Source organism: Acinonyx jubatus, chromosome A3 (genome assembly GCF_027475565.1).
Source record: "Acinonyx jubatus isolate Ajub_Pintada_27869175 chromosome A3, VMU_Ajub_asm_v1.0, whole genome shotgun sequence".
In the NCBI taxonomy this organism is placed as follows: Eukaryota; Metazoa; Chordata; class Mammalia; order Carnivora; family Felidae; genus Acinonyx; species Acinonyx jubatus.
In genome coordinates this window covers 77,357,888-77,601,680 of record NC_069388.1, presented here as the reverse complement: position 1 = coordinate 77,601,680, position 243,793 = coordinate 77,357,888, and the positions used below count along the sequence as shown (strand labels likewise).

The 243,793-nt window shown below is 37.0% G+C and overlaps 5 protein-coding genes, 1 long non-coding RNA gene and 1 pseudogene across 13 annotated transcripts; 3 read left to right on the top strand and 4 right to left on the bottom strand.

Moving 5' to 3' along the window:
* Window positions 1-1,201: 1,201 nt before the first annotated feature.
* On the bottom strand, window positions 1,202-64,856 carry SANBR (SANT and BTB domain regulator of CSR). 5 transcript variants are annotated; one of them, XR_008289338.1, is made up of 22 exons: window positions 64,698-64,856; window positions 61,059-61,217; window positions 51,620-51,806; window positions 50,715-50,808; window positions 48,463-48,701; window positions 45,036-45,094; window positions 42,364-42,524; window positions 37,588-37,674; window positions 37,365-37,475; window positions 34,724-34,847; window positions 31,104-31,256; window positions 23,070-23,215; window positions 22,236-22,335; window positions 20,492-20,524; window positions 19,558-19,657; window positions 7,826-7,917; window positions 6,898-6,926; window positions 6,747-6,820; window positions 5,836-5,924; window positions 5,621-5,692; window positions 3,956-4,047; window positions 3,033-3,053 (listed from the first exon to the last, which is right to left on the bottom strand). XR_008289338.1 is itself a non-coding variant. In XM_027072390.2 (21 exons), the coding sequence occupies exons 2-21, from the start codon at window positions 61,206-61,208 to the stop codon at window positions 3,017-3,019; spliced, it is 2,157 nt and encodes a 718-aa protein (XP_026928191.1). In that variant the 5' UTR covers window positions 61,209-61,217; window positions 64,698-64,856; the 3' UTR covers window positions 1,202-3,016. The 5 variants fall into 5 exon arrangements, 3 of the variants coding, with proteins under 3 accessions (XP_026928191.1, XP_026928195.1, XP_026928194.1); XM_027072390.2 differs by lacking the exon at window positions 5,621-5,692 and having other exon boundaries at window positions 1,202-3,053; XM_027072394.2 differs by lacking the exons at window positions 5,621-5,692; window positions 50,715-50,808; window positions 61,059-61,217; window positions 64,698-64,856 and adding an exon at window positions 50,886-50,962 and having other exon boundaries at window positions 1,202-3,053; window positions 51,620-51,759.
* A 294-nt stretch (window positions 64,857-65,150) lies between these two features.
* LOC106973448 (ferritin light chain-like) lies at window positions 65,151-70,819 on the top strand (annotated as a pseudogene).
* A 5,516-nt stretch (window positions 70,820-76,335) lies between these two features.
* On the bottom strand, window positions 76,336-96,361 carry PEX13 (peroxisomal biogenesis factor 13). The gene is made up of 4 exons (XM_027072396.2): window positions 96,197-96,361; window positions 82,213-82,907; window positions 81,555-81,680; window positions 76,336-79,225 (listed from the first exon to the last, which is right to left on the bottom strand). The coding sequence occupies exons 1-4, from the start codon at window positions 96,286-96,288 to the stop codon at window positions 78,927-78,929; spliced, it is 1,212 nt and encodes a 403-aa protein (XP_026928197.1). The 5' UTR covers window positions 96,289-96,361; the 3' UTR covers window positions 76,336-78,926.
* Window positions 96,362-96,692: 331 nt separating this feature from the next.
* On the top strand, window positions 96,693-169,696 carry PUS10 (pseudouridine synthase 10). Of its 4 annotated transcripts, none has more exons than XM_027072395.2 (18): window positions 96,693-96,822; window positions 100,603-100,743; window positions 103,815-104,078; window positions 104,816-104,902; window positions 134,209-134,243; window positions 137,973-138,084; window positions 140,189-140,250; window positions 140,496-140,541; window positions 142,936-143,000; window positions 144,354-144,439; window positions 145,517-145,642; window positions 152,203-152,259; window positions 153,106-153,182; window positions 153,276-153,331; window positions 154,359-154,476; window positions 160,832-160,974; window positions 164,026-164,125; window positions 166,187-169,696. In XM_027072395.2, exons 2-18 carry the CDS (start codon window positions 100,618-100,620, stop codon window positions 166,223-166,225), a joined length of 1,599 nt encoding a protein of 532 aa, XP_026928196.1. In that variant the 5' UTR covers window positions 96,693-96,822; window positions 100,603-100,617; the 3' UTR covers window positions 166,226-169,696. The 4 variants fall into 4 exon arrangements, 3 of the variants coding, with proteins under 3 accessions (XP_026928196.1, XP_014926014.1, XP_053056615.1); XM_015070528.3 differs by having other exon boundaries at window positions 96,778-96,901; XR_008289337.1 differs by lacking the exon at window positions 166,187-169,696 and having other exon boundaries at window positions 96,778-96,901; window positions 160,832-161,077; window positions 163,980-164,116.
* A 9,027-nt stretch (window positions 169,697-178,723) lies between these two features.
* On the bottom strand, window positions 178,724-212,878 carry REL (REL proto-oncogene, NF-kB subunit). Its single transcript, XM_015070526.3, has 10 exons — window positions 212,572-212,878; window positions 202,282-202,424; window positions 201,644-201,792; window positions 196,776-196,867; window positions 184,022-184,162; window positions 182,774-182,878; window positions 181,835-182,047; window positions 180,966-181,034; window positions 180,772-180,837; window positions 178,724-179,568 (listed from the first exon to the last, which is right to left on the bottom strand). The coding sequence occupies exons 1-10, from the start codon at window positions 212,579-212,581 to the stop codon at window positions 178,805-178,807; spliced, it is 1,752 nt and encodes a 583-aa protein (XP_014926012.1). The 5' UTR covers window positions 212,582-212,878; the 3' UTR covers window positions 178,724-178,804.
* LOC128311203 (uncharacterized) lies at window positions 187,817-209,091 on the top strand. Its single transcript, XR_008289336.1, has 3 exons — window positions 187,817-191,771; window positions 207,903-208,074; window positions 208,679-209,091. It is a non-coding gene; the product is annotated as an uncharacterized LOC128311203 (long non-coding RNA).
* Window positions 212,879-232,722: 19,844 nt separating the features above from the next.
* Window positions 232,723-233,327, bottom strand: LOC106973465 (ATP synthase membrane subunit K, mitochondrial-like). The gene has a single exon (XM_053200638.1). It carries the CDS (start codon window positions 233,191-233,193, stop codon window positions 233,017-233,019), a length of 177 nt encoding a protein of 58 aa, XP_053056613.1. The 5' UTR covers window positions 233,194-233,327; the 3' UTR covers window positions 232,723-233,016.
* Between the last annotated feature and the right edge of the window lie 10,466 nt (window positions 233,328-243,793).

Here is a 243,793-nt window from a genome sequence, read left to right as displayed (position 1 = left end):
GTTTGCTGTGAGGCTAATGGAGATATGACATATCAGAGAGCTAGCACCATCCTCAGTATATATATTCAACAAATAGCAACTACTCTTCTATACCACCTACAGTTTGGTAAGAATTGGCCTTGTCATAGACAAATAATAAGAGTCAAACTAGCTACATTTTCTCAAGGAAAAACGCATCTTGGAAAGACGGATGTTATAAGACCATGCTGTAGTTCTCACTCTCTATTCTTCAGTAAACCTCTTTGAAAACAGCATAGGTCCCTACCAACATCAGGAAATAGTTTTCCTACATAGCTCTTCCTTCAAATGCTCTTTGTCTAAGTAACGCCAAGACCTTTAATATAATAAAGTAACACAAAATGCCATAACCACCACCAAAATATTAGGTGTCCCTTTTCTTTCTTGCACTAAATACACACATACACACACACACACACACACACACACACACACACACCCTTAGTAATTCAAATTATAGGAAGAAGGATATAAAACTCCCATCTTAAAGAATTTAAGGCTACTTTCCAAATATTAAAATAACAACGCAACAATAGTTAACATTTATGGAGGGTTTACTATAAGTCAGAAAGTACTGTGCTAATTTTTTTAGATAAAGCCATTTAATCCTCCAACAATCCCATATGGGTGGGATTAATACTATCCCATCACCTTCCCCAACAGATTAGCTTTAAATCAGAGGGGGAGAGCTAGCCTATTTGAACTGAACTGGCTAGGTCCCAGTACCTCTTAACTAGGCAGTACAAAAAGGTGAGATTCATAATAGTTGGCTCAATGAATAGCTGAAGGAGAGCTGAAGACTTAATTCCAGATATTAGATGTGAAACGTATTCTTTTTGTTTTTATATTAAATTTGCCCTTAGCAGATTAGCATAATAGGGCTTCAGCCTCAGCTTCCAAAGCAATTTAGCGTATCTCACAATATCTGGCTGAATGTTCTGAAAAGTGAGAATTGCAAACATGGTGCAAGAGTGTGGAATAAGCACCCCTAACAGATAATCTTTCCTGCAATATTTTAGCCCCTAAATATTTTGCTGAATCTTTACCAGGATAAACTCACTCGAAACAATCTTAAAATTTATAAAATACACCTTGTAACAGAGCTAATTTTTCATGAAAACCTGTGCTCTAGGAGCCCATCCAGACTTTTCCTGAGAAGATGGAATGATTCAGATCAAGGGACTTTTCAAACCATTTTTGTCATTAACATTTATTTCAATTAAAGGAATGTAAATTCAGAATTAATGTAAGATAAAACCTTTTCAAAGTATTTGATAAAGAAATACTATTAACAGTTTGATTAAAATGTTTGTGGTACCTGTGCTATGTATTACAGATGTTTATAAAATAAAAAGCCTATTCTGAAGAAAATCAAATTCTGATAAATTCTGGTTTGTAAAAAATCAATCCACTGGTACAGTCCTCCCAGGGGAAAAGCAACTTGCCTTTTTATCATCAGATAAAAATCTAAAGAGCATACTTCTTTCAGTTGTGACCATCACAGCACTATATAACCTGTACAGGCCTAAATCCTTTTAATCAGAGAATACAGTAAAAGAAACAAGACTGTGGTATTTAACAGAGCTTATAGACCATGTACTATAAAACATTTTCTTTTGAAAATAAAAGTTTTATAATCTATTTCAAAAACATCAAACAATTGAAAGATACATAAACTGGAACAAAATTTCCAAACATAAATTCAAAAACCTTGGAAAAGCCATACCTATAGCATCAGATAACATCTAGCTGCATTTACTAACTAAAATAGTCCCTAAAAATGATTTCTGTATGTGTTAACGGAGTTTAACACTTCAACATTTCAATGGAAACTGCCATTCTGTCACACATTATCAAAATCTGTTCTCTAAATAATTTGAAGAAATTCCAATTATAAGACAATGGAGACTACAAATAGAAACAGTGAATTTTATAAGTTTTTCAAATGCCTATATGTGATTTCCAAACATATAATTTTTTATGCTTATAGTTTGGAACAAATTTTCCCTGAGCACTCTTTCTGCTTGGTTAGAAAAATTAAAACATGATCTATATAATAGAATTTAGCTTGATTTCTACTGAATGCACAGCATTTTTCACCCATCAAATGTATTTGGGAATGTTTCCTTCTAGACACTGCAAAGTAGTAAGTAATTGTAACTGTTTAATGGGGCTATTCGAATGGCTTTAGAAACATGGCTGGGTTTTAGAGCCCTGAGAACTGCACACTGGGTGTATTATATACAACTAAAATGATTTACTATCCTAAAACTATCAAGTTATTTTAATAAATTCAGAATGGCACTGGCTTCACAGAGGAAAAGGAATAATCAGTAATTCCAGCTCAGATAACCAATAGATAAGCATTAAAAACTGAAAGAAAAACAAGTTGGATGAACATTGTGCTTTCCATGGATTAATGCTGAAAAAAATTAACCCTCTTGCCCAACACAGGGAATACATCACACCTTGAAACTTTATTTAATATAGGCTTGAGACCTGTCACTCCTTAATATTCATGCAAACTTAAAATTAGCATCCCTGGGAGTTTCATTACACAGATTGCAGTTCTCAATGCTATCCCAAGAGTTACAGCTCAAAAGGCATACTATAATCAGTGCACATGCACAGTACCATCACCAGCTGTGTTCCCTTAATTTATTAAGGTCTTAAAAAGCCTTAGCTACTTGAAAGTTGAGGCCTCCTCTCTTTCAAATAAATAAAGGATAACAAATATTAGGAGTCTTAACTATGCAAATCTGTAAATACTAATTTTCTACATAGCATCACATTAAAAGAAAGTCAGATTTAAGAAGTTTCATATTTACAATTAGGTTTCAAAAGACCTAACTATACATTTCCCTTAGCATTATGATTTATGTGGTTTGCAAGAATAATAAATAAAACATTTAGAAGTCATCGTTCTGAAGATCTTCAAGAAGTGAGCAATCTCAGATGTCCAGAGGTGTGTCTTCTTTTTAGTTGTAGTTAAGATGCTTTATGCAGGACGCCCTGGACCAAAACGGCTTTTAGACCTAGATTTTTTAAACAGAAAAGAAGGTCAGAGGTGCTTCTAAAACAGGAGGAAGTTGCTGCTGCTTTAGGTTATGTTTGCTTGACAGTATCAGAGTTAAATGAAACTTCATGTAGCCCCACAATCCATTTTTAAAAACCTTTGGAGTGAGACATATTTTGGAATTCAGATTTTTGTGGATGTGGGGGACAGAACATGGTACATATATTGTATATTATGGATTGGAGCAATGCCCTTTAACCAAACACATTAATACTTTTTCAGTGTAACAAATGAACATTTAAATTAAGTGTGATAAATAAAAACTATAAATAGCATCATAGTAGTTCAGCCAGGTTTGAGTTGCCACAAATGTACAAAAAAGTCTTTTGGTTTTCTGAGTTTTCTGGATTTCAGAATTGCTGATAAGGCATTTGGATCTGTAGTATTAATGATCCAATCTCAATAAGTGTTATAATTTAAAAGAAATTTTGTGATGTAAAATGACAGAGGACCCACAAGTTACTTTTTATTAAGAGAAATAAAATAAGGAACAGGAAAGACTTCAATGATTTATATAAAATAATAATATATAACCCATAAATAGTATAAAATTCTACTAATTCACAGTAGCAGTATAGTTTATTCTTATCAGCAGGTGGCTCAGAACAGAAGTAATTCAGTAAACAGAAAACTTAAAAAAAAAACCCAAAACTATACTTTCATTAAGTTTTGTGCTTATGAGCTTTTTAAGTCTTAACTTGATGTTAAATTCTGGTTCTGACTAATGTCTTGATGATCTAATCTTTGAAACAAAACAAACCAAACTCCAATTATGTGCCTCCATTGTTCATGTCATTTTCCCTAAAAAAAGAAAATCACGTCAAAGCCAGTCGCATTCTGAATCTGTTTATGCTGCTTTACCTTGTGTTTTTTTCTGAGCTGCTTTGCCGGGCAGTGACTGGCACTGAGGCCTTAATTTGCGCTTCAAGTCTGGAATAAATACCTCCTGCAAACTGCAGAGTAAAGGGGCAAAATGAAGTTATTATTTTTATGGAATCAACAGAAGCTCTGCTTTATTAAAATGGCATTACTTTTTAGCTTAGAAGTAATTTTATTTTGATCTTTAAAATTCAGGCTCTTTGAATTATAATTTATGTGAATAATTTTACATATAGTAAAAATTCACCCTTTTTAGCGTACAGTTCTGAGTTCTGAAAATGCATACAGTAGTGTAACCATTGTTACAAGGGAGAAATACATTTCCATCACCTCAAGAAAATCCCCTTGTGCCTCTCATAAGTCAACCCACAATCAGTTCCTGGCAACTACTTATCTGTTTTATGTCCCTACAGTTTTGTATTTTTGAAAATATTACCTAAATTGAATCACACAGTCTGTGTAGCCTTTGAAATCTGGTTTCTTTCACTTAGCGTAATGTGTAGGAGATTCATTTATGTTACTGATGTATTAGTTCTTTCTTTTTTGTATGCACCACAGTTGGTTTATTCATTTACCAGGTGAAGGACATTTGGATTGTTTCTAATTTTTGGCAGTTCTGAATAAAGCCAGTATAAACATGTATGAACTGATCTCTATGGTGAGTAAATGTTTAACTTTATAAGAAACTGACACACTGTTTTCCAAAGTGACCATTCCTTTTTGCATCCCTACCAGCTATAAATGAGAGTTTCAGTTGCTCTCCATCCTGACCAGCACTTTTTTCCCCTTCGTTGTAGATATTTTAGTTGTTATATAGCAGTTATCTCACTGAGGTTTTAATTTACATTTCCCTAATGACTAAAGATGCTGAATCTTTTTATGTGCTTATTTACCATCTGTATCCCTTCTTTCATGAAGGGTCTGGTTAATCTTTTGCCCATTTAGTTTTATTGGATTATTTGATTATTGAGTTTTGAAAGTTCTTTATATATTTTGGACACATCCTTTACCAGATAAGTGTTTTTACACATATTTTCTCATAGATTATGGCTTATCTTTTCATTTTCTTAGTAGTGTCTTTCAAAAAGACCCTTGATATTCAAAAAGACCATTTTCTTAGTAGTGTCTTTCAAAAAGACCATTGATATTCAAAAAGACCATTTTCTTAGTAGTGTCTTTCAAAAAGACCATTGACAAAGTCTGATTTGTCCATTTTTTCTTTCACAGATCATGCTTTTGGTGTCACAGCTAAGAAATATTTGCCTAACCAAGGTCACAATGATTTTAGAATTTTTGACACTGTATGTTAATGATATTGAAATTAAAATTAAAAAAGAAAGATTTTATAAGTTTTATAGGGAAGTAAATTTTTAAATAAAAGAATTAGGGCAAGAGTTTTTGTGAATACATAATACCAATACTAATGTTAATATACAGTGTTATGACTAATACATAGTTTTAGTAAGAACACAGGTGTTTCCAGGCATCATTTTCAGCAAGATTGCATCTTATTTTAGAAATAACATCTAAGCACTGCCTACAGAGTTGACTGAAATCAGCAACTTCCAAAAAGTCACCCTCTGGATAGTCAGCAATGCACAGCTAATCTACTCGTGGTGTGACATTACACTTTCAGCAATAACCTACCTTATTATGTGTGTTATAGAGGACTTATGGACCACGGGTGATACGAAGGTGGACAACGTTTATGTGAGTGAACTGGTACAGAATATAAAAATATATTAAAATATTTACATTAGTTTTTAGAAATTCTGCCTAAAACATCTTTATATTACTCATGATGAAAATAAAGTAGGAAGGCATATCTATGCAAGCACAGTGCCCTAGCACATAATTCTTACTTCTTTTGCTTCCTTTGACTTGACACGGTCCAGATCACCCAATCTCATCTTTATTAGGTGCCCTGTAATTTCGGACATCCGCCGCTGATCTGGAGGTAAAATATAATAAACCTAACTTTTTATGGGGATGATTTATAACTTCTGTTTCTTAAAGAACACACACTTCAATTATCATGAATTTATGAAAATACCATTAGATACTATTTTACAGACATCTACACATATTTATCTTTGAAGAACTTTAGGCAGCAAGTGGCAAAATGGCTTATACATAGGTAATTGTGCTGCTTTTAAAAACAATTTGACAATGAATTTCATATATTAAAAAAATAAAAAAATAAAAAATAAAAAAAGATTAAAAACAGACCTATTGGTTACATGTTATAATAAATAGTGAAGAACAAAAAAAACTCACTTGTAAATGAACCTAAAATATGATGCGCAAGTAATGGGCAAAAGTCAGTCTGAGACCTCCAAACCACAGGTGCATAAAACAACACATTATCTGCTGGGGTTGTCTACTAATAAAACTCTGGTTGATTCCTAAGGGAATGTGCAAATTCTGGGCTTTATTCCAGTTGGAACTTTTAACGCTATTCAGCATACTGCATAAAATGAAAGATTCCTGGGGCACCTGGGTGTTTCAGTCGGTTGAGAGTCCGACTTAGGCTCAGGTCATGATCTCACAGCTCGTGAGTTTGAGTTCCGTGTCAGGCTCTGTGCTGACAGCTCGGAGCCTGGAGCCTGCTTCAGATTCTGTGCCTCCCTCTCTCTCTGCCCCAACCCACTCGCATTCTGTCTCTGTCTCAAAAATAAATAAACATTAAAAAAAAAATTAAAAAAAAAAATGAAAGATTCCTATCACTGTTATTTATACCTAATCTGTACGTTACCTAAATATTAAAACTTACCATCTTCCCTTTGTGCATCCTGGTTGAATCTCAAGGATCTTGTGGCATCCCATTTATTCTTCTGCATACTCACGCTATTAGAAAATTTAAACAAAAATCAGCACTGATGCTTTAAGAGTGAATATCTGATGGATTAAGGAGCAATACTCACATGAAAGGAGACACATCTCTAGAAGTTGACTAAAAAAAAGTAGATAACATTAAGGTCCAATTAGAACATATTTACTGATTAGTGTTACAGTTTAAAATAAAAAGCAGCCTAATTTATTGAGTTCAAGACACCGTACCAAAAGCATCACAAGTATTATTTCATTTAAATCTTGCAACAACCACACGAGACAGCAGCCGTAATTATCTCTATAATAAAACAGGCTCAGAGAAGTTAAAGAACTTGTCCAAAGAGATATAGACCTAAATTTGAACCCAGCTTTATCTGTCTGACCTGGAAGCCCCAGCTTATACAATCTTTTAGAATTCACCCATTTGTGTGCTTGCAGCACTTGGCACGCAGATGAACGTACAACCTGCCCAATATAATTGTGTGGAACTTGTCTCAACCCAGCCTTCCATACATTTTTGGAATCTATGATTTCTCTTTTAGTCAAATATGGTTATTATTGTCCTCTTAATCCTACCTGGCTTTCAAAGGCATGTGAAATAAGAATTATTTTAAAAGCTCATAAAATACAATTTATTTAAAAATTATAAAGTCTACTTATTTATCTCATTTCAAAGTTTTTTGAACAAGTACTACTGGTTCCAGATTCAAAAGTTACAAACAGCACATATAGTGAAAAGTCTCTGTCTCCCATTCACTTCCCTTTAGAGGCAACATTTTATGCATATATAAGGAAAGATATATAGATTCCTCTATCTATTCTATACTATGCATACTTTTTCTCACCTATCAATGTATCTTAGATATCTTTAATCTGTTTATGTGGAACTTCTTTGTTCGTTGCTATATCTCTAGCATTCCACTGTATGTTCTTAACTCTTCTTCAGATTTTTCTTGGCTATATTTGCCTGCTTATTTCTCAATATGAACTTTAGAACAGTAATAGATAATTTAGAGTTACCTTCTCTAACACCTTTTCTTTCTTCTGACCACAAGGTGAAGACATCTGCTTTTTTGGTTGTTTTGTGAACTTCTTTGGCTTTTCCTTTTTCCCTGACAAAAGAAAGTCAATGTTATGAGCATAAGTTTCACATACTTCTCCAATGCACTTATTACTTACTTCCAAACAATAAAACCATTTTGTAAAAAAGACATGTTTCTTAAAACTAACAAATTACCTCTAAATAAAATATAAATATATTGAGAAGTTGAATGTACTTTATAGGGGTTAGTTTTAATTACTTTTCTTCTTTCTACTTGGTGAAAACCTTAAGGAGAAAAAAATCAGGGCAATAATTTCAAAATCCCAGTGAAATTAAATGTTGAAAATGTTGGGGGTTGGGGCGCCTGGGTGGCTCAGTCAGTTGAGCATCCAACTTCGGCTCAGGTCATGATCTCGCAGTCTGTGAGTGTGAGTTCAAGCCCCGCGTCGGGCTCTGTGCTGACAGCTCAGAGCCTGGAGCCTGTTTCAGATTCTGTGTCTCCCTCTCTCTCTGACCCTCCCCTGCTCATGCTCTGTCTCTCTGTCAAAGATAAATAAACATTAAAAAATTAAAAAAAAAAAAAAGAAAATGTTGGGGGAAACTATATGTATTTCTCTGAATCTAATTTGATAGTGGTTTTAACACCTAATTCCAAATTTTTATATACCAAACAACAACAACAACAACAATAACAACAACACCATAACCCAAAAAAACACAGTTTGGGAATGGGAGGAATGAAGAACTCACAAAAAAGCTTTAAAATGTCTTTGCTTGGGTGGGTGGGAAGGGGCTGTTTGGGTAAAAATGGAGGTAGGACAGAAATGATTTTGGGAGGAAGCAGATTTGGGACAAATTGTATTCTGAACTAGTGCTTTGCTACAATCAATATTCTGAATTTATTCTGGCTGACAGTGTAGAGGACAAAGGAAAGGAAAAGAAAAGAAGGAGGGGAAAGATGCGTTTCTCTAAAATCAATGTTGGAAGGCAAGGCGAGTACATCAGATCACTGTTTCCCAAACATCAAAAAGACACGATAGGGTGAGATTAGAGTGTGACGACAAGTTCCTTCTAAAGAAAAGAATGGTAGAAACAGAGCAAAAATACTATAAACAACCAAATGTAGGTACTGGCAAATAATCAAAGGGAGGTAGAAAGTTGAGTGTTTACATTTAAAGGATGCATGAGGTGGGGAGGTAGGGGAGGGATTGAATGAAACAGGTGATCGGGTTAAAAGAGTACACTTATCATGATGATATGCTTATCACAATGAGCACTGAGTAATCTATAGAATTGTTGAATCACTGTATTGTACACCTGAAACTAATAAAACACTCTATGTTAACTATATTGGAATTAAAATTAAAAACTTAAAAAAAAAGATGCATGAGGTAAGAATTGTGAGTTTATGGCTTTCTGCCCGAGGGCACTTTTCTCAATATCCCCAGCTAAGGTAGGAAAATTGCAGCCTTATGAGCTCCAGGGAAAAGATGATACAATTGAAAGAAAGAGAAGCTGGAAATTTAAAGGTGAAATTTTAGAAGAAAGTCACAGAAGACTGGAGATCTAAAATGTGACTATAAACTCTGCCCAAATGATTGTTAAACTATGAAAGTGTACAGGAGACCCTAGGAGATCGAGCTAAGCAGGCAAGCAGAAAGACACTTGCAAGACAGAATTGCTCTTGAAGAGAAGTGAGACTTTCTTGTGCCTTTGACTTGACGATTTCCCAAACTTCATTGAGCTCAAGCTTCTGAAAGCAGGAGCCCTACTTAGGACTAGAAAACAACTAGCAATCGAGAGGGAACCCATAAAGCAAGGTGAAGCTAAGCAGGTAAGCCCCCAAATCTGAATATAAAGTCTGTCCAAAATCTTGCCTGAATACTAAACTACACAGGCTGGTATGACCCGGGGGGTCAGGCTAAAACAGTAGCTTAGCAGCCAAGAAAAACCCAAGCAGAGACAGCATTTACTACATACCATGAGGCAGACAGATTTTGCAGTTTGGGTCAGGCAAGTTAACTGCCTACTAGAACAAAAAAACCCAACAATTCTAAGAACAAAAACATTTCAGAACTGCACAAAGATAACCTACCAAAAGTTACAAGATGAAGAAACTAAAAAATATGAACTACTCAGAAAAGAAACAGTAAACAGAAACTGATTCTGAGAGAACCTACATACTGGATTAAAGCAGACAATGTGATTTTGGGATGCCTGGGTGGCTCAGTTGATTAAGCATCCAACTTCGGCTCAGGTCATGATCTCACGGTTGGTGGGTTCCAGCACCGTTTTGGGCTCTGTGCTGATAGCTCGAAGCCTGGAAACTGCTTCAGATTCTGTGTCCTCCTCTCTCTTGCCCCTCCCCCACTCACTCTGTCTCACTTTCTCAAGAATAAACGTTAAAAAAAAAAAAAAACAATGATTTCAAAGCAACTAGTGTAAGTATGTTCAAAGGGAAAATGGTGTTACTGAATAAACACACAGGAAATCTCAACAAAGATATGGAAACTATAAAGAAGAACCACGTGGAAATTCTAGAACTAAAAGCACAATAATTGAAATATTTAGTAGATGGGCTCAAGAAAAAGACTGAAATGGTAGAAGAATATACCAGTGAAATGGAAGTTAAGCATTAGAAATGATCCAATCCAGGGGCGCCTGGGTGGCTCAGTCGGTTAAGCATCTGACGATTTCCACTCAGGACATGATCTCACAGTTTGCAGGTTTAAGCCACATGTCAGGCTCTATGCTGGCAGTGCAGAGCCTGCTTGAGATTTTCTTTCTCTCCATCCCTCTCTCTCTCCGCCCCTCCCGTGCTCTCTCTTTCTCAAAATAAATAAAACTAAAAAAAAAAAAAAAAAAAAGAAAGGAAAAGAAAAGAAATTATTCCATCCAAAAAATAAAGAGTGAAGACAAAGAAACAAAACTTCAGAAGCCTGTGGGGCAATATCAAAAGGTCCAACATACATGTACTGGAGTTCCGGAAGGTAAGTGAGAGAAAGGGACAGAAGAAACACGTAAAAGAATAATGATTGCAAGCTCCCCAAATTTTGTTTAAAACATTAATTTACAGATCCCAGAAGCTCAACAAATACCAAGTAAGATAACCACACCTAGGCATATCATAGTCAGGCTTCTGAAATTAAAAAATAAAATCGTGAAAGAAGCAAGATAAAAAGGGTGCATTACATCCAGGGGAATAATTATATCAATGGCTAACTTCTCATCAGAAATAATGGAGGCTAGAAGACACTGGAATGGGAGATACAAACCGTTAAAAGAAAAAAATAATTGTTAAATAAGAATTCTATATTGGAGAAACTGTACTTAGAAATCAAAGTGAGGGGCACCTGGATGGCTCAGTTGGTAGAAAGTGTGACTCTTGATCTCGGGGTTGTGGTTGGGGCCCCACGTTGGGTGTAGAAATTACTTAAGAATACAATCTTTAAAAAAAAAGGGAAATAAAGAGATTTTCAGATAAGTAAAAATGAAAGAATTTATTGCTAGTATGCCTATACTACAGAAAATAATGAAAGTTCTTCAGAATGAAAGAAAACAACATTGCATGACAATTACTCAGATATAAAAAAATAGTAAATATGTAAATATAAAAGACTAAATGTATATATATTTTATTTTGCCCCTCTACATTCTTTGAATGACATAGAACTGTTTAAAGCAAAAATTGTAACACATAATGTAATTCTGTATAATATAAAGATAAGTAACAATGGCACAAAGAAGGAAAAACTAAGGAAACTATCTTACTTTAGAGTTATATTTTACCTAAAGTGATTCTTATTAGCTTTAAGTAGACTGTGATAGGTTAAAGATGGTGTTGTAATCTTTAGAACAATAAAATGCAAAGAAATACAACTAAAAAGCCAGTAAAATAATTAGAATGATATACTAAATGTATTTTCTTAGCACAAAAAAAGCAAGAAAGGCGAAATAAGAGAAACAAAACATCTGAAATAATTAGAAAATGAATAGCAAAATGGCAGAACTAATGCAACCACATCATTAAACACATTAAATATAAATAGAATACATACTCCAATCAAAAGGCAAACTGTCAAACTGGATAAAAGAGCAGTTTTCAACAACATGCTATCTACAAGACATACACTTTAAGTCAGAAACACAGAGAGGTTAAAAATAAAAGGATAGCAAGAAGATATGCCATTCAAACAGTAAACAAATCTAGAGTGATAATATGAGTACCAAACAGACTTCAAGACAGTTTTACTACAGACAAAGAGGAATATATCATAATGATAAAAGAGTCAATACACTCCATATGTATGCCTAATCATAAAGCTGTAATGTACACAAAATAAAAACTAGTAGACTTAAAAGGAAAAATACATATATTAACAATTATAGCTGGAGATTTCAACACCTTCTTTTACTAATCAGTGGAACAAGAAGTTAGAAATAAGCAGTCAGAAAAAGAGCACAACTATAGAAGCTTTGCAACAGATAACCAAAACAACTTAACATTTATAGACTACACCAACAACAGATTTCACATTCTTTTCATGCACATGTGGAACATGTATCAATAAAATTTAAGGGATGAAACAACATAGAGTATGTTCTCTGACCATGATGGGATTAAGTTAGAAACCTGTAACTGAAAATACCCAGACAATCTGAAAATATTTGGAAATTAAACAACATACTACCAAATAACACGTGTCAAACAAAAACAAAATCATAATGGGAATTAGAAAATATTCTGTACTGATTATAAATGGAAACAAGACATAACAAAGCCTGTGGGAAATAGTTAAAGTGGTGTTTAGAGCAAATCTTACAGCTTTAAATGCTTGTATTAGAAAAGAAGAAAAGTAAAAAAACCAATAAGTTTCTACCTTAAGAAGTTAAAAAAGACATAAAGGAAATTAAGTTCAAAATAATTACAAGGTGGCACAAAAACAGACACATAGACCAATGGAATAGAATAGAAACCCCAGAACTAGACCCAAAAACGTATGGCCAACTAATCTTTGACAAAGCAGGAAAGAATATCCAATGGAAAAAAGACAGTCTCTTTAACAAATGGTGCTGGGAGAACTGGACAGCAACATGCAGAAGATTGAAACTAGACCACTTTCTCACACCATTCACAAAAATAAACTCAAAATGGATAAAGGACCTGAATGTGAGACAGGAAACCATCCAAACCCTAGAGGAGAAAGCAGGAAAAGACCTCTCTGACCTCAGCCGTAGCAATTTCTTACTTGACACATCTCCAAAGGCAAGGGAATTAAAAGCAAAAATGAACTACTGGGACCTTATGAAGATAAAAAGCTTCTGCACAGCAAAACTAAAAGGCCACCAACGGAATGGGAAAAGATATTTGCAAATGACATATCGGACAAAGGGCTAGTATCCAAAATCTATAAAGAGCTCACCAAACTCCACACCCGAAAAACAAATAACCCAGTGAAGAAATGGGCAGAAAACATGAATAGACACTTCTCTAAAGAAGACATCCAGATGGCCAACAGGCACATGAAAAGATGTTCAACGTCGCTCCTCATCAGGGAAATACAAATCAAAACCACACTCAGATATCACCTCACGCCAGTCAGAGTGGCCAAAATGAACAAATCAGGAGACTATAGATGCTGGCGAGGATGTGGAGAAATGGGAACCCTCTTGCACTTTTGGTGGGAATGCAAATTGGTGCAGCCACTCTGGAAAATAGTGTGGAGGTTCCTCAAAAAATTAAAAATAGACCTACCCTATGACCCAGCAATAACACTGCTAGGAATTTACCCAAGGGATACAGAAGTGCTGATGCATAGGGGCACTTGTACCCCAATGTTTATAGCAGCCCTCTCAACAATAGCCAAATTATGGAAAGAGCCTAAATGTCCATCAACTGATGAATGGATAAAGAAATTGTGGTTTATAGACACAATGGAGTACTACGTGGCAATGAGAAAGAATGAAATATGGCCCTTTGTAGCAACGTGGATGGAACTGGAGAGTGTGATGCTGCTAAGTGAAATAAGCCATACAGAGAAAGACAGATACCATATGTTTTCACTCTTATGTGGATCCTAAGAAACTTAACAGAAACCCATGGGGGAGGGGAAGGAAAAAAAAAAAAAAAGAGGTTAGAGTGGGAGAGAGAGCCAAAGCATAAGAGACTTAAAAACTGAGAACAAACTGAGGGTTGATGGGGGGTGGGAGGGAGGGGAGGGTGGGTGATGGGTATTGAGGAGGGCACCTTTTGGGATGAGCACTGGGTGTTGTATGGAAACCAATTTGACAATAAACTTCATATATTGAAACAAAACAAAACAAAACAATTACAAGGAAGGAAATGCTAAATATAAGAGTGACAACCAATGAAATACAAAATTGACAAACCATAGAGAAAAATCAATAAAATCAAAAGGTGATTCCTTGAAAAGATCAGTAAAATAAACCTCTAGCTAAACTGTTCAAGAAAAAAGTGATAAAACACAAATTACCAATTATCAGGATTGAAAGAGGGACATCACTACAGATCTTTTAGACAGAAAAGGATAAGAAAATATTGTAAGCAACTTTATGCCAATAAATTTGACAACCTGGATAAAAATGGAGAAATTCCTTGAAAGACACAAGTTATCAGATTCAAGAAGAAATAGAAAACCTGAATAGCACTACATTGAAGGTAATAAATTCATAATTAATTAAAAACCTTCCCCAAAAGAAAACTTTAGGCCCAGATGACTCCACTGATGAATTTTATCATACATTTCAGGGACAAATCATACAAACAGTACACAAGTTCTTTCAGAAAAGTGAGGAGAACACTTTCCAACTCATTTTATAAGATTAGTATTATCCTAATAACCAAACTTAAAGACGATGTCATAGGAAACTAAAAACAAAAAACTAATATCACTCATAAACACAAACAATCCTTAACAAAATATTAGCAAGTCAAATACATTAATATATAAAAAGAAAAATACTTCATGACCAAGTGGAGTTTACCCTAGAAGATTGGCATAACACTTGAAAAACCGATTTCAGGGGCGCCTGGGTGGCGCAGTAGGTTGAGCGTCCGACTTCAGCCAGGTCACGATCTCGCGGTCCGGGAGTTCGAGCCCCGCGTCAGGCTCTGGGCTGATGGCTCAGAGCCTGGAGCCTGTTTCCGATTCTGGGTCTCCCTCTCTCTCTCTGCCCCTCCCCCGTTCATGCTCTGTCTCTCTCTGTCCCAAAAATAAATAAACGTTGAAAAAAAAAATTTAAAAAAAAAAAAAACCGATTTCAATTTCTCATACTGATAATATGGAGAAAACCTGTATCATCATCTCAATAGATGGGGAAAAAACATTTAACAAAATTCAACACCCATTCACCATAATAATTCAACAACTTAGAAACAGAAAAGAACTTCCTCAACCTAAGAAAGGGCATTTATGAGAAACCAACCACTAACATTTTATACTTAATGATTAAAGAATGAATGCTTTCCCCTTAAGATAGGGAGCAAGGTAAGGACATGTGTTCTTACCACTTCTAGTCAATATGAGGCCCTAATGAGTGCAAAAAAGCAAGACAAAGAAATAAAAAGCATACACACTGGAAAGGAATCTAATAAGCAAAGAAAAATTATGTGAAATTAGCAAGGGCACAAGAAACAAGGTCAACTGTAACAACTGAAAAGTTGGAAAAATTTAAAAAACCTACTTCCATTCATAACAGCATTTAAAAAAGCACTTAGGAATAAATTGAACAAAAGATGTTCAATATCTGCATGTTCAATATCTGAAACTATAAAACATTGTTGAGAGACATTAGAGAACTAAATAAATGGAAAGATATTTTGTATTCATGGATTGGAAGACTTGCCATTGTTAAAAAAAAAAAAAAAAAAGCAATTCTCTCCAAATTGATATATGATTCAACACAATCCTAATGAAAGTTCCAGCAGTTTTTTTGTAGAAGTAGTTACCTTTGTTCTAAAATGGACAGGAAATGCAAAGCACCCAGAAATACAAAAATAATCTAAAAATAAAAGAACAATTTTGAAGAACTCACATCACCAGATTTCAGGAATCACTAAAAGCTACAAAAATTAAGACCATGTGGTACTCATACACTGATGTAAATAAAGGATACATAAAAATCAATGGAAGAAAACAAAGAGTTTAAAAATAGATCCACATGTAAATGATCAGTTGATTTTTTAACAAAAGTGTCAAGGTAATCCAATGGGGAAAGAACATTCTTTTCAACAAATGGTTCTGGAAAAATTGGCTATGCCTATAGGAAAACAAAGGGAAGCTCGACCCTTATCTTATACGATACATAAAAATTAACCTGGAAGAGATCATAGAATTAAATACAAAAGCTAAAATCATACAATTTCTAGAAGAAAACAGCAGAAAATCTTTGTGACCTTGGGGTAAACAAAGATTTCTTAGTTATTGAAGTATGAAACATAAAAGGGACACAAAAACATTAGAGTTCATGAAATTAAAACCTTTTGCTCTTCAAAAGACATCATTTTTTAAAAATTTATTTGAGAGACAGAGTGTGTGCACACGCGCAGGACAGGAATAGAAGAAAAGGGAGAGAGAGCGCCTGGGTGGCTCAGTTGGTTAAGTGTCTGACTTCAGCTCAGGTCCTGATCTCACAGTTCGTGGGTTCAAGCCCCGTGTCGGGCTCTGTGCTGACAGCTCAGAGCATGGAGCCTGCTCTCTGCCCCTCCCCTACTTGTACTCTCTCTCAAAAATGAATAAACATTTTTTTAAAAAATTAAAAAAAAAAAAAAAAAAAAAAAAAGAACTGCTTGAAAATTCCCAAGCAGGCTCCATGCTGTTCTATTCCATGACTGTGAGATCATCCCATGATCTCACGTTGGGCTCCCAGAATCCTGAGATCAGGACTTAAGCCAATACCAACAGTTGGACACTTAACCAACTAAGTGCCCCAGGTGCCCCCAAAAGACATCATTAATAAAATTAAAAGGCAAGCCACAAACTAGGGGCAAATATTTGCAAAACATATGAACTTGTATCCAAAAATATGTAAGAAATGCTTGTAATTCAATAATGAGGCAAACAATCCAACTGAAAAACAGGTAAAAGATCATTTAAACAGATACTTCATGAAAAAGATATATAAATGGCCAGGGAGCACATGAGAAGATGCCCAGAATTATATACCTACACTAGAATGGCTAAAGTTAAAAAAAAAAAGTAACAATAATACCAAATATTGGTAGAAACATATAGCAACTGAACTCATACATTGCTGGTAGAACACAAAATGGTAGTCACTTTGCAAAACAGTCTGGCAGTTTCTTTCAAAGTTAAACGTTAACACTTACCATATGACCCAGCAATTCCACTCCTAGGTATCTACCCAAGAAAAATGAAAACATATGTCCACACGGTCTTGTATGCAAACGTTCACGGCAGCATTATTTGTTAATAGCCAAGAACGGAATCAACCCAAATGTCCATGAAATGGTGAATGGATACACAAATTATGATATACTCACACAATGGAATACTTCTGTGAAATAAAAAGAAACAAACTACTGATACACACAACAATATGGACGAATCTCAAAAACATCATACTAAGTGAAAGAAGCTACACACACAAAACACTACTCAGGATGCCACTCACATGAGACCTTAGAGGAATGTAAACGGGCAGGAGATAACTTTTTGGAGTGATGTTCTAGGTCTTGATTTTGGTGGTGATTACCCAATTGTATGCTAAAACTCAATATATACACTTAAAAATGGGTGAATTTTATTACATATAAATTCTACCTCAATCAACTGTAGGTAAAAAAGCCCACACAAAACACAGCAGCATTTTCTTCTTGACTAATTATAATTTAAAAGTAATTGATAAAGGACTAGTTTTTAATAAGAGGATTGAACACATAAAGAAAAATTACGTAAAAGTTGGAAAAAAGACAAAGGGAGGGTTGCATGTCCTTTTAGTGCCATATTGGAGGACTGTTTAAAAGACCTGTGTAAAATCAAAGCCACACTGAGATACCACCTCACACCTGTCAGAGTGGCTAAAATGAACAACTCAGGAAACTACAGATGCTGGTGAGGATGCGGAGAAACAGGAACCCTCTTGCACTGTTTGTGGGAATGCAAACTGGTGCAGCTGCTCTGGAAAACAGTGTGGAGGTTCCTCAAAAAATTAAAAATAGATCTACCCTATGTCTCAGCAATAGCACTACTAGGAATTTACCCAAGGGATACAAGAGTGTTGATGCATAGGGGCACATGTACCCCAATGTTTGCAGCGGCACTTTCAACAACAGCCAAATTATGGAAAGAGCCTAAATGTCCATCAACTGACAAATGAATAAAGAAGATGTGGTTTATATATACAATGGAATACTACTTGGCAATGAGAAAGAATGAAATCATGCCATTTGCAGCAACATGGATGGAACTGGAAGGTATTATTATGCTGAGTGAAATAAGTCAGTCAGAGGACAGATATCAATGTTTTCACTCATATGTGGATCTTGAGAAACTTAACAGAAGACCAAAGGGGAAGGGAAGGGGAAAAAAGCAGTTACAGAGAGGGAAGGAGGCAAACCACAAGAGACTCTTAAATACAGAGAAGAAACTGAGGGTGGAGGGGGTGGAGGGGGTGGAGGGGGTGGAGGGGGTGGAGGGGAGGGAAAATGGGTGACGGCCATTGAGGAGGTGATATACTCACACAATGGGTGATACACTCACACAATGGAATATTGTAATATTGCAATAGTGTAATATTGCACTTGTTGGGATGAGCACTGGGTGTTGTATGTAAGCTAATTTGACAATTATATTAAAAAAAAAAAGGCCCATGTAAGAATTACTTAATTCTCAAAGAAAATGTCCTTATGTCTTTCCTATTTACTGTTATTGAAGGCCCAGAGGACATGAAGTCTTAGGTTAACTTGCAGATTTTTGTGTCTAATAGAAATGCAAATGATTCTTTTTTAGAAGAAAAGATAACCTCAAAGGTTATCAGTTACTGCCTAGTAGAACATCAATCAGTTTTGCCGCTAACTTGCAATCCTTTTTAACATTCTTTTTCAAGTGTCTATAAATACCCAAGCCTTCAAATGTTCTCTGAACCAACTTCGGCTGTTTCTCTCACTAATGAGTTGAAAAATATTGACACAAGTTCATTCTGTAGTTGTATAAAATCATGTTTTTAGTTTTTTAAAAATCATACTCTGGTGCTTCATTTGAGGTCACTTCAAAAAAATTTTTTTTGTTATTATGTTTATTTTTTGAGAGAGAGAGAGACAGACAGAGCGTGAATGGGAGAGGGACAGACAGAGAGGGAGACACAGATTCTGAAGCAGGCTCCAGGCTCTGAGCTGTCAGCACAAAGCCTGATGTGGGGCTCGAACAGTGTCACTTCAAATCATCTCTGGTACACTGATATAAGTCATACATTTTGAGAAACCCCTTAGGTTACACTTGAAATGAAAACTTGGAGGATTCTCAGTACACTGCACTTTTTAAATAACTTTGTGATTATTCTGTGTTAGTGCCAGGGTTAGAGAATCTTGATGAAGCCTCCTTTATTTTTTTTCCATGTTGTAACCTACCATGTAGACTTACAAAGCTAATTCATCATCCCTTGCATTAGAGCCTTTAGAATGCAACCCCTTCATAAAAGTGAGACTTGATTTTATCTTAGAAATCAGTACTTTGTTTCTTGGATATTTCTTCTTCATCTCCAACTTCATCTTCAGTGACCTCAGATCCAGTGGTATATTCTTCTTCTTCCGAAAATAATGATTGTTGTTTCTGAATTAAAACACACACACACACACACACACACCCTTTTAAAAACATATTAATATATCTCTAATGGACGCTTTCAAATTTATCTAAATTTAATGAGTCAAACAAGAGCTAATAAAATGACCAATACCTAATACAACATTCAGGAAATGGCCATAAGAAGTTCTACATTTAGGAGAGGATCACATTACATTAAATATCTTTTATTTATTTCCTTCGCATATTCTAGTAGAGTGTTGGGCCCATAATAGGTCATCAGCATTTGTCAAACTATACCTCTATCACCTAACTGAATGCATGTTCCTTGATATTAGGATTACATTAAAATATAATAATTGCTAGTATTAAAGTAGTCCCATAAGCAACCATATGTACACATTCCCTGGATAAACGTGGCCTTGGATTGCTCAACCATATCTGCATCAGCTTCCTGCATCTACCCACCCTGCTTTCTGTCATCACTGATCCAAATTCCATTTCCATTCTTCTGAATATTGGTGGCACATGGCGGGGTGATGGCAAAGAGGTAAAAAAAAAAAAAATCAACCAACGTGTCAATCAAACCACCAAATACCTGGAATTTAATACATTTGTTGCTTTGTTCTATGACCTAATGTGACTTAAAAGTGACTTCAAAAAAGCCATTAAAGAGACTTATGGAGTATATGTCTGTTTTAAACAATGGCATTTTTAGTAAGTACAAAATTACAGAAGCTGAAAAAGATAACTGCATTGAACTAAAGCCTGTAAAATAAGATACTGGTAAGATTCTATTAAACTAAACTTTAGTTTTGGAAGAAAGAGATCTATGAAAGTAAAGTATAGTTGCTTACTTACCAGTTGCAGAGTCCAGTTTTTCAGTGACAAAAACTATAAGACAAAGGAATGAGAGATTAATAAATTTGTATCTACCCAGATTGCAGCTCCTTATTTTCATGTGGATACTGTAAGAGTTGAAAAAAGCTGCAAGTATAGTTCCTTTCCAGGTTGAAACAACTTAAAACTCAGGCTGAAAATGATGTTTTACAAGGTTTTTATAACGGCTGTCTAGAAAAAGATGTATATGTTTATAAAAAGAAAAGAAAGAAAAAGAAAATCGGGGCACCTGGGTTTGCTCAGTCTTAAGTGTTTGAGTTTTGATTTCGGCTTAGGTCATGATCTCACAGTTTGTGAGATCAAGCCCTGCATTGGGCTCTGTGCTGACAGCATGGAGCCTGCTTGGGATTCTCTCTCCCCCTCTCTTTCTGTTCACTCTCCCTCTACTCCCTCTCTCTGCTCATGCTCACTCACTCGCTCAAAATAAACAAACATTAAAAAAAAAGAAAGAAAGAAAAAGAAAATCAACACTTCTGGGGCACCTGGGTGGCTCAGCTGGTTAAACATCCAACTTCAGCTGGGGTCGTGATCTCACGGTTCGTGAGTTCAAGCCCTGCAATGGGCTCTCTACTGTCAGTGCAGAGCCCACTTTGGATACTCTGTCTCTCACTGTCTCTGCCCTGTCTCCGAACCCTTTCTTACTCACTCTCTCTCAAAATAAATAAGCATTAAAAACAAAACAAAAAAACAAAAAGGAAAATCAACACTTCCCAGTATCATTTCCAAAGGATAAGTAAACCACAGGCAGAGATAATATGATTTAATTTTTGAACTATTTCAATCACTTTTTAATGTTTATATTTTATTATAGATTCAAGAACCAAATTATATATGGATATTCAAAAAACCTCATTTGCTATATTGTACATAATTAAAGAATGATAATGATTGAATATTTGTAGCCATTTGGAGTTGACAATACATTTTACATAGAATATTTCACTTTGTCAAGTAAATGATACCTCAGCCAATACAAAGCGAGGAAGTTCATGGGCAAATAGAGATTCCCTGGTTGTCAGTAATAAGAATCAAAGGAATTAAAGCTATCTGGCCACCTGAAAAATATTTCAGTTTTGAAACCCTGCAAAAACTAAATGCATTCCTGATTTCTTTTTTTTTTTTTAATTTTTTTTTTCAACGTTTATTTATTTTTGGGACAGAGAGAGACAGAGCATGAAAGGGGCAGGGGAAGAGAGAGAGGGAGACACAGAATCGGAAACAGGCTCCAGACTCTGAGCCATCAGCCCAGAGCCCGACGCGGGGCTCGAACTCACGGACCGCGAGATCGTGACCTGGCTGAAGTCGGACGCTTAACCGACTGCGCCACCCAGGGACCCCATCCTGATTTCAATTAAAAAAAAATTTCATACCAAAAACGTTTACAGAATTAGAATTAGGAGGGGACAAAATATCCCATCCACACTATCTTCAATCCTCAAATCATTACTTGTTCATAATAAAACCTCTGAAGAACATGTTATATTTTTTCCCCAAACTAAAGTTGATTAATTATTAGTTGAGGGCAAGGAACATGTCCTATTACCCTTACAGTCCTACTAACTCAGCATTTGTTATGATCAGATAGTCAGTAAATGTTTATTAATTGAAAATGTCAATTTCAGTTTAAACCCATCACATTTCTGTCAAAGATTAAATGTCACCAATTGTTCATATCAAAAAAGAATAAGTGAAACAAGCTACTCACAGCATTGAGCTCCCCACTTTTGGGGCCCCATGGTGTATTTGGCTCCAATAAAACATCACAGTCTAGACCCTTTTCATCACAGGGACCAACCCCAGAATCACTTGAAAGAAAAAGAGATTTTAGGGAGACATGTTCAATTTCAGAAGAAGTTAAATGCAAATGATGTCTATTTTTATTGCAAATGTTTTATAAATGTTCTTTAGAAATATAGTTCTTGAGTATAAGGCATGCCACCTCAACATTTCCATTTCTTAATTCCTCCAGTGATTTCCCCTAGCAGAAGACACTCCATACAGGGGAGGCACTACTGCATTCCAAGCATCCTACTTGCCAGGTAGTCAAATGGGCTGCTAAGACTGGTACTTTTATGAGAATAGCCTTCAGGAAAGGGTCCCCCTACCCCCAACCTGACAGCTTACTGCAATTGCAAAATGATAGAAGTGACTTCAGAAATTATTAAATCAAGGAGTTCAAATTTATGCAAAGAAAACCTTTATCATTTTTTTTCTAGTTGTATCAATCAAGGATTTAAAAAGGGCTTAAGTGACTTCGAAAAAGAAAAAAAAACCCTCAAAAACTGAATTGCAGGTCCCAACCTTTCAATCACCAAAGACTCTTTTTATTAGTTTTTCTTTCCCTTGGACCGCCCATATTTTTTCTATCAAATAAACACCTGCTTGCTCTTACTGCAAGCTGACATATAATTTCAGTAAGCTTTCTGGAATAACGTAAGCTATGTGGGGACTGCCATTATTGGTTTGGGGAGGCACGAGGATTCTGAGATGGGAAGCACTGAATAAAGCGCTGCAGCGCGTCCCCCCACCCCCACCTCACCTAACTGTATCTTTAGAAAAAGGCACAACAATGACATCTTTGTGTTTGTGCAGATCGTCCAGTATTCTAGTGGTTGGACACGACAGCAAATCTCCGCCTTCACTTTGATCATGAAGAGCAACTATGTGGTCCTTCACTTTACAACCCTGTCATGTAAGAGATACTACATTAGAGAGGTTGGTTTGTAATAGAAATATTCCTTTAAAGATGATTGTATGTTTTTGTTTTTCTTTGCCCAGCCATATTGTCATATTAACCATTTTATAACTTTTTCTCAAGAAAAAAATAAGGCAGTTGATTCCTGTATAATGCAGGGTTAGGGGTGCATAGTCAAAAATCCACATAACTTTTGGCTCCTCAAAACTTAACTACTAAGACTACTGTTGACTGGAAACCTTACTGATAAACAGCTGATCAACACATATTGTGTGTTATATGTATTATATACTGTATTCTTAAAATAAGGCAAACTAAGGAAAGAAAATCAAAAGGAAGAAAAAATATTTATGGTACTATACTGTACTTATCAAAAAAAAATCAACGTATAAGTGGATCCATGCTGTTCACCCATGTTGTTCAAGGGTTAACTGTGCTCATACAGAAAAGAGCATGAAATATAAATGTACACCTTAACAAACAGTCAGGAATATTCATGTAACCAACATTCATTCACATTAAGAAACAGAATATTGCTGGGGTGCCTGGGTGGCTCAGTTGGTTGAGCATCTGACTCTTGATTTTGGCTCAGGTCATGATCTCACAGATCGTGAGTTCAAGTCCCACATGGGAGCCTGCTAGGGATTCTCTCCCCCTCTCTCTCTCTCTCTCTCTCTCAAAATAAATAAACTTATATATCTATAAGTGTATACACACACACGCACACACACACACACACACACACACACACACACATATTAAAAAAAACTAGAATATTACCAACACTTTTGGAATTCCTATGGGCTCATTCCTGATTGTAACTGCCTCCTTTCTCCCAAAAGATAATCTTTATCCTGACTTTTATGGTACTCACTTCCTTGTTTTTATCCTTTTACCACTAAAGGATGCATCCCTAAACTTAGCTATACTTTTACCTCACTTGTTTTGTTTAACATTATGTCTTTATGAGTCAACCACATTATTGTATGTAACAAGAACATTTGTTTTAACGTATACTATTCCATTGTATACAAATTCACAATTTGCATATCTATTCTACAGTTGATGGATGGGTTGTTTCCAGTTTGGAGCTATTACAAATAAAACTGTTATGAACAATCTTTTACATTTCCTGGTGTAAAAGTGCTCATGTGTACCAAATTATATTACTCTCAGAAGTATATGAGTGTTATTACTCTATATACTAACACTTGGTAAGGCATTTTAATCTTAGTCATTCTGGTGAGCATGTAGTAGTATCTCATTGTGGTTTTAATTTGCATTTCCTCAATTACAAATGAGGTTGAACTCCTTTTCGTGGTTACAAGACAGCTAAATGTCTTTTTTCCCCCAGCGAAATGCCTTCTTGTGTGACATTCCTATTATTGTTTTCTTATTGTGGGGTGCCTGGGTGGCTCAGTCGGTTAAGTGTCCGACTTCAGCTCAGGTCATGATCTCACAGCTTGTGAGTTCGAGCCTCATGTCGGGCTCTGTGCTGACAGCTCAGAGCCTAGAGCCTACTTCTGATTCTGTGTCTCCCTCTCTCTCTGCCCCTCCCCTGCTCACGCTCTGTCTCAAAAATAAATAAACATAAAAAAGTTAAAACACTGTTTTCTTATTGATTTGTATGAGCTAAAAACATCTTAATATGAACCTTTTATGGATATGTTGCTAATATCTGGTCCTACCTATGACTTTGTCTATTGAAGTTTATTTAATGTAGGTGATGTACTGGAATTTAAAAATCTCTTTCTTGGGACTCCTGGCTGGCTCATTCATTAGAGCATGCAACTCTTGATCTTGGATTTGTGAGTTTGCGCTCCATATTGGGGGGTAGAGTTTACTTAAAAAAACTAAATAATGGATGTGTGGGTGACTCAGTTGGTTGAGCATCCACCTCTTGATTTCAGCTCAGCTCATGATCCCAGGGTCATGGGATCAATCCCTGTCTTGGGCTCCATACACTGAGCATGGAGCCTGCTTAAGACTTTCTCTCTCTCTGCCCCTCTCCCCTGCTCACTCTAAAATAAAAAATAAGATTTTTTATGGTATTATCTTTTAATAGCTTTATTAGTTCTCCTTTCACATATAGATCTTTTTTTGTGAGTAGTTTGGGATAGATTCCATTTCCATTTTTTTCCCCAAATGGATATACCAATGTTCCAGGACCTCTTACTAAAAAGTCTACCCTTTGCCTACTGCTCTATACTGCCACCTCTGTCATAGTCAAGTATCCAAGTGGCTGTGAGTACTCTCTTCTACTGGTCTGTCTACTCTTTGCCAGTATCACCCTAATGGCTTTGTAATAAATCTTCATGTTGGGCAGAGCAAGCACTTCTACCTTTGGTTCTTTGAGAGTATCTTGGTTATCCTTGGACCTCTTCATTTCCACAGACATTACAATCAGTTTAGCAAAGTTCCCAATAAAAATCTGTTAGTATTTTTATTGAGATTACATTGATCTAAATAGACCAGTTTGGGGAACATTTACATCTTTACAATACTGAGTTTTCCAATCTATGAATGTGGTATGACAATCCATTTTTTAGTTTCATTTTCTCTCATTAGTGTTTTATGTTTTCTGTATAGAGTTCTTGCACATATTCTATTAGATTTAATCCTAGGTACCTGATTTTTTTGAGACTACTGTAAATGGTTTCTTTTTATAAATTTGATCTTCTAACACTGTTTGGTTTATAGAAATAAAATTGGTTTTTGTAAATGATGTTTAACAGATCAATCTTAAATTCCTATTAATTCTAATAATTTATCTGAAGATTCTTCAGGATTTTCTATGTTCACAATGTGATCTGCAAATTATGACAGTTCCTTTTTGATCCTTACACTTTTTTTTCCTTGCATTACTATACTGTCTAGGACCTCCAGTTCAATTTGAATAGAACTGTTGTAACAATGCGCACCCTTATCTTACTCCTAATTTCAAAGGAAAACTTTTCTACATTTCACTATTAAGTGTGACATTTGTTTTAAGTTGTGTATTATCTATTCTTTATTGGATTGTGTTATTTCCCTTTTATTTCTAAATTTGCTAAGATTTTTTTTTTAAAATCATTCCTCTCATTCCCTTTATATACATTAATTTGGAAGTTATACATTCTTTTATCCTTTTAGTGGTTATCCTAGAACTTATAACACGTATCCTTGACTTATCAAAGTCTAATTTGTTAATACCTCCTGTTTTTTTTTTAATTTTTCTTTTAATGTTTATTATTTTTGAGAGACAAAGAGACAGAGCATGAGCAGAGGAGGGGCAGAGAGAGAGAGAGAGACAGAATCTGAAGCAGGCTCCAGGCTCTGAGCTGTCAGCACAGAGCCTGACATGGGGCTCGAACTCACAAGCTATGAGATCATGACCTGAGTCGAAGTCGGATGCTCAACTGACTAAGCCACCCAGGCACTCCATTAATACCTCTTCTCTTAAACAATGCAAGACCTTTTAAACTGTCAGACCTCCACTTTAACATCCTTCTAATCTACAGGCTATTGTTGTGGGTTTTAAAATTATACATTAAAATCTAGAGTATGTGTCGATTATTTTAAATTTTCTATTTTACTTATATAATCCTATATTTATTACAAACATACACACACACACATAAAGTGTTACCATCATTGCTTAATATAGTCAATGTTCATTTAGATTTACCAATATACCAATTTTTTTCTTTGGTCTTCATTCCTTCCTGTATCTTGAGAACATCATTAGTATCTCCTTTAAAGCAATTCGTTGGTTGAAAATTCCTTCAATTTTTCTTTGCCTAAAAATGTTTTTATTTTGTCTTCACTCTCGAAGGATATTTAAGGAAGGCACAGATTTCTAGAATGTTAACTATTTCTTTTGGTACACCAAAGACTGAAGGAACTATACTCTGGCTTCCACTGACGCCATTTTGAGATGTGAACTCTCATTATTGATATTTTGAAGGGATTCTACTTTTTCCATCTGGCTGCTTTTAAATGTTTTCTTTTGTTGTCTGCAGTTTCACTCTGATATGTGCAGGTATGGATTTCCTACTATTTTTACTGGAAGTCACTGGAATTTTTTTTTTTTGTTTTTAATTCCAGTTAGTTAACACACAGTGTTATATTAGTTTTAAGTGTACAATATAGTGCTTCAACAATTCCATTAAAGGGAATCACCGGAATTCTTTTCATTTTTTAATTTATTTTACTTTTTAAAGAGAGAGCAGGGGAGAAGGGCAGAGGGAGAGAGAGAGAATCTTAAGCACACTCCATGCTCAATGTGAAGCCCAATGTGGGGTTCAATCCCACAACCCTGGGATCATGACCTGAGCCAAAATCAAGAGTCCAACACTCAACCAACTGAGCCACCCAGGCACCCCTGGAATTCTTGAATCTATAAATTAAAATCTTCCAATAATTCTGAAGTATCTCAGCTGTTATCTCTTCAAATTTTGCCTCTAATACATTCTCTTTTTATTTCTATTGGGAACCCCATTAAGAAATTAGTGCTTCTTACATAAAAAGATAAATAGTGTAGAATACTACTATATGAGGTACTTAGAGAATTCAAATTTGTAGAGACAAAAAACAGAATGGGAGTTGCCAGGCACTGAGGGGAGGGGGAACGGAGAATGTTGATTGGCTATAGAATGTCAGTTTTTGCAAGACGAAAGAGTTCTGGAGACTGGTTGTACAACAGTGTGAATATACTTAATACTACTGGGCCGTACACTTGAAAAACAGTTCAGATGGAAATTTTTATGTTTATTTTACCACAATTTAAAAAATGACATGCACTCTCTAGGTTTCTTACTTTTAGATTTCTCATCATTTTGTCTCTCTGTGCTTCATTCTGGATAGTTTCTTCTGACTTTTATCTTCCAGTTGTATCTAATCTCCTGTTAAATTTAAATTTGCCACTGAGCTTAAATTTGCCACTGAGCTTAAATTTGCTAATAACCCAAATTCCTTGGCAGTAAATCTAATCATACCCATCCGGCAAAACCCCAATTCTGGACGAACTCAACTACCCATTTTCTCCATGTTTGCACTCAACCAGCTTAGGGGTGCTAGAGAGAGTGACATAAAAGACATGTTGGGTTTCATTGTAAATTTATGATTACCAATCTCCCATGGGCTCTCAAACTGCTTATTAACCTACAACCTTTCTCTGGAAAATTCACTCTCATGTTTTCCAAAAAGACTACTTCAAACCTTCCCTTTTCCCTTATTATTAGCAGATGGCTTTACCCCCTACTATATAGAGAACAGGAAAGGGATTAGATTGGAAAAATTTATCTAAATGACAAAAACACAATTTTACTAATATCTGCAACCATTCTACTCTTCTCTACTGTTACAACAGAGGAACTGTCCTTCCTCCTGTCTAAATTGAGATTGCCACATGTGCTTATGATCCCACCCTACCCTGTGTCCTCATGGCCTTATACTTATCAACCTCTCTTCCTCAACTGGATCCTTCCCACTGCCTTTTAAAAAGGTGTCTCCTGGGGCACCTGGGTGGCTCAGTCGGTTAAGCGTCCGACTTCGGCTCAGTCGGTTAAGCGTCCGACTTCAGCTCAAGTCACGATCTCACGGTCCGTGAGTTCAAACCCCGCATCGGGCTCTGGGCTGACGGCTCAGAGCCTGGAGCCTGCTTCAGATCCTGTGTCTCCCTCTCTCTCTCTGCCCCTCCCCCGTTCATGCTCTGTCTCTCTCTCTCAGAAATAAATAAACGTTTAAAAAAATAAATAAAAATAAAAAAATAAAAAGGTCTCTCCTATCAAAACAAAATAAAGCAGAAACAATAAACAAATATCTATAACATAATACTGACTTTCTACCTTTTTCAAATTTCCCAAAAGAGTTGCTATTCACATTGTGCACATTTGTTCTTCTTCCACTCACTCACTCTGCAACCCTTACCAATCTGGCTTTGGGATCTAGCACTTTGACAAAACAGATTGTCACACTTATGAATTCCAGGTTACCAAAGCCAAAGGACACATATCTTTCATCATTCTATCAGTATTTGGCAGTATTTGGCATCATGGTCCACTTTTTCTCTCTTTAAATACTACTCCCTTGACTTTCACCACAACATCCTTGGTTTTCCTCCTATTATTCCAGCTGCTCCTGATCACTTTCGTTTGCAGGCTCACACTTCTCTATCCAGCCATTAAACTCTGGGAGTTTCTCTGGGCTCTGCCTTAGGCTATCTGCTCTTCTTATGCTTACCCATACCTGCTGGTTTCAATTCTTACTTATTTGCAAAGAGACTTAAAATTATCACCTCCAGGTAGCCAATTCTCTGAGCCCTAAGACCCATGCATCTAACACTCTTTGTTAGACACCTCAATCTCAGACTGTCCAAAGCAGAACTCATGAGCTTCTCTCCAAACCAGATTCCCTTCTTGTTTCCTCGTCAGTAGACAGCACTACCACCACCCAGGAGCACAAGCAAGAAACTGAGTTATCCTCGACTCCTTCTTCCTCTGTGGTATAATCCACCAGGCCATTTCAGTTTTACTTCCTAAATACTGAATTCATCTCTACGACCCTAGGCCAAATTATCATCTCTCTCTAAGACTACTACGGTAACTTCCTCTTGTACCTGACTGCACTTACTATTCCCAAGCCACTCTCCATCCACACTGTAAGTGATTTTCAAAATACAAAATAAAGAAAAAACTGTAACATGGCCTACAAGGTCCTGGCCCTGCAGGGCCTATTTACCCTGCCAACTTTTTCTCAAACTATATGTTTTCTACAAAAGGCAGTTTCTTTCAGTCTCTCTCATTCACTGTGTTCCTTTTGGCTTTGGTATTCAGATTAGAATGCTCTTTCTTTTCCTCTTTGCCTCATATACTCCTATCCATTCTTCAGATCTCAACTGAATGCCAACTCCTTGACTTGAATGCCCACATCAGACCAGCCTATTATAGATATTTACGGCCCTGTGTACTTCTTCAAACATTTCCTTGCATGCTTTTTTTTTCCTTTTGATAGTACCGTATGAACTAAAAGCTCCACGAAAGCGGAAACAATCTAATTTTACAGAAATTAGATTATTCTCTGACTTGCACAGTGTGTGAAACAGCTTTGGTGCTTTATAAATAACTGCTGTATGGATGAGGAAGAGAAGGAGGAGGAAGAGCTTTAGATTCTTTCCCCCCCATTTATGAAATCTAATTATATAACCTTTTCAAAAGTGTTACGGATCAAGGACTCTAACCTACAGCAACACTCACATATTGTACCAAGATATATGTGCAAGGATGTTCATTACAACACTGTAATACCATCAATCTGGAAATAATCTAAATGTTGATTGACAGGAGGATGGTTAAATAAATTGTGATATATGCACGGCTTAGGATATTAAACTGCAGTAAAAGAAAATGAAAGATAACCTAAGTATACTGTTGATCTAAAAGGGTAGAATAGTATGAATAGTATGATCAGATTTCCAATACCAAAACATTGCATATAATTTGTGTCTGAAATGTATAAAATGTCTGAAAGGAAACTGTTAACTGGTTACCTCTAAGACAAGATGCAGAACAAGGGAGTGGTGTAAAGAGGGTCTCCTACTTTTTACTATACTTATTTTTTGTATTCTTTAAAGTCTTTCCTACGGGAATGTATCACCTTTATACTTTGTACTTTATACTACACTTTTGGGTCATGATCTCAGTTCATGGGTTCAAGCCCTGTATCAGGCTCTGGGCTGATAGCGCAGAGCCGGCTTGGGATTCTCTCTCCCTCTCTCCCTGCTCCTCCCACGCACTCTCTCCATCCCTCTCTCTCAAAATAAATAAATAAACTTAAAAATTAAAATAAATAAATAGATAAAATCTAAAAAACCCCAAAACAACAAAAAACAAAATTTACCTTTGTTAGCTGAGTGGGATCAAACCGAAGAACCTTTTGGTTACAACAGGGATAAATACCAGTGCCAACAGTACTCAGTGAACTTGCTGCAGTTGGATAAACCACTGTTTCTGAGTGATACTGACAATGTGAAAATTCTATACAGAGAAAAGCCTGAAAAAAGAAATATATAAAAGCAATGATTACTCCCACAATTAAATTATACATCTCAAAAAATTTATACTTAAGGCACATAATGTATATTCCATTTACATAATATGTACAGAAAAACAAATCTTTAGAGATACAAAGTAGATTAGAGGTTGCCTAGGGTTGGAGATAGACTGGGAAATGGCAGCAAATGGACACAAGGGACCTTTTTGGAATGATGGAAATGTACTAAAATTGGATGGTGGTAATGGTTACACAACTCTGTAAATTTACTAAAAATCATTGAATTGTACATTTAAAATGAATTAATTTTATGGCAGGTAATTATACCTCAGTAAAGCTATTAAAAAGCAAGAATAAAAATACTTTATTCAAAATTCAGGTGCATTAAGTTGATCTCGATGTACATCTAATTTTATAAATGGCTAATCACATAAAAAGTTTTCCAAGGAAAAAAATGAAATAAAATTTGCCTCACTTGATTATTCCTAGACATATTTTTTAAGATAAATATTTAGCACCAATATTAGTGAAAACTATGGAACAATTCTGAATCACTGGTCAAAAACTGACCAAGGTTTAATTATAAAATTAATAGTTTTCAGATGTGTTTTAAGTTCGTAAAATAATTTAAAGAAAATTTAAAAATTAACAATTTTAAGCACTGATGTTGAACCTAAGAGCAGTAAAAGATAGTCTATGATGAGGGAGCACAGGGCAAGCTGACAGCAAAGTACAGGCTAACAGCACACTCCCTCAAGGTGGGCCATGTGTGATATCTCCTGGACACTTCCAAAAACAGGAAAGGAAAAAAAAAAACAAAGCCTCCAAATGGTTAAACTAATAAGAGTCTCCATCAGTTCACAAGAAAAAGGCAATCTCCTCAATAGCCTAAAGTCCAGGAACTCCCCTACTGTCTTAATGTTAATGCTTTGCTAGAGGGAAAAACAACCTTAGCTTGACAATAGTTAGGTCTCCAGTAAGTCTTTAGCATATGAAAGTCTCTTTGGAAACTTCTCTTTGACTTTACCTATCCCAAGTCCATGGTATATAACCAGCCATTCTACACAACCCCAATGCAGCTCTTCCTGCCCATGGGTCCTGTCCCTGTGCTTTAATAAAGTCACCTTTTTTGCACCAAAGACATCTTCAAGAATTCTTTCTTGGCCATCAGCTCCAAGCCCCATGATCCCCACCATCACCCCAAAACTTCATCAGTCTATATTCAAAAGTCTTTGCTGTTAGTTCCCATTATGATTTTCAAATGGTTTTTAATTTAAAAATATGGAGTCTGATTAAAGCTATAGGGTGCACATACACAAAATATTTTGCATATGAACTATTTTATGGGTTTATAAACTCTCCGTAATATATATATATTTTTAAGTGTTTATTTATTTATTTTGAGAGAGAGAATACCAAGCAGGCTCCATCACAGCCCACAGCCTGACGCAGGGCTTGATCTAAAGACCCTGAGATTGCGACCTGAGCCAAAATCAAGAGTCGGACACTTAACTGACTGAACCACCCAGGCACCCCTAATTGGATTTATTGAAGTGTAACATTCATATAGTAAAATTTATCCTTATACAGTAAACTTCATCCTTTTTATGAGGTGTGACAAATGCATTTAGTCACATAACTACCACCACAGTCAAAGCCTAAGCCACTTCCATCAGCCTAGAAACTCCCCTAGGCCCCTTTTGAGTTCCTTCTTCCACCCTAGCCTCAGGCAACACTAATCTGTTTACTGTTTCTATAGTTTGGGCTCTTCCGGAATGTCATGTAACTAGAATCATACTGTATTTAGCTTTTTGAGTCTGGCTTCTTTTACTTAGAAAATGGATTTGAAATTTATGCACACTGTTTTATGTGTCAGTTTATTCCTTTTTAGTGATGTATAAATGCATCACAGTATGTTTATCCACCCACCCATGAAGAACTTTATAGTGTCCTACTTTGGGTCCATTATGAAAAAAAAAGCCACCATAATAAACATTTCCATACAGGTTTTCATGTGAACATAGGTTTTTATTTCTCTTGGGTAATTACCTACAAGTAGGATTGCTGGATTGTGTGGCTAATGTAAGTTTAACATTTACCATGCCTAACAGTTTCCCAAAGTCCTTGAGTCATTTTGCATTCCTACCAGCTATGTATAAGAGTTCTAGTTGCTCCACACCCTCACCAGCACTATTTACTGTCAGGCTGGTGTATGTAGTAGTCTTCCCTACAATGGAGTATCACTAATAATCAAAGGCTATCAGGCTTCTAAAATCTAACTTATTTAGCATTTAGAACACAGAAAATGTGAGGGATTTTTTTCACTTTTTTATAGCATATTGAAGAGTGAGTTATAATATTTAATATTTATTATGGGGGCGCCTGGTTGGCTCAGTTGGTTAAGCATCCAACTCTTGATTTTGGCTCAGGTCATGATATTGAGGTTGATCCCGGTTCAGGATTCTCTCTTCCTCTTCCTCTGCCCCTCCCCCTTTTCTCATGCTGTCTCTTAAAAAAATCCAATTAAAAATTGTGGGGACTAGAGTTCACTGGGTAGAAACTTACACAGTTTGAAAAAACTCACTCTGATGGTTCTGATAAGCTGCTCTTCTTTCTATCTACCAAAAATCATTACTCAAGTGAGAGAGGAAAATTAGTGAGGAAAGGAGATTATTAGGGATTTATAAAAAATTTTATGTAGAACACTCTAGATTTATACCTAACACTAATTAGGAATGACTGTGACCTATTAAAATCTATTTATTTTATAAAATTATTTATTACAGGTACCTTCATATAGTAAGCTTCTTGTGGTTTTATTACAGACTTCATTTATTTTTAAAAAATGAACAAAATCTTTTAACCTTTTTGGGAACACAACTACAATAAGCTACAATAAAAAGAGCACATATCAATAGTACCATATCTACAAAGTGTTTCTGAATTTTTGAAGAAATTAATGGGCTAACAGAGAAAGTCTGGCTTAAAATAACTAAAGGTAGTAAGGATTTTGTTGGTTTTTTTCCCACTGAAAAAACAGATTAGGTCACTTAAAACCTGTTGGTTTTCTAAAAATTAGGCAAGGTGTTGATTGTTTCAGCAATGAAAGTAAAAAGGAAGACAAAGATACACACTAAGAGAGATGAAACCAGATGGAAGGAATGTTTAATAGTGTTACCGTTTTTGCCACTAGTTTCTTTAAAAAGATGTCAGATATTGTCGAAACACATCCAAACATACTAGTTAAACATCCTGTATTAAAAGAGCCTACTATGCGGGGTGTCTGGTTGGCTCAGTCAGTAGAGTATGCAATGCCTGATCCTGGGGTTGTGAATTCAAGCCCCATGTTGAATGTAGAGATTACTTACAAACAAAATCTTTAAAAAAAAAAAAAAAAAGGGAGAGCCTGCTATGAATGTTTACAGAACAAGATATTAAAAAGAAAAAAAAAACACAAAAAACCTCACCTGATAACATCTTGAACAAGTTAGCCAGTTGACTGTTCCCCACAAGCGCCAATATACATCTCTCCAAGATTTTAATTCTTCAAAAAGACTATTCAAATACTCATGAACATCCCAAGTCTTATCCCTGGGGAAAAGAGCCTCAATTATTATCTTATTTTACAAGCAAGTAATATAAACAATTTGTTTTCAATACATGTTTTTAAATTTGTGGCTTATTTCCAGTAACATTCCCCAAATGTTGGTTGTGGGATGGACTATACTGACAGTAGATAAAATTTCATTTGGAGTTTGTTTATTCTCTTTTTCTGTGGACACAAGAAAAAAATATAAAAGATTGAACGCCAAATTATTTTGCTAAACTATACAAATTATTTTGCTAAACTATGTTAAATGCAGTTTGAGCAGACTAACAGTTGAGACTTAGGCACATGTTGCTAAATAGAACCTTTACTCTAATTGTACATATTATAGAATAAGTTGTTATTAATTATTGGTGATTCTAAACATTTCATTAATATATTATTTATATTATTTTCAAAAGGAATTCTCCAATAATTCAAGAATATAGTAATATATAATCAGGTCTTAGTAACATACATTTTTAAGTTATAAACTTAAAAAATAGCAAAGGCTTAAAACCCTATTGGCTATGTCCATATGTAACTCATGTTCCTATTTTTCCCAAATCCCTTAATCTTTTGAACTTTTGCTATTTTTGTCCTTAGTTCAACAAATAACAAGATGTCATGATGTTATTACAAATTACATAGGCACATCTGTTTTAATTAAAGACAACTGAAAAAATATCAACAGCTAACTTGCACGGAAATGCTTTAAATAAATCAAAAATGGATGTTGAAGTCAATATCAATTTTTTTCAAATAGTATTAATAGTTATTGCTGTCAGAATGAAAGTGCTTTCCAAAAGGTGAAATCAAGTCTTAAGACAAAGAAGTATAACATCCTAGGTGCTTACAATAACTAATGAAGATTTCCCTGATTATCATATGAAGACAAAAATGAAACATTTTAAACATGACTGTAAAGGGTGCCTGGCTGGCTCAGTTGGAGGTGCATGGAACTCTTCACCTCGGGGCCATGAGTTCAAGCCCTATGTTGGGTGTAGAAATTACTAAAAAAATAAACTTAAAAAAATAAAAATAAAATAAACATGACTATGCTATTAATACTAGGGTCATATGTGTTTATATTTGTTTTAATGTTTAAAATATGCAATTTAACATTTATAGTGAACAAAAATGCTATACATTTTTATCATAGAAGAAAAAAACAAACAAACTTAAAAGCATCCATAATATTATTACTTAAAGGTTACACCACAGTTTACACTTTGGCGAAATGTTTCTAGTTTTATGAACTTTCTTCCCCCCACTTAATTCACGACTAACAACTTGCTACGTAAGTACACATTCTTTTACAACATTATTCTCAAAGGTTGCACATTGAGAATGGATTAGATATGTTACATATAGATATACTACTACATGGATATATTTTAATTCACTTAATCATTTGGATGTTTCCCTTTTTTTCTATTTAAACAATATAGCGATAAATGTTCTTGTTGAGTGCTTTCACAAATCTAACATTACCTCTTTGGAGAAATTCCTAGCAGGAAGATATTTTTAGAAAATACATACATTTCAGAATTTTTGCTTTTCTGAGATATTATACCAATTTGCAACACTCTCCCCCCAACTGATAATGAGAACTAGTTTTGAACCTAAAGGGGAATAAGAAAAGACTACGTAACTAATGAAATACTGACAAAGTATGAAGAATAAATAGATTACGGAAAATTCAATTTTAAAGACAATTTCCTCATTTACCAAAATTTACCTGAAAGTAAATTTGGTTCTCTGTCAAAATCAATATAACATTTGTATAAATAAAATCTGTTAGGGAAGTAATTTTTAATGACAGTGACCAGAATATCTTTCAAGATTAATGTGGAATAATTTTTACTATTTTAAAGTTTAAAAAATCATGAAATTTACTTAGTAAATAAAATAAAACTTTTGCAAAACTTTGTTTTGAAAGTAGCATCTTTTTTTAAATTTTTAAAAAATGTTTATGTATTTTTTTTGTTGTTGTTAACGTTTACTCACTTTTTGAGAGACAGAGCATGAACGGGGGAGGGGCAGACAGAGAGGGAGACACAGAATCGGAAGCAGGCTCCAGGCTCTGAGCTGTCAGCACAGAGCCCGACATGGGGCTCCAACTCATGAACTGTGAGATCACGACCTGAGTTGAAGTCGGACACTGAGCCGACTGAGCCACCCAGGCGCCCCAAATGTTTATGTATTTTTGATAGACAGAGACAGAGTGCAAGCAGGGGAGGGACAGAGAGACACAATTTGAAGCAGGATCCAGGCTCTGAGCTGTCAGCACACAGCCCAATGTGGGGTTCAAATTCACGAATCGTGAGATCATGACCTGAGCCAAAGTTGGATGCTTAACCAACTGAGCCACCAAGGCACCCCGAAAGTAGCATCTTTCTAAGTCAAAGTTGGATTACATTCAGAGAAAAATGTTATCCTATGCCTTATAATACTAGTTAATGTTTTTAGACAAACACTAGTAATTCACATTTAAAAGCTATATTTTATTGTTACTGCACCTTATGTGAATGTAGATAATATTTCCATGTTGATCCACATTGATTTTTCCAGGAATGCAAGGAATTCTTCTTTCTGTTTCTTTTGTTAAAAGTTTCTTACACAAACAGCATCTATAACACAAAGAACATACAAAAATATCCAAGGAGAAAAATTTTAAATGTAGTAAAATTAAAGAATTTATCTGCACTGTACAGAATATCAAGGAAAAATACATCACCATACCTGTATAATGTCGCTGCATTATTCCGAGAATCTGGGTTCAAGTACTCAGGATCAAAAAGTCTTTCAATCTTCTTACAAAAAAGTTTACTATTAACAACAAATGACGGACAAATTAATTTTCTATGTTTACATTATGAAAATTACTTGATAGTGATGAAAATAAATACTGATCTACCTGCATATGTAGAAAATAAAATTAATAAATCCTTAGAGAGCCACTCTGGGGATTTACGATATATTTATAGTGTTCTAAGTAAATAAACCTATTAATGAGAACTGCTTAATTAAGAATGTATTTTCAGGGGCGCCTGAATGGCTCAACTGGTTAAATGTCTGACTTCAGCTTAGGTCATGATCTCACACTTCGTGGGTTTGAGTCCTGGGTTGGGCTCTGCGCTGACAGCTCTGTGTTTCCTCCTCTCTCTGTCCCTCCCCCACTTTTGCGCACTCTCTCTCTCAAAAATAAATAAACATAAAAAAAAAAAAAAGAATGTATTTTCACAAGAATATTTGGTAAAAATATTCAAGATTGAGGAACTTGAAAACTTAAGAATCCTGGGTCTTGGCATATTTGAACGTTGTTTTCTCATCTATAAAATGGGGTTAATATGGGGTGCCTGGGTGGCTCAGGTTAAGTGTCCAACTTCAGCTCAGGTCATGATCTCGTGGTTCGTGAGTTCAAGCCCTGTATCAGCCTCTGTGCTGATAGCTCAGAGCCTGGAGCCTGCTTTGGATTCTGCATCTCCCTCTCTCAGTTCCTCCCCCACTCACACTCTGTCTCTCTCTCTCAAAAATAAATAAAGATTAAAAAATAAAATAAAATAAAATGGGATTAATAATCCCAAATTCACAAGGTTTTATGAGCGTTAAATGAATAGTGTTTTTAAAGAGTGCCAGATATAACATTAAGCAATTGATATATATTAACAAAAACTTATTGATTATACATACTATGAGCAAACTTTAAGTCTTATGTCATTAATTCGAAGTGTATGTCCTGAGGCTAGGTCTGGATTTAGGATATTAATCCCATTTTTAAGTATTTAGCTCTCAGATAATTGCCCTCTGTCTCATCCCCCCTAAGGACTAAACTTTTGTATAATCCCCTGCATTAGCGATTTCCCCCTCTGGAATGAATCATTTTGATTAGCATATAAACATTATCTAGTATCTACCTTAAAAAAAAATGGTCTCCTGGGCCTACCTATCCCTAATGGCTAACTGCTAAAATTTTTAGTATTCATTTAGAGCAAAACATCGGGAAAAAAGTTTGTCTAAATCTAATTGGTCACATTTCTGTCCTCATTTTACTCTACATGGTAGCTGCATTCTACACATTTGATCACTTAATCACTTCCCTACTTCTTTTTTTTTAAGATTTTATTTTTAAATAATCTCTGTACCCAGTGTAGGGCTTGAACTCACAACCCTGAGATCAAGAGTTGCATGCTCTATTGACTGAGCCAGCCAGCGCCCCAATCACTTCCCCACTTTTGAAACTATCTTTCCTTTTATCTTCCCTTTGACTCACTGGCTCCTCCTTCTCAGGCCACTAAATGGCCACTCCTCTGTTGAACCTCTAAATATTGGATAGTCTTTGTCAATATTCTCTTGCTAACAATTGGAAAATTAAATAAATAAATAGCATTTAAAATAGCACCAAAAAATTTTTACCTAGGAATTAAAAAAAGAAAGAAAGAAAAGTATCTCTACACTGAAAACTATAAAACGTTGCTAAGATAAATGGAGGGTTATACCATGTTCATGGACTGAAAGAGCCAGTACAATTGAGATCTCAAATCTTTTCAAATATAATCAATGTTAACATCAAATTCCAGCAAGTGTGTGTGTGTGTGTGTGTGTGTGTGTGTGTGTGTCTATGAGAGAGAGACAGAAAGAGAAAATGAGCAGGCTGATTCCATATAAATTATGCAAAAATGGAAAGGACTTAACATGGCCAAAATGGCAATCTTGAAAAAAGGCTAAGCTGGAGAATTTAGATTACTACATAGCAAAAAATATTATAAAGCCACTGTAATTAAGGCAGTGGGCTACTGATACCAATACAGACAAAAAAAAAATCAATGAGACTAGACAGCTACATGCAAAGTAATGAAATCGGATCACTTTCTCACACCATACACAAAAAAAACCCCTCAAAACAGATTAAAAACCTAAGCTAGAGACTTGACACCATAAAATTCATAGAAGAAAACACAGTCAATTTCTTTGACATTGACTTTTCCAACTTTTTTCTAGATATGTCTCCTTAGGCAAGGAAAACAAAAGCAAAAATAAACTATCGTGACTACACCAAAATAAACTTTTGCATGGCAAAGGAGATCATCAACAAAACAAAAAGGCAACCTATTGAATGGGAGAAGATATTTGAAATGATACATCCAATAAGAGGTTAATATCCAAAATATATAAAAAACTTATACAACTCAAAACCCCAAAAAACAATCCAATTAAAAAATGATTGGAAAAGTAAATAGACACACACACATAGACATACACATGGCCAACAGACATGAAAAGATGTCAACATCATTAATCATGAGGGGGAAATGTGAATCCAAACCAAAATGAGATATCATCTTACATGTGTCAGAATGGTTAGAATAAAAAGACAAGAAATAACAAGTGATGGCAAGGATGTGGAGAAAAAGGAACCCTTGTGCACTGTTGATGGGAATGTAACTTGGTGCAACCACTATGGAAAACAGAAGGGAATTCCTCAAAAGACTGAAAACAGAACTACCATATGGTCCAATAATTCCAATACTGGGTATTTACTTGAAGAAAAAAAAAAACACACTAATTTGAAAACATATATGCACCTGTATATTTATTATAGCATTATTTACAATAGCCAACATATGGAAGCAATCCAAGTGTGCATCGATATATGAATGGATAAAAAAGATATGGTATACGTGTATATACAGTGGAATATTACTTGGCCATAAAAAGGATGAGATCTTGCCATTTGTGACAACATGGATGGACCTAGAGGGTATAATGCTAAGTGAAATAAGTCAGAGAAAAATCCCATGTGATTTCACTTATATGTGGAATCTAAAGAACAAATGAATAAATGAAAAAACAAAAAGCAGAATCAGACCTATAAATGCAAAAAACAAACTGCTGGAGGGGAGGGAGGTAAGGGAATGGACAAAACGGGTGAAGGAGAGGGTGAAATACAGGCTTCCAGTTACAAAATGAGTAAGTCATAGGATTGTATTGGCATTGTAAGGTGACAGATGGTAGCTACATTCGTGGTAAGCACAGCTTAATGCATTAGAGTTTTTAAATCACTGTTATAACCTGAAACTAATGTAACATTATGTGTCAACTGTATTTCAATTTTAAAAAAAGAAGAGATCAACAGAACAAAATGGAGAGTTTGGAAACACATGGTGCCACTGCAATTCAGTGGAGAAAGAATGGTCTTGCTAAGAAACCTCAGCCAGTTCCATGGTTTCAAATCTATCTACTCTTGTATTTCTTTTTTTTTATTTTTTATTTTTAAAATTTTTTTTTCAACGTTTTTTATTTATTTTTGGGACAGAGAGAGACAGAGGATGAACGGGGGAGGGGCAGAGAGAGAGGGAGACACAGAATCGGAAACAGGCTCCAGGCTCCGAGCCATCAGCCCAGAGCCCGACGCGGGGCTCGAACTCACGGACCGCAAGATCGTGACCTGGCTGAAGTCGGACGCTTAACTGACTGCGCCACCCAGGCGCCCCTACTCTTGTATTTCTATTTTAAGCTCTGATCTCTGACCTAAGCTTCAAACTTATATATCCACCTACCTCTGCTATCTTGCTTGGATGTCCAAAAAGTGTATTAAATACATTAAGTAATCTCAATAAGATCCAAATCCACCTCTTGAACCCCTTACCCCAATCTCTCCTCTATTAATGGTATTACCATCTACTTAGTTGCTCAACCTTAAACCTCAACCTAGTAATTACCCTAGGATACACTCTTTTCCCACATTATTCCATTTGCAATCTGTCAATATTTCTAATAATACACTCTGCATCCATCTACTTCTTTCCAGCTCCACTGCTCCTACTCTAGTCCAAACTTTCATCTCTCACCAGATTATCACACTAGCCTCTCCTCATCAGTCTCCTTATTTCTCACATCCGTATAGTCTATTCTCCACAGAGCAACAGGATGGTCTTCAAAAACAGATCATGCCATTCCTCTGTTCCCATTCACATTTAGAATAAAGTATACTCTCTTTGCTGTGACTCAAACAGCGCCTAAACTGCTGACCTTATCCCATACTACTCTTCCTCTTTATAATAAAGCCAGTTTTAATCATTTTGAACATAATTCACTAACACGATATGCTCATATGTACATTGTAAAAAAATAAGTACTAATTTTTATCTAGAGTCATTGGCTCTGGATAAATTTTACTTCATTTAAAATAAAATAGAGGGTCTTTTGGGTGGCTCAGTCAAGCAGCTGACTCCTGATTTTGGCTCAGATCATGATCTCGCAGTTCATGGGACTGAGCCCCACGTTGGACTCCACGCTGACAGTGTAAAGCCTACTTGGGATTCTCTCTTTCCCCCTCTCTCTGCCCCTCCCCTGCTCATGCTCTCTCTCTTCTTCTCTCAAAATAAATGAATAAACTTTAAAAAAATAGAAATATTTCTAAATATATTCTAAAAATAGAATATTTCACTAAAATGAAATAGAAATGTATTTCTTCTAACAGGAACATTAGGTTAAAAATTAAATTAAAAAAATTACCTCCTAAACTTATCTTTCTTGTCCTTTAAATCATCAACTTCATTATGTGTGAACAGGTCAGCTATACGTGTGAGAAGATTTGCATTAATACAGTTCATGTTGCATGGGGTAGCAACTATGGCATTCATATTCTTGTGGCAATACTGAATACATTGCTCAACCTGAAAAAAAGAATAGAAAATGAATGTTGAAAAGAGTAGCATGAAGGACAATGTCATTTCAATACCTTTCAAAGATAAAATTCATTAAAAGCTCGATCCATGGATTAGGCACTAACTGCATTCAGGTTAATCTATACTGGGCTAATCTGTACTGTTCCAAAGTGAGCCAGCAGGCCATAGTTGTACAAACCCATACAAAGCTAGAAAAATAATCTTCAATTTTCCTGGCACACTTTAAACAATAATGCAATGAGCATCTTTCATGACTGTGGCAGGTATGTATCTTAGTCCACAAACTCAAGTATACAAGATACGTAATTTCCTAAAACTAGACTTAGTGGCAATTTTAAGCTTCTACTTCTCTGAGTGGCAGAAATATAGTCACTTCAGGGTTTTCTCAGTTGTGTTGTGCCTGCTTTCTGACTTTCTTCCCCTTTCTCCAACCTGAGGTATATTTATTTACTTTTTGAGGTGGCTTTGGGGTTTGGGGAAAAGTAGCTCTGGCTAATCATGTATTCTTCCAAATATTTTGTTATGGGAAAAAAAATATGCTTTAGGGCTTAGATTTCAAAACTCAAACATTAAGGATTCTTTCCATCTCTGCTTTTTTTCTATAACCCTTCCCTGGAACAATTAATACCAGCAACTAAATAGGGAGCAACTAAAGAATAGAAAGAATACAGAGAACTAAGCAAAACCTTAAACACTCAAATAAACAAACTTCAGGGGCACCTGGGTGGCTCAGTCGGTTGAGTGACCGACTTTGGCTCAGGTCATGATCTCACGGTCTGTGAGTTCGAGCCCCGCGTTGGTCTCTGTGCTGACAGCTCGGAGCCTGGAGCCTGCTTCAGATTCTGTGTCTCCCTCTCTCTCTGCCCCTCCCCCGCTCATGCTCTGTCTCTGTCTCAGAAATGAATAAACATAAAAAAAAATTTTAAACAAACTTCACATCTGTTAATACAGCAAAGGAGTACTCTGCCCTAACACAAACATATATAAACATGTGAATGATTAAGAAATTGATTAAATAAAAAGAAACAAATACATTTAAAAAACTTTTTTTTAACATTTATTCATTTTTGAGAGTGAGAGAGACAGAGCATGAGTAGGGGAGGGGCAGAGAGAGAGGGAGACACAGATTCCGAAGCAGGCTCCAGGCTACCGAGCTGTCAGCACAGGGCCTGACGTGGGGCTCGAACTCACGGACTATGAGATCATGACCTGAGTTGAAATTGGACGCTTAACCGACTGAGCCACCCAGGCGCCCCAAGAAACAAATATATTTAATGTTAGAGTCTGATACGTATTTGTATATACTGTGCTCTTCTGTTTTATCAACTACTCCTTAACAACAGACATTAGCATTGGGTTTATACATATACAATTATATTAGTATTTGGGTATTTGTTTTTAATTCACTGATTTGTAAATGAAAGACACAAATAACCAAACATGCTTAAAGAAATTACTTAAATAATGAACAAATATATTCAAATTAATTTTCATTTAATTTGGTTTTACAGCAAAATCCATCTTGGAGTAAAGCTAATTCTGCTTAGTTTCATCTAATACACCAGTAAGCTATTCCTTGAAGATAAATTGTTTGCTGTATAGACGTAATATACAAATGATACATACTAGTTTAACCCCTTCCCAACAGAACAAGAGCAGTTTATTCTAATGGAATTGTAAGTAAGAAGAGTTAGGAATCCCTAGAAAAAGAAAGATGAGACAAAGCTTTCCTGACACAAGAGAAATCATTTTAGGCCCCCAGATATTTTCTGTGATCTGTGCCCCACTTGCCCAAGCACCACTTCTTACAGAAGTGCCTTTAGGAGGTGTCAGAATTACAAAGAAATACAAAGACCTTAACAGTTAAGAATTTTAAGAGAACAAAGGGAACACAAAAACTAACAGTCTCCACCAGGCCTGGAAATAGCCTGACCAAAGTGGTGGTAAAAACTCTCATCGCTGTTTCCAAAGTAAGCAAGGCCCTGCACTCCTCACCCAAGATAACAAACCCAAGACCTCATCCAGTTTAAACCCATAGAACCTTGCCCTCTTCCAGTTACCTCTGTTTCATTATAAAATTGAAGTTTCCATCCTAGGTGGAGCACAAGCTTCATTAACATAGCACAGGATGCCTGTGCTACGTCATACCTTTACTTGGTATGACAGAGCTCCCCTTTATGAATGTTCATCCTAAACCCTAAATAAAAGAAAATGCTCACCCCTCCTTTGTGAGTCAAAGTTCTGGAAGTTATTCCCCATGATCTCCTTATTTGCTGCAAATAGTTTCCTTTGTGTGACAACTCTACCTGATGCAGGCTCTTAGCTTAACTCACCGCAAAGCAAATTCCTATTAGTTCAGTTACAGAATCACACTCTTGAATTAACAACTACTTTAGTAAGCTGTCTTAGAAATTTCTAGGCACTTGAAGGAAAAATCAAGTTGTATGTTAAATTAAGCATAGGTGAATAAAAGAACTTGGATCTTTTATTAATACTTACCAATGAATCCATTTTCAGAAACTCTGAAGAAATAAGAATTGAAATGACATTTCCTGGCTCTAAAAAAAAGGAAAAAAATTTAATTCTCCTTTTGATTTGTACCTCAATCTCCTCAGGACAAGGTCCTTCTCACCTTAAAAGAGGATGTTACATTATAAGAGCAGTTTATTATAACATTACTACGTCATATGGCTTAGATACACGAAAGAAAGAAAATGCAATGTTAAAATACGGGGTATAGAGAAAGCACATAGTAAATCTGCCCAGGAATTAGATTTATATCTAAGTAAAAAGACTCCAGCTAAAGATACAACACATGCAAACTTCTGCTTAACTAAATCAGAGGAAAAGATAATTAAAATTGAGACTCTAATTTATCACATAAAAAAAATCGTAGTGAGAAAATCTTTTAAATGATTAATGAAAGCACTTGTTATTAGTCAAGTTATTTCAAAGGCAGTACAATACCTGTCATGAACAATTATTTATTTAAAAGACTCTAAAAGGTAACATAAAATTTACTACTGCAGAAGCGCTAAAGTTACTTCCTAAAGGCAAACTGAGGCGAGGCATAACCAGAGAAAGGGGAATGCTGGTTGACACTACTATTTTGGTAAACCTAAGTCATCTCCTGTGAGGTATATTTAAGGAAAAAAAATTGTGATTTTTCCCATTATAGTACTGAGATAATCCTTCCAAATAAAGGACTATGCAATGATTAAAATAAGCAATTCCAATCTTTGTTTAAACAATAATTCTAGGTTAAAGGCTCTCAAACAGAAAGAAATGGTGAAGAGGACTGGTGAAAAATTCCTCATGAAAAATTCCTCAGGGAAGAGTAATATAGCTCATTCCAGCTAAGACCACTTGTTTGCATTATTAGAGATTTAAGTAAGCATTCTGGTGGTTTTCCTGGTTAGAATAAAGATTGCTTTTATAAAAGTTTATGTTTGTAGCTACTGATATAAGGTCAAAGATTACAGAGTGACTAGTTTTGGTCCACTTCTTTTACCTTGACTATATGCATAAATATGCTGGATAAAACATTTTTTTTCTCCCTGCATAATTTAATTTTTTATTTCACATATACATAACCATATCTGAGTGATCTGGAATCTGGACTCCAACTGGCTGAAAATTTTTATTTAGCAAGCTTGTAATTTTTATTTAAGAACCACCAAAATCTCTTTTCATTAATTTGATCCTTAAAATCTATTAATAATAAGTTTCTTCAGAAAATGTTTATACTATCCCTATAGATTTATTTACTAATAAGAATTTAAAAATATTTTGGGACTGCTACAAATAGCAAATTCTAAGGCACAGACTTTATTAAACTACAAGTGTGATTTCCTATACAATGCTATACCCGACTAAAGATTACTCATTATTCTTCCTTTCATCTAGAACACCAGTTCTCAAACTTTTACTTTTTTAAGATTGTATTTTTAAGTAATCTCCACACCCAACATGGAGCTTGAACTCATAACCCTGAGACCAAGAGTTGCACGCTCCAATGACTGAACCAGCCAGGCATCCCTGGTTCCCAAACTTTTGATCTTAAGACTCCTTTTTTGTTGAGATGGGTTAGAACTATCAGTATAAATTAAAACAGGAAAAATTTAAAATATTTAATTCCTTTTAAAAGAATAAACTCATTATATACTAACATATCTTTATGAAAAATAACTGTATTTTCCAAAATACAAATTAGCAAGAAGAGTAACACTGACATTTTTTACAAATTTCTTCGATATCCAACTTAATAGAAGATAGCTGGATTCTATATCTGTTTCTACATTCAGTTTGTGGATAGTCTTCTCTGATGTTCCATCAAAACTCAACAACTGATAGTTTCTTTTAAAGGTTAGGTGTTATGGAATCTGAAGTCATATCAATGAACTTTTCCTATTCTGTTATCTCAAAGTCAAATGATTTATCTTGCACTTTGAATGGATCTTTGCTTAACCCATGCATGATTTTAATATCACGTACTGTCATTTGGAAAATATTGGTTCACTGAGTTATGCAGATCTTCTAAATGTTGAAACATTTCATTGTACAATATATATAAGGGACACCTGTGTGGCTCAGTCGGTTGAGAGTCTCACTCTTGATTTTGGCTCAGGTCATAATGTCAAAGTCATGACATTGAGCCCTGTGTTGGGCTCTGCACTGAACATGGAGCCTACTTAAGATTCTCATTCTCTCTCTCTCCCTCCCCCCACTACCACTTCCTCACACACACTCTCTCTCTAATATATATATGTATATATATCTCTCTCACATTTGTTAATATCACCACCAGTCTCATCAGAAAAGTCTTTTAAATATGGAGAAACTGTCAAGTATGTGGAAGCAGATACAAGTTTTCCATACTCTCTCACTTGAAACCTTGAATTTTATTATTGACAACAAATACTGGCAGTTGTTGCCCTTCAGTTGATCAGCTTAATTCATTTTCAAGAAAATATCTTGGCTAAGTCTGAATAACCATAATTTGCCTCTCAATCTTTCAAGTAAAAATGGTTTTCTCTTTTTCAAAAAGTAGCTGGTTTAGCTTGCAACTCAAACAACTGCACAAGTGCTTTTCCTCTAGACAACCATCACACTCTAGTGTGCAGAAGTGCACCTCCCATGCTATCACACAGAACATGGAAAAGATGCATGCTCAAGGGTCAAGGGTTAATCAAATTACTCATCTTTACTGTTTCATCAAGGACATTCTTAAAGTGAGACTGAATTTATTCTTTTCTTTTTTATCTTTTTAACTATGAGCACATGTTATTCAAGAATATGATGACCACTAGTACAGTTTGGTGCCCCTGCCCAGATGTGTGCCCTCCATTACTTCTATACCATGTGAACAAATGGCAACAAAGAAGAAGACTGTAAGATATTAGTATTATTATGTATATTGTCTTGACTTGGTGAACCTTCTAAAAGATGTCCAGGACTCTGGGGCACCTGGGTGGCTCAGCTGGTTGAGTGTCTGACTCTTGATTTTGGTTCAGGTCATGATCTCACGGTTGTGAGATTGAGACCTACATTGGGCTCTGCGCTGCGCAAGAAGCCTGCTTAGGATTCTCTCAATTTCTCTCTCTCCCCTCCTCTGCACCTCCCCCACTCATTCTCTATCTCTCTCTCTCTTTCTCAAAATAAAAAAAAAAACAACAAAGTATCTCCAGGACTCCAGAGGTCCATGTACCATACAATGAGAACTGCTGATCTAGAGACCTGTCCACTTGCCATACATTCACTATAATCTACTAAAAATGATGAGGTATCAGTTTCCTAAAAGGTGATTACTAAATCTAGGCACAAATACTAATGTCCAAGTAATTTTCCACATTGCATGCTTGGTGTGAAGCAACTACCAGGTGACACATAAATTTCACTACAAAATAAGCAATAGATGGTCTTTTACCTAAAGTGGGCATCTCACAATCTTTATTCTCCTTAGTGTTCCTTTTAACATATCTTATCAACCAGTTGAAAATGTGAACGTCACAATGAACTGAAATGTCCACCTCTTCCCAGCGCTGGGCATCCATAGATAAATATTCAGCAAAGTACTTCATTTCTGCTATCAAAAGATCTCGTGGGCAAATAAAATCTTCTTTCAAGTTTTTTGCTTCATCACATACATGGATCACCATGTTTGGCCTTCATAAAAAATGTTACACAGAAATGAAATTATTAGAGTTTTAGAAGAGGAGCCAAGAATACTGACATTTATTGGAAGTACAAGAACAAGATGTTTTTGGAAGTTTTGACCATAAATAAATTTGAAAGGGTTTGACATTCAGAATTTTTCATAAAAGTATCTTGCTAAACTGATCTATATCTTAGATTTTGACTAAATTTAGTTAGGTTACTGACCTAACAGCTTAAGCTATTAAGCGTATTAAGCCTAATAACTTAAGAACTTAGAAAAACAAAAATATTTTTATTACAGGACTCATAATTTACATGGTTTAAAGTTTAGTTTTCAAGTTATAAGTTAATAACAAAGTTTTTAAAATACCAATTCATACACACAAAAATTAAATAACACATTCTAATTCTTGTGAGGAACGTAAAACAGTACTTTTACATGGTTATGGGTATGAGGAGATAAATATTAAATATTAAAATTTTATTACTATTAATAAATAAGAAAAACAGTTAAAATCATTCATTGAAGAATCAAAAAATTAGCATGGCTACTTAGTTATTTTTAACAGCAAGAAAGTTTATTTCTATGCATTCATCAAATATAAATTAGTAAATGTAGTTAAAAGAATTAAGACTACAATGTGTTTATTAACATATTTTAAAAATAATTTAAGAATAAGTTTAGATGATGCATCAGAAAGACTGCTTAAAAAATACATAGTCCTTGAATTTACTTTCCCTTGAAAATTAGATCACCTCAAAAAGAAATATCAGCATGATCCACAACTACTTTCATGTCATTACAAAAGAGAATAAATCAAAAGAGACACACTGTCCTACAATATGAATTTAATGTGTTCAATGGAACTTCATAACTTTCTAATACAAAAAAATCCTATTTGAAACAAAACTGGGCTCCCAGATAAAGGATTATTAACCAACACTATTGTCAAGGTCAAAGGAATTTAAATAACTCTTCACAAATTGTTCTTCCAAAGAAATTATGGTCAAAATATAAACAGGTGCTGGTAAGGTATGCTTGTATAATGAAGCATAATGTTTCTATGGATTTTAGATCCACAGTATGAAATACTAGACAATCCCAGCAAGAAAATTATCTGATAAATTTTGTGATACACAAACAAAACTATCAGTTAAAAATCTATGTGAGTAAATTAAAAATCCCTGAACTATACACTTCAAAACGGTGAATTTTTGTTTATTATAGTAAAATACACATAACATATAATCTGTCATATTAGCTCTTTTTAAGTGTACAGTCCAATGGCATTAAGTACATTCACACTGTCATGCAATCATCACCACCATCCATCTCCAGAACTATTTCAAAAGGGTAAATTTTATGGTATATGAATTATATATGAATAAAGCTGTTACAAAAAAGAAAAAAAAACCTATCAGAGCTGAAAATACAGAAATGAACTCTCAGATATGATGAAAATGTTCTATATCTTCATTTGTGTGATGGTTACATGGTGTATCCACTTGCCAAAACTCATCAAGGTGAATACTTAAAATATATGTTAATTTATTTTATGTAAAATATACAAAACAATCAAAACTTGCAATATACTGAAAGGTATATTCTAATTTTTAATGTTTCCATAATCAGAATTATATTCCAATGGTTCTAAAATACACATCTAGTTTCTTTACCAAATTGGAGAATTAATGGCAGAGATTTTTCTTTGGGTTTTAAAATTTGCTTTTCAAAGTTTTATATTAGTAGAGGCTATTCTTAATATTTACAATATGAAAATGAATTTTTTATGTGGAATACTGTAGTCCAATTTAATTATAACAGGAATAAGCCATGTTTCGCTATCAAGCAACTGTTATAGTTCAACACATGAACTGTTCTGATTCCAACAGTTTCAACAATTGTGTAATGTGAAATTCCTAAATTATGGTAACTGATGTATACAATCACCAATCGTATATTTTATAATTTAAAGTTGATATTCATATTAAATCTTATCTAGCAAAGAACCAGCCTCCTACCCTTCAGATTCTTCAGTCTTTTCTCCACCATTACGAGTAGTACAATTTTCACTTTCTGAAGAACAATTCCTTGTGGAAGCTATACTATGTCTTCCTTAAATACAGAAACAAACACATACAAAAACAAAGGGGGAGGTTAGCGTTTCTAGCTGAGAAAGGGTTTTTACTTACTGAATGGTTATACTGTAAATGCATGGTTTCCAAGGCTAAAGATGGCACTTTGTTAGGTGGCATTTCCCTTAATATTTCTAAAGGTATATGGAAAAAACAGTACAAAAATAGGATCACACATTGCTAATGTTACACTGAAGATTTAAAAAATGATATGGTGTGAATGGGCAGGGATCAAATGTTCAAAAGCCAACAATATAGTTCTCTCTTCCTGAAGCAAGTTTTTATATCGGTACTTTGCTGTTGCTGAGGTTCAAATTATTTACTACACTCAGGATTTCTAAAATCAGTAAATATTTCCAACATAATTGCAGAAAAGATCTTTTCTACACTGCCACTGTGGTATTCGAAGCTACTGTTGACTACAATAAAAGATAGCTGTAAAAAAAGATAACATGAGGAACAAGCAACATTTCCTCAGTAAAAAAAATTAAGTAGAAGGTATAGGTCAACAAATCTCTGAAATTATGACATAACTAGGCCAACAGACTGGAGTAGTAAATTTTGATATAGTAAATAGCTTTTTTTTGGTAATAGAGGTTGACCTGTATGGTAATACTAAAACATTTTTCAAATATAGCAAAGATAATTTTCTAAAATTCAGGAAGATACAAATACTAATAGGTTTTTTCAGTAATGTTTATATTAGCCTCTAAGTAAATAAAGTTGATTGAAATGTGTATGTTGCAAAATTATCATAAGGATAAACACTATATTTTGTTTTCAAACCTTACCTGTTTTGGAAACTGCATCTTGACCAACTGGAGTTTCCTGAAATTCTCCCTGCATGTCAAGAAGTGACGATTTGATATATGTGGCTAAGGTTTCCACAGGACTCTCTCCAGCAGCCATTAGGGGATTATATTGGTTGTCAACAGGTGAGCTGCCACTGCTCCTCAGTTCATCAAACCTTTTTGCACACTGTAATGACATCAAGGAAGGAAATGTAGGTCTTTCGTAACTAAAAAATAAGATTATTTTCTTGCCTTCTATTTGACAATACTTTTCTATAATCATTTTTTACGAGTGAATACTAATCTGCTGGGTAATACCTAGAAAATTAGCACACATTTCAATACACAAAAGCTTCTGACTTTTTTTTTTAAGAATTCAGGGTAGAACTTTTTTTTAATACACTTTAACCCAATGGCATAATATGTTTATGCTGTTATAGGAAAATGAAGAATGTCTTTATAAACCATATTTCCCTGTGGTCTGTTTTTATTATCAGTTGACAATTTTAATAATTTAGTTAAAAACTTGGTTATTATTTTTACATTAACTGAGTTCCTGCCAGGAATCAGACCAAATTTTAAACTTCAATGGAAAGCAAACCAAAAAGAATCTAATTCGTGACACTAGATTTTCTTTATTAAAATAATGAAGACTTTGTTCTTACCAACACTGAGGTTCACCTTGCACAAAATACAGTAGTAATACGTCATGGCCACATATTTGGGCATAGTTTGTTCTAGCACAGTGTTTTCCCCTTAACCCATCAGTTACTCAAGAAATCAACTTAGAAGGTCCAGATCAGCAATTGAAGAGGAAAAAAAAAAAAAAAGAAGTAAAATTTAATAGATTAGAAAATATCGGAAGTGCATTAAGCGTACTAGGCTAAGTACTCCTTCGTGGAAATGTCATTTCTATGTGTGTCTTAGGTCACAGCATAAAATGCCTTCCTTAATGCAGATCTTGGTCAAACAACACTGCCATAGCATCCATTTTTAAATCTGCACCAACATCAACACGGATGACAAATTCCATAGCAGACCAAGTAATCTGGGAGGTGCAAAAGGAGAAAGATATATACAATGTATATGTCTATATATTAAATGAATAAAGCACTGGGCATGGCATCACTCATTTATTACACAAATATTATCAAATACCCACTAGATATTAAGCACTATTTTCAGTAAAGATTGTTTATACGGTTACTATTACATGAAACGCCTGTTCAAGGCTTAGTCTTTTGAAAAGTAAAAAATTTTTTTAAAAAACACACTTAAAAAATATGTATGCATAGATGGACATATGCAATCAATATGCTATGTCTTTAAACAAAGTCTTAAATAAAAATAATTAATATGATATATGAAAAACCAAATATTTTTTTATATGAAGACTGAAAAAAGTTGTGATGAATGTCTGGACAAATAAAGGAAAACAAATGTTATAACATCATTAGAAAAATGTACAGATTCATATACATGTATAGGATAAAAAAGATAAATGGTTTTACTGAATTCATTTCTCCTACAAAATGAATTTAGTTTTTGTAACACAGAGAAGGTGATAGGTAGGCTTTTATTTTTTGTAAATTAAAAAAAATATTTTTTTTTAACATTTATTTACTTTTGAGACAGAGAGAGACAGAGCATGAACGGGGCAGGGTCAGAGAGAGAGAGAGGGAGACACAGAATCTGAAACAGGCTCCAGGCTCTGAGCTGTCAGCACAGAGCCTGACGCGGGGCTCGAACTCACGAGCCGTGAGATCATGACCTGAGCCAAAGTCAGACGCTTAACCGACTGAGCCACCCAGGCGCCCCATAGGTTTTTAAATAAAACACAAGTTCCTGGGGCACCTGGCTGGCTCAGTCAGAGGAGGATGCAACTCTTGATCTCAGGGTTGTGAGTTCAAGCCCCACGTTGGGTGTAGAGATTACTTGAAAATAAAATCTTAAAAAAAAAAAACCACACAGGTTTTTTGGATATCCTTTAGGTAAAGTTCACAGCTATAATATAGATTTATCTTATTTAATAAAGTTTACAGCAATTTCTAATACTTAATAAGAATATTATGAATTCTGAATATCTGAAATAAACACATGATTGCTTAAACAAAAAAGTAAACCATAAATAATTTAAATTATATTGTTAAATATTCTTTGTGTTTAAGCAAAAATTACATGATATCTATATACAAAAGAATAAGACTGGACCCCTTACCTATACCACACACAAAAATTAGCTCAAAATAGATCAAAGACTAAATATAAGTGCAAAGACTAAATATAAGCGCTAACACTATAAAACTCTTATGAGAAAATAACCTTGGACTAAGTGATGGTTTCTTAGCTATGACACTAAAAGCACAAGCAACAAAGAAAAAGCAGAAAAACCAGACCTCAAAATTCAAACTTTGTGTTTCAAAGGACACCATCAAGAAAATGAAAAGGCAACATACACAATAGCAGAAAATATTTGCAAATCATATTATTTGACAATGGACTTGCATCTAGAATATATTAAGAACTCTTACTACTCAATAATAAAAAGATAAATAACCTAATTTAAAAAATGGGCAAAGGATCTAAATAGACATTCCTCTAGAGAAGATCTATAAATGGCCCATAAGCACATGACAGGATACTGATCATCATTAGCCATCAGGAAAATGAAAATCAAAATCATAATAAAAGAAAAAAGAAAAAAATCGTAATGAATTATTACTTCAGACCCATAAGGGGCTGTATTCAAAAAGACAGATAATAAAAGTGTTGACAAGGATATGAAGAAATTGGAACTGACATTACTGGTGGGAATGTAAAATGGTGCACTTTGGAAAAATTAGACGCATTATTTCATCTTTAAAAACATAAAAACTCCTTTTTTCTTTTTTTTTTTTGAGAGAGAGTGTGCAAGTGAGTGAGGGGCAGAGAGAGAGAGAGAGAGAGAGAAAAGCAGGGCTCACCAGCTCATGTTCCACCCAAGGTGGGCTTGTGTTCACCCGAAGTGGGACTCAAGCTCACCAGTAGCAAAAGGGGGCTCATGCTCACCCAAGTGGGGCATAAGCTCACCTGATGGGGGACTCAAACTCACAAACTGTTAGATCATGACTTGAGCTGAAGTCAGATGCTTAACGACTGAGCCACCCAGGCACCTGATACATAAAAACTCTTAATTTATCCTTTCTCCACTTTCAAAATACCAACACGATCATTGTCAAAATGGAAAAAAAAAAAACCACGATAATCCAGGAAATTAAATAACAGAATATTAAGGAAAGGTAAAAAATATTTTTTTGTCTACCATATATTAAAAAAATATTGAAAATAAATGAACATAGAACTGTCAGTAGGATTAGATAGAGATCAACAGATTAGAATAGTAAGTCCAGAGATTTGAAGGTGGAATTTCAAATCAGTAATAAAGAATGAAATATTCAATAAATGTGGAGACAATTAACTATTCATTAGAAAAAAAACGTTAAAACTAAAATAAACTCCATGTGGAGTCAAGATTTAAAAGTAGAAAATAAAAGTAGTCAGGAAAATGTTGGTGACTACGTATTTATTATATGGCTTCAGGTGAGGATTTTCTTTTTTTTTTCCCTCTTTTATTTATTTTAAGAGACAGAGAAAGTGTATGTCCGTGAGCTGGGGAGAGAAAGAAAGAAAGAGAGAGAGAGAAAGAATCCCAAGCAGGCTCCATGCTGTCAGTGCCAGAGCCCAACAGGGGGCAACAATCCCACGAACCATGAGACCATGACTTGAGCTGAAACCAACAGTAGGATGCTTAACTGACTAATCCACCCAGATGCCCCCAAGAAGGATTTTCTAAACAGGACAAAAAAGGCAGATATTAAAGTAAAAGATTCACAGATTTTACATTAAACATTTTAAACTTGTAAACATTTGTATATGAGACTACCATTAATAACCTAATAGGCTGGTAACAAACAAAAAAAATAACTAGATCAAGGGTTAATATATTTAATACATAGAAAATCATTATTTAAAACTACTAACAAAACAAATTCACAAATAGAAAAAGGACATAGAATTAAATATAAAATGTTCAACCTCTTTAGGATTTAAAGTAAATTAAAACTGAAACAAGTTAACATTTATTAAAAACATATATAATTGATGGAGCACCTGGGTGGTTCAGTCAGTTGGGTGTCCAAATCTTGATTTCTGCTCAGGTCACAATCTCGTGGTTCGTGGGTCTGAGCCTCACCTTGGGCTCTGCACTGACAGCACGGAGCCTGCTTGGGATTCTCATTCTCCCTCTCTCTGCCCCTCCCCCACTTGCATGTGAATGTGCTCTCTCTCAAAATAAATAAATACACTTAAAATATATATATATATATTATATAAATGAGAATTTTGGGGGTGCCTGGGTGGCTCAGTCACTTAAGCATCCAACTTCAGCTCAGGTCATGATCTCATGGTTCGTGGGTTCAAGTCCTGTGTCTGGCTCTGTGCTGACAGCTCAGAGCCTAGAGCCTGCTTCAGATTCTGTGTCTACGTCTCTTTCTTTGCCCTTCCCTCACTTGTGCTCTCTCTCTCTCAAAAATAAATAAACAGGGGCGCCTGGGTGGCTCGGTCGGTTAAGCGTCCAACTTTAGCTCAGGTCATGATCTCACGGTCCATGAGTTCGAGCCCTGCGTCGGGCTCTGTGCTGACAGCTCAGAGCCTGGAGCCTGTTTCAGATTCTGTGTCTCCCTCTCTCTCTGCCCCTCCCCTGTTCATGCTCTGTCTCTGTCTCAAAAATAAATAAACATTAAAATAAATAAATAAATAAGTAAGTAAGTAAGTAAGTAAGTAAGTAAGTAAGTAATACACATTTTTTTTAAAATGAGAATTTTGAGGGGCGCCTGAGTGGCTCAGTTGTTTAAGCATCCAACTTCGGCTTAGGTCATGATCTCACGTTTCATGAGTTTGAGCCCGGCATCAGGCTCTGTGCTGACAGCTCTGAGCCTGGAGCCTGCTTCAGATTCTGTGTCTCCCTCTGTCTGCCCCTCCACCGCTTGCACTCTGTCCCTCGCTCTGTCTCAAAAATAAACATCTAAAAAAATTTTTTTTTAAATGGGAATTTTGAAAAGACATATACACATAAATAATATGTGACATAGAAAGTGCAGGGATCAAGTATTCAGCTATGTTGACTGGAATATAACACGGATGGCCCTTCTAGAGGGCAATATGTAACAAAAGCCTTAAGAAAAGAATAACATATTTCTAACTATGTTAGATAGCCTAGGGACTAAAGGGACAAAAGGGACTGGTTTAATAAATTATTATAGCTCATAGCTCAAATGCTGCAGAAGTCTATTAACTGATATATAAAGATGATTACGATATGCTGAATGAAAAAGCAAGCAGCCAAACAATACATTTGTTGTATATCCACCTGAAGAATTTTTCTATATGTAGAAAAGTATCTGGAAGGATATAATCAAGGTGTTAACAACTTACTTTAGATAGGGCCAGATTTATCATTCTGATTTTTCACTTATTTCCTTTGTGCCTGTGTGTGTTCTTTAAGGACGTGTTTTGTTTAGTAATAAAAAAGTTACTAAAAAATTAACACTACTGGAGCACCTGGGTGGCTCAGTTGGTTAAGTGGCCGACTTCGGCTCAGGTTATGATCTCACAGCTCGTGAGTTCGAGCCTCATGTCGGGCTCTGTGCTGAGAGCTCAGAGCCTAGAGCCTGCTTCTGATTCTGTGTCTCCCTCTCTCTCTGCCCCTCCCCTGCCTGCACGCTCTCTCTATCTCTCAAAAATAAATAAACATTAAACAAAAATTTAAAAACACATTAACACTACTTAGGTGTGCCTGGGTGGCTCAGTCAGTTGAGTGTCTGACTCTGGATTTCAGCTCAGGTCATTATCTCATGGTTTGTGGGTTTAAACCCTGCATGGGGCTCTGTGCTGGCAGCGGGGAGCCTGCTTCGGATTCTGTTTCCCTATCTCTCTACCCCTTCCTTGCCCTCTCTCTTTCTCTCTCTCAAAAATAAGCAAATATTAAAAAAAAATAACACTACTTAAAAATAATCTGATTCACGTTTAGTTATATTTTAGTTAAAATAATTCAACAATTCAGTGAATTTGAATACACAGTGAATATTAGGTGATATCACAGAGTTATTGTTAATTTTCTTGGGTTTGACCATGGTACCATGGTTATAAAATAATGTCATTTTTTTTTAATGTTTCTTTCAGAGGCAGAGAGCATAAGCGTAGAAGGGGCAGAGAGAGAGAGACAGAGAATTCCAAATAAGCTCTATGCTGCTAGTGCAGAGCCCGACGTGGGGCTGGATGCAATGAACCATGAGACATGATCCGAGCGGAAATCAAAAGTGGGATGCTGAACAGATTGAGCCACCCAGGTGTCCCATGTCTATTTTTAAGGAGATGTACACTGTAGTCTATGGGGTAAAGTGTCACAGTGCCTGAAGCTTACTATTAAATACCACAGGAAAAAAATTATATAAAGGGATCAAGCAATTAGGGCATATATATTAGAATAGAGGGGTGTAGTACTATTCTTTCAACTTTTCTATACGTTTGAAGATATTCACAATAAAAAGTTAGAACAGTAGTTGACTTCACAGGTTTGTCCCATTTTAAAAGTTAACATGTTTCAAAACTTAACCAGAAGGTTTGAAAAGTATAAATTAGGGAATGATACTATGCACTAAAAAATAAATTCCTGGGTGCCTGGTGGCTCAGTTGATTGAGTGTCTGACTTCAGGTCAGGTCATGATCTCACAGTGCATGAGTTCAAGCCCCGCATCGGGCTCTCTGTTGTCAGCACAGAGCCCACTTCAGATCCTCTGTCCCCCTCTCCCTCTGCCCTTCCTCCACTGATTCTCTCTCTCAATCTCTCTTAGAATAAATAAACGTAAAAAATAAACTCCCTTATCATTTCACAAAGACCTATAACATAACTGAGGGCAAGTAATTTCTTGTGGGTACTGGTTTTCTCAGCTGCAAAAGAAGATGGTGGAACTTGGTTCATTCACTGATTCCATAAGTATTTACTGAGTGTATATGACGGAGCAGGGCAATGGTGAATACACTTAAAATTTATTGGGGAAAATCACTAATGTCATTTCTACTTTTAGAAAACTCTGAGATGATTCACCTACTTTAGGATTCCTATTAACAGCAGAAATTCTGAGGTCAATGTTCTCAAACTAGGGTTCATGGATAAATTACTAGAAATCAAAGAGTTCTCTATAAGAATGTTTAGATTTTAAGTTTTGATTCTCAGCATAAAATAAAATCCTCTAAATCATCAGGATAACAGAGTATTTCAGTGCCTATTTGCTTTTCTGTTTATAATTAAGTTATACTAAGAAATACTTCAATTGTCTAAGGTAAATTTTTTTTAAGTTTATTTATTTATTTTGAGAGAGACAGAGAGAGAGTGTGAGTGGGGTAGGGGCAGCAGGAGAGGGAGAGAGAGAGAATCCCTGGCAGGCTCTGCAGTATCAGTGCAGAGCCCGATGTGGGGCTTGAACTCACGAACCATGAGAATCATCAAGTCAGCTGCTTAACCAACTGAGCCACCCAGGCACCCCAACTAAGGTTAATTTTTAAAAGGATAAGATAGGGAAGGGACTTGATAGAGGAGGGAGGCAGTGGTGTCAGGGGAAGGCTAGTAATGTCATGGTGCAATGTAAGTCTTCATAGGAGGTTAAAGAGAGAAAAGTGGAGGAAGGATGAAGTCTTTGAAAGGTACAAGGCAATATAAGCTAAATGCAAAATATTTTGTGCCATGACAGATCACACAATATTTGCCTTGTAATCAGCAATTCAATTTCAGCAAAACACTATTACTTTACCACATTAGGTAACCATTATTATTTTTATTTTTTTAATTTTTTAAAGGTTTCTTTACTTATTTTGAGAGAGAGAGAGAGAGAGAGAGAACACAAGCGTGAGAGGGGAAGGGGCAGAGGGAGGAGAATCCCAAGAAGGCTCAGCGCTGGATACAGGGCTTGAACCCACATACTGTGAGATCATGACCTGAGCTGAAGTCGGGAGTCTACCAACTGAGCCACCCAGGGGACCCCATTTTTTTTTATTTTTAGAGACAAAGAGCATGAGCAGGGGAGAGGGGCAGAGGGAGAGAGAGAAAATACCAAGCACGCTCCATGCTCAGGGTGGAGCCTGATGAGGGGTTGGATCCACAACCCTGGAATCACGACCTGAGCCAAAATCAAGCTGGATGCTCAACCAGCTGGGCCACCAAGGCACCCCTAGCTAACCATTTTAGTTTGAATTGTGTTGTTTTTAGTTCTCACTTGTGTCTATAATATGCAAATTTGGTTTATGGGTGTATAGGTGTGTTTACAACTCCCCTGCTCATGCTCTCTCAGAATAAAGAAAATAAACATTAAAAAAATACTTTAAGTCAACATTGGGAGTTCTCAAGGTTTTCCTTTAAAAAGATCTGTCCATCACTCAAATTTGAGAAGCATAGCATTAGGGATTTAATAACATATGAGTTGATTTACAAAAATTTTATCTACCCATAATTTTCCAGTAACAGTTTTGTTACTTAAATTTATGTATTAGTGAACTTTCAGTTGTTACATAAACAATTGGTTGAATTTAAACATACCAGGTGGGTTAATGTACCAGGTGTTTGGGTAATGTACATAAATAATAATTTATGCAGTTTGTATCTAGTCAAATCATATCATATGCACATTCAGTATTCACACATATGTAAATTTCAAATGTAAAATTCAAATGTTTTTCTCTTAGTAGCCATTTCTTTCTTTTTTTAAATTTTTGTTTGTTTTTTTAATTTACACCCAAGTTAGCATATAGTACAACAATGATTTCAGGAGTAGCGTTTCTTCTTTTTTTAAGTTTACGTATTTATTTATGTATGTATTTATTTATTTAAAGGCTTTAATGTTTATTTATTTTGAGAGACAGAGCTCGTGCATGAGTGGGGGAGGAGCAGAGAGAGGAAAACACAGAATCAGAAGCAGGCTCCCCACTCCGAGCTGTCTGCACAGAGCCTGACGTGGAGCTCGAACTAACAAACTGTGAGATCATGACCCAAGCTGAAGTCAGACACTTAACCGACTGAGCCACCCAGGCACCCCGAGTTTATTTATTTTTGAGAGTGAGAGAGAGTGAGCGAGCAAGCTGATGTGTGAGCAGGGGAGGGGCAGAAAGAGGGGGACAGAGGATATGAAGCAAGCTCTGCACTGTCAGTGCTGTGGAGCCCCACATGGGGCTTAAACTCATGAACCAGGCTCAAACTCACAAACCAGGCTCAAACTCACCAACCGTGAGATCATGACCTGAGCCAAAATCAAGAGTCAGATGCTTAACTGACTGTGCCCCACTAGCTGTTTCTTTAAATTGGTCACTTTTTCTGATTTTTCCAGGAGCTATCTAGAGGATGGTTATTTACCTCTTTGGGTGTTAACCCAGGTACAAGCCTTGCCACAGTTTCCCAGTTGATGGTCTGATGGATTCCAATTAATGGATAAAGGATCATGTCCAACACCATTTGGTTGTTATTGTTCAAGAAATTGTTGTTCTCTGAATATCCACGACTCATCTTTTGGAACTAGAAATAAAGACAAATAGATTTATTTACATATGAAATCCAAGTGTTTTTAGGACATTATAAATCAGTTACAATTTATTCCTAAGAATTATATGCTACCTATAAAGGAAGAATAAAAGTGACCTAAAATACACATGGAATATACGGCTCAAATCTCTTCAAATATTATAGCATTTCAATATTATGGATTGGTGGATGGACAGATGGATAAATTATGTGATAAAAAAGTATAATAAAATATTAATGGTAGTAGAAGTGGTGGGTATACAGGTGTTCACTATAACATTCTTTTGACTTTGCTATATGTTTAAAATTTTTCATAATAAAACACTGGGGGGGAAAGTTGAATACAATATATCTTCCTTAAAAAAAATCCATAAGTGTGCCTTATTTGTACATTGATTGGCAATTCACAGATGGTGGAGTTTAACTGTAAAAAAAAAACAAATAAAACACAAACACACACAAACAAAAAAATAAAGCTCATTAAAAGAATTATAATTTCATTCTACTCCTAAGCAATATTTCCTTTATTCTTTTGTGAGTGAATGTCCATCCTACAAACAATGAAGACTGAGTATATTTAAATTTTACTAATGTAATCAAATGAAATTTAAAAACAAGTTAATCTGACACGATAGGATAAGCATAATCATTGTTATTATGCTATGTGATTATTAGTTATAAATTGTGGGAAGATTATAGCAACAATTGTAATTAGTATTATTTCTAGAAATTTGAGTTTTTGGAGTGTTCTTGTCTTCAGGAAAAACATGACAATTGGCCTGATAAGGCTTAATCCTTACACACATCCAAACACACCCTGCCACTCAAATATAAAAAGCACCTACACGCACGTACGCAGTCACTCCTGCCCCGTGGAGGCTTCCCTTGCTTCTTCACCTGGCTCCCCACCCATCTGTCCTCCCATCGCATCCTCTAATTCAGTCCAGGAGCCCTTGAATAACATGTCCAGTGACCAAGGGAGTCCAAGATCTTCAAGCAATAGAATCACCAAGAAAAAGGGCTCTAGAAAGCTTCCCAAATAAATGTAGTTCAATAAACATTTAGTGAGATTCAACTATGTGCCAAGCATTGTGGATACAAAAATAAATATGGCATGGTCCCTATCCTCAAGGAATTTATGGTCTGGTGAGGGATATTAGCAGACAAACAGGTAATTTTAATATCATTTGCTGAGAACCAAAGCACAGGGGAGCCATGGAGGAGCAGAGGAAGAACACACATAATAATTGTTATTTATTGAGTACAACTGGCCCTTGAACAGTACAGGTTTGAGTGTACTGATCCACTTACACTCAGACTTCCTTCAGTACAATACTGGACTATAAATGTATTTGCTCTTCCTTATGATTTTCTTTTTTTAAATGTTTATTTATTTTTGCAACAGAGAGAGACAGAGCGTGAGCAGAGAGAGAGAGGGAGACACAGAATCAAGAGCAGGCTCCAGGCTCCAAGCTGTCAGCACAGAGCCTGACGCAGGGCCTGAACTCACAAACTGCAAGATCATGACCTGAGCTGAAGTCACTTAACCAACTGAGCCACCCAAACGTCCCAGCTGACCTTATGATTTTCTTAATAACATTTTCTTCTCTTTAGTTTTCTTTATTGTGAGAATACAGTATATTATATACAAAATACGTGTTAATAGACTATGTTATCAGTAAGGTTTGTGGTCAACAGTACGCTATTAGTGCTTAAGTTGTGAGGGAGTTGAAAGTTAACATGAGTATTTTCAACTGAAGGTGGTCAACACTCCAACCCCTGCATTTTCAAGGGCTAACTGCAGTTTAATAATTGTAAAACACTTCTTTGAGCCCAGGTGAACATAGATTTTACAAAGCTTTATTGTTCTCCGCTTGTATGCCTAGCACATCGTCACTTTTCATACCACACAATTTGAAATGTATTTTAGAACATAGAGTATTTCATTATAATTTGTTTGGACCTCAGTAGAAAACAGTCTAATCCACAATTCAGGGCAAGGATTTGGGTGCTTTTTTTTTTCTTCACTTTCAAAAATATTCATTTGAAAGTTCTAAAATATTTATTGTGGCCTGCAAAGTGCTGGCACTTGTTAGCTAATTAAAAATACTGTCCATATCAAATACTTAAAATTTTTTGTATATATTTCACATGTAATATTCATTTATAATATACACGATATTCTCATAAATTCTCTTGGAATAGCTGTCATAGTGCACTACATTCTGGAAAGAAAAGTACAGACTTATCAAAAACTGGCAATAAGAAAAAACTTGAAGTTCAAATTACACTACTACTAAATCTAGTCCCATTCATGATAAATTATTATTTTTTATTTTTTTTTAACGTTTATTTATTTTTGAGACAGAGAGAGACAGAGCATGAACGGGGGAGGGTCAGAGAAAGAGGGAGACACAGAATCTGAAACAGGCTCCAGGCTCTGAGCTGTCAGCACAGAGCCCCACGCGGGGCTAGAACTCACGGACCGCAAGATCATGACCTGAGCCGAAGTCGGCCGCCTAACCGACTGAGCCACCCAGGCGCCCCAATAAATTATTTTTTTAATGTTAATTAATGCTTAAGGTCAAACGTGTTATTTACCAGAAATAAACATTCTATTTAATGCACTACACTTTTTAAGAACTCTTCATGTCCTACTCCCACCACCCCATTCCCACAATCTTGGTTTATTTAAATGTTTTAATAAAACTAATCTAATTAATTAAGACCAAATGGAAGTCCACCACTGGCATCTGATTTTTTTTTTTTTTTCCGAATAGAAAAAGGCTTTTGTAGACAAAGCCTTTTTCCTTAGGTAGAGGAAAGACGCTAAACGAAGGGGCCGGTAGGGTAGGTAGGTCAAAGGCCTTTGACGTAACTGAGATCGGGAGAGAACAGAGTCATCCTGCTCCAGGGGAGAAGCCTTGTGTTCACGCTTCCTGACCACAAACGAGAACCGAGGCAGTTGGCTTTCACCGTGAACGAAAAAATCACATCTGCAACCCAGGATAAATAGATCAAGGCCGTGCAAACCTTGGGCGCAGACCTCACTGCGAGGAGCGTCCTCAGAGTTCCCCAGCCTTTGGTGTCCCCGCCTTTCCCGTAGGGGTAGAAACTCCCCGGGCGTGGAGCGGGTTGGGGACTGACAAAGGCGCCGGGCAGGGGGGCAAGGCTGAGGGAAGATGCTGGCAGACACAGGGCGCGGCCCGGCGGACAGACACCGGAGTTCCCTCTGCTGGTGGTGCAGCAGGGACAGGCAGCAGGGACCTAGGGCTGGGAAGGCCGGCGGGCTGCAGGCTGGGCGTGGGGACGGACGTTCGGGGGCGCTTGGGCGAACGGGACCCCGGCCCGGCCGGGCGGAGGAGGAGGCCGCGGCTTGAAGCCGCTGACTGCCAACGGTACCGCCCCTTGCCGCACTTCCCGCCCCCCCCCCCACCCCCGCCGGCACCCCAGGCCCCTCGACGTCTCGCTCACCTGCTCGGGGCCGTGGTGGCCCTCACTACGCCTTTGTCACCTGCAGCGGCCGGCACAGACTGTCCTCGCGCCATTAAGCTCCAGCTACCCGGCCCGCAAGCATGGCCACGGTACTCACACGCATCGCCCCTCCTGCTCGCAGGGTACCGCCGGCCCCCACGCCGTCCAACCAATCACAGGCCAGCGCTACAGCGGCCGAACCAATGAACAACTAGCTCCTGCAGGGCTGGGACGGGTGGCCAGAGAAGCGGCTGCAGCTAGCGGCCGCAGCCCAGTGCCTTTGCCTTTCCCTTCCCCCTCTCGCTTTCACTCCTGGGCTTGTCGCAGTGCAGCGTCTTCACCCCCCAGCGTCTTGTTTCTTAGCAACCAGATCCTCCCGACCGGATCTTAAGTGACCAACTCTTGACTCTAGAGGAAATAGGAACAAGGGAGATAAAAGAACTCGGATCAACCATGGATGAAATAGTTGGCGGTATAGGTCACTTTGGTATAGGTGCTTAGGTTAGGTAGAATGGTAAAGTTGTATCATTCAGAAGGACACAAGAAGTATCTTGGGTGAAGGGTTGTCATTATTATCAGGAGGCATCTCTTGAAAAACGTAAATAGCTCTGGGTTAGAAATTCAGTGTTCATTCACATTGATAGGTTCCACATGTGTTACTGTGGTAACTACTATTACTGGGAAACAAGTAAGATATATAAGTCTCAGTCTTGTAGGGTAAATACTACTATGTGTCAATTACTTTTTTTAATTTTATTTTTTAAACTTCAATCCAAATTAGCATATAGTGCAACAATGATTTCAGGAGCAGATTCCTGAATGCCCCTTATCCATTTAGCCCACCCCCCCTCCCATAACCCCTCCAGTAACCCTGTTTGTTCTCCATATTTAAGAGTCTCTTAATGTTTTGTCCCCCTCCCTGTTTTTTATTATTTTTGCTTCCCTTCCCTTATGTTCATCTGTTCTGTGTCTTAAAGTCCTCATATGAGTGAAGTCATATGATATTTGTCTTTCTCTGACTAATTTCGCTTAGCATAATACCCTCTAGTTCCATCCACGTAGTTACAAATGACAAGATTTCATTCTTTTTGCTTGCTGAGTAATACTCCATTGTATATATATACCACCTCTTCTTTATCCATTCATCCATTGATGGACAGTTGGGCTCTTTCCATACCCTGGCTATTGTTGATACTGCTGCTATGAACATCGGGGTGCATGTGTCCCTGTAAAACAGCATTTCTGTATCCCTTGGATAAATATCTGGTAGTGCAATTGCTGGGTTGTGGGATAGTTCTATTTTTAATTTTTGAGGAACCTCCATACTGTTTTCCAGAGTGGCTGCATCACCTTGCATTCCCACCAGCAATGCAAAAGAGATCCTCTTTCTCCTCATCCTCGCCAACATCTGTTGTTGCCTGAGCTGTTCATGTTAGCCATTCTGACAGGTGGGAGGTGGTATCTCATTGTGGTTTTGATTGGTATTTCCCTGATGATGAGTGATGTTGAACATTTTTCATGTTTGGTTGGCTACCTGGATGTCTTCTTTGGAGAAGTGTCTATTCACGTCTTTTGCCCATTTCTTCACTGAATTATTTGTTTTTTTGGTGTTGAGTTTGATAAGTTCCTTATAGATTTTGGATACTAACCCTTTATCTGGTATGTCATTTGCAAATATCTTCTCCCATTCTGTCGGATGCCTTTTAGTTTTGTTGATTGTTTCCTTCGTTGTGCAGAAGCTTTTTATTTTGATGAGGTCCCAATAGTTCATGTTTCCTTTTGGCCTCTGAAGATGTGTTGAGTAAGAAGTTGTTGCGGCCAAGATCAAAGAGGTTTTTGCCTGCTTTCTCCTTGAGGATTTTGATGGCTTCCTGTCTTACATTTAGGTCTTTCATCCATTTTGAGTTTATTTTTTGTGTATGGTGTAAGAAAGTGGTCCAGGTTCATTCTTCTGCATGTCGCTGTCCAGTTTTCCCAGCACCACTTGCTGAAGAGACTGTCTTTATTCCATTGGATATTCTTTCCTGCTTTGTCAAAGATTAGTTGGCCATATGTTTGTGGGTCCATTTCTGGGTTCTCTATTCTGTTCCATTGATCTGGGTGTCTGTTTTTGTGCCATCAATTACTTTTTTTAAAATCTATTTTGAGAGAGAGAGAGAGAGAGAGAGAGAGAGAGAATCCCAAGCAGGCTCTGCATTGTCAGGGAAGAGCCCATTATGGGGCTAGAACTCATGAACCAAATGGTGAGATCACAACCTGAGAGGAAATCAAGAAAGGAAATCAAGAGTCGGATGCTTAATGGTCTGAGCCACCCAGGTGCCCCCCCATGTCAATTACTTTTTTAATTTTTATTTTTTATAAATATGTTTTAATGTTTGTGGGGGGGGGGCAGGAGGGCAGAAAGGGAGACAGAGGATCTAAAGCTGCTCTGTGCTGACAGCAGAGAGCCCAATGTGGGGCTTGAACCCACTAACTGTGAGATCATGACCTGAGCCCAAGCCAGAGGCCTAACCAATGAAGCCACTCAGGTGCTTCCATGTCAATTACTTTTAACTTTCACTCGCAATGTGTCTAGTCTGAGGACTAAAACTAAATGTTAGAAAGGACAGAAAAAATAAAGCTCTATTCAAATGGGTAAATTACTATAATGAGATCTGATGATTGAGTGGCTGTCAGTTTTTTCTAATTGTATCAACTCTGACTTTTTGCTATTTTTACTATCAAATCTTTTACTATATTCCACAGAGACACGGAAGTTAGGCAAGCTCTGTATTTAATTAGGTAAATACTTTTTTTAATGTTTATTTTCGAGAGAGAGAGAGAGAGAGAGAGCACGCCTGAGCGGGGAAGAGGCAAAGAGAGAGGGAGACACACAATCCAAATCCGAAGCAGTCTCCAGTCTCTGAGTAGCCAGCACAGATCCTGACACGGGGCTCAAACTCAGGAACTGTGAGATCATGACCTGATCGGAAGTGGGACGCTTAACCGACTGAGCCACCCAGGTGCACCTAGTTAGGTAAATTCTTAAAGAGAAGCTGTTTGCTTCTCTTACTTGCCCTTGACTTTCTTTCTCCTAGTCCTGAACTCAGTTGTGATGGTGGTGAGCCAGTTTAAACCATGAGGATTAGAAAGACTCATGAGAGGGGCGCCTGGGTGGCTCAGTCAGTTGTGTCTGACTCTTGATTTCAGCTCAGGTCATGATCTCGTGGTTTGTGGGTTTAGGCCCGCATCAGGCTCAGCACTGAGTGTGGAGCTTGCTTGGGATTTTCTCTCTCCCTCCCTGTCTCTCTGCCCCTCATGCAAGCGTGCTCTCTCTCAAAATAAATAAACTTTAAAAAGTAAATGTTACTTTAAAAATAAAAAAAGGACTCATGAGATTTTTTTAGAGCAGTAACATAGAAGGCACCTTGGCCTTGAATTTAATTACCTTGTGAAGAGAAGCTGCCTAACAGGCCCTAGACTGTTATATGAGAAAAAGTATTTATCTTTCTTTAGCTACTGTTGTTTTTTTGGTCTGTTACAGAAGCTTAGAGTAGTCCCTAAAAGGGAAAACTTGGTCCCTGAAAGGGGTGTGCTATAATTACAAAGATCTAAGCTATGTATGGCATTGGCAGGTAGAAGCATATTGCAGGCTGGAAGGCTGGTGACTCCGAGTGTATTGGGAAGTGTCACTTGTGTTAACTTGAAAGGTAGATTATCAAGCCTACAGCTCTGAGGAAAGGAGTTTAGAAAAGGTCAAAATCTAAGTTTATATTGGCTGACAATCTTTGCTTTTAGCAAGGTTTGATAAAAAGGAATGAAGTCAGTTAAGAATCAACCAGTTTGCAAGCGGAGATAGAATAGAGCTCTATTCCTGGACCCCATTCACAACATTTGCTCTTGCTGTAGATCCACATACTACTATACCATCTCTAAATGATCAATTCAGGAACTTAATGTTTGAAGCTTTCCTCATCACTCTCTAGTCTTTTCGAGAACAATATCCCTTTACAGAATGACAGAGCAAGAAAGAATCCTTGATAGATGGGCTTCTTCAATCTTTTTATTCCAAGGTTAGAGAAAGTTCAAGTGACTTGCCCAAGGTCAACTCATTCGGTTCAATGACCTTTGCCCAAGGAAGAATCTTTGGTATTGTACAGATGTTCCTTTCTAAGGCCTTTTATGCAGAACGGGTAATTGTATCTAAAACTTTCATCTACTTCCCCTTCCTCACCAAGTCTAACCCTTTTATGTTCAGAAGCTCATCCCTCTATCAGTTTTAGTACAGACTAAGTTGCTTTAACAAAGACACCCTAAATACAGTGGCTTAAACACAATAAAAGTTTATTTCTCTCTCAAATTACAGTACAGGTGGGTGCTCCAGAACTGGTGTGGCTGCTTTGCCAATCTTGACACAAAACTTCCATCTCTGAGTCTGAAATGGCTGCAGAGAAAACGTGGAATAGTAGTGCAAAGCAGTTAAATTCTCCATGGGGGGTGAGGAGGAGACAAGCTCTAAAATTGTAAGAAATACAGGATGAGCACATTATTTAGAAATAAGGTAAAAACAGAGTAGCAGAAAAGCTAAATGTGTTTGCTTCTGGGAACCTGGAGTGAGGTAGGGGACTACTTTATTTCCTTTTTTTTTTTAAATCACAATTTGATTTTCTAAAACCATGCGATTTTACTAGTTTCATAGTTAAAAATATAAGTGAATGGATAAAACATATATATGAAGGGAAAATAGTAACTTCAAACAAGTTATTTCTTCAACTAGGCAAATATTAAATATGAAAAATTAACCATAACAATCTGGAATAAAACTTCAAGGGATACTGACATTGGTGAAGGAATAGGGGCAGGGGACCAGTAGGGAGAAGTGTCTGGAGGAGAAAGCAGGGAGGATGATAGTGTGCCAACATTCTTGTGTGGTTGTAAGACTTCAATATTGTTAACTTTAAACACTGGTAGAGAAACAAATATAATTAGGGGTTAAAAAGTAACGACAACAAGAATAAAAATAGAAATGTATAGGTTTCAAACCTGAAGAGACAACGCAGCTGGCGGTTTCCAAGGATCTGTCTCTTGCTTCAACAGTGTCTGGATGGAATGGATGCAGGGACGCCCCTTCTACCAGCCTCCCGACCACCCTCCAACCCTTTTTCCAGTCACAACCTTTGGAGCCATCTTCTCAGCCATCTTTTGCCTCTGGGACTGGCCAACACCCTATTTTGAGCTTAGCTCTTTATTACTCATTAACTGTGAGCTCCCCGGATTCCTCAGAATTATTTCACCAAGGTGGAGGGGGCTGTCAACCTCCTGGTCAACCTGCATCTGCAGGCCTCCTACACCTACCTCTCTGGTCTTCTATTTCAACTGTGACAGTGGGGCTCTGGAGGGCGTGGGCCACTTCCGAGTGTTGGCTGAGAAGTGCGAGGGTGCGGAGTGTCCCCAGAAGATGCAAAGTCAACGAGGCAGCTGTATCCTCTTCCAGGACCAGGACCAGGTAGAAGCTGTTCCAGGAAGAGTGTAATGAAACCCTGGACACCAAGGAAGCCGCCCCGGTTCTGGAGAAGAACTTGAACCAGGCCCTTTTGGCTTTGCATGCCCTCGGTTCTGCGCACGCAGACCCCCATCTCTGTGACTTCCTGGAGGACCAAGATGAGAAGGGGATCAAGAAGATGGGCAACCACCTGACTCACCCCTGTAGGCGGGATGGCCCCCAGGCTGGGCTGGGCGAGTATCTCTTCTAAAGGCTGGCCCTCAAGCGCGACTAGGAGCCTTTGAAGCCTGGCAGCCTTTGAAGGACCTCTCTGGCCTGCAACCCCCGGACCAGGGCTTGTGCCTGAGCCTCTCCCTGCAGCCACCAGGTAGCTTTTTAACCACCCTGGAGCCCTGTCCCAAGCCATGGACCAACAATAAAGCTTTTTGCAGCAAAAATTAAAAAGAAAAAACAAAACAAAAAAGCTGAAGAAAAAAATGTGATCTATAAAAAAAGAAATTTTAAGTACAACACTTGTAGTAAGGTAGTGGAAATATGTGAAAAACTGATAAAACCATGAAAAGTTATCAAATGGAGATTTTAAACATAGTCCACTTAGAAAGAGCAAAGAGACCAAAAAAAAAAAAAAAAAAAAAGCAAATGTAAAGACAAATTTAAAATCTAAGTTCAGGGGCACCTCGCTGGCTTAGTTGGTGGAGCATGTGACTCTTGATCTCTGGATTATAGGTTCAAGCCCCACCTTGGGTGCAGAGATTACTTAAAAATGAAAAATAAAATAAAAATACAATTTCAATCTAATGTACTTTTCAGTCTAACATAATTCCCTAATCCACGTTTCCACATGGAAGTATTTCTCAAGAGTAACCCTCCGGTGCTTATTTTTTCCCACCTTCCCTTCCTCTCTTACTGCTTCTCAGGGAAAGAGTGTTAGCTGATTAGTGATTTTATAAGAAAAAATTATAAACATGTAGTTTTCCAGCCCCTCTCCACTCTCACTGGATTGCTTACCTACAGTGAAGGTGATTTCTGGTGTTTTTCTGAACATTCTCTAAGTTTGGTAGTTTACTTTGTCTGAGACTGGATGGATAGTTGAATTCAGGTAAATATTAGCAAATCCTATGCATGCCCTCCAAACTAGCTTTAACATAGTTCGCAAACCAGCCCGACCTGCCTGTTCAAGATCTTCAATTAGCTGTTTACTCTCTTATTATTATTTTTTAGTAAGCTCTATGTCCAATGTGGGGCTTGAACTCAGGATCTTGAGATCAAGAGTTGCATGCTCTACCAACTGAGGCAGTCAGATGCCCCTGGTCTCTTATTCTTAAACATAAGCAAACAACCAAAATTCAGCAGAAACCTGAGGAAAAGATTTGTCATGAAAGACCAAAGATATACAACAGGGGGAAAAAGACCATGTAGGAAAATGGAAACCTCGAAACAGAACCACCAGTTCTCTTATGTGGAATGACTCAAGAGAAACACAATGTTGCTTTCTGTTACAGCTTATTAAAAAAAATTTTTTTTAATGCTTATTTACTTTTGAGAGAGAGAGTGCAAGCAAGGATGGGGCACAGAGAGAGGGAGACACAGACTCCAAAGCAGGCTCCAGGCTCTGAGCTGCCAGCCCAGACAGAGCCCGATGTGGGGCTCGAACTCACAGTGAGATCATGACCTGAGCCGAAGTCAGGCATTCAACCAACTGAGCCACCCAGGCACCCCATGCTACAGCTTATTTTTAATGTGAGAGAGCCTGGGTAAGCCTGGCCCAGATTATTAGCTGTATGTGATTAGCTAAACTGCATGGTGATGAAGTCCTTGCCCTTTTCCTTCAAGTCCTGTTCCCTGGATCATTTGAGAACACATAAGTGGATCTACTCCTGATTGAAGGATGGCCACAGGGAACTTAAAAGCAGAAAAGCCTAAGCACCCCAGTCCCCTGGACTGTGTTACAGGCAGGTATTCAGTTCTAGTAGTTGGTACTTTCCAAAATACAGTAACTGTGGATAACCCTGGGTTTCCTAAGATTTGCTCAGGACCTTGCCCAATGATTTCTCCAGAAATGGTTCTTGTAAATTCTCAGAGAAACTGAAGCCAGACTATGATCCAGTGCGTCTTTTCAGCTTATCTTCTCCCGGGACACCTTATCAAACAGCAGCAATAGTACCTTCTGTATACAGCTAGATTTCTGCATGCTAGTACTTTTTTTTTTTTTTTTAAGTAGGCTTCATGCCCAGCACAGAGCCCAATGTGGGGCTTCAATGCACAACCCTGAGATCAAGACCTGAGCTGAGATCAAGAGTTGGACACTTAACCCACTGAGTTGGTGCCCTGCTAATACCTCACTTTTATATTAATCATCTTACACACATACACACACACACACACACATATATATGTATATGTGTATATGTATATATGTATACATACATATATAAATGTATTTTTTTTGGTAAAACAAATTATTTCATCAAAAAAAAATAGTACACAGAAGCAATGCAAGAATGGTTTGATATCAGAAAATCAATATTATTCATCAATTACTATTACTAGAGGTGAAAAGTCAAAAGACAATCTAAACAAACTCAGATTTAAAACAGCAATTAAAGGGAACTTCTTTGGATAAAAGACTAGCATAAGTCTCACAGTAAAAATCACATTTAATAGAGCAACTTTAGAATCTGAGGTAGAAAAAAATAAAAATGCCTGCTACCACAGCCACTGTCAAAAACAGATGGGCAATAAAGAGAATGCTAAGCACAAAGACTAAAAAGGAAGAGATAAGACCGTCATTATTTCATTTACATAGACAATCCAAGAGAATCAATATTAGAACTAATAAGCATTCTTCGAAGCTGCAAATACAAGATCAACATACCCAGTTCAGTACATTTCTCTGTACCAGAAATAATAGGACACCATTGTCAATGGCAACATAATTTATAAAATCCCTAGGAACAGCCAAAACAACAAACAAAAACCCAACAAGCACACATACACATAATGTCCTGAATAAATGGGGAAATTATGTTCATGAATGGGATGATTTAACAGTATGCCAATTTTTTCTAAATTAACCTCTATATTCAATGTAATTCCAACCAAAATCTCAGCAGCTTTTTTAAAAAAGGGAACTTGATAAACTGATACTATAACTTAAGCCGAATAAAAACCCACAAATGGCTAATGTAATTTTCACAAAGTAGGGCAAAATAGATTCACCTATCATATATTAGGACATATTACCAAGTAACGTTAAGTAAGACAGTGTTGTACTGGGAAAGAAAGGAACTGATATATATCAATAGAAGATAGCCTCAAAGTTTCATGTTTATAGGAACTTGGTATGTAATGAAATGGGGGAAGATGTGGATTATTTGGTAATGGTTAGAAAAATGGACTACCATCCTACCCTGCATGCCCAGCAGACATTCACAAGACCCAAAAGGATATAGCTCAGCACAAAGGTCACTTAGCTTGGCAGGATATACCATAGTAAATAGATCATGTAGAGAAGGGCATTCTCCTTAGGTAAGCCTCATGTGCCACAGGAACCACTATCTTGTAAAAATCCCTGATGGTAGGTTCCAAGTCTCTGCAATGAGGAACAAGCTCAGTTACAGTCTTCCCTTTCTCTGAGAATTCTCAAAGCCTGTGTTGTTTTTTTTTTGTTTTTGGTACAACACAAAAATCTTGCTGGGTAAGTAGTTGGCATTCCATATTTATCTTAATAGATTTCCAAGGAAATTGTGCTAAGGAGAAGGTAAAACCAAAATAATTTCCCCATACATAGAGAGAAGGGATTTTGTTAACCCATTCCCTTTTATGACTAGCCGGAGAAAAATTTGGATTCATACCACATGCTACATCCAAAGATAAATTCCAATTAAACTAAAGGCCTAAATGTAAATGGTGAAACTATAAAACTGAGAAGAACAAGACCTAAAAAGCACAGTTGGGAAAATTGAGGATTTCTATTCCATGAAGGACACCAAACACAAGAATTAACAAATGACAAGACCAAGTTATTTCCAATGTCTGAACCTGACAATAACACGTCTAGACTCTATAAAAAGTTTCTTGTACTATATAATCAGCAAGAAAGATAAAAACTTAATAGGAAAAAAAGGGCAAATTATAAGTACAATATAGTATTTTCCAAAGAACAGAAAACCAAAAAAGTATATGCCTACCCTCATTAGTAATCAGACAATGCAGATTAAGACAAAAACACAGTTTCACATATCAGCTTCACAAAAAATCAAATATATCAAGTGCTGCTGAAGAGGCAGACAAAATGTAATCCTCATGTTTTGCTGGTCCAAGTGTAAAATGGTGCAACCATTGCTGAAAACAATGCAGCATTACTTAACTGAAATTAAATATGCATATACCCCCAACCCGAGGCATTCTACTCTAGGACATATATCCCATACAGATGACAGGGCAGTTTCATAGGAAGACACGTACAAGTTTGTAGAAGGGGAAACAGCTGAGAGCTTAAGTATCTGTGGCTAGAGGAAAAGATCAGCTGTGGTATGTGAATGCAGAATAATAATATGCACCAGTGAGAAGCACGTCATATAAGGTAACATGAGTAGGTCATAAAACTTAATATTTTAAGAAAGTTAGAAGCAAAATAGATTCATACCACATTATCATTTATATAGAACACATATTAAATATATAGTTTTAAAAAACAGTTTTTTAAGGAAATATATACAAAATTTGGAAAATGGCTTGGAAGGATAAACATTAAGTATAGTAGGGAACAAGGAGTACGGAATAGCAGGTAGGAGAGGAAGAAAATAAAGGTGAAATAAAACAGAACAAAAGTGTAGCCTTTCTAGACCAATGATATTGGTGTCATTAATAAAGAGTATGATCAATGACTGACTCAATTCTGAACACCTGAGACCCTCACAAACCAAAACATTCATTTTACATGAGCAGAAACATTAGCCTTAAGTTAAACATTATTTCTGTAAATGTGAAAAACTATTCATGAAGCATAATAAGTATCCCAAAGGATTCATGCATTTGCTGAGTTTAAAAGAAACAGTTCATTCTTCCAAATAAGATAAGCTCAATAAAAAACTAATACGAAAGAACATGTCAAGGCAATGCTGAAAAAACAAAACTTCTTGTGTTGAATAAATATTCCAATGTGTTTTTCTAAGTTAGGCAGTTCTAGTATTCAGCAAAATAATTTTTTTTTAAGTTTGTTTATTTTTGAGACAGAGAGAGACAGAGCGTGAACGGGGGAGGGGCAGAGAGAGAGGGAGACACAGAATCAGAAGCAGGCTCCAGGCTCTGAGCCATCAGCCCAGAGCCTGACGCAGGGCTCAAACTCACGGACCGCGAGACCGTGACCTGAGCTGAAGTCGGACGCTTAACCGACTGAGCCACCCAGGGGCCCCGCAAATTTTGATTTTTAATTAAGTATATGTGATTCTGAAATTCTAGATGGATATAAATCCTTTGTGACATTTTTACAGAATGTAAAAAGTTTCAATATACACAGAAAAATTTACAAAACATACACTTGCTGTAACATTGTACTTTTAATTTTGCTTTACATTTTTTAAAATGTTTATTTTTGAGAGCGAGAGATAGAGTGTGAGCGGGGTAGGGGCAGAGAGAGAGAGAGAGAGAGAGAGAGAGAGAGAGAGAGAGAGAATCCAAAGCAGGCTCCAGGCTTTGAGTCAGCACAGAGCCCAACGTGGGACTCAAACCCACAAACTGGGAGATCATGACCTGAGCCAAAATTGGATGCTTAACTGACTGAGCCACCGAGGCGCCCCTGCTTTACATTTTTTAAGGAGTACTCTCACGTGAGACAGATGTAGCAGCTATGCCCCATGTTATTAGTGAGGAAACTGAAAAATACTGTGAGCTAAATCTTGCAGTAAGTTCATAGTGGTAACCAGACTAGCAAATAGATCTCCCAAAACCTAGATTTGTGGTCTTGTATTTATAACCTTTTAGGTTTTTATTTTTATATAAATGTAAATCTGATATTTTTCTTTACATCACAAGGAAATAGCACAAATTGGTTTGCAGTAGTTAATATATACAATGATATGAAGAAAAATAGAGACTTTTTATATTAATTTCAACCTGCAAAGAGTTAACAGTTTATCTTCAAAAAATGTCAACCAAGTTTAATATACTTTTATTTGTCCAGTAAAAGTAACTTCACAATCTATTCAAAATGAAATTTTAACTGAAGAACAATTTCTGTTCTTTTTTCCATCAAAGAAAGCAGAAGATAAAAGACAGCTATATTCAAGTAAACATACAATTATGACATAAAGATAGACTGAATCAAGTACCTACATAAAATGTTAAAACAAGAAAATTTATAGTCCTCTTACCTTTTCCTTTCTAAACTGATAAAATACAATCAGAAAATTTTTTTAAATGAAATCTGTTTTCTTACTGTAACTTGTGATTTATTGTTCTGTTTAATTGAAAATGTTTTGGTTTCAGTTAGTAATTTCTGTAAAGTAGTACTCCTTAAATAAGTTTCTAAAAACAATAATAGATCTGTGAACATTACATTTAATCTCAACTAAAAAATTACACTAAAACTATCATGATAAAAAAGGCTACAAAATTTCTCTGCTTATTTTCCTAAATTCCTTTTACAAAATTCTAATCGAAAAGGAATTTTCAGAAACAAATAGTTACCAGATAACGTATATTGCAATTTAGCATACTTAACCAAAAAACAAATACCCTAAGAAAAGTGAAATTGTTTTTGTCATTCATTCTGTGCTATACTCTTCTCCCTAGGCACCTTTAATAGTCACAAATTCTATCCTTAATGCCTCAGCATTTCACCCCTACCTGACTTGACTTCTAGCAATCAATTTAGGTGTTTCTTTAAAAAAATTTTTTTTAAATGTTTATTTTTGAGAGAGACAGAGAGAGCAGGGGTGGGGGGCAGAGAGAGAGGGGGATGGAGGATCTGAAGCAGGCTCTGCGATGACAGCACAGAGACTGATGCAGGGCTTGAACTCATGAACTGTAAGATCATGACCTGAGCCAAAGCTGGACGCTTAACACACTGAGCAACCCAAGCACCCACAATTTACATGTTTGAACACCAAATTTAATAATTTGCTTTGTCAAAAATTGTTTCAAGGACAAAATATCCATAAATTACTCTAACAAAACCAGAACCTCTAATTGTAGAACACAAATGGAAAATAATATGCAAGGAACTTTATCTCAACTTGAAGAGTAAGTATCTCGGTGTTCGAAAAATAGGCTTAAGATAAATAAATTTTACTATCTTATTATTTTTTTCTGCACAGGGTCAATATTTGTATTTTATATTATATGTTTAAATTATATGTTACTTATTATATTGTCATTTCAAAGGAGAGGCTCCCAAAAAGACTTTAGTAAAGTTCCATGCTATATATTTGTATATACGTATATATCTGGATCTTCTATGTTTTAGTGTGAACTGTTCTAGAATTATTTACAACATAAAGTCTGTAAGAAGATGAAAATACTAAATCAAAATCTTTATCAAATAGTCCCAGGCTTTCAGCAAGTATCTGTAAATGTATTTTTGTACACCTGTATTCCTGAAAGTATTATTTTGTACTATGATCACAACGTTTAGGTTTTCCAGTTTTGTATGATTTTCCAATTTTATGGCTAAATATTCAGTGAAGTTTAACTGCATTTAAAGTCATTATTAAATATAAAACAAGTTGTATAGTATTATCATATGCTAAATGGCATTGCGTTTATAGTCTCAGTAGTAAAAACTAAACCTAACAGAATGTGTATCCAATGTGACACGTTTTCAATGTTTACAGAACAGCCTGAATATGGAATTTAAAAAGTAATTATACGAGGGAAAAGCAGAGAATCCATGAAAAGATATAAATCATTACCGCTGGAAATGATTATACTGTAATGTGTAAATTTGAAGGATTTGAGTCTTGGCTGGAGAAAAAGAAAGTAAATCCTTCATATATTCTGATTTATCCAGGATGAAAACTAGTCATATTGTAAAGGGATAAAACATTCCATGATCATCAGAAGAAATGGAAATAATCTGTAAGAAAGAGAATTTTCAGCCTTTTTTACTAGCAGGAAAAACTATAAGGGCTAAATATCACTCTAGAACCATGCTTCTAGTGACCTTTTCAAGACCTTTTCAAGATGAATTTTTAAAAATACAATAAAAGTTAAAAGTATTAATTGTTAGTAGATAAAAATATATTACTGCCTAAAGCAAACCCAAGACTGCATATAACACAGATCAGAAAATTTTTATTATTCAGTTTAATTAAAGTTGTTAAAAAAAAATTAGCCTTTTGCCTGTTCTCATATTTGTGTGTTATCACTCGTTATCTGAGGATTCCAAATCAATTCCAAATCTCTAACTTTAAAAAGCATTAATGACCCCTACTGTAGCAAACAGTGTATTCTATAGTTCATCAAACTTACTCTTTCAATAAACACAGGATTTTATATAAGATGAAAATGACAGCAGTCTCCATAATCTTAAAATCTAGGTGAAACAAATACCCTCATGGTCTAAGAACTCGTAAAATGTAACCAGGTCACTAGACCAACATACTAGTGTACAACTTTAATAATTTCTAGCAGCAAAACACCTGGAATAGCCATTAACAAATGTGTTCATTGGATTGTAGATTAATTTCTTTGTAAGAAGTAATTTTTAAAAAGTATAGTTCAATTGCAGGCAAACATGAAAGATATCAAAGATCTTGTTTATCTCCACCTTTCCCAGTGGAATCAGGTGCAACTGGAACCTTATTAGTCTCAACAAAAACAGATTCAAAGGCAGCTTCCTGTTCATCCAAAGAATCAGCAGCCGTGGCTCCTTTAATTAGTGTTGTGTTGGTAAAAGATTGTTGCTGCTTGGAAATTTTACTGGATTCCATTGCTTTTCTACCTCTTCTTTTACCAAGAATTTTGACATAATTAGCAGGTATAAGTCCTGTTGTTTGACCATCAAGACTAGCCAGAAGCCAACCACGCACTTTGGGTTGCTGTTCTGATGGAAGAAAAGACAGCCTTGTAATTATAACACATTTTGGAGTCCAACAAAATATTAATAATAAAATATTAAGATCTGTTACACTTACACAATAAAATACATAAAAAAATACATATATTCAAAATCAAATGAGTAGGCTTAACAGTTCTAGAGTCCCTTCTTACAATTTATACTTTTTATTTTATACTTACTATATTTTCAGCCTTGAAGAACATGAAGTTTATTATTAGTTGGTCCATTCATAGAGTAAGGAGATTCAATTCTCCTAAAAGCTAAAACTAACATCACTGTCTTTCATATTTTTTTTCAATATATGAAATTTATCGTCAAATTGGTTTCCATACAACACCCAGTGCTCATCCCAAAAGATGCCCTCTTCAATACCCATCACCCACCCTCCCCTCCCTCCCACCCCCCGTCAACCTTCAGTTTGTTCTCAGTTTTTAAGAGTCTCTTATGCTTTGGCTCTCTCCCATGTCTTTCATATTTTAAACTGAAATTTAAGAAATGAATTTCTCAGTCCTTCTCAATAGAAGTTACAGGGAAGTATAGAAAATACATACCTTTATACAAGCCAAATTTCTTTACGTAACTTTTGGCCAAAATACAAAATTCATTCCATGTGATTGTGATGAATAATTCTGAAGATACTGAATGCTAACTTTAATCCAAGATAGGCAAAAATAAAGGCCTCAGTTATCTCTAGGCACATGACAAAAAGGTAAGGCAGTACTCTAAGCTTAAAGTAGGAAAGATTTATTTAATATATTCAATTTTGTTTTTTGGTATTTTAAAGATTACTCATATCTTTAAAAAGCTGTTTAACTGTTAGGGTTTTAGGTCAACACTATAAGTTAGGTACAATATAACATTTTTATGTCTAATACTCTACAATAGAGAATAAATAAAACACTTAAAATCAACCATGTCTGTGACTGATTTTGTTCTAAATGCTCAAATGTATTTTGGGCAAAGGAAGAAAACAAAGAAGCAAAGCTAAAGTGTTAAGAGGTGTCATTAGTGGAAGAATAATATGAGATATAAAATTTTCCTGAAATACTATAATTGAAAGAAACCACACTTGATCTTCTTTATACTTTATTTAGATTAAAACTAATTATTTGTATGGGTCTAACAATAAATCTTAAAAAGAAATCACTCTTTTGTAATCCAAAATAGGAAAGTGCTATTTTCACTAGAAGAAAAATATGAATCTAATACTTAGAAGCCTAGGTTTTATGTATGAGGGATGAGGCAGAGATTTAGCAAATTTGATCCAAAATTTTCAATTATTTATACAATAAATTATGTGAACATGGAAGATATTTTTTCCCTATGTAATGACTAGAACTAATTAAAGGCTCAAGTTTCCATTAATAGATCACATGGAAAACAGCCAAAGTGGTTACACGTACAGGTTCTGAAGTCAGACAAACCTAGGTTCATAGTCCAGCTCCATCACACCTTAGCTTTGTGATCCCATTTAGTTATTCTGAGTCTCAGTTTTCTCATAAGTAAAACAAGGTCAGGATGATAATAGTACCTACATCACAGCATTATTATAAGAGTTAAATGAAAGATATATAGTGCCTTATCCTATAAAGGATAACTGTTACTATTGTCACTAGTATTTTTACCAACAAAATGTTACTCTTCCTAGCAAACCTGAATCCCCACAAACACACAGAAATCTTTTTTTTTTTTTTTTTTTTTTTTTTGCAAATCCATAAAAATTCTGATCATCCTTACTGAGGAAAGCTAAGGGAAAAGGCCATTTTACCTGGAACCATTAAAAACTATTAGTGACCTGGTTCAAAAATAAACCTGTGATGTGTATAAATTCCTTGCTGAAGTTCTTTAATACTTCATGACAGTAATTCCTAAAATATTCATGTTGGGAGTTTCTGAAGTAAACTAGTCAAATAAAAAAGAAAGCAATACCAGTCCAAGCAATTAAAGACTGACAGGGATACTTATGTCACAGGAGAATTTCTTCGGGTTGTTAGATTTGTTACATGTAGTGTTAATCTCATGTTTTTGTGTGGGGATTAACAGAGTTTGGAATTCAAGTTTTGAGTTTATAAGTGATTATATACATAAACAGAATCTTTCCTTATCTCAGTGAAATACTATTGGAACAACCCTGTTGGGCATTTTTCTTCCACATCCCTGGATCTGGAAGGTCTAAACTGACACAAAAGAGAAATACTAGCAACTACTTCTGAGTTAACGAACAAGGACCAAGATCTTTTGTTGCAGTTTTTAATAGTACATTTACAAATTCAAAAAATTCATGGGTAATTCCAATTTATTCATGTTTTGTTACCTTTGAGAGCTAAGTTTAGCATATCACCAGCACGGAAAGAAATTTCTTCTTCGGACACAGCAGCAAAATCATATTCTGCTCTAGCAACTACATGGTCATCCTCACCACTTGCCCAGTTGGTGTTGTCTACAAACCAAATTAAGAATTAAAGTTAGGGTTAGTGTTAACTGGCTATGGTGTAAACTGTATAAATCTATTTGCCAAGAGAAAAGCACCACCCTCTGCCAAAGTAAATTCTATAATTAACACTATGCAAAATCCAAAAATATGCTCACTAGGATATATATTATGAACTTCCTCCTTTTTTTCAAGGTCAAAATTACAATTACCTGTATATTGTCTTATCCATCCCTGCCAGTAAGTTTTAGAAAGATAAGGGAATTATGTCCTATGCATACCTGTAGCCTCTACAGCATCAAGTTCAGTACCCTGTAAACAGTAGTCAGGCAATGTGTACTCTTACATTAAACAAACAATAAACTAATCAGTAAGCCTGTTTTTGCTATATATTCATTTTCCAGTTTTCAAGTTCTTAACTGAAAATATAATTGGATCAAAATATTAAATACAAATGAACACAAAGAACGTTAATTTAACAAATCTATTCTTGAAATTCGAGATTGTTATGTGGTTTTTGAACCTATTCTATTACTCTTACCTGTGACTTCATCATTATGGGTAGACAGAAGTTTCCAGATGAGGTAAGGACCACCAAGGATAACAGCAAAGAACAAGAATATTGGCCAAGATTTGGCTGAATTAGCTGCTTTGTCCTCGGCACCAAGGCAAGCCACAGTTCCTTCACTTTCTGCCCACAGGTCCTCATTCTCAGAGCCTCTTCTTAAACCTATCATCCACTGTAACCGTCTGTAGAGATACCTTATAGTCCTAACTAATGCAAAAGCTGAAAAAACCTTTGTGAAATGTATTTTTAATCGGGAAAAGTGATTTGCTACATCCAATACAGCCCTGAAACTGTTATAGACAGCTGAAAAGGTAGCATCCATCATCATACTGACAGAGGCAAATGCATGCACAATACTTTCAATGGACTGAAATGCACCTCTGCTGCTTTCTTCAGCTTGCTGAACAAATCTGCTGGGTGGCAGATCATCTACACGGAGGCGGTTATAGCCCAACCCATTATATCCATAACTATAAGGGCTATAGCTTCCATAAAACGAATTTCCATAGGCACCATATCCTGAAGAAAATGAACTGTAAGCAGGTCTGAAAGTATTCACATTGCTGCTTCCTGTCTGCTGTGATGGCCTTGGAAGAATAGGTGGGGGCACTCTGGTAAGTGTTGGTTGTCCAGGTCTTGTCAATAAACTAGGACCCAAATCAGCAGATCTAAAAAAAAAAAAAAAAAGATTCAAAATAGTATCTTAAGCACATAATAAATTCAATTCAAAGAAACTATTAAACACCTCTTACATACCCAGTGTTAATGACAGATCTACTGAAGAGGTGGTAAAAATAAGGATTAGTCTCTAATACCTACATGCTTAGAATCTCAGTGTTAAAATGAACAAGATAAAAGAGCTGACTAAACTCTATTTTCTTGTTTACTTGCTAGCATTATTAGCAGTATCTTCAACCTATTTTCTCAGAGTTAGTTACAACTAGGTATTTGTCCATCCTTGCCTCTAAATGGCACTATCTTAATCATTATAGTTTTATAATAGGTCTTAGCAGTATTCAATAAAACACGTCCTCCTCCAATGTTCTTCATCTTCAAGAGTGTTTTAGCTTTTTTGACCCTTTGAATTTCCATATACATTTTAGAATCAGAGCTTTAAGTTCCACACCCTCTCCCTCAAAAAAACCCTATTGAGGGGTGCCTGGGTGGCTCAGTTAAATGGCTGATTCTTAGTTTCGGCTCAGTTCATGATCTCATGGTCTGTGAGTTCAAGCCACACTGACAGCGCAGAGCCTGCTTGGGATTCTCCCTCTTTCTCTGCCCCAAGTGCGTGTACTCTCTTTCTCTCTCTCTCTCAAAATAAATAAACATTTAAAAAAATACTTACAAAAAAACCCTATTGAGATTGTTTGGGATTACAATGAATCTGTAGGTTAATTTGAGATAAACCATATCTTTATAATATTTAGAGTTTCAACCCACATTTATTAGGTTTTTGTTTTGTTTTGAGAGAGACACAGAGAGAGCACAAGTGTGCAGGAGAGGGAGAGGGGAGAAAGAAATTCTCAAGCAGGCTCTATGGAGGCCCAGATGTAGGGCTGGATCTCACAACCTCAGCTGAAATCAAGAAATCAAGAGTCAGACACTAAACCAACTGAACCAATCAGGTGGCCCTATTAGATCTTTTAAAGATTTTTCTGAATAATCGTTTTTAAAAATAACTTTAAGTTTCCATACTGTTTTATAGTTTCCTTGTGGCAGGTTTTCTTTAGATTTATTCCTGTATATTTGATATTTTTTGATGCTACTATAAATGGTGTCTTCTAAAATTTCACTTTGATACTGTTATGTAGAAATAATGGATTTTTTTTTTTTAATATGGTGCTTGTATCCAACAAACTTGTTTTTGATTCTTCTGGATTTTCAATTAAGGATTTGCAGTCATATTGTATGTGAATGATGGGTATATTTCCAATTCTTAGAGTTTTGATTATTAAGGAAGGTATTGCACCTAAGACATGTGTCCAATCTTGAATAGAAGTGATTAATAGGCATTCTTGTCTCATTTCTGATCTCAAAGGGAAATTTCTCAACATGTAACCATTATTATGTTTACTGTAGAGTTATTGTAAATTTAGTAACTTGTTTTCTATTTCTATTTGCTAAGAGTTTTTACCATGAACATTGAATTTATCAAATGATTTCTCAACATCTATCAAGATGATTATGATTTTAATTACAAATTCAATTTCTTTAGTATCATGCTACTTAAAGTATGGTTTGTCGATCAGTGCTAATTTATGAGTCATATGCACTGACCTATAATGAGAAAAGTACAACAAATAAGACTGTTTAAGCAATCTGACATTGTTATATTTTTACTGTATTTTATAAAGGTATTAGGTATCAGCACAAATATTTTGAGAAGCATTGTTGTATAATTATAAGACTACTCCTTTTCTCTATTTAAAAACATTTTTTTTAATGTTTACTTTTGAAAGAGAGAGAGAGACTAGGAGACACAGAATCTGAAGCAAGCTCCAGGCTCAGCGCTATCAGCACAGAGCTTGACATGGGGCTCGAACCCACAAACCATCAGATGATGACCTGAGCTGTCAGACGCTTAACTGACTGAGCCACCCAGGCGCCCCTCATTTTCTCTATTAAAAAAAATTTTTTTTTCAACGTTTATTTATTTTTGGGACAGAGAGAGACAGAGCATGAACGGGGGAGGGGCAGAGAGAGAGGGAGACACAGAATCGGAAACAGGCCCCAGGCTCTGAGCCATCAGCCCAGAGCCTGACGCGGGGCTCGAACTCCCGGACCGTGAGATCGTGACCTGGCTGAAGTCGGACGCTTAACCGACTGCGCCACCCAGGCGCCCCTCTATTTTTAAATTATACCTTGCTTAATCCTCTAAATCTCTTCCCATCCTTTCTGCATTTTCTGCCCTTTTGTCTCTTTGTGCAAAAATATGTTGGATATTTTCTTCCTAATTATCCTTTAGGTCCTGCTATTCAAAAGGGCCAATACATCACAAAATAAGTATCTTGTACCATAATGTGAATTAATGAACTCTTTTTTAAAAAATTTTTTTAAGCTTATTTATTTATTTTTAAGAGAGAGAGAGTGTGTGTGAGTGGGGCAGGGGCAGATAGAGAGGGGGACAGAGGACCTGAAGCAGGCTCTGTACTGACAGCAGAGAGCCTGATGTGGGGCTCAAACTCACAAACTGTGAGATCATGATCTGAGCCAAAGGCAGATGCTTAACCAACTGAGCCACCCAGGTGCCTCTTTATCAATGAATTCTTAATGCCAACTGAACTAAATAGTGTGCTTAGTATTAATGTTGCTTTACATTCTGGCCAAAGTTTCATTATCTTTTTGTGGGCTGCTAATTTATAGTTTGAAAACAGCAGCCAGTCTTGGTAGCTACAGAACACACTTAGAACGTTGCTCTAAGTCACTATCTCTGTAGCAGTGTCTAAACTGTTGCTAAACCCAATGAGTTACTAAGTTTGGTTACTGCATTTTTGTTCTACATATTCCTTTTCCTTTTGATAGTTTCCAATTATCTGCCAAAATTCCTTGTTTTCTTCTATTGCCTTCAACATATTAAACATTTTAAATTTATGTTAAAGTCTGTTCAGTAACTCCAATTTCTAGAGTCCCTTTGAAATCTGTTTTCTCATATGTTGTTTCACTTAGTTTCAATTTATGTTATCTAATATCCTTCTGGGTCCTGCTACTTGATTTTGCTTATGCATGAGACATACATGAAGAATTGTGGCAAGAATTTGAGACTCTGGATGATGCTCTCTTCCTCTAGGTGTATTTCATTCTGGATACTATTTTCTGAACTATCCTCTAGTTTGCTTCAGGCAAACTAGCCTGTTAAAGCTATTATCAATCCATGATTGTCCCTAATCTAATTTCAGGGATTGAGATGATCTGAAGCTGGGTTCATGCTCCTGTAAGGGAGTGTCTGCTTCTTTTATACTCTCATATCTAGATAGATGTATCTTTTTAGGGTCATAACACAAGGTATGGGTAATTTATCAGCACCCTGTCTTGGAGGACTACTAGACTCTAACCATACTCCAAGAATCTGTCGAAGGTGCTCTTCAACTAGCTTCCCATCATCTAAACTGCTTCTTTTGGAATCAGCAGCAGCTTCTATGAGAATCTACTCTCACCTTTGTGGATTTCCATCTTTCTCTTTTTCCATCTTTTGGATCTGGGCTCCATAAATCTTTACCTTATTTATTCTATAATGCATTCAAGCAGATGTTTTTAAGCAGATGTTTTTATATTCTGCCTAGTTTTTCTATTTGTCCTTAATAGCGTTGTTTTTTTTCCTTAAATTATTCTACTGTCATCAGAAGTCCTTCCCACAATTCTTTGTCCATCATCGTACAGTATCTTACATTTGTATACATGTCTGCCTCTTCTACAAGGTGAGCTCCTCATAGGTGCAGGAGTTATCCTTGTTTCTCCATCACCTACTACAGTGCTTAGCATATAAAAGGTACTGATACAACCACTATGCTGAAGTCTCTTTTTAGTGAATATTTAAAACACATATATCACACAGATCATTAATACAGATTATTTTTTCTTTATATATCCTTTTTTTATAAGTTTTGATGAATATGTTAGTTTAAAAATTGTAAGGAATTAAATGTAAATGCTTAATAAAAAAAAGAAAGTTTCTTCCAACTCTTCTCTGGTTTTAATGCTATTTTTGGCATATACAAGTACATTCAGTGTCCACATTCCATCTGGCCTTCTGTTACAACCAGCAAAATGAGAAATCAACACACCTACAACTTATAACAAAAGATGTATATTCTGTGCTGAACGTGCCAAAAGTCTCACCAACCCAACTTTTTATTTTGAAAAATTTCAAACAGAAAAAAAAGTTGAAAGTACAATGAATACCCTCATTCCTTCTATCTAGATTCAACAACTATTATTGTTTTGCCACATGAACTTTCTTTCTCTCAATGTCTAGTCTTTTAAAAATTCTTGAACCATTTAAAATTAACTTGCAGACTTGATACATTACTCCTAAATACCTCAACATGTTATTTCCTAAGAGCAAAGATATTTCAGACAAAACATAATGCCATTTTCACATCTCTAAAAATTAACAATTCCATATCATTATCCAATTAAAATTCAACACATATCCATTACCCTCAAGTGTCTTCAGTTTTATTGAGATACCAGAGGTGTACAACTACCTACCTAAGTAATTCCAGAACATTTTTAGCATCCCAGTAAGAAATCCCACATTCATTAGCAGTCACTACCTATTTCCTGCTCTATTCCCTATCCTAGGCAATGACTAGTCTAATTTCTGTTTCTATAGGTTTGTCTATTCTGGTGATTTCACATACAGTTAATTCTTGTTATTTGCGATAGTCATAGTCTATAAATTTGCTATGAACATCTAATTAACAAATAGAATCATTGTTCCTGGGGGAAACAATGCACTTCAGCATTATACTTAGAGGCCGTTTTAAAATAGCAAAATCACCAACAAAAATATGAAAAATGTGGCATCCATTTGGTTGTTAAAAGGACACCTGCTTTAAGCTTAAAGCTAAAACAAGAAGCAGGAGTGTTGCTTTGTTCAATCTCAGCTCATCTCATCTGAGATGACTCAAATCTTTTGCTACCCTATCCATGTCTGTGAATGATCATGAAAGTGTCATGAGCATTGATTTGGGGGTTACAATAAATTTTAGTGAGGAGAATTAGGAAATTTGGCATCTGCAAATAATGAGAATCTACTGTAAATGAATCATACAACATATAGTATTTTGTGACTGGCTACTTTTACTTAATGTAATGTTTTGAAGTTTCATCCATATTGTAGCATTTATCAGTACTTTATTCCTGTTTCCTGCTGAGTTATATTTGTTTATGCATCAGTTGATAGATATAGTGTTGTTTCCACTTTTTGGCTTTTGTGACTGTTATCATAAACATTTATGTACAAATTTTTGTGTGGACATACGCTTTCATATCTCTTGGGTATATATACCTAGGCATGGAATTGGTGGATCATAGAGTAACTATGCTTAACCTTCTATGGCACTGCCAGATTGTCTTCCAAAGCAACTGTACCATTTTATATTCCTATCAGTAGTGCATGAGGGTTCCAACTTCTCCACATCTTTGCCAATACTTGTTATTATCTTTTTCATTATAGCCAGCCTAGTGGGTATGAAGTGGTATCTCATTGTGATTTTGTTTTGCATGTCCCTGACAGTTAATGATGTTGAGTATCTTTTCATGTGCTTATTTGCCAGTTTTATTATTATTATTTTTTTAATGTTTATTTCTGAGACAGAGATAGAGCATGAGTGGGGGAGGGGCAGAGAGAGAGGGAGACACAGAATCCGAAGCAGGCTCCAGGCTCCAAGCTGTCAGCACATAGCCTGACGCAGGGCTCAAACTCACAAACCGTGAGATCATGACCTGAGCCGAAGTCAGTCGCTCAACCGACTGAGCCACCCAGGTGCCCCTTATTTGCCAGTTTTAACTCTTCTCTGGAGAAATGTGTATTTAGATATTTTGCCCATTTGAAAAATTACGGTACTTGCCTTTTTATCATTGAGTTTTAAGAGTCAAATGTCTTTTAGGTTGTTGTGGGTTTTTTTTAACAAAAATTCAATTAAGGTTCACACACTGCATTTGGTTGTTTGTCTCATTTCTTCTAAATTAGAATCATTCCATTTTTTGGAATGCCCTGGACTTTTTGAAGAGTCCAGCCAGTTTTCTTTTAGAATGTCTTACATTCTAAATCTGTGTTTTCCCAAAATGTTGTTTAAATATATCTCTATCCTTTACATTTCCAGTTAAATTAAACATTGCATCTAAAGGTTTAATTAGAATCATGTTAACATTTTTGGCAAGAATAATTCATGGGTTATGTTTACTTCATATTGTATCACATCACAAAAAGTAGAACCAAACTTTAAAAAGGGTCAGGTGACTAACAGTGTAGTTATTTCCTGGTTTTCATAAAGCAGCTCTGCTCTAAAGTAAGAGCAATAATAGATAAAACAAAAAGAACAAATAGGCATATCTAGATTTACATAACAGAAACCAAACAGAAATGTAAAATGATTGGAAGGGTGATGCTACAGGCCTACTCAATTCTGGGTTTGAAATCAGGTAGTGACAACCAGGACGTAGCCTTCTAGGAAGTAACAAGAACTAACAGTGCTCCTTTCTAATGGAAATAATTCACTGCTTGAAGCTGTGGCCTGGGATGCATCACTTTGGCTTCTAAAAAGAGATTATGAAACTTGCTGACAGTAGTTTTAAGATTTTTAGGAAGTTACAGAACTAAGAAGGGTAGGACTCTGACTAGGCCTCAAGACCAGGAAATGAAACAACTACTGACTCAGTGACTTCATCTTTGATATCCTTAATCTAAGCCACCATTTTTACACCTGATTCTTACATGGGAGGGTGCATGCTGAAGGAGCAGGGAGAGCCAATAGAAAACCTACTAGACACAGAGATAAATGGAAGGGAAAGGAGAGGAAACAACTCAAAAATGCCTATTCAAAACAAACATATCAAAAATGCCGTACACAAGAAGAAATAAAAACACTAAGAAACCAAACTAACAAAAATCAACAATTAGAAGGAAAATTCATTCAAGGAAAAATAAGTTTCATGTAACAGCTCAACAAGGATTGCAAATATGTTTAAAAAAATTTTTTTAAACATTTATTTATTTTTGAGACAGAGAGAGACAGAGCATGAATGGGGGAAGGTCAGAGAGAGAGGGAGACACAGAATCCGAAACAGGCTCCAGGCTCTGAGCTGTCAGCACAGAGCCTGATGCAGGGCTCGAACTCACAGACCGCGAGATCATGACGTGAGCCGAAGTTGGACGTTTAACCAACTGAGCCACCCAGGCGCCCTGCAAATATGTTTAAAATAGACATCAATGAAGCAATGACATCTGTGAAATAAAAATTGAAATAAATAAAAACATGTAAATATGAAGAAAACTCCATTACAAAGCTTAGAGATGATGCTCACAGCCACAGGGATTATCTTGCAACTATGAGGCAAAAAGAAAATTAGTTGTAGACTAAGGAACACAGTGAAAATATAGATAGAACTTGGGGAATTCCACTTCAACCAATGGCATTCTAGGTAATCAGACTAATCCTGCCACTAAAAAAAAAAAAGTAGAAAAGCTAAAAACATACATTACCTGTTTAAAACATGAAAGAACAAGGTACTGAAGAATTTAAAATAACTGAAACTATGAACTTAATGATTGGTTCAGTACCAGATTGGACATTTTGAAAGAAAAACATCAGTGAACTACGAAAGAATTCCGAAGAAAATACCCAGAATGAAGTATGAGTAACAAAAGAATATATACAGAAAGGAGTATAAGGTATGGGCTGTACAGTGAAATACAGAGCATATATGCTGTTGGAGTCAAAGGGGTGAAAAGATGACGGGCCGAAGGAATATTTGAAGAGATAATGGCTGAAACTTTTCTGACATTAATGAAAGACATCAAATCAGATTCAAGTATCTCTATGAATCCCACCCAAAATAACACAAACGAAACCGTTTACCTTGAGGCCCAACAAAGTATAATCGCCGAAAACCAAAAACAAAGACGGAAATCTTTAAAGCACTGGAGGAAAAAAAGAGATTCCTTTCAAAGAAGAAAGACTAATACAGAAATGGCCCAAACTCTCAGAAAGCTTACAGAAAAAAATTTAAAAAGGGAGCCAGGAAAAACGTAGGTTCCTAATGACAATGTTGAGTTAGGAGATCTCTAGACTTTTTGTTAACTAAACAAGAAATGTCTTTATAGTCCAAAACTCAGTAAGTCACATATTATTACTTGTAGTGGAAACTATTCCTGATACAACGTTTAATAGGAGTCCCCTAGAAGAAGAGATGGGAAAGAATATTTCTTCAACAATAGAGATATAATTAGTGAAAAATTTCCTGAATTAAAAGAAAGATTGATGGCACAAAAACAGACCCATAGACCAATGGAATAGAATAGAAACCCCAGAACTAGACCCACAAACGTATGGCCAACTAATCTTTGACAAAGCAGGAAAGAACATCCAATGGAAAAAAGACAGTCTCTTTAACAAATGGTGCTGGGAGAACTGGACAGCAACATGCAGAAGGATGAAACTAGACCATTTTCTCACACCATTCACAAAAACAAACTCAAAATGGATAAAGGACCTGAATGTGAGGCAGGAAACCATCAAAAACCCTAGAGGAAAAAGCAGGAAAAAACCTCTCTGACCTCAGCTGCAGCAATTTCTTACTTGATACATCCCCAAAGGCAAGGGAATTAAAAGCAAAAGTGAACTACTGGGACCTCACGAAGATAAAAAGCTTCTGCACAGCAAAGGAAACAATCAACAAAACTAAAAGGCAACCTACAGAATGGGAAAAGGTATTTGCAAATGACATATCGGACAAAGGGCTAGTATCCAAAATCTATAAAGAGCTCACCAAACTCCACACCCGAAAAACAAATAACCCAGTGAAGAAATGGGCAGAAAACATGAATAGATACTTCTCTAAAGAAGACATCTGGATGGCCAACAGGCACATGAAAAGATGCTCAATGTCGGTCCTCATCAGGGAAATACAAATCAAAACCACACTCAGATATCACCTCACGCCAGTCAAAGTGGCCAAAATGAACAAATCAGGAGACTATGATGCTGGCAAGGATGTGGAGAAACAGGAACCCTCTTGCACTGTTGGTGGGAATGCAAACTGGTGCAGCTGCTCTGGAAAACAATGTGGAGGTTCCTCAAAAAATTAAAAATAGACCTACTCTATGACCCAGCAGTATCACTGCTAGGAATTTACCCAAGGGATATAGGAGTACTGATGCATAGGGGCACTTGTACCCCAATGTTTACAGCAGCACTTTCAACAATAGCCAAATTATGGAAAGAGCCTAAACGTCCATCAACTGACGAATGGATAAAGAAATTGTGGTTTATATACACAATGGAATACTACATGGCAATGAGAAAGAATGAAATATGGCCTTTTGTAGCAACATGGATGGAAGTGGAGAGTGTTATGCTAAGTGAAATAAGTCATACAGACAAAGACAGATACCATATGTTTTCACTCTTATGTGGATCCTGAGAAACTTAACAGAAGTCCATGGGGGAGGGGAAGAAAAAAAAAAAAAGAGGTTAGAGAGGGAGAGAGCCAAAGCGTAAGAGACTCTTAAAAACTGAGAACTGAGGGTTGATGGGAGAAGGGAGGGTGGGTGATGGGTATTGAGGAGGGCACCTTTTGGGATGAGCACTGGGTGTCGTATGGAAACCAATTTGACAATAAACTTCATATATTGAAAAAAAATAAAATAAAAAGAAAGAAAAGAAAAAATAAAAAGATTGAATCCTTACGGTGAAGGATTATGAGTGAGCATGAACACTGTAGCTACTGAGCAGGAGGAAAAAATATACATGTCTGTATATTCATACCTGAACAGAGCATAATAAAGTTGCAGAGGACCAAGGTATCAAGTAAAATCTTAAAGACTACTAAGGAAAAAATAATCTACCTATAAAGGAATAAAAATAAGACTCAAAAGAAAAATTTCTGTACCTATGCAACCTGGAAATAAAGCTAAAAAAGGATAGTGCAAAGAAAGAAAATTACAGGCTAATTTCACCTAGAAATATACATGCAAATATGTTAAAATATTAGAACAGAATTCAGCATTGTATTTTACAAACAATCACAATTAAGCAGTTCATCCAGAAATTTAAGGATTGATTAAATTAGAAAGTTAATTGATGTAAATAAATCACATTTCAAATTTTAAAAAATACATACGATTATCTCAACAAATTCTTAGAAGTCATTCATAATATTTAATACTCCTCATAATAAAAATCTGAGCAAGGAGATGGAAGTTCAAAAGGAGAACTATCAAAACCAAAAAGCAAATATCAAACTTAATAGTGAGACTTGAGAAGCATTCCAAAGAAAGTCAAGAGCAATACAAGATTGTTGGTTATCTATGCTGGCTTATTTGTAAATGACAGGACTGCAACATGGAACAAAGAGAATTTCAACCAAACCACCAGAACCAATTAAGTCTGAATTATGCTGGATATAAAAGATGGAAAAGTACTTCATGGAGACAGTCACAAAACACAATTGGAGGCAAAAAGTCCGTATTTTCATAAAATATAAAGCTTCAATAAAAATCACAGTAAGTCTTTTTATAATGGTTAAATGTAACAAAGGCAATTATGAAGAACAGCAATGTGGAGAGGTAACTGACATACCGGATATCAAAACTTATTAAAAACTGTGGTGGTTAGAAAGACCAACAGAATCCCAAACAGAACCACGCATTTAGGAAAACTGAATGTGATGACATTATAAACTAGCACAGAATATATAAATTAATGGTACTGGGACAGTTATCCACATGGAAAAAAAAAACTAGATTACCTATTTTGCATTGATTTTGTACAACAAAGTCAGTTCTAGGTGGATTAAAAATATGAATGTGAAATGCAGAACATGTAAAAAAAATATATAGAGGGGGTGCCTGGGTGGCTAAATCAGTTAAGGGTCAGTCTCTTGATTTTGGCTCACATCATCATCTTGTTGTCTGTGAGATCCACGCCCCCACCTCCAGACACCCTCCCCTAGTGCTCTGTGTTGACAGTGTGGAGCCTGCGTGGGATTCTCTGGCTGTGTTTCTCTCCCTCTCAAAATGAATGAGCTTAAAAAAAGAGAGAAAAAAAAAAGAAAAAGAAAATAGAGAAAAATTTTCTTGATCTAAGACAGGAAGGGTTTCTTAGCCAAGACACAAAAAACACAAACAATAAAATATGAAAATTTTGGCTATATTGAAATTAAAAAGTATCTGTACAACAAAAATGAACACAAATGTAAAGCAAAAAGACAAGCCACAGCCTGAAAGATATTAAAAACAAACATAATAGAATTAGTATAGAATTAGAATAAAGGACTCTTACCAAGTTAAGAAGCAAACATATAGCCAATTAAAAAGTGAGCCAAAGATATCAACAGAAAAATCTCAAATGTCTAATTAACTTTCAAAAAGACAATCTTATTACTAACCAGAGAAGTGCAAATTAAAGATGAAAATATTTCACATCCATTAGATTAGCAAATACAGAACTAAAAAATAACATCATCAAGTGTTTGAAAGAATGTAGAGAAACAGAATACCCTGCTAGTGAAAATGTAAAATCTGGTATAAAACCACTTTGGGAAGCAACTTGGCAACAGTTAGTACTTAAACATAAGCATACCCTCTACCAAGCAATTCTATTCCCAATAACATTATTAGAAAGCCTCTTGGAAATGTGGACAAGGAGAAAGGCACACAAATGGTCACTGCAGTTTTTAATATATAATACTTTAATACAACAGAATAGTTTGTTTTTATATAATAGAATATCCTATGGCAATTAAAATGGACTACAGCTATACGTATGAACAAGATAAATCTCAAAATCAATAATATTTAAGGGGAAAACATTTTGCAAAATGATACACACACATATGATTTGAAGTTTAAAAACATAGTGAATACTGTACACACACATATATATAACATATAAACCTAGGTACTAAAGTATCAAATAAAGTATGAAAACACAATTGGGTACATTAAACACCAAATAGGGACAGTAGTTACAGGAGGAAAGAAGAAAGAGAGGCTTAACCATTTCTGTAATTTTTATTTTTTAAAAAATATGAAAAAATGAGGCAAATCTGGAAAAATGTTAACATTTCTTAAAGCTAGGAGTGAATACACAAGTATTCATTATCTTACTCTCTACTGGTCTCTACGTGTTTAAAATTCACAATGAGAAAAAGTGGGAAAATGGTTAATTTTACATAAACAGAACTTTAACAGGATGTCAGGTATAAAATCTGTCTTCCAAATAGCTGTCCAAACTTTTTTTAAAAGTCAAATCGCTCATAAAAAAGGTAGCAGAAAGTGTCGCCTCATCTTAACAGTATAATTATGGCTCATTACTTGTTATGTATCTGTCATTATTAAATTAAGTTGCTAATATGTTCAAGCATCGTGACGTTTAAATAAGGATTACAAGATTTTAAAACACAGTAGAAATACATTCCAGTATACTGGGGATTTTTAGGTGTTAGGTAAACCTACTGTATGATAGGTGATGACATCCGAATGTCACCACTTAAATTTGGATGTCCAGATCCACCCAACACGAAACAGACAAGGCTGTGAAAGTCTTCTCTCATTCTATTTTAACTTTTTATCCATTTAACACTGATTAAAAACAAATACAAAACACACAGGGCTTAGAAAAATGACACACTATTTTGCACACAAAGGCCATCCATAGGCCTTGGATTTAGAACTCCGCTTAGAAGTTGCTTCTCCAAACCTTTATCCAAAACGTTGCTGAGTTATGCTAGAAAACAACTCAAAGTTGTATAGGCTTGGGTTCCAGTTGCGTAAAAGCGACCTTTTGGGCTTTCACCAACTTATCGAGAGGTTGTTAAAAGCTTTGGAGAGACTTTGTTCCCAGTCGAGCCGGGGCTGGGCAAGTGCCAGCCACTCTCATCTGCGGAAGACCGAAAAGTCTAACGCTTTAAAGGGGGTCTAGCAGTTTTGTCACGGCGTCCCGCTAACAGCAAGGGGCTGGAAGCCGCCCCCTTTCTTCCAAGCACCGGGACCCAGTGAGGCGCCCAGAGGCTCCCTGGACAATGTCCCTACCAAGAGCCGTCAAGTCAGAAACAGCTGTTTGACATCGAAATTCCCCACACTGGCGCCCTGTCCCCACCTTGATACCCTCACCGTTGGGGTTTGGTTGGGGGGGGGGAGGGGACACCTCAGCCCAACAACGGCCTCAACCGTCTCCTGCCAAGTTCCCGCTCCAGCCCGCCAAACCCGCGGTCTGAAGAATCCCACACTTACTGGAAAGTGGGGCCGGGTCCTGGTCCTGGCCCGGCCCCCGGAATTCGGCGGGTCTCCCAGGGTTTCGGGGGAGGCGGCGGCTGGGAAGCCATCTCCTCCGCCTCCGCTCACTCCTGGTCCGCGCTGGGACGCTCCAGGCCCGGGTACACTAGTACCTCGCGCGCCAGGCGCAACGGGCAGAATACCGAGCCCTCCACCCCGCCCACCCCTGCAGTCAGGACGTCGCTTGTGGTGCTTTGCTGGCTGGGACTTGAGGATAGGAAGATGCGGCTAATCCACGGGGGTGGGGAACACTCTCTTTATTTGCTTAAGCAAGAATTTCCATTCTAAACCTGAGGCTAAGGGCTCATCGATATTTCTAACAGCGACTACAACTTCCTAGACGTCGGAGTCCACGGAGGCTTCTCTGGGACTAGTCTGGCTCTGGCGGGGTGTTGGGTCCCACCGACTCCTACCCCAGAAGGGGTGGGGATGGGGTGAAGGGTTGGGGCGGTGCACCAGGCAATTTTTCTGGTTTCCCTACAAACGAGAAGGGGAGAGAGTTCATTCAGGCCCTGCGAGAGGACCTGGTACTTTCCTTCTAAAGCTCTCGTTTCCTCGGGGAACAGAATTGCTACACGCAGTAGGTGCGTTGTCTTTAGTCTTCCCCGTTCCCTCTGGGAGCCGGAAGGGGTTAAACCTTAGGCTCCGGCGTCGTGGGAGAAGGTGAGGCTGGAAGGTCCGAGGGGTGGGAGTGCGGCTTGGGCGCTGGAGAGGTTTGGATGGAGGGGGTTGTTTCCTTTCCGCTGGAGCGACCTTGTTAGCAAGGAGGGGTGAGTGGGAAGTTTCTTGGACCTGACTGAAGGGGGTAAGGGCTTGCTTGGCCGAAGGAGAGACTCGAGGTTAGATCTTGGATGAATTTCCGAGACTAGAGTACATTCTGCAGCTGAGTGTAACGGTAGCGCAATGAAGTTCTGAAAATCCACTTCTCCCCACCCCCATGAGACGAATGACACCCTTCTCTGTGGAAATGAGTATTAAAAGATCACGGGATGTGAGACTCAGTCTGGCCATTTTGGTGTTTTTTCACTCGCCCTTTCCCCTTCTCTGTTTGCAACGAATGGTTGCAGTTGTCCAAGAGGTGAAAATAAAGTCCATCGTCCTCTCCAAGTATCATTGTTTTGTGGAGAAGGGACCCGAAACCCGTAGGGACGCTGACACGTGGGAGGAAGTTCTGTTGCAATGACTTGTTCCGATTCTGTCTGTAAAACAAGCGAAAAGCAAAAAAAATAAAAAATAAAAAAAAAAAATCTTAAAGGCAACCAACAATGAAAACCTTACAGTATAGGATACATTTCTCAGGGCTTGCTTTCAAAGATAATAAACCTTATATGAAACAACTTATTTCTGATGTCTTATGAAATCCTTTCCGTGCTGTACATCAAAATAAAACAACCAACCTTAAGGCATAACGCATTTCCTCCTTTTAATGTTAACATGCCAACTTGCTTGAGAAGTTGCTAGATTGTTGCTAAATGAAAATCATCTTGAGAGGGTTTGGAAGACTGCTCCATTAGTAACACATAAACGCCAAAGAGAGGGTTTTGTTTTCTCTTTTAAATTACGTGGGGCAGGAGGTTTCCTAATTCTGGAACAGGTTTGGGAACTTCTCAGAGCCAAAAGATTGTAATGTGTTATGTATTGACTTTGCATGCTACTTTTAAGTGTGCTTATTGGAGAAATAAACAGTCTTTGAGCCAAAGGAAAGAAAGCATCCCCCCCCCCTTTTTTTTCCAATTAAAAAGTTGTTTTTACTTTAGTGTACTTGACAGTGTTACATTAGTTTCAGGTGTAAAACATTGTGATTCAACTTCTCTATGTTGATATTCCGTGCTCACAAGTGTAGCTACCATCTGTCAGCCTACAACCTATTATAATATCATTGCCTTTTATTCCCGTGACTTATTTCATAGACTTATTCCATAACCGGAGGAAGCCTGTATTTCTCACTCCCCTTCCCTCTGGCAACCATCAATTTGTTCTTTTCTCATTTTGTTTTTGTTAAAAAAATTTTTTTTTTAAATTTCACTTATAGGTGAAATCATATGGTATTTATCTTTCTTAGTTGGAGTTATTTCAGTTAGCATAATAAACTGTTAGGTCTGTCCATGTTGTTGCAAATGGAACGATCTTATCCTTAGAATGCATCCATTTGTTTTTAAGTTTATTTATTTTATTTTGAGAGAGAGAGAGAAAGAGAATCAATCCCAAGCAGGCTCCTCGCTGTCAGCAAGAAGCCCACGTGGGGTTTGATCCACAAACTGTGAGATCATGACCTGGGCAGAAATCAAGAGTTAGATTAACGGAATGAGCCACCCAGGTGCCCCTAAGAAAGCATCCATTTTAATAAAAATATTTAACTTAAGTCCCCAGGGAAATCTTTGATACAAAGTGACCTTTTAAAGAACTTACTCAGCCACTTATTTATCAGGGAGGAGGGTTTGTTTCTCTTTCTGAGTTAAAGATTAATTCTGAATTAAATGAAATCTTTGGCCTTAACTAATGGAAAGGAGACAAAAAGAGACAGAAATAGTTTCTCTGGGAAGGGAGTGCAATCAGGGACATACTTTAAATGCTGATAATCAGCCCCTCAGTGAATGCCACCCCTTGTCACTATCAAACTAGCAGATTAAATGGACTGGCGGAAGGAATTCATATCACTTATATGATGATGACCACACAGAGCTTCTCTATGTACAAAGTGTTCTCCAAATACTCTGTGTCATTTCATGAAAATGGCCTCGAGCCCAAATGTACTTAGGCAACCCTAAATCAGAGCTTCAGTCTCAGTGTCTCAAAGTTCTCACTGGTGTATCCAGGCATGTCTGAGTTTCTTCTCTTTCTGCCTACCAGCTCCCATATTGTATTCACCTGAGTTAGAACTCAGCCAGAGGGAGTCTGTTTTTTGTAGTCCTGGCTGCTGAACTGATTTTTATGGTGAAGGGTTCTGTATAAGATACACTCTACCTGCCTTCCTCACTCTTTATGTGAAGGGTATGCTGTTAAGTGTCCATGAACATTTAAAAACTTGCAAGTAAGAGTGGGTTCTAAAGGGTTGGAAAACAAGCCAATTCTAAGAATCACATCTTCAGAGTAAGGAGTTGGTAAGAGCTTTACCTTCCCACAAATTTTAAGCAAGTTCATTTGGATTATAAAACTGCACAAATTAAAAAGTGCCACTGTTTTTTTTAATGTTTTATTTATTTTTGAGACACACACACACACAAACACAGAGTGTGAGTGGGGGAGGGGCAGAGAGAGAGAGGGAGACACAGAAATGGAAACAGGCTCCAGGCTCTTAGCTGTCAGCACAGAGCCCGATTTGGGGCTCAAACCAACGAAGTGTGAGATCATGACTGGAGCCTAAGTTGGATGCTTAACTGACTGAGCCACCCAGGCGCCTCTCAAAAAATGCTACCGTTTTTTATCTGCATGACCATAGTTATACCATCCCACAATACTGCCATGCAATTATTGTTTTATAAAATATTGCCAGTTCCTCATTTTAAAGTAATATGAGGTGGTACAATAATCAGATATCTATATTTGAGAAACAGAATGATTATGTAATTTAATTTTAGTAATTTAATTTTATTTGGCAATAAGAGTTTTATATTGGATTTTACCCCATTCTCTTGTATTTGTTTCTAAGGGAGTTTATTCAAATTGCAAAAAGTAGCAACTTGTGTTAGATAATAGTTACTCTAAATTATTTTGCATGTAATTTGTGGTTTTTTTTTTTTTTTTTTGGTGGGGGGAGGTTTTACTTGTGCATCAGAGGAGCAGGTTTTTCTCATTTTCCTAATGGTTATCATTTAGTTATTTCATCAAACTATAATTGGTATTTTTAGATCTACTGGTCAATTTGTTTTAAATACTTGACTGCTTAGCTATCAGTAAGGCTAGTAAAATCTTAGATAGACTGCTCCGATTATTTTTTCCTAGCAAACTCATTTTTAATTTCTAATAGGGAAAATTTATCGACTTTACTATTCTGTGTTCCCAAACAGCCCTGAATGGTATAAAATAACAAAATTTCACTCTGCATTCTTTGTTTGAATTACCCTCCTCAGAGACAACTGTTCTTGATTATTTTTATTTCTTTTGATTGATTTAGTTAAATTGACGTACTTTATCAATAATTCAGAATGCTAAGCTAAATTCCTTGACAATTAGAAACTTTTACCTGATCCATCTAGTAAATGTCTTTCAAGTTTATGTTTAAATATGCATAAAATGAGAGGGATATTGTTGAAGAGTATGAAATAGTGTTTTCAAATTAAAGCTAGTTTTTATCTCTAAAGGTGACATAGTTGTCTGTGAAAGTAAAACACGAAAGATATTCATTACTTTTTCTTTCTTTGTAGTTATAATTATTTAATATGTTTCCACTGACTGAGGAAAATAAGCATGTGGCCCAGTTGTTGCTCAGTACTGGTACCTGTCCAAGATGTATCTTCAGATTCTGTGGTGTGGATTTTCATGCACCTTACAAACGTCCCTACAAGGTACTTTCATTTTGTTTCTAAAGAAAGTTTCTCTATTCTAAAATGAATACCTGTACATTTGGGGGAAAGTATCCATAGCTATTAATTAAATTAAAAAAAAACTATAATAAAATAATTCCTGATAATGGTAATTATGGAATTTCCACTAGACCATAAAAGTGTAAGTTCCTTCTTAAGTGATTATATCTGACACTTAATGTAGTGGGATCTTTGTGAAGCACATCCCTGGTGTATGTAATGTTTGTATATACTTCTCCCAAAGAGTAGACAGATATCAAAAAATAGTACTTCTAACCAGATGTTAGTAATATATGTGACAGGAGAATGACAGTCCTGAGATCTTCTATTAAGTGGAAGATCTATTAAGTGTGGATTTGGCTGCATTTTTTTCTTTTTCTGTTTTCTGTATTACCATTTGTACTTACAAATAGGTATTTGTAACCCTCTAGAAGTAAATGCTTACCATCATCATTTTTTACTATTAATAACAACAAAAATAATATACAGGGATCTTTGACATTTATGATAACATACAGAGGTTTGACTAGCAATACTTTCACATAAAATATGTAACATATTTTGTGAAATATACTTGATTCTACTAGTGATGGTCTTTTTAGAGACAATAATTATATATATGTGAATATATACCTATATTAACAGTAATATGCACACGCACACTCTGTTTCTTACAATTGACAATTTTTTTACATGTTTATTTACTTTTGAGGGAGAGTGGGGGGTGGGGGATAAGGGAGGGGAGACAGAAGATCTGAAGCAGGCTGTATGCTGACAGCACAGAGCCTGATACAGGGCTCGAACTCACAAACTGGAGATCATGCCCTGAGCTGAAGTCAGACACTTAACCAACTGAACTGCCCAGGCACCCCATTTTACAGTTTTTAAAAATTGTTCAGGAGTTAGAAATATAAGTCATTTCCCTTATGTATTAGTTGTTTGTATTATTTTGGAAATAATAATTATATCCAGTGTTCATATAACATTATTATATGTCAAGCTCTCATTTAATCCTAATAATCACCTATCAGGTAAGTACATACTATGATTGTCTCTATTTTCAGATGAAGAAACTGAGGCACAGAGAGGTAAACAACCTGCCCAATTTACACAGCTATTAAGTGAGCAAGCTAGGATATGAACTATCTGTCTGAATCCAAAGCCTAGAATTTGGAGCTAGAAGACATGGATTTGAATCCCAGTTCCAGCTTCAGTTTTCTCCTCTCTAAATGGGATTGATGATAACATCCACTTCACAGGATTTTAAGGGACAGTATCTAATAAAGTATGTGAAAACACTTTGAAAATGGTACATATGCTATGATGGTTAATATATATGTGTATATTCATTTATACACACTGTGACTATAAAGTAATAAGACTGGTTTTGTATAACACTCCTTACACATTTTTTCAGACACATTATTTTATCATTCTATGCATTTGTCGTAAGATTTAAAAAATATATCTTATAAAGACACTTAGTCTTACCAACTTTTATTTGTATCATTTTATGTAAATATGAAAATATTTGAAGACTTTTTTTGTAATATACTTAGGTTTTGATCTGTTCTAGTCATATTACTATTTATGTACACATACACATGTACTATGTTATACTGACATAGAATTTAGGTAATAAACATTTGTGTAGGTCACAATATACCTATATGTGTGTGTATATATGAATATTTCTGTTAAAGATGAAATAGGGGAGCTAATGTCTTAATAAAATAAATTAGATTTGTTTGAGTGTAAGATTTTTTGTTCTTTAGAGCCAGTAAATTGTAACCTGAGTGAATTTCAAAAGTATATTTATTCAACAACTGAATAATAAAATCTGTCTAATTTAGGCAAAACAGAAAAAAAGTCCTCTGAGATTTTAGATGAATGGAATGCCTGAAATATGAGAACAGTTTCAAAGAAATGCAACTTTTAACATTCTACTACAAAGGGTGACAGAAATTAGGCAAACCAGATTGTAGTAGAAGGCTTCTTTCAGTTAATGCATACATGGTTTTTGTAATTATGGTGCCTAATTTCAGCATTGCCAGCATCTGTTTACCTTTGTTTAGTAATTCGTCTTGAAATTATTTTTACTTAATATACGTATAATCTCTATTTTTTCAGAATTCATATTAAATGAATATTGTACAAATGAGGTTTTAGTGCTTGTGAGATTATTAAATAACCTAGCAATAATAGAATTCAGTTTGTATTTCTATTTGTTAATAATTAGAAGCAAAGCTTTTTTAAAATCTAAAATTAGCAAGTGAATGATCCTCATGACATAACTACAAACCAAATTACAGGCATACTTCAGAGATATAGAGATTTGGTTCCAGATTGCCCAACTAAAGCAAATATCACAATGAAGTGAGTCAAATTAATTTTTTGGTTTCCCAGTGCATATGAAACTCATGTTTTCACTATACTGTAGTCTTTTAAGTGTGTAATAGCATTATGTCTAAAATGTACATAATTAAAAAATAATTTATTGCTAAAAAATGCTAACCATCAGCTGAGCTTCCAGAGAGTCATAATCCCTGGTCACAGATCACTATAAAAAATATAATAATGGAAAGGTTTGAAATATTGTGAGAATTACTAAAATGTGACACAGAGACACAAAGTGAGCAAATGTTGGAAAAATGGTGCTGATAGACTTGCTTGATGCAAGGTTGCCACAAAACTTCAATTTGTAAACACACAGTATCTGCAGAGCAGAATAAACTGAAACACAGTAAAACGGGTTACACCTGTAATAAATTTGTTAATGGAACCTTTCTGCGTCAGATTTAGGACTTTAGCTTCACTGATATATGAAACTCTTTTGGAAAAATATTCACACATATATTGGAGGAGTTACAGATAATTCTGTTTTAAGTTCCCCAGAAAGCCAATGCAGGATAGTAAGGTTGATTGATTTCTCCAAAATTGATATAAATCAACATTGTATAAGTCTGTGATATATAGTAATTTCACTCCTGTTTTCATCCTAACCTTAAGGGCATTGTCAAAAGGTTATTACTTTTTCCAAATTAACTTTCCAGGAGTTGCTCAATGAACTACAGAAATTTTTGGAAACTGAAAAAGAGGAATTAATTTCGGATGTTCCAAACCCACCTCCCAAGAAAATTCGACTACAAGAACTAGAAGATGGGATTGATGGGATTGATAATCTGAGTCAAAATGGAGAGGGGAGGGTCTCCATTTTGGAAGATGGTAGCATTGCTTCTAAGAACTCAAATTTAAATGTATGCAATGTATGTCTAGGAATTCTTCAAGAATTCTGTGAAAAAGAGTTCATTAAAAAGGTAAATAATCTGTTTTTTTATTATATGTGCAATTATGTAGAAATTTTCAGTCTTAAGGCCTAGAATTCTTGAATCTAAAGGAGCAATACCATTCACTTCAACTTGTTTAACACCAATGGATCATTAAAACATTTTTACATTTTTTTGAAAAAACAAGCCGACTCTTTTCAAATTATGTTATTAACAAGATATCTGAAAATTAATGAAATATGTGTCCTTGTGTTTGTCATGAGTGCTACTCAACTGAAGAAAATATAGCAGTTTCCTTCTGCTGTTTAACATAGTTAGGAGTTAGAGAAAAGCTCTTAGTCATACCTATGAGTGTCTTGAAATGACAAGTGTTACAGTCTTGTGGAAGGTACATGATTGAATGTGGGATGGCCTTTTGTTTCTTAGCTGTTAGGAGTGCCAAATTTGGCTTTATTTTGCTTAAAAATATTTTTTAAATTAGGAGGTGATCTAATAGAAAACTATTTTGACATTCCACAGATTGTTCTGCAAGTGAACCCTGGCTGTTTTGAACCTTGTGATATCAGTTGTTCAGGTTATAGTTAGCAAATATTTGATTTCAGGATGTTTATGAGAATTCCCAAAGGTGAAAGTTTAGAAGTGTAGTGTGATCTCCTAGACCAAAATCCACGTTATGAAGATTAGTGTAAAACTTGCAGCAATTCCTGAGAATTTATAGAATACTGTTTTATGTAATAAAAAAATGCTTTTATGTAATACTTTTTTAGGTGTGCCAAAAAGTTGAGGCCTCTGGTTTTGAATTTACCAACTTGGTATTTTCAGTCTCCTTCCCACCACAGCTATCTGTAAGAGAGGTAAGGTCATTTAAATGCATGAAACTATATGTGAAATGCATGCTAGAAATTTCTCAAAAAATGGAGATGTAAAAATATGCCTTACCATATTTTCTACTTGTTGTGTACTTATTGAATAATTGATGATTGAAAGCATGGCATTATTATAGCTGCTTAATAATGTTGAATAAATGGATGAAAAAAAGGAATTATTGATTAAGTTAGTTTATCTTAGGACTGTCTCTCTTTTATTTATTTTTTTAGTTTTTAATATTTATTGTGTCAGCAGGGCTGAGAATATCACATGGTTTCAGTCTTCTGTGGGAAGTTCTATAATAAAAGCCTAGCGCCTTTGAACATGAAAAACATCCCAAAGGCCAGGAGTCCTCTAAAGGAATTGAAAGGTAGAGATTTCAGAGAATTTCTCTCATTTTCAATATGTAAAGTGACTAGTTTAAGTCACTTTTTGAAGACTTAGTGAAGCGAACAGTGTTCCTTGTGCCATTAAAAGGACTGTCTTTTTTTTTTTTAAAGGTCCTCATTCTGTAGCAGATATTCATTGAGCTTTAGATCTGTGTGAGGCATGTTGATCAGAGAAAGAGATTTGACCAGGACTTCAGAAATGTTTTGGGGCAGTTGTATACATTTTATAATGGTCTTGGGATGGGATCATTTCAGTTATGATGAACTTTCTTATTTTCTGGAGTCCATGGAAAAAGGGAGAGAAATGGCCTCATGTTTATTTTAACTTTTTTCCTTTGTTAAGTGAAGAAAATAATAGTAGTCATTACTGTAACATTCTTGTGTGTCAAAACTGACATGAAAACATAAAACTATCTTTGTTAATACTGTTAAATGAATTCTAGGGAGAATGACCCCTGTAATCTCAAATTATAACAATGAGTTCTAAACATATTCATTTATGGGTGTAAGGTGTCTTTTCCCTAAGAATCTAAAAGTGTCAGCAGAACATTATATCTTATACCATCACTCTCCTTGGTTGAGCAAAGTATGTTGTAGCAAATTCAATGTTTATTAGCCTCCAAAAGGCCGAAGATTAACTTACGACTTGTTGAAGCTGGTTGAATGACAAAGAGCTGGGAGGTGAAAAAGAGTAGAGTGTTTTTAAATAGTATCTCTGTCGATGACAAGATGGCTGAACTAATAGAATAAAGGGGATGATGATGAGGTACAGAGGTTTATAAACACATAAAATCGTTTTTTAGTGAATCATCAAAGCGTTTTTCACGGATAGGTCATTTTCTGAATCCAGTTTTGGTAGCAAGAAACCGACTTCTGAAAGCTAAGTAACTCATAAAAAGTTGCAGTGTTTGAGTAATAAAAATAGAAATATGAAGCATATTTTCTAAGTGCGGTTATATATCTTACCACCAAGTTCTTCATCTCAAAGTTTATATTTTGACATTAAAATTTGTATTTTCCATTTTTATCACTTAAGTGATCATTTTAACATATCCATTTAATAGTTATTGAATACTTATGAAGTATTTATATTCCATATTAGAAACAGAATATTTCTAATTCTGCTTAAACTTTATTTACTTTTTAAGAAATATTTATTCATTTTTGAGAGAGAGAGCGAGCGAGTGAGCATGAGCAGGGGAGGGGCAGAGAGCGAGGGAGACAGAGGATCCAAAGCGGGCTCTGCCCTGACAGAAGTGAGCCTGATGTGGGGCTCGAACTTATGAATTGCAAGGTCATGACCTGAACCAAAGTCAGATGCTCAACCGACTGAGGCACCCAAGAACCCTTCTATTTACTTTTTATAACTGATTTTAACCACAAAACTATTTAGCAGAAATATGTGAGCATTCCAGTTATTGCAGAATTAATACATTTCCACAGAATAGTGTGTTCAGTGACTCATTGTTTTCCTTTATTTTTTTTTATTATTTTTTTTAATGTTTGTTTATTTCTGAGACAGAGAGAGAGAGCATGAGTGAGGGAGGGGCAGAGAGAGAGGGAGACACAGAATCCGAAGCAGGCTCCAGGCTCTGAGCTGTCAGCACAGAGCCTGATGTGGGGCTCGAACTCACAAACCATGAGATCATGACCTGAGCCGAAGTCGGTCTCTCAACTGACTGAGCCACCCAGGCGCGCCTCGTTGTATTCCTTTATATTGAGTAATACATTTTTACCCATTCTTTTCTTAAGAATATTAATTATTCAAAAAGTATGCAGTCCTACATGCTGTATACTATGCAGGTTTCTTCAGCAAATTGTGTTTATGGTTCATTTTGTAATTTTCTTTCATTATTACATGTTGTCACTTTCTTGTATTGCTGTCTTTTATTACTTCTTTGGAGTTAAGATATGATATGTAGGCCAGAGTGGATATAAATTGCTATTCAAACTAGTTAACATATGTGTTACATATCCCAATTTAAACAAATTACACATTTTTGGGGTATTCTTGCATTTTGAATATAAATTCTTGACTTCTCTAGTGACATGTTTCTTCTACATTGTAGTTTTTCAACTTAGAGCTTGTAAAACTTAGAAATTATTTTTCTGTGTGTAAGATAAGCATTAATATGTGTGGAATTGATTGATGCTAGTTATCTCATAATTCAGAGTGGAATACACAATTGAGTGAATTTGAATGATTCAGTGTTTTCCACTTCTAAAGACAAAAATTATGATCACAGATACATTGATTTGAAAACAAATAACTTTTTATCGACATGGTAATAGTGTCTGTCTCCTTACTAAAGAACTAAGGGAAAGGATGAGCTCAAGTAAAGGTGTTTTTTTTTTTAATCAAAGTATTAAATTTATATTAATTCTTCCATATTTGGCCCTATCAATCCCTTCTGGCTACAGCTATAGTTTTTATTTATCATTATTATAAATGCACTAATTTAAAAGCTTAGGAAGAAAAGCTTGCAGTTGATATAATCATCATCTTGCACTGAGTTTGGGAGAATATGGAGGGAGAGGCAGAATACATCTGTGTGTGTTTTCCTAGGAACTGTCTTATCTGGTTGGGACAGTTTTAGACTGAATAGCGCCGAAGAGGAGGAAAACAAGCAAATTAACTGGTAAAACCCTGTTAGACATCAAGTAATACATGGTAAGCAGAATAAATGGAAGCAGTATTCAGGGACTCACAAAAGACAAATCTTGAACCTAGCTGGATATAATACTTAGAGGCTCCAAAGTCTTTATAACAGTACACAAAATTCGAATGATAAGGTTGAGATTATAAGGGATAGTATATCATGTATATCATTTATAAGTATATCATTACCATAATGATGACTTTGTGGATTTGGGCTCACCACTTGAATGTAACAAAGGAAGGATGAGTTTTTTTTATGAGAATCAGATTTGTTAAGAGGAGAGATATGATGGTGTGATATGGCAAGAAATTATATACCTGCATTGAGATCAGAGATCCTGTGAGTGGAAGAATGCTGAACACCATCCAGAGGAGAATAAAAGGAGAGAGATGGGATAGATACAGGCATGGAAGTGTGTTGTATGGCCAAAGAAGAGGTGATGAGTTGCAAACATAAGAGAGTCATAAAGGTTAGTGTTTACAGTAGTATCAGGGACTCCCAGTGTCTAGGCACTTGATGCAAATCACATTTGGTTAAAAGCACATTGATGGCTTTTGAATTGGAACAGTGTCTTCTCCTAAAGTAGTGGTTCTCAAAGTCTAATGTGCATAGGACTCATTTGGAGAGTTTCCCAGGCCCCATCCTTAGAGATTGTGATGAGTAGGTCGGTTGGACCCATGAATTTGTGTTTCTAACAAGCTCATGGGTGGTGTTGGTGTTGCTGGTGTTGCTACAAAGGACCACACCATGAGAACCACTGTCCTAAAGGATAATGGCAGAAATCATCTCTGCTAATCTCTGATAATAAACTGAGAAATTTTTAAAATTTATATTCTTTTTTTTTAAATTAAAGTTTATTTATTTTTGACAGAGAGAGAGAGAGAGAGAGAGACAGACAGACAGAGCATGAGTGGGGGAGGGGCAGAGAGAGGGAGACACAGAATCCAAAGCAGGCTCCAGGCTCCGAGCTGTCAGCACAAAGCCCGATGTGGGGCTCGAACTCACAGACTGCGAGATCATGATCTGGGCTGAAGTCGGATGCTCAACTGACTGAGCCATCGAGGCGCCCCTAAAATTTATATTCTTTTTTAAAAAAAAATTTTTTTTTTCAACGTTTATTTTATTTTTGGGACAGAGAGAGACAGAGCATGAACGGGGGAGGGGCAGAGAGAGAGGGAGACACAGAATCGGAAACAGGCCCCAGGCTCTGCGCCATCAGCCCAGAGCCTGACGCGGGGCTCGAACTCCCGGACCGCGAGATCGTGACCTGGCTGAAGTCGGACGCCTAACCGACTGCGCCACCCAGGCGCCCCTAAAATTTATATTCTTGATAGGAAGAGAGAAACAAGCATAATGAGAATATATTCTACACTTTTTTTTTTTTAATCCTACACTTTTGATAGGTAGATGTCAAACAATCCAAAGAAAAGGGAGTCAGAGAAAAATGGCAGAGGAATCTGGGCTGGAAGATAAAAGGATTCTGAGGTTCAGAGAAAGTGCAATTCAGACTTTAATTAAAACCAAATTATCCCAACCAATAAAAGAAAGTTTAAGGATAAAAATGCATCTCAACGAAGAAGAAATTGGGGGATCTCTTTCTCTCTGTATTTATATAAACATTTGTATTTATACATTTATATGTATTTATTTTATCTTTTATTGTAGAAAATTACAAAAGTAGCAAGGCTAGCCTAATGAGCCCTTAAGTATATATCATCCAACTCCAGTTGTAATTTTTTTGCCATACTGAAGTCAGTTTGCAAAAAAAGAGATGGGAAAGGTAAAGTCAGAGTAAAGCAGATATAAGGAGGAGGCTTAGGTCTGTAATAGCAACTGGAAAATAAAATCTCTAATGAGTAGAAGCTTGCAAGAATTGCTAAGGAAGACTTGGGGTACTTTAAGTTATGATTATAGGAAGAAAGAGATGAAAAAGGGGATATGTCTGCTATTTGGAACTGATGGTATATTGCTGATGGATGATACAGAGAAAGTGGAACTTCTGAAAATCTTATTTTGCTTCTGTCCTTCCTATGAAGGAAAATGATGTCCAACCTAAATGGGTAGAATGATCATTGCCTGGTGAGGGAAAGTGAGAGCTCCACATGGTGAAGCTGCTCTAAATGGGTTCAGGTATTTGGGCCTGGTTGGATGACATTCCAGGATGGATTGAGAAAGAACTTGAAGTTGTCCATGATCTTTGAGAGCTTTTAAAAGATAGCAGATTTTCCAAAATCTGGAAGACAGAGAAGGGCAGCCCCAGTTTTCTAAAGGTGGTTTTGTTAACTACTAACTGGGGAGCTTGACCCTAAACTCCTGGCACTATTCTAGATCAAGAACTAAAAAGTTAATTGTGGGCACTGAGGGTAAGGAAAACTTGGTGAACACACCAAACAGATTATGTGAAAAAATTATAAACAAATTATGAACAAATTAAGAACAAATTATGTCTGCGTCATTTCTTCCTTTTATAAGCTAGCAGGACTATAAAAGGGATTTAGCTAGTGATTTGACCAGGTTTCTTTCTCATGATAACTTCCTGTGGCAGGAAACATGAACAGAATGTGAAGACAATTGGGTGGGTTGTATGTAGCTGGACATACCCAAAAGGAACTGATTAGTAACTGATTTCAACCTGGACAGTGTTTCTCCAAGTGTACTCTGCTGATTGAAACCCACTTGGAGAAAGGTGTTGAAAGCAGATTGCCGGGCCTTGTCTTAAACCTCCTCAATCAGAATCTCCAGATATAGGGCATAGAAACCCTTCTACGATTAAAGTACACACCGAAATTCAAGAATCACGCAACTTCAGAGAGATTTCTGATGTGCTGCGAGGTTTTTTTCAGATGTCTCATTCATGATTTCTACTAGTGGTGCTATAATGGTAGCACTGCAGATGTGCATGACACAGAGTTAAAAATATAGCAGATAGGCTGAGTGTTAGACTTGAGATCCGAGAGATCTCAAGAATAGGGAAAATCTAACAAGTTGAAATTTAACAGGAGTAAACATAAGTTCTTATACATGGGTTTAGAAAACCACTGCCAACTAAAGGACAGAGCGGGAATGGCTTAAAAGCTGTGTTTATAGACAAGGTGTGGGTGTTTTAGTTAATAGCCTGGTAAGAATTAGGGGACTGATGTGGATAACCTCTTTGGACTTCAGTACAGATATGAAAGTGTCGTATCTGGAGAGATGAAGGTGATGGTCTGTCTGGTTTTACTCAGTGCTGACCATTCATGGACTGCCATATGCAGATGGAACATATTACTTTAGGAGGAACAGGGACAAATGGAAAGGCATTATGTGATAGTCCACCTCCTAATCCTTGAAACCTGGGAATATGTTACTTTACGTGGGAAAAAAGGGGGGGGGGTGATTTTATGGATGTAATTAAGATTAAGGATCCTGAGATGGAGAAATTATCCTGAATTCTCTGAGTGAGCTCAGCATAACTATATGAGTCCTTAAAAGTACCCTTCTTGGCTGAGGTCAAGGAAATGGATTCTCTTAGCCTACATCCTCCAGAAAGGAATACAGCCCTGTTGACAGCTTGATTTTAGCCCAGTGAGACCCATATTGGACTTCTGACCTAAAGAACTATAAGATAATAAATTCATATTGCTTTAAACCACTTTGTTTGTAGTGGATTTGTTATAGTAGCAAAAGAAAACAAATACCCATTAAGAGGAGTGCATTCCAAATGGCGGACACATCTGAAACCTGGTCAGGGAGCCACTGTTGAAGGAACTTGGGTCGTTTAATTTGGAGAATGTATGAGTAGTGGGATGAATTTGCCATTTTTCAATATTTGAGGGGTTTTCTGTTGCAGAGATGGAATCAGGAGGGAGATCATTTTCAGCTATAAGGAACTATTCAGAACAGGATAGACTTTTCAGAGATGGTATATTCCACCAGAATATTTAAGCCAACGCTGGGCAATTACTTGGCAGAGATATATAGAAGGAAAGTGTATGCCATATAGATGGTTAGACTAGAAACTTTGTTCAGGCTTTTCAATTCTAAGATCCTATATAGTTTTAAGAAAAATATTTATTACATTAGTTATTTTTTTGTTACCTTATATTCATGATTGAGTCCTCTAAACTTCTTCACCACATTCAAATTAGTGCCACACTAAAATTATGAGAGAATGAATGATCCAGACTTACCCTAATATTAGGCTAAACTGACGTTTATGGGAAAAAGCATTCCATTTAGTCCTTTTAAAAGTAAACTCTTTAAAGTCCTGTTCTTTTAGGTTTATCTTTACTAGTGTGGTCCAGTAGAGGGCAATATTGCACTATCAGTTTGGTTTTTTTGGTAGTGTGTGGAAGCAGTTTGCTCACTTTATTGACTCTTATGCAGCTTGTTGGGAGTTGCATTTGTCAAATCAAAAACTTTTTGTTTCATTTTTTTAATTTTTTTTTTTTTTTTTTTTTTTTTTTTGGAGAGAGAGGGAGACAGAGCATGAGCAGGAGGCCGGGGGAGAGGGTGGGACAGAGAGAGAGAGACAGAGAATCGAAGCAGGCTCCAGGCTCTGAGCTGTCAGCACAGAGCCTGACACGGGGCTCGAACTCACAAACCACAAGATCATGACCTGAGCTGAAGGCAGATGCTTAACTGTCTGAACCACCCAGGATCTCCCCACACTTTCATTTTTATACTTGTAATATCTTCATGCTTTGCACTAAGTACTATAAATTATACACAGCTCTAGAAAACTAACCAAAAATAAAAGCAGTACCATTTCTGTGGTGGCAGTTTATATTTACAATTTTTTTCTTAAATTATGACAAATGGATATTCAAAAGATTGGATTTTTACTTAAATCTGTGGGTTCATAACCAATTTGGGATCATCATCTCATTAAGAATCTAAAGAAAGCAATTGAATCCCTTTCCTAGACATGTGTATATTCAAAAATTTGCATGTACTTATAGGGCCTCTTAAACTCCCAGCCATTAATCTAGGATCTTTCTTGATCGAATACTCCAGAACCTCCCCCCTCCAACTGATTGATGTAGTTACTTTTTCTAAAGGGCAATGTTTTTTCTAATTATGTTGAAATCACTTTGACTTCAAATACAGAGACTATGCTTTCAAGTTCATATTGTGTATGCAGGCTCATTCATTAACCTGACTCTGATTTAGCATGTGTAGTTTCAGCTTTTTGTTCATGTTCCATGACTTCTCACATTCTTGTTTTGCATGACAGGCATCTTGCCTAAATCAGTTTGTGTTCTCTCTCACCTACCATTTAAGAGCAACTCAAGGTTCACTTTGACTAACAAACTTTTTCTGAGCTTACTAAGGAGATTTCAGAATTTGTAGCCCTATTTTTTTTATTAGGTTAGTTGGTTAGAACTTGCTTCAATCCCTGTGTGGTCCACTAAATCATGCAGAATGTGTTTTTATAAGGTTGCTGAATGAGACACTGAAAAACATGCAGAAATTACAGAGATCACTGTCTCTGCTCCTTAGGTGTCTTTCAATAGACTCTTTATGGACAGGTTGGGGGGGATAGTAACCTTGCTATGTTTTAGATACACAGGCTGCAACGTTAAAAACCCTTCAGAGGACGTGCAACAACTTAAACTTATCTTCCTTATAAAAAGTAACTCCCAAAGCATGTCCCTGTGAGCACAACAAGTAAGTAGAATCACAGAATCATAGATCTGTAGGAGACCCTGGTGAACTAGAACAAAACTCCTAGCTTTTTATGGTACTCACTGAAAAACGATGATGTGTATATAGCTGTGATTTGTCAGAGCTCTGACCATGCCCCACCCTCAGTGTAAATAAATCCATTCAGAATTTCTGATGGAGAATCCAGGAGTTCCCAACCTTTGTGTATAAGGTGATCCCCTTTTAATCTCTCACAGTTCAATGAATCCCCTATATCTGTGATTTAGAAAAAAGATACGCTTGGATTATTTTTTTTGCCTCACAGATTGGTACTGCTTCACTAATCATCTCACTTATCCTCACTTGAAGAGGAGAAAAACCAAAGCTTGCCTAATGTGGCATATTTATTGGAATTTGGGGTGGCTCTTTTTTGTTTTTAGACCATACCATCTTTTCATCTTGTTACATTCAGGTGTGGTTATTTACCTAACTACCATGGCTCTATGGGCATTGCCTTTTTTAAACTACTCCACTTATTAAGCCATCCACTCAAGAACACAAACAAGGATCAAGGGCTCACCAGAATGATGAATCTAGTCAAAGGTGCTGTGTTAGGGGGAACATGGGACTTGACATGGTAGTAGGTTCAGGATTCTGTTACTCAGTGCCTATCTGGGACATGTGTTCCAAGGGAGAAAGGTTGAGTAATATGCAATTAGTCAAAGTCTATACAGAACCCCAGTCCTGGTTAGAATGGGTAGTCAGAAGTCCAGCTGTCAAGGAGTCAGAGCAGGTATTGAAGAAGTCTAATAACCCATTGTTAGGGATGCAGGCCCAGGGGAGCCCAACATGTAAAACAAAAACCTCTTCCTGAGGTCATTGCAGCATGTAGCAAAGAGGAATGGATCCTATTCCTGGGAAGGAGATGCCATGGTGAAGTAGGATAGAAACAAGGCTAATTCTAAAGACCATCACAGTAATAATATGTATATTGAATTCAAGAATGCAGTTGGCAAGGCTCCAGGGTGGCTTAGTTGGGTGAGTGTCCAACTCTTGATTTAGGCTCAGGTCATGATCCCAGGATCATAGGATCTAGCCCTGAGTTGGGCTCCATGGTGAGCATGGAGCCTGCTTAAGATCCTCTCCCTTTCTCCCTGTCTCCCCCCTGGGTATGCACATTCTCTCTCTAAAATAAAATTAATTAAAAAAAAAAAAAAGGAATGAAGTTGGCAGGGTATTCACACATATGTTTAAATACTTGAATATGCATATGCTTACTTCCTAGCTTTGTTTTTTTCTTGGTCTGAACTAGCTAAGTATAGGTGGAGAAGGCAGCAAGAAAGAAGAGTTGCTATGTCTTATCAACCCATGCAGGTCATTGAGAGGTAGTAGGGTGCAGTAAGAATATGAGGCAGCCTTTAAATTTTGAAGTTTATTGTTTTAATTTGTATGGTCCCTTCTTGTGAATTGTTATACTTTTGCATATTTAAAATTTACAAGAAGAAATACAAGAAATAAATACAATAAGGAATATAAAGTAAAGCAAATTGTTTTTCTTTAAAACTCAGTTTCCCCATCAAATGCAACATATTATCATGTTGCTACTTACCAACTGTTGAGTTCCTTATCAAACTTTTTTTTTTCATTAATTTTAGGACTTTGTGGCCTAGTAAACTAAGTTTCAGAAAAAGGGAACTTCTAATTTAGGCTCTGCCTATTTCAGATTTGGGTTTCTCTTGTTACATAGAGAAGTCATGTCAACTGTCCTTTTTTTCTGATGTCACCACCATATTTTAGACTTATTAATTCTAACCTATGAAGTTATGATTGTTTTTGGTATGTATAATTTGATATATATATAATATATGTAATTTAATCACCACAACCTCTTGAAGTAGATGGTGTTATTATCTCTATTGTACAGATGATGAAATTGAAACTCAAGATCACATTGCTAATAAATAACAGAGCTAGGACTTGAATGCTCATCTGTCCACTCTAAGGTTTATGCTTTTGATTATTGCTATATCCCACTGCCTAAATTGTGATTTGGTAAGATTTCAAAAGTGGGTTATTGTGTTGCTGTGTTTATAGGAGAGACTTAGCCTAGGTTTTGACCTTCACCAGTACTTTGTTTCTTCAGAGGGTACAATATCTTCAAAGTCAGAGAAAGGATACTTAGTTAAAAAAAAAAAAAAAAATATATATATATATATATATATATATATATGTATGCACACACACACACACAACCAGAACTCGTAATATTTTAACAAGAATGAGGATAAATCACCAGTTTATTTGGTGATTTTCTAAAAATATGGTTTTTAAAAATAAAATTAAAATTACATTTTTTAAGACTTTCCCACCACAGTTGGGTTCAAGTTTGGTTATCAGATGACTGGAGTAGGTGGAGAAGACATTTTGAATTGAGTATTTTATTACAGCAGATATCTTAAAATAGAGGAATTTCCAGTCATTTTTGTCCTTTGATCTTAGGACGATTGGTACGTGTGTGTGTGTAACACGATGAATTATGATGTTACAGTCCCTTAATAATTGGAGGTGGGCATGCCAGTAACGTGTTCAGCCAAGTCACACATATGTCCAAATGTCCAAGAAGAGGGCCTGGGTGCAGGTGCCACCCTGAAGTCAGACTCGTCCAACTTCATTACTGACTTGTCAGAAACCTCATTTTTAAGAAATGTTACCGGTACTTTCTTTTCTTTTAGAAAAAGGTAAGATCAACGAAATAGTTTTAGATTAGGTCAGTCAGTTAAAAAGTGTTGACTAATGGAAGTGCTGCAGCTGTTCCTGCTTTTTTAAAAAATTAGGTTGGGGCGCCTGGGTGTCTCAGTTCGTTAAGCGTCTGACTCTTCATTTTGGCTCAGTTCATGATCTCACAGTTCATGAGTTTGAGCCCTGTGTTGGGCTGTCTGCTGTCAGCACAGAGCCTGCCTTTGGATCCTCTGCTCCCCCCCCCCCCCCCATCCTCTGCCTCTCTCTCTCTCTTTCAATAATAAATAAACATTTAAAAATTTAGGTTGTAGTGCTTAAAATATTGGAAGTTATCTTTATTAATCTTCCCTTTTAAGTAAAACCTGCTCTGATTTTCTTCACTGATATTAATACTGGATCAATACTAATGGAATCCACTTTCTAGAGTAGATACCATTCAAGGCCTTTGTGGGAATGTTTATCTGAGAAATCTTTTTCTAAGAAAAACTGTCTTTCTCTTTACCGTTGTTATTTTTTTTATTTTAATTCCAGTATAGTTAACATATAGTGGATGTTAGTTTTAGGTGTACAAAACAGTGATTCAGCAGTTCCATACATCACCCAGTGCTCATCACAAGAAGTGTACTCCTTAATCCCCATCACCTATTTCACCCATCCCTCAACCCACCTCCCCTCTGGTAACCATCAGTCTATTCTCCAGAGTTAAGATTCTTGTTTCTTGGTTTGTCTTTTTTCCCCTTTGCTTGTTTGTTTTGTTTCTTAAATTCCACATATGAGTAAAATCCTTGCCACTACTTTTATTGTGCATAGTTATCCAATTTTAATGCTATAAATATTTTCAACCAATTTGGATACTCTAATCATTTCTAAAACTCTCATGTAAAGACTTCAGTTGTACACTGGGTTGTCAGTTTTCAGAACTACTTCCTTTCTACTGCTTGTATCTTTTGGTTTAACAATTAGTGTGTCAGAGATTAGCTGGATGCATGTCAGTCTGTACAATTGTGGCAAGAGTCCTCAGAGCAGGCACTAGCAGAAAGAAGAGGTTAGGTTTTTTATTTTAAAAAACCCCACAAATATAATATATATATATAGCAAGTTAAAGAATCATATATTGTTTTCATTACATCGTAATTTAAAAGCTATTCATGTAAGTAACTGTTAAAATATTGCTGCAACTGAAATTCTTGATGGTTTTTTCTGCTAGGATATCAGTTTGCTCCGAAGTGATTGTTAAAAATGTTGCTGTATCTGGGCAGAGATACTGTAAGGGGAACTAACTTGGGTGGGGAAAAAGAAAATGGATTTTATTTAAATTAAAGGTAGTCGTGAAGCATGCAAAAGGAAATGAAATCATGAAATAGATGTAAAGGTGTCAACATAGGTAGTAGCCCTTTTATGCTTGTATTAAGACTCATAATCTTTTCAGAATTCAGTTCATATCTAGGATTTACACTTTCTTGGGGGCACCTGGGTGGCTCAGTCATTTAAGCATGTGACTGTTCATCTCCGCTCAGGTCGTGATCTCCTGGTTTGTGAGATCAACTCCTGCATTGGGCTCTGCATTGACAGCACAGAGGCCATGTGGGATTCTGTCTCCTTCTCTCTCTCCTCCCCTGTGCATGCGCACACACACGTGCACGTGCTTTCTCTCTCAAAGTAAAAAAGTAAACTTTAAAATGTCTCTGAAGCTTGGAGATTATGGTGTATTGTCACTATAAATTCATGTTAGAAACCATGAGATAGTGGGGCGCCTGGGTGGCTCAGTCGGTTAAGCCTCTGACTTAGGCTCAGTTCTCAGAGTTTGAGTTTGAGCCCTACATGGGTCCCTGCGCTGACAGTGTGCACCCTGCTTGGGATTCTGTCTCCCTCTTTCTCTACCCCTCCCCCACTCACTGTCTCTCAAAAATAAATAAACATTTAAAACAAAAAGAAACCATGAGATAGTGATTTTAGTGAGACTTTGGATCATAGCTCTGAAAGCATCACAGAAACCCTCTACTTATCAAGGAATTGGACACATGCATTTCAAGCCTATTTAGTAGATCAGTAACCATGTATGAATGGTAAGATTTTTTTAAATGTGTGTATGTATTAAGGACACTTCTGTTGGATAAAATTTTTATTCATGAAGTAACCTGAGTTATTTTGCAATTAAGATTAAGATGTACCACATGTGTCTTCTCTTTGTTTTTTTAATGCTTGTTTATTTTTGAGAAAGAGAGTGAATGAGAGTGAGCATGGGTGTGGGGCAGAGAGAGAGGGAACAGAGGATCTGAAGTCAGCTCTTTGCTGACAGCAGAGAGCCTGATGCAGGGCTGCAACTCATGAAATGAATCATGAGATCATGACCTGAGCTGAAGTCAGACACTTAACCGACTGAGCCACCCAGGTGCCCCCCGGATAAACAATATTCTATTAGCACATAGACCTTTTTTCCCCTGAACTTGAGACACAGTATGTCTGTTGGTTAACTTACTGGACATCTTAGGTAAAGTCTTATTCCAGTTTGATTAGTCATTCATTTCTCATATTTAAGTAATGGCCTTATAGAAAACACAGATTACATGATGAGTCCTCGAAGTTGAACTCTACCCTCTATTCTAGAATAGAAATATTTTCATTTTCATTTTATTAAGTTTTGTTTTAATATTCATCAGTAGTTATCCCCTGTCTTTGCCCCTAAAACTAGAGTTTAAGTGTGCCTGATTTTGATCTATATAAAATAGAATCATAACATAATATATCTTTTGTGTCTGGCTTCCTTCATTTGGTGTTATTTTTAAGAGATTCATCTATATTGCTATGTGTAGCTATAATTTATTCATTTTCATTGTTATACAGTTTCAGTTGCATAAATATACTGCAGTTTATTTATACTATTATAAATGGATATTAAGTTCATTTCTGGTTTTTGGCTACTTCCAACAGTAAAACCATAAGCATTCTTGTAGCTGTATTCTAGTGCACATACGTAGGAGTTTATCTAGGCTATATGCCTGTGAGTGGAATTGCTGAGTCATAAGGAATACATTTAAATAATATAATCTGAATTAACACTACAATTTATAGCCTATTAATCAGCTTTATTAGATCATTCCTCCTAAATCAACTTAATGACAACAGCCTTAACTTTTCACTAATATTTTCTGACTCCCTGTCAGTGCCCTTATTAACATTAATGATATGACTTTGTCCACTAATACCCATAGCCAGTCAGTTTCATCTATCACTAGATGAAAGAATCACCAACCTTCCTTAGAAACTATATATTACAATACTAGTTATGCTACAAATATTCTTAATTACAACTTTTACTGCTATAGAATGAATTTTATTTTATATTTTATTTGAAGCAACATTAATTCCAATCCTAATCATCATCAGCCACTAAGGACACCAAATAGAATGATTAAAAGCAGGACTTTATTTTATATTCTAGTAGGATCACTCCCACTTTTCAATGCCCTAATCTTTATCCAAAATCTTACAGGTTCATTAAACTTTCTAATAATTCAATCCTGAACCGAAACAGTATCTAGTTCTTGATTTGGTTGAATGTCGACATTGGCTCAGGTCATGATCTCACGGTTTGTGGGTTCAAGCCCCACGTCGGGCTCTGTGCTGACAGCTCGGAGCCTGGAGCCTGCTTTGGATCCTGTGTCTCCCTCTCTGCACCTCCCCCACTCACACTCTGTCTCTCTCTCTCTCAAAAATAAAATAAAAACATTAAAAAGAAATCACTCACTGCATATTCCTTTCTTAGCCACATAGCACTAATAATTGTAGTCATTCTTATCTAAACACCATGAAGTTACATAGGAGCTACAGCCCTAATAATTGCCCACAGCCTTACATCAACACTATTTTGCCTGGCAAATTCAAACTATGAACAAATTCCCAGCTGAACTATAATTCTAGCTCAGGGATTAACAGACTCTCCTTCTACTAACAGCAGCATGTTGACTTCTAGTGAACCTTACCAATTTGGTCTTATCCCCAACAATTAGCCTAATTGGAGAACTATTTGTAATTAATTACATCATCATTTTCATTATCCAACATTATCATTATCCTAGTAGGAATTAACATTGTTATTACTACCCTATAGTCCCTTTATATATTAATCAAAACACAATAGAGCAAACCATCATTCACATGAGAAAATGCTCTCATAGCCCCATATTTACTGCCCTGTTACTTATATCAGTTAACCCCCAAATTATTTTGACATCCATTTTTAATAAAAATAAAATTAAATATATTTTAATAAAAATATTAGATTGTGAATCTAATAATAGAAACTCAAAACATCTTTTTTACTGAGAAAATATGCAAGAATTAATTCATGCCTCCATGTATAATAATAACAGCTTTTTTAAACTTTTAATGGCTAGAAGTAATAATCCATTGGTCTCAGAACCAAAAAGTTGGTACAACTCCAAATAAAGGCAATAAATCTATTCACCTCTTCTATACTAATTTCACTATTTATGTTAACTTTACCAATCATAGTTATCACTTCTAAGATCTATGAAAGCAATCTATATCCATACTGCATAAAAACTATCATCTCATATGCCTTCATCCCACAATATTTGTTTATTGGGCCAAGAAAAAATTATTTCAAACTGACACTGAATAACCATTCAAACCCTGAAGTTATTGCTCAGCTTTAAACCAGATTATTTCTCGGGTGCCTGGATAACTCCGTTGGTTAAGTGACCAACTCTTGACTTTGGCTCAGGTCATGAACTCATGGTTTGTGAGTTCTAGCCCTGCATTGGGCTCTGTGCTGACAGTGCTGGGCCTGCTTGGGATTCTTCTCCCTCTCTCTGTGTCCCTCCTCTGCTTGCACTCTGTCTGTCTGTCTCTCTCTCTCTGTACTAAATAAATAAACATTAAAAAAAAAAAAGAGTATTGCTTTTTCCACCTCAAGCCAGTTAGGCCTAACAATATGAAATATCTTAACGATATTAATCAACCATGTCTAACATTCCTACACGTCTGCACATTCATGCATTACAGTTTTTGGGTTTTTTGAATAAAGCTGGTGTATACAAACTTTTATGTGTAATCATTTGTGTGTATATTTTCATTTTGGGTAAATACCTTAGAGTGGAAATCTAAGTCATATGGTAGGTATGTGTTTAACCATATGAGAAGCTGCCGTGCAATTTTCCGAAGTAGATTTACCAGTTTATGTTTATAATCCACCAACAGTATGTGAGCATTGTAGTCGCTTCACATTCTTAGTAACACTTGGTATCGTCACTTTCTTTCATTTGAGCCATTCTAACGGGTGTGTAGAGATTATATATTTATTTTTCTACTGACTAATAATGTTGAGCATCTTTTCATGTAGTTACTTGCCATTCATATATCTTTGTGAAGTCTCTTCACATGTGACTTTATCAAATATTTTGCCCATTTAAAAAATTTGGGTTATCTTCTTTTCATTGAGTTGTAACAGTTCTTAATATAGTCCAGATCCACATCCTTATTATGTATATATGTGTTGCAAATATTATCTCCCATGTTGTGGGTTGTTCTTTAATTTTCTTAATGATATTTGTCAAAGAAGACAACTTCCTACTTTTGATAAAGTCTAGTTCACCAGCTTTTTATTCATATGGTTCATGCTATTTGTATCCTACCTAACAAATTTTTGTACACTGCAAGTTTACAAAGATTTTCTCCTATGTTTTATTATAAAAGTTTTCAGGGGTGTCGGGGTGGCTCAGTTGGTTGAGTCTCTGACTCTTGATTTCAGCTCAGGTTATGATCCCAGGATCGTGGAATCAAGCCCTGTGTCAGGTTCTATGCTGAGCATAGAGGCCTGCTTGGGATCCTCTCTCTCTCTCTCTCTCTCTCTCTCTCTCTGTCCCTCTCCCTCTCTCTCCCTCTCTCTCTCCTACTCCCCCCCTCCCTCCCTCCCTCTCCCTCTCTCTCCCTCTCTGTCCCTCTCTTTCCCTCCCCCCTCCCTCTCCCTCCTTCTGCCCATCCCCCTGCTCATCCTTTCTCTGTCTCTAAAATTTTAAATAAATAAATAAATAAATAAATAAATAAATAAATAAAATAAAAAAATTTCTTCCTTTTAGCTTTAATGTTTATATCTCTGATCCATTCTGAGTTAATTAAAAAAAATTTTTTTTTAACATTTATTCATTTTTGAGACAGAGAGAGACAGAGCATGAACGGGGGAAGGTCAGAGAGAGAGGGAGACACAGAATCCGAAACAGGCTCGGGGCTCTGAGCTGTCAGCACAGAGCCCAACGCGGGGCTCGAACTCACAGACCGTGAGATCATGACCTGAGCCGAAGTCGGACGTTCAACCGACTGAGCCACCGAGGTGCCCCCTGAGTTAATTTTTTAAATACACTGTGAGGTAAATGTTGATGTTTGTTTTTCTTTTCAGTACCATATGATGAAAAAGCCTTGGTTTCCCCATTGATTTCCTTGCTAACTTTGTAAAAAATAAACTGACCATATGTGTGTATATATATATGTGTGTGTGTTTTTCTTCCATTGATATATCATCAGTGGATTGTATACCAATAGTAAACTGTCTTGATTACTCCAGCATTATGGTATGTCTTGAAAACAGCAAATCTTTGAGCTTTGTTCTCTTTAAAATTTACTTTGGTGAGGAGTGCCTGGGTGGCTCAGTCAGTTAAGCGTCCGACTTTGGCTCAGGTCATGAACTCAGTTCATGAGTTCCAGCCCCACATCCGGCTCTGTGCTGACAGCTCAGAGCCTGAAGCCTGCTTCAGATTCTGTGTCTCCCTCTCTCTGTTCCTCCCCTTCTCACACTCTAACTCTCTCTCTCCCTCTCTCAAAAATAAATAAACATTAAAAAAAATAATAAAATTTGCTTTGGTGATTCTAGGTCCTTTGCATTTCCATACAGATTTTAGAATCTGCTTATCAATTTATTTTTTTTATTAATTTGGCTTAAATTTTGACTGGGATTGCATTGAATTTATAGGTAAACTTGATAAGAATTGGTATCTGACTTAAATTTGGTATTTTTTAACTTCAAAATAATGCTCTTGTGTGTTTGTACGCATATGTGTGTGTTTTGCCATTCCTTGTGGCAAAGCAGAATCAATTCAGAATTTTTAGAATGAGAAAATTGTATTTTTTCCAATATATTTCTCCCCTTACAGTGCTGTAAATTAAATGGTAAATAAATATTAAAAAAAAAAAAAAAAGAATTGGTATCTGGATAGTATTGCATTTTCCAATGTGTGAATGTGGTATATTTCACTCTTTGCTTTCTTTTAGCAATGCTTTATAGTTTTCAGTGTACAGATTTCACACATGTTTTAAAAGTTTATCCCTAAGAATTTCATTCTTTTGGGTGGTATTATACATGGAATTGTATTTTTATTGCATTTTTAAAATTTTCATTGCTTGTTTATAGAAATACAGTTGGTGTTTTATAACCTTGTACCCTGCAATTCTGCCTGAATTTTTTTCATAGTTATAATAGTTTTGTTGGAGATTCCTTAGGATATTTTACAACATGATCATATTTTTTAATTACAAATTCAGTTTCTTCAGTTGATACTGATCTATTCAGTTTCCTATTGTTTCTTCTGTCAGTTTTGATAATTTGTATCTTTGAAGGAATTTGTTTCATCTAAGTTGTCAGATATATTGACATAAAGTTTTTCATAATATTTCTGTATTATGGACTAATATTCCCTAACAATGATAATTTATGTCTTTTTTTTCTTTTCTGTGATCAGTCCAGTTGGAGAGTTACCAATATGATTGACCTTTCCAAAGAACCAGTATTTGGTTTCATTGATTTACTTTTTTCTAAATGTTTGTCTGTTTATTTACTTTGAGAGAGAATGCGCACAAGCAGGAGAGAGGAAGAGAGAGAGGGAGAGAGAGAGAATCCTAAGCAGGCTCCATGCCATGAGCATGGAGTCTGACACGAGGCTCAATCTCATGACCGTGGGATCATGACCTGAGCCGAAATCAACAGTCAGGCTTAACTGACTGAGCCACCCAGGCACCCCTTGATTTACTCTTTCTATATATTTATTTTCTATTTCATTGACTTCTCTTTATTATTTCCTTCCTTCTACTTTTTTTTGGCTTTAATTTGCTCTTCTTTTTCTATCTTCCTGAAGTGGGAGCTTAGTTTATTTTAGGCTTTTCTTTCATACTGCAATAGCAGAGTTGGGTAGGTGCGCTAGGACATCATGGCCAGCAAGGCCCAAGATATATGTACTGTCCGGCCCTTTACAGAAAAATTTGGCCAACCCTTGTTCTAGGGGCTATAATATGCATCTTCACCTTAATTCAATCGGGTAAAATATAGTAAGTAACTTTACAACATTATATTTCAATTTATTGTCCTTGGTGTAATTGTTGTATATATCTGTTACATTTATATACCTTTTAACCCAGCAATGCAGTGTTACAACATTTGCCTTAAATGGTCATATATCTTTTTTAAAAGAGAAGAAAACAGCATACATACCTATTATGTTTACCTACAAACTTACCATTCCTAGTGTTCTTCATTCTTACTTGTAGATCCAAGTTGCCATCTGGTGTCATTTCCCTTCTTCCTGAAGAGCTTAAGGTTTTTATTTTTGTTTTTAATATAGATTTACTGGTGATGAATCCTCTGAGTTTTTGTTTATCTGAAAAGTCTTTATTTTTCCTTCAGTTTTATAGTATAGTTTCATTGGATATAAAATATTTGGTTGACAAAATTTTTTCCTTTCAACACTTTGAATATGTTGTTCCAGTATCTTTTGTTATTTGTTTTTTGTGATGAGAAGCCTGTGATTAGTTATACTGTTCCTTTTTATGCAACAGGTTGTTTTCTATGACTTCTTTCAATTCTGCAAGCTCTTTCTGCTAAATTGAATTCCTGGGCCCACTCAGAGTCAGTTTCTGCTCACTGCTATTTTCTTAAAAACGAGTCACTTTCTTGTTTCTTTGCATGTCTAGTAATTTTTGTTGAAAATTATATATTGTCTTGACCCTCAAGAATAAGGATGTTTCTAGAATTTTGTGATATTAAGTATATTAACTCTTTTCTGATAGATACTCTTTAAGGAAGTTTGCTTCTATTCCAAGTTTAGTAATTTTTTTTTTTAATGTTTATTTATTTGAGAGACATAGGGGGAGAGGCAGAGAGAGAGAGAGGGAGAGGAGGATCTGTGCTGACAGCACAGAGCCTGATGCAGGGCTCAAACTTACAAACTGTGAGATCATGACCTGAGCCAAAGTCAGACGCTTAACCAAATGAGCCACACAGGCGCCCCCAAGTTTAGTAAGTTTTTCAAATCAGAAATGGATATTTGCAATCATTATATTTTTCTCTTTTTAACTATTATTGTAGTCAAGTAATTGAATAGATTTTCTTGTGTTGAACTTTTGTTTTCCTGAAATAAACATTTTTTGTTTTGTTTTAATAAAATTTGATTTATTAATATTTTATTAAGTTTTTTACATATATACATGCATATATGTATTTGTAAATAAGACTAGCCTGTTGTTTACTTTTTAAATATTTGTTGCATCTTTTTAATGTTATTTCAGTGAAAGTTGGTTCATCACACTATACATGGAACTACAAGCCAAGACCAGAACCAAAAGCAGAGTTATAGCCTGGTAAAGCCTCGGCTTATTCTTTTAGGAAATGGACTGAAGACTGTTGAGCAAAAGTTAGTTAGATCCCAGACTAGAAAAGACCCCAGTTCTCCTTACGTAGTTTTCAAAATCATTTCCTTGATCCTGAGGTGGAGGGTGCACAGACAGGTTGAGCAATTACCTGGATTTTAACAATAGCCTCCTAACAACTGCCTCTGTTTCCATGCTTGTCCCCTATCACTTTAAAAAGTAAATCATTTCGAGTCCTTCCTTTGCTCACTCTCCTATTGTCCCCATCTCCCTCAGAGTAAAATCAAACTCCTTTAATTGCTTAAAAGGGCCTATAGCAGCCCTGTCTTAGCACTGCACCTCAGTTCTTTGACTTCTTCACCTGTTTCTGTCTTCTTTGACTGTTCAGCCACATTGGCTGCCTTACTGCTTATTCACTGGATACACCAGGCACAACTTCTGCCTCAGGGCCTTTGCTTGCTGTTACTTCTGCATGAAAGGTTTCTTCCTCAGATATATTCATGGCTTATTCCCTCACTGCCTTCACATCTTTTCTCAAATGTTGCCTTCACAGTGAGGCTTTCCTTGACTACCGTAGTGGAAATTGCAGATCACTTCTTCCATTCCTCGTTCCTCTCACTTTTCTCCACTGTCTTTATCACTTCGCATTGCATTTATCACATAAAATAGTGTGATTTCTTTGTTTTGTTTGTTTTATGATTCTTGGCCATTGGTTTTACAAAGGCAAGGGTTTATGCCTATTTTGTTTACTAATATATGCCTAACACACATGGGCACACAACATTACTTGTCATTGGGTGTGGCCACTCTGGACCATATTCAGCACGTCTTGCCCAAGTCCCCAGCAGCAGCAGCAGCGCAGTTTATGTCTGTCCAAAGGTCAGATTAAAAGGAAGAAATGGAGAGTAGGAGGAAGGAGGTCCTACGTTCTCCCCTACTGCCCTCCCCTGCCTGGGGCCCTCCTACTTTTTTTCTTTGCTGAAGAAACAGAAAGCCTTTGAAGTTGAGATAATATACAGTGGAGAAAGAGACAGAGAAAATCATGTTCCAAAATAAATGACAGTGTATTCTGTACTTTCTAACATGTTATTTAAAAAGAATAAAAGAAAATGAAGGGGAAAACCCCAAACCTTCTCCAAATATGTGGTTCTAGTCCCTTTTTCATTTCTGTTGTTTGCTTAAACTAAGGTGCAGTAAGTGATTTTCAGACTTTTTTTGCTTATATACCCTTCTGCTGCCCCAAAAGAAGTTTGAGAAACTATGTACTCCCTCACATGTTTTGAAATCAATGTCTAAAATGTTTCCATTATAAGTTTAATCGGTAGTAAAGAATGTCACTTTTAAAAATGCTTCCACTGGACAGTATTCACAGGTGAAATGATTTGTCTTGAATTTTCTTTAAAAAAACGAAAAACTTGATGGGGGCACCTGGGTGGCTCAGTCGGTTAGCATCCGACATCTTCTTAGGTCATGATTTCATGGTTCATGGGTTTGAGCCCCATGTCAGGCTCTGTGCTGACAGCTCAGAGCCTGGAGCCTGCTTCGGATTCTGTGTCTCCCTCTCTCTCTCTCTCTCTCTCTCTGCCCCTCCTCCACTCGTGCTCTGTGTCTCTCTCTCTTAAAAATAAATAAGCATTAAAAAATTTTTTTAATAAAAAAAATAAAAACTTGAGGTCATTTCTTTACAAAAAAAAGGTAATGGAGATAGATCAAACTAGATTGGCAAAATGTTGATAACTTGAAGCTGGCTCAAAGGGTACATGGGAATTCATGTATTACTCTTTCTACTTTTTTCTGTTTATGTGTTTGTTGTTTTATTTTCTTCCTTTCATGTTGGAGATTTTCTCTAAATGAGTAAGTGATCTTTGTTCATTCATTGTTAAGCATAGGGCATTTTAAAAGCGATTGAAAGTTAGGTCTGTATAGAGCAGGGCAGTGGTGCTTGTGGACTGGGTTTTATTGGAGGAAAACAGGTAGTAAACTGACTTTTTTATATGGAGAGACTTTTCCCTGAAACTTTTCCCTCAGAAACCATCTAGTTCATTCAACAATGAATCTTCTAATCTTCTGTCCAGAGAAGTATAAGTTTGGCTGCCTCAGTACCCAGAGCAGGGTGAGAGAGGGAACTGCAGGTCTCTATGCAGACTGTAAACTCTCACTGAACACTTCTCTTTTCCTTGCAGGGCCTTACTCCAGCCGTCCTCTTGCCAGGGGCTTCTGAGTGTAAATACCTCTAGTTTGGTACCCAGAGTATAAATCTGCCCTTGCATGGTGTCAGGGAGAGGACCTTGGGTTCTGTTCATTCCTCATACCACCTGTTAGTGGTTTCCCCTGTTAGCCCATTTCACACTCTGTTGTCTTACACGTCCAGTCCTCAGTTTTGCTGGGTTTGGAGGGGCAAGTATCTCCTTTTGCCAACACTTAAGAATCTACTTCCTATGCTCTGCTACTTTCCATTCCTGCATTTCTTTTTTGTCTTCATGTATGGAGACTTGGGGTGATGAGTTATTTTTTTGTTTCATTGTAGATGGAGTTTGTTTTTCTGTTTCTCATTCTCCATCTTATGTTGAGATGGTTTTCCAAAGAAGAAGCAGACAGAAAGGGCTTTATCCTACCACCTTGAAGCCATAAATCTTTATTTTATAGTAACAAATTACTTTAGCATATTTATAAAGTAGTACCTAAATTTTTAAAAATTATTTTTCAAGTGTATTTATTTAGAGAGATAGTGTAGGCCTGGAGCCTCAACTGTGGATTCTGTGTCCCCCTCTCTGTCCCTCTGCTACTCGTGCTTTGTCTCTCTCTCTTTCTCAAAAATAAATAAACATTAAATTTTTTAAAAAAACCTGTTTTTCTTGGTAGTAATTTTGAGGTAAAATTGTATTTATGTCTTGAAATTGAGCTATATTTGATACATTGAAGTCTCTTGAATCTGCAAGTTCACTTTATGTTAACTGATATTTCAGTGAGGATGCTACTTTTCTAAAATCACATTCTAGGGGGAAGTATATTTGCATCCCCTCAGCCACACCCAGTTGCTAACAGATACTTGTTGAGATAGCTTCGCTTCACTGATATTAACTTCAGAATTACCTGAAATTTAGTTGCCAAGTTATCCTCTCATTAGCATATGACATTAAAGGACAGGATTGAGCCATATCTGTCTTTTTTTTCAATTAAAAATTTAAATTTGAATACAGTTGACACATAATGCCACATTAGTTTTACGTGTGCAACATAGTGGTTAGAAAGTTTATACATTATGCTATGTTTACTACAAGTGGTAGCTACTATCTGTTGCCATACATCACTGTTAAATATCATTGACTACGTTCCTTATACTGTGCTTTTTATTCCCATGACTTCTTCATTCCATAACTGGAAAGCTGTATCTCCCACTCCTCTTTATCCATTTTACCAATCCCTCATTCTCCTCCCCTCTGGCAACTACCAGTTTGTCTTCTGTATTTATAGGTCTGATTCTGCTTTTTATTTGTTTACTCATATGGTTTTGTGGGGGTTTTTTAGACTCCACATGAGCGATATTTGTCTTTATGTCTATCCCAGAGCCTTTCATTCATTGTCATCTCCCTTCCTCCATCCTACCCCACCTTCCCACCCCCACAGAATTTCCTCTGGTGGTTATTTCCAATTAAGTCCTTTAGAGCTAGGCAAACATCAGCACCTAGAATTGTATTGGAAAATACAAGAAGAATTCTCCTTCTTAAACCTCAGAACTTAGAAATAGGATTCTCCTGGGAACTGGGTCAGTAGAGCTGTACACCCTAATTTTGCCTCACAGATTCTGGGGCATTCTGTCTTTGCTGACTTGTCTTTGCCTTTTCCCTCTTGTCTTGTCAAAAATAAAAAGCTCAGTCTTCTTAATGCTGTCCAAAGGTTGTATTGCCAGCAGTGTTAGGGAGGGCTGGAGTGAGAAAGTTTAATCCCCCACTTCATTTTTTTCTCCCTCAACCCTATAGGGAAAGATAATGTAGAGGATATGAGTGGCTTTTCAAACAGAGCTGACATAACTTTTATTCATCAAAAGAGACACCCAGACTCATTCTGTTAGTCATTACATCATGGATGTGAGATCAGAGACTCCGGAGAAGAAGAATAAGATTGAGGCAGGGAGGTGGTAGAGGTGAGGAGACATGGGTGAGGAGGGGTCTTTACCTCAGCCAGGTGGGGGAGCCCAGCAATGGTTATAAGAATGTATTCTCCTGCCTCCTCTCTTACCTTCCTCTTTCTGCCACTACGCCAGACACCAAACCTGTCACGAAGTGAGGAGCAGGCCCCGGTGAGGCAGATGCTCACGGCTGTAGCAAGCTGGGGAATGGGGAGGAGGAGAAGGAAAGGTTAGGCAGGCATGCTGGGAAGAGGAAAGAAGAGTTACTGTTGTTACTGACCTCGTCGTTGAACCTGATTCCCAGCTGCCTGTTTGTGTGAAGGTAGAATACATAAATATGTGTGTGTGTGTGTGTGTGTGTGTGTGTTAGGAGAAGAGAGAATGGGGGGTATACCTCTAGCTTTCCACACAACTCTTGTCATTTTCCTGTTGGTACATTTTCTTTGTTATTATGAGTCATAAATGAGTCCAGGAGATGTGTAGAATTCAAAAGATTTTTAGAGTTTTAAAAAGGGCATTAGTGGTAATTTAGAAACCCTAGTATCACTGCTGGTCGCCAAGTCCTGCCTGTCTCTCTCCATTACCTCTTAAAGCTGCTTACTCCTCTCCATTCCCACACTATATTTCCCATGTAGGATAATGAGGCCTTCTGGTATAAGAACTATCTTATTTTCTTAAGCTACCATGTAAGAAAAATAATAGTGTGCAGATGATGGCTGTTGTGACTTAATTAAAGAAGATCAAATATTGTTCATTCTTTGCGCTGCCATGGGACTTTGTATATAAGTAAATGTGGCACTTCTTCTGTTATGGTTTCATGCTTTGGAGTCATGCCCTAGCATGGCACTTAAAACCTGCTCATCTTTCGAGTTTCATCTCTAGTTGTTGAATCCCTACTCACGTTTATGTGCACATTATATATAACCTGAGCACCAGTTTTACTGAATTGTAGCTCCCCAACATGCCATTTTTAACACCTCTCTTTCTCTCTGTCCTTCCCACCTGCCACCTCTACTTAAATCGGTGTCAATTTGGCTCTACTGTTACGCACTCTCACTGGTGCTAGATGAACCCCCAGCTCAGAACCCTAAGCTCAAAAGCCATTCCGAGGCATAGACTTTCCATGGTGTGTGTGTGGGGGTGGGGTGGTTACCACAATATACAAGCACTTTAGCAAGCATGTTCTTCTGCTTCATTTAGCACTTGCCTAGAATTCTGTAATACAGTTAAAGCAGAGTCTGGGATTAAGTTGTGTGGTTCCTGAATTTTCAGGAGATAACATACTGCCTTTGGTACCAAATTTGATTAAACTTGATAACTTTAATGCCATTTGGTTCTGTTGGGGAGGAAGAATTAAATTGCTTACTCTAGAGAATGATTTTTTTCCCACTGACTAAGGAATAGAACATTTATTAAAATTATCTTGGTGACCTGAAAGAGAGAAATGTACTTTTCTTCCTCAGCAGAAGCAGGTCCAGGACATTATTAGCACGTAGTAAAAATTGAATAATTGAGCAACACTGACTTCTTTGGGATTCAGTCTTCCAGCCCCTGCTGTGTGATTAGTTCTGTCCAACCTGCTGGCATGCTTGAGCAGGAAGCCTGCAGAGGATTAGGAAGGAAAAACCCTTTAGCAAATCTCAGGTACTGAAGACAGTTGATTTAATTTTATATGTTACACATGGTAATCTGGTCTCCCTTGGCAACCTCCATTTCTGCCCTACTTTATAATCAGAGGATGGCAGGACATGTTGCAGATTTGATGGGTATCACCTGAAAGTGACTGTAGAAAACAGGATTTGCTTTAAAAGCAGGGATGAAAAGTTCACTAAAAAAAGACAAAAGGAGGGTGCCTGGATGACTCAGTTGGTTGAACATCCAATTCTTGATTTTGGCTCAGGTCATGATCCCAGGGTCATGGGATTGAGCCCTGCATCAGGCTCCATGATGAGTGTTGGAGCCTTCTTAGGATTCTGTCTCTCTCTCTCTGTCTCTCTCTCCTTCTCTCCCCCACTCATGCTCTCTCTCTCTCAAAATTTTTTTTTAAAAAAGGACAGAAGAGTCTGAGTCCCCTTAAAGAAGGGACAGATAGTTCTCTATAGCTTAGATACCCATGAGGATTTTATTGATGAGAGAAGTTCCAGAACTACCTATGGCAGAGCAGTTTGGGAATCAAGTCATGGAAATCTTTTAAGGGATAATAATTTTATTATTTGTGAATTGCAGTTAAGGTTTTAATTCAAAAATGACAATAATAGTTACTATTTGTTAAGTACATGCCAAGAATCTTACTTGGTTCTTTGCATACACAACTTCATTAAATTCCCACAGTGTCCCTTGAAGGGGAGTATTAATACCCCTTCATGGATGAAAAAACAAGTATTTATTGACCTCTTAAAATATGAAGGCTAAAGGAAGGTGGAGCAATATTGACTGCAAGTTTCAGCTTTGGGAGACCATTCACTTTTTTCTATGATCATAAAGTCCTTTAAGTCTTAATAGCCTCTGTTACAAAACAGTGTACTAACTAATGCCCATTAATGATGACTTTTGCCATCCAGAAAAGTTTCAGTTCATTCATTTTAGTCTAATTGTTTCATTTGGCACATTAGGAAACTGAGTGCCAGCAATTTAGTAATGCCTAAAGCCAGGTCTCCGGACTCCTAGTAATTTGTGTGTTATACCATATGCCCACATTCTTTGAAAGAGGGCTTGAGTAAATGAAGGAAAGAAGAATGGGGACTTGTAGTGCTATCAAAGGTGTTAGATTGAGCTAGCAAAGTAAACTACTGAATCAGAAGGTACTGATGAGATGTTTAGGCATTGGGAACAGCTCTAGTTCTAGTTGGCTCATGTCTGAACAAAGTAATTCACCTAAGATTTCTGAAAGAGTAGAAATCTTTAAAAGTATCTAGTGTCCCTCTGGTCTTTTGAAGTTTAAAAGGACAGGATTCTACATATGAACCACAATATGTGTGTAGAGGTGGGCGGGTCTACTATTCTAATAGCAATAATGAATGGCCACTCCTGTGACATGTGGATGCAGAGACCACATATGGTATTTTATTGACTTATACACGCGTGCTTCTGTCATGTTCACAAAATGCTATATGCTGAGGTAGGACTTGTCATTTGCTTTCTATAAGGTGACAGCTATGGGATGTCAATGGCACACTGAGAAATCTTAGTGCCACACACTTACTGTGTCAAGCATTTTGCATGAATTTAATCCTTATAACAACCATGATTGTGAATGTTATTGTCTCCATTTTAGCAACTTTTTCAGTTTTTATTAACTCTTCCCAGAACATTTTCTCTAACATTTTATTATGAGCATTTTTTAAGGTTTTATTTTTAAGTAATCTCTACACCCAACATAGGGCTCGAACTTACAACCCCAAGATCAAAAGTTGCACACTCCACCAACTGAGCCAGCCAGGCACCCCTATTATGAGAATTTTTAAATGTTCAGTAAAGTTGAAAGAATTGTACAGCGAACACCCATATACCTACCTGGATTCTATCATTATTACTCTTTCTATATTTCCTTTATTGTATATCTAGTCATCAATTTATCCATCCACCCATCTTAGTTTTAGTTTTATTCCAAAGTGACTTACAGATGTTGGTACACTTACATATGGATATCATTAATTAGATAGAATTAAAAATGTGTAGCCCTCTTTAAAAAAAAACAAACAAAACTGAGGCCTTTAATTCTGTTTGGGGGACATAGTTTGTTCTCCATTACTTTGGGCTTTCCTCTGTGAAGAAGTAAGATATTTTAAGAAAAAAAGTAAACTCCTTATGCTACAAACTTGTATCTCATTAATGAGATAGAAATCTGTAGGGAGGAGGGAGATACCCCTGTTGAATTCCTAGGCCACAGTAACCCAGCATTGCAAAGTGGCATCTTACCTCATTTCTGACTTTAAATGAGATTGAGGTCATTGCCACATTTCTGAATACTTACACTCCCCTAAAAAGAGTTTGATTAGCAAATTAGTTAAGCACTTTAGTAATGATATTGGAACTTCATTTCAATGAACATTTTTCCCCCTTTTCTCTTCTTCTGGGTGTGACTAAATTGCCTACAGCATGCTGCATGGTTGCTGGTAAAACAGGAAATGGGGTAAGTAATTTAGGTAGGGAATTTTTTCTACCATTTAAATATAAGCTACCTGATTCTTTTTTTTTTTTAATGTTTATTTATTTTAAGCTACCTGATTCTTAAAGTACTTTTACTACTACTGCCTCCTTTTTTAGAGTGAGTTCACTAGCTCCTAGAGAAATTAACAGAAAGAAAACAAATTTATGGTATGACTTAGGTGTCAACCTTATTTAATTAGTTTATTTGCATGGCATCTTACTAGTGTCTATTAAAGTGGATTCATTTTTTTGTAGATTTAACAAGAATATAAATACATATTTTACATTTATATAAGGCACTTATATAATGTAGTTTGGCAAGCTGTTATAAAAGAATAAATTTTATACTGGTCTTAGAAACTAGATTATAAAACTATGCTCTAAAAGACACAAAGTAAAATCCTAACTAAAGCAGAAAAACAGTTGAGTTTATACACAGATAAAACATATAAAACATAGGTCCACAGTCCTTTATCTGAAACCCTTGGGGACCAAATATGTTTTGGAACTTAGAATTTTTTTAGGTTTTAGAAATGCAATATGGTGTTAGATACCATATATAACATACCCCTCCCCTCATGGTCTGAGGTGGTACTCTGTAATCAAACACATTTATATTTCTGCAGTGAAACATGAATATTCACACTAAGTTTGATACACAAAGTCTCTAAAAAGCTTCACACGTTCAAGTCAGTGTTTGCTTACCGTGCTAAGAAAAAAATCTTTAACTTTCCAGACCCTCTTGGATTTTGAAACTAAAAATTTTATGCCAATATAAAAAGGGCCATGTGACTACTAGAGGTTCCTGTGTACTCTGGAGAGAAAAGCACAGAGAGAAGTATAGATTTCTGTATTAGAATCTTATACTTGGTTAAGTGATTTATAAAAAAAGTAATTGATTTGGCTTGTTTGTTGATTTATTTCCTCTTTCATATCTGCTTTTCTGGGAGGGTAATAGCAATATATCTGTCAAAGGTTTTGGGGTTTAGTTAGGTTGTGTTAGATTAGTCTCAAATGCTTGTGTTTCTGGAATGATAAAATTTGATCCTGTGTTTGAGAAATTTTTTAGCACAGAGAATGCTATTTTCTAAATGTTTCCAGTTTCCATCCACATTGCTTGTGAGCTGCTGTTGTTATCCTTTATTGAAGAATTTTAAACTAAGCTTAGCTCTTCAAAAGATCCTGTTCAATATGGAGATACTGGAACAGAAAAAATATAAACTACTAATCTTTTCCCTCAGTGTCCATAGTTCATTCTACATTCAAAATATTGTAGAGGAATTGCCATTAAAGAATTGATTCAATGAATTAAGAAAAATTAATTGTGCTTGGATATTTTGGTTCATCTTTCCTCTGGAATGGCTGTCATGTTGTATTGATAGAAAAAGTGATTGCAGTTGACATCCTTATCAGTAGTTATCTGACACAGGAGAGAGGGAAACGTGATACTAAGTACTAAATTGGGACTGAATTTAATTCAATGACTACTAATTCCTCTAAAGGACCATCAAGCATATGCTAAGGACTTCTATGAAAACATTTACCCTACATTATGTTAGAGAAGTTATGGGGTGCCTGGGTGGCTTAGTCGGTTAAGCATCGGACTCTTCATTCTGGCTCAGGTCACGATGTCACGGTTTGTGAGTTCAAGCCCCATGTCGGGCTCTCTGCTGACAGCATGGAGCCTGCTTGGGATTCTGTCTGTCTCTGCCCCTCCCCAACTTTCTCCCTCTTTCACTCTCTCAAAAAAATAAACTTAAAAAAAAAAGTTATTAGCCACATTCATGTGGCAGAAAGTGAAATCTGGCATTTTAAGTGTTAATTATTTGCCTTATATATTAAGGTTTCCAAGCTGTCTATTAACCCTTTCTAACAGCTCTTTAATCTGGAAGGAAAAAATAATGGAATTTTTTTTTAACTGGACTAAGATATCTAAATATATTTAAAAGACTATGAAGGGTTTAAAATGCCACTTTTCTTAAATACATGAGTAATGTTTTAACTCATATTTAGGATTGGTTTTTGCTGTAACCCCTTGTACTCTCTTGGGTCTAAACAATGTTTAAATGGTTTTCTATTCTTGTATTTTTTTGTTTCAACTTTTTATCCTTTAAAATGTGTTCTCATACATTAATTATTTACTTTTCAACTGTGATGCTATATTATGCCAATATCATTAAACTGTTGATACAACATCAAATAGTCTTTTAAAATACTTAAAAAGTTTCTAATATTCAGAGAATTGGGAACAGTTTATGAAGCTCAAACAGTGTTTCAATAAGTTCTTAAATGTAGAGAAATAATATGATTATTTGTCAGATATAGTTTATCAGGGTATTTCATTGTTAAACCACAATTCCAAAGCATATGAAAGCATTCTGTGTAATCAGTTATACTTTCAACTGGATATCGAATTGGTACATCAATTATTTCTTAACTTTATTTCTAGAAGAAAGTCATCTTTACATATTTTTTAGATCAATTACATTTAGCCATTAGCTAAATTATTTTTTGTTTTCTACCTGCAGTTAGTAGTGTCTTTTGGTCTTCAAGAATTAAATTACAATGAATATTTGATATAAGTAGTCATTTTCTATCAGTGAAAGTTGTACATTAGAAGAAATGATTCACAAGTTGGCCCTAACATCTCTTTTGTTAAAAGAAGCCCCGTATATAGCTGTAAGACTGATTTGTAGTTTTAATAATTTGAATGAAGTGGACTTGTTAATGTATTAGTGATATAATATTATACTCAGCATAACAAAGCAGTTTTAATAATATCATAGCATGCATGTTTTTCTTTTCTTTTCACTTCAGTTCCTTTCTTTTTTTTCTTCCTCCCTCCCTTCCTCTTTCTCTCCCTCTTTCTTCCTTTCTCTCTTTCTTTCTCTCTTTTTATTTTTTAAGTAGGTTCCATGCCCAGTGTGGGGTTTGAACTCATGACCCAGAGATGAAGAGTCTCATGCTCTACTGACTGAGCCAGCCAGGCACCCCCTTCAGTTCCTTTCTATAACAATTTTAGTTATAAAATTGTTCAAACTCAAACTAAAAGCTAGAAATCATAATTGGGACTTCCCCATATCTATTTATTGGCTCATGAGTAGATTTGGGGGGAATGTCAGATTTTTATTCAGACATTTTTCTGATATTAAATTGACAAGCATTTCAGCACATCGATATTTTAGAATTTAATGTTTCTTCTTCAGCAGTAAAATACAGCTTGTACACTGATTTCCCAAAAGTAAGCCCCATTATCAGGAGAGTAGATGCAAACATTTTTAGTCTGGATGAGTTATCCTAATACACAGTTTTGTTGTTTCTGAGCAATACATAATCCCTTCTATTACACCTTTCTGTCTTCTGATGTATAAATCCAGGAATCTGGCAATGATAGGTCAGAAGAGGTCATTAGTATTCTTTTGTCTTTGAAGTTTAAAAACTATCTTATATACCATTTTATTTAATTTATTTATTTATTTATTTATTTATTTAATACCATTTAAAATGTTGTTTTTTGATTCTACTAGATGATAAGGTCCACGAGCTGAGGGATTTTTGTCTACTTCTTCTCTACTTTCTAGCTAATGTGTAAAATAGCGCCTGGCACATAGTAGGCACTCAATAAATATTTTTAAATAATTGCATAAATTTTTGCCTTTAGTTGAAAAAGTGAAACTTTTCATGTCAGTGAATTAATTTTTATGTTATTCAGAAAGCAGAATCTGTCGCTGGGAAGAAACGATATAGTACAGCTAAAAGAAGCCTACAAATGGATAACTCACCCCCTGTTTTCAGAGGAACTGGGTGTTCCCATTGATGGAAAGGTATTTGATCATCGGCACTGTTAATTTTGTTCGCTGGTTTTACATCATCATATGGCAGAGTTTTGATTAGTCAAAATAATCTTCTCTTTAAATAATGGAGGATTTTTAAACTTTTAACATATTAATTTCTAACAGTCTTAAATTGAGAAAGTTTTTATTTTTTTAAGACTTCTTTGTGATCTAAGACATTTATGTGTATAACAAGTATAGTGTACCCTAATTGACTTTAAAAGATTAGAAATTAATCTATGCCTATAATATATTTATAGTTTAATTGGAGAGACACATATTAATACAGAGCAATACATAAGTAACTATGAGTAACTTATGTAACTTAAATAGTCAACTCTGGTTATCTGTGGCTAATCTTATTTTCAGATATAATCAATCAACTACAGTGAGCGTGGATCCAATCTATCCCACCTTGTTGGTATCTCAAGTCCCTCCTTTTCAATTTTAGGTAGACACCGCCTTTGAAACCAGAACACTTAGCTGTCTGCCCTATTCCAGAACAGACCTCACCTCAGTCTTCAGAATGGATTGATTTAGGGGAGAGTTCGACAGGTTTCCAGATGTGGAAACAGGACATATTACCAGCTTCTCTTAAATTAGATTTTAATAGTATGGCCTCATAGCTTTATCATTTTGCTTAAAGGAAATTCCCTGAATATCAGATACACCTTTATTCCAGTAAAATCACCAAACCATCCTTCAAAGCTAAATAGTTAAACAATTTTTTTCACCATTCAGAAAAATTCTTAGCTCTGTTTCTCTCTGTTAGTATGAATAAACTCTGTCCTTTAAACTGAATACTGATAGAATAGAGAATAAAACCACTTCACACATATACGGAGAGGAAATGAGGTAATGAAAGTACTTTGGAAATTAGAGAAGTTATTGATGCAAAATATTTTTACCTCAAACTTTAGTTTTGAAGCATAAGTAATTTTACATGTTGAACCAGTGAGAACAGAAAATAGAAAACAAAAAGATGCCAGTGTTCTAATAGATTCAGAATGAGTGAAGTTTTCTTGAGTAAAAGGAATGTCTTGTGATTTTAATTTTACTTTGTAGATTAGAGAGAGAAAAAAACCTAGCTATTCATTATTGTGATTCTAGAGTAGCTAATATGCTTGCTGATGATTCAATGCAATCAATAAATATAGAAATACTCAATAAAGAATAAATTGTTACATGGTGTGGCATTTATTGTTTTTCTCTATGTTGAATTTTTGTTCTCTGTGGAGATTAATGTATATAGAGTATGAAATTGTGCTTATTTTGTATGCAAGGATGTTCATTATAGCATTTTTTAATAACAGAAAAGCTTACAACTTAAATGTCCAACAGTCCCTAGAGTTGAAAAGATGTCCCTGGCATATTAATTAAAGTAATTTTCCAAAAGTATGTTTAATATCCCATGAAGTATATACATTTATGTTTATATTATAAAAATAGCTAAAAGGAAACACGCCAAACGGTTACTACATTCTACCTCAGTGGTGTGGGATTAAAAAATCCATTCTGTGTTTGATTATTTTATAATTTGTATGTATCATTTTTGTGATAAAAAGCTAAGATCTCTCTTTTAAAATTCAAATCCATTAAGAAGTTTGAGCACTTAAAAATAAAGCCTTAACACAAAAATAATAAAAAAATAAAGCCTTGTACAGAGATTTTAAGTATGTGAATAAAATGCTTTTGCCTTGCTAATAATCCTAATCATAATACTGGCAGGAACAATTCTTTCAGTTGTCTCTTTCCAGTTCCCTGAACTCTCATGTTCACATTGAATTTATATACATGCACAAAAATCATACAAATTTATTTCAAAATTTGTTAAATTTTTTTTTGGTAGAATCACTAGTAATTGAGCTTTGAAGTGAAAAAAAAAAAAACAAAAAAAACAAACAAAAAACCCAACAAAATTATATCCTTTTCAGTGGCCCTGTGAACAAGCTGATTTGAGAACAGTAGTATTCCAGTTTTCCTTCTCATTCGTTTTCTGAAGCCAATCTTTGAGAGTTAATTTCTATTTCCATTCATAAGTGGTTAGATGTTGGTTTCCTTTTGCTCATTTTTAAACTGTCTTTATAATTTTTAGAGCTTGTTTGAAGTGAGTGTGATCTTTGCTCACCCAGAAACAGTTGAGGATTGCCACTTCCTGTAAGTTGCTACGTAAACAATGTCAATTGTGTAACATTGTTAATGCTTTTGGATTTTCATGAAACAGTCCTCTTTGTAATTTGTCATGTTTTAGCAGATTAAACCAATACAGCTGGTATAGAAATTCATTTTGTCTGTTCCTAATATCCTGAATTTAGCAGCAATATTATATAAAATATATTTGAGTTATAGTCACCCCAAAATAAACTCATTAACTTTTCTTTATTAACTTGGATTTTACTTAGACGTGCAATATGCCCAGATTGCTTCAAGCCAGCCAAAAACAAGCAGGTAAAGATTCCTCCTTTTTATTCTTTATTGAGTTTTATTTGAGCTGAATATTCAAATTAACAACAAAATGATATGTGTTAGAAATGTTGTCAATGTATCTTTTAATCATTCTTTAAATATTTCCATTTGCTACAGTTATTTTTTTCAACTCTGAACACCTTTGCCTCTAGCTAGGAAGTCATAACGCAAACAATCTCATATTTGTGTCACTGTCTAGGTTGTCTCCCTGGTGTTGTTAAATTTAGAACCAGTGTTTCAATGATGTTACTGTTATCCGTTTGGGGAAATTCAACTTTGAGGTTTTATTCCCAAAATTGCATCATTGGGGAAAATCCATGTTAATTATTAGCATTCCAAACTTTTGTCTAATACTCATTTTCTAGAAATTGGTATTTAAGAAATATAATCCAAAATAAATTATTTTACTTAGGACAATCTGACTTAATATGCCTATTTCAGGCTACATTTGCAAAAGGGCATTTTATACAAACTCCCCTTTATTTGATGTGAGCTGGTTTTCATGTTAATGAGCAAAATAGTTAGCATGCATTTCAGTTTCTGCTATGCCAGGGTAGAATGGCAAGGCAACGATATTGGCAAGCTTTCATGCCACAGATACTTACCTGGTTTTATGTGAAGATTCAGGCATTACTTTTACTGACATCCATTTTACCCTTATGGTCATTAAAAAGAATATAAACTTGGGGCATCTGGGTGGCGCAGTCTATTAAGGGTCTGACTCTTGATTTTGGCTCAGGTCATGGTCCCAGGGCCATGGGATCAAGTCCCACATCGGGCTCTGCACTGAGCGTGGAGCCTGCTTAAGATTCTCTCTCCTGGGGCACCTGGGTGGCTCAGTCGGTTAAGTGTCTGACTCTTGATTTCAGCTCCGGTCATGATCTCAAGGTTTGTGGGTTTGAACTCCACGTAGGACTCTGCACTGATTGTGCAAAGCCTTCTTGGGATTCTCTCTCTCTCTCTACCTCTGCCCCTACCCTGCTAACATGAGTGTACGCACATGCTCTAAAAAATGTATGTGTGTGTGTGTGTGTGTGTGTGTGTGTGTGTGTGTGTGTGTGTGGTAGATATGCTAGAACAAATTAGTGTATATATACATGGTGTATATATACATATATATGTATATATACATATATGTGTGTTTGTGTGTGTGTGTGTGTGTGTGTGTGTGTGTGTGTATTCATTGCCAAAGATACATCTGTTAGTCTTTACTCTTGCTTTGACTGGTTGCTGAGCCTTTTGGAACCAGGGGGTGGTAGGGGGAGGGGGTGTTGAGGGATGGGAGACAGAGTTGGTACCATTTGTCAAATTCCCTGTGCAGCAAGTCTAAATGTGAGAAAGTCTAAAGCACTGCTTCCCACCTTTCTCACATCATGATACACCTAGAACATTACCATGTTTTTTCAGCACCCTGAAGTTAACAAGTTGCTCTAATCTGGAAGCAATTGGTCTAGGGGTTCTTTGGCCCTTGTGAATTAGAGGGCTCAACATCTTGGCACAACTGTAGCTCATTGCTTTGCCATACTAGTTGGAAAGCTCTGCCCAAATGACCTGTAGCCATGTTTATATTGAAGATCTCATTGTATTGTTTGTTACCTTTGAGGAAATATACAGGTACCAGCACCAAATTGTAGAACAAGCATCACAGATACCACATCATTTGGCCAGTGGTATAGTGTATGTAGTTTTCCTGCCTTATTGCTGAGAGCAAATTAAATAACCTTTTGAGATTCTTTCAGGCTTAAGTTTTCATATCTTAACAAATAGGCACTGAATTTTCAGTTTTAACCCTATAATTGGGGGTTCTCCAAAATATGGTTTAGAAAATCATTGATTTGATGACAAACTGTTGAGAGACCTACATTGTGCCTCTTTTTAGTCAAGTGTAATTTCACAGAACAGAAGAAGTAATTGTAATTTATCATAGTAAGCCATGTATGTGTACACTAATTTGTTCTAGCATGTCTACCATATGGTTTGACTTTTCTTATTTAAAAAAAAAACCCCAAAGTGGGACATTTGCTATAGATGCCCTTCTGTTACAGTGAATTTGTTTACCTTCTCTGTGGCTGGCGAGTGGTGTTGGGCTGCTAGATGCCAGGGCGGGTTTGTTGGCTCTCTTCACTCTTAGCCTGGCAACCAACTGCCGAACTGTTCTGCTAGGTCTACATGGTGTTATGGACGCAGACTAGATTGAAAAGAAAGGCTGTGGAGAGAACTGCTGGAATAAATGCTTATGTTTTACCTTCTTGAAGCTATTAGGTATTTCTCTCCTTTAAAATGATGTAATTTCCCCAGCTGTGTTCTGAGTTTCACCTTTGATGTTTTCTTGTCTGAGTGATAAAACGTCTCTTCTTCTCCTTTTACCTTATATAGTCGGTGTTCACTAGAATGGCAGTTATGAAAGCGTTGAATAAGATAAAAGAAGAGGATTTCCGCAAGTGAGTAGAAGTATAGAAACATGGCGGCATCATGGAATTTTAGAATAAAGGGAGTGTTAGATAATCTAACATCCAGTCTCTAAAACAAGACTGGATGTATTTCAGGGATGAGGACTGTGTCTTAGTCACTATTATATTCCCAAATCCCTGGCTCAGTACCTGGCATGTACTAGTGTTCAGTAAATGTTTATTGGACTGGTATTTGAATTGGTGAGTCAAATCCAACTTCTTTATCTTTAGAAGAGCATGTTGAGGGAGTTGACTTGCCTAAGATTTCAACTGGGTAATAGAATAGGCTTAGAGCCAGGGTTCCTGTCTCTCCAGCCCAGAGTTGGTCCCATTACATCCCCCGTTTTGAGTATTGTCCATCTGAAGACGAGGGAGAAAAAGGCCCTTCACTTGTTAAAATATGCTGAAATACAATAAACCTCATATTTTAATTCTCATTGTATTCATTTTGTTCAATAAAATAGCATGGTTATCTTTCCAGAATATCCTTGAATAAATTTCAAACAATAAAGTTGTGAGGAAGGTTTTATATATTTTATTGACTGAAAGTGAGTCTCAGGAAATGGAAATACTTACACTAAATTTTAGAAAGTAAAGTCAGCCTCTCTTTGCAAGCAATAGGTCCTGAACTTCTAAGTCATTTTTTTTTTGTTAAGACATCTTAGGAAACTGTATGAAATTTTCAAGCCAAGCATTTGGAGTCCATCCACATTGAGTCATTTACAGGTAGACTCCAGTCCATGGCTTTGGAAGTTCCCAGATGGTAGACAGAAAATAAAGCCATACATTGCTCTTTTCTGTCCTCAGATTGAAGTTTTTTAGTTAAAAGGGCAGAGTCTGCCACATTCCACTTTTTCTGGCCCTGTGTGTGATCTAATTCCCAAGGTCATAGTTGGAATGAGAAAGAGAAAGAGAGAAAACTGGTGGAGACCCTCCCCACAGGTGGGACTTACCAGCTTTACCCAAATGATTAACGATTTTTTAAGCTGGCACCAACTGTTCATAGGGAGCAAGATGGCGAAAGACCCTGGAGAGGCTTCCACTTCATAAATATGGGTTTTTCTCTCAGATCTCAAGGCTGTTAGAAATTATCATCTGGGAACATGCAGCCTCCTGAGTGAAAGGTAGTAGCAGAGCCCTGATTTACTTTGTGTCACTCTCGTGTATTAAAGTGTACTTGAGGTGTAAAAGATCTTTATGATTTCAAAACTTAAAGTTAGGGAGTGGCTTAGTCCGTGAGAGACTCGGGTTCCGTGTGTCTCAGACAATGCTGATTCATCCTAGTTATGTGGTTCAATATCTTTTCTGGAAAATAGTAGCTGTAAAATTTATTTTGTTTTGCAGGCAGTTTCCTTGTCCTCCAAACTCACCAAAGGCTGTATGCACTGTTCTTGAAATTGAGTGTGCTCATGGTGCTGTTTTTGTGGCTGGTAAAATATTTAGTCTAGAATATACTTACGCTGTCAACTTACTATCCTTTCTGAAAACTCAAGTCACCTCTCCTCTGTTTCCTTTTAATTTTTGTTATCAGGTTCTGATTAATTAACTCTTTTGAGAACTAGGACTGATAGTCAAGCTTATTTTAGCTTCTGTAGGTATTCTCAAGGTCCACTCAGATTGGTTATTTGAAATACCATGCCAAAGGGAAATGACACTTCTTAAGTTTTAATAGTTTCCATCAGAGGTGGCCAATACCCATAGAAATATGGGTAGATACAGAGACCCGAAACTGATCGGGAGAAACATAGCTACAGAAAGCATAAAAGCAAACTTGAAAAAAATAATTTTATTATCTGCAGAATGACTGAAGATTTGAGTTTCTGCTTAAAAATAAAAAAATGTTGCATTGACCTTCCCAAGAGGTAATCTAGCAGATAGTTTTTGTTTTGAAAGCTACATCTATTTCATAGTAATGGCCGAAATGAAATTGTTTCGTGGTCTTAACTATAATACTCTGCCCTGTGGTAATGAAAGCTACCTGCCATAGTGCAGCTTTCTTCATAAAGCAGTGAGTCATTTTCTGTTTGTTTGTTTGTTTGTTTTTTTAATTAAAAAACTTCAAAATTTCCCGTATTTGAACTCTTTGGAATATATTATCACCAATGAGTATTGCATTAAAGTATTATTAATCGGGCATAAAAGCAGTAGTTGCTGGGTTTTTTGGTAATGACCCTTGGTGTGTTCCATAATATAACTTGTTCAGCCAGCCAATCGGATTAATAAATATATTGAGCATTTTATTTTTTTTTTATTGAGCATTTCTTTAGAGCTCATTTGATGATTCATATCATGTCTTTAACCATCTCTTCTATTGTTACCTTAAATCTTTTAATTTAATTATTTTTATGTCTGTATGCTGGCTCCCCAAGTTAGATTGTAAGTTAGTTGAAGGGTAAGCCTTGCTTTGTATCGTGGCACCTAGGATATTGGCACTCAATATATAGTTGTTTTATCTTATTATGTTAATTATATCATTCCATCCAGGCTACCTTATGTTTCTTTGGCAGGGAGATATAATAAATATTCCAGGAATCTACCGCAAACTCCTTGGATAATTGATGGAGAAAGGAAGCTGGAATCTTCAGTGGAAGAATTAATTTCAGATCATCTTTTGGCAGTATTCAAAGCAGAGAGTAAGTGTTATAATATTCATATTTTAAATACATTGTCAATCATGAATAGGTTTCTTTGAGGTGGTGGGAAAGATTTCTAAATTTTGTAAATCACCAGATCTAGACTCCTTGCCTGGCAGCTTCCCATGAACAAGGGTCACCATGTCCTGAGCACCTCTGGCTTGGGCTGGATTTGAGCCGAGGATTTCTTTCGTCTCTCAAGATGACTATTCTTTCCTGGGCAAATTCAAAACCACTGAAACTATTTTAAGTGAATGCACTTAAGTTCTGACCTTGGGACACCTCAGACTTGGCCTCTTTTGGGGGAATATGAGGAAATTAAAACACAACTTCCACATCCAGTTCTTGTTCAAGAATAATCGCTGGCAAATGTCTAGCTTCCACCTTAACTGCTAAAATGTCCTGGGATAAAGTTCAAGCCTAGAGAAAGCAGGTCAACAGCTACCAGTTCATGAAGACTTCATGATAGTTGTGTTGTATTTTAATTTTCCAGGTATTAATGAGCCCAGGTTTGTGGGATGAGTCAGATCCTGCCAGGCTTAGGTTTCCTCTGTCTCTGTAGGTCTGCCAGGTCGCAGACCACATAGAGCCTGTGATTTCACCTAGGATTAGGCTAGAGGGAAGGGGCTAAGATTTCAATTGCAGGAAGTCATGTTGTACAACAGGAAAAACTGTAGGCCATAAGCAATGATTGATTTACTTTAAAGTGGGTCTCCTAGCATAATTAGAACACTTTTTTTGAGGAAGCAACTAGATATCTACTCTTCTCTCTGAAAAACCTTGAGACAAGACTGCTTTAGGAATGGCAAGCAGATGATTGAGATGAGATATGGCTATTCCTTCCACCTCTCTGGCTTGTCAAGAAGGAAGACAAGGGGCGCCTGGGTGGCGCAGTCGGTTAAGCGTCCGACTTCAGCCAGGTCACGATCTGGCGGTCCGTGAGTTCGAGCCCCGCGTCGGGCTCTGGGCTGATGGCTCAGAGCCTGGAGCCTGTTTCCGATTCTGTGTCTCCCTCTCTCTCTGCGCCTCCCCCGTTCATGCTGTCTCTCTCTGTCCCAAAAATAAATAAACGTTGGAAAAAAAAAAAAAGAAGGAAGACAAGCACTTTAAAACACATCCCTCTTATAATTTATTGCCTATCAGGTCGGTGGACTCTCTTTTTAAGGGTCTTTAAGAATTGTTTACTGAATAAAGAAGAAATTAACCTAGCAACCTAACGTTTTCCAAAATCTCAGCAGTAAAGACTCTGGGATAAGTGGCCCCTGGGTGGCTCAGTCAGTCAAGTATCCGACTCTTGATCTTGGCTCAGGTCATGATCTCACAGTTTGTGAGTTCAAGCCCCATGTAGGGCTCTGCAGTGACAGTGTGGAGCCTGCTTGGGATTCTCTCTCTCCCTCTCCTTCTGCCCCTCCTCTGCTTGTGTATGCATGTATTCTGTCTGTCTGTCTGTCTGTCTCTCTCTCTCTCAAAATAAATAAATAAACTTAAAAAAAAAAGGACTCTGGGATATTGCCATGAGCTTTTACTTGCTTAATATCTACATACTGGGTATCTTGTAAGATTTATCCAAATTATAAAGAAGTGAAAATTAAGCTTTAGTACAAAAAGTTTCTTTCAAACTCTTTTTGGAGCCACCTGACTCTCTTTGTATAAGATGATTCAAGAAACTTTCAGTTTTGATTATTTGGGTCTCAAGGAAGGCCCCATTACCAAGAGGGCCGTTAGGAGGCTCTGAAACAGATGTATGTTTCCCCCTTGCAATCTTTCATGAAGTTAGCTTGGTTTCATTTTCCATTTGAGGGGGGGAAATTGTCCCCAAACTGAAAATGAAGCAAACTGTGTGTTTAGCATCTGTAATTGTGTCCTGAGGAAATTTGTTGAGAGCTGCTTGAGAAAAAGCAGACCTCTGGGCCTTGGTGCTAACTGGCTCCTTGTCAGGGGATAAAACCTGTTGTTAGAAATGCCTGATTGATAGCATCAATTTGCTAAACCTGTGTATCTCAGATATATTACTCATTATTTCTGCAGATAACATGTGACAACTCTGGGAAGATGGTTCTGACTGATGTACCTCTATGTTTTACAACTCTTTGAAAATAAGTGGTATTATATGAGGCAGTCTAGCTACTCGTATAAAGGTCCCTTCCCCTAAATGGGAAATTTCTCAGTCACTTCAAACTGGCACATCATATTATCGATTTGCTAATCCCCTGGTTAATGAGTAGTAAGCTTGGACACACTCTCAAAGTCACTGTGTCTAAGAAACTTTCCCCTAATACATTTGCTATTTCACTTATTGAATAAATATCTGTCATGTTATTTCCCTACTGAAAACTTGTCAATGACTACATGCAGGATAAAATCCAAACTATTGAACTTGATCTTCTGAGGCCTTCATCATCTGGCCTCTGCCCATTTTTCAGTTCCATCATCTGTGTGTTCTGCGTATGAGGGCCACTACCCACTACATACTAGCTGAACTGCTGATAGTTCCTGATCATTCTTGCACTTGGTTTTGTTTTTGTTTTTACAATTTCTGTTCCTTTGAGCAAAAGGAACTCACAGGATTATGGGGATAAGACAGGGCATAATGTGAATTTAGAAAACTCAACCAGGGCACCTGTCTGACCCAATCAGTGAAGCATATAACTCTTGATCTCAGGTCTGAGTTTTGAGCCCCACATTGATTGGGTGTAGAGATTACTTAACAATAAAATCTTTAAAAAAACAGAAAAGAAGGGACGCCTGGGTGGCTCAGTCGGTTGAGCGTCTGACTCTTGGTTTCGGCTCAGGTTATGATCTCACAGTTTGCGGGTTCGAGCCCCACATCAGGCCCTGTGCTGGCAGTGCAGAGCCTGCTTGGGATTCTCTCTCTCTCCTTCTCTCTCTGCCCATCCCTCACTTGTGCTGTCTCTGTCACTCTCAAAATAAATCAACTTAAAAATATTTTTTTAAAAAGGGGCGCCTGGGTCACTCAGTCAGTTAAGCATCCGACTTTAGCTCTCAGAGATCAGGTCATGATCTCACAGTTTGTGGGTTCGAGCCCTGCGTCGGGCTCTGTGCTGACAGCTCAGGGCCTGAAGCCTGCTTCGGATTCTGTGTCTCCCTCTCTCTCTGCACTTCCCCCACTTATGCTGTGCCTCTCTCCTTCAAAAATAAATAAACATCAAAAAAATTAAAAAAAAAAAAAGAAAAAAAAAATGAAAACTCACCCAAATTTTAAACATGTATTTCCTAATACTTAAGGTATTAAGGTATTAAGGAGTTAATACTTAACTCCTTTTCCTTTTGTTGTTAGCTATTATTCATAATTGCATATGAATAAAGTTTTAAAGGTTACCCCCAAAAGTATTTTTAAGTGAGTTTTCTATTATGTACTTATCTATCTATTTATTTTTAGAGCAGAGAAGGAAGGAGGAAAGAGCACGCAAGCAGGGGAGAGGGACAGAAGGAGAGGGAGAGAGAATCTTAAGCATGCTCCACGCTCAGCACAGAGCCTTACGTGGGGCTCGATCCCACAACCCTAGGATCATGACCTGAGCCAAAATCAAGATTCTGATGCTTAACTGACTGAGCCATCCAGGCGTGCCACCCCCAAAAATATTTCTCAATGTATTGTCCAAATTTGAGATATTTTCCTAAAAGATATAATAAATAATCGCTTCTTCCTTTGTCTGGATTTAATGTTTCACTGGACTTCCCAAGGGCCTAGCTTGGGATCCTACACCTCTGGAATTTGTGGAAATTTTATGGGCTAATTTATGAATTGGAGATTTCTGGTCTGATTTAGCTGTCACTGTTCGACTTACCTCTCTGTGTCCCGTTCTTTCCCTTCTCCCCCATCAGTCACAGGTTATGGCTCAGTCACTGTGGATCCCCTGGTTCCCTGACATTATGGCTGGTTTGGAGATGGCGGTGGGCAGGTATAAGACAGATCACAGCCCCAGGGAGTCAGTATCTTTCAGCTTCCCAGATGCCATTCTGAATTCCCCATTTAGCTATCCACCCCTAGTTAGTGCTACTCTTGAGTCTGTTGAGTCTGTCTAGAAGCTATTGATGTTACCATGGGTTTTATTAACAATGGAGTCTAAACATGGAGTGGAGGGTTCTTTGGGACTCAGTGGTCCACAGAATCCTATTCCTTGCCTGGCCTTGATTCTCTACCTCAAGAAAAGCCTGACCCTGTGGCTCTCATAGCTGCTTACTTGGCCAGTTCTTAGGTATTAACGCAGCACAAGTTATCCAGGCTTCTTTTTATTTTTATTTATTTATATATATTTTTTTAAGTGTGGAGCCCAACATGGGGCTTGAATTCACGACCCTGAGATCAAGACCTGGACACCTGGAACACCTGGGTGGCTCAGTTGGTTAAGCGTTTGACCCTGGCTCAGGTCATGATCTCGCGGTTTGTGAGTTTGAGCTCTGCGTCGGGCTCTGTGCTGACAGCTCAGAGCCTGTAGCCTGCTTCAGATTTTGTGTCTCCCCCTCTCTCTGCCCCTCCCATGCTTGTGCTCTGTCTCTGTTTCTCAATAATAAATAAATTAAAAAAAATAAAAAGACCTCCACATTGCCAGTGCAGAGCTCAACGTGGGGCTTGATACCATGAACCACGAGATCATGACATGACTCAAAATCAAGAGTTGGATGCTCAACTGACTGAGCCATACAGGTGCCCCAATTTACCCAGATTTCTGAGCCTAAATTCAGCTTAAATTCTAGTCCTGCCTTGGCTGTCTGGCCCTTACCTAACCAGTACTGGGTTACTCCTCTCTATGAGACCCATAGCTTTGGGCCCTGTGGGAGAGAGGAGCCCACTGTCAAACAATAGTTCAGAACCTATGTTCCCTAAAGTGTTGACCTTGGCTTGCCAAAGGGATCTCTTAGACATGAGGAAAGGGTGAAATCCTACTTTCTTCACAGCTAAGTATCTTCAAAAAGAGGGCTGATCTTCAGTGTAGTTTTCATAGGCCTTTCCAAGCCTTTTAACCTTCCTTTTTCTAAAATCTACGTGGGACCTTTACGTATAGACTCTTTCCTGGGAAAAAAGTGGCTGTCTAAATGGTGTTCACTATTCCGCCTTTCCCATTTACTCTTTCCAGCTATCTTGTTCTTCCTCATCTTGTGCTCTCCGAAGTAGCTGGACCATTGAGGAATAAATACAAATCTCATAGCTCATATTGCAACTGTGCTCTTAGTGCTGTATGTGCTCATAATGCTATGTGCTTCCTGTCATAGCCCTACCCACTATATTACAGTCCCTATCCCTCCACAAACAGTAAGCCCTGTGAGGATCAGGACCGTATCCATATTGTTTATCTCCAATCAATAATCAATATTGATCTCTGTATCAATATTGTTTATTGTGTGTGTGTCTAGCACAGTGCCTTGTATAGCCTCTAATATATGTATGTGTTCAGAGATCTTAAACTTTACCAAACTCTAATGACTGACCAGAGTTCTCCAAACGTCCCAGCCTTTTCTAATCCCTGATCCAAGAAGACCAGTCTTGCTTTCCCTGTGGGCATGAGTCTGAACTCTTCTGCCGATCTCTTGGTGGTGTTGTATAAACAGTGGTTAAGAGACTCTGGATGGAGTCAGACCACTTGGTTCAAATCCTGGCCCTACCACTTACCAGTAATGTCATCTTAGGCAAGTTACCTATCCTGTCTGGGTCATTTTCCTTGTAAGTAAAATGAGGATAATGATAGTACCTACCTTATAGTGTTAACATCTATGAAAAATTTAGAATAATGCCTGCCTGTGGTAATGTTTGCTATGGCAATGATGGTGAAATTGTCAGTTTTGTATCTAAGTAAGTTATGATGCAACAGCTGCCCCCCCCACCTTTTTTTACACCATTTCCCATTCTAATATTTGCAGCTTTTAGTCTAGGATGATCCATTTATCTTAGAATGAACACTAGTTTTGTTGTGGTCCCACTTTAGGCTTTGCTTGATACAAAGAATTTACTTTTAAACCCTTTCCCCCCCACTCCTCTTCCTTTCATAGAGTTTAATTCTCGAATAAATGATTTTGCTTTGTTTTGTTTCAAGAAAAAAAAAAAAAAAAAAGAAGGAAAATGACAGATTTTTCACCGTAAGCTTGTGACCAGGGTTGTTGTGGAGCCTTCCTCTAAAAAGTGCTCTGCCTCTGGTCTCCCATGGGATGGTGGCATAAGGTGATAGTTAAGGTCTGGCTTTGACATCAGAAATGTCTAGCTCTGTCTGCCATTTAATCATGCGACCTTGATAAAAGTACTTATCCTTTTAGAAGCTTGGTATTCTTTTATTTAATACCTACATCATAAAGTTCTAATAAGGATTGAATGAAATAACGTATGCAAAATGTTAGCTCAGTGCCCAGCATATATGTGCTCAATAAATGGTACTTCTTATCATTGCTATTTTTATTAGAGATTGGGATTAGAGGTGGGATGGCGACTATCCCTTGGAGTTCTCCTGTAGATTATTTCAGACAAATGGGGTTTCTACCAACGGGTGGGAATGAAAGTCTTAGGGCTATTATGTTTCTGATTATTTTTCTTTATCTCCTTTGCAAAGGTTTTAATTTTTCCTCCTCTGGAAGAGAAGATGTAGATGTGAGAACATTAGGAAATGGTAAGATTGCAACAGCATCACTTGACTAGAACTAACTTTCAGACTATCACCCTTCTCAGACAGCAGGTTCACTGTAGTTGCTCAGTTAAAACCAAAGTGGGCAAAGCCCAGAGCTTCTCCCAGTGAGGAGGCTTTGCGAATTATGGAGCTACCTTTATAAATTATATGATTATGTCTTAACAGGAATCATGTGTTCAGAAGCCATCCTTATTGCATACCTATAGGTTCTAAGGGAATTTTATGTGCATTAACAAGGTGGTAACCAAGTTTTTCCAAAAGTTTGATTATTAATTGTTCCATTTGCTAACATTTCAGCAGTACCAGTACAGTTTTCAAAATGCACATCTTCATTTAAAAAGTGATTCTGTTCTCTTAGCCTTCATTTCTCTCATTTTGCATTGTTGCATTACAAGAAAGATGCTGAGAGTTAATAGTCCCTTCCCCTTATGGAATCACAGCTTTTCCATTTCACTAGTGGATTAGGCTAGGAGGATGGATTTCAGCTTGGTATACCTGGGCATTGCTGTGTGTAATAATGTTACCTTTGTGTAACCAAATCAATTAGCAGTTGTTTGGATTTTATTTTGTAATTAACACAGGCTTGTTCATGGACTTTTGGGAGAGCAGTCATTTTCACATGTTGCCTGTCCTGGGGTTTAGCAGCCCCCCAAAAAGCCCCTTGATTCTTTTCACACATTCTTCCCTCCCCTAGATGTAGTCATGTCACTAAACTTTCAGTCCTCTAGAGCTCAACTCGTTTTTTCACACCTCCTAACCCTCTTGCATTGGCCCAAATGTTAACTCCATCAACACGTTTCTGTTTCATGACGGGGTGTGTGCTGCCAGGAAGGCCCTTTGCAATTGAGCTGGTGAATCCTCATAGAGTACATTTCACTTCACAAGAAATTAAGGAACTTCAGCAGGTAAACCACTTCATGACATGGAAATCGTCATGTTTCTGCAACTCTGTAACTGAACTAGAGTTGCTAATTGTTTTTCTTTTTCTGCTACTACAGAAAATTAATAATTCGTCTAACAAAATCCAAGTCCGTGACTTGCAGCTTGTCACAAGGTAAGGGTAGACTCACTGGAGACGAACTCAAAATGGAAGTTTTGGTTGTAGGTCATGTATCTGTTAAGGGAATTGTATCCAGAACATATAAAGAACTCTTACAACTCAGTAATACGAAAACAACCCAATTAAAAATGGGGAAGATGATTAAGTGGACATTTCTCCAAAGAGGATATTATGTTTATGCATGAATACATGAAAAAAAAAATGCTCAATATCATTTGCCATTAGGGAAGGGCAAGTCAAAACGTCAGTGATATCCCACTTTACTCTCACTAGGGTGGCTCACTAGGATGGCTATAATCAGAAAGACAGAAAAAAACAAATGCTGGCAAAGATGTAGAGAAATGGGAACCCTAAGAAATTGCTGTGAGGTTATGTGTGGCCACTTTGGAAGACAGTTGGCAGTTTGTCAAAAGGTCAAATGTAGAGTTACCATTATGGCCCAGCAACTCCACTTCTAGATATATACCCACAAGAAATGAAAATGTACACCCACACAAAGACTTGCTCATGAATGTTCATAGTAGCATTATTCATAATAGCAAAAAAGTAGAAACAACCCAAATGTCCATGGGTAACATATGGTATCTCCATACAACAGAATATTATTCGATAATAAAAAGGAATAAAGTACTGATACATGCACCAACATGATGAGCCTTGAAAACATTATGAAGTAAAAGAAACCAGACACCACACACCATGTATTGTATGCTTCCATTTTATATGAAATATTCAGAGTAGGGAAATCTATGGAGACAAAGTCAATTAGTGGTTGCCAAGGGCTAGGGGAAACAGGAAATGGGAAGGAACTGCAAATAGGGATGGAGTTTCTTTTTTGGGGTGATGAAGTATTCTAAAATTAGATTATGGTGATAGCTACACAACTCTCTAAACATGCTAAAAATCACTGAATCGTACAGTTAAAATGGGATAAAGCTATTTTTGAAGAAAGGGAAGTTGGGGCAAGGCTTAAGTGTATTTTGTGTGTTTAGACAAACTTTCTTTTCTTGTTTTTGTTTAGAGAGGCAATAGGACATATGAAAGAAGGTGAAGAAGAAAAGACCAAATCCTACAGTGCCTTAATATGGACAAATAAAGCCATACAGAAAAAAGACATTGAATTCCTAAATGACATAAAGGTAGTTAAATGCTCTATTTTTTTTTTTTTTTCTGATTGCCTATAAAATATTTCTTTGTCTTTTAGATTGTTAGTGGCAAGTCACAAAGCATGGGCTTGGGGGAATGTGAGACCTGCTTTCAAATCCTGGCATTGCCATTTACTGGTTGAATGACTGGGCAATTCATCGAACCTGTTTGAGAGGCAGCATTGCTAGTGATTGAGATCCTGCCTCTGGGCACAGATTGCTTGGCTGCATATCCTGAATCTGCATTTCCTAGTTGTGTGACTTTGGACGCGTTGCTTGGCTTCTTTATGCTTTGTTTCCTTCATCTGTAGAATTAGAAGAATGAAATGAGTTGTCATGTGAAGCACTTAGAACAGTATCTGGTACATAGAAAACGTGAGCAATGCTATTATTATATTTGGCCATCCGTAGAAAGGAAATATGAAATAGAATTGTCTAATAGAATTGATGCTAAGATAAAGTGTATAAATAAAATGTTATAAATTTGTCTTAATGTTTATTTTTGAGGGAGAGAGAGAGAGACAGAATGGAAGTGGGGGAGGGGCAGAGAGAGGGGGAGACAGAATCTGAAGCAGGCTCCAGGCTCCAAGCTGTCAGCACACAGCCCGACACGGGGCTCAAACCCATGAATTGTGAGATCACAACCTGAGCTGAAGTCGGACTCTTAACCAACTGAGCCACTCAAGCGCCCCAACATGTTATAAATTTTTAAGAAGGATAATATATGTACAGCACAAATTTTGGCATGTGCTAGGTTTTCCTTCACATGAGCATACGGCACTGTAGAGGTTCTGCCTGTTCCTTTGCATGTTTCTTCCCACCTATCCCCATCTCTTCCTGTAAGGATAATTTACTCTCAAATGCAAGGAATGAGCATAAATGGATATAGAGGTCTGTATAGTTATCACAACGTTGTTAAAATGGGCAATATTTTGTAATAATCTAGATGACCTACTAGAGGAGACAGACTTCATCTTATGGTTTATCTGTATGATGGATACTGCTAACCAGCTGTTAGAAATTATGTGGTAGATGACTATTGACAAAGGAAAATGTTCCTGATAAATGCTCAGGGGAAGAAAACAAGCTATAAGAGTATTTATTGGGTGATACATTGTGATTTAAACATACACATGAGAAGGGTGCCTCGGTGACTCAGTCGGTTAAGCATCTGATTTGGGCTCAGGTCATGATCTCATGGTTCATGAGTTCGAACCCCATGTTGGGCTCTGTGCTGACAGCTCAGAGCCTGGAGCCTGCTTCAGATTCTGTGTCTCCCTCTCTCTCTGCCTTTCCCCCGCTCATGCTCTGTCTGTCTCTCTCCCTCAAAAATAAGTAAGCATTAAAACATATACATGAGTGTGTGTTTCTGTATACACATATATGCAACTATGTAGAAAACAAATCGTGTGGCAAAAGATACCATAAATAGGATTTCTACTTATGAAAAATGCAAACACCCAATAGAGAAAAATAGACAAAGGATCAAGCAGCTGAAAAAGAGCAACTGCATATGGCCAAGGATCATCTGAAAAGACGTTCCACTTTGGATTAAAGTAACAATAAGACATCACTTTAGTCCTCTGAGACTAGCACCTATTGGTTGGCATGGAGAAGACTAGTTGCATACTTTGTCAGTAGAAATGTAAAGTGTTTAGCCTTTTTTGGAAAATAATGTAGCAGTGATTCTAAAAATTAAAAACGTATTCGTCTTCTACCCAGCACTTCCACTACTGGCAATCTGTCCTGAAGAAATAAAACTCCAGGGCTTAAGGATATGTGCACAAAGATGTTTACTGACTTTATTCAAAGTGGCAAAATCAATCAACAACAAAGTGAACTTCCTTCAGAAAGGAAATGGCAGGGGCACCTGGGTGGCTCTGTCGATTGAGCGTCTGACTTTGGCTCAGGTCATGATCTCACAGCTCGTGAGTTCGAGCCCTGCGTCAGGCTCTGTGCTGACAGCTCAGAGCCTGCAGCCTGCTTCTGATTCTGTGCCTCCCTCTCTCTCTGCCCCAACCCACTCGCATTCTGTCTCTGTCTCTCTCAAAAATAAATAAACGTTAAAAAAATTAAAAAAAAAAAAGGAAATGGCAGAGGAAGCTGGAATATTATAAAGTTATTAAAAAAAACTAAAACAGCATGTGATCCCATTTATGTTATTGTGTGTATATATGCCTAAAATTGTTGGAAAAAAGGATAGAAGTAGGTCCACACCTATGACTCACAGAAACACACATGACATTATGAGAAAGAAAGTGAAGTGCAGAATAATGTTTATAGTATGAATCATTCACCTGTTTAGACACGTTCATCCCTAACACGGGGGTGGGTGTTGACTAGATCACCCCCAGTGGGCCTCCAGATCTTATGTTCCATGAGTCTATATCAAAAGCCATTTGGTTTTTAGCCCATTATCTGCAGCCTTTAGAATGATAGTTTAGACAGATATTCTTAAGATTGGAAAACAAATTTCTAAACCACTATTTCACCACATATGTAAGTCATTCAGAATTCTGAGGGGAAGATGAACTCATTTAAAAAATAGATTTGGGGCACCTGGATGGCTCAGTTGGTAGAACATGTGACTCTTGATCTTGGGGTCGTGAGTTCAAGCCCCATGTTGGGTATAGAGATTACTTAAAAAAAAAATGCATTCATAGTTTGAAGGTAGCCCTATTCACAGCTAATTTAGAAATAATGCTGAATAATGTGAAAGATAATTTTTGTAGGTACAGAGTGAGCAATGAAAGGGTCTATTTTAATGGTTCATAGCTCAAATGGACTGATGGGAGTAGCTGACTTCTAATAATTTTTTTGTGTTGGGGTTAAAACTATTTTCAAATATTCCTATTGTCATCAAGAATAGAAAAACTGAGGGGCGCCTGGGTGGCTCAGTTGGTTGAGGTTCTGAGTTCAGCTCAAGTCATGATCTTATAGTTCATGAGTTTGAGCTCTCTGCTGTCAGTACAGAGCCTGCTTTGGATCCTCTGTCTCCCTGTCTCTGCCCCTCCCCTGCTCTTGCTATCTCTCTCTCAAAAATAAATAAACATTAAAAAAAAAATAGAAAAACTGAGTTACTACCCCATTTTGAGAAAAAGTCACTTCAAATTTACTATTTGTCTCTTCTTTTTTGTTTTTTTCACATTTATTTATTTATTTATTTATTTATTTAATTTAAAAAATTTACATCCAAGTTAGTTAGCATATAGTGCAACAGTGATTTCAGGAGTAGATTCCTTAATGCCCCTCACCCATTTAGCCCATCCCCCCCCAACCCCTCCAGTAACTCTCTGTTTGTTCTCCATATTATGTTTTGTCCCCCTCCCTGTTTTTATATTGTTTTTGCTTCCTTTCCCTTGTGTTCATCTGTTCTGTGTCTTAAAGTCCTCATATGAGTGAAGTCATATATTTGTCTTTGTCTGACTGACTAATTTCGCTTAGCATAATACCCTCTAGTTCCATCCATGTAGTTGCAAATGGCAAGATTTCATTCTTTTTGATTGCTGAGTAATACTACATTGTATATATATACCACATCTTCTTTATCCATTTATCCATCGATGGACAGTTGGGCTCTTTCCATACTTTGGCTATTGTTGATAGTGCTGCTATAAACATTGGGGTGCATGTGTCCCTTCAAAACAGCATCCCTGTATCCCTTGGATAAATACCTAGTAGTGCAATTGCTGGGTCGTAGGGTAGTTTTATTTTTAATTTTTTGAGGAACCTCCATACTGTTTTCCAGAGTGGCTGCACCAGCTTGCATTCCCACCAGTAATGCAAAAGAGATCCTCTTTCTCCTCATCCTCGCCAACATCTGTTGTTGCCTGAGTTGTTCGTGTTAGCCATTCTGACAGGTGGGAGGTGGTATCTCATTGTGGTTTTGATTGGTATTTCCCTGATGATGAGTGATGTCGAGCATTTTTTCATGTGTCGGTTGGCCATCTGGATGTCTTCTTTGGAGAAGTGTCTATTCATGTCCTTTGCCTATTTCTTACTGGATTATTTGTTTTTTGGGTGTTGAGTTTGATAGGTTCTTTATAGATTTTGGATACCAAGCCTTTATCTGATATTTCATTTGCAAATATCTTCTCCCATTCCGTCAGTTGCCTTTTAGTTTTGCTGATTGTTTCCTTTGCTGTCCAGAAGCTTTTTATTTTGATGAGGTCCCAATAGTTCATGTTTGCTTTGTTTCCCTTGCCTCCGAAGACATGTTGAGTAAGAAGATGCTGCAGCCAAGATCAGAGAGGTTTTTGCCTGCTTTATCCTCAAGGATTTTGATGGCTTCCTGTCTTACATTTAGGTCTTTCATCCATTTTGAGTTTATTTTTTGTGTGTGGTGTAAGAAAGTGGTCCAGGTTCATTCTTCTGCGTGTCGCTGTCCAGTTTTCCCAGCACCACTTGCTGAAGAGACTGTGTTTATTCCACTGGATATTCTTTCCTGCTTTGTCAAAGATCAGTTGGCCATATGTTTGTGGGTCCATTTCTGGGTTCTCTATTCTGTTCCATTGATCTGAGTGTCTGTTCTTGTGCCAGTACCATACTGTCTTGATGATTACAGCTTTCTAATACAGCTTGAAGTCTGTTGTCTCTTCTTTTTTAAGAGTATTCTATTTCTAAGGAAAAAAAAAGTTGTTTGCGTATGTGTCTGTATTTCTGAAAATTCATCAGAATGGGGCCAGAAGAATGCAATGTTAAAGTAAATAGTTTCCTTTTGTCTACTGAAAACAAGCAGACACAAAACACACAGGAGTGTGTGCTGAACGAGTGTTATATTGGAAGCAGTGGTGGGTCTCCCAGCTCAGTCAGTACTTCCATTGACTAGGACTGGGAGTGAGTACTAATACAGGGAGAGGAGCATTCCTTAGTCACTCATTTAAAGGCCAGTTATTTCTGTATTCTACAGTGAAGGCTGTATCTGTACAGATTCCTTAACAGTTCAGCCATGTCCTTTTTTTTGTCTCTTTGGCCAGAGAAATGTCAGACCTTATGTAGACAGCATATCTCAGCAGAACAACATGCTTCTAAACCCAAGAATTATGGAATCATAAAACCTACAAGTTAGGAGGGACCATTGACTCACTGCTATGATCAAAACAGTCACACCATTTCAAGTGTAGTCTTTGTCAGAACTTGCTCTTTCTTTCTGGGTGGAAAACTTGATAGAGGGGAGACCAGACAGAAATCTTTGTTCTCTTAGCATGGCTTCAGGGACTCCCAAGTCGTATAAATTAGGAAGGAGTTGTTCCAACAAGAAATGGCAGAGGATTCAAAGTTCTCATGAACCTACATTTCTGGTTATATCCAACATCTATTTTTAAAACTTAGAATTAGTTGACCTTTTACAATTTTAATCTCTATTTCTTATTTTATGTCTTGTGACAAAAGGAAATCTCTGAAGAAAAACAAGGCTGTGCCCCTAAAAAATCTAAATTGTCAAAAGCATGTAGTATTGTTATTCTCAAGTAACTTGAACTGGGCTTACAAATACTGAGAGGTCTTGATTTATTGTACACACTTCTTTGTAGTTATTATATTGAAAATACTACCCTAAACAGTGATGTAACTTAATTTTCCAGATAGATCTTTTCATATAACCAAAAAAAATAACCTAGTGAGTAGGTATATGGTTGTCCTTCAAACTTGCACACTGCCCATACACACAAGTGATGCCAAGGTCTCACCTTTTACAGAAAGCCATTTCTCACCTCAGCCATTCACCCCACTGTTAAATCATCTGTTGGGTCGGGGAAAAAAAAGGTAAGAACAGATCTTCTAGAAGAGCTCTGTTAAAGTAAAGGATAGACTAGAACTCTGGGGTCCTAATCAATTTGTTAAATATTAGACTAAAAGAGACCTTGGGGATCATTTACTTCAAAGCCTTTAAAAAAAAATGTTTATTCATTTATTTTTGAGAGACAGAGCACAAGTGCACACAAGCAGGGGAGGGGCAGAAAGAGACAGAAAGAGAGAGAGAATTCTCAGCCAGCTCCGAGCTGTCAACACAGAGCCCAGCGTGGGTCTAGATCCCACCAACTGTGAGATCATGACCAAAAGCGGAAATCAAGAGTTGGAGGCTTAACTGACTGAACCACCCAGGTGCCCCATCCAAATCCTTTTTTAATGGCATACGGAGGCCCAGAAAATGAGTAACTATGGACTAGGTTATGAGAAGTTCCACAGAGCCTGAACCTTTGGAAGTACGATTTATTATAGTACCAGTATCTACCCTGACAGAAGACCTCTGTGGTGAGCCATGGATGACAAAGGAGACACTGAGACCTGCTTCCCCGGGTGCCCTGGGAGCAAAGCTGACTCCATGGTTGTGTAACATATCCTCCTCTAGGACTTAAAGATTGACCAGAAAACACCCCTCCGAGTCCTGCATCGGAGGCCCTTGGCTGTGAGAACTCGCATCATTCACTCCATGGAGACGCGCTATGTGGATGAACATCACTTCCACCTCTACCTGAAGACTCAAGCTGGCACGTATCCTTTCGCCTTTCGCCCAAAAGTAATCTAAGCGGAACCTTAGTGGAAGAGTTCACGCTGCCCCAGAAGATAGGTTCAACTTGATCTAGGAACAATTAGGGTAAGGATTAGGTTGGAGAAAAATTCTGTTTTGGGGTGTGTGTGTGGGGGGGTCCCATTTAATTTGTATTTTTCAAAATGACTTTTTAAACCATGAGTCAGCAGCCAATAGAGTGTGAACCTTAAAATAGTCACAGTGTCTCACACAATGCACACTGCATAGTAAGTACTCAGGAAACAGTTCTGATTGATTCATTTATTGATTTGTGTCTTCATAACATTTTGCAAGTCGCGTTTTCATAACGACATTTGGGTCCTTTCAGTATTTGCAGCATTTGCCCCAGATTATTAAACACTGATAGTAGATGGGAGTGGCCCTACTTTACATACTGATCTACACTTTATTTGCCCACTGGCCCAAAACAAGAGAACAGTCCACAAATGATCACTTCTTCATATTGGGCTCTGCTTTGTATGGTTTTGTATTAACCCTGAGCTGCTGGTTAAAATACATCTGGCAGTTGCCTTAGTCCTAGCTCTAGTTTACTTTTCAAAAGTGCTCGTAATATTTGTGTGTTTGTTTTTTGTTTTTATATTATTTAGTGATCCAATAGTATGAAGTGATAAAATACTTAACTAGAATAAAACTAATGATCTACTTATGGATCGAAGACAAAAAAAAAAAAAAGTTATTTTAATCACCAACTAGCATTGTCACCATATTGCTGTAATTAGTCTGTCTCTCTTTCCCCACCAACCTCCTCCCGCACCCTGCCCCTTGACATCCCAGAAGCAACCAGAATTTGCAAAGGTGAAATAGGTGTATGTTATTTACTCTTAAAATCTTTTCAACTTTTGGTTTAGATCGAGGGATTGATCTGTTGAGAAGACAGCAGGCAGACCTTTGTAATTCTGTTGTTTGGAGCACATTTGCCTACTGTAGATGGAATGTCAAAGAAATCACTTCTTTTTTGTTGTTGTTGTTCCCACTCTTTTTACCTAATTCCAGTTTAGGTGTAGTGTGCTCAGGTGAAATGCAGTGGTCTTTTGAAGAAACAAGTATCTTTTCAATCTTACTAAAACGTTTTTAGGACTAGCCAAGTACCTGAATTTAAGGGATTAGCCAAGAAAGACTACTTGGTAAAGCTTTAGATACCATGTGGTTATACACAGAAGTATGTGGATTTTTCACATACATTGCTCAGTACACTGAACTAGTTCATTTGACTTATACCTCATCCTTCTGGATATGAATAAGAACATTCTGGCCCTTCCAGTTGGTTATTCTGGGGCTTTTTGGTCATGTCCCCTCATCATTGCTCCTCAGAAGTAGCATTCTCTAAAGAAAGTGAGAGAAAAAGAATTATAACTGTTATGTAATTATGCATTTAGTAAAGAAGGCAGTTACTAGATAATTATATGTCTTATCCTTGAGTCAAAACATTTGGTGAAAGTAGAGTGAATAAACTTTCAGAAAGTGAGGACATCATATCAGCATGTTAATGGTGGAAGTGTTTTATCATCTAAGAATAAACTTACTTTTCCTATTCAAATTATATCAAGTTTTTATAGTAAGTGCTGGTTTATAGAACACAACATAACACTAAATGAGTTTTTACTGAATGCTAGCAAAATTATATCTTTCAGATAAATATTTTCAAGCCTGTAGTAGAGTCCTGTGTAAGGAATATTAATATAATCTTAATAAGTAATTCTAGTATTAACCATTGACTTCAAAATTCGAAGACCTATGAGGGAAACACAAAATTGCGCCTTTAAAAGAAGAATTAACCTAATTCTTTTGTTAACCATGCAAGAGTTGCAAACAAGAACTTAGGTCCTTTGATAATCCTTCTGAAGGACATTTCTCAAGACTAAATTAATATTCTCATTGTCCCTCCCATCCTACTCCTATTGTGTCACTGGGTCACATTACCAGGAAAGCCATCATTGAGGTTACTCTGTGTGTGACCCTGTGGAAACTTATCATTTGGCAGATGCCAGCTGACATTATTGAAAAATGAGCCCAAAAAGATGACAAAATGGAATTTGTGGCAGAGAAAAAATAGCTAAGGTTTTGTTTTACTTAGTATTGAACTACAGTTAACTTAAAAAACTCCATATCCATGGGCCCCTGGGTGGTTCAGTCGGTTAAGCGTCCAACTCTTGATTTTGGCTCAGGTCATGATCTCACAGTTTGTGAGTTCAGGCCCCGCCTGGGGCTCGCATTGACAGCACAGAGCCTGCTTGGGATTCTCTCTCTCCTCTCTTTTTGTCCCTTACCCTGCTCGTGTGCATGCGCATGCACACACACTCTCTCTCAAAATAAATAAATAAACTTAAAAAAAATGTACATCCAGGGTCGCCTGGCCTGCTCAGTCAATGAAGTGTGCGACTCTTGATCTTGGGTTTGTGGGTTCAAGCTCTACACTGAGTGTAGAGATTACTTGAAACAAACAAACAAACAAAACTAAAAAAAAAAAAAAATTCCATAGCTGAACTTTGGCACTTGGAGGTAAACTAAAGAAAAAAAGAAAGTCATGACTTTTAGTGCTGAGTCCTGCTGTTGGCTTCCAAGCTGGTGGGAACCAGTTTGCCAGAGCTTCTTTTCTTCTTTTTTTTAATTTTTTTTTTTTTTAACATTTATTTATTTTTGAGAGACAGAGACAGAGTGCGAGCAGGGGAGGGGCAGACTGAGAGGGAGACACAGAATTGGAAGCAGGCTCCGGGCTCCGGGCTCCAAGCTGTCAGCACATAGCCCGACACGGGACTCGAACCCACAAACTGTGGGATCATGATCTGAGCCGAAGCTGGACGCTCAACCGACTGAGCCACCCAGGTGCCCCCAGAGCTTATTTTCTAAGACACACATCACTGGTCACAGCTCGGAAATAACCTCACCCTTGTAACATTTCTGCTTTTGTCTGTCCTTTCACTTTTACCTATCAAATCTCACCAAACAGTTGGTGCTGCATAGCTATCTCCATTGTTTCCTTAAACAAATCCCAGCTACATTAAAGAGTTTGTACATGGAGACTTTGGGAGAACCAAGCCGAACGTTGGCTCTCTAATGAATATGACTGCAGACATTCTTGAGCTGGATGTTGAGGTAAACCATTTTATTGTGGAAATGCCTGTTTGTACATTGAATTCAACAAAGTTCTGCTTTTTGGGGGGGGGGGGCATTAAGCCAAACAGGTACCTATCTCCATTCAAAATAGTCAAAATCTCACAGTAGCATTGTATTGCAGGGAGGGACTCTTTGGAATTTTTATCTTTTTAAAAAATACAAGGTCTCATTTGTGATTTTTGCAAATATATAGCTAATTTGCTAACCAAGTTGCTTTACATGTGGCATGAGATATTAAACCCTTAAACGGAGTGAGGAAATGATGCTTAAGAGCCCTTCATATGTCCTTTGGACTCTAGAGAGTTAATTCCCATACCTGTTTTGTTTCAGGAGTTTCAGATTGCTCAGAAACATACATTCAGGACAGGGATAGAAAATGAGATGAGCCAACGATTATTTATAAAAGCAGTTCTGTAAGGGACCTCTATGATATGGTACAAATTCTCTGCTCTAAGTCTGAATTGAAACAAGGTTAAATTCTTAAGTATTTAGAAGAGTGGCATGAATAGGTCGTTCAGGAAATTCTCCATAAGTATTTTTTCTCATTTGAGCATCAGTAGGTATTGAGTCACAAGTTGTGTCTCTGACAAATACCTGTTGAGGAAGGTGGTCCCTCTCCCAACCCACCCCCCAACAAAAACAATTTTAGGAGGCTAGCATTTTGCACCTGGGATTGATGTTATAAAAAGAAGTGGGTATAACTGCCTAGTGTGAAAACATCTATGGTAATCACATGATCACTGGAGCATTAATACCTTACTGGCAGTTTTCTTCAAAGCTTTCAGATTAGATTTTATACAGCTCCTGCAGTATAGCCAGTGACAGCACCTTCAAGGTTGCAGGGAGCCTTCTCATGAGACTTATTTTGAGGAAGACAACCTTTAGTTGAAGAAAATCTCAACTGCATTCATCTTCCTTGATTTCAGTTCTTAGAACAGTTTAGGAATATCAGAGTCACGGGCCAGTGTTCCTCATCCCTGTTTGTCCATTGGAATCACCTAGGGAGCTTTTGAAACCTCTCCTGCTTTCAACACATACAAGATCATGGTCTGAAATGTTTAGTTTTCAGGCATGAGAGACAACCCATGAACTTATATATGGGTGTTAAGTACATGGCTGTGTTCTGAAACAGAACCAAAATATCTTGGGATTTCTAAAAAATACACACACACATACACACATACCCAATTTTCCTGATTCTGGTAGTAACTTGTAGATTAATTAAAAAAAATCATGTCTAGTAAATCATACTGGGTTTTAAAATTTAAGTCTCAAAAACAAAACAAAACAAAACAAGACATGGGTACAGTGGATTTCTTTTAACTTTTCTCTCAAATTAGGCCCTCTAGGGTAGTTAAGACAAGGTGTAATTTCATACTTGTAAAGCCTAGGAAGTGATTGCTTATGTGGAGAAAAAATTGTCTGCTACTGTAATTTCACTATGACTTAAAGGTTTTGTTCTAGAAGAGCCAAACCAGGTGAGTAGAGATAGATAAATTTGATTTTTCAAGAAACAAAACTTCTGAAATGATACTCAATGATCATTTATTCTTTTCTAGTTCCAGGCGCTCTTTCATATTCATTTATTTTTCATTTGGTTGCTAGGTTACAAATAACACTATAAGTGTATAAACTGCTTGAGTATTTGTTAAATGCAAGATGGGAAAATGAAAATGATCTGAAGAGTAAAATTTGCTGAGACTTCCGAGGGAAAGTTGGTCTTGCTCCCTGAGTTTGTTTGCTACTTTACCCATAAATAACATTTAGAAAATTTAGAGGTACTCTAGTCTCTTACTGTTCAAAGGTACAGTTAATAACTGGCTGATAATCAAATACTCTGTGAATTCAGAAACAGACCTTGGGCCCAAGAATCTCAAGGCCTCATGCGGATTTTAGAGTGTTGAACTGTGGTATTTAATGACTGTTCTTCAAATGCAGTTTCTTCTGTTGTGTTATATTAACACTATTAAGTTTAGAAGCATTATCAGCAAATGCTTACTGGAACAGTAATGTTTTAATGTCTTGTTTTCTTCCTTCTAGTCTGTAGATGTTGACTGGCCCCCTGCTCTGAATGACTAGCTTTCAAACTTGGAAACACAGAGTAGGGTTTTCGTGGCACGATGTGGACATCCGTTCAGCATACACTGTATGATGGCTGTTTACTCACCATAACAGTGTCTTGGAAACCATTTGGATCATGTTGATCTATATATTTTAACATTTGTTGTAACATCTCAGGATCTATATATGTGTATATTTTGTGTTAAATGTTCTAAGGATATCTTATGATTTTTCTTGTTCCCTCTCCAACCCCCACAAGCCAAACTATGAATAATGGAAACATTCTCTTAATTATTCCATTTAGAGAAGTACACAAACAGGATGCATTCTGATAATCTGAGAAGCTAGAATTTCTTTCAGCACAATTTCCCTGCACAAGACATACCACCTTCAAAATCATGTTCTAAATTTGTTAAATGATCTTGACAAAAGATCTAGATTGATACACAGGACAGTATCCTATAATATCCTAAGATATCAAATGTAAATCTGACATCATTAATATTTTTCCCGGTAAACTTCAAGTAAGCCGTTGTCAACAGAAGTACTCTTTGGTATAATCTGTCACAAATCTTAATGACTTCAAGTTACTATTTTGACAACCTAAAAAAATCAATACCTTTCCTGGGGAGGGAAAGTGAAACTTAGGAATTGAGGTGTACCCTGGTAAGAGACTTCCATAAATCTTTTAAATAAGGAGACACAAGTGCCTTCAGTAATTTCAAACCCAGGGATAAGATTTTGAAAAATTAAGATTGCTAAACAATCTGATATATTCCAGAGTGCTTCAATATATTATCCAATTTCACACATTTGCATCAAGTGGATAGGATTTCATCATTTCCATTTTATAAATATGAAAACCAAAGAATGAAAGTTAAATGATTTGTCTAAAATTGTTAGTTACTTCCTTAGGAGGGGCTAAAACTGAAATGTCCTGGTCTTTAAGGTCCTTTCTTAATAAACCTTGTTATTGAGCACCCACTGTGTAAAGGAGGCACCTGAGAATGTCATTTAAATGCACTAACCATGAGAATTGACTTTTAGAATTCAGATACCAAATCAAGGAGCTTACCAAAAAAATAGCCCAAGTATATTTCATATGATCTCATATGATGACCATTTGTTAGTAAGTTGGTACTATGAAGAGAGAACAGGAAATAAGCCAAACCTAAAGAAAATGGATGGGTCATTAAGAGGAATGTTTCAGCAATCTCATTAAAATTTGAGATTTAAGTATAATTTGTCACCCTGATTCAACTATCTGAGCTTATTTTAAAACACATGTGACTTGGATGGTATTGGATTATTGTTTTCCATCTCTTCATTAAACCTACTTCATAGATACCAAGATGTATTATTCATTTTAGAAATCAGGAAAATTATTTAATTGACATGAAGTTCCGTATGTGAATACTAGCAAAAACTTTTTTCACTATTTTCAATGCCAGAAAGTGAGAAAGGGATAACGGAAATAAACTTCTGATAAACAGGGAAGAAATTTTGTGTGTTTCTCCATTTCTGGGGAAGTTTTGCCACAAAAGATTTAAATAATTTGGGAGATAGTCTTTTGCATGTTTCTTGTGGCTCAGCCTTGAATTTAGTGGAATCTCCAAACTGGAAAAATTAAGAACTTCCTTAACAGATTTCTATTTCTTAAATTTCTATTCCTGACATGCAAAGTTTTAAGCAAAAACATTAGCTGTTTATACTTTATTTATTCCATATGTTCATATATTATGAGACACAGGTTGTTAAAAGTTAACGTTAGGTCTTTGTGTTATGCAGAGCTGGGAATATTAAGTAATGAGTGCTATAGTTTCACTTTTGCCCATATAAAATTATTTTTAGTTTTGTGATCTCCCCTCATAGCTTTGTTTAAATGAAGTCTTTAATAACACTTAAAGAAAGGGCCTATTGTACTTCTTAGTATTTCTTTGTTCCAAATACAGTCTGTGATTTAGTTGAGGAAAAACAACTCTGAATACCTGGAAAAGAAAAGAAAAAAAAATATCCCAAGTAAGGTAACTGGTGACATTAACAAGTTATATGAAATAAACTTGGAAGTTAAATTTCCATTTCCAAAGAGAAAAACATTTTACTTAGGCTGATCTTTTCTTTTGGATCTTTATCCTTGATTATTAAGCCCACATAAAGAGAATGAGCTTTGACACAAGCTTTTTGGATTTTCTGAAATGGTACCCCCCTCCTTTTTTTTTTTTTTTAAGTTTTTTTTATTTTGAGAGAGAGAAAGTACATACGGGAGGGGCAGAGAGAGAGGGAGAGAGAGAGAGAATCCCAAGCAGGCTCTGAACTGTTAGCACAGAGCCTGACATGGGGCTCAAACTCACGAACTGTGAGATCATGACCTGAGCAGAAATCAGGAGTCAAATGCTTAAGTGACTGAGCCCCCTAGGTGCTGCTTTTTTTATTATGGAGAAAAAAAAAATACCGCTTTTATGATATTCATTTATTTTCATTTTGAAATAATTTCAAATTTACAGGAAAGTTGCAAGAAAAGTACAAAGAACCTTTTCCCCCTAAACCATTGAGCCAGTGATGCTTCATCACCCTGAATACTTCAGTGTGTAATTTCTACAAACAAGGACATTCTTCTTCGCCACAACAGAACCATCAACTCAGAAGTTCACATAGATATTACGACTGCGTAATCCACAGACCCCACTTAAGTCTCACCAGTTGTCCCAACGGTGACTTTCACGGGCAAGGGATCACACTTTGCATGTAACTGTTACGTTCCTTTAATCTCCACTAATCTGAAAAGTTTGTCTTTCCTTGACTTTCATTACTTTAATATTTTTGAAGATTTCAGGTCAGTTATTTTGTAGATTGCTCCTACATCTGGGTTTGCTTGATGTTTCCTTATTATTAGACTCAGGTTGTACCTTCCTCGCAAGAGTACCATAGGAGATATTATCTTCTTGCATCTTATCAGGTATTCTACAATTTTGATTTGTGCAGTTGCTGACGACTGGATTTTAATCACTTAATGAAGGTAGTGTCTGCCCCGCTCCTCCACTTTTATAGTTACTCTTTTTTCCCTTTAATTAATGAGTATCTTATAAGGAGATCATCACACTTTCATCTATTAATTTTAGCATTTACTGAAGATTTGTCAAATACTGATTTTCTAATTCCACCGTTCCTTTTACATTTCTTGGTTACCATTCCACCGAAAGGTAGAAGTTTCCCTTCTTGTGGATTTGTGGCTTCCTGTTTTATTTGACGGGTTATAATTTGTTACTTACGAATGCAAAGGCATACATGCACAAACACATTACTTTACACATATTGAAAATTGGGAGTTGTATACCAGTACTTCCAATTCCAACCTTATTCTAGTTTTCTCCCTTTTCATATTTGTAATACCTTTCTCTGACAGAAATCTGGCTCCCATTAGCCTTATTTATTTACTTGATAGATCAGTCCCCCTCCTAAATAACCAATCTCCTATTTCTTATTCCAGATCCCAGAAAGTCCCCTCTCTACCACCCTCAAATGTTCTCCTTCAGCTCCACCCAGCAGTCCCACACTGGGGCACCACCTTTGCCTCCTGTGGCAAAGTACTTACCTGTACCTTGCTCAGAATAAGTGAATGACTTTTGTCCTGAATTATACAGGAAGGGAGAGAGGCAGGAAATAAGTCAGGAAGGCAGAAAATGAAAATCTTTTAAAAATGCATTTTAGTACTCTACAAAAATTATCATTTCACAGAACAGTTACATATGCAGGTATATTCAGATATAGCTTTCCATAAAAATGCCTAATGTTTCTAAGCAACCCAACTACCTTTCCCAAGGAGGATGCTATAAATAACAAAATCTCATCAATAGTTTAAGTCAAATGACAACACAACAAAATTTTAAGTATTTGAGTTTTTTCCATTTATTACCATGAAAAAAAAATCACTGTATACAAAGATATTACAAAGGTAATAAAATATTCTGTACAACAAAAAGCATCTTGACATTTTACAAATGATTACATCTTGATGTGACATTTAACATAAATAATTGAATACCCGAGAACTTAACAAAAACCACTTTTTACAGTGCCTTCAAATTTCTTAGAGCCCCTAAGAAAGGTAATTCATTAGTTAACACCATTTTTAAGTACATTCTTTTAAAGTCATTTTATTATTTTTTTGAGAAAGCAAAAGAGAGCACAAGCAGGGGAGGGGCAGAGGGAAAGAGAATCTTAGGTAGGCTCCATGCTCAACATGGAGCTTGACATGGGGCTCGATCCCATGGTGCTGGGATCATTCCCAGAACCAAAATCAAGAGTCAGATGCTCAACCTACTGAGCCACCCAGGTGCCCCTTTAATGCAGTCTTTTAAAACATAAAACATATAAAGGGTTCATCTAGACATGGTACTTCCCAATGAAGTCTCCTGAGACTAAATTCCGTAAGTAGATCCCCAAATACTCCCATCTTCTCTATTACTACATTTTATGCAAAGCTACACTGTTTTGATTATGTAATAAGAAAAACAGCCAAGATGTTTACTTTTATCAAAAACACATTTTATTTACTCTGCTGATATCCCTGAAAACTCGATTTACTGAAGCACCATTATTTACTAATTATTATTACTGTTCACACATAACTATTTAAGGAAAAATTTTAAATTCTTTCAATTCTTTAAAATTTTAAGATTCTTTAAATTTTTGAAAGTCCAATTGTAAACTGAAGTGGAAATGAGTGGTAAGTGACAAATGATAAATTCTACCCCCTCTAAATAATTACTAGCAGGTGGTATTTTTTCCTAAAGCTATAGACATTTCGAAATGAAACATATTTAGAAAATCTTTAGGAGAAATGAATGTTTAAAATTTTTATCTGTGTTTTATTTATTAGTAACAGTAGTGGGGACATAAAGGTTTTTTCTTAACCTATACTTTTGTATCATGAAAAAAATTACAATTACTTTTGAAATTCAATCTTATCCAATGATTTTAAGTCTGTGCTTTAAATTCTGCTAAGATGTATTAGTTAAAATAGCAATTTGACTAAATCTTAGACAAAGGCATAAGATCAGACACAGACCATATATTTCGCTCTCATTAGCTGCCCACTCCTGGGCTTATGTTAAATAGCATGAAATTTTTTATTCTGTGTGCTACAAAAAGCATCCTAATTTTGCCCTTTTCATACTCAACCCCTGGGGGGGCGGGGTGGGGAAACGATCAGAAATCTTTCAGTGGCAACTTCGTTAGCTATGATGAGGCTCCCTTGTAGGAAGATAGTGCTACAACTCCCAACTCATAATCAACTTTGGCAAATAAATTAAGGATCCTAGAATTTCAGAACTGGAAATGATCTTAGGTTTGCTATATAATAGAATATAGTAGAAAATGGTTCTGTTAAAAGTAAGGCCAAATGAACAGCCTCCAGATCTGGGCACAACAGATGGTCACTCTAAAGAGAAACCCATCTCAGGGTTCCTGCTAAGGAATCTACTCCATAGTTCTCACTCTGCCATATATTAGACAGAAGGAATGTCTGGATTTAGAGATTATTCAGGGCCACAGGATACACATAGATGTTGGTTTATTAATATTTCATTAGCACTACTTAGTTTCTTGTGCATTATTTTATTTAATACAACACATCTTGTGAGGTAGGTAAAGAAGGTATTATCTGCATTTTATATCTGAAGAGAGGCCCACAGAAGGCATGATTTGTTAAATATTGCATAACCTGTAAGTTGCAGAGCTGAAAATTCACACCTAGATGTTCCGACAAAAAAAGTCCCTACTCTTTCCATTTTCCCAAGCTATTTAACATCACGTGGCAATTTCTTTAATCCCCTATTATATAACAAGTTATTGGGCACTACCGGGCAGCCTAGATCACCAATTCCAAGTCTCTCTTAACATGGACAAATTTTTTTCTGAAACATTAGGTTTAAAACTGACAACCCAGCTTTTAGAGAAACCCAGTTACCAATTTAAAAGGCCATTATAATAGTAGGTTCTGATGACAGAAATAAGAATAGTGGTTTTGAGATATAGGTACATTGGAAAGGGCATGGAGGAAACTTCTGGGATACTGGAAATGATTGTTTACATATGTAAAAATTCATCAAGCTGTACACTTAAAACTAGTCCACTTTCTGTACTTTGCAGAGTATTTTACCTCTTAAAAGAAAAAGACTGACATCTGTGAGAGCAGGAGATTTATCTCCATCATCTGTTTAATTTCTAGCACCTAACACTGTGCTTTGCACATTAGACATAAAAAAATGTGCTCTGTGAGGGAAAAAAGGGGCGCCTGGGTGGCTCAGTCGGTTAAGCATCTGACTCCTGATTTTGCCTCAGGTCACGATCTCACGGTTCATGAGTTTGAGCGCAGAGCCTGCTTGGGATTCTGTCTCCCTCTCTCCCTGCCCCCCCCCCCCAAATAAATAAATAAACTTTAAAAAATGTGCCATGTGATTTATTACATTAATACTGGAGTGTCTGTGCAAGGGTACGGTGTTGAAGAAATGCGTAGAAGATTAAAACTGCCACATACAGCAGAGAAAAGGAGCAAGGTCAGAGATGTGAAGCAATCCTAATAACTATTAAAGTTTCTACCTAATACAGTTGACAGTATAGGAAGCAGACAGTAAAGTATTTCACAAGCTGGGTAATCTTGGCATCACTGCTTTTCCTAACCTTTCCCCTTAAAAATTAAGTAACCTTTCCCCTTAAAAATCATATCCTTGTCCACATTTTATAATCCTCTGTCAGTTTTATCCTTCCCTCTTTAATGAATAGCTACCATTTATTCAACACCAACGATGCCACGGATGGTGCCAAGTGAGAGTCCAAAAGCCAAATGAGACAAACCTTTAAGGACTGTACTTGACTGACAGGATCTTGGCGACAGGCGCACGCACCGAGCTGTGTCTCAACTGGGGGAGGACTCAGCTTCACGGAGGAGAAGCCCAGTCTTAAAGGATATGTGTTGCTTAGTTTCTGGTGAGGAAGTTTATTAGTGTAAATGCCTTTTCAAATTCCAAAATCTCAATTCGGAAATTCACTCTATGATAGAAATCTAGACCAACTGACATAATGAACAGGCTTTAGGCTCCAATGGAAAGATCAGGCCTGTCTAAAAAAGGTTATCATTGCAAATTTTTATTTTATTTTAAATGAGCAAAGCCATGTCACTTATTTGTCTTCTAATGAGGATGAATATTTGCATGGTAAAATAAACACTGATGATTTAATGTACCCAGTATAAGAAGCATAATACTCATTAACAGATATAATCTTTCACTGAGACATACAAAAACATGCTTAAATAGATCTAGCTATATAATATGACATATTGATGTAAGAGTTCTCCACATTTTTATTAAAATTAAGATTAGGACATCAATCATATCCTTTACCCATTACTATTTCAAAAAATAAAAAACTCTAGCTATACGCTTTTTCAAAAAAAGTTTGTTTATTTTGAGGGCACCCACACGGTGGAGGGGCAGAGAGAGAGAACTCCAAGCAGGCTCTGGACTGTCAGCGTGGAGACTGACACAAGGTTCGAACTCCCCAACCCATGATATGACCTGAGCCGGATGCCACCGGGTCCGCTGAGCCACCCAGGTGCCCCTATATGCTTTTTAATTTCTAAGTGTCCTCTTCATCTTTGTGAGCTAGTTACCTACTACAAGGCATTAGTAATTCCTTTCTTTCGACTCCCTATATCTTGCTGTTTTCCTTTGTCCCCTTTGCTGTGAACCAAGGTACTTTTCTTTAGCAGGGTGTTTCTGCTGCAAACCCAGTTGCTACTGCATTATGCAATGAAGTCAGAAGCCTGAGCTTGTGACATCAATATAGGTTGCTATGGTAACGCTTTCCATAAGTATTACAGGCTCTTCGTTGTAGGTTCAAAAGAGGACTTCGGCACAGTAGCAAAATAGCTGGAGTTATTCAGCCTAAATTACAACAATAATTGATGTAAAAAATGTTTTATGCTAACTATAATAAATACAGATTTTTATATTAAAAAAAAAAAAAAAAGGATACGTGTTGTTGCCGAAGAGCAGAGGCCAAGTGAGTATGTTAAAGGCATGGAGGCCTGGCAGCCTGAGAGATTTTTCAAGGAATGCCAGCTATATAATAGGGCTTAAGGAGAATGTGGTATTATTGTTAACCACAGTATACAGAAGATTCTTGTTGGGGAAAAGGAATGAAGACCTATACTAAGAAAGCACTAGGAAGGAAGGAGGGAAAAATGCAAGTCATTTTTATGAGGCAGAATTAAAGAGACCAGATAACTAAGTATGAGTGTGAGGGAGGGAGAAAAGGAATAAAATGTGACTTTGAAGTTCCTATTAACTATTCTGGCTGGCAGGGTAAATGGCAATCCCATTAATGAAAGTAGAGAATCCAAAGGGGGAGCCAGTTTATAAAGGTAAGTGTGGGCAGCATGAGAGAAAGCTGAAATCGTGAGCATTGATGAGGCCACCCAGGGGGAAAAATAGCACCAAGTGAGGACTGGGGATGAGACTCTGGAAAAAATGTCAGCCTCGGAGAATCTTATCTACCACAGAAGCCTGGGAGGAGCATCCAAGGAGGGAGTGGCCAATAGGGAAGAAGGTTATGAATAGGTCAGGCAGAGCGAGGACTGACAAAAAGACACTAGATTTGAAAAGGACAGTGACTGGCCCTTTCCCCAGAATGTTATGAAACAGTAAGCCAAAGAATGGGAGCTGAGGAAATGGGAGGCTGAAAGCATTTCCCAAGCCCAGATGTGAAGGAAAAGGCATGAAGTTGGTAGGAAAGATTTTTGTTTCCTTTCTTTTTAGACTAGAGAAGACATTTACCACATTTATACAAAGAAAACCAGCACTAAATGGTGATATGAGGACACAAAAACAAGATGGGAGATAGAGGACAGTCCAAGGTACAAGTAGAGTTCATTTAGAAAAGCAGAAGGGCACCTTTTCCTTGGAAACTACGTGTGAGAGCATAAATACATTTAGAGATCAAGGAGAAGCAGGCTGCCAAATTCTTTTTAAATTATAAAATAAATTCTAGGGGTGCCTGGGTGGCACAGTCGGTTAAGCGTCCGACTTCAGCCAGGTCACGATCTCGCGGTCCGTGAGTTCGAGCCCCGCGTCAGGCTCTGGGCTGATGGCTCAGAGCCTGGAGCCTGTTTCCGATTCTGTGTCTCCCTCTCTCTCTGCCCCTCCCCCGTTCATGCTCTGTCTCTCTCTGTCCCAAAAATAAATAAACGTTGAAAAAAAATTTTTTTAAATAAATTCTACAATCAGTAAATAGCACCTGAAAAATGAGAAATCCATTGGAAATACTCTAAACACAGATGTTGCAGTATCTTAATGTGGCTTACACAGAAAAAAATCCAAAACTGCGAAACAAGTCAATTGCTTATTTAATGAAAATCCACTTAGATATTCTAACAGTCTGTGTTTAAGCTTGCCAGTGCTAATTAATATAAAATTATAGGATTCTCTTAAAAAAAAAAACCAAAAAACTCAGCACCTATGAACCACTATCTGGAGATATCCTGGGTTCATATTTTGAATAAAAAAGGAATTATACCTTCCAAGTTTTCCTTGCTTACTGGTTAAGTACTTCTAAAGTATGCTATATGCTTATGGTTTTTAAAGTTACATAACAAATGTTTTGATTTGAAATCAAATTTCTGAGAAATATCAATGGTACTTGTGTGTTTACTCTTTTTCTTCTGCTTCCTAAACTATCCAGACCTCAAGTCAAGATTTATCTTGCTCGCCTTCTCATTTCCCAGGATCATTCAACTCGGAATTTTTATTTACATGACATCCACACATTTCCCATTTTGATTGTTCCAATAAACTTTATTGGTTTGCTTGGACACTACGTAAGTGAAATGACACACTGTTTCTAGCTCGGAACATGCTCAATATTTATGGGAGATTCTGGTTGTAAAAGAGACTAAGTCTTTGACAAGCTATTTACTTAGCATCATGACAATTCCATCACAACTGCTATTACTGCCTAAATTCTACCATCATTTTGCCACTGGGATTGCTCTGCTTTCAAACAATTTGGATTACCAGTATTAATCCTTGACCTGAAGGTACATGATTCAGACATAAACCCCATGTCACATTAAACAATTATAAAAAATCCTAAGCATCTAATAATTAGAGCTGGTCTTTCAAAAAACAAAGTTCTACAATACTTTGAACATTCTATTAGTACTACACTTTGAAAGTTCTAGTAGTAGTACTTTGAAATAATTACTCGGTGCTTAATAGGAGGCAGACACTGTTCCACAAACTGGGGATTCAATAAACAAACGCTTAGTAAAGTCAGATCCTGATAAGTACGATAGACCAATATAAGGGAGAGGGGGCATGGAGTGCTCATGTGTAGATAGTTGAGTAAGGCCTTGATCAGTAACAGCTGAGTGAATCCAAAGGCTGTTAAGAAGTGAGCCACGCATGTATCAGAGAGAAACAGGCAAGGCAGAGAAAACACCAAACACAAAGAGTCTGAGGCATGAGTATAAGTGGTGTTTTTGAAGGGAGGCTCCAAATGCCTGGAGCTGAATGAGGAAAAGAAAACGGTAAGAGATGGGACAGGAGAGGGAGTGTGGGCCTGCTAATTTTAAGGACTTTGGTCTTTACTCTGTGTGGGAGTAGGGAGCCACTGGATGGTTTGAGCAGATGACTGACAATTTGACTTGTTTTAAAAATAATTATTCTGGCTACTTTTGGGAGAATAGACAGTAGGGGCACAAGGATGTAGGAGCGTTTTTGGAGGCTATAGGCAGATGATACGATAGTGGCTTAGAACAGGAAGTTGATAGTAGAGGTCAAAAGAGGTGGTGAACTTTGGATATATTCTGAAGGCAGGGCCTACCAGATTTGCTGACGGATTGGATTTGGGAGATAAAAAATGAAGGATGACTCCATGGTTTTGGACCTTAGCAACTTTAGGAGCATGGCATTACTATTACTAAGTTGGGGAAGACTGAAGGAGAAGCAAATTTGGGAGGGAAGATCAAGAACTCAGTTTTAGTTATGTCGAGTCTGAGCTTTAATTAGGTTCTGAGCAGAGATGTCAAATAATCAGTTTTGCATGCATAATGTAAGCTCCAAGTCTGGAGGTCAGGGGATAGGTCTAAGGGTAAAATTTAGGAAGAGGGCACGAAATTGGATGAGATCACAGTGAGTCAGGAAACAAGAAAGAAGAGAGGTCTAAGGAAACTTCTTCACCTTAAAGACATGGATGTAAAGCTAAAATCACAAGCAATTCTAAAGGTAGGGATTTAAGTCCGAAATGTAGAGAACTTCCCCTACCTTGAAAGCTCACTTCAACTCCCTTCTGTCCAAGTTAAATTTTTAAAGATTTTTGATTTACATATAAATTTAAGAAACTCAGGGGCACCTGGGTGGCTTAGCTGGTTAAGCATCCCACTCTTGGTTTCAGCTTAGGTCATGATCCCAGGGTCATGGGATCAACCCCTGCATTGGGCTCCACAAGGAGTGTGGAGCCTGCTTAAGATTCTCTTTCCTTCTGCCCCTTCCCCCAGCTCATACTCTCTCTCTCTCTCTCTAAAAAAAAAAAAAAAAAAAATCTAAGAAACTCCAGAAAACCCCTTAGGGGTCACCTTGGCCCATGGGTCTCAAAAATAATAAGTAATTCATTTTTCCAATGACATAGTCATTACAGGTTTCACCTTAAATTTGCTTAAAAGCAAATATCAGTTAATTCATTTACCTAAGAATACATTAATACAATATAAAAGAAGTATAAAAAAGTATATTTGGAAAAACTAGAGCCTTGCTCTCTCTCACCTTCTCCTTCTCATTCTGTCATGGGGAAATGGGATAGGACTCTAAAGACAGAATTCGCACTACACACAGCATCAGGTCACATGTTTCAAAAGAAGAAACAGTAAGGTCCTTTTAAATTTCCATTTCAGAATTGTCCTTTTATGGTACTTTCTAGCTTTATATTCAATATACCCAAAGTTGTGTGTGTGTGTGTGGGGGGGGGGGGTGTTAACGGGAAAATTGGTTTTATTCGATATTTAACATGTACTTTATACACTTATGTCAAATAATGATTTAGCCTAAGCTGAAGTATGTGCTAGTTTAATAAACCTTCATCGGATGTCAGACTCTATAGGGCATCCTAGCCTAGAAGTTCAGTCTGTGTAGATTTATCTACTCTTTGAAGCAAAAGTTCTTCTGTAAATGCTGGAATTTTTCCTCCTCTTCCTGAAGTTAGGAAATGATTTCATCCCTCTCTTTCAAGCTGTAGCTTCAGCATTGAAGATTCATCTTTCATTATATCCTGACAAATTCTCTGCCAGCTCAACAAGGAGCTCCAGAGCCAAGATCGCCTGCCTGTTAGAGGAAGGCCCTACATCCCCAAAGTTTTATACTTCTCTCTGATAAAGAAGTTTTGAACTGTCATCTTTTAAATGAAAAACAAAACAAAACAAAACCCTATGTTATAGTCTCAGAGAAATATAAAATACTGTATCTATATAGGTAACATAAAAATGGTTACAAACATGTCAAAGGATTTAAATCTTGAGTAACCATTTAAATCGCACAAGTTACCTTAAAAATATTCAAACGCGAATGAGTCGCTCAATTGCTCACTCTGCATAGTGCCAATACCCGAATACTGACTATGAACAAAGCCATGACTGTTTGGATTAGTACCGTTTGATGGCCCTGACTCATTCATCATACTGTTATCTGTACAATTGAAATCAGATCCCTCAAATGCCTCGGACTGTGCAACAAAAGCCGTAGTACTGGAACTGGCGCCTGCTGACAGACTGGAAGAGGACATCTGATGGAGCTGTCTCAAGTCTCTCGGGTCTAACACTGAATTACATGAGGGGTTTTCAAGATTCATGCTCACAAGTCTTGGATTATCAGACTCCCTCATGCTGTCATTCATATTCACAGGGCAATTCGGTAGCATGTTGGCATCAGAAATACCATATAAATCAGCTGATGACATGGATGATGCTTCCATTCTGCCTATGTCATTAGCATTGTTATAAATGCAAGCATTAGAGGCATTCAAATCACTCACAAGAGGTATTTCCAGATATGGTGAGACACCTTGTGAATTAGAGGAAAGTGTCCCCGTTGAAAAACTACTCAGTGGATTTGTGTTGACTGAGCGTGAGGTGGGGTGGGCCCCTGAAGACCAGCTTGAAGGCTGAGATACCATTGCAGGTATGGCTGAAGTATGATGTGACAACGCACTCGAGATGGACACAGACGAGGAATAGTAGGAGTCTGCTTGGCTTGAAATGCCTGAGGTCCTGGACATATCTGTCAAAACTGCACCATGAGAAAAGTTGGATTCTGTGGGGAGGAAAATACATTTTTACAAAACTGAAATAAAAGTATAAAAAATATCTCTAAATTAAAATAGCATAAACACACTAATAAAGAAAACTTTCAAGGACACTGATGTAACAGTTTAGATAAAAATAGTAAATTGCACTAAAATTATTACATGAGTCTAAAGCTGCGTTCTGTAACGCTGTTTTACAAATACCTTTAATTTTGTAAGTTATTTGGGCATAATTAACTTCACTCCAGTTAAATATGAAAATCTAGCTTCTGAGGCCCTAGAAAGGTATTTTTGAAAAGTGAAAAATAAATCCCAGAATTTCAGGGGTCCCGGGCTGGCTCAGTCAATAGAGCATGTGACTCTTGATCTTGGGGTTGTGAGTTCGAGCCCCAACATTGAGCGTAGAGATTACTTTAAAAAATAAAGCATTAAAAAAAAAAATCAGAATTTCAGGTAATGGGAATCTAAATAGCCAAAACCTTTCAAATTCACTATTTTTAGGAGAAAATGGAGGGATGGAGGAAATGCTCATTAGGGATGATTGAAAAATCCACATAACTTGCTAAGATCTATTAAGCTAGAACTCTAAAGTACCACATAATTCCCAGTCAGAAAGAAACTAAGGATTCTGTATTTATTTATATAGTATATGACTACTATACATACTCAACCAGGAAAAAGCACTGATTTAAGAATGTTAAGGGGAACGAAAGACTTCTAATTAAATAACCCTGGTTGAATGATCTAAACCAGAGGTTCACAACTTTTTTTCTATAAACAGCCAAATATTTTAGCCTCTGTGGGCCATACAGCCTCTGTTAGAACTACTCAGTTCTGCCACTGTAATGCAAAAAAAACCAGCCACAGACAATATGTCATCAAACGAGCGTGGCTGTGTCCCAGTAAAACTTTAAAGATAAGCGACCCGCCAGATCCAAACCACTTCTTCCATGACACACCATAATTAAGTAAAATTACCACCATACGAACAAATGTAATTTCTCAAACAATGAATCCCAAAAACATAATCATAGTTTCCAACAGGACCTTAAATGGAGATCAATTCATTTAATATTCAAAGCATGAAATAATTTGTGGGAATGGAAAATAGCAAAGAAGCAGTTTTCATTCTTAAGAATGGAATTCCAATATACTGTGCAAAGCACTGATCTTTTGACCATTTAAGGAATAGTCTACAGGGGATGAAATACCTTTTTTGATGAATCGTCCTTCTCCAGTTGATCCTAGACCAGGTCTAGGTCTTTCAGGAAAATTAACTGTTGTGATAAAGTTTTTTCATTATTAAACGCAATTTTAAAAATAACATCAGTTAAAATTTGGAAAATGGGATAAAGTAAAAACCCCCAAATCTATTTAAATACAAATCAATCCAAAATACTCTTACCACAATCTTGCCACAGTTTCTGGAAAAGTAGAGTTGTTTTTTGTTTCTTTGCTTTATTGCCATAAGTATCTGGTTAAAAAGAAAGCAGGAAAGTATGTGAATCATCATAGGATTGTGCTGCCTCTCCTTCAACAACTAAATAGGTGTTTTATTCCCATACAGAAAATGCTTTAAATATACATATATAATATGGATTTAGTAAGTATTGCAGAATGTGTCCCAAGTTAGCAGTAAAAGGTATAATACTCATCTTGTTTTCTTATAACACCTATAAGTCAACAATGTCAACTAACACAATAAGGGCAGATTAAGGACCAAACCAAAATGAAGACCAGTTTCTGAGTGGCAAGTTTTCCACCTATAAAAAGGGCATGATAAGGACAAAAACAGAACCTCAAATATAAAATAAATTTTGATGAACAGTTCGGATACTTTGAAACTATTCCAGATTCCTTTCTAAAGAAAGAGATGCAAAAGAGCATAAAGATCAATTGGTAAAAAATCAGCTGAAAACTTTCAGGAAATAAAATGTAAATCATGAATAAACACTACTGTATTCAAATGTATCTAATAAGAAAATGTTATTAGGAGAACTAACTTTAAGAAATATATACTGGGGTGACTGGGTAGCTCATTTGGTTAAGCATCCGATTTCAGCTCAGGTCATGATCTCACAGTTCGTGAGTTTGAGCCCAGCTTTGAACTCTGCTGTCAGCGTGGAGCCGGCTTTGGATCCTCTCTGTCCCCCTCTCTCTGCCCCTTCCTCACTCGCACCCACATGCTTGTGCTCTCTTATTTTACTTAAAAATAAGTAAACGTTAAAAAAAAATGAAAGAAATGTATAAAACCTTACCACCAAGAAATCGTACCTTTTTCGTCTGGCAGATATCTAAAATCCATGGATTCACTAACTTCCTGGTCAGAAGGTCTCCGCAGCTGCATTTTTACTGTTACTGGTTCTGTTATAGCTCTGCAATATGGTGGAGTCTTAAAAACAATGGCTACTTGACGGTGTACATCAGCTTGTGAAAAGATACCTTTTGCTTCCCAATCGTTCAACACAAACCGAACTTCTATGTCATCTAGTGAATACAAAAGCAAAGAAATAGCAATGGGAAAACAAAATCCATCTGTTAATCTAAAGTACAGATTGGGGGCGAATGGGTGGCTCAGTCAATTGAGCTTAGGTCATGATCTCATGGTTTGTGATGGGCTCTGTGCTGACAGCGCAGGGCCTGCTTGGGATTCTCTCTCTCTACCCCTCTGCTGCTTGCCCACACGTGCTCTTTCTCTCTCTAAATAAATATGAAATAAAATGGTCCCCAACTTACAATGGTTCAACTTAACAACCTCTTGACTTTATGATGGCATGAAAGCAATATGCATTCAGTAGAAAGTGTACTTCAGATTTTGATCTTTTCTGGGCTAGCAATATGCAGTACAATACTCTGAAGATGCTGGGCAGTGGCAGCAAGCCACGTCAGCCACCTGATCAGGAGGGTCAACAACTGACACAACTGTTTTTCACTTTCAGTACAGTTTTCAATAAATTACACGACATATTCAATACTTTATTATAAATAGGCTTTGTGTTAGGTCATTTTGCCCAACTGCATGCTAATGTAAGTGTTATGGGCATGTTTAAGGTAGGCTAGGCTAAGCTATGATGTTTGGCAGGTTAGGTGTATTAACTGCATTTTCAATTTAAGATTAGTTTCAATTTACAGTGAGTTTATCATGGTGTAACCTCACTGTAAGCCCAGGAAGATCTGTATATTCTAAATGCAATGAAACAAATAAATAAATACCTTTCTGAACTTTATCACATAGTAGAAATATTTCATCTCCTCCTCTGACACTTCCACAGTTCTTGTTTACACGACAAATCCTTAATTCTGCAGTATTTGGAGCACCTAAACATAAAGGATTTTTTTAATTAGTAATATTTTTTACTCATTTTTTACGGTGAGAATTCTAGGAAAACAACTTACAGGACAGATAAAAGCTTTAGTGTATAAATAAATTAAGGACACTAAAAACATTAATAATCCACATCTGTCCTTTCCTTTTTTAACTACATTGCCCAAACTGGTTTAGAGCCTTGTGACTTCATTTCTCGGCAATAACAGGTCCTCTAGTTAAATCTCCCTGTTTCTAAATTCGGATTCTTTCAATCCATCCTACACAGTGTCACCAGATTAATCTCTTCAATCATGACTATAACCCTATAGCAATGCAATTTCATGCTGACATGTATAGGAATACAATTTCAACAATTCTCCCTGGCAATTCAAAGTTCTCCATGATGAGGATACTCTGATCCACCTTTATAGGCCTATGCTCCACTATGCTTCTACATGCAACACAGGCAGTCATATACCATGAGTGGATGCATATAAAAGCAAATACACACACACACACACACACACACACACACACACACACACACACAAAAACTTTGAGGGCAATTTCATAATCTTCTAAAACTACAAATATCCATATCCTTTGATCTAGCATTTGCCAACATTTCTACTTTTATAAAATTATGCTAGAGACACATCTGCATAAAATATGCACATACAGGATATATTTACTGAAGTACAATTTGTTAGAGAAAAAAGTCAAGAAGGAAGCAAACCAAATGTCTTGTAATAAGGTAATGATTTCACAAAATTGTGATATAGCCATATAAAGAAATATGCAGTTACTGGAAAGAATAAGGTACCTAAAGGGGGAAAAGGCTGAAGATATATTGCTAAGAGAAAAAAAAAAATTTTTTTTAAAGGATCTGTGATTTTTTTTAAAGTTGCCGAAAATACATTGTGTGAAAACGATGGTTTGTTTTTATATATGAAGAAACTGGTTAAACATACCTGAGGATAGTGATTATCTTTGGAGGAGGAGGAGATCAGAGAAGATTACTCCTATTATTTTAGTAATACTTGAATTTTTCTTACAATGATCATACTTTTTTCTAATTGCCAAAATACTATAAAAAATTAAACTAAAAAACCCCATAAGCTAATGCTATAAATATAAGAAAATAAAGTACTTACGGTTGTCATAAATTGGGTTAGAGACAACAGGAGGTAGAGCAGTTGTCAAATTACCATGTTCATCAGGGAGGAAAACTTGAAAACATAATCTCACCACATTGAGGTCGCAATCTTCAATATCAAGCAGCTGTTGTTCAGGAACTAAATATAAATAGTACAATTTTTTTAAGCATGTAAAACAGTCACATAGAACTAAAATCCTGCTAGGTCCTCCTCCTTGCCCAACATATCCAATAACCCTAAGTAGCATCCAATCTGTGCTAACAAAACAGAATGGCACACAATCCAAGAATGCCTTTTATCATTACCAGCACGTAGTCAGTCACTAACAGTATTAAGTTATAGCCATGGTCAGGAAGTAACTATCCTAAGTTATCTGAAATTTAAAGCAGAACCCCAAACTGACATTAATAATTGACAAATTCTTACAAAGTAGTTGCAGATTATATGCAACAGAGAATAGGAAGAATATAAAAGAGAATATAAATCTGTATAAGAATTATTATCATCCCTGTTTTACAGATGAAGAATTTTATGTTTTAACGTTTATTCATTTTTGAAAGACAGCGACAGAGTGTGAGTGGGGGAGGGGCAGAGAGAAAGGGAGACAGAGAATCTGAAGCAGGCTCCAGGCTCTGAGCTATCAGCACAGAGCCTGACGCGGGGCTTGAATTTACAAACCACAAGATCATGATCTGAGTCAAAGTTGGACAATTGACTGAGCCACCCAGGCACCCCAAGAACTGATGTTAAAGAGATGAAATTACTTCTCCAAAGTTTCACAGATAGGCAATGGTAGAGAAGGAATTCAAACTAAGACGTCATTGAATCCTGAACCTATGCTCTCAAAAACTGAACTCTATTAGAAAGCTTTATGTATGTTTTGCATAAAAATTACATACATAGAAATAACTACTAAAATTCAGAACAATATGTTAGGGATTAAATACCCTATAGAATTAAATACCCATATAGAAGAAAATAGATGATATAAGGTAACTAGCTAGTTTCCGTAAGGAATTTTATGTACAAATTAAGTTTGCTTTAAAAGGAACAAAAACACTAGCAGGAAAATTTTACAGTTCTGAAAAAATATAAAAACCTATTCTTTATGACAGAATAGATGTAGTAACAGTTTATTAAGTTGATATTTGAAAAGAAATACAGTTCAACAAGAAAATATTAACTGCATTTTCAAATAACATAAGCTGTAGCAATAAATCATAACAGCCATATTTTTTTTTAATTTTTTTTTTTAACATTTCTTTTTGAGACAGAGAGACAGAGCATGAACGGGGGAGGGGCAGAGAGAGAGGGAGACACCGAATCGGAAGCAGGCTCCCGGCTCTGAGCCATCAGCCCAGAGCCTGACGCGGGGCTCAAACTCACCGACCGCGAGATCGTGACCTGAGCCGAAGTCGGACGCTTAACCGACTGAGCCACCCAGGCGCCCCAACAGCCATATTTTTTAAAAGCATGAAATATGCAATGTGGAAATTTTTTATGAAATTTTAGTTTTCAGAAAGTATTAAAACTTGAAATACTAAATTTGAAAACACAGTTAAATACCAAATTCTTTGGTCCTTACAGGAAATAACTAATAAAATGGCAATGCAATTTTGACTGTTTTTATTTAAACTATGCTCACAGTCTTTGTAGCTATCAGAACATTTAAAATATTCCCATTAGTGCTCACTGCTATCAGTGTGGAGCCCACTTGGGATCCTCTGTCCCCCTCTTGCTCTGCCCCTCTTACTCATTCTTTCTCTGTCAAAAATAAACATTAAAAAATTTTAAATATTCCCATTAGTATTTTTTAAAGTTAGCTTTATTCATTTATTTATTTATTTAGAAAGACTGTGAGTGGGAGACAGGATGAGAGAGAGGGAAAGAGATGAAAGAATCCTAAGCAAGCTTCATGTTGCCAGCGGAGAACCCTATGCGGGGCTCGAACTCAGCAACTGTGAGTTCATGACCTGAGCAGAAATCAAGAGTCAGACACAACTAACTGAATCACCCAGGCGCCGCTCTCATTTGCATTCTTAAGCCAAGCATTTGAAGGAGTCTACAAGAACATATCTGTATAACTAAAAAGTCAAAATATTATGATATGAACACCTGTGATGCAGGTGTTCATATCATAACATAATATGACATAACAGGGGTGGTTGAAAGGAGTTTATTACAAGTAACAAAAGACCCTTTTTTTTTTTTTTTTTTGCTGTTATCACTTACAAAAGGTTTTAGGAGCTTTATGTCAGGAATGGGGGTGAAGACCAAATATATATTTATTATAAATCACAGTATCACAGAAACCCATAGAGGTTAAGTTCAGAATGAGAGGCTTCTTTTTTTCCAGATATAGCCTGCCAATTTTCTAAGAGGTGGCTAAGAAAATGAGAAGTTAAGATAAATTCTCAGTAGCCTGTAGGGGAAAAATAAAGGGAGTTCAGGGTATACCGAGGATGGAGGACCTGAAAAATGCCCAGTTCTTTGGTTGGAGCCCTGGAGGAGCTACACTTCAGGAGTTAAGAATGAACTGGAGGGGCGCCTGGGTGGCTCAGTTGGTTAAGCGTCCGACTTCGGCTCAGGTCACGATCTCACGGTCCATGAGTTCGAGCCCCGCGTCGGGCTCTGTGCTGACAGCTCAGAGCCTGGAGCCTACTTTGGATTCTGTGTCTCCCTCTCTCTCTGACCTTCCCCCGTTCATGCTCTGTCTCTCTCTGTCTCAAAAATAAATAAACATTAAAAAAAAAAATTAAAAAAAAAAAAAAAAAGAATGAACTGGAAAGATACCAGGTCCACAGAGATGAAGTCCACTTTCAAATAACCTAAATCATTCACTGATTTGAGGTGATCTGAGATCGCTAGTGACTAGTCACCTACCATAAGAAAATCTTCTGAAGGCAGATAACAACATCCTAGACCTAAAATCCTTAGAATTTTTCATATACGATGACTGGTATTCTATTTCAAATAAGCAGGCATATGAGGAAACAAAATAAAGTGATTTAAAACAAAAAAAAAAGAAAAGAAAAACAAGAGTCTATAGAAACACTGCAAAAGATTCAAATAGTGAAGTCTTCAGAAACCTGACTTAAAAGAACTACACTTAGAGGTGCATGGGTGGCTTAGTCAGTTAAGCATCTGACTCTTGACTTCAGCTCAGGTCATGATCTCACAGTTTGTGAGTTTGAGCCCTGCATTGGGCTCTGTGCTGACAGTGCGGGGTCTGTGTGGGATTCTCTCTCTGCCCCTCCCCTGCTCACGGTCTCTATCTCTAAATAAATAAATAAGTAAATAAATAAATAAATAAAATATTAAAAATAACTATACTTAATGTACTCAGGAGTTGAAACAAGATTGAACTTAGTACAGAACTTGAAACTATTAGAAAAGAAACCAAATAAATTCTAGAATTGAAAAATACAATAAACTGAAATTAAGAATACCATCAAATGTATCAACTGTTTTATAAAACTTTGTTTTGTGTCTTCTCTTTGTATATGCCAAGGACTAAAATCTGCTTACCAAGATTTTCTATCGAGAGTTTTTAAAAGTGTTGATTTACACTAAAATTTGTAATCCATTTTCAGCTGATTTTTGTATATAGCAAGAGTTAGAAAAATCCAACTTAATTCTCATATTTTCTTAAGTCTGTTTCTGGGGTCACAATTCTATTCCACTGGTCAATCTGTCTATTGCTACCTCAATACTACACTGCCTTAATTAATACTTCTCTTTATAATAAATTCTAGTATCTGAATTCTAGTATCTGAACTTGTCATTGCTGTTTCTCTTCTATAAAATATCCTCCTTTTCCTGTTCAGAATAATTTTATCATATATAATGAAAAATCTCAAGAGTCTGGAATTGCATTGAATCTGTATGTCAATTTGGGGGAAAATGCCATCTTTATAATATTGATATTAGTAAACATGACCTATCTCTCCTTTGGTTTAGGTGTTCTCCACCCTCTCATAATGAAATTTTATAATTTTCCCTAAAGAAATCTTCATTGTCATTTCTCAGATTTGTTGCTATGTACTTTATATTTTCTGACAATATTTCCTTTAATTATTTATTGTTGATATATAGAATGCTACTGATATTTGTATATTAATTTTATATCCATTCTTCTTGAGGTTAGTATTTTGATAGTATACTTGTATATCTTTTTGAGTTTTCACCATAAAGAATAGCTTCTGATCATTACAGTTTTATTTCTGCGTTTTCAATCAGGTGCCCCTGCACTGGCTACACTCCACTACAATGTTGAACAGAAGTAGCAAGAATACACATTCTTTTCTCATTCTTAACTTCAAAGCATGCTTCTGATGTCTCCTTCATTTAGGATAATGCTTGCTACAGGTTTTTAAATATATACGTATCATTCTATAATACAAAATGAAGTATTTTGTTCTGCAATGTGGAGAATGCTTCTCAGCTTTTAAAAATATGCAAAATCTGACGAAGAACAAATTCTCTTAAATTCCTCTTAAACTAGTTTAAAATTTCCCTTTATATTTATCAAAAGGCAACAAGGTAACAATTGTTCTTCTTAATCTGTCTTTAGAAATAAATATTACTCCTTAGTCCTAAAAGCAGTATGTATAAGAATTTAATTTTTATCGGAAAAATATTACCATGATGTATTTCTCTTGGAAGTACGGATTCAAAATTTTAAAGTCAATTATAGTATATATTAGCTCTAGAGATGTGACATTTCCAAAATTCTAATACAGTTAAATATTACTGAAATACAAGTAAACATCAGGACAAAAATACACAGTATATAGGCTAATAATTTTAAAAGCTCACTTCATTTAAAAGTCATTTGGGAAAAAAGCTCATTTCATTTAAGTCTCATTTCAGAAAAAAAAATGAAGTTTAGTTATAATTCATTTGACTTGCTATTTAAAATGTATAGAAGGGCGTCTGGGTGGCTCAGTTGGTTAAGTGTCTAGCTCTTTTTTTTTTTTTTAATGTTTATTTTTGACAGAGAGCGTGCACTCGTGAGTGGGGGAGGGGCAGAGAGAGAGGGAGACACAGACTCTGAAGCAGGCTCCAGACTGTCAGCACAGAGTCCAATGTGGTGCTCAGAGTCCAATGTGATGCTCAATCCGATAGATCATGACCTGAGCCAAAGTCGGACACTTAACCGATTGAGCCACCCAGGTACCTGGAAGCGTCTGACTCTTGATTTTGGCTCAGGTCATGATCTTGTGGTTGTGGGCCCGTGTCAGGCTCCGTGCTGAACGTGGAGACTGCTTGGGATTCTACCCTCTCTCTCTCTCTGCCCCTCCCCAGCTCACCTGTTCATGCACTCTCACTCTCAAAATAAATAAAACTTTTAAAAAAATGTATAGATTAATCTGTCATGTATAACATAAGAAAAGCTAACATTTAAAGTGCTTACATGGCCAGGCAAAAGGTAAATGGTCACAGCCATCTATCATTAATTTACTCATTCTTTCAAGGTATTTATTGAGTTACTATTATGTGCTCTGCACTAAAATAAATACCAGATACAGATATGAAAAGACCATGCCTGCTCTTAGTGAGATTAGTGTCTCCATGAAAAATAGGTAAAGTAAAATTATATAACATGAAAAGTGTTATAATGGGAGTATGTTGAATACAGAAGGCATAAAAGAAGTGCCCCAAGTTCTGCCCATGATAATCAATAAGGTTTGAAAAACTAAAGCGAATGAAGTAAAGAAAGGATAATGAAGTACTCAAGAGCCTTTTTTTCTTCTTGTCTTTTAAAAACAAAAGAAAAAATTTATTTATTTAAGTAATCTCTATACCCAACATGGTGCTCAAAGTCACGGCCCCAATATCGAGTTGCATGTTTAATGGACTGAGCTAGCCAGGTGCCCCTCTTCTTGTTTTTTAAGCTTAAAGTTGTGAGGAAAGGCTCTTATATTTTCTTGTATTAAACCAGACTTTAGAGACCAGAATGAATCTATGTTAGAGACCACTTGTCTTTTTAAACTGTGTTATCTTTCATTTTTTTAATATTTTTTTTCTTCTGGTGAGGACTTTGTTTTTTTTTAATTTTTTAAATGTTTTATTTATTTTTGAGAGAGAGAGACAGAGCGTGAGCAGGGGAGGGGCAGAGAGAGAGGGAGACACAGAATCCGAAGCAGGCTCCAGGCTCTGAGCCATCAGCACAGAGCCCGACGCGGGGCTCGACCCCACAAATGGTGAGATCATGACCTGAGCCGAAGTCGGATGCTTAACCGACTGAGCCACCCAGGTGCCCCTGTGTTATCTTTCAGACTACCAATATAAGATAATCCCCCCAAACTCAATTGTAAAATAGTCTTTGTAACAACTCAGTGTCCTCGATATGGAAAAATAATAAGATACTGAATAAAACTGAATTGTAAATTCTTTATTGTCAAAATCCTATCGATTTTAATCAATGAATATGAGAATTCCTTGTACGTCATTAGACAGCTAGAAAATGATAAATAACTTACATTTTTTTCAGCTTTTGTTGTAAGAGTCCTCTATGAAGTCTAACTGCTATTCTTTTATTCCAGCTAAGTGGACACTATTAAAACTTGATATTGGAACCCTTCATTAAATTCTTCGTGCAATTTAGATTTCAGCACATCTTTGACAATTTGAACAATATTTTTACATGAAACCTCAAGTTTAACACTACTTGACTGCTGTATATCCTTTTGTAAGAGATAGTTCTAAAGAATTAATAGCAAGAAAAGTAAGGAATGCCCTTAAAACATACTAGTTGATGTAGTACATAAACTAATCCTACACAAAGTTAAGAATAATTTTTACCAGTTTTTGTATTTTCACACGATACCTGATGTCTACAAAACAGACTGTCACAATGATGTAACATCAGTCTATAGACCAGAAAGTGCAGGTCCTATTTTACTAAACACTTTCAATTTTACTGTTTCTATATATCATAAATATAGATCACAAAAACAAAGTCAACTAATCTCTTACAGTACTAACAGAATTTTCCTATGTGAAGTGACACACCTGTGAAAAAGTATAAATTCAGCCCTGACAAATTTCTATGTACATGGTAGAATTTGAACTTGTATATCCCAAAAATAAAATAAACAACCAAAGAAAAGGATAATTCTGAGTTATCTAAATTAGTTTTTGGTGTTTTGAGTTTTTTCAAGGGGATTAGATTTTGTTTTGCTTAGTATTAGAAATGTGCATTTGAGGGGGCGCGTGAGTGGCTCAGTCGGTTAAGCATCCAACTCTTGATTTCTGCTCAGGTCATTATCTCATGGTTTGTGGGTTTGAGCCTCGCATCGGGCTCTGTACCCTCTCTCTCTGCCCCTCCCTTGCTTGTACTTGCTCTCACTCTCTCTCTAAATAAAAAAATGAACTTAAAAAAGAGAAATGTACATTTTAGGTCTTATTTCAATATTCTAGGAAAACAATAACATATAATAACCATAATTTCTATTATGAAAACTATACTGGAATAGAGAATGAAGCCTACTCTAACCGTCCTATTTAAATGTATAACCTTTTCCCCTTAACTACAGTTTCCCGACTCCTTACACTGATGTTTCCCCCTGAGAACTTTTCATTGCCTAATAAATTACATACTATATTCACTTAGTAAATTTGTTTATTGTCGGTCTTCCTCCACAGAAATAGAAGCTCTTCAAAGGCAGGAATTTCTGTTCGTTTTGTTCACTAACTTATTCCAAGCACCTACAACAACCTAGGACTATAAAGACTGAATGAGGTAACATTCCTATTGAAGGAATGAATGCATTAGTAGTTAAGATGCATAACTTACTGTATATAAATAGGAAACTTTTACCTCAAGGCACTTGGTTGTGAAGATATTTGTTTTAACAGTAATATAAATAAACGGTTTGGGTACCAAAGTGACATATAAGCAAGTTCCGTCATAGATCCTGTCCACAATGAGCATAAAATTCATCTCATAAAACAACTGCTGGAGAATTAAATAATCCAACAGATGTCACAAAGCTTTTCATGACCAATTGCTGAGTGACTGGTATAATTAGGGGGATATTACCTTGGGCTCAACAGAGCTAAAAAGGCTTTCAGGGCATTTCAGATAAGGAAACAACTTGGATATTTTTGGTAGACAAGTACAAACAAGGTGTGTTCACTCATTCATTTGTTCATTTTCTCTTTCAGCAAATTTTAATTAAGCCCCTACCATGTGCCACACACTAGACTGTGTGTTAGAGATATATAGAAGACAGTCCTTCACAGCCTCAGGAATCAGTGAGGGAGAAACACACAAAGGCATAGCAAATCATATTGGAAAGATGTACAACATTTTCAGAAAACAATACTTTTCTCTGTGGCAAGGTCACAGAAAGCTTCAAAGAGGCAACATTTAAACTTGAAGGATGAGCAGGAAGAATTTACTAGGTAGATCAGGGCATTCCACGTAAGGGCATTGCGTATATAAAGGCACAGTAGCAAGAAAGAATGTGGCTCTTCTAACACGGCAAAATATTTCAGATGGCAAAAACAAAGCACATATGTGTGCGCTCAGTGTTAGAGGAAGGAGGGACAGGAAGTCAAAGCAGAAGATGCAAGCCAGAGAAGAAACTGGAATGGAAAACAAGGATCAGATGATCAACGGCTTTGAATGCTATAAGTGAGAAGTTGAATCTAGCAAGTAGATCAGAGTTTCTCAAAGCGTGGTCCATGGATGGCTTGCACCAGAATCATCTATGGAAGAGATATTCAAATTGTTGTTTGGGACTCAGTGGTCATAAAATTAATTTGGTGGTTGGATAAGCATTTTCTTTTTTAAATTTTAATTTCACTTAATTAACATGCAGTGCTATATTAGTTTCAAGTGTACAATATAGTGATTCAACACTTCCATACATCACCTGGTGCTCGCCATGGCAAGTGTGCTCCTTAATCCCCATCACCTATTTCACCCATCCCCCCACACCTCCCCTCTGATAACTATCCATCTGTTCCCTAGAGTTAAGAGTCTGTTTCTTGGTTTGCCTCTTTCTCTTTTTTTTTCCCTTTGCTCATTTGTTTTGTTTCTTAAATTCCACATGAGTGAAATCATATGGTATTTGTCTTTCTCTGAGTTATTTCGCTTAGCATTATAATCTAGTTCCACCCATGTCAATGCATATGGCAAGATTTCATTCTTTTTTATGGCTGAATAATATTCCATCGTGTATATGTAGCATTCTTTATCCATTCATCAATCAATGGGCATTTGGGATGTTTCCTTGTCTTGGCTATTGTAAATAATGCCACTATAAACATAGAGGTGGATGTGGATAGACATTTTTAGTAAGAGTTTGGGACCCATTGGTTATAAAATTAATTCAGTGGGTTAGAAAAGCATTTTCTTTAAAAAAAGAGAAAAAGAAAAGAAAAAGAAATGGAATGCAAAGGCATGGAATAGAGTAAACTGCATGTAGTAAGAACAGTGCTTTATGTATGTATGTATATGTGCATATGCATGTATTGGTGGAGAAACAAGAGCTATTTCTTCTGTGAGTCACAGTCAAGTAAGTTAAGAAACATGGAGCTAGAGGTTTCTCAAAACAGCATCCCAGACCCCATACTAGACCTAGCAAATCAGTGGGAATAAGACCTGGAATCTACATTTTTAGCAAGTATGAAGTATATTTTTGAGAACCACTGCTGAAAATTACTTGGAGCCACTGAATTCCTATTGTTTTAGAAGGATATTTTTGCATGCAGAGTGTATAAACTGCTTGGAGGATATTAAGAACAGAGGCAGGAACACAAGTTTAGGGGCTATCAGCAACAGTCCAGCTATAAATGATATAAGTTTACATTCCTACAATGGTAGTGAGAAAAATGGAGAAGATGGTGGAGAAATGGTTAGGGTAGGTGACCAAAAGAGTTTTGCTGGAATAGCGAGGGGTTCATGAAGAGGAGCAGTGGAAGAGAAGGCAGGAAAGAGATGCTGGAGCTACATGTGGAAGACTTTCAATTTAGGGCCATTTAGTTTTTAAACTTTTAAAGGAGCCATTTCAATGTTTTAATCAGAATAATATGCTAAAGCACTATTCTAAGAAGATTATTCTACTGGGGTGTGGGGGGAGGAGATTACTACAATTCAAATTGTGAGATGGTAGGTCCCTAAACTAAAGAGGGAGCAAAAGGGCTATGGGGAAGAAAGGGATGTTACAAAAAACTAAATAACAACCAAAAGCACAAATACTGTGAAGGCTCAACCAGCAGGATTGCTCCCTTCCCCAAATCTAAATCCACCTAGGCAGTGCAGTAGAGAGATCGTGAGCCTGGTAGCCAGGCTACCTGTGTTCAAATCCCAGTACCATCACTTACCAACTATATGACCTTGAGAAAACTACTTAATTTTTCTATCCCTTCATTTCCTTATTTATAAAATGGAGATAACAACAATAGTCCCTACCTCATAGGCTGTTATAAGAATTAAATGAAATAAGGGGTGCCTGGCTGGATGAGTCAGAAGAGCATGTGACTCTTCATCTTGGGGTTGTGAGTTCCAGCCCCACGTTGGGGGTAGAGATTATTTAAATAAATAAAGAAGTAAAGAAACTTTTAAAAATTAAAAAAGAAATTTAATGAAATAATATGTAACACACTTATTTGGTACTAGGAACTACTCTGAGTGCTATATGAGTGTTATTAACATCATGCCTGGTTCTGGATTGGTGTAAAAAAACAAAAACAAAAAAACCTAAAAAACGTCTAGAAGGCCCATCTACATTTTCCTTTTTTGCTTTTCCACTGGAGTCAGATCCAGACTTGAATTCCAGCTCTGCCATTTGCTACACGACTTGGGAAAATTAAATAACCACAGCTTTGGAATTCTCTTCTGAAAAGAAGTGCCATTACAATGATTAAGTAAATAGAATACATAGGCACCTAACATTTACTTCTTGACATACAAAAAGTACTTAATAAATGGTAGCTATTATTTATGATCTCCTTGTTTTGTGCTACATTTCCCTGTTTTATACTACATCTAAACTTAGACGGACTCTTTAATTTATAAGTTTTGGTTTTTACTTGAGTAATGAAAATGAGCAGACTCTTGACCCAGAAATTTTCCACTTTTGAAAATTTATCCTAAGGAAATAATCACACAAGAACTCAAAGTATATATATTCAATGGAGTTGGTTTTTTTTTTAATAAAATGAAAACCTAAACGCTCATTAACAGATGGCTAGATAAACAAATTATGGTCTGTCCAAACAATAGAGTACTCTGTTAAAAAGTAAAATAGATTCAAAAGTACTAACATGGAAAGATATTTAAGATCTATTCCTAAGTACAAAGAAAGAAGCAGCAGCATAGCATGATTCCATTATATAAAAAAATATATATGTATATTTGTGTATATTCATTTATATTATTTATATATATTTATTTACTGTTTAGGGGATTTTGCTGGGGATGGCACTATCTGGAGTAGTGCAACTGTAAGCACCCTGTATTATTTTAATAGGTAAATGACTACAGCATGCTAAATGTCGGCATCCTACCCTACAGTAGTCACCACTGTAAAAACTACGAGATGATAAGTTGCTAAACTAGGGAGACAGCTATGCATATATAAAGGAAATTCTAGAAAAATACACATCAAATTTAACAGTCGTCTCTTCTGATGAGGAAGGCTGAAGGGGACTTTTGCTTTTAGCATTATACTAAATAGTATGAAAAATAAAGACTAGGGAAAAGAGATGCAGACCTTATGATTCATACAAACACCACACTTGGCTATGAACATATTCCTTAACTTCACTTCATATCCCTTAAATTGTTTTTATACATCCAGGAAAAACAAACAACCAACAATATAAGGATGTCTTTTTTTTTTTAAGTTCATTTATTTATTTTGAAAGAAAGACAGAGTTCATGAAACCAGGAGTGCCAGAGAGAGAGAGCACCTCCTGGGTGAGAGAGAGAGAGGGGGGGAATCCCACGGGGCTCGATCTGAGCCAGAACCAAGAGTTGGGCGCTTAACCAACTGAGCTACCCAGATGCCCCAACAATATAAGGATGTCTTAAATATGACAGAAATGTATTCTTTGAAAATTTTATAGTCGTTCAATTCCTGAATTATGCTTATTTAAGTAGCTGCAGAAGACTTACAATGGAGACTAACTGTAGTGTAGGATGCCAGCATTTATCTATCCAAACAACACAGAGTGCTTATAATTGCCAGGCATTACACCGCATCACTCCATCCCTAACAAAACCTACTAACCAGTAAATATCTAGCCTTATACATAAATACACTAATGAAAATATTTTGTATAGCTTCTACTATTTCTATACATCTTCTTCCACACTGGGATTAATTTAAATTTTGCTGTTGAATATGCCCTTGATTTAAATGTACTTCACTATCTTATAACCACAGTGCCTATTCAACATTCAGAAAAGGTAATGTATACTATCTGCTGGGGTGGCAAAAGGAAGGCCACATTCAAAAAGAATCAGAACATTTTTGAGGTTTTCTGATAGAAAACAATGGCACTTTCCACTGATACCAGAAAGCCTTGTCTGCCAAAGAATTTTTTTTTCCAACACTATGAAAGATTTTAAATATTCTTCATTCTTCAGATACAGGTATACGCTAACAAGTAGAAAAGTGAACATGGAACTTAAGGTAGCTCTTAAAGCACAGGTTTGAGATACAAATAGAATTCACTAACACAAATAGGTCAATACCCAAATAACAGAAATGATTATACCAAGCATACTTACCATTGAAAGGATTGATTCCTGCCCTTATTCTTGATATAATAGCTTCTTTTACTTCTTTTTTCTTTACACATCGAATACCCAAATTTTGAAAACTAGAAGGAAAACAGAACTTTCAAACTGCTTTACAGTTAAATACAAAGACATATAAATGAGGCTTTACCGAAGGATACTGCAAAAATCAAGCATATATCCTATACCTATGTCAAATATACCAAAATAGATGAGGATTAACAGGAAAGTGACACCACAAAGCTAAAACTGACCTCCCGAACAAAAAAGTTGTAAAAAGATGTCCATAAGCTGAAGCCCACAGGTATGTTTTACTAAGCCCATAAAAGTGTCACCTACCTTAAATAAAAAAACAAATGCGCACAGTTAACAATCAAGTTAACTGAATATAAACATATGGATATCTGGCTTCTCTTCAACATTCTAAAGGTCTGGCAACAGTAGACTGGCACAGAAACACCTGGCTAGAGCTGAGCACCTGCAGCCCCACTTATGCAGGGCTCTCCAATTTACTATAGTGCCTGCTAGTCCTCTTATCCCTGATCCATTCCACAGACATTTGATTTCTGAGCCCTGACTTCACTGCTAGTAGCAATGGAATATGTTTTATGCTATATTATATGAAGCTATAATAATTATTCATAAGAAAACACTGAAACATTTTAAATTAGAAAGTTGTTTAATGTGAATAATATTTAACAAAAGTTTTAAAATGTCATTTATGGAAAACTTCTCAATAGCTACAAATATTACTAATTTGCATATTGTAGCATAGATGGTGGAGGGGGGAACTCCCCTACCACCACCAGTCATACTTGTTCCCACATGGAAAAACCATGACATCATTAAAGCTGGGTGGGTGTGAATAAGGAAGCAAAACTTGGTTATAATAACATTACTATTTGTTCAAACTTCATAACAGCACTTTGCAACAGGAGGCTGCCTGCCTTGTTTGCCCTTCTCCATGCTCATGCTGTCTTATGTTCTTGCTCTTCACCTTCACCATACTTGTGATTTTGTTAGCACCTAAGATATCTTTGACATTTCTTTCCTCTGCTTCCAATAATTAAAAAATAAATCTGGAATACGTAATCCCTTCTCAAAACCCTGAAACCATAATCCTCTTCCTCAAAAGTATTCTACTTCTTTGAAAGATTGGTTCTCATTTTTCTTTGACAAAAAATTTAATGAATGAAATTTTGGATTCTTACTCTGTACCAAAACTGTCTGGAAAGTTATGGGGACATACAATCCCTCCCCTCATGCAGCTCACAGTCTAGCGCAGGGGCTAACAAACTATTGCCCCCAGACCATATCTGGTCCGCCACCTGTTTTTGCAAACACAGATTTTTTTGGAACACAGACAAGCCAATTTGTTTACATATTGTCTAGGCATGCTTTCATACTACAAGAGAATTGAGCAGTTTCAACACAGACCATATGGCCTGCAAAGTCTAAACTATGTATTATCTGGCTCTTTACAGAGAAAGTTTGCTGACCTCCAGTCTAGTGAAACAGATATAGCAGTATTAAATAATCACATGCAAAGACAAATGCCAGGGCGCCTGGGTGGCTCAGTTGGTTACGCGTTCAACTTTGGCTCAGGTCATGATCTCATGGTTCATGAGTTTGAGCCCCGTGTCGGGCTCCAAGCCTGGAGCCTGCTTCAGATTCTGTGTCTCCCTCTCTCTCTGTCCCTCCCCTCCTCATACTCTGTCTCTCTCAAAAATAAATAAAAATATTAATAATAATAACAATAATAATAAAATAAAAAAACAAAAGACAAATGCTAAACTGAAATCCTAACAAATTTGATAAGGGGGACATACACTTTGTCATAGGAGCCTTTGATGGGAGAGACTTGATCAATTCTAGATGGACAAACAGGTTATTGTATGAACTGATACTTAATATAAACAGAAATGTAGGGAAGAGAAGAGTAAAGTGACTTCAGGCAGGAGGAACAGAACAAGCAAAGGTCCCTACAGAAGAGCATTGTAAACACAGCAAACTAAAGGAAGGCCTCTATGACTGGAGTATAAAGTTCAAGGAAAGCACAGTATAATGGCAGGCTACAAATACAAGGAGACCATGCGGACCTCACAGGCCAATAAGGAATGCTGTCCTTATTCCAAGAGCCACATAAAGCCATTAAAATATTTTAAATGGGGATTTGACATTCAGATTTGTATTTGAAAAGCTCACTCTGAATAAATTAACTTAACTTTTACAAAAGATCACTTTGGCTAAAGTGGAGAACAGACTTGGGGAGCAGGGGGGAGAGGGGGAGTACAAAAGGATGCAAGCAGATGAGTCAGGAGGCTATTCTGGAAGCTTACATTTAGACTACAGGTAGTGTGGTGGTGATGGAGGTCACTGAGGAAAGTGCATAGATTCAAGAACTATTTAAGAAATACTAGTTAATGAATTCAAAGTATGCATCTGTGGGAGGGGTGTCATGGATGATACCCAAGTTTGGGGCTTTTATAGCAACCACTGAGATAAGGCACATTGGAAGAAGCACTGAGAAAAAAGTATGATCATGGTACAAGCACGGTTTTGGGAATACTCTATTTGAGGTGTTTTGATATTTACAAGAATATGTCAAAAAGACAATGGGACTAAATACCATTCTCCACTGAAGGGAACCAGGGCTCCTTAGAAAAAAACTGTTTTCAGAGCTGGGGCAAGAAAAGTACAAGTAAGTCTTGAACACTTTGCTGTGTCAGAAAGTAAAAAAGTGCTCAAAGAAAGATGGGAACATATCAAAAGGACATAGGAAACAGGCTGAAGGGGCTTGCATTGGTCAAATATGGGTCAACCCGAACATCAAAATAATAATGCCAATAATGGACTACAGTACAGTGTATATAAGAATCCATGGGTCTACAGTGCTATTTTTTTTTTTTTTTAATAGGAAAGGGGAAAAAGGGAAAGTTTTCTTTACAATAGAATGCTGATTAACATCACCAATGGAAAACACTAATATCCCATGTCTCCTGAAGGGATATTTTGAGAACAACATAGCAGCACCTCTGTAGATTTCTCATCCAAATTGTTTCGGGTTAACATGAATGTATTATTCGTGTTACTAACATGAATATAAACCAGCAACCATTCAGACTAATCCACACTGAACACAATCTTCAAAACAGCCCAGACTCTTCAAAAATGTTAATGTCATGAAAGACCAAAAAAGACTGGGAAACTGTTCTGAATTAAGGGAGATTTTAATAATCATGACAACTTAAATAATCATGACAAGTAAATACAATATGTGATCCTTAAACCTGGATTGGGGGGATAAACAGGACAGCCATAAAGGGCACTGTTGAACATAACCAAGATAGTTCAAAAATTTAACTGCCTGTAACTAAGATCGAGAAAAGTGGGAAGTAAAACAGGAGAGGTTATTTTCACAGAAATCAAGAAATAAGAATGTTCTAAGAAAGGAAGGGTCCACAGTGTAAAATGGCATTGGGAGGTCAAATAATATAAATAGGAAATATTTCTTGCCACATGTGTATTACTAATTATTTTTGGTTTATGTTGTTATTGTGAGAGAACATTTTTAAGTATATTTTCTAGGAGCGCCAGGATGGCTCAGTCGGTTGAGCATCTGACTTCAGCTCAGGTCACAATCTCACAGTCTGTGAGTTCGAGCCCAGCATTGGGCTCTGTGCTGACAGCTTGCAGCCTGGAGCCTGCTTCAGATTCTGTGTCTCCTTCTCTCTCTGCCCCTCCCTTGCTCATGCTCTGTCTCTCTTTGTCTCAAAAATAAATAACAACATTAAAAATAATAAATTTAAAGTATATTTTCTAAATAGTCACTACTAATACAGAAGGAGGCTACTAACATTTTCCCTGTTGTAATTAGGTTCATTTTTTCCCCAAAGGCAATATATGTTTATCACAAAAACGAACTATAGAATAAACACAAGTTAAAAGAAAAATATAAAACCCCACAATCTTACCCACCAAGAGACAACTACTATTAATACCAAGTATATGTACACATACATTTTTTAAAAAAATATATTTTTAATCACATATTGTTTTAAAACCAATTTATCTTACATAGTGTGAATATCTTTCTATACAAAGAGATATTTGCAATGTTATGTTTAATGCCTGGATGTACCAGTTTATTTAACTAGTCCCTCCCTGTTTATTACTTCAATTGCTTCAAACTTTTTACTTTTACTAACAAAGCTGCAATGAATATCACTATAGTTAAATTAAGCTTAATTGTTTCCTGAGGATAAACTCCTAGAAACAGAATTGCCGGTTCAAGAGACATTCATATTTTTCAGGTTTTTCCTATGTTAAAGTGCATACCAGAAGGATTTTATTAATTTGTACTCTCACCAACATGATAATGGACCCATCTTGTGGCAGCCTCACCAACACCAAAGTGTTAAATGATTTTTTTTATCTTAGAATTACTATTGTATGTTACTTTTATAACCTGTCCTTTTCTAAATAATAATTCCAGTTTTCCAGTTGATTTTCTCATATTTGGTGATTTTTAACTATTAATGAAAGGGCAAAGTAAAATATATGAAAGAAAACCTTTCATAAATTGTTCAAACTAAGAAAGAAAATCACAGCATGAAATAATTTTATGTATACCTTCAGTAACAATAAGTATTCCTGCTACCATCATGGGCTGTCCACTAGTAAAGAATAAAAGGGTGGTTCTAAGCAAATGGTAAGAAAATTTAAAGGTACACTATAGTAAATAAAAGTAAAATGAGAAGTTACTCTATTCTGCTAAAAAATAACAGATGTACATGCATAGTAAACAGAGCATCCTATGCTTATCCTATTCCTAAAGAGTTCTGTGACTGTGTACTTACAACAAGGGTCTGCGTTCTTGTCCAAACTCTGCTTCATAGTAGCCATCTCGGCAGTCTTTTCCTACTAAATCATGAGGATGAGGTTTATATGGGTCGTTCTTTGTTACTAATGTAATTCTCACTTTTCCCTTTCCATAATAGTTCATAATCTGAAAAAGGGGGAAATTAAAGATATAATCCATAAATTTATCTCATTAAGAATTGATCTACTAAATGAGAGTTGAATATATATAATGCAGTTAGCACCAGATAAATAAAGTCCAGTTGACTGGCAAATGCAGTTTGGATGAAACTTTCCAGAGAATACCAGAAGGGAAGAATTTACCTCTCAGTTCTCTGGAGTACTATTTTCTGCATTAATTTCAATTGGTCACATAATCTGATTCTGACCATATTCCTTTTAAAACAAGTTATACCATAATATTATCATGGAGCATGAGAAAACACCTGAATGTTGGGCCACTGAATGCCAGGCTTTTCTGTTCACTGTCATACCATAAATACCCCTTCAAAGTATATATTTAAGCCACAGTAGAAATGACAGCACATTGTGAAGAAACTGGGTCTTTAATGTAATTGCTATAGCTAAAATATGAAGCAATTAAGAGTTAGGTACACACAGGAAAATGGTCTATTACCTGGATAGATGGGTATGTTCGGTTGTTGTCTGTGCTGTGCTCCCCTGGAATGCTGCCTGCTGACCGCCCTTCACATTTGTATCTAAAACGCATTCCCCTCTGCCTGGGCTGTTCAATTATCTCTATACATGGGTTATACCCACCTGGAAATTTGAAAAAGAGGGAGAGTGAAATTAGAATAGCAGTAATAATGGATTTAACCATTTTGTTTCTTTCAAAACAGCAGACTAAAAATTTTTCCCTCCCAATATTAAATAATAAAGTTGAAATGCAATTACCCAAGGTTGAATGGTAAAGGCACCTTCTTCTCCCACTCATAATTAACATAATGTTAACACAAATCACTCAAATCATATTTATTAGGTAGCACTCTATCATTTAATATCTACAGCTAAATATGAAGCAATTCATAGAGTGTGAAGTTCTGAGACACCCACTTCAGAGATATCCACTTCTCATATGAGAACAAGTAGAAGGGTTTCCTTCAAGATTCCCACAGAAGGGTCAAGAAGATAGTCTTCAGAAGTGCAATATCATACTCCAAAAGTGAGTTTAACTGCTTGATTTTGCATTAGACTCTTAACAGTACTAAAAGACGGCTAATTGAAAATGAAAATACAGGGGCGCCTGGGTGGCTCTGTCGGTTAAGTGTCCAACTTCAGCTCTGGTCATGATCTCACGGTTTTGAGTTCCAGCCCCATGTTGGACTCTGTGCTGACAGCTGAGAGCCTAGAGCCTGCTTTGAATGCTGTGTCTCCTTCTCTCTCTCTCCCCTCACCCCCACACGCTCACTCACTCTTGCTCTCTCTCAAAAATTAACATTAAAAAGAAAGAAAAATAAGAAACTGAAAATACATTTAAATCCTTGCAGAAGGATATGTTTTTTAAATATCTCCATTGGAATCTTAAAGGATTGATACATAGTATATCCAAACAAGTTCCAGAAGTGATTTTAAGCTCACCACAATTTTCAATCAGTTCCATCTAAACCTTTACTAAAGTATGAGACACAACAGAGGAAAAGAAAATAATTACTCACTTTCTATAACAAATGTCATTTAAAACACGCAACTTTATGCTGACTGAAAGAAACCAGACCAAAAGCACATATACTGTAGGATTCCATTTATATAAAACTCTAGAATATATAAACTAACTATAATCAAAGAAAGCAGAACACTGATCGCCTAAGAACAGGGGTGTGGAGTGGATGAGGAAACTTGGGGGATGATGGATATGTTAATTATCTTGACTGTGATCATGATTCTTAGAGTCGTATTTCTATGTCAAAAGTTATCAAACTGCATACTTCAAACATGTGTAATTTATCATACATTAATTATATGTCAATAGAGCTGCCCTAGAACACGTGCATGTTTGTTTACCCCCTCTTATGGTCCATATTGTGGAAATGAAAGCTCAGTGGAGACACTCAAGTGTGCTTACAAGTAGGGTACTTAGCAATGTGTCTTTACTTCAGGGAGGTAAAGACGTCTTCCATTAAAAAAAATTCCCTCAGTCAGCTTACTGACTTTTAAATTCCCACAATTAGATAATCAATTTCTTTGACTAAAGACTTCTCTTCTGTTAGAATGCAAGAAAACTCTTCAAAAGGGTAACACAATGGGTCTTCCCAGTACAGTATGAGGAAGAGGCCTTGTGAGTCCTACTTAGTCCTATCTTAATAGCAAACACACTGGAAATGTTGTATCTTGTAAGTCTCCTACTCTATAAAATGTGAATAATAAAAACAGCACCTACTTCATTGGGTTGTTGTGAGGATTAGAGGTAACGTGTGTTCGGTTCTTACCAAGTAACACACCTAATAAGAAATACTCAATATATGTTGTCTACTATTATTAATTTCAAATGCTTTCTTGAAAACAATGATTTTATAGTGATACCATGATGTTATAACAACTGGTACTTTCAAGACTTTAGAAAACAATGAGGCAGGGGCGCCTGGGTGGCTCAGTCTGTTAAGCAGCCGACTTCCGCTCAGGTCATGATCTCACGGTCCGTGAGTTCGAGCCCCGCATTGGGCTCTGTGCTGACAGCTCAGAGTCTGGAGCCTGTTTCAGATTCTGTGTCTCCCTCTCTCTGACCCTCCCCCGTTCATGCTCTGTCTCTGTCTCAAAAATAAATAAACATTAAAAAAAAATTAAAAAAAAAAACAATGAGGCAAACAACACAAATTATTAGACTATAGGAGAGTCCAACAAAACAAAATTTTGTTTATGCTAACAAATTGTGCATAAAATGACAGTAAGAGCAAAAGAGTCAGACATGCCTATGTTAAAGGAAAAAGAATTAATGAAGCAAAAGGGTGGAGAGAGCAGAGGGGGAAGGGAGAAAGGTAGGCATTCAGCAGGGAGTCCAAAGTCGTGGCAGCACAGAAAAGAAAGTTTAAGAATCACCAATATAACCATAATGAACGTGTAATACACTTTCACCTTTAGAACCAAATGCCAGAGTACACTGGGGATTTGGATTTCCTTCTGAGTGACAAAGAATCAATGAATGGTTTTGTGCAGGGGAACCATATGATCAGACTGACATTTTAGAGTAAGAATTCTGATGGCAGTGGACAGATTGGAAAGAAAGGAGAAAGCATGATGATCAGTTCAGAGGCTGTTATGCTACTGTACCCAATGATGAGGGCACGTCTGACATATGGTAGTGATAACAAGGATGAAGGATTATTGAAAACATAAAATTAACACTCCTTGGTGACTGAACATTAGGGTTAAGAGCAAGTAAAGAATCACTGAGGCTCCACAGTTTCTACTTTGGGTTACTGAATGAAGTGCTAATGTTACCTTTAATTAATTGGTTGGTTCAGACTCCTGTTTGAATTTACTACCTATTTGTTTAGGCAAAAGACAAAGAGCCAGGGAAAACGGACTTGAACCTAATCTTGTTCCTAACACTTATTTCAATTTTACTGAAAAATGTAAGGCATGCAGATGAGTGTTTCAACTTCACATATTTCAAATAACTCAAATTCACATTTCAGTTTCAAATATTTCATATCCTTCTATATTACTTAAGGAGTATTTGAAAATAAAGTACATTTTCCTCTCAATACTCAACAATATTTTAAAGTGATATATAAAATAACTTATGTGGTTGAACTAAAGGTCAAATAAATCCCTGCCCACTATTTATTTAAAGGTGGTTGGTGGGAAGTTGATATAGAATTACATCATTAATGGTAAGTGGCTAACTTTTGGGAGATGAGTGTGAGTAAAAGTGCTAGTTAGGCTTATAGTGATTTTTCAAATATTTCATTGGTTACACAACACTACCTTAAAGTAGAAAGTGTTTTTGAAAAAAGGCTATAGACAAGAAAAGAGCAGTTGCTGAAAGATTAAAATAATTTTTAAAAATGTGAAATTATAAAAATGAAAAATATTAGTTATCATATAACATCAAGTACTTAAAACCCTTTGAAATCTATTCTTCCTATTGAAGAAGCTCTTTATTGGTAAAAAAAAAAAAAAAAAAAAAAAACAGTCTCATGAGCAACCAACAGTTTATTATAATATTCTACATTCCCCCAGCTAGAAATAATCTCCCCCTCCTCTAATTTGCCATAGTATTTTGTTTATGACAATTATTCCAAATTACTATAATTAAGGGGAGACTCACTGTTTTATTTCTTCTTGAAAAAAAGCAACTTGTTTTATTTCATCAAGTTACTGGTCTTATTTCTTTTCAAGCTACTTGAAGGCAAGAATTGTGACGTATTCATCAGTGCCTTATACACTGATATTCAGTAAACATCTGGAGAATGAATAACTGAAAATCTAAAAATCTTTTTGTTTGTGTAAGTTACACAAACATTGAAGGATCATACTGATGATCCTTCAGTAGGTTTCCCTACTAAGGAAAAAAAACAGTGCTTTGTGGGTACCAGAATTGCTACACTTTTCTAATCTTCATACTTATTTACAGTCTAATTTATCTGTATTTATGATTTAAAACTACTTCCCAACTATAAATCACTTATATCACGCATCAGTACAGTGTACCAGTTATTTCCTTCCTCAGTGCTCTGTTTAAAATGCCACTCTCCTGAAAAAAGTGCTGAAATGTAGTCATCTACGGAGTGGAAGAAGGTAAAATACCAATGAGGGAATTGTAGGGAAAATAAGTACTCTCAACTAAGATGATCTCAAATCACTACAGTTTTGAAAAGTTGAAATTTCTTTTAAGTAGTTCTTGATTACTGCACTTTTCTTTAACCAATACTATACAAAAGCTAGGGGTGACCCCTGCATTTTTAACAATATTGTAAAACATCTGAAATATAGCCAAAATATTTGCAAGATATATTCATGTTTTTATTTGCACTTAGGCAAAAAAAAAGGGTGCTAGTTGAGTTTTTAAGATAAAAAAAAAAATTACATTGTGGGGTGCCTAAGTAGGTCAGTCAGTTAAGTGGCCAGTCCTGATTTCACCTCAGGTCATGATCTCATGGTTCGTGGGTTCAAGTCCCTCATGGGGTCCTGCACCGGCAGCAAGGAGCCTGCTTGAAATTCTGTCTTCTTCTCTCTCTCTGCCCCTCCCCCACTTGCACACACACTCTCTCAAAAATAAATTAACTTAAAAAAAATTTTTTTAATTACATTGAAATAAAAGTTAAAAATGGTGCTTTAATTATCAGAAATAGACACCTTAACTAAAACCTTATAGCCAGCACTGGGAACCAGTGTTAATTGTTCAGTAAAAAGTTAACTACAGTAATTATAACACTGTTTTAAAGTACTCTTACATATATTCTTATTTGATCCTCTCAACTTTAATCTTCATAAAAACAGAACAGGAATTATTATCCCATTTTACAGATGCTAAAGCTCGACATTATAAAGTTATAAGAAAAAGAAATTATAAATGACATTAGCAAATATGATAGCTGGGACCCCAATGGATCAAATTAAAAAACAAACAAAAAAACCCAAGCATAAAAACCACTGGGGGTAAAGTCACAATAACTGATTACAGCAAATAACCTAAAATAAATGCAACTTAATTTAAGAAGATAATGCATCTTGGTATAGGGAAGTCAGTATTTAGATCCAATGAAATTCCTGGAACAGAGTTCACAGTGGGGGTATGTATCAGAATTACCTAGGAAGCTTTTTCAAAAAACATACACGCCCTGATCCCACCTGTGATCTGAATAGAAACAGAAATCTTTAAAGCCCCAACATATTTCTGAAAAAGCCTTCCAAACCATTCTAACACACTACTGATTAAGAACCACTGCCCTAAAACATAAAGAAGTAGAAACAATGCACATATCTAGAGAGCAGTCCAAAAATTCATATACAAGTATGAGCTGGGTGATAGACAAACTAGGCAGAGGAATTCTGACAACTTCTAAGTCTTCTTTCTCTCCCAGTCTAAGAAGCTTAGCCAAATATAAGCAAGGGAAAAAAGGCATTATGATGGGATGGTCTCCAATCACAGCGATCTATTTAAATGGTAAATTGTTTGCAAAACTAATATTTTAACTATCATTAGTAAGACTCGTTACAATACAGCAAGCAAATGATAACACACTAAAATGTCAACACCACAGCTGAGAATGACTACAGACCGCATCTCTCTTACAGAAGTACTGGATAACAGACTGCCTGAGAGTCAAAGGAGGAAATGGAGCTAACAATATACACTTTCCTAAATATCACCTTCACTCACTTTGGAGAAAAAGAAAAGATTTGTCATTCCTCAAACCTAGGAACCCAACTGAATTGTGGTGATAATCTTCTCTACCTTAAGACACACGTGAGCTTTTCCGTTTCTTCCTAATTATGATCAAAATTTAGAGTTACCATTTCTCACATAGAATGGCATTCAGTTAACAAAGGGGCAAAGAAAACTTAAGCCTATTCCCACAGGATAGAAAGAGAATAACACAGAAGGTGCAAAAGAAATCAAATGAAGGATAAGTTATATCAATCATTATCAAAAGGACAGTTTATCTACTAAGAAATTTTTTATTTACTTTCTTTTCAGAATGTTCAGTATCGTTTAAGTGGACAACAGAGAAAAGATACACTGCCTCCAAACATCACTGTTAAATTCTTCTCCCCTAGTTTAAAAATACAGAAAACCATTTCAAATTGTTTAAAAGTAAATGGGTAGTCTTATATATTCTTGAAAGACTATTTTCTATCTAGCATCTGTTCTAGCCTATTATTGTAAGTTTTTAAGGTTTCACAGAATTCTAGAATGTCAGGATACTCAAACTATCTCTAGAAAGTCCCATTTCCTAGAGGTTTGGGTCCCCAAACAGCTCCACTACTTAAGAAAACTAACATTGATGGGTATTTATGGGTTCCTAAAAACAAGCCTTTATAATAGTTATTCTCTCATTTTTATCTCACAGAGTAGCAGAACTGGAATAAAACCAGCTTCATTATGGGCTAAAGTCCAGATTTATTCCAATATCTGAGGCTGACTCGGAAATGGGCCTTAAGAATCCAAGTAAGGAAAGTTTTGGATGTGTATTTGACTGATGTATGCAGCATAAGGTAAATAAAAGATGTAAGAGTTGGTAAGTGCTAGAGATTTCACTGTGTTGGGGGGCGGGGAAGATCTTGAAAAAAATTTTAACTTCTGGGATGAAAAAGTAGAGAAATATTTAAAATCTGTCCCAGATTACTCAGGTATTTAACTAAATTGAAAATAAATGGCAATACCAAATCACCTGTCTTGATTAAGACTGCCTGATTTAGGGGCACCTAGGTGACTCAGTTAAGCGACTGACTCTTCGTTTCCGCTCAGGTCATGATCTCACGGTATGTGGGATCAAACCCCACGGATGGGCTCTGTGCTGACAGCACTGAGCCTGCTTGGGATTTCTGTATCTTCACTCTCTGCCCCTTACACCGCTTGTGCGCGCATGCTCTTTTTCAAAATAAATAAATAAATATATTTTTTTAAAAAGCCTGCCAAATTTAAAACTAAACATTACAGGATGCCAATTTTAAAAAGTATTAAACAAATATTGACTGGTTTTTAGTATAAGTATGTCCCATGCAAGTATTTGGGTCATGTGCCTACAAACACAATCCTTTGCAGAGAACGCGGATGAGAGAAGGACAGGACAAAAGGAAATGCTGAGCCTCCTAAGTTGTATTTGGGAAAGATACTACACACACCCCAGATGGTACCAATTATGATTCATCATGATTCCTCCCTAGCCATTTCACTCACTCAGTGCCTTCACTCTATCATACCACTTCATTCTGTCAGCACCTTCATTCTTTCATACCACTATTGTCTCTACGTTTTCATGGGTGGCAAGTCTGAAACAGCCTTCGTGTTTACAGTGTGCAGTCTTCTACTTAAAAAAGTCATTTGCTTTAGTTGCCAATTCCAGCTTCCAGCTTTATCGTTAAAGATTAAGTTGCATCATACCTACACTGATTTTTTTTCCCCTTACTCAAGAGAAATACTTATAGTTCTCTTGAAACTCACACCACAGAGTTGGAAGTATTGTGGCTTACAAAAACAACTTCTTCATGTACTTCCTATTGTATGACACAACAGAACTATACTTAAGAAAACTGTGAATAAAAATCAATTGTCTAAATATTAAAACATATTTTACCAAAGACAGTACTGCTTATTAGGAAACAGACCTATGTGTGCATAAGAGCATTCCGTACTTTCTACTGGAACAATGAGAAGCCTTAAGTTCAGACATAAAATAGCTAATTTTGCTTATGTTAAGCAAAACAGAATCATAAATATACAAGAGTAATGACTGCCTACGCATACCCTAAGTGGACAAGGAACATTCTTCTTAGCAATACCCGTTCTAATTAATTGTGCCAAAAGACAGAAAAATCAACGTGTTAAAAACAAACAAACAAACAAACAAGCAATAAAGACAACTTAATAGAACCTGATCTGTGAAATCCTAAACAATTAATTTGGTAATTTACCTGAACAAAATTTATAATCATAAACATATCAAAGTCCCAGTTACTCATGGTACTTATATAATTTTGCCTATGAGATTATGGTCTCCTACTTTTACGTTATACAGATAACATAAGCAACTACACATACCTATTTACATATGACATCCGGTGAGAAATAAAGACATGGTCTAAAGTGCTTGGTAATCAATAAAAATACTTTTTGAGGTTCCAACACTACCTTACTACAAATAATCTAAACTAAACAAAGATAAACTAAGCAAAAATTTTTCTCCTATTACTCTTTCGGTTCAATTACTGTTTCAAAACAGGGAAAGAATTCGTAATTATTGCATCTTTTTCTCTAAGGCCTTTACAAGTGATTAAGGAAAATATACCCAGACTCCTTTTTAAAAATTTCCTTGGCAGTTTTCAAACAACTGAATTCCAATTTAAATAACTTGTTATATTTTAATTTATTTACTTAATTTATTTATTTTTGAGAGAAAGAGTACTAGTGAGGGGAGGAGCAGAGGGAGAGAGGGAGACACAGAATTCGAAGCAGGTTTCAGGCTCTGAAATGTCAGCACAGAGCCCAACGAGGGGCTAGAACCCACCAACCATGAGATCATGACCTGAGCGGAAGTTGGACGCTTAACCAACTGAGTCATCCAGGCACCCCAAATAACTTGTTATATTTTAAATAGTCCCATTTTAATGCAACTCCAGAAAAGGCAAAAAACAAAAAACAAAAAAACAGAAAACAAACAAAAACAAAAAAAGAGATAACTGCTCTGCAGCTTTCCATTCCTTTAAATTTCTTCCCCTTCAATCTAGGGAATCAGCTCTCACAACAGCACAAAATACAGTGCCATTAAACAAATTTAAATTGTATCGTCTTCCTGAATGCTGTGGGGCTTACGCTACCCTCTGTGTAAATGGTTCTTTTCTCCCTTGTAAAGTAATTAGAAGTATTGTAATCAAGCCACATATTAACGAATTTTGTGCAAGTTGACAGCAGTCTGACCTTTTTTATTTATAATGCTCACCTTTACTACTTTCACACAAAATCTTTCTGGTAACCAATAATAAATTAGCCAAATATTTCAGATCATCTTTGCATTTTTATTCTAAATGTGCTTTGAAGTTATAAATTTACAAAATTATCTTAAAGTTTGGGGTCACTGAAGTGGGTAAAGAGAAAGTTGAAATATTTTAAACTACACTTGTATTCTCACATGAAAACCACAGACAAAGTGAAATCAAATGTCATGTGAACCACCCCAATTTCCTTTTTGGCCTACAGCAGTAGCTATGGCATTGTTCTGCTCAACCCTTAAAAAAAATCCTTTAATGCTTTCTACTTCCTCTTCTCTGCTAGATATCAGCCTTCTGAGGGTCACTGAATCAGGGACTTGGGAGGACGCGGGTCAAGCAAAAACAAGGTCCCCTCTTCTGCCACTTAGTACAGCGCTAACTTAATACTATCGATAAGGCCTCCCAGCCTTGCTCAAGCTGCTCCCTCTGCCGGGAAACGTCCTCATGAAACTTGCCAGCATCCTGTAAAGGTCCAACTGGAACAATCTACTCGATTTACTTCCCTTTAGGTTACAAACAGATCTAAACCACGGCTACATACTTGAGACTCCCTCCCCGGTCCTCTAACCTGTTTTTTGATAAAGCCGTTTCCCTCCAAAGCAAGAAATCGACGCATCTATTAACTGAAAATCAGTTTCTATATTAGTGATGCACAGTTTTCATTCCTGCTCCTATTTTAAAAGCACCGGTGTTTTAATACTCCTTTCCAATAAAGAAAAAAAATGACTTTTCCGTAAAACAGAAAGAACGCGCTTTAGAGTAGAAACTATCCACTGTGTTCAAGCAACGTTTCCACTTAAAAGCTGTTGGGATACCACTGGTGACTTTTAAAGCCGCACCACATTTTGTACAACTGTCAACACATCAGTGATCACCTCTCGGCACTTGATGAAATTAAACTTTAAAAAAAAAGTAGCGCACTCCTGAGGTCTGAAGCTTCTTCATTCCTGTTCTAAAACATAACACCACCATTTCAACATAAAACAACTTCTAAATACGAGAACTATCCGTCCTCCTTTATTTAGGTAATTGTTACTTCCCTAATCCTAAAAATCAAATCGTTGGCATCAAATTACAAAGCGTGACTTTGATTTCGCACGCAAACCTTGAGCCGGGGAACTTGTTAAAGGCTGACAATTTGCCAGATGAGACGATTTTAAAGACATAACGCGCACAACCAAAACTGGGACCCCCGAAACTCCGACGTCGGGAGGAGCTCCTTCCCCCGGTCCGGACCCGCGCCTGGAACACTCACCGGAGGCCATGGCTCCGCTCACCGCGCCGCCCGCTCCAAGCGTCCAGACCCGAGACCTCCGCGATCAGCCCGCGTCGGTCCGGCGGCCGACGGACTCTGCCGACGGATCCCCTGTTCCCCTGATCACCCCCCGGGGCCTCCTCCTCCTTCCCGCCCTCCTCGGAGTTTGCGGCTCACACCTTCCCACCCCCTTAATTCTCGCGTTCGGATCACCCAGAGTCGCCCTTCCTAGGTGCGGGAGCCAGGGGTAGGGGGCGGAGCGCCGCCAGAGCCACAGGCCAGCCAGGCCGAGGGGCGGACAGCTAGGAGAGGGGATTTCCCGCGGCTTACGTAGACCCCCCGCACCGCCGCCTGCCCCGGGGGCGGAGAGGCGGGGCGTCCCGGAGGCCCGCGCTCCGCCCCGCCCTTACCCGCGCCCCGCCCCCTGCAGCCCAGGGCTTTGAGATTGGGTCTGGACAGTGGGAGGCGGGATCTTCGGGAGCGCGGGGAATGCTGGGAGCCGGGCGGTGACTGTTCCAAGCCTGCGAAAGCCGCCGGCTCGGAAGAAATCCCCCTCCTCCAGGTTGTTCTGAGGCGCGTGGTTTAAAGTTCAGAAGAGGGTGGGAAGGTGCAGTGACGTCCAGGGGGCCGGCCGCACCGGAGCACTTGGGGGCGGGCCGGGCGGTGAAGTGGGGCTGGCCCCGGGGGACGGCGGCCGGGGTTTTCGATGGGTGGTTCCCCGCCTCTTTCCAACTTCGCACATGCAAATCTTCGCCCCCGCGTCGGCGGGCGGTGTCCTGATGATGAGCCATGGAGAGGAAGTGTGGAAGCGCTGTCGCCTGTATTCATTTGTAATTCACGTATTTGCATTTGGGGACCCCCGCAACCTGATTTTCCCCCATTCTGTTTGAATTGCGAGGGCTCTGTCAGCTTTACCTACTAAAACTTTTTCAGCTGTTAAGATCCTCACTGCGAGTTCGTTGCCTCTTAACGCAGTGTGCTCGAGATTAGTGAGGTAAACGCTATCCTGGGATTTGACAGATACCCACGAGGAGAGGGGGAGTGAAACACACGTTTAGTGTGTGGAGGCAGTGTGGTATAACTCTGTTTCGTTCGAGTGCTAAGAACCTCCTGTGTGTCCGTTTATTTACCTCATTTAAAACGTATTATTGTCCTAATTTTGTAAATGAGGTTAATAGGGGTTCAGAGAAATTAAGTAATACTTCAGAGAAAAAAAGAAGTAATACTTCAGAGAAGTTACGTTCTGGTAAAATGAAAAGCACAGGTTAAACCCAGGGTTGTCTGATTCCGTGGTCTTTGCACTATACCTTACTGCCTAAGACGAGTGTGGAGGGGGCATGGGGATTATCAGCCAGCTATACAAGTGCTGAAACTGGAGGACCCAGTTGGGGAAATCATTAAAAATAAAATCTCCTGGTACACCTGAGTGGCTCAGTCCCTTGAGCCTCTGACTCTTGTTTTGGCGCAGGTCATGATCCCAGGGTCGTGAGATTGAGCCCCTTGTTGACCTCTGCTCTGAGCGTGGAGCCTGCTCAAGATTCTCTCTCTCCCTCTGCTCCTCTCCCACGCTTGGGTGATCTCTACCTCGCTCTCTCGCTCTCTCGATCACTCGATCTCTCTTTCGCACAAATAAAAATAATAAATAATAAAAATAAAATCTTCTACCAACTCCATAATATCCTCTCAGCTAAAAGTTGGAAAGAATGAAACAATTTTATTCTTGAATAAGCATTAAAACATGTGATGCACTAAAGACATTGTAAAGACAAAAAAAAAAAAACCCACAAAACAAACAAACAAAAAAACCCATAACAACCCTCATTTGTTTATGTAGCCAGGCAGATATAATCCACCACCGACCTGCTGTCTTTATCCAAAGGAAAAAAATAATACGAAGTTACATCTGGAAGCCAACAGCTGGGGTTTAAAATCCCACAAAGACCAAGAGGTGGGACAGAGTCCTCCTTGGTGCTTGCGTTTCAAAGAGGTAATTTCAAGGCCCCTAAGAAAGACCTTAGAGGGATTCAAAACTGGCAAGAGGCTTATTTAGCTTTTTAAAAGGTATACATACATCTCAAAGACATCATTTGTAATTTCGATTTTTCTAAAGGAATTGCTGAGTAAAAAGAAAGGAGGCGAGATTTCTTGTCCATTTTGGTACCAGGGAAATTTTTTAATTTAGTTTTTAGACGAATTTAACCTTACAACCCCCAATATTGGAACTGTAAGGGAGAACTGAGCACAGATGTTTAAGAATTCATTAGGAAGGTGAATGACAAATAGGAAGGGAAAATATTTTGTGTCTATTTGTTTATATTCCACCTTCAGAAATTGATTGGTTTTAGGTGCCTCTTGAACTTAATAGAGGATAATAATGTTTGTCTACTGAAGAGTTCTGGACCGAACAGAATCTGTCCCAGTTGCAGTACTTAGGACCAGTTCTAAAACCACTCCAATCTGTAAACTCACAAGTTGTACCTAAGGAGATTTAGTAACAACTATAGAATGTTGAACTAATTGTTATCTTTTATTTTTCAAAGACTGACTTATTTAAATCTCCTCATTAATAGGACAGCATGTTTATATTTATTTCCAGGGCTTTTTTAATTTGCCATATGACTAAGCTATGGGTTTTATTATCTTACCTTCCTAAAGATTTGTTTTAACCCTTTCACATTTTTTTAAAGTAGTGGAACCCTCTTTTGAAAGGTTCAGTCCATATCTGAAAAGGGAAAATATTTTAGTTGTACAGGATACATTTATTTATTTTTTTATTTAAAAAAAGTTTTTAATGTTTATTTTTGAGGGCGGGAGGGGCAGAGAGAGAGGGAGACACAGAATCTGAAGTAGGCTCCAGGCTCTAAGCTGTCAGCACTGAGCCTGATGTGGGGCTCCAGAGAACCCTGAGATCATGACCTGAGCTGAAGTCAGACACTCAACTGACTGAGCCACCCAAGTGCCCCTATTTTTTTAATTTTAGAGTGAGGGAGAGAGAGAGTGCACATGAGCAGGGGAGAGGGGCAGAGGGAGGGAGAGAGACAGGGATAGAGAGAATCCCAAGCAGGCTCCACACTTAGGGCAGAGCCTGATGTGGGGCTGGATCCCACCACCCTGGGATCATGACCTGAGCTGAAATCAAAGAGTCGGATGCTCAACCAACTGAACCACCCAGGTGCCCTCACTTAATTTTTTAAGATAGAAAGATTGCAAGACAAGGTGATGGATGGACTAAAAAACAACAAAGGTAAGTAGTAATTTTGATTTTGAGGGGACTTATGCTGAGAAAAAAGAGCTTATTACTGTAAAGATGATAGGCAGCTAGTTATTGGCACTTATAGAAGAGAATAGCGCATGCTAGTTTTCCTCGAAGGCACCCAGTTGTTGATACTGTTCATTCAGTTCAACAAATATCTACTCTGTGCCAGGTACTCTTTAGGTGGTGACACACTAAGAAAGAAGACAGAGCATCTGCCTTCATGCAGCTATGGCCCACATGAAAGACATCGAGCATATTATCAAAAAAGATCCCTTAAAATACTATTATGAAGGTATTTTGTTTTTTTGTTGTAAAGAAAATAAAGCAATGGGATAGTATATGACTGAGGATAGGGATGCTCTGAAGACGTGACATTTGAGCTGAGTCCTAAGTGATCAGAAAGAGGTATCCACAGGAAGATTCAGGGAAAGAACATTCCAGTCAGAGGAATGGCAAGTACCAAATCCTGGAGATTGGTAAGAGCTTACCTGAGGGATGGAGAGAAGGCCAGGAGGACTAATGCAAACAGAATGAGGTTGAAGAGGTAAGCAGGGGCCAGATCCTCTAGGACTTTGTAGACCGTGATAAGGAAGATGAGGTTTAATTCCAGTAGCACACAGAAAGCTATTGGAGAGTGTTAAGTGTGTGATTGATTTATGAATACATTTTGAGATGTTTACTCAGGCTGACATGTTAAACTTAGTGAACACTAACTAGGGGCTGTTGGAGTAGTCTAAATCAAAGAAGTGCTTTGGATTAGTGTCTTAGCAGAGGAGATAGCGAAAAGAAGTCAAATTTAGTAAGCTATTTTGATGACCGAGGCGGAAGAACTTGATGATGGATTGGATGTAGGGAGGAGTAGGGAGAAAAGTAAACAAGGGCAATTCTCACATTTTTAAAAAAATTGTTTTTAATGTTTATATTTTTTTATTTCCGAGAGAGAGAAAGAGAAAGAGAGCATGAACAGGGGAGGGTCAGAGAGAGAAGGAGACACAGAATCTAAAGCAGGCTCCAGGCTCAAATCCACAGACTGCAAGATCATGACCTGAGCTGAAGTCGGATGCTTAACCGACTGAGCCACCCAGGCACCCCTCCCACATTTTTGGTTTAAGCAACCAGGTAAAAAGGAAGGCTAATAAAGAAAGAGGTTTGAAAGGGAAAATCAGGAGTTGTGTTTTTGACATGTTAAGTTACAGATGCCTAGTAGACATCCCAGTAGACAGTGGAATATACAGAACAAAAGCTAAGGGAAAAGGTCAGGGCTAGAAATAAAGATTTGGGAATCAGTGGCATTTCATTTGGGATAAGACTACCTAAACATAAAGCGTAGATAGAGGGGAAAAAATATGAAAAAGAACCCTGGGATCCTTGAAATCTTAGAGAACTGGTAGAGAAGAAGGAGCTGCCAGTGAAGCAGGAGGAAAACCAAGAGACTATGGTGTCCCAGAGGATGTCTCAGAAAGAATGGAGATGGTCAGCTGTGTTAAATGATGCTGAGAGATTGAAAAAGATAGAATAAAGAAAGGACCTTGGATTTGGCAAGATGAAGGTCATTAATGGCCTTGATAAGAGCCATGTCAATGGAATGGTGGGGATGAAAGCTGAATTTGAGGAGGTTGAGGAGAATGATGAAAACAAGGAGTATAGACAACCCTTTCAAGAGTGTTAAAGGAAACAGAAATGAGGCAATAACTGAAGGGGGAATGCAGAACTATATGAGGCTAAGGGCTGTCACTCACAACCACAATTTCAACATGTTAACATAATTGAAGTTTGTTTATTATTCAAGTCACAGTCCAGTGTGAGTTGAGTGGCTTTCTTCCAGGAGTAATCTGGAAGATGCCTTCGGTCTTGTAGCATCAACATGTGGCCTTCAAAATCAGCCTAGAAAAGAAAAGAGAGTAGAGGATCATATATGGGAGATTTTTATGGGCCAGGCCTGAAAGCTGAGTACATTACTAAGTCACAATTTACTTTCTGTATGCCCTCCACAAGGAGGCTGAAAAATAGAATTTGAGAAATAGCATTTAGCTATATGCTCGGGAAGAAGAAAAGAAAATGAGTATCAGTGAGCACTAGCAGTCTCTGGCACTGAAGATTTGCTTTGTGTCTAGAGAGTGATATTAAGGGATATTTGTATAAAGATGAAAGGGACTTGGCAGCAAAGGAGAAATTGATGATAGAGAGAAGGGGGCTAATGAGTGAGGCAGGGAAAAAGGGTGAAATGTAGAGGACAGATGTACAGGGTTGGCTGTAGATTGGAATGGGGACTCCTCTGTGGTAATGAGAAGGAAGGCAGAGAGGATGCAGAGAACCTGGTACACTTGATGGTATAAAAATGAGGTAGTCAGGGTGCCTGGGTGGCTCAGTCGGTGACTCAGGTCATGATCTCCTGGTTCGTGAGTTCAAGCCTCGTGTCGGGCTCTGTGCCGACAGCTCAGAGCCTGGAGCCTGTTTCAGATTCTGTGTCTCCCTCTCTCTCTCTGACCCTCCCCCGTTCATGCTCTGTCTCTCTCTGTCTCAAAAATAAATAAATGTTAAAAAAAATTAAAAATAAACAAATAAATAAATATAAAAATGAGGTAGTCAAATTGCTCCCCCCCCCTTTTTTTAAGTAAATTATGAGGTAAAATTCAACTGAGAGTAGAGGGCAAGGAGAGAATAGAAGGTTGGAGGAAGAGGAGAAGCCAAAAACATGGTCTCTGAGAGTGGAAATTTAGAAGGTATTTCTGCTGTACTGAATGACCATTTGAAACTTGTGGTCATAAACATAATGTCAGACCAGTAAACACTATTTCTTATATGGTTTTTGTTTGTTTTTGAGAGAGAGAGAAAGTGGGGGAGAGGGGCAGAGGGAGAAGGAGAGAGAATCTGAAGCAGGTTCCACATCTAGCATGGAGCCCAATGCCGGGCTTGATCTCAGGACTGTGAGATCATGGCCTGAGCCAAAATTAAGATTTGGATGCTTAACCAACTGAGCCACCCAGGCACCCCTTTATATGATTTTTAACCCAGGGAAGATCAATGGGCAATATTGTCTTGAAAAAGAAGACAAAGAATTAGGAAAATTTAAGTTTCACTGAGAATATGAGGGAAGGATGCTTAATACTCCTCAACCCACACATACTCCCTGTGTGATCTGACCGATTCTCATGATTTTACCTATGATTCCAGGACCATATGTATCCAGTTGTCTTCCAGACACTTCACTGGGAGCCCTATCGGCATGCCAACCTCAACCTACTCACCATTTCTCTCCCAGGTTTACTGTTACTCCCATATTCTTTGTGCCGCCATCTACTCAGACACAGGTTAGAAAGTTGGGAGCCATCTCTGACTCTCACCATCTCCCATCTACCCTACAACATCCCGTCACCAAGTACTGCAGATTTTGCCAATAAAATATGAGTCCATTTCTTTCCCACTTTGATTGCCATTGTCAATGTTCTTCATTATATCTCACCTAACTCCTGGAATGGTCTCCTAACTATTATCCCCGCCTACACTTTTAATCCCTGTGAAAGCCATTCGAACCTATTCAAATCCATTGTCACCTGAGTCTTTAGTATGAATGCACATCAGACCTCTTTCTTCAGCCTCATCTTCTGCATTCCATGCTTTGCACTTTTACACCTCAATGAACTGCTTTGTAGCTTCTCATATCCCAGAAGCTATGCTCTTTCTTGTCCATCTGCCTTTGTTCTTACTTTCCCTTCTACCTAGAAGTTCCTCTCCAGAAACATGCCATGTTCATGGATTGAAAGACTTAATATTGTTTAAATATCAGTTCTCCCCAAATTAGTCTATAGAATTAATGAATCCCAATTGAAACTGCAGCATATTTTTGTTGGAATTGAAAAGGTGATTCTTAAATATATAGAGAAATGCCAAGGTCCTGGAATAGCCAAGCCAATAGCGAAGAATAAAGGTGAAGAATCTACATTACCACATATCCAAATTTATTATAAAACTACAGAAATTAAGATAGTATGATATTAGCACAAGTTTAGACAAATAGAATAATGGGCTGGACTAGAAAATCCAGAAACAGACCCATACATATACAGTCACTTGTTTAGAGCAGTCTCTACTGCAGGTGGGGGCGGGGGGTGGGGCAGGGAAGGAGGTCTTTTCATTAGTGCTGGGAAAAATTTGTCATCTGGAAAATAATAGAACCTGAACCTAACCTTACACCATGCCCAAAATATTTTTTTAAATGGATCATAGACCATGGGGGGACCTGGGTGGCTCAGTTGGTTAAGTGTTTGACCCCTGATTTCGGCTCAGGTCATGGTCTCACTGTTTGTAGAATCAAGCCCTGTGCCAGGCTCTGTGCTAACAGCGTGGAGTCTGCTTGGTTTCTCTCTCCCTCTCTCTCTCTGCACCCCCCCCCAAATAAATAAACCATAAAAATAAAATAAAATAAAATAAAATAAAATAAAATAAAATAAAATAAAATAAAATAAAATGTATCATAGACTTTAATGTGAACAGCAAATGATAAAACTTCTAGGAGAAAACATAGGAGAATACCTTCATGAACTTGAGAAAGGCAAAGACTTCTTGAACAATGTACAAAAAGCAATAACAAAGAAAAGATAGATAAATTGGACTTAATTAAAAGTAACAGATGCCACTAAGAATAAAAAGGCAAGCTACATACTAGGAGAAGATACTTGCAATACATACATCTGGTAAAGAATTCTGTGGTGTCCATCAGTTACTTTGCTTAGATTTCACTTCTAGAAAAGATCTACCTCAGCTTGCAAGCCAAGTACACACATTTCCTTAGAAGCATCTAGCCAGTTATAAGCACAGTTGTGGGACAAAGGCTCACTATCTCCAACCAGTACAGAACTTCTCTATGGGGAGCTGTTGTGTTAGAGCTTCTCATTGGACTGGTTAAGACTTTCTCAGAGATGTACTTCAATCTGATTGTATTCCTACCCAATTCTCCTTCCTTTTCCTTTTTCACACGTGTCAGATCTGCATCTGAAGACTCTTCCTGCCTATTCCTTTATTTCTCTCCCCTTTATTTTTCATAGGCATTACCCCAATACATCAATTGCATTGATCATTTCTTTTTTTTTTTTTTTTAACGTTTTATTTTTATTTTTGAGACAGGGAGAGACAGAGCATGAACAGGGAAGGGTCAGAGAGAGGGAGACACAGAATCCGAAACAGGCTCCAGGCTCTGAGCTGTCAGCACAGAGCCCGATGCGGGGCTCGACCTCACGGACCGCGAGATCATGATCTGAGCCAAAGTTGGCCGCTCAACCGACTGAGCCACCCAGGCGCCCCGCATTGATCATTTCATATTGGTATCTGCTTCCCATAGGATCCAACTAACATACTCCTATCCACTCTACAAATCAGTAAGAAAAAGATAACTCAATTTTTTAAGTGGGAAGAAGACCCCAACAGGTCAGTTTACAAAAGAGAATAGCCAAATAATTAATAAGCATATAAAAAGGTGCTCAGTCAAAAGGGAAATGTGTACAAAACTCATAATAAAATATTGCTACACCTTCATCAGAATGGCTAAAATGAAAAGAACAATGCCAAGGCACCTGGGTGGCTCAATCAGTTAAAACTCTGACTTGATTTCATCTCAGGTCATGATCTCACATTTTTCTATCAAATAGCACTGTACATTACAGAGAAATCATTCACAAAAAAAAGAGTCCATCAATGTGGCAAACTTTCACTGTTTTGTTTTAAGAAATGACCACAGCCACCCCAACCTTCAGCAACCACCACTCTGATCAGTCAGCAGCCATTAACATCAAAGTAAGACCCTCCACCAACAAAAATATTTCAACTCGCTGAAAGCTCTGATGATGGTTAGTATTTTTAGCAATAAAGTATTTTTAAGTTCAGTTATATACATTGGTTTTTTAGATATAATGGTATTGCACATTTAATAGACTATAGCATAGTGCAAACATAACTTTTATGTGCACTGGGAAACTGATAAATTCATTTGACTCACTTTATTGCAGTATTTGCTTTATTGTGGTTATCTGGAACCAAATCCATAATATCTCTGAGGTATGCCTATAAATGGAGTCATATAGTATATATTCTTTTGTGTATGGCTTTTCGTCTATAAGACTTATCTATATTGTTGTATGGGAATAGTACATTTTTTTCATAATTGGAAAGAAATCCATGTTTATGAATATATCACAGTTTATTCTTTTTTTTTTTTAAAGTAGGCTTCATACCCACAGTGGAGCCCAATGTAGGGCCCAAATTCACAACTCCAGACCAAGACCTGAGCTGAGATCAAGAGTCAGATGCTTAACTGACTGAGCCACTCAGGCGCCCCACAGTTTATGTATTCTGGTGTTGATGAACATTTTTTTAATCTTTATTTATTTTGAGGGAGAGTGAGTGTGAGCAGGGGAGGGGCAGAGAGAGAGGGAGAAAGAGAATCTCAAGCAGGCTCCACATTGTCAGTGTAAAGCCCCAAGGGGAGTTCAGTCTCACGAACCATTAAGATCATGACCTGAACCAAAATCAAGAGTAGGACACTTAACTGACTGAACCACCCAGGTGCCCCAAGTTACCACAATATTTCTGACTATATTCCCTATGCTGTAGTTTTCATCCCCATGACTTATTTATTTTATAACTAGAAATTTTTAACTCTTAATCCCCTTTATGTATTTTGCCCATGCCTCCACTCCATTCTCCTCTGGTATTTATGAGTCTATTTCTGCTTTTGTTTGTTCATTTGTCTTGCTTTTTAGATTCCATGTATAAGTGAAATCATATTGTGTTTGTCTTTTTCTGACTTAGTTCGCTTAGCATAACACCCTCTAGGTCTACCCATGTTGTTGCAAATGGCAAGATTTCATTCTTTTTTATGTCTTAGTAATACTCCTTTGTCTATACCACATCTTCTGTGTCCGGTCCTCTATTGTTGCTTTCATATCTTGGCTATTGTAAATAATGCTGCAAGAAACATAGTAATGCATATATCTTTTCATATTAGTGTTTTTGTTAGCTTCAGATAAGACCCAGAAGAGGAATTACTAGATCAGATGATATTTCTATTGTTAAGTTTTTGAGGAAACTCCATACCGTTTTCCATAGTGGATGTGCCAGTTTACATTTCTACCAACAGTGCCCAAGCGTCCCTTTTCCTCCACATCCTCACCAACACTTCTTATTTCTTGTCTTGTCGATACTAGCCATTCTGACAGGTGTGAGGTAATATCTCATTGTGGTTTTGATTTGCATTTCCCTGATGATTAGTGATGTTGAGCATCTTTTCATGTGTCTGTTGGCTATCTATATGTTTGCTTTGGAAAAATGTATTTTCAGATCCTCTGTCCATTTTTTAAAAATTATTTTAGAGAGAGAGAGAGTACAAGTTGGGGAGAAGGGCAGAGGGAGAGAGAGAGAGAAAGAGAATATCAAGCAGCCTCCATGCTCAGCATGGAGCCCAACACAGGGCTTGATCCCATGACCCTGGGATCATGACCTGAGTTGAAATCAAGAGTTGGACGCTTGATTGAGCCAACTGATTGAGCCACCCAGGTATCCCATCTGCCCATTTATTAATCAGATTTTTTTTTCAGTTGTATGAGTTCCTTATATATTTTGGATATTAACCCCTCATCAGATCTATCATTGGCAAATATCTTCTTCTATTCTGTAGCTTGACTTTTCATTTTGTTAATAGTTCCCTTTGCTGTACAAATGCTTTTTAGTTTGATGTAGTCCCAGTTGTTTATTTTTGCTTCTTTTTCCTTAGGAGACACAGAAAAATATTGCTGAGGCCATTGTCCAAGAGATGTTTTCCTTTAGGAGATTTATGGCATCAGGTCTTACATTTAGGTCTTTAATCCATTTTGAGTTTATTTTTGTGTATGGTATAAGAAAGTGGTTCAGGTTCATTTTTTTTGCATTTTACCAATGCCATTTATTAGAGAGACTGTCTTTTCTCCATTGTGTATTCTTGTCTCCTTTGTCATAGATTAATTGAACCTCTGTATAAATGTAGAGGTTTTTCTCTGGGCTCTCTATTCTGTTCCATTGATCTATTTTTGTGCCATTATCATCTATTTTGATTACTGTGGCTTTGTAGTATAGTTTGAAATCTGAGATTGTGATGCTTCCAGCTTTCTTCTTCTTTCTCAATATTGCTTTGGCTCTTTGAGGTCTTCCGCAGTTCCATACAAATTTTAGAATTATTTGTTCTTGTTCTGTGAAAAGTACTACTGGTGTTTTGATAGGGATTACACTGAACCTGTAGCTTGCTTTGAGTAGAATGGACATTTTAACAATATTAATTCTTCTAATCCATAAATATGGTGTATGTTTCCATTTATTTATGTATATTTACTTTCTTTTAACAGTGTCTTATCATTTCTTTCACCTCCCTGGTTAAATATGTTCCTAGGTATTTTATTCTTTTTGATGCAATTGTAAATGGGGTTATTTTCTTAATTTCTTTTTCTGCTAGTTATCAGTATATACAAACACAACAGATTTCTGTATATTAATTTTGTATCCTGCAACTTTACTGAATCAAAATATATTTCTTTTTTTACATTTATAAGATATATTTATTATTTTTTGACCAAAGTACAATAATTGTTAAATCTCCTTAAACAACTGAAAAAAAAAGTATTCAAGACAATAAAACACAAATGGGAAATTTAACAATTAGATTTTTGCTTCATACCAACCCTACATTTAGTCTATAAAACAAATAAAAAAAAACTTGAAATGTTACACTAACCAAATCACAAAATGTATTTCTTAAATAATATGTTTTAAAAATCAAAATGACTCCTTGATCCATTGGCTGCAGAATGGATGTCATGTTAGCAGCCATGAAAACAATGTGCATCTCACCATACATCTCCATCAGCACACTTGAGTGACCATGTGCATTGTCAATGAGCAGTAATATTTTGACAGGAACATTTTTCTCTGAGCAGTAAGTCTCAATAGTGAGCTTAAAATATTCAGTAAACTGTTTGAAACAGATGTGTTGTCATCCAGGCCTTGTGGTTCCATTCACAGAGCACTGAAAGAGTAGATTTAGCATAATTCTTAAGGGCCCTAGGATTTTTGGAATGGTAAATGAGCATTGGCTTCAACTTCAAGTCCAGTTGCCTTAGATCCTAATAATGAGTCAGCCTGTCCTTTGAAGCTTTGAAGCCAGACATTGACTTCTTTCTAGCTATTAAAGTCCTACCTTTTTCCAATGGAAGACTGTTTGACCACATTGACAGTCTGTTGTTTAGCGTAGCCACCTTCATTGATGATCTTATCTAGCTCTTCTAGATAACTTGTTACAGCTTCTACATCAACACTTGCTGCTTTACTTCACACTTTTATGTCATGGAGATGGCTCTTTCCTTAAACTTCATGAACCAAACTTTGCTAACTTCAGACTTTTCTTCTGTAGCTCCCTCACCTCTCTCAGCCTTCACAGAATTGAAGAAAGTTAGGGCCTTGCTCTGGATTAGGTTTTGGCTTAAGGAAATGTTGTGGCTGATTTGATCTCTCAAGACCACTAAAACTTTCTCCATATCAGCAATAAGGCTGTTTCACTGTCTTATCATTTGTGTATTCACTGCAGTAGGACTTTTCGTCTCCTTCAAGAACTTTTCCTTTGCATTTATAACTTGGCTAACTGGTGCAGGAGGCCTAGCTTTTGGCTTGTTTTAGCTTTTAACATGCCTTTTTCTAGCTTTTGATTGATTTATTTGAGAGAGAGAGAGCATGAGTGGGGGAGAAGGGCAGAGAGAGAGAGAGAGAGAGAGAGAGAGAGAGAATCTTAAGCAATGCTCCATGCTCAATGCAGAGTCCAATTTGGGGCTCAATCCCACGACCCCAGGATCATGACCTGAGCTGAAATCAAGAGTTGGACGCTCAACTGACTGAGACACTCAGGTGCCCCTCTAGCTTTTGATTTAAAGTGAGAGAAATGTGAGCTGTGCTTGGCTGGCTCAGTTGGTAGAATATGAGACTTAATCTTGGGTGATAAGTTCAAGCCCCACATTAGTCATAGAGCTTACTTAAAATAAAAAAAAGTGATACACATGTGATTATTCTTTCACTTGAATACTTAGAAGCCATTTTAGGGTTATTAATTGGCCTAGTTTCAATATTGCTATGTCTCAGGGAATAGGGGTCCCTGAGGAAGGAGAGAGAGATGGGGAACAATTGTGCGGTGCATCAGTCAGAACATACACAACATGTATCGATTAAGTTTGCCATCTTTTATGGATGCTGTTTGCAATGCCCCAAAATAATTAACATCAAATATCACAGATCACCATAACAAATGTAATAGTAATGAAAAAATTTGAAATATTGTGAGAATTACCAAAATGTGACACAAAGACACGAAGTGAGAAAATGCTGTTGAAAAAATAGTGCCAATAGACTTGGCTGGTGCAGGGTTGCCACAAACCTTCAGTTTGTAAAAATTGCAATCTCTGCAAAGTACAATAAAGTGAAGAGCAATAAAACAAGGTATGTCTGTATATTGAATTCAAAAACATAAAACTAATTTTTGTGATGGAGGGCAGAATGTTGGGTACCTTTGGGGTGTGTATTGAAGAGAAGTGGCCCAAAGGAGCCTTCTGAGTTTCTAGATATATTCTATATCTTGATCTGAGTGATGGGTGATAAAGACTTAATCCTTGACCAAACTCTAGTCAGCCTCTGCTGAGCCCTCTTTTCAACAAGCCCTCAGTCTTGACCTATAATAACTCTTTTTTTTGTTTTGTTCTGTGGGTTTTGTTTTTGCTTTTTATTTTATTTTTTTGGTGGGGTGGGCTTTTTTTTTTTTTTTTTTTTTTTGCTTTTTTTGAGAGAGGGAGAGAGAGAGAATCCTAAGCAGGCTCCACGCTGTCAGCACAGAGCCTGACAAGGGGCTTGAACCCATGAACCATGAGATCATGACCTGAGTGGAAACCAAGAGTCAGACACTTAATGGACTGAGCCACCCAGGCACCCTTAACTATGACAACTCTTAGCACAAATTATTTTGCCCACCCCTTATACTAAGAGACTTGAACAAACACTAGCAAAGTTTCTAACTTCTTAAGTCCAGGATGATGACTTCAGCCCCCTTAGGTTGTTGCTTGGGAAAGCACAAGCCTGCCGAAAGTATTTACTGTTTGTTCTAGCCGACACCTAGCCACACGATACTTGTCTCCTAGTCTCTGTGGCAGGGTAGGAGCCTAACGTCAATAAATGCCAGTTAACAAACACAGATGGCCCCTTCCCATTTTTTGTAAATTTCCACACTCCTGACTGCTCATTTCCCTTCCCTATTTCCCCCTTCTCCATTGAAAATGTCCAGTTACCTTTGCACAAATCAAAGTTGAGTTCAGTTTACACTTGGCTCTCTTCCCTATTTCAATACCACTTTAGAGTCTGGCTTTATATATCTTTCACATGGATTACATATATTTAAAAACTGAGCTATAGTGGTGTGTAAAGACTTTCACACTACATAAATTATACCTCAATTTTTTAAAATATTTGAATAGACTTCTGAATAACTTTCCCCATGAAGGCCACACAACATGCATAGCCTTCCCTTGACACCCTGCTTATCACCTATCTCCCTTCTCCCCACCTCCTAATGCAGACTTCTTCACTTGTTTCATTCCACTCATCCTTTAAGACTCAGCTTGCAGGAAGGCTTTACAGATTCCCTTAGCCAGATAGATTCTTCTTTCTTTGTCCTTGGTTAACATCTGCAGGAGTTTCCCAGGTGAAATTCAAAACTGGCCCCCATATGCAGAGGACAAGGAGAGACAGAAGAAAGAAGGGGACTTTTCCAGATTGGTAAATTGCAGGTTTAATAAGCAAGGGAACTTCCATACAATATTTGTTTTGGTCAGCTGTAAGACAAGTAGATCTCCACACCCACCTGCCAGATTCTTAAAAGTTTATATTAATGCCTTAATGGGGCCCAGTCACGTACAAAGTCCAGATGGCCTCAACAACACATTACTCTCTTAAGGCTGCATCCTTGAAATGTCTCCTAGTGTGGGAATGGTGAGTAGAACATATATTCCAAGGACAAGGGAGGGGTAAAGAGACTCTGATTGCTCAGCTTGAGGGTCACCTTGTGATCACATCCTCTCAACCTCTTCCAAGATATGTGCAACATGAAAACCAGCATATTACCTATCATCCTATCACACTGAAGTATGGTTATGTGGTCATATGCCTGGCTCCCTTGCTAAAATATAAAATCAATCCTTAAAAGCAGTGATTCTCTTATTCCTGGCAGCTGGCATATAGCAGATGTTCAATATTTGCTGAATGAATTATCTTGATTAGAAGTCAATACCTTTCTTCCTTGAGCCTGGTTGGGTTAGTAAACGCCCCACCATGTCTGGTCTTTAGTGTGTTGTATATTATACACTTGGCATTTGGATAGCTCTTCTGAGCCTATGGAGGACCACAGTGGTTGATTTTATTATGAAAGTTTTCTATAAACACATCTATTCAGTTTGATAATGGACATCTTTTTTATCTTTCAACAACAACACAAAATCTATAAGGCAATTTCATTTTGTTATCTCTCACTCTCTTTCATATTCTTCTGGATCATAGACCCAGAACACATCCATTTACTAGCCAGATTTGTTTGTTTCTTAAAAAATGTAACTTCATGATTGCTGTTTTATTTAAAAAAAGATTTTATGTGTTTAAGGCATGTTCTTTAGTATCAAGGGCAATTATTCTTCACCTTATCAGATCAGTGTCCACTGTTTTATAATTTACATTTGTAACATCCTGTTTACTATCCTGAAGTGAAATTCATAGATATAATCTACCTCACATGTATATTTTCAAAGAAATGAAAATAATGCTCTAACAACAATGTTAAGGAGAAATAAAAAGAAAGCCATTTACAAAAAAATAATACTTCAATATGTAAACGTTTGGTATGAATAATGGGAAATATGTATATATAGGTCTCTGACCCCCATTTTCTGACACAGAGCTCATAAATCTCTTGGAATTTCCTGGGTGATAGCAATGTCTTTTGTTTTAATGAGTCAACTCTGTGAGCTCTTGGTTGGGTCCTGGATGGGGGTAGTCACCAGAGAGACCAAGTGGCAATTAGAAGCTTGGAATATTCAGCCCCACCCCCCACTCTCCAAAGAGGAGAGAGGGGCTGGAAATAGAGTTGATAATTGGTCATGCCTATGTGATGAAGTCTCCATAAAATTCCCAATATTATGGGGTTCAGAGAGCTTCAAGATTATTGAACACATCTAGGTTCTAGGAGAGTAGCTTGCCTAAAGAAGGCATGGAAGCTCCATATTGCACATACCTTGCTCTGTGTATATGTTCATCTGGCTGTTCGTCTGTATCCTTTGTCATATCCTTTATAACATGATAAACTGGTAAACATAAGTAAATGTTTCCTTAAGTTCTGTGAACTGTTCTAGCAGGTAATTGAATCCAAGGGAAGGAGGTCATGGGAACTTCTGATTTGTAGCCAAGTCAGACAGAGGTTATGGGTAACTACTAATTGCAGTTGACATCTGAAGTGGGGGCAATCTCATGGGACTGAGCCCTTAAACCTGTGGGATCTCATGTTGTCTCCATTAGCTAGTGTCAGAACTGAGTTAAATTTAATAAGACCCCTTGCTGGTGTCACAGAGAATTGTTCGGTATGGGCAAAAAATTCCACACACCTGGTATCAGAAGTTGTGAGTTTGGTAGTAGTATGAGAGTAAGGGAGGAAAACTGAGTTTTTCCTCACACACTTGGGTATGACTACATTAAAAGACTTAAAGTTTTCAAATGTTTATGCCTAGACATCGAATCACTGTAGGTGTAGCACATGCAGTCTGATGCTGATGTTCTATACTGGTGAGCTGTCAGAATTGTGATTTTACAACTTTCAAAAAGTTTTCTAATAAAATAATCTTTGATTAACATGGTAGTTGCATTCCTGAGAAACTCAGTGTATATTAAAACCACACAAAAAATATTTTGTGCTTATATGTAAAATGGGGTTGTGTTCTAGGCTTACATTATTATAATAGATTTTTCACCTATGTGAATGTGAATATCTGGTGAGACCCTGGGAAATCATGAGGATGGTTGGCTGTGCTGTACTCTCCCTAGAGGGCATCTAGCATCTCTAACCACCCCCACAGTGAATGCCATGGGTGCCTCCAAATCATTTTGACAACCAACAGTTTGGTTACAGATTTCCAAAATATGCCAAGTCATTTGGAATAGTGGATCTTAAATTTGGTGGTCATAAGGGGCGCCTGGGTGGTTCAGTTGCTTAAGCTTCTGACTTTGGCTCAGGTCATCTCATGGTTTGTGGGTTCGAGCCCTGCATCAGGGCCTGTGCTGACAGCTCAGAGCCTGGAGCCTTCTTCGGATTCTGTGTCTCCCTCTCTCTCTCTGCCCCTCCTCCTCACACGCTCTCTCTCTTTCTCTCTCTCTCTCTCTCAAAAATAAACATTAAGAACATTTTTTAAAATAAATTTGGTGGTCATAAGAATCACTTGGGGAGCTTGTTTGGAATGCACATTACTTGCACCCATTCTCAGAAATTCTGATTTAGTAGGTAGGGGAAGGGCTCTGGGATCCATGTTTTTTCTTTGACTGTCCTAAGAGTTCTGTCCCTCAAAATTCACTTTGACAAGATTTGCTCTTCACTAAAGCCCTGATACTCAACTTACTGTATTCCACTAAAGAATCCAAGACCCAGCAGGGAACCAATTTACCCTATAAGAACCTTTATATTGAGATATTCATTTGGTACATTTGTTTCTTAGGGTCATACAAATTGTAGTAGTATTGTTGGCAATAAATTTTATTGCCATCACTCTATGATGCCAACAAAAGTAAAAGTTCCGTTAGTAGATGAAAATTGTAATAATAATGTTGGGTATATTCTTGCTACTGTAACAACTAACAGAGAAATAAATTTTAAAGTTTATTTATTTATTTTTGAGAAAGAAAGAGAGAACAAGCCAGGGAGGGGCAGAGAAAGAGGAGAGAGCGAGTATCTCAAGCAGGCTCTGCTCTGTCAGCACAGAACCTGACGTGTGGCTCGAACTCATGAACTTTGTGATCATGACCAAGCAAGAATTGGATGCTTAACTTTCTGAAGCCACCCAGGTGCCCCTACACAGAAGTAAATTTTAAAACCGAAGTGATAATAGCAAAGGGCCAGAAAAACAATGGATGGTGTTGGGTGAATTTAAGGAAAGTACTTGGAGGGACCAGGGGAGCCCCAGGTTAATAGTAGCCTACCAGAGTTCAAATGGACAGCCGGGCCAAAAGGCAATGGCATCCTACCCTTCTAAGTGAACATCGTTAACTGATAGGCGCTTGATTTAGTGATGAATATGAAAGCCCAGTACCCCACATAGATGACATCTGTTTTCCACTAACAGTTGAGAACCAACATAGCTCTGGAGTTTGATCACAGGCTTTTCTTGTGACCAGAGATGTAGTTCATCCACTAGGCGTAGGACACTCTTTTCCCAGATACAAGTTGTTTGGGAAGAAGTAGGAAGACTGCTTCATGGATAAGGAATCGGGAAAAATGAATGATAGAATCTTGAATAATATTTTATGGAGGCTGTGAAAAAAGCCTGTTGACTTATCCCTGTCCCATAACCAAGGGATCTGGCTTTGCAAACAACACACACCTGGATTTAAATCTTAGCTTGGCCTCATCTTAAATGTGGGATGTCAGGCAAGTCGCTTAACCTCTCTGTGCTCGTTTGCTCATTTATAAGATGGAGTTAATAATAATATAGTGTCTGTCTTACAGGCTTGTCCTGAGGATGAAATGGGATCATTAATGTAAAGGGTCTGACACAGGGAAAGTATTTAAAAAATGTTAGCAAGTTTCTATCCTATTTTGTTATAAAAATTTTCAACATGCAGCAAAGTTGAAAGAATTTTGCAAGGAGCATCTATACACTCACCAACTAGATTCTACCCTTAATATAAATTTCACTACACTTACCACCTGTCTAGCCATTTTTCCATTCCTCTATCCATCCACTCATCTACCTTATTTTTTAAAAAACATATTTCAAAATCAATTCCCTACACTGGTACACTTCTCCCTAAATACTTCAACATATAGAAGCATTCGGGGCACCTGGATGACTCAGTTGGTTAAGTGTCTGATTTCACCTCAGGTCATGATCTCACGATTAGTGGGTTCGAGCCTCACATCAGGTTCTGCGCTAACAGCTTGGAGCCTGGAGCCTGCTTCAGATTCTGTGTCTCCCTCTCTCTCTGCCCCTCCACCACTTGTGCATGTTCTCTCTCTCTCTCTCTCTTAAAAATAAAAAGTTAAAAGTTAAAAATATATATATATGTAAAGAAGCAATTATTTTTACACTTCTTTAATAACCAGAATGATCCTGTTCATCAGATTCAGTGTCTTTCCCTCAGATAATTCTGGATGAACGTTGCCAAACTGCTTCTCTTTGATACCCTTTTTATCTGCATTACCTTCCCTTGGTTGCACAGTTTACATAGATATTTTACATCAATTTAGGCAACAAGGTTATTTTACAAGAAATTAAGCCTTATCAAGACTACACTCTATTCCCAATTAGAGTACTCTCAAGTCAGGACAAATAGTTGTGGTAGCTGGACTCAGCCATTAGAAGTGGATTCTACCCGTGCTATTGGCAACCCCTCTTCCCACCCCCACCATTCCCCTTTTTACTTATTACTCTGTGAGTGTTATTTAAGATTTCTGAAATCCACTTCCAAGAATTCAAGAAGTTGTAAAAAACAAAAGTAAGGGGGGAAGCACTTCATAAAGAGCAAAGACCAGGATCTACAAATCAGTTTTAAAGAGCCTGGAACTATTTCCACTTCCTTCAGCTTACTGAGACATTCTTTAATATGGCTGCAATATGTATAAGAGGAGGTAATACTTTAACAGGGTGAATGTTATTTGGATAAGTGGAGAGAAGAGAAGGAGAGAAGGAAAGAAAAGCTGAGTGTTGGAGAGACCAGGACAATGGAAGCAGAGGGCGTGTGGCACACAGAGCTAGCTGACTTCTTTTTTCTTCTTTTCTTTTTTCCAGGTTCATAATGTATTGTACAAATTGAATACCAGATGATGAATTGACATTAGCTTCTCTGGGCTTGGGAACTTAACAGATGAGGTACAGTTTAAAATCCATTTATGTTGCTTTCAAAGCTGGTGTTGTTTTAGACCTTAACTTGAAGTATAAGACCATCAAAGCAATGCCTCCATATGTGGCCAGTACGGAATTCATTCTACCTGTGAGAGTATAAGAGTTGAAATATTTTTTGATATCAGTGAAATGTAATTGGTCATCAGTTTTTGGATCTGCCATGATGTCAATCTTGCAAAAGACACCAATCTGCTGGTTAGGTCCTTCAACATATGCAGCTACCTCGCCCAACTTCTCTTCTTTTTCTGTATTAACTGTAGCTTGAAACACGATTGCTGAATAGTGCTGTATCTCCAACTTCCCTTGAGTAGAGATAATATGCGCCCACCCATTCCTAGGCAGAGACTTTCAGATGGCAAGCCTGCTTTTTTGCCTTTTCAAGGGCTAAAAAGAAGATGTCCTGTGATCCATATTCAACCCTGTTGAATGGAGAAACAAGATGGAAGGACCCTGTATGACTGCATGGAGCAGCCTGGAACTCAGACACTAAATTAAGAAATGAATTTCTGGGGAATGAATTTCTGAGCCTGGGTGACTCAGTCGGTTAAACATCTGACCCTTGCTTTTGGCTCAGGTCATGATCTCATGGTTTCTGGGTTTGAGCCCTGCATTGGGCTCTGCAGCTGGCAGTGCAGAGCCTGCTTGGGATTCTCTCTCTTTACTTCTCTCTGCCCCTACCCTGCTCCTGCTGTCTCTCCCAAAATAAATAAATAAACTTAAAAAAAGAAAGGAATGAGTCTCTGTCTTTTCTGAGCCATTTGTGTCTCTTTGTTATAGCAGCTATCATAACATTAACTAATACGAATACATACTAAAAAACAGAGAAATAAGGTTAAAATCTGGTAATGGAGGGATTAGAATGTTGGGAGGAGTAGTTTAGTTTTATCTTGTAGACAATGGAGAAAATTGCAAGATTTTTTTTTTTTTTAAGTAAACTCTGTACCCAATGTGAGGCTCAAATCACAACCCCAAGCGGTGTCTGGGTGGCTCAGTCAGTTTAGCGTCCAACTTCAGCTCAGGTCATGATGTCAGAGTTCATGAGTTTGAGCCCCACGTCAGGCTCTGTGCTAACAGATCAGAGCCTGGAACCTGCTTCAGATTCTGTCTCCATCTCTCTCCACTCTTCCCCTGCTTGTGCTCCATCTCTCTCTCAAAAATAAATAAATATTAAAAAAAAAAATCAAACTCACAACCTCAAGATCAAGAGTCATATGCTCCAACAACTGAGCCAGCCAGGTGCCCTGAAAATTGCAAATTCTTAAACCAGATAGTGCTATGATGAAGGCAAGTGGTTCAAGAAATTAGACTGATTGCATGAAAGCTTCCATGAAGAGGTTATTGCTGTGAAACAAGCATGAGCCTGAAACAAGCATGAGCCTGAATGTGGAAATGAAGTAAAGATGAAGAGGAAGGAAAACAATCAAGAGACATTAGAAAAAATTATAGGCCTTGGTGACCAGCTGGTTATAGGGAATTAAGGAGAACCAAGGGGCAAAGAAAAGCCCCAACATTTTTTTTAAAGTTTATTTATTTATTTTTTTGAGACAGAGAGAGAGCACACGCGCACAAGCAGGGCAGGGGCAGAGAGAGAGAGGGGAACAGAGGATCTGAAGCAGGTTCTGTGCTGACAGCAGAGAGCTGATGCGGGGCTTGAACTCACAAACCCCGAGATCATGACCTGAGCCAAAGGCAGATGCTTAACCAATTGAGCCACCCAGGTGCCCCCAAAAGTCCCAAATTTTTAATCTGGAAAAGTGTTGATACAGCAGAAATTGCTGGCAAGAAAATGGAATATATAGATTAACTTTAAAAAATCAGAGGTGCCTGGCTGACTCAGTTGGAAGAGTATGTGACTCTTGATCTTGGGGTTGCGAGTTCAAGCCCTATGTTGGGTATAGAGATCACTTAAATTAAAAAAAAAATTTTTTTTTAATTATAAGAGGCACCTGGGTGGCTTTGGATCCTTTGTCTCCCCCTCTCTCAAAAATAAATGAACATTAAAAAAAAAAGTAAATAGAGGTGCCCAGGTAGCTCAGCTGTTTAAGTGTCTGACTCTTGATCTTGGCTCAGGTCATGATCTCAAGGTTCGTTCGTGCATAGCTTGCTTGGGATCCTCTGTCCCCCTTTCTGCCCTCCCCTGATCTCTCTCTCTCTCTCTCTCTCTCTCAAAAATAAATAAACTTAAAAATATATGTAAATAGCTTGGAGTATGTCAGCAGACCCAGATCCTGCCATCATCAATTTCACCTATTGTCCCTCCTATCCAACATGAGTCCATGTACCACCATTTCTAAAGTAAACTTTAGGGGAAAGGGACAGTCCCTAAAGTAAAGACTGTAGCTCTGAGAAACCTGCCCACTCACCTATTTTCATTTAAGGAACTGAAACATAATGTTTGTGAACACCCAGAGAAATGAAATCTTAGTTCATGAAAACTCAAAAAAAGTCATACAACACTCATTTTAAAAATGCCTCTCTTTAATCTCTATGTTTATATTGTTTAGGACCTATAGTATTATATATGCTAGTTTTGTGTGCATAGCACTGCTTGGAAGTATGACACAGTGTTCTAATTTGGTTTCTGTAACAGCAGTAATATCTGATGTTTCACAAACATGAGATCCAATAATTACTTGCACAGATTTGGAATTAGCATTTTTCAGAACTGGTAATAAAGCCATCATCACCTTCAAGTCATATGATGTTTCTGATATGTCTCAACAGAGGATAGTTAAATTTTAGATTCTTTAAAGTTTTTTTTTTTTTTTAATTTTTTTAGAGAGAGTACAGGAGTAGGGGAAAGGGGCAGAGGGAGAACCTCAAGCAGCCTCCACATTCAGCATGGAGCCCGACGTGGGGCTCAATCCCATCACTCTGGGATCATGGCTTAAGCCGAAATCAAGAGTCAGACTCTCAACCGACTGAGCCACCCAGGCGCCTTGAGGATAGTTAAATTTTAAGGTTGGAAGGAACTTTATAGATCATTTAGTTTAGACCCTCATTTTACACGTGAAGAAATTGCACAGAAAATTTAAGTAGTTTGTCCATCTTCATGCAGCTAATTAGTTGCTGAGTTGAGACTTGAAACTAGACCTCCAAACTCTTAGTTTGGGTCTTCCCCATTGTCATGTCACATTTTCAATTGTGATCTAAAACATAAAGCAATATGGGGTGCCTGGATGTCTCAGTCAGTTGTGTCCGGTTTCAGCTCAGGTCATGATCTCACGGTTTGTGGGTTCGAGCCTCACATCAGACTCTGCGCTCAGAGCCTGGAGCCTGCTTTGGATTGTCTCCCTTTCTCTCTGCCCCTCCCCCACTCACATTCTGTCTGTCTGTCTCTCAAAAATAAATAAACATTGATAACTTTTTTAAACATAAAGCAATATAAAAATATTTGCTAGCTAACTAGCCACCATAATCTCACGAATAAAAATGCTAACATATGGAGTGCTTAGCATTCACAAGGCTTTGTATCTTTTAAGACCCTCATGCTTTTTTTCCCAAGAGTTATCAGTTCACCATCTCTGTGAGAAAGTAAAAATAAGTCCTTTAACATGTTTTATTAAAGGCATTGACTGTGTCTTTTTCATCGTTTGTTCCCTCTAATGTTTAGGACATTACCCAGAGTATTGTAGATGCTCAGTAAATATCTAATGAAATATAAATTCTTATACACTGAATCACTTCAGTATTGATATGACTGACAATATATCACACTGGACATTAAAAACTATTAAAAAAAAAAAAAAAGAGGCACAAGATTCAGCTCTCTGATTCCAAAGAGATAGGTAAGTAACTATGCCTACAGAGAAGCGTAGTGGTGATTATAGTAAGACAAATACAAAATCATGAATTAATATAGTAAAAGCAAGTGGAGTCAACCAGTCAACACGTTTTAAAATAATATTCAAAGTCCTTTTTGTTAAAATTTTTATTTTAAAATTAGAGCATCAAAAACATACACATACATTTTAAAGAAGTATTGGGGAAAAGAAAAATGACTTGTAATTCTACCTCACTAATACAAATGTCACCAGTGTACATGTATGAGTATGTGTTTATGTGTTCCCTTCCAGAGCATTTTATTTTTTATTTTATTTTTTTATTTTTATTTTTTTTAAAGTTTTTTTAACGTTTATTTATTTTTGAGACAGAGAGAGACAGAGCATGAACAGGGGAGGAGCAGAGAGAGAGGGAGACACAGAATCTGAAACAGGCTCCAGGCTCTGAGCTGTCAGCACAGAGCCCGACGCGGGGCTCGAACTCACGGACCGTGAGATCATGACCTGAGCCGAAGTCAGACGCCCAACCGACCAAGCCACCCAGGCGCCCCCCTTCCAGAGCATTTTAATGTTTATTTATTTTTGAGAGAGAGAGAGAGAGACAGAGACAGAGACAGAGACAGAGACAGAGCGTGAGCCAGGGAGGGGCTGAGAGAGAGGGAGATACAGAAACCCAAGCAGTTTCCAGGCCTGGATGCTTAACCAGCTGAGCCACCCAGGTGCCCCCAGGGCATTTTATATGCAAACCTTGATATATTTCTTCTGCTATTACTTGATTATGGTAAAGAATTGAAGTAGAGAAAATGATACTCAATTAAAATAACCTTACTCCCACCCCTGTGCAAAAAATATCCAAGAGTAATGGTTTGGAGTATATCCTTACATAACTTTTTTTTAAAGTGACTTTTTTTTTTTTTAAGTTTGTATATTTATTTTGATAGAGAGAGAGAGAGTGCAAGCACGTACACGCGAGCAGGAGAGGGGCAGAGAAAGAGGGAGAGAATCCCAAGCAGACTCCTTGCTGTCAGCTCAGAGCCCAATGTGGGGCTCAATCCCATGAACTATGAGATCATGACCTGAGCTGAAATCAAGAGTTGGATGCTCAACCGACTGAGCCACCCAGGTATCCCATCCTTACATAACTCTTTTGTTTATCTATATAGCTACAATCATGAATACTATACATAAATAAAATATGGTAGCCTGTTGTTTTTTTTTTTACTGAATATTATACTATTCATATTTTCCTGTGTTGTTACATACTTTTTATACTAAGCTGTATAAGAAAGGAAGTTAGTTAGAGAAGGAATGTCCTAGGAAACTAGAAATACTGCCAAGGTTTGTAGGTCTTAATGAGGTTAAAAAACAGATTTTGTGTGACCATGGAGTGGGAAAGATGGAAAAATCAGAAATTATGATCTGGAAGTTGTACTTTGTAAGTTATAGCATAAAAAAGGCTTGCTCTATTTGTCATCTAACAACTGAGATTGAAGACAAGCATAACTTTCATCTAATAATCTAATTGTTCTAAATATTTCATCTAATATTTATAGCAAACAATCAAAAACTCTAATGAAGTTCAAAATGTATTTAACCTAATTTTGGATATTCCAGGTGGAACTTTTTCATTTCTATGGATAACATATACACATTTATCTATGTTTAGTTATTATTAGGGGCACCTGAGTGGCTCAGTCATTTGAGTCTCCAACTTTAGCTCAGGTCATGATCTCAGGGCTCATGAGTTCAAACCCCACGTTGGGCTTACTGCTGTCAGCACAGAGCCTGCTTCAGATCCTCTGTCCCCCTCTCTCTGTTCCTCCTCTGCTCATGCTCTCTCTCTCAATAGTAAATAAGCATTTTTAAAAAAGTGATAGATCAGTATCATAAATCATAAAATTATACTTTAATACTACTGAGTGTGTTTTGAATGCCTTTTTTGCCTTAAACTTTATATGATTTTGGTTGTATCATTTCTCTAAGTGGTTCTTTTTGGGGTCTGTGTATATGAATGAAAATTAAACTTAATAAATGTTGAATTAATCAATGATTAAGTACTTACTACATGCCAAACACTGTGCTACGCCCTTGGAATGCAGAGGAAAAACTCTGTCTCAGCATCAAAGACCTTACAGCTAATCAGAGTTGAAATAGGAGGGACAGAATACAATAGAGCATGGAGTCTTGTCTCCTACTTTGATGAACCCAGAAGACCTCCCCTCCTATCCAGTGCTATATCATACTTTGTCACCTAGGCCTCAATAGGACTGTTGGTGCCCAAAGTATCACAGAATCTACCACGAATACAATTCCTTTATCTTTCAGCTCTAACCCCCTCCTCCACTGTGACTCCAAATTATCATCAGACTGATTATAGTGACAAATGCCATCACGTCTCCTTCACGTCTCCTCTACTGTCCTGGCTTTCCCAGGACAACCTCCTCTAACCAGAACACTTTCCTATTTCTGCAGCCACAAAACAAATTTCACCATATAAATGAACTCATGTTGGAGGAAGTGGAGAGTGAAAATGGCATCTAACTTCATTTTTAGCAATTGAGCTCTAATGAGAACACCCTGATAATTCATGAGAGAAAGCTCACCTTCTCTCAACAATGTGGAAGAGGGATTGGGGGAAGTGCAAGACCAGAGGCAGGTGACTGTTAGTTGTAATAGTTGTAATAATGATGGGGTGAGAAGATTAGTGCTTGATTTGAGGCAGTGGCTTGGGGGAAGGGATGTTTGGGATATGTAGGTAAAGAGCATTGCCAGTTTTCTGCTTTGAGCAACTCTTCATTGTGGAGCCATTCAATGATCTAAGAACTCCAGGGAAGGGGAATCTCTCTCTTTGTACTACAGTAAATCCAAACATTAAAAGCCCCTCCATCCATCATTCGTTCTCCTCTTCTCCCTTATTAACAGAGCCTTGATTTTGTTTGGGTAATCTACCCTGCTATAAATGCCACCTTCGTCTTTAACTCAATCTTGATAATCCCATTCTTGAGCCAGAGAGTGGGTTAGGAATTGGCAAATGATTCAATTCTGACTGATACAAGAGGGGGAATTTGCTGGGGAGATTCTGGAATACATTTTTTCATTAATGAAAAGAGGTACCCAGGAATTCACTGGACTTTGCTGTGTCTGTATGTGACAAGTAAACTATAGGAGCCATTTTAAGACCATGAATTAAAAATAAAAGCAAAATGCTAAAGATGTTAGAGCAGAAAGATTTAGAAGGGATCTGATTTTTTTGATGACATGGTTAGTTACTGAGTTGGAATCATCTCACCTCAGATTCCTTGTTTTTGTTTTTGTTTTTTGAGAGACAGAGAGAGAGAGAGAGAGAGAGAGAGAGCTCAGGAGAGAGGCAGAGGGTGAGGGAGAGAGAGAATCTTAATCAGGCTCCACACCCAGCATGGAGTCCAACTCAGGACTTGATCTCAAAACCATAAGGTTCAGGACCTGAGCTGAAATCAAGAGTCCAACACTTAACCTACTGAGCCACCCAGGTGCCCCTCAGACTCTTTGTATTATAGAATATGAGGTAACAAATATTCCCTTATGATTTAAGTCGGTTGAGTTGAGATTCCTACTTGTAGCCCAGAATGATTTAAGAAATATAGAACCGTCCCTAAAAGAGAATTCTAGCTAGGCTTGTAATCACTTGGGAATAAGATCTTTGGGGCTAGATCCTCAATAATCCAACCAATGGCCAAGAGCAGTTCACTACTGGGAAGGTGAACCAACTCTTTGAGGCCTGAGATCTTGGAAAATGGACTCCATTCAAATATGTATCTCTTTAAAGTGGGCATTTAATTCTATCAATATTGAGACACAGTACTTTTATTTTCACTTCCTGTATTATACTTACAGTTACTGTATGCATACTGTTGCTTAAGACCACTGGCAGATTCAGAAATAGAACAGATTGCTGGGGCCAGAATGAAGTTTACAACTTTGACAAAACCCTTTGACAAAGAGTACAGGAAATAAAAATCAACCAAACAGGAAGTAAGCAGAGTAGAACAGAACAGCCGGAAACATTTGAACCTGGCACAAAATTTAATCTATGTGCAGGACACATAAGTACCAAGCAAAAATTTAAAGCTGAAATCTTTAATTTGTGGACAGTTTGAGGGGATCATGAAAGAGGGAAGGAAACACAGGAAGTAAAAGGAAGAGAGAAATAATATGTCTCAGCAGAGTAATTATTACATAAACCAAAGAATGTCTTCTGCATAAAGAATGGCAGTTTATAACATTTCCACAAATTCCTTGACTCTTCTCCCATGAAGAGGTGGGTTCTGTGGTTCCTCTCTTTGAATGTGGGCCACCAACCTTAATGATTGGTTGACCAGTAAATTATGGCAGAAGTACATTATGTGACTTTCCAGGCTAGGTCATAACAAGTGGAGCAAATTCTACCAGGTTCGTTGGACAGCCATGAGCCACTGTGTAAGAAGCCTAATCACCCTGAGGTCACCATGCTGAGAGGAAGCACAAGCTAACCCATGCAAACAGACCATGTGAAGAGCCCTCCTGACATGGTGAAAGAGAGATGCCCAGGCGTCCTACACTCTCCCAATGCCCACTCTTCCAGCTCCTGCAACTATACAAGAAATCCTAGGGCAGAACCACCCAGTGGAGCTCTTCCTGAATTCCTGACCCTCAGAAACCTTGTGAGTTAATAAAATGATTATTGTTTTAAGCCAGTGAGCTTTGGGGTGGCTTGTAATGCAGCAATAGATAACCAGAACAATAGATGAGTTGATTTCAATGCTATGGCTCTTTATTAAGTAAGGAGAGAACCCAAGGGCCCATTAGAAGTCATTAGAGCTAATTACCATGACAAGCCAGGAGAAGTGGTGTTTTCCTGTCAAAAGGACCTGTTACCAATAATAAAAGCAAATAATTAGTGAGACCAAGTTACAGTTTTAAAAAATATTGACTCTGAAAGAATTTTGTTTTAATTCATATGAAATGTTTAAAGATTATGCCATATCTCTCAAAGGTAATTTGTATAAGTAATTTTCTTTTCACCACTTTTTATTCCTACTTCAGAGATTCAAATTCCAGTAGTTCCTCTGTATCTGCAGTTATCTGTGGAGGATATGTCCTTAGACCCCCCTCAATGGAGGCCTGCAACCATGGGTAGTCCTGAATCATATATACACTATGTTCTTTCCTATACATGCATACCTATGATAAAATTTAATTTATATAATGGGCACAGTAAGAGTCTAACAAAAATAAAGAATAATGTAATAGAACAAGTACAATATACTGTAATAAAAGTTATGTGAATGTGGTCTCTCAAAACAGCTTAAGTGGGTACTCAACCTTCTTGTGGTGACGTGAGATGATAAAATGTCTATGTGATGAGATGAAGTGAAAATTTTGAGGCGTTGTGACTTAGCATTAGGCTACTATTTTTCCTTCTGACCATAGGTCAGAGGGAGGATTATCTGCTTACAGCCCAAGGTTGAGCATGGGTAACTGAAACCATGGCAGACAAAACTGCAGATAGCGAGGGAGGGGGGAGAACTACTGTACCAGCAAACTAGGACAGATAGTTGGGCTGATTCCTAACCTGTCAACTCAGCAACTCAAAAAGCTACAAGCTAGGAGGTTTAGTATCCCTATCCACTGGGTTCGTTTCCTGACCTTAGGACGTTTAGTCACAGAACATTTCTGGAAGGGAAAGTCCGGGACATTTTTAGTCTATATAGGACATGTAGCCAGTGGGGCCATATCTGTGGGCTATATTTCAGGATAGGAAAGATTTATGTCAGAGAAGTCAAAGCCTCCTACGGCTCACACTTCTGGTACTAGTTCTTGTTTTAAAGTACCGAAAAAAAAAAAAGAAATAAAAATTAAGATCAGCCAAAGCAAATGTAGAAAAGTAACATGGAACAGAGATATAATGAAACAGGGTGCTGTCGAAAAAAACCACCAGACGCCGAATAGAAGGGAGGCAAGATTTTATTCACGGCCAGGCCAAACCTGATCTCCTAATCTTAAGGAGGAAAGTGCAGAGAATGGTCCCGAACAAAGGCAGCAGTGAGCTTATATGGATTTTAGCAAGTCAGCATACGTCATTATTTGGTTAACCAATTACAATTTACAACATTTCATGGTAGCCAATTACATTGTGACACACAGACGTTAGTTTTGGCAGGAACCTATCAATTTAAAGGTCTTTGTCCTAAGAGGGTTTAAAATGACCAATCATAGTTAGACACCTGAGATTCTGTAGGGCCCCAAGTACATGACTTTTTACATGTTGGTCTTGCCTAGGCCAGATCTTGGCAGAGAGGGTGGGGGAGCGTTTTGCATCCTAATTTATCTATTTAGCAAGCAGGCGAGGTCACAGAAGCGAGATAGGGCCATTAGTAATTTCTGATAAACCTAATAGAGAACTACATAAGCCTTTTATCTCAACTATTCATGAAAGGTGAGTTTAAGCCGAACTTATATACAATTATATATACAATTAGCGTTCTGATATCTTATAAGTTGACCTATTACATATAAAATGACCAGAATAGGCAAATCTGTAGTGACTGAAAGTTGACTAGGTGTTCCCTAGGGTTGGAGGCAGAAGGCTAGGGGGACCTGGGGACTGACTGATTGTGGTGATGATTACAAACTCTGAATATACGAAAAGCCTTTGCATTGTTATTTTATTTTATTTTATTTTATTTTATTTTATTTTATTTTATATTTTTATTTTAGAGAGAGAGCATGCAGGGGAGAGGGGCAGAGGGAGAGAGAGGGAGAGAGAGAGAATCTCAAGCAGGCTCCATGTTCAGTGCAGAGCCTGATGCAGGGCTCGATCCCACAAGCCTGGGATCATGACCTGAGCCCAAATCAAGAACTGGATGCTCAGCTGACTGAGTCACCCAGGTGCTCCTGCATTGTATACTTTAAATGGGTGAATTATATCTCAACGAAGCTATTATATATAAAAAAAATAACAT

Excerpts from the sequence above, each read along its gene's own strand:
- SANBR (XM_027072390.2), bottom strand. The coding sequence starts at position 61,208 with ATGAGTCGTGGATATTCAGAGAACAACAATTTCTTGAACAATAACAAC. Across the intron at positions 6,927-7,825 it reads AAGAAAAGGTGTTAGAGAAG|TCAACTTCTAGAGATGTGTC; the intron begins GTAACTCTAAAT and ends ACTTTTTTTTAG. Across the intron at positions 4,048-5,835 it reads AGTCAAAGGAAGCAAAAGAA|TTTGCAGGAGGTATTTATTC; the intron begins GTAAGAATTATG and ends TTTACTCTGCAG.
- PEX13 (XM_027072396.2), bottom strand. The coding sequence starts at position 96,288 with ATGGCTTCCCAGCCGCCGCCTCCCCCGAAACCCTGGGAGACCCGCCGA. Across the intron at positions 82,908-96,196 it reads GGACCCGGCCCCACTTTCCA|ATCTGCTGATTTGGGTCCTA; the intron begins GTAAGTGTGGGA and ends TTTTTTTTTTAG. Across the intron at positions 81,681-82,212 it reads CCATAATGATGAAGTCACAG|ACAACACCAACTGGGCAAGT; the intron begins GTAAGAGTAATA and ends TTTGGTTTGTAG.
- LOC106973465 (XM_053200638.1), bottom strand. The coding sequence starts at position 233,193 with ATGGCAGATCCAAAAACTGATGACCAATTACATTTCACTGATATCAAA.
- REL (XM_015070526.3), bottom strand. Across the intron at positions 196,868-201,643 it reads CAAGAACGCAGACCCTTGTT|TTTTCAAAATTTGGGTATTC; the intron begins GTAAGTACACAG and ends TTTTCCTTCTAG. Across the intron at positions 181,035-181,834 it reads ATATCTGCCAGACGAAAAAG|ATACTTATGGCAATAAAGCA; the intron begins GTACGATTTCTT and ends CTTTTTAACCAG.
- PUS10 (XM_027072395.2), top strand. The coding sequence starts at position 100,618 with ATGTTTCCACTGACTGAGGAAAATAAGCATGTGGCCCAGTTGTTGCTC. Across the intron at positions 104,903-134,208 it reads CACAGCTATCTGTAAGAGAG|CATGCTGCATGGTTGCTGGT; the intron begins GTAAGGTCATTT and ends AATTGCCTACAG. Across the intron at positions 152,260-153,105 it reads TGTGAGAACATTAGGAAATG|GAAGGCCCTTTGCAATTGAG; the intron begins GTAAGATTGCAA and ends GTGTGCTGCCAG.